The sequence below is a fragment of the Adiantum capillus-veneris genome, chromosome 15, assembly GCF_014529385.1.
Source record: "Adiantum capillus-veneris isolate H3 chromosome 15, ASM1452938v2, whole genome shotgun sequence".
Taxonomy (NCBI): domain Eukaryota; kingdom Viridiplantae; phylum Streptophyta; class Polypodiopsida; order Polypodiales; family Pteridaceae; genus Adiantum; species Adiantum capillus-veneris.
In genome coordinates this window covers 133757890-134046247 of record NC_140945.1, presented here as the reverse complement: position 1 = coordinate 134046247, position 288358 = coordinate 133757890, and the positions used below count along the sequence as shown (strand labels likewise).

Genomic DNA, 288358 nt, shown 5'->3' with positions numbered 1-288358 from the left:
AAGTTGAATCCCAAAGCAATCATTAATGAATTATGTGATTGTTGGCCAAAAGTGTGTAAATTAATGTGCATCAATGAGTCTGTAGCACATCATATATTTATAACGAAGATAGTTATGAGAGAATTCTCTGCCATTTTTCCCAATCATAGACAGAATCAAAAATCTTGGTATAGAAATAAAGATTTATTAGATGAAATTGCTTATCTTACTACTCATCTTTTCATTTGTGGATTAGATAAGTCAGTCCAAACACCCACTTTTATTTGTGAAAACCTCATTAGAAATGCTCCTAAATTAAGGATATCTTCTAATGAATTCGAATACTCCATGGTAGAGGAAAATACTATTGTTGAAGCAATTTGTAAATTCTCTCTGAATAATAATATTGATTCACCTTTGCATTATACATTTCCATACCTAATGGGAAAGTTTAAAATTCATAAAAATGACTTTTCTTGGATCACTAATGCACATGGATGCATGTTTTTTAATGTTACATCAATCATAACTAAGTTATTAAAGACAATAAATAATGGCCTTATAGAATACATTGAGTCTTTACACAACAAAATATATACATTCACATACATTCATAACAATGCTTATTGGATTATTCAAAATCAATATGACTGTCTAATTAATTTACCTAAAAATCGTTAGCATACATACTTTCAATATAGAATCATGTTATGAAGCTATTCCTCATTATGGTCCCAATAGATTGATTGAGTCTCTTAAAAACATATTGAAAGTAATAAATACCTTAGGTTATAAAGGGTTAAAGAAATCTAGAAGAACTTGTATTCTCACTAAGAAACAAAACAAGATATCTTTTTATTTTGATGATTTTATTAGCATCAATGCATTTGTCTTAGATTATTTTATTATGCATTTGTGTCCGCCGTCGCTACATATTCAAGCTCCTTCCCCCCCTCTCCACCTCCCACACCCTCACTCCCTCACTCCCACTCTCCCTAGTCCATCCCCCCCCCCCCCCCCCCCCCCCCCCCCCCCCCCCCCCCACACACACACACGTATGTTCGGGTAGAGGAGGAGCTTTGATTTCGTTTTGGTGACTTCATCGAAGGGGGTTTTCCGCGCTCATCTTTGGAAGCCTAACCTAACGGGCAACCGCGCTACAACCTAAGGTAATCACAAAATACCCTCTCCCCCCCCCATTGTATTATACTCCACAAACACATGCATATAAACACGCGCACAAATGCACACACATGCATAAATGGAAAAACAAAATGAAAAAGATAGAGATAGAGAGACATACCTCGTTCATTTGATATAGGTTGCGTTGTGACATAGACGATATCTCTTCGTGCATGGTAGATTTGTTAGATTTTTTTGCAAATGTTAGATTTGTTAGAATCTTTTTGTGTTAGATATGTTTGCAAATGAATGTGCAAAATGGATTTTTTAGGAAATGGATTATGAGAGAGAGAGAGAGAGAGAGAGAGAGAGAGAGAGAGAGGGAAAGAAATAGAGAAAGAGATAGAGAGCGGAAAGAGAGAGAGGGAGAGATAAAGAGATAGAGGGAGAGGGACAAATGTGTGTAGAAATGGCCTCCTTTTATAGGGTAAAAGGGCTTCCCTCTCTCATGAGAGGCAACCATGTGTAGCCACCCTTGTGTAGATAAGTCCAAATCCGACCCTCCAATCCGCCCATGTGTGGTTGTGCTTGAGAAGACAAGTCCGCTTTTGAATTCGGCCACCGGCCACCCACCATTGACTTCCGGCCAGGGCCACTGGCCATTGACTACCAGCCACCGGCCAACCGACCGGTCGTTTTTTGACCACTTTCCGATTGCTGTCCGGCCATAATATTCCGGTGAAAGGCTCGAGATTGGCCCCCGTGAAAATTTTGGTTTTCGACGAGTGATTTTAGTTTCCAGCAAGTTATTTTTCTTCACGCACGATGGCTTCTCCTTATAATGGGGGCCTTACAACTGTGCATTTTTATCATAGAAAATTACAAGGGGTAAATCAGGCTCCATACTTAACAATCTCCCACTTGGAGACTGATCTCCAAACTAAGCCTGTGACTGCTTTCCATCCTGGCTTCTTATCCTTGAATGCCGACTGAAGATGAGCAAAAGCTCAACTTCTCCTTGTTTACCACCTTTGTAGACATGTCTGCAGGATTTTCACTTGTATGCACCTTTCCTAGCTTTAGCTGTCCCTCTTCCAAAAGAGTGCGTATGAAGTGATATCTCACCTCAATGTGGTTTTTCCTTCAACGAAAGGCTGAGTTCTTTGCAAGATGGATAGCACATTGACTATCACTGTACAAGACACAATTGTCTTGTTTGAATCCAAGCTCTTCTTGGAAGCCACATAATTTCTTTGCTTGCCTCCGTCATTGCTACATACTCTGCTTCTGTGGTAGAAAGTGAGACCACTTTCTGTAGCTTTGAAGCCCAGCTTATTGCTATGCCTCCAACCGTGAAGACATAGCCCATAGTGCTCCTTCGAGTATCTTTGTCACCTGCCATATTTTCATCAGCATATCCTTGAAGAAAAATATCAGCTCCTCCAAAATACAAAGCATTTGTTGTTGTCCCTTTTAGATACCTAAGTATCCACCTCACAGCTTGCCAATGCTCTTTACCTTGGTTGTCTATGAACCTACTCACAACTCCCACTGCATGTGCAATGTCTGGCCTTGTCCAGACCATAGCATACATTAGAGAACCTACATCTGCAGCTTATGGAACTTTAGACATGTAGGCTATCTCCTCTTGTGTCTTTGGACACATATCCTTTGTTAATTTAAAGTGAACAGCCAAAGGTGTAGAAATTGGTTTTGCATTTTGCATTGCAAACCTTTCTAGTAACTTCTTGATGTAATCCTCTTGAGATAACTTTATTGTCTTCTTCGTCCTGTCCCTTGATATTTTCATACCAAGTGTCCTCTTTGCAGCACCTAAATCTTTCATTGAAAAAGATTTAGACAGCTCCTTTTTTAGGTCTTTGATGCCATGTATGTTAGCACTTGCAATCAACATGTCATCAACATACAACATTAGGATGATGAATTTCCCATCTCCAAAATTATATGTGTAGACGCAGTGATCCGAGTTGCATCATGTGAATCCATGATCCAACATCTATCAATCAAACTTCAAGTACCATTGTCTTGAGGCTTGCTTTAAACCATACAATCTCTTCTTTAATTTGCAAACCATTTTCTCCTTACCTTTTACTTCATACCCCTTTGGTTGAAGCATGTAGATTTCCTCCTCTAAGTCACCGTGAGGGAATGCCGTATTTACATCCATTTGCTCAAAATTTAAATCATGAGCAGCCACAAGGCTTAAGACAAGCCTAATTGAGTTCATTTTTACAACATGAAACAATATTTCATTGAAGTCAATACCTTTATTTTGAAAAAACCCTTTTATCACAAGCCTTGACTTGTACCTTTTCTTCCCACCTTCTTCTTCCTTCAACTTGTACACCCATTTTTTTTGAAGTGCCCGCTTACCTTTAGGCAACTCAACCACTCCCATGTTTGGTTGCGATGTAGTGAGTCCATCTCCACTTGCATGATCTTCGTCCATTCTTCTTTTGATTCATGTTGCATAGCTTCTTCGTATGATTCTCGCTCTCCTGAATCTGAGATCAAGAGATGGTTGAAGGAGGGAACAAACCTTTTTGGAGGTCTACTTGCTCTTGTAGATCTTCGGGGAATAGGTTGAAGCTCCTCATTTGGTTGAAGTTGTTGCACATTGTCACCATTTGCAGTCCTTGAGTCTTCACTGTCCTCAAGCTCCATGTACTTATCACCTGTTTCTTTTGTTTGTTTTCTTTCTAAGTAATCTTTGTACATATTTTGTTCGTTAAAAATTACATCCCTACTCCTCAAGATTTTACCATCTTCAGGATTCCATAGGCGATACCCAAAGTCACCTTCTCCATAGCCAATGAAGAAACACTTTTTGGACTTTGCATCTAGCTTTGAGTTTAGGCTTCTATCTATGTGCATGAAATCCTCACACCCAAACACTTTGAGAAATGCATAACTCACCAGTTTACCTCTCCATGCCTCTTCTGGAACTCCCCTATCCAATGCCGTTGAGGGTGACTGGTTGATTAAGTACACATGCATGCTTACTGCTTTCGCCCAAAGCTCAAGCAGTAGGCCTGCATGTAGCCGCATGCTTCGTGCTCGCTCCATGATTGTCCTTTCCATCCTTTTTAAAATCCCATTTTGTTGAGGTGTCCTTGGGGTTGTCCTTTGCCTCCAAATGCCATTGGTAGCACAAAAGCTTTCAAAAGCTTGGGTGCAATATTCGCCTCCATTGTCGGATCTGAGGCACTTAACCTTGGTTCTTACTTCATTCTCTACAAAGGCTTTCCACCTTTGAAATATGGAAAACACATCGGAATTATTCTTCATGACATAAACCCATGTTTTTCTAGTCGCATCGTCTATGAATGTTACATAGTACAATGATGGTGTACTTGCAAGACCCCAAACATCAGAATGAACCAACTCAAGTTCTTCTTTCATTTCCTGATTTTTGAAATCTTACGCTCTTTTGTTTACCATAAACACAATCTTCACAAAACTCTAAGTCCACTTCTTTCAAACCTGGTAGAAGCTTCTTTTTTTGAAGGATTTGCATTCCTCTGGCACTCATATGCCCAAGCCGATAGTGCCACACCACACTATCAACTTCTGTAGTTGCTGCACAAGCTGAAGGTTGCGTGCTAATAGTACACAAGTAAAGTGTACCAACCTTTTCTTCCTTGGCAACCAGGATCTTCCACTGTTTGTTTCCGAATGCAATGTTGTGACCTTCATCGTCCAACTGTCTTGTAGAGATCGAATGTTTTCAAAGAGAAGGAACATGCCGAACATCTTTAAGCTTCCATTTATTATCGTAGCAGTTTTGACAGAAACTGTACCTTTGCCAACAATCTCACAAGCTTCATCATCTCCCAAGTATACATACCCAAAATTACCTTTGGTGTAATCTTAAAAATGTTGCTTGTGTGGTTCGCATGGAATGAATCCCTAGAATCTACTATCCAAGAATTAGACACAATGTCTAATGAGAGAATTAGACTTTACCTGCCACATTGGCCTCTGATGTTGTCTTGTTGTCTTGACACAGTCTCCTTCTTCTTCTTGGACCAGCAATCCTTCTTGACGTGGCCCTTCTTTCCGCAGTTCCAACATTCAAGAATTGACTTTGTGCGTGACTTGCTCCGTCTTGAGCGATCATGATCCTTTTGGTTTTTGAACCTCTCGTTAGGCCTTCCTCTTGTTTCCACTAATAGTGCAGCACTTGATGATTCTTCTGTGCTTCTCCTTCATATTTCCTCTCTTAGGAGAACACCCACAACATCATCAAACTTAAGAGTATTTGTGCCAGAAATAGAATTACTTACAGCCATCACAAGGCTGTCCCATCTATCCGATAGAGATGATAGTATAAGGATAGCTCGCACTTTATCATCAAAATTGATTTTCACCGATCGAAGTTGACTTATGTTTGTGTTAAAGTCATTTAGGTGTTCTACAACTGAACAATTCTCTGCCATCTTTAGATTGAACAAGCACTTCATAAGAAATACCTTATTGGATGCCCATGATTTCTCATAGAAGTCATCAAGTGACTTCATCAAGTCCTCCATGGTCTTCATCTCCAAAACGTTGAAGGCCACCATTGATGCCAAGCTTAATCGTATTGTTCCCAGTGCCTTTCGATCAAGGACAAATCCATGCTTCATCTGCTATCGTTGCGGACTTCTTTGCAAGACCGCCTAGTGGCAAATAGAGATCCTTTTGGTAGAGATATTCTTCAATCTGCATCTTCCAATGTTGGTAGTTTTTGTCGTTAAACTTCTCAATCTTGAGCTTCCCTTCCTCCGTCTTAACTCCCACTCAATTCAAGGAATCCTTTCCTTGAGATAATTTAGCTACGAGCAACCCTTGCTCTGATACCAATTGCTAGGAAATAAGACGTAGCTAAATAGATATTTGAGTAGATTACTTAATGGAGAGAGATAGATTTCACACACAAGAGATTATAGAGTAGAGAGAGAGAGAGAGAGAGAGAGAGAGAGAGAGAGAGAGAGAGAGAGAGAGAGAGAGAGAGAGAGAGAGAGTACACACGATATACGTGGTTCACCCAATGTGGGCTACGTCCACAGGAAAGCAGCCACTCAATGGCTTTAGTACTTCAAAACAAGAAGTAGTTTACAAAGGGATATACCCTTAATAGAGCTCCTGCCTTGCTTCACTCTCACCACCTCAGACTCACCTTGTTGCATCCACTTCACATTATCAAATGTGTGTAGAAATGGCCTCCTTTTATAGGCTAAAAGGGCTGCCCTGTCTCATGAGAGGCAACCATGTAAAGCCACCCTTGTGTAGATAAGTCCAAATACGGGTCGCCCTTGAGAAGACAAGTCCGTTTTTGAATTCGGCCACCGACCACCACCGGCCATTGACTTCTGACCACTGGCCATCGACCATTGACTAACGGCCATCGACCAATCGTCCAACCGACGAAAAGGTATATTCCGATGAATCCAATCTCGAGCTTTGCTCCAGATTGGCCGTGAAAATTTTGGTTTCCAAGGAGTGATTTTATTTTCTGGCGAGTTATTTTTCTTTACGCACGATGGCTTCTCCTCGTAATGGGGGCCTTACAAATGTGCGTTTTTACCACAAAAAATTACAAGGGGTAAATCAGGCTCCATACTTAACATAGAGTGCTATGAAAAAGGACCTTCTTTACGTGAAGCCGATGGACCCTCAGAAATTACTTTCTACTCTCTTTTCCTTAGCTTCTCTATCTTTCTTTGTCTCTGTCTCTGTCTGTCTCTCTCTCTCTCTCTCTCTCTCTCTCTCTCTCTCTCTCTCTCTCTCTCTCTTCCTATCTCTTTCTCCCCACCGAATACGCATTAGGTTGGATAAATTTTAATGGTACCGTATCTCAGAATGGAGGTAGACATGCAATGTGCATAGTAATCCCTCGAACAAGGAGCTATTGTGAAGAGATGCTGCACAAGAAGAACAATAAATAATCTCTTCTTTATAGCACTCTACAGAAGCAAAAGCACTCTTGCACTGCGCACAACACAAAACGATGGTACATTTACAACCATAAGTATTTATCTATACTCAAAACGATAACTACATTAGGTAATTGTATATATATTTGTGTGTACATATATATTTGTTTATGCATGTATGTAGGCACTAAGTATGGAAGCATAGTGTTAGGAAATAGGGCGTAGCTAAGTAGATAATTGAGTAGTTTACTTACTGGAGAGAGGTAATTTTTCACACATGAGAGATTACAGAGAGAGAGAGAGAGAGAGAGAGAGAGAGAGAGAGAAAGAGAGAGAGAGAGAGAGAGAGAGAGAGAGAGTACACACTATATACGTGGTTCACCCAATGTGGGCTACGTCCCCATGGGAAAGTAGCAACTCAATGGCTTTAGTACTTCAAAAAAAGAAGTAGTAGATTATAAAGGGATTATGCCCTTTTGGAGCTCCCAGCTTGCTTCGCTCTTACCACCTCACATCAAGTTCACAATGCAGCACAATGCTTCACAATCCGGTTTTTTTTGTAGAAGAGGCCTCCTTTTACACGCCAAAAGGGCTGCCCTCTCTCATGAGAGGCAGCCATTGTGAGGAGTTTTTTTGAAAGAAGTGATTGCATATATGTACATACACATGCATGGTGCATCGAATAAAGAACTGCCCCATTGTCTAGAGCCAGGTGGTTATGTGGGGCCCACATATGTACAGGTAGGACAACATGTATATAGTACATCGATTTTCATCATCACCAGTATCAGTGTGTTTTTCTATAATAATGAGGAGTTGGTAGAGCATAAAACTTCTTGAGGAAGCTATCAATGGGCCCACGCCATGTGAGGTAAGCAGGTGCGTCAGATGTCATTGAGTGGCGTCAGGAGGTCGAATGGGATCAACACTGGCACGTGGATAAGTGAGGACACAACAGGAATGTTTTCCTGTGATGATTATGCAATAAGGTCATCATGAGAAATATATTTGGGGGCCACTTCACATGATTGCGGGATGCATTATGTATGTGCCCGGACCGCACATGGCTGCACATGACTACATTAATCACATTGGGAGTGTCCGGCATGTCATCATGTACATTCATGTGGGAATAAGCCCTTAGAAGGAGGGGATCGCAAGAGGCATAATCAGGAAGGGCTACGGGGATATAAAAGGGTGTTCATTATTTCTACATAAGGAAGGGTTTCCTTTGTATGCTGTATCGGACTTTTCTCATAATCAAAGGCTATGGCATCTGATGTATTCTTATTCCCTCTCTCTCTAATGATGTGCTGTGCTTCTCTCTCTTGCATTTCTGTGAGCACAGTCTCGTAATAGGCAGCCATGCCTATTACACTTTAGCGACCACGCAGTTGATCGAACCTCCACCCTTTGGTGATGATGGCCGTGCGAGAAGCAGAGTAAAAATCAGCAGCAGCGGCCGCAACGTATGCGCTGTGAGGATGGTTACTGGGATCAAGTCAGTGAAGTTTGTTGGCAGCTTCAGATTACATGAGCGGCAAAGTATACAGCACAATGCAGTGCTGCGCCTTGTGGAGACAAAATGCAAAGTCTGCTGGCGGTTGTTTGTGGCCGATGGTTGCTGTATGGCACTACGATCAAGTGAGCACAATAAGAATGCGCTGGCAGCCAATGGGCAAGCGGCATATACATACATTCAAGCCCCACAACAACAGGCTTGGATTACTGAAGAGGCTGGTGCAACTATTGTAATGGCCCTTGAACGTGTACCTGTGGACATTAGAAGCGGGTGCAGAGATGTTTGTCATGGCTTATGGGCGATCCTATGGTCTCCCCTTCATTACGACGAGGGGAAACGTGTATGGTCGTGGGTTACGGATGTTGTGGAGGTATTCCAGCTTGTTCTATGAGGATGTTGCGGAGGAATTCGAGCTTGTTCTGCACAAAGGTGATGAGGGTGGTGCAAGCGGACAATGTGGACGAAGGGACTGCGGAAGACAATGGATTGGTATATGAAGCACCCTAGATGGTGGGGGGATGTGTCAGGTGCTTTGCTTCCTCATCCTCGCATGCTGGAAAATACGCAACTGCAAGGCACCCTAGTTTGACAAGCCTCCGGGAAGAGTACACCAGCAACACCAGTTCCCTAGCTCCATATTGAAGACTGGTTTTCGGGCAATTGGGCTGCTGTGTTCCCATCAGGGTGCTGCGGTTTCTACGCCCGTGTGCGGTGATGCGGCTCTTACAGAATGTGGTGGCTGCCTTTCTAGATCATCTGAAAAAATAAAAGAAAATAAAAATCATCAAATAATCCATACTCACCTGTTCACATACTATCATTATTCGCAAATAAAATCCATCTCAGCATTTCGCCAATAAACAAGAATGCAATCGGTACAAACGCTAAATGATGCGGTACATTGTGGAGTGCAAGTTGCGGCATCCAAGTTGCGGGTCCGTGAAGGAAATTGGCTCCGAGTTCGGGTTGCGGCGTAGATGAAGATGGTTGGTCCAGTAGCAAAGAGCCAAAGAGCCAGGAAGCGGCCTCGACAATCATTCTTGCATCACACTTCTCGAATTAAAAAAAAAAAACCAATCAAGGGATGCACTTGAGGGTTCGCGCAATCCACCGTGCGTGCCAAGTGTATGTGCTTGGACCGCACATGGCTGCACATGACTACATTAATCACATTGGGAGTGTCCGGCATGTCGTCGTGTACCTTCATGTGGGAATAAGCCCTTAGAAGGAGGGGATCTCAAGAGGCATAATCAGGAAGGGCTACGGGGATATGAAAGGGTGTTCATTATTTCTACATAAGGAAGGGTTTCCTTTGTATGCTGTATCGGACTTTTCTCATAATCAAAGGCTATGGCATTGATGTATTCTTATTCCCTCTCTCTCTAATGATGTCCTGTGCTTCTCTCGATCTCTTGCATTTCTGTGAGCAGAGTCTTGTAATAGGCAGCCATGCCTATTACACATTATTGGAAAAAGTTGAGTGCCACGTGTGCGGATGGATGTAGAAGGGTAACAAAAACGCACTGCGTGGCCATTTTTTGGCCTGTTCGGGGTTAGTTTGAGGTCAATCAAAAGGCCAAAGGTTCCCAAGGAATAAAGTGAAGTGTGGATACTAAAGAACCTGAGAAAAAAAAAGAGAAAATATGGAGAGAAGAGGAGGAACAAACACAGCTCAGTTTTTATTGTTTTTGGAATCTGTTTTGGCCATAAACTACTCATTCTAGCTTGGATTTGAGCACTGTGATAGTGTAGTCTGGGGTTTTTGTCCGTTCCAAAAGCAATGGCACTGTTCATTTTGCCAAATTCCTCACCATTTTCTTGTTTTTTTGGCTATGTAAGTTTCTCCTATGAGGAGCGAAGCCTCTGCTCAAATTTGTGATTGTATCTGGCATATTTCATCCATATGGTGTGAGCTATTTGCCCCATTGGTATCGGCCCAAGATAAAATGTATCTAAGAATAAAAAATATTCCTCCTTTGAGCTAATTTTTGTATGTGTGTGTGTGTATGTGTTGAGTGGGAAAATAGAAAGTCTCTCTCCTCTCACTCCATCAGTGTGTTCCCTGTCTCAGTCAGGTGGGTTGTGTAAGATGAGTGGTGCCCCATAGTGTGTATGTGTATTATCTGAAGAGTGTGTGTCGGGCCATTAAAGAGGTGTTGTGTGTATTTCCATCTAATTGCTCACATTATTTTGGTGCCCCCACGGAGGATCTTCTTCGAGTACCTTCAGCTTTGGGATTATAGGTTGCAGATTACAGATTACAGGTTACAGGTTACAGGTTATATGTTACAAATTACAGGTAGAGGTAGAGGTGATACACACAGGTACATGTAGTTGAAGTAGAGAGATATACTCGCAAGTGGGAGTCACTTGCAATTGTCGTGGGTATGCATCATTTGGTGCCTGTTTGAGCGCATTGTCTTGTATTGTATGTTACTTGTGGATACTGCCATTGTACGCCTTTGTGGAGCCATACTTGGTTTTATTTGGCAGTCGTCCCAGCCATTTCTAAGACTTGGTCTGGAAGGTAGTCATTTTTGAGACTTAACTATACGATATTTGCATAAATCTTGATGAGAGGGTCGTGGTGAGGTTTTATTGAGCTGGGGGAGTCTCAAGTGTGAGATCCTTTCAGTGATACAGGTGGCTGGAGCACCCTTTTTGTGACCTTGTAATAGGCTATGTACTAGTGATTCCTACTTGATGCTTGGGTGCCATTGTTGGAAAGTTATGCATACATATAATAGTTTATATTTTGGGTGTAAACTGCTCTAATTCTGGGAAACTCTGCCAAAAAATTTCCAAGTTGTGCTGGCTGGTTTTTCGGTCTTTTCAGCCATTTTTATGCTGCTAAAATTTAAGAAAAATTAGCGGGGCGGGTAATTAGTCAAGTGTGCTTTCTTGGGAGCTACATGGTTGGCCTTTAATGGATAATCATGACGGACCTCATTTCACTACTTTTCATTTTGCACAAAGAATCCAAATAAATGTTCATGTGGACAGGAAGATTTTTTACCGACATAGTCTTTATGTTTGGGCCAAGAAGATTAAGAGAGATACTGGAATCTCCTTTGCGTGTTCTAATTCCGATGATTAACTATGGAAACTCATTTGATGTGATGTGTTCATCCTTTTCTAAAGCTTAAGCTCCATTGAATTTCTGGGGATTGAATCAATAAAAAGTTTTGGGTTCTTACACCTGTGTTAGAAGGGGTTCTCAAAGCATTGAAACTTGGGTAGCCATGGATTTCTCTTATTCGGATTTCATGGAAGAAGTGATGAAGATGTGGAAGAATTTTTGGAAAAGATGGAGGCTGCCTGCATTAGCAACCAGATTCACAATTTGGCACAGATGTTACGTATTCTCCAGATTTTTTTGAAGAGTGATGCACGAGTTTGGTCCAAAGCATTTGAAGAGGATGATCCAACTTTGAGAGTAAGTTGGGATAATCTAATGCATGGATTGGATGTGGAGTTTGTGAAGACAGAAGATCCTAAAAAAATTGTGGCAAGAAGTACAAGGTTTGGTGCAAAGGGAAGGTGAACCAGTAGATGAGTACATACATAAGTTTTCAATGGCATGGGAGAGGATGTGCAAGGCCTTAGCACCACAGGTACCCCCACTTGATATGATGAGAAGGACAGATTCTTGGCCGGTCTTTGTGAGAATATACGTTGGAGAGCAAAGCTAAAGAAGCCTTGGACATATGAAGATGCACTAGATGTAGCGAGGAACAAAGAGTGGAAGCTAAGAAGAATGAGTCAGCTAGGAGTAGAGTCTTTGCCCAGGAGGTTTGAGTTTCACCCTATGGATTCTTTGCAAGGTCACATGCTAGGGGTTCATCATGAACCAGTGGTTTCTGTTACTCCTCAGGTTATGCCAGCAATGGTTACTACAATAGTGCAAGATGATGGGCTAAGGCAAGACATGAGGCAAGTGGTAGATTTAATAGAGAATCTTAGCCTAAACATGCTAGTTAATGTGGGAAATAATTGAGGTTGGGTAAGGTTTGCAAATCAGCCAGGAGGTGAAGAAGAACCCAGGATTGGTGTTGGACAAAGCAATGATAGGGCTTGGAGGCAGACGCCCACGTGTTATAATTGCAGAGAGTTGGTCCACATCATCCCGCAATGTGATAAGCCACCAAGGATGGGGGAAGACATGTATCCATTGCCAAGATAGGTGCTGACTAGCTCCAATGATTATGGCATTGAAATTAAGGGAGAAGAAGGAATCGATGGATTAACCCAAGAGGAAAACGGAAAGGCAAAAGTGATAAGTGTGGTCACTTTGGACAAGGTAGCAAAGCTGGAGGATACATTAGTGATGCCTATTGAGAAGAGGACCACACAGGATAAGGAAGGAAGAAATGCCACAAGTCCTAGTAAGAAGAAGGAAAAGAGCCATGAAGACGAGGATGCCAAGGCCAAGAGGAAAAAAAGGGCTCGTCGCAAGTTTCATCTTTTAGATTTTTCACTAGGAGATGGACAATTAAGCTATGACTTGAAGGAGGATCTGACAAGCAAGAAAGCAGATGTTACTTTTGGGCAGCTTATAGAGATGGTGCTTAAGCTAAAGCGATAGTGGAAAAGGATGGTTAACCCAATGGAGAAAGAACTAGAGAGAGGTTCAGTGAAGGTGTTGGTGATGGATGAGCTACTAGACATTTTCCCAATAGTAGATGTGTGGCACATAAGGAAAAATCTAGGACAAGGTTATGTTGATGGTGGAGCCCAATTATGTGTCATAATACATGCATTGAGAAGATGGGTCTTACAGTTACTGGGGTGTCAGGCTTTTGGGTCAGATTGGCAAACCATCAGAAAGTAAAATGTTTGGCTGTTGTGAAGATCTTAGAAGTGGAGGTGTATGATGCAAAGGTGATGGTTGATTTTCATGTGATGCCAACGGGGTTGGGAGCATATCCTATTATATTGGGTAGACCATGGTTACGTGCAGTTGTAGCTGTTCAAGACTGGAGATGTGGTACGATTAGCCTCTATGGAAAGGCAAGTGCCAAGAAGCTATATAATATGGACACAAGGAAACTATTGGAGGAACTTTATGAAGATGAAGATGGGTCGAGTGATAAAGAATATCAGTGTTTGACAAGGACAATGATAGTACTACCAGCAGTGATGAGGATGTTAATGTTGCATTTCTTCTAATGGACAAAGAAATCCATGAGTCTGGTTTAATTGGATTTTCAATGAGATTGAAAATGAAAGTGAAGGGCCTTATGAAGTGATTGAAGGGTTGATGAAAACCAAGGTTGAATTGTCAAAGAAGCAGGAATTGATGAACAAATGATCAGTGGAGACCTCTCAGCTATGGAGAAGGAGATATATTTGCACATGCTCGCTAGTTTTCCTGATTTGTTCATTACTTCATATGAAGAGATTAAAGGGTGCAAAGGAGAAGAGATGCATATAGAGCTAAAGGAAGGTGCTAAGCCAGTGTGGCAAAGGCTAAGAAGGATGGGTCAAGAGAAAATGGAAGCCTTGCAGGAAGAGGTAGACAAAATATTGAAGGCAGGGTTCATAGTCCCAGTGGAGACCACATAATGGGTGATTCCAGTAGTGGTCAGTCCAAAGAAGGATAGAAAGTGGAGGATTTATGTAGATTTTAAACCCTTAAACACAACCACTAAGAAGAACCCATATCCTCTTCCATTCATCAATCAGATCTTGGATTTCGTGGTAGGATATGAGAGGTACAGTGTGTGTGATGGTTTTTTGAGGATATTTTTAATTGAAGATTGCTCTTTGAAGGTGCTGAGAAAAGTGTGTGCAAGTGCAAGTGTGAGAGCAGAGAGAGAGAGAGAGAGAGAGAGAGAGAGAGAGAGAGAGAGAGAGAGAGAGACCTGCTTTGGGTGGAGTGCACATCAATGTTATTCTGTTGCAGCTCCTTATTCTCTTTTGTATTAAAGAATAAGTGTGTATATGGTTAAGTTAGTAGATGGGTTAGTAGTAAGTGGGATGTCCGGCAAGTTGGCCTGAATCCCAACAATTTCCAACTTGAAGGCCAACGCAGCCCAAGTGACTTGATATGTACAACCATGAAGCAATCTAATCGCTTCAACCTATACACATCAACTCACTGCAATGTGTAAACCGCTCCAAAGCTAAGCCTTTTGTCAAAGCATCTAGTGGGTTGTCATCAGTGTGTACCTTGACCAAATCAATGAGACTTTTGGCCAAGAAATCTCTCACCAAATGATACCTAACTTCAACGTGTTTCGATTTGGAGTGAAACATGGGATTCCTTACCAATGCAAGAGCACTCTAACTATCACAATATATCACTAGAGTCTCATCAATGCCAAGATTTTTGACCAAGCGAGATAACCATACAGCCTGTTTACTTGCATCCGACAATGCAATGTACTCTGCTTCCGTAGTGGAAGACGACGTACAATCTTGAAGACATGACCTCCAAGATACTGCTGCTCTAGCAAATTTGAAGACATAGCTAGATGTCGATCTCATATTGTTGACACAACCCGCATAATCCGCATCCACATAATCCACGATGCATGCATCACTATGTCCGAAGCGCAAACACCTGCCGATCGTACCTTTGAGGTACCTAAGAATGTGCTTCACTGCTTCCCAATGCTTGCTACCAAGATTTGCCATATATCGGCTCACCACTCCCACTGCAAAAGCAATGTCTGGTCTTGTGGCCATCTATGGGACGGGTGTCTAACCTCACTCCTATCTTATTGTATATTTAGCGAGGACCATGATTACATTGTCAATACATGGGACGAAGCTGACTTGAATAGTGCATAGAGGCTACAAGAGGTTGTCAATCTCTCGGAAAACTACAAACAACTCGCATCTAACTCAAGCTACACTCAAGTGACTGAAATCACCAAAAGTCAATCGCAAACAAATCACATCAGTTGCAGCATCAAATGACATCCAAACATAATGAAACTTCTAGAACATGTTTATAAGACCTAAGAACACATGCTTATGGTCTTTAATTCCACTTTAGGTCAAGTGCAAAAATCACGATTATTAACAGTAGTGCATTTTTTACCTAGCCTTTTTCGACCCAGAATGCATCTTAATGCTTAGCAATGATGCCCCAATACCCCGCCTATGCTTAGTTATTTATTTTGAAGTGTAAATTCCTACTTATGATGAAATTAGGTTGCTGGTCGACGATGCCAAAAGCTACAAAATACAGTGAAGTGTTTACGTCAATGTGTAGAGCACTTACCTGTGTTGTAATGCAACAGACGCAACTGCAATGGGATAACCGAGGAGGGAGTAGGAAGCGCGAGAAGGAGAGAAGTGAGCGCCGTTAGCTCACGCTGTGTATTTCATAATCCAAAATTTTTTAAACTTACAAAAATTGGCTTTTATACCTTAGTCAAGGTTTTTGGTGGTCAAAACTAATAATCTGGGAGCTCTAACTAAAGATGGGTAATGACAGGTTGATACAATCTGGAAGCTTGTAGCCTTGGCTCATCAATTACAAGGTTTATCCAAAAAATAGGAGTTATAATATTTCTGATTTATCAAAATAATAAGTGTTTCTACAATGAGAGCTCCAAAAAAATGGTATCCAAGTTAGCTTGCTACTAACATTCCCCCCTCCTCGCCTGTGGCGTCCCTTGACATACCTTTATGGGCTGAAATAGTCTTCGGGTTGGCGGAGGGAGAGGCGGTCTTTAAGTGTATGTAGAGCTTTTTCGTATTTGATATTTCTCTCTTTATCTGGCACCTACAAAAACTACATAGTGACTTTGTTTTTAAGCTCAACTGCGGAGTAGCCTACAAATCTCAAAGTCAGGTTGCTGATCACTAGCCCAAAAATCTTTATTCGCGCCAAGTGAAGAACCCTGTGTAGAATGCTTCCTCAAACTCCAACATATTATAAGAATGCATCAGGCCTAGAAGCCAGAGAGGACTTCTTCGAAAGGTTGACCACTGAGATCATAGCATAAACCTTTAGTGTCCTCGAGGAAAGACATTCAAGGGTCTCCTGCTTGCTCTGGCTCATGAAATACTTCAATGCAGGTGAGCATCATTTCGGCAAATTATATAAAGCATCGCACATGATAGATCAAGAAGACTTTTGAAGGATACCATGGTGCCCGTTAGGGCTTTCACCAAGTATTCTTCTGTCGACGCTCCCTTGTCTGGAGCTAGAAATCTTGGGTAGTTTAGCCATGTTGGCCACTTCTTCGTTATTTCCTCATGTACTTGCAAGGTGCTTACTCTTGGTACATGACAAAAAGTGGGATCCTTTTGAAGTGCTGCAGGTGCTCTTGTGAACAGAATCAGGTATCTTGGATTCTTGTTCAACTAGCTTTTCCTCCACTTAGGGTGGTCTTCATTTGCACCTTCTACTTGCATGTCTTTATAAAGTCTTTCTTTGCCTAGAACAACTCCATCTTTATCAAAGGATATGGCAGGGATTGCTGATGCCATTGTGCATTGATTTGATTTGGAGTGAGTTGAGTAAGATTGACAGAGTGAAGAACTCTCAACTCCTTATCCATCGCTGCTTTCCACGACTCATCTGTCTCTTGTGTAATATTTTCTTTGAGTGCATCTTCCTCAGCTTTTGACAATTGGACCATTGGCACTTCATCTGCTTCAGTAATGGTACTCAAAAATCCTCTTTGCCACCTAGCCCTTCTGCTGGCTGTGTTTCCATCTCAGCGAAAGAGACTGAGGGGATATCTATATGTGGCTGTTCTGAAGTTCCTGCTTCTTCATGCATTTCTTGTCGTCCATCTTTCAGCAACTGGTTTACTCTTTTTAGCTCAGCTATTTCTTTGAGCAGCTCTTCTTCTCGTTGCACACGCATTAATGCCAGGTCTCTACATTGAGACCGTTCTAGATTTAGCTCTAGCTTGAGGTCTTTGTTCTTTTTCTCTAGTGCTTTGTATACTTCTTCTGTTCTTTTCTGTTCCTTTGATGATGGCTAATGCCTTTATGGTTATGGTTATGGTTATCGTTATGGCTTTGATCAATATGGTTATGGTTATGGTTTTGCACAAAGTTCGTTTCATTTCTTCCATCAAGTTGTGCCTTAAATCTCATGTGAGATCCTACATGGATATCATGTAGGAGGCGTACACATATGTTTTTTTTTTGAAAAGTTTATGTTAAAACGAAGGGAGATCTGTCGAAATTTCTGTGGGAGCATGGTTGATTTTGGTGCTGCTCGCTTTCTTGGGCAGAGGACAGGCAGTCTGGCTGTGACTGTGTCCATCTTTTCACTGGGCACAGGCTAGGCTGCCTTTCCTCTGCCCAATATTTTTTTTTTGATATGGTCGTCAAAATACGCGTCGATACAGGCATCAAAATACGCGTCAAAAACAGGTTCCTGACGTAGATATCGACCCGTATTTCGACTGTTTCATAGGGACGAGGATTTCAACGCAGTTTTCAATGGTTTGTGTCAAAATCTGCGTTGAAGGCACCTGTTTTTGTTGTAGTGGGTGGAGCGCTTGGCATGGGGTGATCATGCTGTTTTGTAAACGGTGAGGATGGTCTAGGGGACATCCCACCTTCTTTGTGTTAGGCTTCACCTTGGTGTGTTGCTTCTTTTGCTTGTTTTGCTGCTCCACCGCATCTCTAGCTTTCTTTTTGGCGTCTTGAGCCTCTTTTAGCCTCAATGCCTCTGCGTCCTGATATATTCATTCGAACAGGTCCTTCGGATCTTCTGCTTCTCTTCATGCAAGGTGATTTGTTCTTGGTCCTTTGACTTCTGTAGGTACCCACTTTGCAAGGTCCTTGCCTTGAGCTTGGCAGCTTTGTTCATAGGAGTGCTTTTCTCTCTCAAATCTTGCCTGATTTTGTCGTGGCTCCTCTTGATGTGCTTCCACTACCTTTCTTTTTATTTATTTGATGCGTACTCTCCTTTCCTCATTGTCGGATCTTTCACTACTATGCCATTCTGGAGAGCTCTTGGTAGATTCTTCATCAGATTTGTATGTTCTTTTGGTGGATCTTGTGGCTCGAGGGGATGGTTGTGCAGATACGATCCATATGTTCTGATCTGGGGCAGGTGGCAAGTTGTTTGCCATGCCGATAGCATGGTAGGCAATTCTTGTGAGAAGTTCAGGTGCTCCCAGATATGTTATCTTACCCTCTTTCTTTGTCCCCTTCAATGTGGACAACACTCACTGCACGTGGTCAATTGGTTACTTGGTTGTTGACTTTAGAACTTGTGTAAATGTGGTTGCAATCGCATGATTGGGTGTCGTGTACCTTGGCGGTCTCTTTGTGAGGAAGTGGAAATGTTGATGATATAATCTTGCAGGTTCTTCCACCTGTTTTTGGATGAGATCGACAAATGTGGCAACAACGGTTTCCTTGGTGAAAGTTCATGTTGTTTTTCTTTCTCTTGCCCTCATGGTTATTCCTTCTGTTGGCAATTTGAGAGATTCTGCCACTATCTCTTTTGTAATGACCACTTCTACCTTGTTCCCTTGCTGGTCAAAGATCTAGCCGGTTCCATCTTCCTTGATTGTGGACAAGCGCTCATAAGCTTTTGGAAATCCACTCCACATGGCTCTTGTTTGTAAAACTCTCTGAGGCCAAGCCTTCTGTTGGCTGCTTTTTTCTCACGCTTTGCTACGACATCACAGACCTCTCGTGGTAGAAGTTTTAGTTCTACCTGATGTCCTTCTTCGCTTTTGAATCTACTCTGAACACTTTGGTGTTGTTCTCCTCCAACTGTTCTTTTGACAGATAGGTCGCTTTGGTAATTTTGACTGAACTGGGATCTAGTTGGTATGGTGGTATCTCTTGCAACTTCTCCTTTTGCAAGAACCTCTTCTTGGCCTTCTCTGCAGCTTGCATGGCTCCTATTAGGTGAATAGAGTGCCAAAGTTAGCAAATTTGGCAGATTTTACTCTGAAATGTCCTTCAATTTGAATTGCTGACAAACTGAGTCCAATTTGCATTAAATTAATTTTTTGAACATGCATAGATGCATAAAAATATATCAAGATCAAAATTATGAAGTCCAAACAAAAAATTGCAACAAAGGTAAATAATCGCAATTATTTACAACTGAGTAATTTTTTCAACTTTTTGCAAATTTGACATTATAGGCTTGAAGCATACATCAATTAGATACTCTTAGTGAAATATGGGCTCATTTGGGTGCATAGGATGAAAATGGTGCCAGATTTAGGATTTAGGTCTTTAAAACAGTAGATGTAAAGGAATTTTGAGATTTTGAGCTCCAAATTTGTTCAAAATTGGCTAGTGGACCTAGTACATCATGGAGTTTGATCCTATGATAACAAAGTTGCAAATTTCTCCCATCTTGGCAAAAAAGTAAATAATCATGATTATTAACTTTTTCATCAAAATGAACATTTTTTGGTGCAACCTAGTTCTAGGCATGGTGTAGACCTTGTGTATGTGATATGAGGTGATTTGGATCAAAAAATGTGGCTCATAACTCAGAATTTGTCTTGCAAGGACTTCTTTGCGTTTTTTGGCAATTTTTCAAGTTATAATTGATCATTTTGGCTCAAACTTGAAATTTGGCATGTAATAGGTGTGTACAAGTGATAGGGGAGGTGATGATACCAATTTGAAGCCAAAATATTGCAAAAGTAATAATCGCGATTATGTACACCAGTCAACTTTTCCTTGCAAAACTTGAAAATTTTGACCTAAGCACATTCTATACACCTAAAACAAGTCCTAAATTAAAATTGGTAACCTTTGATCTTGCTGGCATCACTTCATGATTTGTCGACTCTGAAATCTTCGATTTTTGTGACTACATGGCCTGTAGAGTTGGTTAGTCACTTTTGAGGCTATGGACTTGTCCGCAACATAGTCGTGAAGCAACTCATCCAATTATGGCCCATTTGGAGTCAGTTTGACCTCGTATGTTGAATTTGATGCTTTGTAGCCTTGGAGCCATTTTTTGCTTTTCGAGGGCTTGGCTTGATTGATTTTATGAAACCAATCATATACATTGTATATAAACCTCGTAGGTAAGATATCTGTGGAGTCAAAATCCAATTCTGGCATCTAAAACCTAGCTTTTCTACTTGGGACCCCCTCAACCCTTGCCGAATGGTCAACTATTGATGTAGAAGTGTTATAGTATGTTGGGACATGCTACAGTTCAAATCTCATTCGATTTGGTTGAGCTGACATGCCGTTATGGTCAATTTTTGGTCGTAGGTCTTTGTGCACTGCTCGGATTCTAGGGTTTTTTTCTAGGGTTTTAGACTAGCTATCAGTCATACAAAATGGATCATTGATAAGTATAGAACTTACCTCTCATGTCTCGTGTGAGACGGCGCTGAAAACAAGCGACTGTGGACTCTAGAAGGTACACGCGAACAGGGTTGAAAAGCTCTCTCTCCAAAGGCAACAATGTGGAAATGAGGTGATTTTAGCTTACCTTGGGTATCTATACTCGGACTTCCCGAACCATTTTTCCTCAAATTCCCCCGTTAGTCCTACTAGGCTGTAAAACCTATGTTAGAGACAAAAATTTCCCCAATCAAATTCCTGTAGCTCATTCTATAAGAATTCTACAAAAGTAGGTATGGCCGCCTAATTTAGGCTTCTCGCTTCCTCTGCCAATTTGATTGAAATTTTTTGTGCTTGTTCACCTTGTCTTTCTGATCATCACCATGTCTTCAACTTTTCCATATGAGCTCCTTTGTTATTTATTATTAATTTTTAACCTAAAAATCCAATAATTAAGAAAATCCATTGAAAAACACAACTTTATTGTTTTTTGTTGGATTTCTCCGTTTTTAAGTCTCAATATCAAGAAAAATGATGAAAATAACAAAAAAGGACTATTTTTTTATAGTATATACACTATTTACACTCATCCCGAGATATCGTTAGTTAATTTTTCCCTGGTGATAAATTATAAGGGCATTAATAGGTAATTTGGCAAAAAATCACACGTTAACATCACACTTTTTCCTCTCTCTTCAAACATTGTCCTTAATTGCTTAGTGCCCTTCCACCCCTCCTAGATGGTGTACTCCGGGATGACTGTGTGCATGGGTTGAACAATCGTGTCTATGCATAGCTTTGGTTGGCTCTATCATGCTTTGAAGATCAATGTAGTTAAAACCATCATGTTGTGCAAGAGTTGGGTCTTCAATAATTAACTCAAGGGTTTCTGATGCTGTCTCCAAAGAGAAAATCTTGTAGCTTGTGTGCTCTTTGCTTGATTGTACCATCAGGATGCTTTAGCATGCTAATTTCTTGAGCTGTTGGTATCAATAATGACAATTGTTGAGCTTTTACCCGCCATTGATATCTTGGTTTGTCTTGGTCAGAATGGTGTGGTTGAGTTTTCTGAGACTTAAGTCTCCATTTCTTGATCGATTTTCCAGTTTGTGGAGAAGATAAGTGTTCTTTTTTCTTCCAAATTCATTTTGTGCTAGGTTCCTTGCTCGGAGATGCTCCTCTCTGTGTTTTGATCTTTGGAATCATCTTTGGTATTGTTGATGATGTTTTGGGCATCCAGATTTGAATTGGCTTGTCCTTAAGCTGTGATTTTGGTACCCAAATTTTCCTGACTCCTTGAATGCTACTTGTAGCATTTACTTGTCAATAGGATGGAGAAGATTGATTGCTTCGTGGTTTGCTTTGCTAGTAATTTCCTTTCCATTCCTCGTTGTTTGGTGCAATTGGAACAATGAGTTGTTCGCCTGTAGGGGATAGCTTGAGTTGATTGGTATCCCAATCTGGTACTGCCTTGTATGTTCGCATCCAGTAAATTTCAAGAATCATTGTCTCATTCATGGGTTCATCTGGTAAGCATACAAACTGATGAGTATATGAACATCCATGTACTATCACATTCAAGTTGACTACTCCCAATGTTGGTGTTGGGTTCTTGTTGCATCCTTTGATAGTCACTATTCTTGCTATCAAAGACTGACTTGTTGCTTTCTTGTACGTGAAATAACTATCTGCATTTACTCTAGCTTCTGTATCGACCAAAACATTTGTTCTATGATTTTTGAGTTGTACTTTGATACAAAGGTCCATTCCATTTAACCATTCATCATTCGTTGACATTACATCTTTTTGCAATTCCCATTGTCGGTCATCTATTTCCAGAGTGTTGATGGGAATAGGCATGTTTATTCTGGACAGCATCTTTCCTTTTGAGTACCCGCAGAGCCGAGATTCCTCCTAGGCTTCATCAATAACCTATTGTTTTATCTTTCTTTGCTTGGCTGAATGCATTCTTTCTAGCAATTCATTGGTTAGTGGAAAATTGTACTTCTTTAAACGACATCCACTAATCCAATTAGCCATTGGTTCACCATAGGGTGGACCATTATGGAAAATTTGAACTTACAAAGGTGCCTTATAAGGAGTTTGACTTCCTCTCTCATGTCCAAAATGGGCGTGCGGTAAAATTTTTGCAAATCAACTCAAAACTTGACGGAGATTTGACAATTAGAATCTACTCTTCAAGCTCTTTCTATTGATATATAGAACGCCATAAGATTCCTCATATTTTAAAAGATTCTATTGTAATGTGATAACTCCGTCTAAAATCTATAGAATAAAAAATAGAATCTTTTTAAATATGAGCAATCTCATGGCGTGCTATATATCAATAGAAAGAGCTTGAAGAGTAGATTCTAAATGTTGAATCTTTACAGAGTTTAGAGTTTGATTTGCAAAAAATTTATCGCACGCCCGTTTTGGACATGAGAGAGGAAGTCAAATTCCTTATAAGGCCCCTTTGTGAGTTGAGATTTTCCCTAATGAACTTAACTGCTCCACTTGGAGATACATCTTCAATGATAAATGGTCCATTTCTCTTTTTCTTAAACTTGGAAATGTGTTTCTTAAGGTAATAGACTAAAACTAAGTCCCCTTTTTCGAAGACTTTTGTAATTAGATGGGAATCAAAAACTATTTTTATTTCCGCTTTTTTGCATAGATGTGAGATACAACAGTTAGCCTTTGCTCATTTAGCTTCTCTAAATCTTCAAGTGTCTCTGACAATTCTTGTCCAGTCCACTCAATATCCTTAGCTACCCTTAGTGTTGGAATTCTATTGGCAATATGGCATCCAGACCATAAACAAGGTTAAAGGGTGTAGCATTTAAAGCTCTTTTGAATGAAAATCAAATAAGCCCATAGAGCAGCATGGAGATTCATTTCCTATTCTGTCTTTCTTGATCTAACCACTTTAATCAATACCGAGCTAAGATTTTTATTCGTATGCTCAGCTTGTCTGTTTGCTTGTGGGTGATAGGGGACTGATTTGTTATGGATGACCATAAATTCATCAAGAAGATACTCAATTACCTCATTGAGGAAATGAGTTCCCCTATCACTGACAATTTCTATTGGCAGTCCATATCTTGTGAATACATACTCATATAAGAATGCGGTAGTGATTCTAGCATCATTCTTTTGAGTTGCTTTAGCCTCGGCCAAGTTGGTCAAATAGTCCGTAGCTACAATGATATATTGATCTTAAGTTATATAAGCAGGTGGATGTATTGGCCCAACAAAGTCTATATCCCATTTCGCAAAATCTCTAGCTCCCATCATTGGTCTTAAGGGCATGCTATCTACTCGTGTTGGGATTTTTGCTTGTTGAAAAGCATCACATCTCCGAACATACTCTTTGGCATCTGCAAAACATGTTGGCCACCATATGCCTACCATTAAGATTTCTCTTGCAGTGGTCTCACTAGAAAAGTGACCTCTAGCTAATCCAACATGTGCTTGTTCTATAATTGGAATATATTCATCTTCATTTGCACAAAGATGCAAATGTTGATCCTTACCTCTCCGATACGATTGGCTTTCAATAAGAGCATATTCTCTTGCTTCAGTCTCAATTGCTCTTTGATGGCGTTTACTCATATCCTCAGGAAATGTTTGGCTCGATAAGTAACTAGATAGTTACTCCACTTAGGAATAGGCAACATTAAGAACAATGTTACATGAGGTATGGGTATTTGTTTTTTACATTGAGGACAATCCTTTACAAAAGAGCAAACATCACTCCTCATAGTTGGCCAAGATACTCCAAGTCTCAAGATCCTTTGCATAGTTTGATCTTCAGCAAAGTGAAGTCCTACTATGGTAGTATGTGCTTGAGTTAGGTATTGGGTTTTCTCTTTAGGATTAATTCATAAGGGAAATATTCCATCTTGATTTCTTTGTATAGACTACCAACTAGTATTTGATACATAGCCAATTGCTCAATTAATCCGATTGTAATAGGAAGTGGTATTTGCGAATCCACTTGAGCTATGGTCATCAATGATACCATATTTTCCAACTATCGAGGTATCATTTCCACAGAGATCAGATAGGCATTTGGTAGATCATCGTCTACTCCTTTAAGTGGTTCCTCTGAAACAATCCTAGACAAATGATTTTCCCTTTGATGAGTAGTGCCCTTTTTTACAACTACAGTGAAATCAAATTCTAGAGGAATGATGAACCATCTCACTATTCTTCCTATGCTGCATGGCTTGTTGACCAAGTACAAATAAATCTTGGTGGTCCACAAAGAACACAAATTTGTTTACTAATATGTAACATCTTTACTTTTTTACGGCATAGATCATTCCTAATCCTTACCTTTCTATAGTGGTATAATTCTTTTCCGCCATATGCAACTATCGACTAGCATAAGAAATAGGAAAATCAATTTTCCCGTTGATAGCCATTTCTTGGCTCTCCTTAATTGCCATAGTGAGCTACTGCACCCTACCAAAATCACCTAAACACTGTGGCTATCTTCACCTTTTTATTGTACATATGCATGTATGAGCTAGGAGACTTTTTTCATATCTCCTTAAAACCCTCAGCTAGCTAGTCATTGGGCTAGTTGAGCCAAGAAAATAAATAAAAAAATTAAAAATACATTATGGTACATTTGTGTGTAAATATTTCATTATATATAGGGCCTAGATATAATAAATTTTCATAATTATTTTGGTATATTTAAATATTTCTACTTAGGTATATGTTATTTTCCTAAGTATGTTATTGTACGTTTACTCACCATTATCATAGTCTTTCTTACCTATGTACTCTATAAAAAATCATTTCATGCAAGCTTCTCTTATTTTTGGTGTGAATCCACTCCAAGGAAAAAACTTAAAAATACCTTCCACCATCGTTCATCATTACCTTTCACTAAATTTCTATTTTCTACAGGTATTCCTTCTTACCTATTGTAATAAAGTATACTTCAATAAAAAAAATGAGGGGCCTCCTCATTTGATTTCCTATATTTTCATATATTTAATTTTTTATATATATAGCCCACACTATTCTAGATTCCATGGATTATTTATATATACTAGCCTGATTTTTTCATTATATCCATATATTATATTTATGCATAATCCACAACCATGCATATTTTCAAATCCCTAAGAGGATGAAAGAATGACTAGGTGGACACTAAAGCTGTGTCCGGGACATCACTATTTCACAAATTAATAGCTGTAATATGTTTGACAAAGATAGAAGAACCCAAGGCGTGTGATATATCATTGGATAGCTCCTTAAGAGGAGAATCTAAAAAGCTATTTGGCACCAAATTTAGAATTAATTTGCAAAAATTTTACTGCATGCCACAACTTATAGTGCAACTATTCAAAACTAGTAATCAACCCATAAAAGTGTACCACCCAATCATGCTTTCACCCAAGAATCAATTAGGTCATTCTCTAATGCAAGGAGGGGCTCACCTTTGGAGCCATATGCAAATTCAACAAAAGGGGGACCACTGAAGAATTTTTTGTGAAGAAGGATAGCCATTTTGGTGGGATTTTTTATATCCATCTCCACTCTGAATTTAAAGCGATGGTTAGAAGACAAAATGTGGACCAAGAGCCTGAGGCCACACCTACGGCTCAAAAACTACGGAGGCTAGGAGTCATCAAGGAGAAGGCTCTACTCCTGGAGGTAAGAAAGCTTCTAGCAATAGGTTTCATTTATCCAGTGGAGAATTCAAAGTGGGTCTCTCCCGTTGTTGTCACTCCCAAGAAAAATGGCAAGTGGAGGGTGTGTGTGGATTACCATTCAGCTGAATGAGGAAACAAAAGGAGATACTAAATGAGGTAGCTGGTCATGAGAAGTACACTATGTGTGATGGCTACTTGGGTTACTTTCAAATAGGTATCGTATTGGAGGATCAGTTGAAAACAACCTTCATCACTCCTTGGGGTTGTTATGCTTTCAGAGTCATGCCATTTGGCCTAAAAAATGCTCCTGCAACTTTCCAACGCTTCATGAACATGGTGTTTCAAGCATTCTTTGGAAAGTCCATTAAGGTTTTTATTGATTATTTTTGCATTTATAGCTCAAAATCATTACATCTCCAAAGGGTGAAAGAAGGGTTGAAGAAACTCTATGACATGGGGGTTCAACTCAACCCCGACAAATGCCACATAGGTGAGGATGAAGTGATCTTGCTTGGTCACAAGGTTTCCTACAAAGGCATTGAAGTGGATCCTTCAAAGGTAAAGGCTCATATTGAGCTACCATCACCCAAGAGTCTTAAGGGGGTCATCTCATTCATTCAAAAGGTGAAGTAAATGTCACGCTTCATTCACTTAGCCTCAGAGTTACTTCACCCCTTGCACAAATTGACACAACAAGTTGAGTTTTTTTGGTCTGATGAGCTTGAAGAATATTTTTGTGACATCAACATGATTCTATTAGAACTACCAGCACTTATGCCTCCTTGTTGAGACTATACATTCTTTGTTAGCTCTAGTGTTGGGAAAGAAACAACTGGTGCTATTTTGCTACAACAAGATCCTCACAGTACCAAGATGCGACCCATCTACTTTGCTAGTCGGGTCATGAATGCTTTGGAGAGAGGCTACACAAAAGAAAAACTCATGATGCTTTCTCTCATGTTTGCAGTGAGAAAGTTTAGATCCTACTTGCTACCAAAACCTTTTGTAATTCTCACTACAGGAAATTTATTCCCTTGGGTGTCACCTCAAATGAATCTTAGTACTAGGATCTTTGAGTGCATTATGGAGTTGCAAGAGTTCCAATACTCTTTCAAAGTAGAAGATAGTGTGCGTGCACAATTGGCAAGGATTCTTACTTATAGGGTACATGAGAAGGAGATAAGGTGCCTGAAATAAAAACCCTAACATTGCCACCACCTAAAAGTATTCATAATGATTTTACCTTATTCTTTGATGGAGATTTTCAACAAGCCACAGGAAAAGGAGGGGGAGGGCTAGTGTTTCTCAACCCAAGTGGAGTGGTGGTCATGAAAGAGAAGGTCAATCTACCAGGTTCAAATAGCAACAATGAAGCAAAATATGACACACTACTTCATGGTTTAAAGATGTGCATTGACCAAGGTATACAACGTCTCATGGTAAAGGGGATTGCACTTCTCATTGTGAAGCGGATTTTAGGCATTTGGGCATGCAAGAATGAAAGCTTAAGGACAAAAGTTCATGCATTCGTAGATTGTTTAATCAGTTTTAAGAAGTGCAACTATATCATATTCCTAGGAAACAAAATAAAGATGCCGATTTAATTGCACAACAAGCAGTTACATGTGTTGAGAAAGAAGTGGAGGTCATCATGGTGGCAGCAGCTGTCAAGCAACCCAGATACCAGGGATTGAAGTCATTGGCTAGGTTTTGGAAGGTGAGTTTCCACAAGACTTCACAAAATCTCAGAAGAGGAGACTCATGAAGAATGAAAGTTTCTATCTCTTCTTAGAAGGCTCCCTCTATCAAAGAGGGAAGGATCAAGAGTGCAGAAGAGTACCAACTATCGAGGAAATTCCAGTCATTCTAAAAGGTTTGCATGAAGAGGCATGTGGTGGTCATTTTGCCCAAGAATTAACCGTGAAGAAGATTTTTCTTGCGTGATATGTTTATCCAAGCTTGCATGTGGATGTCCAACATTGGTGTAAAAGCTGTCACAACTGTTGGTAAATGGATATAGAAGGCTGGTGCATGGTCCGAGGCAAATAGTGCTTGCAAATGGACCCTTTGAAAAGTGGGGCATTGATGCTATGGGTCCTCTGTTTAGAACAAATAATGTTAACCTCTACATTCTAGTGGTTGTAGACTACATGACTAGGTGGGTAGAGGCTCAAAGTGTGGCAAGGGTAAATGGAAAAACAGTGAGCAGGTTTGTCTACACATTATTTTTTGTAGATTTGGTACACCTCTAGAGATTGTTTCAAATAATGGTCCAGGGTTTAAGAAGGGTTTACTCACAGAAGTTTGTGAAGAGCTTCAAATTCTACATCGTCATAGCACACCCTACTATCCACAATCAAATGGTTTGGTGGAGAAGCTAATGGTGTCATTGCATTTATCATTAGGAAGATGGTGCAAAACAAGACAAAGTTATGGGATAACTTCTTGGCTGGTGCCTTGTGGACATATCGAACCACATATAGGGAGGCAACAGAGTTTACGCCATTTCACTTGGTGTATGGTCAAGAGGCTTTGTAGCCTATTGAGCTCAACATCCCAACAATACGACTTCATGATAGAGGTGCACAAGATGATCAAGAGGTATGGATGTATTGACTTCTTACACTAGTGGAGCTTGAGTGAAGAAGAGAAGCAGCTTACGAGTGCAACAAGAGGAAAGCTATACAAGCAAAGGAGAAGCTTGAGAAGAAACTCAAGGACAAAGGCATCAAGGAAGGAGATCTTGTGCTAAGCCGGTATGACAAGAGATTTGATAATCGTTTTGATGTCAAGTTTGAAACTAGATGGTAGGGGCTATACATAGTCAAGAAGTCTTTCAATTCAAGTTACTATCAGCTTATGGACTTGAATGGTAAACAACACTCCAGGAAGGTAAACGGGGTATCGCCTGAAGCCCTATTTGAGTCACCTTCTACCAAAGGATCTACCTGCAAAGAGCGGCTATCCCATATAAGTTTTGTTGCATGAAGCATGAGTGTGACAAGAAGCCACACAATGAAAATCCTGTCAAGGGACCAGATATCATAGAGGACTCAGAAGCACTCTCTTTGAAAAAGATGCTTTATGATGGTATATGAATATACCATCATTCTGGGAAAAGGCTAATGATAGCCATTTTTCGTCTCTCCTTAATTGCCACAGTGAGCTACCATACCCTACCAAAATCACCTAAAAATTGTGGCTATCTTCACCTTTTCATTGTACATAGGCGTGTTTTAGTTAGGAGACTATTTCCATATCTCCTTAAAACCCTCAGCTAGCTAGTCATTGGACTAGTTGAACCAATAATAATAATACTAATAATAATAAATATTATGGACCATTTGTGTGTAAATATTTCATTATATATAGAGCTTAAGTGAAAGAAATTTCTATAATTATTTTGATATATATTTAAATATTTCTACTTAGGTGTGCGTTATTTCCCTAAGTATGCTATGTACATTTACTCACCATTACCATAATCATTCTCACCTATGTATTCTATAAAAAATCATTTTATGCAAGATTCTCTTATTTTTGGTGTGAATCCACTTGAGCAAGGGATTGTGCATATGTATATACACATGCATGGTGTATAAATTAAAGGATTGCCCATTGTCCAGAGCAAGGTGGTTACGTGGGGCCCACATGTGTACAGGTAGGACAACATGTCCATAGTGCATCGATTTTCACTATCACCAGTACTAGTGTGTTATTTCTATAACAATGAGGAGTTGTTAGCACGTAAAAGTTCTCGAGGAAGCTATTGGCGGGTCGACGACATGAGGTAAACATGTGCGTCAGGTGGCATCCAGTGGCGTCAGGAGGTCGAATGGGGTCAATATTTGCACGTGGATAAGTACGGACACAACGTGGGTGTTTTCTTGTGATAATTATGCAAAAAGGTCATCATGAGGACCATATTTTGGGGACACTTCATGTGGATGTGGATGCATTATTGAAAAAAGGTGAATGCTAGGTGTGCAGATGGATACAGCAGGGTAACAACTATGCACTGCGAGGCCACTTTTTGGCCTGTTCAGGGTCCATTTGAAGTCAACTAAAAGGCCAAAGGTGCCCAAGTAATAAATCTAAGCGTGGGAATTGAAAAACCTGAGAGAAGACCAAAAAGAACATGGAGAGAAGAGGAAGAACAACCGCAAGTGAGTTTTTACTGTTTTTGGAGCCAGTTTTGGCCAGAAATTGCTCATCCGAGGTCAGATTCGACCACTTTGACATAGTAGACTTGGGTTTTGGGCCGTTCCGAAAGCGATGGTGCTGTCTATTTTGCCAAATTCCTCACTTTTTTTCTGTTATTTTGGATGTGTAAGTTTCTCCTATGAGCGAAGCCTTTGCTCCAATTTGTGATTGTATCTGGCATATTTTACCCATATTGTGTAAACTATTTGCCCCATTGGTGCTGGCCCAAGCTCAATTGTATCTAAAAATCATAAATTATTCTCTTTTGAGATGAGTTTTTTGGGTGTGTGTGTGTGTGTGTGTGTGTGTCTGTGTGGAGTGGGAAGATGGATAGTCTCTCTCCTCTCACTCGATGAGTGTGTTCCCTATCTTGGCCAGGTGGGTTGTGTAAGCCGAGTGGTGCCCCATAGTGTGTGTGTGTGTGTATCATCCTAAGAGTGTGTGTTGGGTGATTATAGAGGTGTTGTGTGTGTTTTTGTTTCGCTCACATTCTTTTGGTGCCCCCACGAAGGATCTTCTTCGAGTACGTTCAACTTCAGGATTATATGTTGCAAATTGTAGACTACAGGTTACAAGTTATAGGTTACAGGTACACGTACAAGTGATTCACATAGGTACAAGTAGCTATAGTTGAGTGATACATTGGCAAGTGGAAGTCACTTGCAGTTGCTGTGGGTATGCATCATTTGGAGCCTGTTTGAGTGCATTGTTTGCTGGTATTGTACGTTACTTGTGGAAACTACCATTGTACGCCTTTGTGGAGCCATACTTGGTTTTATTTGGAAGTCCCAGCCATTTCTGAGATCCTTTTGGTGATACAAGTGGCTAGAACACCCTCTTTGTGACCTCGCCATAGGCTATGTACTATTGATTCCTACTTGATGCTCGCGTTCTATTGTTGGCAGATTATGCATACATATGCAATCTATATTTTGGGTTCTTACTACTCTACTTCTCGGGAAAATCTACCAAAAGTTTTCCAAGTTGTGATGGTTGGTTTTTTGGTATTTTGAGCCATTTATGCTATTATACTGCTGAAATTCTGGCAATATCAGAGGATAAGGCAGGTGTGCCTTCTTGGGAGTTGCATGGTTGGCTTTAATGGATTATCAAAACGGACCTCAATTCACTCCTTTTCATTTAACACAAAGAGTCCATATAAATTTTCATGTATCCAGGAAGAATTTTTTCTAGCAGCACATAGTCTTTATGCTTGGGCCAAGAAGATTCATAGAGATACTATTATGCCCTTTGCCTGTTGTAATTCCGATGATTAACTATGAAAAATCATTTGATGTGCATATGTTTGTCCTTATCTAAAGACAAGCTCCATTGAACTTTCTAGGGATTGAGTCACTCAAAAGTTTTGGGTTCTTGCACATGTGTTCGAAGGGTTCTCAAAACATCGTAACTTGGGTAGCCATGGATTTCTCTTATCTGAAATTTTGATGCACGAGTTTGGTCCAAAGCATTTGAAGAGGAGTTGCGTGTCGCTCGTCCACCTGTAAGATCAAGTTAAGACAATCTAAGGCATAGATTGGAAGTGGAGTTTGTGAAGACAGAAGATCCTGACAAAGTGTGGCAAGAAGTACAAGGTTTGGTGCAAAAGGAAGGTGAGCCAGTAGATGCGTACATACGTAAGTTTTCATTGGCATGCGAGTGGATGTGCAAGGCCTTGTCACCACAAGTACCCCCACCTAACATGATGAAGATGGACAAATTCTTGGCTGGTCTTTGGGAGAATATACGTTGGAGAGTGGAGCTAAAGAAGCCTAGGACATATGAAGATGCCATTGGAGGTGGCAAGGAACAAAGAGTGGAAGCTGAGGAAAATGAGTCAACTAGGAGTAGAATCTTTGCCCATGAGGTCTGAATTTCAGCTTATGGACTCTTTACAAGGTTGCATGCCAGGTGCTTATCATGAATAAGTGGTTCCTCTTACTCCTTAGGTTATGCCAACAATGGTCAATACAACAGTGCAAGATGATGGGCAAAGGCAAGACATGAGACAAGTGGTAGATTTAATGAAGAATCTCAGCCTAAACATGCTAGGTCAAGTGGGAAGTAATCGAGGTTGAGGGAGGTTTGCAAATCAGCCAGGAGGTGAAGAAAGGCCCACGAATGGTGTTGGACAAAGCAATGGTAGGTTCTGGAGGTAGAAACCCACTTGTATAATTGTGGAGAGTTGGGACACATCAACCCACAATGTGATAAGCCACCAAGGATGGGGGATACATGTATCCATTTTAAAGACAGGTGCTAACTAGGCCAAATGATTAGTACGACATTGAAATTAAGGGAGAAGAAGGAACCAGTGGATTAACCCAAGAGGAAAAGGGAAAGACAAAAGTGATAAGTGTAGTCACCTTGGATAAGGCATCAAAGCTAGAGGATACATTAGTGATGCCTATTGGGAAGAGGACCACAGAGGACAAGGAAGGAAGAAGTTCCCCAGTTCCTAGTAAGAAGAATGGGAAGAGCTATAAAGGAGAGGATGCCAAGGCCAAGAGGAAAAGAAGGGCTCGTCGCAAGTTACATGTTTCAGATTTTCCACTAGGGGATGGGCAATTAACCTATGACTTGAAGGAGGATCTGACAAGCAGTAAAGCAAATGTTACTCTTGGGAAGCTTATAGAGATGGTGCCTAAGCTAAAGCGACAGTGGAAGAGGATGGTTAACCCAATGGAGAAAGAGCCAGAGAGAGGTTCAGTAAAGGTGTTGGCAATGGACGAGCTACCAGATATTTGCTCAATAGTAGATGTGTGGCACAAAAGAAAAAATATAGGACAAGGTTATGTGGATGGCGGAGTCCAAATATGTGTCATAACACACTCATGCGTTGAGAAGATGGGTCTTATAGTGACTGGGGTGTTAGGTTTCCGGACTAGATTGGAAAACCATCAAAAACTAAAATGTCTGGGTGTTGTAAAGAGCTTAGAAGTGGAGGCGTATGATGCAAAGGCAGTGGTTGATTTTCATGTGATGCCAACGGGGTTGGGAGCATATCTTATTATATTGGGCAGACCATGGTTACGTGTTATGGGAGCTGTTCAAGATTGGAGACGTGGTACAATTAGCCTCTATGGAAAGACAGGTGCCAAGAAGCTATCTAATATAGACACAAGGAAAGTATTGGAAGCTCATTCTGAAGGTGGAAATGAGTCTAGTGATGAAGACTATTCCACAGTGACTGATGAGGACAGTGATAGTACTACCAACAGTGATGAGGATATTGATGTTGCATTTCTTTTGATGGACAAAGAAATCGAGGACTCTGGTTTAGTTGCATTTGCAAATGATATTGAAGATGAAAGTGAAGGGCCTTATGAAGTGATTGAAGGGCTGATGCAAACCAAGGTTGAATTGTCAAAGAAGCAGGAACTGATGACACAAATGATCAGTGGAGACCTCTCAGCTATGGAGAAGGAGATATATTTGCAAATGCTGGCTAGTTTTCGTGATTTGTTCATTACTTCATTTGAAGAGATTAGAGGGTTCAAAGGAGAAGATATGCATATAGAGCTGAAAGAAGGTGCTAATCCTGTGCGACAGAGGCTAAGAAGGATGGTTCAAGATCAAACGAAAGCCTTGCAGGAAGAGGTGGACAAGTTATTGAAGGGCAGGGTTCATAGTCCCAGTGGAGACCACAAAATGGGTGAGTCCTGTAGTAGACAGTCCAAAGAAGGATGGAAAGTGGAGGATTTGTGTATATTTTAAACCCTTAAATGCATCCACTAAGAAGAACCGATATCCTCTTCCATTCATCGTTCAGATCTTGGATTCAATGGCAGGTTATGAGAGGTACAGTGTGTATGATGGTTTCCAGGATATTTTCAATTGAAGATTTCTCTTAACACTAGTTTGGTACCAAAAGGGACACTTTAGTGTCCTTTTTCCGTGAATTTAAATAAAATGGTACATGAAATCTAGAACACATCTCAAGAAACGCTTTTGCAAACTTATTTAATGTTATTCAAAGTACTCATAGAAGTTATAATCCCTCACTTTTGATCATAACCTCAATAATAACTACACTCATGAAAAGAATCTATGAAAAACAACATTCAAGGTTTCATTAAAACTTGTACTCTAGCTTAAGAAAAAAATGAGCAGTATACATGCAATAATCCCTAGTAACTGCTTATATATGTGTTTGATATTTTTGCAATTTTCATGTGAGAAAAAAATCCTTTGTGACTAGAATTAAATATAGAAAGTCCTGTCGGTCAAATATGCAACGTTTACAAATTCAATTAATGATCACAAAAAACATTTAGTTCATCTAAATTTACAATGTCTTATGATGCATATATATTAGATCTATCACTCCATTAGATAAGGTGATAATTTTTAATGGTTATGGAAGCCACATTTGGTGATTTATGGCATATCCAAAAAATTACGCATGTTGTAATTATGATTTTTTATTTATCAAAGATGAGTCTTAAAATAAAATCCACTTTTGGATCTTTTCGTTCTTCTCACTTATTTGTATATAAATACCTCATATGGACACAATTGGGAGATTTATATACACACTTTCATTAGTTTTTCATAACAATGTTTTTTTTGCAAGAAATTATGCCATTTTTAAAAATATGAGCTTAAATTACAAGATGCCTATAATTTTGAACCCTTGAAAAATGCTTAGTTGATGGGTATTGACCTATAGATACATTATACACCTTAGGTTTTGTCCCATAACCTCATCATGTTAATGAAAGAGGCCTTGAAAGACCAAAATTTTCCTCTTTGTTAACATTTTTCAGATTTTGGTCTTTTGGTTATAACAAAAATCTAATCCCATAACTAGGTTATGAAGCTCAATTTCTTGTTATAGTAAGTTTTGCCTTATCCATACACCTTGAAATCTATGCAAAATCTTATTTTGATGGTAAGTTTTTTAAAATTTGAAGATTTTGTTAAAATTGCACTAAATTTCTATGATTTTTCATCTTAAATATTATCATTATAATCTTAACTTGTTATTAATTTTGGAAAAAGTAAAATTTGGCTATGTTCTTCACGTCATAGTTGACCTAATATATGAACGTGACCTATGAATTTGTTTTCTAGATTCACCAAATAATTATGATAAGTTGCTAGAAAAACAAGACACTTTAGTGTCTCAGGAAATTTGAGTGTCCGATTACAGAATTAGTGTTAAAGACCGAACAAAGACAACTTTCATTACGCCATGGGGCTGCTATTGCTACACGGTATTGCCATTTGGGTTGTCAAATGGACCTTCCTTCTATCATGAGAGAGAAAATTGGGTATTGGCACCATTCATTGATAGTTGTGTTAAAGCTTTTATGGAGGACTTTTATGTCTACAACAATAGAGCTGAACAACATGAGAAGCTGTAGATGGTATTGGCTTGATATGATGAATGTGGAGGACAACTAAATCCAAAGAAATGTCATCTAGCATAGCCAAGGGTGAAGCTATTGGGCCATATGGTGTCAGAAAATGGCATTGAGGCTGATCCAGACAAGGTTAATTCTATTATGCTTCTTCCATCACCTACGAGTACAAAGCAATTGGCAACCTTTATACACAAAGTGAAGTACATGGTGCGGTTTATTCCATTTTCTTTACATCTCCTTTATCCATTACAACAAGTGGCAAAGCATGATCCATTGCAATGGGATGACAAGTGTGAAGAAGTGTTTCAAGAGCTGAAAGAGGTGTTAGGGGGCAGTTAGTCATGCAGGCGCGTGATTGGGAGCAAGCATTTTATGTGAATCCATCAGTAGGGGATGATGCCGTTGGAGCCATGCTATTGCAAAAGGGGAAGGACAGCCATTATATGAGTCCAGTGTATTGTGTAAGCCGAGTGAAGTTGGTAACAAAAAGAAACTTCGTGGAAGTAGAGCTAGTGATAGCCAGTTTAATATTTGCTTGTCGACGATTTTGTCATTACTTGCTACCACGACCTTTTGTTTTCTTGACGAGTTACGCCTTTTTGCCTCAACTAATTAATGGCACTAACATGTCAAATGTGGTCAAGAAATGGGTAATTGAGCTGCAAGAGTTTGAGCTCTCTTTTTTAGTGGAAGATAGTAGAAGAGCTACCCTAGTTGATTTGTTGACTTACAAGGAGAATCCCCTTCTTGCTAAGGAAGAGGTGGTGAAAAAAATAGTTGAAGAAGCGCCATAGATCATCAATGCACATGTGTTGTTCTTTGATGGTTCATACAAAAAGAGCCATGATGCAGCTTCAGGGGGTATAGCGCTTTATGATCCAGAGGGGAAGCTAGTATGCAAGAGAGGGTTCAAATTGGATGCTCATGGTAGCAATGAGGCTGAATATGCTACTTTGGAAGCTGGATTACAAATTTGTTTGAAGCATGGGATTAGAAGGTTGAGCATGAAAGGTGATGCCTTGTTAGTGGTGAAGCAAGTGGTGGGTGTGTGGAAGAGCAAGAACACCTCATTGAAGGAAATGTGTTTTAGAATTAAAGGCCTGTTAAAAAATTTTGAAGCATGGAGCATCAAACACATTGAACCTGCTCTGAATGGAGAGTCACATGAAGCAGCTCAAAGCATGATTGGGGAGCTATTTGTGTTGAGGACCCATTTACCTCTTTATCATGGCTGGGAAAGTTTGGCTCAAGAAGAGGAGTTTTTGCTAACATGAATCATTCCAAAGGACATTCAGAATTCTAAGAAGTATGGTTTTCTACGTAGAGAATACATGTACAAATTGATTAGTAATGTCCTATAAATGGAAGGGGCTGATCTCGTGTTGAGACGTGTACCTTGGCGGGAGGAGCTTTATAGAGTGTTGGAAGAGAATCATGAAGGCGCATGTGGCGCACGTTTTTCTCTAAAGATCACCTTGCATAAGATCTGGAAAGAGGGGTATGTATGGCCTAGTTTGCACAAGGATGTTCACCATTGGTGTAGGTCTTGCAATAGGTGTCAAGTATTTGGGAAGAGAGTGTTGAAGCCAGAGTTACGAAAAATCATTATGGCATTTCAAGTGTTTGAAAAGTGGGGTATTGATGCAATAGGCCCGTTACCTATCACAAGCAGGGGCAAAAGCTATATTTTGAGAGGAGTGAACTATCTCTGTAGATCGGCAGAGGCTATAGCAGTAAAACAGATCATTGCAAAGGATGTGGAAAAAATTGTGTACGATGAAATATGTTGCAAGTTTGGGTGCCACTGGAGCTACTTTCGGATAAGGGGCTAGGATTTAGAGATAAACTGCTAGACTTTTTATGTGAAAAGATGAAGACTAGGGACTAGCATACCACTCCTTATTACCCACAGTGTAATGGCTTAAATAAAAGATTCAATGGTGAGTTGGTACAAGTTCTTCTGAAAGTGACAGAGCACCAAGGAAAGAATTGGGATTTGGAATTGCCTAGTGAATTATGGGCTTACCGTACTTAGGTAAAGACAGGTACATGGTTTACTCCATTACATTTGGTATATGGAAAGGAAGCACTATTTCCTGTGGAAGTAGAGTTTCCTGTGGTCAAGATGCTAGAGAAGTTGCTTGGGCCGCCTTGTGATGCATTCAAAGAGAGGCTCTTACAATTACAAGAAGTTCAACTTGGAACATTACGGGCAGATGCAAGAGAAATCTTTAGAAAAGATAAATGAGAAGGTCAAAAGTAAGGGTATCAAGAAGCATGACTTGGTTTTGTGCTACAACAGTAAGTTGGAAAACACCTTCCAAAAGAAGTTTCAAACTAAATGGGAAGGCCCTTTCAAGGTAGTGGAGTGTTTCCCAAATGGTACATATCACCTGGCTAACCTGGATGGGATTCTACATAATTCAAGGGTATATGGATTGCATCTTAAATTATATCATGCTAGGTTAATGATGGTGGAGCAAGTAATGTTGGTGAGGGATGAGGAGACCTGTGACGCGACGAGTCTCATATCTCTTTTTGCTGCTACTGATCATGAATGATCTAGCAGGCTAGGCGAAGGGAAAACTATGTTAGGAGTTTTTTGGAGCAAGGGGTTGTGCATATGTATATACACATGCATGGTGCATAAATAAATGATTTCCCATTGTCCAGAGCAAGGTGGTTACGTGGGGCCCACATGTGTACAGGTAGGACAACATGTACATAGTGCATCGATTTTCAGTATCACCAGTACTAGTTTGTTTTTTCTATAATAATAAGGAGTTGGTAGCACATAAAACTTCTTGAGGAAGCTATCGGAAAGACGATGACATGAGGTAAGCAGGTGCATCGGATGGCATCCACTGGCATCAAGAGGTCGAATGGGGTCAATATTTGCACGTGGATAAGTACGGACACAACGTGGGTGTTTTCTTGTGATAATTATGCAAAAAGGTCATCATAAGGACCATATTTTGGGGCCACTTCATGTGGTTGTGGGATGCGTTATTGGAAAAAGTTGAATGCTAGGTGTGCGGATGGATGCACCAGAGTGACAACTATGCACTGTGAGGCCACTTTTTGGCTTGTTCAGGGTCCGTTTGAGGTCAACTAAAAGGCCAAATGTGTCCAAGTAATAAATCTAAGTGTGGGAACTAAAAACCTGAGAAAAGACCAGAAAAAACGTGAAGAGAAGAGGAAGAACAGCCCAAGTGAGTTTGTGCTATTTTTGGAGCCTGTTTTGGCTAGAAACTGCTCATCTGCGGTAGGATTTGAACACTTTGACATTGTAGACTGGGGTTTTGGGCCATTCCGAACGCGATGGCACTGTCCATTTTTCCAAATTCCTCACTATTTTTCTGTTTTTTTGGTTGTGTAAGTTTCTCCTATGAGCAAAGCCTCTGCTCCAATTTGTGATTGTATCTGGCATATTTTACCCATATTGTGTGAACTATTTGCCCGATTGGTGTTGGCCCAATCTCAATTGTATCTAAACATAAAAAATTCTCCTCTTTTGAGCTGAGTTTTTTGGGTGTCTCTCTCTCTCTCTCTCTCTCTCTCTCTCTCTCTCTCTCTCTCTCTCTCTCTCTCTCTCTCTCTCTGTGGAGTGGACAAATGGATAGTCTCTCTCCTCTCACTCCATCAGTGCGTTCCCTGTATCGGCCAGGTGGGTTGTGTAAGCCAAAGTGGTGCCCCATAGTGTGCATGTGTGTATCATCCCAAGAGTGTGTGTTGGGTGATTATAGAGGCTTTGTGTGTGTGTTTCCGTCCCGCTCACAACGCCACTGCAATGTGACAATCGGGGAGGGAGTAGGAAGCACGAGAAGGAAAGAAGTGAGCACCGTTAGCTCACGCTGTGTATTTTATTATCCAAAAGTTTTTAAAATAAATTACAAAAATTGGCTCTTTTACCTTACCCAAGGTTTTTGGTGGTCAAAACTAATAATCTTGGAGCTCTAACTAAAAATGGGTAATGACAGGTTGATACAATCTGGAAGCTTGTAGCCCCGTCTCATCAATTACAATATTTATCCAAAAAATAGGAGTTGTAATATTCCCAATTTATCAAAATAATAAAAGTTTTTACAATGAGAGCTCCAAAAAATTGTATCCAAGTTAGCTTGTTGCTAACACCACCATAGCATACATGAGACTGCCCACTGCCAAAGAATATGGTCCCTTAGCTTTTTCTACTCGCTCAGCATCGGATTTGGGTGCAACTTCCTTGCTGACTTTCAAGAATGCCTTCATTGGGGTACTCAATGCTTTCCCCCCTACGTATTGAAACGCTGCAAAACTTTCTCAATGTATGTTTCTTGAGATAACTCAAGAATACAACATTTGCGATCTCTTTTGATTTGCATGCCAAGAAAGTGTGTAGCATCCCACAAATCTTTCATTGCAGAATTGTTGCTAAGTGTTTTCTTCAAGTTGGCAATCTCCGCAATGGATTTCCCAGCTATATGCATGTCATCAGCATACAGAACCAGAATGATCATCGAGCCATCATCTAGCTTTCTCGTGTACAAGTAGTGATCCTCTTTGGTCCTTTTATACCCCTGAGACCTTATACATGCAACAAATTTATGATACCACTGCCTTGAACTCCGATTTAAGCCATAAAGTGCGTTTTTGAACTTACATACTAGCTCCTCACGAGATGCATTCTCCTGATGAACAAACCCTTCAGGCTGCTGCATGTAAAAATCCATATTGAGATCCTCGTGAAAAAATGTTGTCTTCACATACATTTGGACAAGTTACATGTCCTTCATCGCTACAAGACCAATTACAGTTCTAAGTGTTGTCATCTTGACCACACAGGCGAGAAGATTTTATCAAAATCGACTCCCTTTTGCTGTTTGAACCCTTTGGCTACAAGTCTAGCCTTGTACTTTGGATTTGGATCACCTGAGGTAAACTTCTTCTTGTAAACCCATTTGCAAGGTAAAGATTTCTCATCATTTGGCAGTTCTACCAAGTCTCAAGTGTCATTAGCGAGAATCGCGTTATACTCAGATTCCATAGCCTGCTCCCACTTCACCACATCATCTGTCATCATGGATTCTTGGTAGCAGCTTGGCTCACCACAATCAGCCACCAACATGATGTAATCAAGACCTGGCTCAAAACGTGCAGGTGGACGAGGGACTCTAGTAGACCGTCTCACTCCTTGACCATTGCTCTCCGCTCCCTCTGGAGCATTGCTAGTGGAAGGTACATCAGTAGCCTGCTGAGTTGATTTCACTGTCTCTGAGGCAACATCCTCAAAAGTGACTCTCCGAACCTCTATTTCCTTGATAGGTTGTTTATGCATCTTCAAGTCATTGAAGATCACATCTGAACTACTGATGACTCGACAAGATTCTGGGTGCCAAAGACGATATCCCATCTCTCCATCTGCCCCATATCCAATAAAAATACATTTGAGTGACTTTGGCTCTAACTGGTGTGGAAGTTGTTTAGGCATGTGAGCATAAGCTTCACAACTAAAAACACGTATATGGTCATAGTGGAGCTTACGTTTAGACCATAAATCTTCTAGAATCTCATAGTTCAATGGCGTACTAGGCGAACGATTTATAATGTGCACTACGGTCAAGACGGCTTCTGCCCAAAAGCCTTGTGTGAGATTTTCCATAGAAAGCATGGCTGTGACTCTTTCATGAATTGTACAATTCTTGTGCTCAACAACTCCATTCTGAGCTAGTGTGTATGGTGCAATAAAATGCCTTTTAATCCCCCTTTCAACACAAAAATTGTCAAACTCCTTGGAGACGTACTCTCCATCGTTGTTAGTTTGCAACCTTTTGAGTTTCTTGCCAGACTGATTCTCAATGAGTGCCAATAATTTTTGGAACACAGGAAGAAATTGATCCTTATGTTTCAAAGGATATGCCCGCAACTTTCGAGTAGAGTCATCTATGAATGTCACAAAATAGATGCCCCCCTAGAGATTTGGTTGACATAGGACCACAAACATCATTATGTACTAAATCTAGAGGTTCAGCTCGCTTTTGACCCAATGGTAAGTGGCCGGACCTAATCTGTTTGCCCAACAAGCAGGAAAGTCAACATAAGACAAGACAGGTAAGTAGCCAAAACGAGCCATAGTTCTCATCCCTTTTTGGCTAGTATGACCTTGCCGACAATGCCACAACTCAGTAGATGGCAGCTCACCTATACATATGTAATCATGACCAGCATCTGACACATGAATGGAATACTTGGTACCGTGCTTCTGACCTCTGAGTACAACAAGATTAACTTTGCGTCCTATCCACAAATCATTGCCAAATGTGGTGTTGTAGCCCAAATAATCAAGCTGACCAGCAAAAAACAAGCTTTTAGTCAACTTGGGCACATGTATGACATTACATAAAGTAAAGCGCGTGGCATTTCTTAGATGCAATTTGATGTTTCCAACACCCTCAACGTCTAGTTCATAAGCATCACCTAGTCTCACTTTGCCACAAGAGTGAGAATAAGTAGAGAACCACTCTCTATGTGGTGTCACATAGGAGCTCGTACCAGAATCAACTATCCAATTCTGTGCATACTGTGCATCTTCTATAACAAGAGCCTCGAAACGTAGATCTGCTGTGAAGACCAATAAATCAGAGGTAATTGGCATAACAACCGCTGGAAGAGTCTCTACAATAGGAGCATATGAAGACTCTATCACATTTATCTCCTCTAACTTTGATTTGAACTTGTTTGAATCATCATTCTTAGAAGTGTCACTGGATTGTTATCCTTCGTAAGTGGCATAACAACCGCTGGAAGAGTCTCTACAATGGGAGCATTTTAAGAAGGCTCTAGCACATTGATCTCCTCTAGCTTTGTTTTGCCCTTGTTTGAATCATCAGAATTAGAAGTGTCACTGGATTGTTTATCCTTCTATCTTTGCTGCATTTTGTGCAATCCTTCTTCACATGACCTTTTTTATGGCAGTGATAGCACTCGACATTATGCATAGAACCCCAAGACTTAGTGCGTGAGCCCCCACGTTCCTTGATTTTGGCACGACTTTGAGTGCGAACCCTCTGTCTATCACTAGCAACATACGTATCACCATTATTCTTGCCTTCAAGATATTTCTTGCGAATCTCCTTGGTAAACAAACTCCCAAGGATGTCATTGTAAACAAGACCCATACTAAGTGATGAGTTGCAAATCTTAGTATAGAACGTTGTCGGAAAGTGTGCGGTCTAGCTGGAAAGGTGCAAAACCTCTGGCTGTGAGAGTTCGTGATGAGATTCACAAACACTTTGTGAAAAAGTGTTTAATTAAGAGCGTTCTCGACAAAAATGTCACAAACCCTCTTTGCTATTATGCTTGGAACGTGCTTGTTTTGGTAGTCAAGTTTATGATGAAAAGACCATCAAATCACATCCAATTTTACTTTAAACGAGAAATTAGGAACACTAAATTTTCATCCATAAAATCTCAATGCTCATACAAGCACAATTCTCAATGAAAATCCAAACCTCTTTGGTGGTATCATGTAGCCTCGCCCCCAATTACACAGTCGTAGCATCAAACAGTTGAAACAAATACACAAGCTTCCACCTTCACGGCGACCATTTGCTGATCTTGCAGAGATTTAAGAGCTTCTATATTGAATCCAAAGACCATTTTGATAAGGGAAAACCCTAAATCACTCCCTCACAAGCTCAGACACAAGATTGCGAAGAGGCGGGACTAAAGCACACATAGATTGGGCAACCATGGAAGCTATTACCTAGTAGAGAAAACTTTCTGGTTATTTCTGTAAAAAGCCCCCTTCTCTCTCTTCACCATGGCATTTTCAGCTGATGTGTCAATTTTTGGGCCATTTTGCCACTTTGGACCAAAACTAGGTCATTTTCAGCTCATTTTTTACCCAAAAACTGCCATTTTTGATGCGAAAAATCCCAGACGGAGTCAAAAAAATCCCTAAATTTGTGGGATCACTTTCATAAGAATAAAAAGAATAGATAAGCATGATTTTTCATCCATATACCATTTTGAGTCACTTTCCATGCAATTCTGCAACGGCGCCTGTTAGCTGCTATTTTTGGCAGTTTTTGTCCGCATCAGTCTTTGTACGAAATGAGTTGCCACCATGGAACACTTGGACTATGTACATTTTCAAACCAAATTAAGAATATTATCAAGTGGAAAAGCATGAAAATGCGCCACATCTAGGGACACGACTCCCCGGATAGGTATGTACATGATAATGACCGGACTAGACACTTCAACATATATCACAATATGTACATGATTGCTTTTATTTGCATACATTGAGAATTGTCAAGAGTGAGGTGAATGTTTTATTTCACACTATGTACGTGCCACGGCATGACATCCACCCCCTCTGAACCTGCACATCCTTCGGTATGTGACACAACAACATTTGTAGAGCATTAAAACTCATGGTCAAACGCGATATTCTCACTTTCATCCACAGTTTGCATATAGTTGGCTTCATCATCCTCTTCACTTGTTTGTGCATCAAATGGATCAGAATCCCCTCTTCTTTTGAATAATTTAATTCTTTCTCTTGCAATGGGAATTCTTAGTTCTGTCCCATCCAGTTCACTCAAGGTGTAAGTTGCGTTTCCATGCACATGTTTGACAACATAAGGACCAAATCATCTCTTCGCAAGCTTCCTTATTGTAGAGTGTTGGTTTTCAAAGCTACTATCATACACAAATACCCAATCACCTTCTTCAATATCTTTCGGTGTGAGCCTATGCATCTTGTCAAATCTGTCTTTGTTTTTCAATCTTGAATTCTTTAGTTGAGCTTTTGCAAGCTCAATGTCTTCAGGCCTTCTTTCTAGTTGCCGTATGCACAATGCAAGAAGGTCTTCTCTACTCATTCCATCTTCCCATGGAAATACATTCCATGTAAGAACTACATCTTCAATTCGCATCACAGGTTTTTGACCATACATCAATTCAACAGGCATATAGCCAGTGACTGAACTATGTGTTGTACGGTCAGCCCACAATGAAAATGGCAGTAACCTTGGCCACTCTCCAAGCTTACCTTCACAAGCCTTAGCTAAAGCTTTGATTATTGGAGGATGTCCTCTTTCACTTTTTCCATTTCCCTCTGGGTTATAAGCACAAGATAAAGCTAGTTTGATGCCCATTCTAGAGAAGAATTCACTTGCTTCATCAGCATCCAGTTCTCCTCTATCTACAGTTATCTTTCCCACACACCCATAGCGACAGATCACATCTTCAAGAATAAATTTACATACAGCTTGTGTACTGTTTGTCCTCAATGCTTGCCCTTCAACTTGATTAGAAAAATCTTCTCTTGCAAGCACCAAATACCTCATTTGCCAAAGTCCCAAAGGCATTGTAACCAAATCCACAACCCATTTGTAATGCATGGCTAATGGATAAGTAGGATGTAGTCCATCACGATGCCGTACATTTGAATACATTTGGCATGTCACACAAGACTCCACAAACTCAGCCACATCCTTATACATCCCTTTCTACCAATACCTTTCTTTTACCTTTGCAAATGTTGCCCATACACCTCGATGTCCCAAAGTCCCAAAGGCATTGTAACCAAATCCACAACCCATTTGTAATGCATGGCTAATGGATAAGTAGGATGTAGTCCATCACGATGCCGTACATTTGAATACATTTGGCATGTCACACAAGAATCCACAAACTCAGCCACATCCTTATACATCCCTTTCCACCAATACCTTTCTTTTACCTTTGCAAATGTTGCCCATACACCTCGATGTCCCAAAGTCCCAAAGGCATTGTAACCAAATCCACAACCCATTTGTAATGCATGGCTAATGGATAAGTAGGATGTAGTCCATCACGATTCCGTACATTTGAATACATTTGGCATGTCACACAAGACTCCACAAACTCAGCCACATCCTTATACATCCCTTTCCACCAATACCTTTCTTTTACCTTGGCAAATGTTGCCCATACACCTCGATGTCCTGCCTATAAACTTTCATGGAACTCCTTGATGATTTGTTGCTGAGTGACCTTATCGCATACTACGCGCAATGGTGTTCCATCTCTTCATTTAGGATGCTTCCATAGGTAGCCATCCATCAAGAAGTGTCCATATGATTTTCTTCTTATCCTCTTAAATTCTTGCTCGGTCCAATCATCCTGCTTCTGCAGAGTACTTAAGTAGTGACCTATCAAGAGCCATTCATATAGTTCCTCTGAAAAGGACTCAAGTGAAGACAGAAAACATGCATGACTACTCTTTGCATGATCAATAGTGTAAAACTTTGTGCCAACATCATCTCCCTCAATAATCATGTCCTGTTCATCTTCATACCTTGCCCTAGATAGCATACCTGCCATTGGATTGTCTTTCCCTGCAATGTGCTTAAACTCAGGATTCAAGGACTTTATGTAGGCTATCCATTGTAGCATTGCAATATCAGGAGTCGAACAGTTTGTGATCATTCCAAGAAGAGGCGAAAAATCAGTTTCCACAACCACTGATGCCCCTATCAAGTACTCCTTGTCACACCTAAATGCTGTAACCACCCCCATAATTTCCTTTTAACTTTTGCATAATTGAGTTGGTGAGAAATCATAATCTTGGCTCCAAATCTGACCACATACCTTTTTCCTTCATTATCATCTTGCCCTACTGCCCATCCTATCCCTATAGGACTCGTGTCCACTGTCACAATGACAGGTCTCTCATATGCATTGTCTACTTTTCTCAAGGTTGGCGATGAAAGAAGTAGCTTCTTTAGCTTTCTCATGGCTTTTGTGTGCTCTTCATCCCATCGAAACTTCTAATTCTTTCTCAATAACTTATAAAGGGGATCTGCTACATGTGCATAATGTGGTATCCAAATAAGGTAGAAGACGCAAGCACCAAGAAATCTTCGAACTTCAGTTATAGTTGTACATGTTTCTTTCATGTTTTTGATTGCATCCATATTTTTTGGACAAGGCTTTCTACCATAAGGACCACACATATGCCCCACAATCAAAACTTCATTGACAGGGTAAGATTAACTTCTTCGAGCTTTGTCAAAATCTTCTCACAATCTTCGATATGGTCTGCAACAAACTTACGGCACCTCCTTGAATCCATAGCTTCATCTTTATCTTTGTCTTCACATCCTTTGATGGGCACATCATCAAGAAATGGCATTGTGATTTGAGGTATGAAGTCCCATAGAACCTTGTTCATCCCATTCATCATATGTGCAACTGAATTTGTTGCTCCTTGAGGTAAGGTACACATCCTTACCAGTCCGAAAGGTGTTTTCATAGTTGTCAGATCTCTACTCTCAACATCTAGTTGAAATTGATCGTACCCTGAATAGAGATCTCCCATTGAGTAAATTGACCGGAGGGTGAAAGCATGTTAACCTGTCGCGCTTTTTGTGCTAGTTAACAGTTTCAAGTTAGCACATCTTCGAAAAGTTGGGCGTCCGGTAAATTTTTTACAAATAATATCAAAATTTATCGGAGGTTGTACATTTGGATTCCTTGTTTCAAGTGCTTTCTATTGATATATCATCTGTCATAGATCTTGGAGACGTAGCTCAAGTTATTGTACTAGCTAGCATATGTCAAAATTATGCTAGTTAGCATTGTCCGGGACATGAAAAAGCATGACAGGTTAACACTAGAATGGTAACCTAACAGGACATCTCCTTTCAGGGTTTTGGGAAAAATTTCCAAAACCATAGTAGATCCACTCATTTTGAAAAATCCTTCTATGAGCTTATAGTTCAATAACTACTACATATGGAAAAAATGATAGACTTGTAATTTTTCTCATCCCTTGGTCACTACAAGCCTCCAAAGTTGATGGACCAGTGCATTTTGCCCAAAACATCAATTTCTTACGGTTGATTGCATATAAATAAGAGTGGAGATTTTTGTAGGACATGAGATAAAATGCCCCGTTAACTTCAATGGGTTGGTGACCAAAACATATGGTTTCTTTTACCTCACTAATTTTTTTCTAGGCAAACAAAATACGTACAAAAAAGTTGCATTTTTGCCATTCTGCGGACCTATCATCAAAGTTTCTATAGTCACGCTCAATACAGATACTATATACATGTTTAAGTTAGTTCCCTTTGGGCCTCTGGATTCAAAAGGAGCCATGGAGTATGTCAAAAGGATAATGGATCTCTTACAAATGAAACCTTGGGGGCAATGATAAAGTGCTAAATACAGCAAACGTGAAAAAACTGGGTTTAGCATTATGACCTCTAGAAACCCATAGAAACTACTCAATATCTAGCCAAGTTTGTAGTCTATGATTATAAATGGTCACTACCTACAAAATAAACACAATTGGCCTAAGAAACTAGCAATATTGAGAAAGTTATACTTGCTATTCTAAAATGTATCGTATTCTTCAACAATCAAAAAACTCAACCATCATCATATACTATGCTATATAGCATATTAGGTCCCCCAAAACTCAAGGTAAATTAGCTTTATGTTATACATTACACTTACACAATCAAAATTGAATTTGGACATCAAGAAAGCAACCAAAAAAATCATAAAAGTGGTAATTTTGGCCAAAAAACAGGATTATGCAATTCTTGTAAATTGGTCATAACTTTCAATTTTAACACTTAACTCTCCCTACAAGCATCAAAACATGTTGAGAACTATGAAGGCCTAACCTCTAGCCATCTAAACCTCACAAACATGACAAACAAAAATGTCACAAACCCTCTTTGCTATTGTGCTTGGAACGTGCTTGTTTTGGTAGTTGAGATTATGATGAAAGGACCATCAAATCACATCCAACTTTACTTTAAAAGAGAAATCAGGAACACTAAATGTTCATCCATAAAACCTCAATGCTCATACAAGCACAATTCTCAATCAAAACCAAAACCTCTTTGGTGGTATCATGTAGCCTCGCCCCCAATTACATAGTCGTAGCATCAAACAGTTGAAACGAATACATAAGCTTCCACCTTCACGGTGACCATTTTCTGATTTTTCAAAGATTTAAGAGCTTCTATATTGAATCCAAACACCATTTTGATAAGGGGAAACCCTAATTCACTCCCTCACAAGCTCAGATACAAGATTGCGAAGAGGCGGGACTACAACACACATAGATTGGGCAACCATGGAAGCTATTACCCAGTAGAGAAAAATTGATGGTTTTTTCTGTAAAAATCCCCCTTCTCTCTCTTCCCCATGGAATTTTCAGCTGCTGTGTCAATTTTTGGGCCATTTTGCCACTTTCGACCAAAACTAGGTCATTTCCAGCTCATTTTTTACCCAAAAAATGCCATTTTTGATGCGAGAAATCCCAAACGGAGTCAGAAAAATCGCTAAATTTGTGGGATCACTCGCATAAGCATAAAAAGCATAGATAAGCATGATTTTTCATCCATATACCATTTTGGGTCACTTTCCATGCAATTCTGCAACGACGCATGTTAGCGGCTATTTTTGGCAGTTTTTACCCGCATCAGTCTTTGTAGGCGAAATGAGTGTGCCACCATGAAACAATTGGACTATGTACATTTTCAAACCAAATTAAGAATATTATCAAGTGGAAAATCATGCAAATGCGCCACATCCAGGGCCACGACTCCCCGGATAGGTATGTACATGATAATGACCGCAGTAGACGTTCAACATATATCACAATATGTACATGATTTCTTTTATTTGCATACATCAAGAACTGTCAAGAGTGAGGTGAATGTTTTATTTCACACTATGTACGTGCCACGGCACGACAACATATCCCAAGAAGAGGGTGAAATACATAGCAAGAAGATGCATTTGATTTCCTCATCGAAGACCAAACCCTGAGTGGTCAACTAAGTGAAAATGATATTGAACTCATTAATGTGATTAGAAATTGTGCCCTCTTCCTTCATACGAAGGTCAAAAAGATTCTTCATCAAGAAAACCTTATTAGTGGTAGTGTTCTCATAACTGGAACACAATTTATCCCATACATCTCTAACAGTCCTTCATCAAGAAAACCTTATTAGTGGTAGTGTTCTCATAACTGGAACACAATTTATCCCATACATCTCTAACACAATTTATCCCATACATCTCTAACAGTCCTTTCTCCAACTATAGTAAAGTACAAATATTTTGAAAAAATGTAGACAGAGGGTAGATTTGGCCTTAGCATCAAGTCTCTCCCACTCAACATCTGTATACTTTCCCTCTTAACGCTCCATGATAGGATCCAATTGGCCTTTTTGTATGAGGACATCTTGAATCTGCTCTTTCCAGATAGCAAAATTCCAGATAGTGCTCTCTATACATGTCCTATGGCGAGGCCATGAAAAAGGGGTACTCCAGAAACCTGTATCACTGAAAGGATCTCAACATTCGAGAATCCCCCAGCTCAAGAAAACCTCACGCTATTAACCCTCACAAAAGGTTATGCAGACAAGAAACCAGCCCAGTCTCAAAAAGGGCCTCTGAACCGAGTCTCAAAAATGGTCGAGACTGCTAGAAACAAGCCAAATTGGCTCCATAAAAGGTACACATGGCAGTTTCTGTAACTCAGCGTACATTCATTGTCAACAAAATTGCAAGGTGCAATATACGTTCTCAAACAAGCGCCAAAAAAAATGTACAAGCAGTAAACAAATCCCTACGCGGAGTAAAACTGCTCTCAAAAGAGCTCAATGCATATGTGCATCAAGTACTCCCACTGAAATTTGTGCTGATGCAAAACATGCAACCTCTAAGAAACCTGGATGTCTTGTATGTATACAAGAACCTGTGAGGATATGGATGCCTGAAAAAAACCCGAGACAATATCGATGCCAAAAAATGCTCCTAATCAGCCCATAAAAACCGTCTCAATAGCACATAATAGCCATAAAACGGCTATATACAATCCCAAAATAGTCTCTGAACAACCTGCACCTATGTCTAGTACCTGTACCTGTAGCAAAAGTGGAGTTGAAAAATAAAACTCTTGAAACATAGCTCAGATGAAGCTTTCAACTGCATAAACAACTTTGAAAGGGGGTAAAACTGTAGGACACCTAGTAAAAACGCACTCAAAACACTGAATTTGTCGATGCCAAAATCATAAACCTGTTTGCACTTTGAAAGTGCACGCACGTGCGGATGCTAAACAGCAAGTGCAAACCTTGCTCTGATACCAGTTGAAGGTGCCGCGGGAAGCGTGTGCAAGTGCAAGTGCGAGAGCAAAGAGAGAGAGACCTGCTTTGGGTGGAGTGCACAACAATTTTATCTTGTTGCAGCTCCTTATTCTCTTTTGCAGTAAAGAATAAGTGTGTATATGGTTAAGTTAGTAGTAACTGGGATGTCCGACCTGTTGGCCTGAATCCCAACACTCTTAAAGACCAAACAAAGACAACTTTCATTACGCCATGGGGTTGTTATTGCTACATGGTATTGCCATTTGGGTTGTCAAATACTCCATCTTTCTATCAAGAGAGATAAAGTTTGGTATTGGCACCATTCATTGGTAGTTGTGTTAAAGATTTTATGTATGACTCTTGTGTCTACAGTAGTAGGGTTGAACACCATGAGAAGATAGAGATGGTATTGCCTTGATATGATGAATGTGGAGGACAACTAAATGCAAAGAAATGTCATCTAGCACACCCAAGGGTGAAGTTATTTAGCCACATGGTGTTAGAAAATGGCAATTGGCAACCTTTATACACAAAGTGAAGTACATGGCGCGATTTATTCCATTGTCTTCACAGGTCCTTTATCCATTACAACAAGTGGAAAATCATGATACATTGCAATGGGATGACAAGTGTGAAGAAGTGTTTCAAGAGCTGAAAGAGGTGCTAGGGGGGCAATTAGTCATGCAGGCTCCTGATTAGGAACAAGCATTTTATGTAAATCCATCAGTAGGGGATGATGCCATTGGAGCCATGCTATTGCAAAAGGGGAAGGGCAGCCATTATATGAGGCCAGTGTATTGTGCAATCCGAGTGAAGTGGGTAACAGAAAGAAACTTTGTGGAAGTAGAGCTAGTGATAGCCAGTGTAATATTTTCTTGTCGACGATTTTGTCATAACTTGCTACCACGACCTTTTTTTTTCTTAACAAGCTACACCTTTTTGCCACAGTTAATGAATGGCACTAGCATGTCAAATGTGGTCAAGAAATGGGTAATTGAGGTGCAAGAGTTTGAGTTCTCTTTTTAGTGGAAGACAGTACAAGTGCTACCCTAGCTAATTTGTTGACTTTCAAGGATAATCCCCTTCTTGTTAAGGAAGAGGTGGTGAAAAGGGTAGTTGAAGAAGTGCCACAAATCAGGAATGCACATGTGTTATTCTTTGATGGCTCTTACAGAAAGAGCCACGATGCGGCTTCAAGGAGTATATAACTTTATGATCCAGAGGGGAAGCTAGTATGCAAGAGAGGGTTCAACTGGACGCTCTACGCAGTAAACCATACACGTAGACTTTTGAATGTCCTTTGGAACGATTCTTGTTAGCAAAAACTCCTCTTCTTGAGCGAAAATTTCTCGGCCATGATAAAGAGGTAAATTTGTCCTCAACACAAATAGCTCCCTGATCATGCTTTGAGATGCTTCATGTGCCTCTCCATTTAGAGCACGTTCAATGTGTCTAATGCTACATGCTTTGAACTTTTTTAACAGGCATTTAGTTCTGGAACACATTTCCTTCAATGAGGTGTTCTTGCTCTTCCACACACCCAACACTTGCTTCACAAGAAACAAGGATTTTATGCTCAACCTTCTAATACCATGCTCTAAAAAATCGAACATCCAATTTGAACATCCAAATTGGACGCTCTATACGATGCGTCTTGAACATGAAAGGGGTTGATCTCATGTTGAGACATGTACCTTGGCGGGAGGAGCTTTATATAGAGTGTTGAAGAGAATCATGAAGGCGCATGTGGTGGACATTTTACTTTAAAGATCACCTTCCATAAGATCTTGCAAGAGGGGTATGTATGGCCTAGTTTTCACAAGGATGTTCACCATTGATGTAGGTCTTGCAATATATGTCAAGCATTTGGGAAGACAGTGTTGAAGCCAAAGCTACAAAAAACCATTATGGCGCTTGATGTGTTTGAAAAGTGGGGGATTGATGCAATAGGCCCGTTACCTATCACAAGCAGGGGTAGAAGCTATATTTTGACTGCAGTGGACTATCTCTCTAGATGGGCAGAGGCTACATTAGTAAAACAAATCACTACATAGGATGTGGAAAAATTTATGTACGATGAAATATGTTGCATGTTTGGGGTGCCATCGGAGCTACTTTCGGATAAGGAACCAGGATTTAGAGCTAAACTATTAGACTTTTCATGCGCAAAGATGAAAATTAGGCACCAACATACCACTCCTTATTACCCACAATGTAATGGCTTAAATGAAAGATTTGATGGTGAGCTTGTACAAATTCTATCAAAAGTGACAGAGCACCAAGAAAAGAATCGGGATTTGGAATTGCCTATTGCATTATGGACTTACCGTACTTCGGTGAAGATAGGTACAGGCTTTACTCCATTTCTTTTGGTATATGGAAAGAAAGCATTATTGCCTATGGGAGTAGAGTTGCCTGTAGTCAAGATGTTAGAAAATTTTCTCGGACAGTCCAGTGATTGTTGACCGCTGGGTCCACAACACAACATACCTCAAGTTTCGTACCAAAGTCTTATCTTTTGCGAGTTATGAAATGCTGCGGATTATGGCTATAAACGTCATTTGTAATGAGTAGTTATTCTAGTTTCAGAAGCCGGGGTGCAATGGCACTTCCAGATTGTAAATACAAAGCCATCTGACCCTTTCAACCCCATTTTTGGTTAAACCTAAGGTAGCCTTAGTATATAAGGTACCTAGATCATTTTGTAAAGAGGACTTTTATCATAATCAAAACTTTAGCGCTGCCGTCTACTGTGTGAGAGAGAGAAAGAGAGTGAGCGTGATCTTTATCCTCTTGCTACGCCCGGCTCGCTCAACACATTGGAGATCCGACTGCACCATTGCTATAGGCTCGAGGAGAGCTACGCGACAATGCCAAGGATTCCACGCGAGACGAAGCGCACATGCGGACGCATCTACGAGCTATTTGTGGCCGTAAGTGTATCAAAACGATGTCTGTTTTCTGCGTGCTAGTAGTCTATAGAATCGTGGAGACATAAGATACGCATATGCACTCATAAATTTCAGTTTCGGGCACTTTCAAAATTCTGCTCTATCATCCTACGCGTTTTCCACAGATGGGTTTAGAGTAAGGGTTTTGAGTGTAGAAGCTTAGGGACAGGTGTATCCTAGTGAGGGGATGGTGTTCCTTAAGTTTCGTATGAATCTGGCATGATTAGGTGAGTTACCTCCGCATGTGTTTATGTGGCTAGGTGGTGTAGTTGAGAGCAGTGAGGTTCTTGATTGTGGTTTAGTTGGCCTTCCAGAGTGTTGTATGTGTAGGATGGTCTCAGCCTAACAAGCTAAAGAGATTTCCTCCGTGTGCCTATCGTGTCATCTGTGTCCTCGATTGACATTATGTTGATCTAGGTAGTGTTTGCATGCACTTCATGGGTGTGTGAGTCTCTCCCCGTCCAACATTGGTGCCGCTGCCGGGGACACAAGGACCTATATAGGTTTCCTACTAACACTCATGTGATGGTTTCTTGATTTAGTTTTGGCTAAACAAAGTGTTTTTCTTAAGTGGACTCGGAAGAGGATATTCCGTGATCAAGTGGATAGCCAGGAAGCGTTGTCGTGCTGTGGCACGTATATAGTGGTAACGGGTATTAAATGATTTATCTTGTGACTTTTTGACGCATAAGTATACTTCATATAATACTCATATGCATAAATAAAATTTTTCTACCATACCTTAGTATTACCTTTTAAGTAATATAAATGTACATTACTATTAGAAAGTACTGCAAGAGAAGTATCAATGATTGTGCCTCTTTTTGTCTGGGTGAAAAGCATTTGTATATTTATTCTGATATCTTAGCTATACCCTACCATATATAAATTATTTTCTTCTTTTCACATTTATTTAATAATATAATCCTTCAATAATGCATACCTTCTTGGATACATACAAAAGGGAAGGGCCTACTAGAAGACTTTATGAAAAGGAAGATCCAAAGCTTCTTGGACCATCCCAATTTGAAAATCCTGAACTAAGGGCATGGAGAAAAGGCCAAAACCAAGTCAAGCTCTTTTAGTGGGCCAATTTTTCCTTTTGAAGCATGTCAATCCGAGTTACAGGTCAAAAGTTACAGGGAAACCAGTGAAAAATCCTCTCACAACTACACTGCAAGAAGAGATGGTAAACAGGTGAATCAAGTGAAAAGAGGTAATCTTGGTCTTTTTCCATAAAATAAGATATTTGGAGATAAAAGACACAAGCATGTGAATGTGACACCTCAAAGATGCCTTGAAGGACAAGACACACAAGTTGCGACCCCCTGTTGGAGCCACACAGAAGATGCCTAGGTGGGGCCCACATACATCATGCACCCACATAGAGCCTCAACGACCCAAAATGCTGAATTTCAAGATATTTTGAGTCCTAATATTTCCCATTTTAAAAACAATCCAAAGAACATTTGATTTGGGCTAACTCTTTAGCCTAATCAAGTGATTATGTAAAACATGGCTCCTCACCTATAAAAAGGGCAACCTTCTCTTCATTGGGGGCAAGTTATAAGTGAGTGAGAATAGCTCAATTCCATAGTGACACACTCATCTTAGTGCCACACTTTCTCTTGAAGAAAGGCTGAAGTCTTGCCTCATCTTCTCTCTCCATTAAGGTGGTGGTGATTGCTCTCATCAACCTTGTCAATGTAATGAGTACAACCTTCTTGCGGGAAACAATTATGAGCACAAGTGTAATCTATTAGGGTCAACATTTGGATGAGTCAAAAGATTCACTTCAGCAACGCATAGTGTTTCTATTTGGTCCTGAAAGGCTCAACGAAATACTTTTCTCACCAGATCCCATCATACTACCTATTATTGACTATGACTTCTCTTTTGATGTGAATGTGGTTATTTTATTATAAATCAAGAGGATTTGTACTCACAACTAATCCCAATCGCTAGACAAAACATATACATTATAGTAAGCACAAAGCTACAGTTCCAAAGAGCAATCCGCACCTTATTTGGACAACAAAGATTAAATATCATTAACTCATTCATTAACCCTTTTATCCTACCCATGATACGATATGATCGTAATCTCGATGTTTTCTTTTTTTTTTTGTTCTGACTATCTTTCATGAGTTCTCTCCATCACGTGTGTGTTTGTAAGGAAAAGTGAGCGGCTTCTTTGGCTAGATTTCTTCTTTAGCTCTAGAAGATATGTGATCTACATCTTAGCTCTTTCTCATAACGTTTGAGCTTCCTCACAAACTCTCATAGCAAGAGGCCCGGTGCCTTTGTGGCAAGACCGCCTACTTCTTGACATATTTTTGGTGAACCCGACGCAGAACTGCCAGGGTGACAGTTTGTGCGTAACCATGGGTGATCATGTTGAGCAATAGGGTATGCATTTTGAACGAGCAACAATGCAAATGTTTCAAGTATTTGCAATGTTCATGCAACAACAACATGCTTCTGAAAGAAGGGAGATTTCAGCAACGAAGGCCATACAAGCGGTCGTCAACAGAATGGATCAGTTCAATGGCAAAGATGTAACCAAGTAGTTACGCGAGTATGTGAAAGAGATGGAGCTGAATCGCGTGTCAGAAGGTGAGATGATTCAAAGCTTTGAGCTAGTTGTTGCTCCAGAAATGAGGGAGCATGTTAGGGCAATTAAAGATGGGCATGGGAGAAATTGGTAAGAGCTCAAAGTAGCTTGTAAGGAGGAATATTTCATGGAGGACTTGGAGAGAGTGACCAAAAGGACATTCTTAGAATGGGTAGTCAAGCCAAAGCAAGGACTATCAATAACACAACTACTTAGGGAATTTGAGCGGCGCTATGCACAACTCACCAGGACAGAAAGGGCCACACTAGATGCAGAGAAGACAAATCTTTTCTTACAAGCTGCAGGTAAAGAGTTTCAAGAAAATTTCCAGCTTCTGCTTGAAGATAAAGATGCTGAGCAAGGACTAAAGACCGACTGGAATGAAGTTGAAGGTGCTATCTCGTTGCTTGCAAAACGACAAAGAAGAAGGGACAAGATGGTAGTAAACACTACAAGTCCTTCAACCTCAACTTCTGCCAAAATGGTAAAGCCTACTTTTATCGCTCCTAAGCTTGATGAGTCCATGCTAGATGAGCTTGTGAAGGGAATGCGTGACTTGAAGGTGAAGCTTGCAAAGCTTGAAGAAAAATGCCAACCATCAGGGCCACTTCCTAGGCAAAGACAACAGCCCAAAGAAGGGTTTGTTAATAGATGTATTTGGTGTGATAGTACTGACCATGTAAGAAGGGATTGTGATGATTTTAGTGATGCTTTGTCAAAAGATGTTGTCTTTTTTAAGGATGGTAAAATCCACTTAAGAGAGACAGTTCTACCCTTGAGAACTAACTTTGGGAAGGGGGGAATGCAAACCTTAGTTGAAGATATGGCAACTAAGCATGCCACCTCTTCAGTTGAGGCAGCTACTTATGGAGTAAAAATTGAACATTTTTGTGATGAAGAGGTGAGTGACCATCATGGTCAAATTTGGCCAAATGTCATGCAATTAGCTAAAAAGGGAAAGCTTACAAAATAGACTCTACATGAAGCAGGTGATTGCATACGTCTAGAAACAGGATGGAATGATCTAGTGGACTCATTGTCAGTGCATGCCTACATTACAAAATGCCAACAAAATGAGGCGATTGTAGAAGAGAAGCGCAGGCGTGAGAATGCTGATGAAGGACCATCAAAAAGAGCTTCTAGAAGTGGGGGAAGAAGCGAATCAATGCCTTCTCAAACACCCTCAACACAAGGAACATCTCCACCTGAAGTACTCATGGAGGAGTCTACAAGAGGAAAGAAGAAAGATCCAGCAAAAGGTAAGACAAAAGGCCCAACTTATAAACTACAATCTGATATTGAGGTTGCTACAAATTTAAAGAAAGTCTTGGAGGAAAGGATCTTAAATAGCAAGATTGAGTTTACTCTAGGAGAAGTTCTTGGCATTGCAAAGCATGAATTCCATGAGGAGATCATTGACATCATCAAGAGGAAGAGGCAAACACTTGCTGAAGTTTCTCGTCCACAGGTTGAAGGGGAAACCTCAAAGACACAAGGGATACAGCTGCAAAATAAGGAGAAGGATGATGGAACTATGGTAGGATGCTACCAATCTAGTGGGAGAGTGAAGCAAGTGCATTTCGCAAATGATGATGAAATAATTTGAAGATATTCCTAGGAGCTACTATTCACGAAGTCACTGGGTAAGGGCTCCTACAGAAACTTTGGTCAAGGTAGGTGATCTTGAAGAGCCATTTTTTGCCTTGATTGACCATGGTTCAGAAATAAACATACTGTCAAAGAGTCTCTACAACAAGTGCAAATGGCCAATGGACAGAGATCATGGCTGGATGGTAAAAGTGGTAAAAATTCATCCAGTGAATTGTATGCAGCATGTCCAGGTGTGAAGGTGACAATAGGTGATGTAAAGATTGACCAAAACTTCTTTGTATAGGATACATCTTCATATCATCTCATCCTTGGACAGCCCTACATTGTGGGAGTTCAAATGGAAACAAAGGTAATAGACGATGGTTCAACATATGCTATGATACGTAGGAAAGATGGTAAACGTGTTGTCCAATTTCTCACAGTTTCTGTAAACCATGAAAGAAATCGTGACAACCTTAGAGAACATCCTCTACCAAAGGTAAGCAAAGAGTTTCATGATCATAGAGAAATGATGGGTTTTGGCCAAGTACCATTGTAAAGCGGGATTGCAGTGGTACAAAAAGAAAAAGGGTCTCACCTGATCCAAAAATAGGTGAAACTTTCTCAATGAGCTCCTTGGTAACAAGGAATGGATCAGTATGTTTTACAAAACTTGAAGATTTGAAGAGATGTGAGAGGCAATATGTGCATAATGTACAAATAGGCATGAAAAAGAGTGGGTTGCTAAAGCCTACTGAAAATGTTTTGGGTTTGTGTGAACAAGTTTCTTTTGTAGATACTATGGGTGAGCTTGATGCTATAATGAGGTCTAGTTTGCATCTTGAAAATGAAGTTGTGGAAGTTTTCTCTATGGAAATGTATCAAGTAATAGAAGCCTTTAAAGAAAGCCAAACAGTTGGCCCAGAAGTCCATGTTGAAACTAAATACAGGAGTGTAGCAAAGAAGGTAAAACCAGTAGCTTCACCCTTACCACCCAACAACAGGGAAAAGATTGAGTAGGCTTCTTTACAACCAAGTTTGAGGAATCCTAAAAAGATCGGGCATACCTTCACAAAGGAATCTTTTCAAGAGTTGCAGATTGGTTGCGAGGAGTTTCTAACACAGGAGGAGACAAAGTTCTTCAAAGAAATGCTTTCAAATCATGGTAAGGCTTTTGCATTTGAGCCACATGAGATAGGATGTATTGATCCTTCTATTGTAGCTCCTATGGTAATTTTTACAATACCTCATGTGCCTTGGAATCTGCGGCCTATTCCGGTTCCAAAGGCTCATTTGCCAAAGTTAGTAGAGCTACTGAATGAGAAAATCAAAATGGGAATCTTGGAGCCTTCTTGTGCTCCATACTCAAACAGGTGGTTCACAGTTCCAAGGAAGAATGGTTCTCTATGCTTCATCCAAGATATGCAACCAGTAAACAAGGTGACAATTAGAAATGTAGGTATAGGTCCAATTGTGGATGAGTTTGCAGAGGCGTTTGCAGGGAGGGAAATCTACTCAATGGGGGATATCTACTCAGGGTATGATCAAGTTCATCTTGCAATCAAAAGCAGAGACTTGACAACCATGAGGAAGTCAACCTTTGGGTTTGGTAAGGATGTGTACCTTGCCACAGGGAGCAACCAACTCGGCTGCACATATGATGAATGGGATGAATAAGGTCTTATGTGACTTTATTTCTCAAATCACAATGCCTTTCATTGATGATTTGACTATCAAAGGATGTGAAGAAAGTGACAAAGATGAAGCTTTGGATGTCAAGGGATGTCGCAGGTTTGTGGTAGATCACATAAATGATTGTGATAAAATTTTGTCTAGGTTGGAAGAAGTGAATCTTACATTGTCAGGGGGAAAATCTATGTTTGGTGTCAATGAAGTGCTCATTGTAGGGCACATGTGCGGGCCATATGGTAGGAAACCTTGTCCAACAAAGGTAGATGCCATCCTAAGAATGAAAGAAACGTGCACTAGCATCACTGAGGTTAGAAGGTTTCTGGGAGCATGTGTCTTCTATGTTATTTGGATTCCACATTATGCACATGTAGCTGATCCTCTTTATCAGCAGCTGCTTGGAAAGAATCAAAATTTTAAATGGACAGAAGCACATGTAAAATCCATGAAAAAGCTAAAGGAGTTGCTCCAATTAGCAAAAAATTTGAGAAAGGTAGACTACGAGTGTCAAAGGCCAGTAATTGTGACCATAGACACCAGTCCTACAGGGATTGGATGGGCAATAGGGCAAGATGACAAAGAAGGACACAGGTATGTTGTAAGATTTGGAGCAAAGGTACTAAGTACTCGCCAAAGAAACTATCCACAGATAAAGAGAGAGTTATGGGGTATGGTTACAACCTTGAAAAGTGGGAAAGAGTACCTAATTGGTGCATGTGTGGTTGTAGAAACAGATTGTCTACCATTTCTTGGGATGATTACAAGCTGCTCAACTCCAGACATTGCTATGTTGCGGTGGATTTCCTACATTAAGTCCTTAAATCCTGAGTTTAAGCACATTGCAGGTAAAGACAATACAGTGGCAGATATGCTATCAAGGGCAAGGTATGAAGATGAGTCACAAATGATTGACGAGGGAGATGATGTAGGCACAAAGTTCTATTCTATCTCTCATGTCAAAGGTAACAATGTCTGCATGACTAATCTACTTGAATCATTCTTGAAAGAGCTTTATGAAGGTGATTGGCTTCTTAATGGAAGCTACTTGAGTACTCTAACAAAACAGGATGATTGGTCTGAACAAGAATTCAAGAGGATACGCAAGAAAGCATATGGGTACTTTTTGAGGGATGGTTACTTGTGGAAGCATCCTAAACAAAAGGGTGCTACACCACAACGGGTTATATGCAAAAAAGAGACTCAGGTAAAGCTCATGCAAGAATTTCATGAGAGTCTATGGGCTGGACACAGGGGTGTGTGGGCAACCTTCTCCAAGTTGAAAGAAAAATATTGGTGGAAGGGTATGTATAAAGATGTATCTCAATTTGTAGAGTCATGTGTAACTTGTCAAATGTATTCAAATGTTTGACATCATGATGGATTGCACCCTACATATCCACTAGCCATGCACTATAAATGGGTTGTGGATCTAGTCACGATGCCTTTAGGACTCTGGCAGATGAGATACTTGGTTCTTTCACGAGAGGACCTAACTAACCAGGTTGAAGGAAGAGCATTAAGAGCTAAGACCACAGAAGCTGTGTGCAAATTCCTTCTTGATGAGGTGATTTTCCGTTATGGTTGTGTGGGAAAAATCACTGCAGATCGAGGTGAATTGGATGCCGAAGAAGCAAGGGAGTTCTTTTCTAGATTAGGGATCAAGCTTTCTCTTACTACAGCTTACAACCCTGAAGGCAATGGAAAGAGTGAAAGAGGGCATCCTCCTATCATCAAAGCTTTGGCCAAGGCTTGCGAAGGAAGAGTTGGTGAGTGGCCAAAATTGTTACCATATGCTTTATGGGCTGATCGTACAACACATAGCTCAGTAACTGGCTACATGCCTGCGGAGCTAATGTATGGTCAAAAGCCAGTGATGCCGATTGAGGATACAATTGCCACATGGAATGTACTACCTTGGCAAGAGGGGCTTAGTAGGGAAGATCTCCTTGCACTGCGTATAAGGCAGCTAGAGAGAAGACCTAGAGACATTGAAGCTGCAAAAGAACGACTCAAAAATGCAAGGTTGAAAAACAAGGACTATTTTGATAAGAGACATCGACTCAGGAGAAAAGCAATTGACAAAGGTGACTGGGTTTTAGTGTATGATAGTAGCCTTGATAACCAGCACACAGTCATGTGTAAGTTCTCAAAAAGATGGTTTGGACCGTATGTTGTAAACCATGTGCATGAAAATGCTACTTACAGTTTTTCTGAACTAGATGGTATAGAAAGAAAAAGGATCAAAATGTTTAAGAGAAGAGGAGACAATGATCTAGAAGATGTTGATGAGGAAGAAGAGCAAAACACAGGTGAAGATCAAAGTGATCATGAAGCTCTGGAATCATCCAGTGAAGAAGAAATCAACGAAGATGTACAAGAGGTCTGATCTTACAAAGAGACAATGTGGCAAATACCGGAGGATGTGCAGGTTTAGAGGGGGTGGATGTCGTGCTGTGGCACATATATAGTGGGAACGGGTATTAAACGATTTAACTTGTGACTTTTTGATGCATAAGTATACTTCATATAATACTCATATGCATAAATAAAAGTTTTCTACCATACCTTAGTATTACCTTTGAAGTAATATAAATGTACATTACTATTAGAAAGTACTGCAAGAGAAGTATCAATGATTGTGCCTCTTTTTGTCTGGGGGAAAAGCATTTGTATATTTATTCTAATATCTTAGCTATACCCTACCATATATAAATTATTTTCTTCTTTTCACATTTATTTAATAATATAATCCTTCAATAATGCATACCTTCTTGGATACATACAAGAGGGAAGGGCCTACTAGAAGACTTTATGAAAAGGAAGATCCAAAGCTTCTTGGACCATCCCAATTTGAAACTCCCAACCTAAGGGCATGGAGAAAAGGCCAAAACCAAGTCAAGATCTTTTAGTAGGACAATTTTTCCTTTTGAATCATGTCAATCCGAGTTACAGGTCAAAAGTTACAGGGAAACCAGTGAAAAATCCTCTCACAACTACACTGCAAGAAGAGATGGTAAACAGGTGAATCAAGTGAAAAGAGGTAATCTTGGTCTTTTTCCATAAAATAAGATATTTGGAGATAAAAGACACAAGCATGTGAATGTGACACCTCAAAGATGCCTTGAAGGACAAGACACACAAGTTGCGACCCCCTGTTGGAGCCACACAGAAGATGCCTAGGTGGGGCCCACATACATCATGCACCCACATAGAGCCTCAACGACCCAAAATGCTGAATTTCAAGATATTTTGAGTCCTAATATTTCCCATTTTAAAAACAATCCAAAGAACATTTGATTTGGGCTAACTCTTTAGCCTAATCAAGTGATTATGTAAAACATGGCTCCTCACCTATAAAAAGGGCAACCTTCTCTTCATTGGGGGCAAGTTATAAGTGAGTGAGAATAGCTCAATTCCATAGTGACACACTCATCTTAGTGCCACACTTTCTCTTGAAGAAAGGTTGAAGACTTGCCTCATCTTCTCTCTCCATTAAGGTGGTGGCGATTGCTCTCATCAACCTTGTCAATGTAATGAGTACAACATTCTTGCGCAAAACAATTATGAGCACAAGTGCAATGTATTAGGGTCAACATTTGGATTAGACGTTCGAAAGATTCACTTTCAACAACACAAAGTGTTTCTATTTGGTCCTGAAAGGCTCAACGAAATACTTCTCTCACTAGATCCCATCATACTACCTATTATTGACTATGACTTCTCTTTTGATGTGAATGTGGTTATTTTATTATGAATCAAGAGGATTTGTACTCACAACTAATCCCAATCGCTAGACAAAACATATACATTATAGTAAGCACAAAGCTACAGTTCCAAAGAGCAATCCGCAGCTTATTTGGACAACAAAGATTAAATATCATTAACTCATCCATTAACCCTTTTATCCTACCCATGATACGATATGATCGTAATCTCGATGTTTTCATTTTTGTTTTGTTCTGACTATCTTTCATGAGTTCTCTCCATCACGTGTGTGTTTGTAAGGAAAAGTGAGCGGCTTCTTTGGCTACATTTCTTCTTTAGCTCTAGACGCTATGTGATCTACATCTTAGCTCTTTCTCATAACCCTTGAGCTTCCTCACAAACTCTCACAGCAAGAGGCCCGGTGCCTTCCTGGCAAGACCGCCTACTTCTTGACAGCGTGTGTCTTGCTGAGGGTCTGCGACTAGATAGGTTTAGTTAGGATCTGTGGATTAGAGTAGTTGTTGGTGGTCGAGTGATTTGTGAGGTGATAAAAGCGTTTACTAGTCCGTGTGTGGCAGTGAAGCATTTTTCTACTCATAGATGCAAAACCCCATATGATTTGTAGGAGTAGCTTTTGGTAAGTGATCTGATTCTAATCTAGAGCTATTCAGCACTGAATTATTTGCAAACGTGCTTGATTGCATTTGAAATCACGGAAAAGTGTGCTTTTGACGGTAAAAATGCATTAAACAAGCTTTTGTGGATAATTTTGTATGACTGACTGATGTTGTGCATATAAAAGAGAATTTGCAAGGGTTCTGTGAAGAAAATCTGCAATTCTGTAAACATAGACATCCTACGCATAGGATGTCTTAAGGGGGTTCGGGAGACCAAATTTGAAAATTCTGACTGCACCAGTGTGTTCAGAAGGGGGGATTTACCCTAAGTTTACATTGACACTAGAGTTTTGACCAACTCTTGACACCCAAAAGACCAAAGACAGAGTGTGAAAAACGCGAAAACAAGAAACGTAAGATTCTGAGCACAATTTTGCATAAAAAACTGCTAGGAATGCATGAAAAGTAGTGCTCAAGACTTGGGGAGACCTGTGGATGAATTCTGCCAAAAATTTCATCAGTAGACATCCTACGCGTAGGATGTCTCCAGGGTACTTTTGGCAAGGAATTTGGGAAAACTGAGGTTACCAGCGGGTTCAGAGGATAGGTTTTACCCTAGTAACATATTGACTTGGGTGTTTTTCCCTTTTTTTGTTGACCAAAAGCCAAAAGGCGGAGTCAGAGAACGTAAAATTTCAGAAAAGGCTTAAATTGAGTGATTTTTGCATGTTTTTGCAATTGTGAAGCATACTTGCACTTGCTGAGAGCATAAGGAAGCATCACGGATACTTCAGTCTGAAAAATAAGCAGTAGACATCCTACGTGTAGGATGTCTACAGGGTGATCTGGGCTTTTGTTTCAAAATATGAGGTTACCAGTGTGTTTAGAAGGTAGGTTTTACCCTATTTTCACCTGGAAAGTGGAAATTTGACCAAATTTTGACAGATCAAAGCCAAAGGACGAGAATTGCCAGATATCCTACCCAAATTGTGCCCAAGGCATAATTTTTGAGAGCAAGCCATAGGGTGACTTCATGTGCATGTTATACATGATGTTTTGAGTGCATGTGAGAGTTTTCAGCTCATTTGGGTGAGAAAATTGGGTTTTAAGCAGACTTTAGCATTTTTGACTGAAAAAGGCTAGAACAGCTAAAATTTTGGGACTTTTGAAATCCAAACCAAAATCTAAGCATACCATTGGGTTGCTGACATCAAGGGAAAGCTGTGGCTTAAGTTTGGGGAAATTCTAAGCACTTAGACATCCTACACGTAGGATGTCTTCACCATGATTTAGCACTCCAAATCAACCTTTGAGCATACCACAGTGATCAGCACCTTAAGGAGAGTCTGTGATTCAAATTTGGGGCAATTCTGAGCAGCTAGACATCCTACGCGTAGGATGCACGTAGGATGTCTAAGGCATGATTTAGAGGCCAAATTCAAACTGTGGACATAGCAGGGTGTTGTATAGCCTTACGCAAGCCTCCTAGTCAATTTTGGTCCAATTTGGAGTTGATTTGACTTGGGAATTCATCAGAATAGACATCAGGATTTTGGAATAGTTTCTTGATCATTTGACCAACCTATAGGTGTCAAAATCAAAAAGTAAAAATAGTTGTGAGTTTAGCACATCAAGGGGAATCTACAATGCAAGTTTGAGCTGAAACAGAGCAAAAAGACATCCTACGCGTAGGATGTTTCCAGGGTCATAAAGTGGTCAAAATTCTACTTTGGCCATATAGGGAGGTACTAAGTGTCTCAAGGATTCCAAAACTTTTTTCAAAAGTGAATTTGGACCTTGTTTGGCCTATTTACCAAGCAAAGACAAGAATTGTCAGACATCCTACTCTTGGAGTGCACTAGAAACTCTTGCAGCCTAAATCTTGACCTATTGGCATCCAAATTCAATTTTAAGCATACCATTGTGTTGCTGAGTACTAGGAGAATCTTGGGATCAAGTTTGGACAAAATCTGAGCAGATAGACATCCTACATGTAGGATGTCTCCAGCTTGATTTAGGACTCCAAACCAACCTATGAGCACACCACTGTGATCAGCACATCAAGGAGAAGCTGGGGAGAAAATTTCAAGTCATTCTGAGCAAATAGACATCCCATGCGTAGGGTGTCTCAAGGTCATTTTTAGGTCCAACTGAAAATATGAGCATACCATTGTGTTGCCGGACTCAAGGGGAGTCTCTGGACCAAATTTTGTTAAATTCTGAGCATATAGACATCCTACGCGTAGGATGTCTCTAGGCCAGTTTTAGGATCCAACTTTAATTTTGACCATACATAAGTGTTCACACTGTCACAGAGATCCCAAATCTTCTTTTAAAATTGAATTTGGACTCATTTTGACCATTCTAAAGTGCATTTCACTGTTTTGGCCATAACTTTCACAAACGGTATCGGATCGGAAAAGTTTTTATATCGAAACGTAGCCTGAGAGCGGCTCTACAGATCTTCGAGAAAAACTTGAACTAAATGCATGACAATGACAACCATTTAGTTCAACTTTGAAAAAAACATCGTTTGAGGCCTCAAAATACATCTGCAAGTTAGGGGTGTCGGAAAGCGATAATTTTTGAGAATTGTGACGAAACGGTTGCGGTTTTGGACATAGCTTCGACTTTTATGTAACCAAAGCACTTGAACACAATGGACTAAGTCTACTTGAACCAAGCAAAAGCTCTTAAGCCCAGAAATCATGTCTACCCTAGATTCAAACGCAGCTTACACAAGCTTGGAGATCTCGACGATAGAGGAATATCCTCCCACAATGGATCTTCCAAACTTGCAATTGATAAAGATTCATCTTGTTGAGAGAGTTTGGATGATTGGTCATGAGAGTGAAGGACTATATAGATACATTGACGACAATGAGGTCAATCTTTATAGGTGCTCAGATCCATACCTAGAAGAGATAACGGATTACATGCTCTTATATGTCTACACATACGGAGTCGACTGTCAATGGAGATCTATAGTTGTCGACAAGTATGGACGAGAATACAGATTTGTAGAAAGCACAAATCCACAGATTGTACTAGAAAGAGGTGGATATTTGGTCAATGAAGGATTACAAATGCCTCCACCAAACACGAAAATTCCTATAGGAATTCCAAGAAGAGAGCCACCAGGATTCCCTTCAAGAGAGATAACGACAGAAGGATTGGGAGAGTCTCTGGTTAGACTTGTAGACAATCGACGAGTTAGACCATCCCAAGTCCAGAAATGGGTAAACAAAAAATACTCCGGAGATAAAGGTCCGAGAGATCACGTAACGGCTTTTAGAAGAGTGATTAGAGCAGAGGAAGTTTCAGATTTTGCGACACAGTTTGCAGGATTCGGATTGACTCTAGAAGATGATGCAGCTACATGGTTCGACTCAGTGGAAAAATGTGATTTTGAGACCCTAGATGAGGTATTTGAGGAGTTTATTGAAGAATTCTCGCCAAAAGGCATTGCTCACAACATGGTCTCGCAAATCCATAGATTCAAACAAAAAGAGGATGAATTAGTACGCAAAGCATCATTACGGCTCAAGAGATATGTTAAGCTCTGTTCGAGAGCGGAATTACCTACGCAAGCACGACTGATGCTGATCTTTATGCAGGGAATGAGACATGCGGGCCTTCAGAAGGATCTGCATATGATAAGGAGGATGACGCTAAATGAGTTGATCAAAGAAGCTCTTTATCTAGTGGATAACTGTGAGGCATACAAAGAAAAGGACTTAAAGAGTCAAGGAGATGACACATTCTCTCAGCACAGTGTTTCACAACAGATAAGTGAGTCCATTGCCAAGCCAACGACATCAATTGATCAAGAAAAGCTTATCGACGACTTGGTCGAGAGGTTGATTCCTCTTGTAAGGTTTGATTCGGGAGAGCCGAAGTGGTGTGAAATTGAGAGAAAATGGACGAACCATACGGATGAAGAGTGATATTATAGCATAGAAAATGCTAGGGAGAGGTATGTACAACCTGTTCCACAAGCACCTACTCCACCTAGATACATTACGGAGAATGCGCCAAGACCAGTAGGAGTTTTAAGGCCACAAATGGTTGTTGTCTTAGGACAACAACCTCCGCTGCCAGGTGCTAGAATGCAGGTAGACATGAGATACATGCCAATGATAGAAGCATCAAATAAACCAACGCCAGTACCAGCTACAATGTGGTATAGCAACCAAAGTGAGTACTACCCTTCGGAGCAACAAAATGTGAGAGAAACACATGGCGTGGTGAGGCCGGTACAACCTCCACCTCCTGGGTTTCAGTCGAAAGAAAGAAGGTATGAAATGGACAAAAGGACATTGCGATTCATTGCAAATAACGGCTTATCTAGGTCAAAACTTGCTTATAGCCAAGAGGAAATGCTAAAAGAATCTCCTCAACCAGAGACAGATTGTCACAAAAGTCGTGACAACCACTTGGTCAAACAATGTCCTCATACGGAGATCACTGAAATAAATGCCTATTGTCTTGAGTGTGGCATCACTCACTTGATCCCATTAGAAATTTTTGGAGGTCATTTGGAGGGCCTTGTAAGAAATTGTATTTCTCTCTCTAGAAACTTTTTTTAAAATGCACTTGCACCTTGTGAGTACGTCCAAAAGGACAACCGGACACTTTAAAAAGTAGATTCATATTCCCAATCGTCCTTGAAAACGGTCACTTTTTTATTTAATGTCAGCGTCTTTTTCACGAGGCAGGTGCGACGCATTCAAGGCAGCTTACGTTGTCATGAGTTTTTTGGAGCAAGGGATTGCGCATATGTACATATACATGCATGGTGCATCAAATAAAGGATTTCCCATTTTCCTTAGCCAGGTGGTTATGTGGGGCCCACATGTGTACAGGTAGGACAGTGTGTACATAGTGCATCGATTTTCACTATCACCAGTACCAATATGTTTTTTCTACAATAATGAGGAGTTTATAGCGCGTAAAACGTCTCGAGGAAGCTATCCGCGGGCCAACGATGTGAGGTCAGCAGGTGCGTCAGATGGCATCTAGTGGCGTCAGGAGGGCGAACGAGGTCAATATTTGCACGCAGATGAGGACGGACACAACGTGGGTGTTTTCTTGTGAGAGTTATGCAGAAAGGTCATCTTTAGGACCACTTTTTGGGGCCACTTCACGTGGTGGTGAGATGCATTATTGGAAAAAAGCTGAGTGCCAGGTGTGCGGATGATGCAAAAAGGTCACAACTATGCACTGCGAGGTCAGTTTTTGGCATGTTCGGGGTCCGTTTGAGGTCATCTAAAAGGCCAAGGGTGCCCAACTAATAAATCTAAGTGTGGGAACTGAAAAAACAGAGAGAAGATCAGAAAAAACGTGGAGAAGAGAGGAGGAACAGCCGCAGGTGTGTTTTTTTGGGTTTTTGGAGCCTGTTTTGGCCGTAAGCTGCTCATCCGAGGTCGGATTTGAGCACTTTGACATTGTAGACTGGGGTTTTGGGCCGTTCCGGACGCGATGGAGCTGTACATTTTACCAAATTCCTCACTCTTTTTTTGTTGTTTTTCTGTGTAAGTTTCTCCTATGAGCGAAGTTTCTGCTCCAGTTTGTGATTATATCTGGCTTATTTTACCCATACTGTGTGAGCTATTTGCCCCATTGGTGTTGGCCCAAGCTCATTTGTATCTAAACATCAGAAATTCTCCTCTTTTGAGCTGAGTTTTTTGGGTGTGTGTGTGTGTGTGTTTGTGTGGAGTGGGCAAGTGGATAGTCTCTCTCCTCTCACTCCAAAGGTGTGTTCCCTGTCTCGGCCAGGTGTGTTGTTTAAGCCGAGTGGTGCCCCATAGTGTGTGTATGTGTATCTTCCGAAGAGTGTGTGTCGGGTCGTTATAGAGGCTCTGTGTGTGTTTTCATCCCGCTCACATTCTTTTGGTGCCCCCACGGAGGATCTTCTTCGAGTACCTTCTGCTTCGAGCTTCGGGATTACAGGTTGCAGGTTGCAGATTACAGGTTACAGGTTACAGAGACAGTTACAGGTACAGGTGATTCACACAGGTACATGTAGCTGGAGTACAGTGATATACTAGCAGTGATGTCACTTGCAGTTGTTGTGGGAATGCATCACTTGGCGCCTATTTGAGCGCATTCTCTGCTGGATTGTACGTTACTTGTGGAAACTGCCATTGTACGCATTTGTGGAGCCATACTTGGTTGTATTTGGCAGTCCCAGCCATTTCTGAGACTTGGTCTGGAAGATAGTCATTTCTGAGACTTGACTATATGCGATTTGCATTAGCCTTCGTGTGAGGGTCGATAGCGTGAGGTTTTTATTGAGCTGGGGGATTCTCAAATGTGGATATACTTTCGGTGATACAGGTAGCTGGAGCACCCTTTTTGTGACCTCGCCATAGGCTATGTACTAATGAGTCCTACTTGATGCTCGGGTTCTATTGTTGATAGTTTATGCATACATAGACAGTCTATATTTTGGGTGCCTACTGCTCTACTTTTGGGGAAACTCTGTCGAAATTTTCCCAAGTTATGATGGCTGGTTTTTTGGTATTTTGAGCCATTTATGCTGTTATGCTGCTGAAATTTTGTTAAAATCAGAGGTTGAGTCAGGTGTGCCTTCTTGGGAGCTTCATGGTTGGCTTTAATGGATGATCAAAATGGCCCTTAGTTCACTCCTTTTCAGCTAACTCAAAGAATTCAGATTAATGTTCATGTGTCCAGGAAGATCTTTTTCCAGCAGCGCATAGTCTTTATGTTTGGTCCAAGAAGATTGAGAGAGATCCTGGAATGTCCTTTGCCTGTTGTAATTCCGATGATCAACTATGAAAACTCATTTGATGTGTATGTGTTTGTCCTTATCTAAATTTGAGCTCCATTGAAGTTTCTAGGGATTGGGTAGTGAAAAGTTTTGGGTTCTTGCACGTGTGTTCGAAGGGGTTCTCAAAGCATCATAATTTGGGTAGCCATGGCTTTCTCTTATCCGGAGTTTCATGGAATAAGTGATGAAGATGTGGAAGCATTTTTGGAAAAGATGGAGGTTGCCTGCATTAGCAACCAGATTCATGACCCTACACAAATGTTACGCCTTCTCCAAATTTGTTTGAAGAGTGATGCACGAGTTTGGTCTAAAGCATTTGAAGAGGAGTTGCGTGTGGCTGATCCACCTGTAAGGTTGAGTTGGGACAATCTACGACATGGGTTGGAAGTGGGGTTTGTGAAGATAGAAGATCCTGACAAGGTGTGGCCCGAAAAAACCAAACCAAATCAGGAAAATCACAACAAATGTATTAGGGATTGTTCAACTACCTAGTAGCTCAGAAAAGGAAAATGTCGTACTAGTTCAAGTGGTTACAAGAGCACAAGCTCAAAAGAAAGCTGATGAGAATCCAGAGACAAAGAACACGGAAAGTGACACGAGTGCAAAGACAGATGATGGACCAAAGAAAGACGCACCTAGTCAGAAAACCAAGAGCAAACGAAATAGTTGGAAAGCTAGAAAGACTAGGATAAAGCACGCAGGGAACGAGAGAAAAAATCCCTAGCTGAGAATCTTACCGAAGCTGAGGAGAAGATAAAACAACATGAGGAAAAGGAGGCATCTTCTCTTACACAGATGGTGAAACATCTAGAAGAACCATCCATGGATGAGAAACCGAGAAGTGCTAGTGCAGGAGGATCTGTGTTGGCAGAGACGGTTAATGAGACATTAGATGCCCTCTTGAAAGCCTATGATGTGACGCTCAAAAACAACCAAACCCAAGAACACAGGTGGATGACATATCCCTGTGCTGAACTAGAAAAGCAAAGGTTTGAAATGTGCCAAAAAATGATTCAAACAGCCCAAGCTTTACTAGAACCACCAGTTGCAAAACTTGAGGATGTGATCCGTTTCATGCCTACAAAAGTAATCCCACCAAACCAGGAACTAAAAGAGCCATATTCTAGTCATGAGCACAGACCAAACCTCAAAGACCCAGCATTAGAACCAAGGATAGTACTGAATACCACGGATAGTACTGAATACCACGGATAACTCTTCCGAGGGATTTCACCAAGCTATACCTCAGGATTGTAAAGAGATAGATGGTCTTGACGAATTGTGGAAACAAGTCAGAGAGGCCAATGAAGCCGATGACCTAAGAAGACGAGTAGACAAGACTGGAGATGAACGAGGAGTGTTTCTACCACCAATAGAGGAATTTGAGACTAGATCTCAAATGAATCTAGACGTGCAATCGTATTGGGGCGACAAAGGATCTGTACAATCTATAGATAGTCAACCCCATTCACTAAGAACACTACCATCCTACATGGGAGAGTATGAGACCAAGTCAGATGTGGTTGTAGTCCCATCACAGAGACTGTCTCCCAACAAGGCCATCGATTCAAAGGGGCTAGTAGATATTCTATCTATCCCAGTCACCTGTACGATAATGTTAGCCGAGTTGCTCAGAATAAGACCAAACATGTGGGCTAATGTGGGTAAATGTCTAGAGAAATTTGGTGTAAAAACCCCAATGACTTAAATCGAGGAAGGCATCAAAGAGCTTGAAATGCCTCAACTAAATACTAGGCCAGTGCCATTAAACAAGGTAGGCGAGTATTACGAGGGAGAATATGGAAACACCACCCTTCCTATGGAATTGAATGGTGTAAAAACCATGGCAATCCTTGACAATGGAGCTGCTGTGGCCATTGCAACCAAAGAGGTTTGGAAAAACTGGGAAAAACCTTCCTTGATATCCACACGAATGACCCTGTAGCTTGCAGACGGACACAAGGAAAAGCCCCTAGGACTGCTAGAAAAAGTACTTGTTACTTCTTGTGGCATTGAATATGAACACACTTTTCCTGTGGTTGACTTTGGCAAGAAGAACAACTATGACATCATTCTGGGAAGACCATTCATTCGAAAATTGAAAATGGTTCAAGATTGGGGTTATGACCATATATACCTGAGACATATGGAAACCATAACAAAGATAAACTTGAGGGACCATAGCTATAGGGATGTGATGAGAACATCGGTAGAGGAGTTTGATTCCGCCACAGTAGCAGGATCCGAACTTCCAGCTTGGTTAGGTAAGCCTAAAGAACTATGGATGTGTGGAGCTTCACAATGTGGTAGCTTGAAACGTGAGGAATGTATCCTAGAGCGAGTTATAGAGGATATGGACTATATCCCAGAACCATTTCCTGAAGAAGAGTTAGAGCCTTTTGGATGGGAACACATCTTGGCTTCTCTGGACGTGTGCGCTGTGGAGGATGCTCCCACAACAAAGTTTTGTGATGAAAATGGCTATGATGTCGTTCCTTATTTTGCAATGAGTATAATTCAGGAAAGCGAAGAGAACCAGACATCAACAAGCTCTCGAAATAAGGAGAAAACAAAGAAATGTGGAGAATCAAAAGATGAAGAAGACGACGAGTTCTATGACTCTGTAGAACACTTCGAGCTTCAAGAAGATCAACGACACGGGAATCAATGTCATCGCTACACGAATAAAGTGCATCAAAAGTGGATTCCAAAGTCCTCGGTGAAGACACAGCCACCACAAGCATCCTCATACATGGATCCTAATAAGGATGCAAAGACTCGTCTAGGAGGAATACACCCAGAGAAACGAGCTAACAATGCTCTAATCAATGGGCTAGAAAAGTCCTCCAAGAAACTACCACCCACGAGAAAACAAACAATAACTTTCCACTACCAGCCAAAAAATCAAGGGAAAGTACAAGAAGTCAACCTTGCTGAGGATAGTAGCAATAGTGATGAATCTTATGACATCCCCTATCATCAACTAGGGCCATCACTATCACCAACCCCTTCAGCAACAACCATGACAGGTCAAAAGAATAGGACAACAAGTCAAAGCCAAAAATCTTGACAAATCTGGATACCAAAAAGCCATATCGGCCAAAAACAGATATGGATCAAGAAGATAAAGACCTCTTATGACAAATCACAAGATCCAACACAAAAACAAAAACAAGGAAAGCGTGCACGAACGGGTAAGAATATCACAAAGTCGCAAGCTTTCACAACTCGGGTTTGGGCTCCAACGAAGTTGATTCAAGCACAAAAAAGTCAGGAATTCATTTGGATTCCAAAACAACCACAATATCAACTTTCAAAGCCTGAATCCCATCCCCAACCAAGCGTACAATGACTGAAGCAAAGACCACTGTTGACTCACACAACAAAAAGGTGGATCCCAAAGAAGTCTCTTCAAACACAAACGAAGCACGGGCAAGTATGGGTTCCCAAACAAACGTCAGCAACAAAAAAACCAATAATCGCAAAGAAATGGGTCCCAAATAAGAACTGAAGGAGTACGAGTGGAAGTCCGATGCAAGAGAGAGTGCGAGAAGAAGAGCACAACGATATCGTGAGCTCACTTTACTGTAATGTGTAGAGCATAGTGAGTTCTTATTAGGTTTTTACAAAAGAATATGTGTACATACCTAGCGGCCAACCCACTTACCTGGGCGACCACATTGGGCTTTATATCCCAACAACCTCCCACTTAAAGTCCAATGTGGTACTTTAAGTGTGAGAGAAGCTACTATACAAGCTAATATACAAGAGATGTAGAGAAGTGATGTACTACCCTACACCTAACTGCTTACGAAAATGCGCAAAGCTCTCTGAGGGAAGTCCTTTTGTAAGTAGATCAGCAGGATTTTCTGTGGTGTAAATTTTGACAAGCTGAAGTTGCTTATCCTCGAGCATTTCCCTGATGAAATGATACTTCACATCCACATGCTTTGTCTTTGAGTGATAAACTGGATTGCGAGCCAATTGTATAGCACTTTGACTATCACAATATAACACAGGCATCTCTTCTTTGATTCCCAAATCTGTTACTAGTCGATTACGCCAAATAGATTCTTTGAATGCCTCTGATGCTGCAACATATTCAGCCTCTGTAGTAGAGTGAGTAACACAATCTTGTAATCTAGAATGCCATGATATTGCTCCACCAACCAATGTAAAGACATACTCTGACGTAGACCTTTGGTTGTCTAAGTCACCTACATAATCTGAGTCTGTAAAACCTTTTACACTTAGCTCCTGACTCCCATAGCGTATACGCATACTCTTTGTAGCTTTCAGGTATGTCAATATTCCTTTCACTGCCTCCCAATGTTTCTTGCTTGGGTTTGACATGTATCGACTTACTACTCCCACTGCAAATGCAATGTTTGGGCGAGTAGCAATCATTGCATACATCAAACTACCCACTGCAGATGCATATGGAATCTTATCCATTTCAGCCTGTTCTTCCTCAGACACAGGACAATCTTGTTTGCTAAGTTTCACATATGGTGGCAATGGAACACTCAATGCCTTTCCCTTCTTCATATTGAAATGTTGCAAAACCTTGTCAATATACTCTGTTTGAGATAACCAAATCAACTTCTTTGATCTGTCTCTCTCGATGTGCATACCAAGTATATGACTTGCCTCACCCATGTCTTTCATGTCAAACGATTTTGCCATCTTTGACTTCAAAGCTGAAATTTCTTCCAAGTGCTTGCCAGCAATCAACATGTCATCCACATACAAAATAAGGATCAGCCAAGTGCCATCCTTAGCCTTCTTTGTATATAGACAGTGATCGAACTCACTACGTTTGTAGCCTTGAGAAATCATAAACTTGTGGAACTTATAGTACCATGCCCTCGGTGATTGTTTTAAGCCATAAAGACTCTTTAACAACTGGCATACCAAATGTTCCTTGCCTTTCTCAACAAACCCTTCTGGCTGCTGCATGTAAATTTCCACATCTAAATCACCATGCAAGAACGCTATCTTGACATCCATTTGGTGCAACACCAAATCTAATATGGAAACCAATGCAAGAAAGCATCTCAATGTAATCATCTTGACCACCAGAGAGAAGAATTCATCAAAGTCAATGCCTTGTTCTTGCTTAAAGCCCTTGGCAACAAGCCTTGCTTTGTACTTTGGCTGACTATCATGAGCGGTGATCTTATACCTGTAAACCCATTTACAAGGTAGAGCCTTTTTGCCCTGTGGTAATTTAACTAGATTCCATGTCTGGGTTTTATGCAGAGCTGTCATCTCTGACTGCATGGCCAATTGCCAATTCCCGGAGTCCTTCATTTGCACTGCTTCCTTGTAACATGAAGGCTCATTGCAATCAGTCAACATGACATAGTTCATAGATGGAACAAACCTATCAGGAGGTCGCGTGATACGTCCAGATCTACGCACAATAGGTGGCTCAGGCTCAGTCACAACCTGTGGTTCCACTCTATCCTATCCTTGCTCCTCTTGAGCCCTGACATTTTGTCTTTCACGTGCAGGTCCATCTTCTTGGAAGACAACTCTTCTAATCTCCTCAACACTCTCTGGTTTAGAATGATATTTGGCTTCATTAAAGTGAACATCATTGCTGTGGATAACCTTTCTGGATTCGGGATCCCAAAGTCTGTACCCCATCTCACCTGAATTACCATAGCCTAGAAAGATGCACTTTCTACTCTTTGGCTTAAGTTTGTTCCTAAATTCCTTTGGAACATGAGTATATGCCTCACAGCCAAAGACTCTAAAATGCTTGTATAAGGGCATTTTACCTGACCATACCATCTCTGCCACTGAATCCTTCTGCAAAACCTTGCTAGGAGATCTATTTATAAGATAAACAGCTGTTGATATAGCTTCAGTACAAAACCCATTTGGTAGTTGTGCATTAGACAACATACTCTGACCTTATCTTGTATGGTCCTATTCATCCTCTCAGCAACACCATTTTGAGGAGGATTGTAAGGAGCAGTAAGTTCACGTTTTATACCTTTTGACTCACAAAAGTCCTGAAAGGCCTTTGAAACATACTCTCCACCATTGTTTGTGCGTAAGCATTTAAGCTTCTTGCCACCCTGATTCTCCACAAGTGTCATAAACGTTTTGAAAACACTAAACGCTTCATCCTTGTGCTTGAGAAAGTAAACCCATACTTTTCTCGAGTAATCATCTATAAATGTCATAAAGTAAGAAGCTCCCCGTAGAGATAGGTTAGGCATAGGTCCACACAAATCACTATGAACAAGTGCCAACTGTGTATCTCTTCTACTGCTTCTATGCTTATGTGGCTGCTGTGTTTGCTTACCATACAGACAATGTTCACAGAATTAAAAATCATTAAATGACAAGCCAGACAATTAACCAGAACGAGTCAAGATTTCCATTCCCTTCTTGGACATATGTCCTAACCGGCTATGCCACAAAGAAACGTTCGGCTGCTCGGTTACATTGATTACATTTTTAGAGACATTTGATACATAAATCATGTACAGTCCTCCAGACTTTACTCCATGTGATACTGTCATCGAAGCCTTGGATCTCTTCCACATGTTCTGTCCAAAAGTGGTGACGATGCATACATATACATAATGAAGCATGCCATGGAAAACAATTTCAAGATCCACGCCCAAATGTGGAATGGGGTGGTCGGAGAATAAGGTGAGAGGAGTGGTGAATGAGGGAGAATGGGATTGCTACTCGTGCATGTTAGTAAGGAAGATAATGAGGTAGGGGAAACTTGCGAGTATGCTCACTTATCATACAAGAGGTGGCGAATCCGCACACCTCAAGATGGAAGTAGCAAGATGATAGGAATATGAAAGGAAGAGAGAGAGTGTGTGTGTGTATGGTGGCGAATCCGCACACCTTTACATAAGCAGAAAAAAAAAGGCAAGGAACAAGCATATACCATACTCACAATGAGATGTATCCAAAGCGACACAAAGTATGGCACCAAGATGGAGTGTGTTGATTGCTTGCAAAAGATGAATACAATAGGTAGCGTATGGCAGGAAAATGAGAAGGGGACAAGATCGTAGGAGGCATAGTGGCGAGATGGGAGTTGATGGCGAGGAATATCATGAGTGTGTCCACCCTTCTTCTTCTTGAAATTGTGTCTTCAACCCTTAATTACAAGTGGTGTGGAGGTGTGGTGCTCATCTTTTGTGCATGGTGATGGTGATGATGATGGTGTTGTGATTATGTGATTAGAGTTCATGCTACAAGCATGTAACACAAGAGTGTGTATGGATAGGTGTGTGTGTGTGTGTTTTAAGTGATCTCTCATGGCCTCCTTATATAAGGAAGGAGGGGAGGATTTAGCAATATTTCTATTTGAGGTGAGTGTCCCTCTTTGGTGACTAGGAAAATGGGGTGCATGTGACTATGGCTCCCATCTTGTCTCCTCATTATTTAAAATACCCGTGTCAATAGAGAGAGAAGAAGAGAGAATGTGGGTAGGATGTAGAGGATAGGAGATATTTACAATAGTCTAGCTTTGGCTAGACTTAAGCTTATTAGGGAGAGAAGAGAGAGGTAAGAAATTTACAAGAGAGATTGTCAAAGGTGGATAGTTGTTGATGAGGATGGATCCTCCAAAAATGGTGATAGAATCACTCTAGACTTGCCAAGACCTCATTAAAAGAGCCTTGTCTCTTGTAATCATGCTTGAAGACTTGTAGAACCATAGCCATTCTAGAGGGAAGAAAATTGGGGATGGCCTGTGTCACCATTACACGAGAAAATCATATCTCCGTGTTCATAACTCCAAAAATTCTGAAAAAAATTGAGCTGAAAGTTGAGATCACGAGCTACATCTTTCATGTTGAACGATCCTTCAGATTCGGGGTTCTTCTCTACTTAAAAAATTCAGCCAAATAATGTATTTTTTATGAATGCAAAGGTCTTTTGGTGGTCCCCTTTGAGTGGACTTCTCTCTTGCCTTCAAGTGTGAGCTCCTTCATGTGTATGAAAACATGACCTAGAGTTTTGAAAAGATTGGCAATCATTTAGATGGAGGTATTATTAAAATTTGAAAGTGGGGTTGAGGTTTGAAAATGAAAACTAGTTAATAAAATATTTGGTAGGGTGGATTAATATATATATATACATGAAAAATATATTAGATAATACTAAAATATATAATTTAATTTAGAATATATATATTTAATATTTAAGGTCAAAAGAGAGATATCAACAAAGAAAGCTTACTTATTTATGTTGCATCGTGATTGATTAGCATAAGTCTAAAACTTTTGTGAGAAAGGGAAGAAAAATCAAAAGTAACTTATATAATAAGAAATATTTTGGTAAAAGGGAAAAATTATATGGGGGGGTTCCCATGCATGGAAAACCTTGCCTCATTAGCCCTCTCCCTAAGGCTAGAGGTATTCATGCCTCTAGCTCGTATTTGAGCATGTTGAAATAGAGTAGGATTTCTCCTTGGTGGCTGGTAGATCCTTGTAGGGAATAATGGATCCCTTGGAAGTATGAGGCTCCCCAAATTTCTTTTCGGTGTCCACCTGGGTCCCACACTAAGCGTAAATCCATTGTATGCAATAATGCCCTCTTCAGAAGATCACACTTATAATGATTATTGAGTCCCCAAACTGCACAAGAATTAACTCTTGCATAAGTGATAGAAGGTATGAAAAGAACTTGATCAGTCCTTGAAAGTATTCCAAAGTGGGACCATGCATGGCTTCCTCGTCCAGACACATAGCCAAAAGGGAGTAAGAAACCATAATCCTCATATCTTGCTTGTCCTTCTTCATGCCAAATTGATAGAGACCTGTTGCCCACATGGATAGATTGCATGGTTGATGCCTATTGCACAAGAGAGCCCACCATGTACAAAAGATAAACTACAAACCACATTTTAAAAATGACTCCATGTTACCACTAGTATGCAAAGCCATTCTTCCTTGATTGGTGTGTCCTAGATTGATTCCACTGGTTGTTGATGTCAATCCTTCCACTCTTGTCGCAACCCAACTTAAAGAGCTTCCCAAATTAATGTTACACACAATGTTAACAATTAGAAAGGAAAACCTAAATTGCCAATAGACCTCAATTGCATTTCTCTGCATGAGTCTTTCTCTAGAAAGGACTTGCCAAGTGGTCGTCAATATAACTTTTGGTCATCTTCCACCAATCTCGTGCCATAGGGGTAGTTGAAGTGTCTTCATCACTTTCACCTGTGGTTGCAAATTTGAAGGGTCCACCTTGTTGTGGTTGAATGTGAGGCCCATTACCTCAATGGAGCTATCACTTCCTTCATTCCCTGTTGAATCCTCCTCTGAAGTGGTTGAAGAGTCACCACTAGAAAACTCATCCATAGAGGTTTCTAGATCCATGTCGCATTGCCGACCTGTCTTCATGTCGTAAAGTATTGGCCTCCCTTTTGTATCCTTCATCTAGATTATGCCGGTGTCTCAGTCCTACTTAGCTCTCATAGCCATAAACCAAGGCCTCCCTAGAATGATAGGATAGCCCTCCCCTTTGTGTGGCATGACAAAGATGTCCACATCTACCTCGGTGTTGAATGCCTTTATCCTAACTGCATTTATGACACCAACACATTGAAATTTTAATTATTTGCCATTTTGGCTCGGCATGGTGCCGGTCGACTCACCTGTAAACCCAAACGGTGCATCATTTGTTCACTCATGACGCATATTTGTGCGCCACCATCGATGTAGATATTGGAGATGTGTTGCCCTTTGATGTAAGCATCCATCACTGGTAGTATGTCATCTAGATTCCTCCCAGAGATAGCCCCAGCTATCTTTGGCTTTGGTCATCTACTGCTAACCATCTTTGTCCATTGTCTCCTCACCCTAGGTGCTAGGTGGAGTAACTGGGGCCAGGTGATTTTTGGGCCCTGCACAGAAACATCTTGAACCAAATCATATGGTTTAGAACATTCACCCAAAGAGAAATCTACAATGTCAAATTTACGTCGTGACTTGGACGGCTTTTTGCTAGATTCCCCTTTAGTCTTCATCTTTTCTTCCTTTTGGGAAGATTCACCTTGCCTAGCACATTTTACCCCTATGGCATCTACTCCTTTAAACTTGGTCTTACCTTTTGCTACTCCCTTGATATCCTCCTCCACTTTCTCCTTTCCTTTACCTTTAAGACTGATGACGCTTACTGTTTGATTGCCAACTAGTGGTGGGGATAAGGGTGGAATGAGAGGTTGTACGTGGTGGTGGTGGTGGTTGTGGTTGAATGGGTGGTTGTAGGATTTGCGTGGGTGGTGCTTCTTGTGGTGCCCTCGGTGGTGGTGGCTTGCTCTCGGTGGTGAAACTTGGTTTTGCCTGGCTCCTCTGTTGAAATTCTGCCTCCTTGGGTGTGGAGAGTAGTACATGCCATGACCATCCTCCCCACAATTGTAGTAGTGGTATTCTTGGTTTTGCCTTAGTTGTCCTGTTCCTTGCTCTTGGTTGCGATGGTGTGCATGCCCTTGTTGTATCAAATGGAATGAAAGATTCTCAAGTTGATTGGTGATTCGATTGAGCAGGTCTTGCTGATCTTCAATTGGTTCTTGTGGTTGAATCCTCTGGGCGGCTGTTGTAGGTGGTGCTAGAGGTGGTCGGGTCCTAACGGCTTCCTCTTCATCGATATTCCTGGCTTGTAGGCGCAACTTCTTGTCTTTAAGGCGGTCCACTTCAACTGCTAGCTCATACGTAGCAAGAAACCTTCCCTTCACCTTCTCTTTAAGAGTTGGCCATAACCCAACCACAAACCGATCCTTCTTTAAGAAATCAGGTGCCCCCTCATACTCTCTTAGCGATGCAACCCATCGCCCCCATAAATCTATAAACTTTGACTCATATGATGTGTATTCCAGCATACTGCCCTGCTTCAACTCTGTCAACAATTGCCATAGATTCTCTGATATTGTGCCCTCTCCAAAACGCTTGACAAAGGATGCTCTTAATAAGTCCCACCGTTCCTTGGTTGCTTGTGCCAAGGCATTGTACCATGATCTTGCCTCCACCTTCATTAGAAGTGGGAAGATGCGCAAGCGCGAAGCATCATCATCTCTCGTAGAGAGGACACATGCTATTTCCAAGTTGTCTAGAAAGTCTGCAGCATCCTCACCCACCTTACCAGTAAATGTTGGAAATGCTACACTTGCCATTGTGAGAGTGAGAAAATTAACTCGACTTAGAAATCTTTTAAAAAAATAGAGATTCAATATATGGGTGCTCGGTAGATGGAAAACATACTATACAAGGATGAAAATAACTACATCAAAAGACACTTCATGATTAATCATAGGGAGGATAAAGGATAGAGAAGAGGTGTTTATCTCTTGTAGTCGTTCTCTACCAAACATGGTTGTAATGATCAGCTAATAAAGCATCTTGCGGTCCAAGATTACTTTGATTGATTGAATTTGTTGTGGTGCATAAGTTTGGTTCCTTGCAAAAGGTTGATGTGCTGGGTCCATCACATGATAATTCGGAAAGGCTCTCTCCTTTGTGGTGGAAGGTTATAGTCGGAGGTGTAGAGCTCTTGGTAGTCGAGGTCAAATTTATAGTACCACAGGACAAGGTTGTCTTCGTCTTCTAGCTCTAGGACTGCCCCTCTAGCAAGCTCTTGGAAAAGCTTGAACTCTCTCTCTTTGAGCAACTTCACTTTCTTGCAAGATAGAGTGCCATCTAGTGTATACACAGGTGTGATGAGGTAGGTGGTGAGTCTTACCACTTGTATTAATCCAAGTTGGATGCATACATAGGAAGCTGTAAAGTTGTCATCATAGCCTTGATTCACAAGCAACACCCCTTGAAGGTGGAGGGTCTTGTCTTTCCGCCAATCAAAACCTGTGTCAAAGACCTTGTCGATGACAAGCTCCGCCACTTCACTCGGTAGACGACGCAGAATCCATGCTGCTGTTTCTAGTTCTTGGCTCATGAGATGAGAGTGAGGTATAGAAAGACTTTGGAGGATTTACCCTTTTGTTTTGGAGACGGGGTGATTGTCGGCGCTGGAAAACCCTTGAATCTTTTGGTGCAAGGGAGAGGGAGGGACCACGCGTTCGTAGTAGCTTCCTCAAGTTGTGAAGGCTTGTTGTGGATGTAGGTGGAATAGGTGGCAAAGATGGGGACGTAGATGTAGAGAAGCCTGGTGCTACTTGAAAGCCTACTGATGTGAGAACGTCTGTGCGGATGTCGAGGGAGAAAATGATGGCCTTTTCTTCACTTTGGGTTGCACTCATGTCGAAGGTGCGGTTTTTGGCTACAATGTGAGCATGATGCAGCTTGTGCCTTGCTTTTACGCTTGTGGGGATGATGAGAAATGTAAACAATCTGAGTAGGGAAAGAGGGTCTTACCACTTCTTCTATGCTAACAATACAACACCCTGGCAAGAGTGTCTTGATGGCTTCTATCAAACCTGCTTGAAGCTCCTCCTCTTCAGTGGTCCAATTAGAGAATTCAAGAAGCCACTCATCCATGAGGAGAAGTAAACATGTCAGTCTTGTAAACTGAAGGTCTTGAGTTCGATCCTCAGTGGGGGCACCAAATCAGAGGCGGAAGTGAAAAATAGACCCGGTGGCCTCTACACCAAGACTATGCACAACGGCCTCATCATGGGGGATACACAATAGGGGCACCACCTAGCAAGATATGCGGCTAGGACGCATACATATACACAATGAAGCATGCCATGGAAAACAATTTCAAGATCCACGCTCAAATGTGGAATGGGGTGGTCGGAGAATAAGGTGAGAGGAGTGGTGAATGAGTGAGAATGGGCTTGCTACTCGTGCATGTTAGTAAGGAAGATAATGAGGTAGGGGAAACTTGCGAGTATGCTCACTTATCATACAAGAGGTGGCGAATCCGCACACCTCAAGATGGAAGTAGCAAGATGATAGGAATATGAAAGGGAGAGAGAGAGTGTGTGTGTGTATGGTGGCGAATCCGCACAACTTTACATAAGCAGAAAAAAAAAGGCAAGGAACAAGCATATACCATACTCACAATGAGATGTATCCAAAGCGACACAAAGTATGGCACCAAGATGGAGTGTGTTGATTGCTTGCAAAAGATGAATACAATAGGTAGCGTATGGCAGGAAAATGAGAAGGGGACAAGATCGTAGGAGGCATAATGGAGACATGGGAGTTGATGGCGAGGAATATCATGAGTGTGTCCACCCTTCTTCTTCTTGAAATTGTGCCTTCAACCCTTAATTACAAGTGGTGTGGAGGTGTGGTGCTCATCTTTTGTGCATGGTGATGGTAATGATGATGGTGTTGTGATTATTTTATTAGGATTCATGCTACAAGCATGTAGCAGAAGAGTGTGTATGGATAGGTGTGTGTGTGTGTGTGTGTGTTTTTTTTTTTAAGTGAGCTGTCATGGCCTCCTTATATAAGGAAGGAGGGGAGGATTTAGCAATATTCCTATTTGAGGTGAGTGTCCCTCTTTGGTGACTAGGAAAATGGGGTGCATGTGACTATGGCTCCCATCTTGTCTCCTCATTATTTAAAATACCCGAGTCAATAGAGAGAGAAGAATAGATAATGTGGGTAGGATGTAGAGGATAGGAGATATTTACAATAGTCTAGCTTTGGCTAGACTTAAGCTTATTAGGGAGAGAAGAGAGAGGTAAGAAATTTACAAGAGAGATTGTCAAAGGTGGATAGTTGTTGATGAGGATGGATCCTCCAAAAATGGTGATAGAATCACTCTAGACTTGCCAAGACCTCATTAAAAGAGCTTTGTCTCTTGTAATCATGCTTGAAGACTTGTAGAACCATAGCCATTCTAGAGGGAAGAAAATTGGGGATGGCCTGTGTCACCATTACACGAGAAAACTGGGGTCGATTACAAAAATCATATCTCCGTGTTCATGACTCCAAAAATTATGAAAAAAATTGAGCTAAAAGTTGAGATCAGGAGCTACATATTTCATGTTGAACGTTCCTTCAGATTCGGGGTTCTTCTCTACTTAAAAAATTCAGCCAAATAATGTATTATTTGTGGCTACAAAGGTCTTTTGGTGGTCCCCTTTGAGTGGACTTCTCTCTTGCCTTCAAGTGTGAGCTCCTTCATGTGTATGAAAACATGACCTAGAGTTTTGAAAAGATTGGCAATCATTTAGATGGAGGTATTATTGAAATTTGAAAGTGGGGTTGAGGTTTGAAAATGAAAACTAGTGAATAAAATATTTGGTAGGGTGGATTAATATATATATATACATGAAAAATATATTAGAAAAGACTAAAATATATAATGTAATTTAGAATATATATATTTAATATTTAAGGTCAAAAGAGAGATATCAACAAAGAAAGCTTACTTATTTATGCTACATCGTGATTGATTAGCATAAGTTTTATTTATTTAATAAAGGCTAAAACTTTTGTGAGAAAGGGAAGAAAAATCAAAAGTAACTTATATAATAGGAAATATTTTGGTAAAAGGGCAAAGATATATGGGGGGGTTTCCCATGCATGGAAAAGCTTGCCTCACTAGAGACATAACTATGCCCCAACTCGTTCTGGTAGATTGTCTTCATCCATTGCATCTTCATCTACAAGTGTCATATCTACCTAATCTGCATCATCCCTCATATATCTATGAGCTTCCTTTGTCATACCTTCGTCCATCTCATCTAATGTCAGAGTAGTATCTGCGTCGTCTGACCAACTTTTCTGCAGGATCTCTTGCCGTTCAAATACTTGTTTTTTTCTTGGAGCAACCTGAACCACAAACCACCATTACTCTCTCGAGGGTCCGATACAAAGAACACTTGCTCACAGGCCAAGTTCTCCATGACGAGCTTCTAAAGCCAAATGGATTGACTCCATCCATTGCCATGCCCATGACTCTTAAAATGTGGCCAGGTATCTTCAATGTGCCTCCAAGGCTTTGAATCAGCGGGCGGGCACCCTAAATGTTGCGTCAGTGGATCTATTTGTAGAATGCCACCGCATCAACTTTGCAATGGAACCACAATAAAACATGCTTTTTATCCTCGGAATAATAGGGAAATGCTGCAATACTTTAGCTGGCACTGACTCGTCAACCGCATCTTGTTTGTAGCGCATTGCTCTGCACGTAGGACCCGACAAACAATCTGCAAATTTATTGCGAAAAAGAATGCAATCATTTGGACATGCATGAATCTTGTTGTAGTCCAAGCCAACTAAGGTCAATAGTTGCTTTGCGTCTGGCCTGGAGGGGGGCATTTCATTGCCAGCCTAGAGGAATTGCTCCGGCAACAACCTGTTTAAGCCACATTAAATTAAAATCTCCCCAAGCACGCCACCGGTGCAATCGGGAAATATCTTTTGTAAGTTACGTACCTAAACAAAGCAGTGACTCTTGCATCTGACGACCCCTACAGTCACTGCAGATTCAAAAACAACAGACAAGTACGAAGCACAGATATTTCGGCGCCTTCATAGATTGATTGACGTGCCAACTTTCTCAACATGTGTTCAGGAGATAGGCACACGTCTTCTGGTGCTGCTTCGTTAGCGTTCTCCTCGCTTGTCTGGAAGAAGCCAACATCTTCTCCATGTCATCGTCTTCTGTCTGTAAGCCCTCCTCTGCTTCCATCCTTGGCTCTAGATTGGTCGGACCTTCACGCATAATCCTTTTTCTCTCTCTCTCAGATGTAGGTGTTATGTTGCAAAAATCAATGCCCATTCCGTAGGAATCGTATCGTAGATTCTGTACAGTTTCTCTAGAAAACTCTCCGTACTTGTGCACATGCTCATTATATATCCTACGCTTGTGCAAGATTTGATAATTGTAGAGCGTGCACGAGCATTCAATCTTTTCCTCCATGTTAGTTGATGACATTTCCATCTACAATGATTATGAATGTTGTTTTAATATACATATATACTCCTCACAATGTAAACTACCTCGCATTCTCTAGCCTTGCCCGATCTCCGCACACCTTGGTCCAGAGGTGTACGGAGATCAGGACCACCGGGTCAAAATCTCGTCTTTATTGGTCAAATCCTATATGGGTAGACACATACGTGCTCTCCCAGGTGTACATGACAATGCATGTAGTTGGCAAAACCCCTTTGCCTCTTTTACTTCCATAGTTTCTTCTAGAGGGAGAGGGAGAGATAGAGAGAGTTTCTGTCCTTTTCACACAATTGGTCAGCCAAGCTAACTCTTTCACGCCGACTTTCTCTATCTACTACTCTCTCTCTCTCTCTCTATCCAGCTCCGTAGCTATCTCTAGTTAATTCTCTTTCTTTATCTACCTCTATCTCTGGCTCTCTCTCTCTCTCTCTGTTTTCTTATCTCTCTCTCTATATCACTCTCTCTCTCTCTCTCTCTATTTCTCTCTCTCTATGTACCCTATCTCTCTTTCTCTCTCTCGCTATCTCTCTTACTCTCTCTCTATTTTAATATCTCTCTCTCTCTCTCTCTCTCTCTCTCTATTTCCCTCTCTCTCTCTCTCTCTCTCTCTCTCTCTCTCTCTCTCTCTCTCTCTCTCTCTCTCTATTTCTCTCTATTTCTCTATTTCCCCCCCCTCTCTCTCTCTCTCTCTCTCTACTTCCCTATCTCTTTCTCTCTCTATATATATATCACTCTCTATTTCTTTCTCTCTCTCTCTCTCTCTCTCTCTCTCTCTCTATTTCCCTCGATCTCTCTCTTATTCTCTATTTCTCTCTCTCTCTCTCTCTCTCTCTCTCTTTTTAATTTCTTACACACACACATTTCTCTCTCTCTCTCTCTCTCTCTCTCTCTCTCTCTCTCTCTCTCTCTTTCCTACACACACAAACACACCCATGATGTAGCTTGAGAGAGAGAGGGGGGGTTGGGGGGGCGGGGGGGAGAGATCAATAATACCTGCGCTGCAGGTTTCCAAGGGCAGACCTGTATGCGCGCTCACAGGCGAAAATGACGGCCTACACACGGATTTGGTTTTTTCTCCCAAATTTTTTCCATCGATATACGCGTGGATACACGCGTGAGAATATGTGTGGAAATATAGGCATTGCCACATGTATTTCCACGTTTGTATCGACGCGTATATTGACGAGCAATATACCCGTCGAAAAGTGCGTGGAAAGGTACGGTGCATCAAAATATGGTGCGTCGAAAGCTGGGTATTATGTTGTAGTGTATTGTGGATACAAGGGGGATGACTTGCACCAAGGACAAGGTAGATTAAGAGTTGGCTGATGAGCCACCCAAGATGGATAAGAAAAATGCGGTGCTCAGATGCACCAATGAGACAGAGTGTCTTAATACCAAAAACATGTATGTTGGGCTATATAAGTTTGATAATGGAGAACAAAAACTCTATTACAGATGTGACAAACCCCGCCTCAAGAAATTGACTGACCATAAAAAACTATATGTTTTTACATACACGGAGGGGAGAAGTATTCAAGTGGTCATAATAGACAAGTAGGGTCAAAAGTACTCTGCTATGGATCGTAAGGAGTTAGAGAGTTATACATATTTTGGGGGACCACTCCACCAGTACTATGTACATCCGGAAGAGGTGAAAATCACGACTACTTACACGAGATCTGAGATTGTGCATGTGAGTCCAGCGAGAAATAGAGTGGAAGATTCTTTTGGACATGAATGAGTTCCAAACATAGGTCCTTTAAGATCAGCGAGGTCTAGGACTTCCATGAACACACATAGGGGCAGTACTGCTCTTGATGTGACTTACACCACTAGAATCTTTCCCACTATTACACGAGATCGCCTTGATGAATGTATAGCGAATAGGATACCACTTGTAGTGCCAAGGGGAGATTATGAACCTAGATAAACCACACCAAGAGGACCAGGGGTTGTAAGGATGGTTGCAAAGACCAAACATATGCGACCATCTCAAGTGGTACCCAAAAAGTATAGTGGACTAGGAGATGAGGTAGAAAAACCATTGGCTATACCATCGGAGGATCTGTCTTGGTGGACAAGGTTTTTGAATCCTTGGACGCAATTTTAAAATCCTATAATGCGAGGCTAAAGCCTAACCAAACCCAAGAGGATAGGTGGATTACATACCCTCATCCAAGCTATGAAAAAGAGAGGCCAAAGATGTGCAAGGAGCTCATCCAAGCCGCTCAAGCGCTCATGGAGACACCAGTTCCAACTTCTCCAAAAATGAAGGTATAATCAGTGAAAAAATTCAAGAGTTAAAGGAGCATGGAATGGAAAGAAAGACCAACGACATTCTGTAAATGAAACACCATTGGATACAAGGGTGGCAACCAATACGATAGATGGAATGTATTCGCAAGCACCTTTGTCAATTTTGGAAGTGAAAGAACAATGGCCTCAGAAGCTATGGGAGCAGATCAAGAATATAAAAAACATGGAAGTGCTACACTTCTGTCAGCCCCTATAACAAAGATCCACTTAGAGCATGAACACTACCCAAATGATATCCGATCATTGAATGGTGATGCAAGTACATTGATATCCAAGGATAGCAAACCACACTCATTGAAGACTTTACCTTCATTTATTGGTAACCATGAAACCTAATTGGAGGTGAAGAAAGTACCATCTCAATGGAAGGCCAATCCTAAGATGATGGATACAAAAAATCTTCATGAGCTGATGTCATCCCCTTTCCGTTGTACGCTAACTCTATCAGACTTACTGCAGATAATACCTCATCTCTTGGAGGAGGTCGGGAAAAATTTGAAAAAAATAGGGTTGGTAATTATACCACCCAATGATTCTCCAAAAACACTGAAGACCCAAACCTTGAAACAAGCTAAACATGAGCTAGTGCTAGTGAACAAGGTGGGAGATTATTATGAAGGTGAATAAGGAAATACTACCGTATGGGTGGAGTACAAAGAGGTTAAGTCGGTAGCAATATTGGATAGTGGGGCCGGAATAGCCATAGCCATCAAGGCAATGTGGACAAAATGGAGGAAACATGGTCCCTGAACGACTAGAATAAAACTTCAATTAGCAGATGGGTATCTGGAGAGACCAATTGGCATCCTAGAGAAGATTATATTGTAGTAACCTCTTGTGGAATTGCATATGAACACACATTCATGATTATGAATTTTGATGAGAGCAGAAATTTTGATATCATATTGGGCAGACCATTCATGGGTTAGCTCAAAATGATACAAGATTGGGGATACAACCATATCTATCTAAGGAACAAGGATGTCACTACGAAAAATTAGTGTCACAGATCATAGCTATAGAGATGTGGAACGAGCCCAAGGAGAAGAAATAATGTCCACAAATGACCAAGAGGGGGGAATACCGGCTTGGCTATAGAACAAAGCTCACCATTGGACAAGAGGATCTTCAGAGGGTGGTAGTTTAAAAAAGGAAGCATTCTTGATAGGTCAACACAAGACGTGGCATATGTACCAAAGCCTTTTTCAGAGGAGACGTTTGAACATTTTGGATGGAAACAGATACTGGCCACTCTTGATGTGTATGTAAACGAGGTGACCCTCACCAAATTTTGCGATGAGAAAGGACATGATAGCATTACATTCCAAATGTTGGGTGTCAATCTAGATCCAAAATTATAATTGGAAGTCCCTGACAAGGAAGGGGTTGCCGATTGTCGATGCATAGTGGATGAGATCTCAGTAAGAGACCTTCACCAAACAGACGAAGAAGCTTTCGAGTTCTCAACGCATAAGCTGTTAGAGGACAACACATACGACGAGCTTTCTAGTAGCTCAAGTCAAAACATCAAACGGAACAATTGACGTGTGATCCATTATTGATTTTTTGAACCAAAATCCTCAAAGACAATAATGTACATATGGGGATAAATGTATCAACAAACGAAACAAGAAAAAAGAAGACTCGGTACCTCTATTAACCAACAAAACGTAGTACTTAAGGTTAGTAGAAGCAACTGATTGCCTCAAAGATGGGATATCAAAGAGGTACATAAAACCTAACAACCAAAACAAAAATAAAAAATAAGAACACATGAAAACCACAAACGAAAATCATTTTCGAGAAAGCAACAAAGTTGTCCAAAATGGAGCACAAAAACAAATACAATGAACGGAAACAAGCTTTGAGGGAAGTTTGGACAACAAAAATGGAAACTGATGAGGAAACAAATGATGATAAATTCAATGCACCTCCAACTACAAGAAGGGCAGAGGTGAAGGCAACAAAGAAAAATGATGCACAAACTACAACTAAGTTCTATTTTGAACACTATCTTTACAAGATATGGTCTACTCATTGAAATAGTGAGTGATAGGGAAACACATTTTCTAAACAACTTCATTGAAAGTCTCCTTGACAAATTCATGGTGGCTCATCCTAAATCAGCACCCTATCACCCGCAAGCTAATAGGCAAGCAGAGAGCACCAACAAAATCTTATGCACGGTACTCACCAAAATAGTTAGTGACTCACAAAATGTTTGGGATCAAAAGCTACACACTGCACTATTTATGGACTTACGGAGTAGCTTTCAAAACTTCCATCAAGATGACTCCCTTTAATCTGGTGTTCCGGATTCATGCAATTCTGCCCATGGAATTCTTAATCAAAACCCTATGAGTTGCAACACAATTAGGGTGGATGGGCCACGAGCTATCAAAAAGACTAGACACCCTAGAGCAATTAGATGAAACTAGAATGAGAGCGATAGCTCGGATATATGCTCAGAACAAATGAAGGCTTTCCATGATCAACATGTGATTAAAAAGGAGTTCCAAAAAGGGGATTATGTTTTAATGTATACCCTCAAACAACACTCCAAAATCCTCAAAAAGCGAGGGATGGGTGCCTTTTGTAATACATGATATATCACAAAAAGCGACGCCATCAAGCTTGCAACATTAGCAAGTGAGGAGAGGCCTAATTGGACGAGTGGATATAGATTAAAGAAATATCTTCTTCCGCTGACACCAAAAGAACTCAAAACAATACATGCAGTAGATCAGCGCAAAAGTCAAGCACATGACATTTGGCAACAGGCATAGCAGGAAGCCAAAATCAGAATATTAAAGCGCAAGGAGCAAGCAAACTTTCAGAGAAATGCACAATAGAATGATTGTATTGATACAATATTGTCCATACAAACGGAGGCTATATGGTTAGGTGGCATAGATCTACGCATTAGGTTACAACTTACTGATGGTACCACCAAGCGAGCATTACTGGACACTAGGGCAAGAGCTAACGTTGTTGACTACTCCACTTTCAAAAAACTCACAAGGGAACCTCTAATTCCAAACCTGATGCGGTTCAAAGTGGCAAACAAAGGCACAATGGAAAGTCTAGGACACGTAAATTTACCAATCACTGTTGATGGTTTATCCTCATCAATTTCATGTGGTTGAGGACCAGAACATTTTTTATTCTAGGAGTGCCGTGGATGCACACTTATCAAGCCACGCCAAACTAACTGGACAATAACTTGCAGCTCAGACAAGAGGACCAATATTTTTCCACACCCTTTGTACAAACAGACCATGTATGGAAACCACTACAATCACCTCATGGTCCAATTCAGCGATATTCTCCATAGGTGGTCAGGAAAATTTGGGTTGTTTATACCAAAATGACAAAGCAATGCAAGCGAGTCTACATTGCATCAACAAAAATCCGACCTCGAGAAACCGCCCAAGGCTTTTATCAAGCAACCTAGGCCAATCCAACATCAACATCGATAACCAGAAGACGTCAAGTGGGTATGGAAACCAAAACAAACTCGCTCATGAGATGCCTCTTCAAGAGAATCCGCACCAAAGCAGTCTTAATGGTGACCAAAACAAAGCCCTCAATCCAAAAAACAAGCAAGATCACAACTTTTGCAGGTGACCATCAAACACAAAGCATGTCTTCTACAATTACTATTGTTCGGACCACGCAGCTTCAACATAACCTTGCCATCAGTAGCCCTGTTCAACATCCCTCTCTTGCACAACATTTTTTTCCCCAACTATATCCTCCATTTGCATCATAGAGCCACACCATACGGCTATGCATAGACACATACTTCGTTCCCATGCACTCTAACACATGTTTGTCTGGGATGACTCCTCTAGGAAGGGAGGAAAATGTAGCAAGATTATCATTTTGTATATATTATCATTACATAGTTTCTTTTCTTTTCCTTTCCTTTAAAATAAACTTTTCAGAGCCTTATAAACTCTTAGCAAGCATAATCATGAGCCATACCAACACCATCTAATACCGGGTTAAGAATATGTATATTTAAGAGATTATACTATTTTTTGATGATTTTTGGCCAACTAATAATAATTGTAAATAAATTTCTTCTACTAAAAAGCTAAAAACAAAAAATAATCAACAAAAATTGATAAGTTGACCCAGGAAAGTTGGAATTGACTTTTGAAAGCAAACACCAAAACTTCAAAGCAAGGGCTTCTAACATGTCAAATATGAAAAGACTCGACACACGATGGATTTTGAGCTAGCTTCTAAAGGATCAAAACTACAGATTGGACGTCATTTGTTGATCGAATATCAGAATGAATAACGGTTTGAACTGCAAGTGACATGAACAACAAGATATGATCAATGCAGGTAAGTATGAATGGGGCATTCCGGGTAGACTAGGAACATATAGTCAAATGGGACAACATCAGCTCATTTGTATTGAGAGAGAGAGAGAGAGAGAGAGAGAGAGAGAGAGAGAGAAGGCATCGTTAGAAAGATGGTGCAAAACAAAACAAAGTTATGGGATGACTTCTTGGATGGTGCGTTGTGGGCATATCAAACCACATATAAGGAGGCAACAAAGTTCACGCCATTTCACTTGGTGTATGGTCAAGAGACTTTGCACCCTATCAAGCTCAACATTTCCACAATGAGGCTTGTATGGTGCCTTGTGGGCATATCAAACCACATATAAGGAGGCAACAAAGTTCACGCCATTTCACTTGGTGTATGGTCAAGAAACTTTGCAGCCTATCAAGCTCAACATTTCCACAATGAGGCTTCATAGAAGAGGTGCACAAGATAACCAAGAAGCATGGATGGATCGACTTCTTTCCTTAGCTGATCTTGAGTGGAAAAGAGAAGCAGCTTGCGAGTGCTACCAAATAAAAGCTACACAAGAAAAGGAGAAGCTTGACAAGAAACTCAAGGACAAAGGCATCAAGGAGGAAGAGCTTGTGCTAAGGTATGACAATGAACGTCTTGACAATTTTTTTGATGTCAAGTTTGAAACTAGATGGCAAGGGCCATACATAGTCAAGAAGGCTTTCAATTCAAGGTACTATCATCTTATGGACTGGAATGGTAAAGAGCACTCTAGGAAGGGGAACGAGTATCGCCTGAAGCCCTATTTGAGTCACCTTCTACAAAGGATCTACCAAAGAACTGTCAAAGAGCGACTATCTCATGTAAGTTTTATTGCATGAAGCATGAGTGTGACAAGAAGCCACACAATAAAAATCCTATCAAGGGACCAGATCTCATAGAGGACTCAGAACCACTCTATTTGAAAAATATGCCTTTTGATGGTACATGAATGTACCAGCATCCTGGGAGGAGGGCTAATGATAGCCATTTTTTGGCTCTCCATAATTGCCATAGTCAGCTACCTCACCCTGCCAAAATCACCTTAACACTTTGGCTATTCTTACCTTTCATTGTACATAGCCGTGTGTGAGTTAGGGGACTTTTTCCATATCTTCTTAAAAACCTCACCTAATTAGTCACTAGGCTAGTTGAGCCAAAAAATGAATAAAAATAAAACCCAAAGTATATTATGCCCCATTGGTATGTAAATATTTCATTGTATATAGGGCCTAAAAATAGGGAATTTTCAGAATTATTTTTGTATTTATTTAAATATTTCTACCTAGGTTTGAGTTATTTTTCTAAGTATGCTATGTACATTTACTCACCATTACCATAGCAATTCTTACCTATGTATTCTATAAAATATCATTTCATGTAAGCTTCTCTTATTTTTGGTGTGAATCCACTCCAAGGAAAAACCTTAAAAAATACCTTCCACCATCAGTCATTACCTTTCACTAAATTTCTATTTCTTCTTACCTCTTGTAAATAAATATACATCAATAAAACAAATGAGGTCTCTCCGCATTTGATTCCCTATATTTTCACATATTTATTTTTTATATATAGCCCACACTATTTTAGATTCTATGAATTATTTATATATACTAGCCTGGTTTTTCCATCATATCCATATATTATATTTATGCATAATCCACAACCATGCATATTTCAAACTGTTAAGAATCAATTAATTAGGTCATGCTCTAATGCAAGGAGGGGCTCACCTTTGGAGCTATATGCAAATTCAACAAAAGGGGGGCCATTGAAGACTTTTTTGTGAAGAAAAATAGGCATTTTAATGGGATTTTTCATATCCATCTCCACTCCGAACTTAAAGCTCTAGTTACAAGACAAAATGTGGACCACAGGCTGAATAATCATCTAAAAAAGTTTCATAATGTTTGGAGCTACCACTGGTGAGGTATGATTTTTTTATTGGATCCCAGTCTTCCCACTTTTATCACAAGTAGCCCATACTCTTCTCTCACCTCTTTCCACACTTCTACATACACACACGCACTCCCTCCTCTCAATCCCTCACTCAAACCTGAACTTTCCATGGTTTCTCTCACCTTCTTCACCATTAACTTCCCCTGTTACTTCCATAGCTCTCATATGAGCTCTACATGTACATACACCATCTCGATGCCTTTCTTTATTACTTCCAAAGTACAATTCCATATTACCCATTTTCTATATACATAAAATTTAGCATGTAAACCATGCTTAACCTCTAAAAATTGAGGGATCTCATCAACAAAATTTCCATTTTTATCGTGATAATCAATCTTGGTGGCAGTGGCATAAAGAAGCGAAGAAGAAGAAGAAGAGGATTGATAGTCATTTTGAGAACCTACGCAAGTAAGTCCAAAAATTCTTCAAGCTTCACCATCACAAGGATTTATACACTTCATTTAACCATTTTACTTCAACCATCCACCTCATTCTAGCCATTGTAAATATATCATTAACTTTCTAGTGATTACTAACACTAGCCACTAACATATTAACACAAAATAGCCATTGAACTAACCATTAAAGACACCTCACCTCAAGACATGAACACAGTAACTCTCTCTCTCTCTCTCTCTCCTTTATTCAAACACTACTTTCACCTTATCTACTATCAATAATGCTCTCTTTTGAGCCCACATCCATGAATTAAGTAGACAAAGAAGGCCCCCAATGTTTTGATATTAAAACAAAATCATAATTCTGATTTGTAATAATCTTGATGAGGGTCTAGCTCCAACCTATAAATAGGACCCTCTCCTTCTTGTAAAACAACCCCCAATATCTCACATAGCACCCCAACACTCTATGCGCAAGGAGAGATTTAGGTGTAGCAACCACTTGTGAGCTTCATTTTTGGTGTGATAGAATCTTTCAAGATACACATTTCAAAATGACAGAGTGTGATTTCAAAAATCGCAAAACCACTATTGTATATGTTCCTTTATCATCAAAAATAAATTGAGGTTTGGTGCATCAAAGACATGATTCGACGTTCAAATCTTCGTCCTTCCACTTGTGCAATACGGTTTGGTGAATTCAAGGTGATTTGTGTATTTTGAGTTTCTATCATTTGATCTTGTTTTAGAAAGTGTTTAAGTGTGTTTTCATTGCCAATTTTGTGTCCATAGTAAGAGGGTATCGTGGTGAGAGGTCTCCCACACCCTAAGACTGTGTGTGTGTGTTGACAATGTTTAGCATTTACTAAGCATAATAGTTTTGTACAAGATCTATGATAGCATCATAACAAACCATCTGCATTTGTAAGTCACAAACAAGATATTACGCAAGTTCCATTCCTCTCTCTCTTCCCTTTGCTCTAGCTCTCTCTGCTCCATTCGGTGTGTGTCTTTGTGTGAGATTTCTTGTGTGTGTTTTGTGGCACATCTTCTTGGGTGTGACAAAATCTCTCTTGCGTCCTAGTTCACATACCATAACTAGGTGGTGCCCCTTCACTTGTTTGGCTGTGGGTTTCTTGTTGTTGTTTATTGCTTGTGGTTGCCCTGGCCCCAATTGAGCAGCATGGGCACCTTGAGGGGTGTTTAGAGGTCACCTCTCTTGTTGCCCACCCCGGACTACCTCAGTACAAAAAAGATATGCTACAGGCGTCTGTCGCGGTGACCCGCTAACACCGACAATTTCAAAATCTTCATCATCTCCCAAGTATACATATCCAAAATTACCTTTGGTGTGATCTTGGAAATGTTTCTTGAGTGGTGTCGCATGCAATGAAGCCCAAGAATCTACTATCCAAGAATTAGACACATTGTCTAATTAGGGAATTAGAGCATCTTGCTCTACTTTACTTGCCATATTGGCCTCCGATGTTGGCTTGTTGTCCTGAGACTCCGACTTTGTCTTCTTCTTTGCCCAACAATCCTTCTTGACGTGGCCCTTCTTGCCACAGTTCCAACATTCAAGAACTAACTTTCTGTGTGACTTGCTCTGCCTTGAGAGATCATGACCCTTTTGGTTTTTGAGCCTCTCCTTAGGCATTCCTCTTTTTTCCACTGATGCAACACTTGATGATTCTCCTGTGCCTCTCCTTCACATTTCCTTGCTTAGAAGAACACCAACAACACCATCAAACTTAAGATTATTTGTGACAAAGATATAGTTACTTACAGCCATCACAAGGCTGTCCCAACTATCTGGTAGAGATGATAGTATAAGGAGAGCTCGCACTTCATCCATCAAAATTGATTTTCATCGATCAAAGTTGACTTGTATTGGTGTTAAAGTCATTTAGGTGTTTTGCAACTGAACCATTCTCTGCTAGCTTTAGATTGAACAAGCACTTCATGAGAAATACCTTATTGGATGCCGATGGTTTCTCATAGAAGTCATCAAGTGACTTCATCAAATCCTCCGTGGTTCTCATCTCCAAAACATTGAAGGCCACAGTTGATGCCAATCTTAACCAAATTGTTCCTGGTGCCTTTTTGTCAACGCAAATCCATGCTTCATTTGCCATCATTGTGGGATTCTTTGCAAGACCTCCTAGTGTCAAATAGAGGTACTTCTCAGGGATTTAATACTTACATAATTACCAAAAATTTTGTGCGATCGAGAGGTCTTACTGACACATTTACATTATTACACTTAACATGATCACAAAGAAAACCCACTAAAATCCTGACGAGCTTTTTTAATTTCCCTGCGGGCCCGCCGGGAAGCTGGGTGTTATTCTTTGTTTCATCTTTTGAGAGAGAGAGAGAGAGAGAGAGAGAGAGAGAGAGAGAGAGAGAGAGAGAGAGAGAGAGAGAGTTCTTCGACCGCCTTTGAAGGTACGTTGAGAGGAGAGAGGAGAGAGGGAGAGAGGGGGTCGTGTGGGAGCACGATTTGGATTACAGTGAATGGCATACAATGGGAGTGTGTGCTATAGAATATCATTTGTTAGAAGCATCTGTTTTTGCATAAATGTCATGTTCAGGTCGTTAACCCGGCCGTACAAACGTCATATAAATTTTTAAGCATTAAGTATATGAAATACTTGGTCGGTAATGCGGCTATGAAGAGTATTTCATATACAAATGTTTGAATTGTTTGATTTTGTTGTTTTTAGGTGCCCATATGAAGTTTTATGCTAGCTAATCATATTCAAAAGAAAGATTTATTCATCAATCATCGCTATTTTAAATGCTACATTTACCTAAATTATATGCAAAAAAGTATTTGCACACAATTTGCATGTTAAATATTTTCTTTTATCTTTTTAAAGGACCTCAAGCATTATCGCTATTATTAATGCTTCATTTCTATAAATTCTTAGTAAAAAAGAATTTGCACACAATTTTCATGTTAAATATTGTTTTGTATCTTTTTGAAGAGCATCAATTATCATCGCTCTTTTGAATGCTACATTTACATAAATTTTATGTTAAAAAGTGTGTGAACACAATTTGCATGTTAAATATATATTTCTATCTTTTTAAAGAGCAAGACATTCTTTGCAATTTTCTCGACCGATTGTATACTTCCAATGTTTTAAATGTTTTTGAAGTATTTAACTCGGTGTGTGCTTCTTTTTAATTAGTGCATCCGCATGGAGAAAAATATAAGTTAAAAAATCAATATATGTTGAAATGTGCCAGATTGTTAACATGTATTGTTTGATCTGGATTATGTTCTTATAAACCACTTGTTTGATCTGTATTTTACACGTGTAATAGATTGAAATTTTAAGTGAAGATTGTTTTCAATTTTTATCAATATTTCCTTGCACATTTCTAAAAGTCTTCAAGTCATGGTTAAGGGTTTGCCTAAAATAGCGTGAGAGTGTTAGTGCCATTCGCAACAATGAATTTGTATTTGATATGCTAGTTTTTATTTTCAAGTGAAAATAGGACACCAGATCAAAAGAAAAGTATTATGCGTGCCATTTGTAAAGAATGTATTTTGGAAATCTCATCATGTGCAGATGCTTGCATATAGCAGATTAGTGAAAGCAATGTCTTCATCAAAGACCTCACTAGTGCTATATGGGAGACAGAGGGCGTACGTTGCGAGATGAAGGCCAATACAAATTGTTGATTCCAGCAGGGATTCAAGAATTTGACCTTCACCACAAGGTTAGGACAATCTTTGGCAATATGAAAGTATGTTGTAGAGACTTAAAGGAAGATATTCCTCCTGCCTGTGACATGTCAAAATTAGAGCGCTAGGATAAATTATGGAAGGAACAGAAGGTAAAGATGAATCATGTGAAAGCACAGGACCAAGCAGCCTTACCCAAGAGATTGAAGATGGGCCAAGATGTGCAAGAAGCTTTGGAAAGTTGATCCGATGCCAACGGCATTGGCACAATTATGCGCACGGCTTTGAATGCCAAGTGCACTCATCTTGTCGGCATCCCTCATGAAGCCTTGGTAGAAGGTATGAGGGTTGGAGCAAGATCCTTTTGTGTGTGCACATTGTACACCATCAAAGGCATCTCTTTCTTTCTAGACCACATTACATATGTGGAAAAATGCTACAAGGGAGGGAGTGAGGCAAAATTTGACAACTTACCACCAAAGCTCCTTGGATCACAATATTCCCATACTACAATGGGGGTACCATGGGAAATATGATGTGCCGCTTACCATTCGCTCACAGATTATTTAGATGACACATGCACAGGCTACAACACGATTGGAGGTCATTGCGTGCAACAAATCTTTTTGTATAAGAGATAGACACGGCACAGATCAAAGCAGTTATCGAGAAATTGCCAGACATTTGTCATGTCTTAATCGATGGCGTTGCGGCTGCCCACTCGATCGGGATAGTGCACATGACTTGCACCCGTTCAACATAATGTTGGAATTTACTATCGCAAATAAACCCCGTGTTAGCATCATTGATTGGGGGATGATTCTCAGAACGCCAGCTAAGAGTGCAACAAATAATTATCTACATCCAAGTGCATAGTCGGAGTCTACAGTTTTGGAGGCACAGAGAAAAGGATATGCAGAGATGGCTAAGCGACCGTGGATTGCTCCATAACTATACGATCCATGGTGCATAGATGTATACAGAAAAGCGAGCAGCATTTATACATTGGGCTATCTATTCGACTTGGTGATAGATTTTTGGAGTGTAGCTAGAAAAGCTTATTTTCTGAAATAAGTTTTTCACCATCCGGAAGAAGATGTTATGAGGGCTTTTCGGATTAAAGTAGATTGTTGGATGAAGTTAAAAGAGTAGTAAAAAAGAAAAAATGTATCTAACATGATGAAATTTTTTCAAAGAATATTTAAACAAACCCTAAACTTGCCCCTTGTTGAACTTGCACCATCATTTTATCTGATCTAAACATTTTTATGATATACATCTGTCTTGTCTAGCGTATTCTATTTTTTTATTGAAGTGTATTATCTGGTTTGCAGTGGTTCACCTCCTTGAATCAATTATCTTTAGTCATTTCAAATTTGTCGCGTTGAGTGTCGGTATTTCAAATGGTTCAATTACATCCAACAATTGTGATTTTGTTTAGTCGCATTAGTCATGGTTTGATTTAGTGGATTATGATGTCTTATGTACTGGACAAGAAGTTGCTATCTTGTGCATCTGTGAGATTGTTGAATCGTGAGAATATATATTTTTCAATGATATTCAATATTTGTCTATCTATTAATTTCAGCTCCAAGAGAAAATGGCCAATGAAGAACAAGATATTGGTTACCAATCAGTGCCTGATGATCAATAACATCAAGCCGCTGTTAATGCATTTCATTGCATGAATTCTCTAGCACACGGTATGTCGGTACAACAAGCAACGCGCACTCCTCGTTGACTCTCAAAATGGAAAAATCCAAACCACATGCAATGGAAAGATATCAATAAAGAAGTGACAAAGGACATGGTCAAAACAATATGGCCATGTGAGGACGCAGAGATCAAGAAAGGAAGGTGGAAGGTTTCGAAGTGCAACTATGATGCAATCAAAGAAAACGATGAGAGAATCTACTTAGACGTTTATGGCCATCCCATGCACAATGCAGATTGTGCGTTATATTTTGCAAAAATGTTATATGTTCACTTTGTGCAATGAAGACCAGTTCTTCAAAGGAGACAACTGTTGCTACTCATGATATCAATAAGAGTTGTGTCACTTTCACCCGAGATGAGCTAGCATTGATAGTGGAAGGCGCCGACCTATAGTTAAAGAAAGAGAAGGATATTTACACGACACATGTGGAAGAGAAAGATGCAAAAATAACATGGATTTCTATAGCCACCCAAACACCCCAACCTTCACAGTCCGGATGGAGAAAGCCATTCACCGCTTAATCCAGGATGTTCAAAATCTGACACAGCGAGTGAATCCAACACCTGTATAAAGTATTTTACAAGAATTTTGATGGATGGAGTGGATATTATACATTGACATGTGGTCATTATTATCACTTTGTCTATCTTATTTGTTTAATGCAAAATAGTAAACGATGTGCAATCTATTCAAAAGATATTTCACAAGGAATATATATTATGTTTGGCATGGTAAGTGAGTATAAATTCAAGCAAGCCCAACAAGATACCCCTAGCACAATTAGAAATCTATTTGGTAAACAAGATGCAGCTTCAAAGCAACACAATTGAGATCGACAAAGTATGTATAATTGTGAATATGAAGCATTGTATATAATCAAAACACATTTAAATACAAGGTCTTTAATAATGGTTTTTAACACAATCTTCATCCTACTCTCAAGCTATATTGAATCTGTGAAATTGTTATCCGGTTCTAAGTTGGAGTGTCGTGGTTCTCCTTGTAATTCAACATACACATTGCAATCATACACATTGCAATAAGGTCTATGCACAACATAATAACAACAACATTGCTATGAAATTTTCAATGCAATTATTATTATAATGATTATTTATATGTCCATGCTGATTTGCAAACAATAAGACACATCTAATTTCAAATGCTACAAATAATAATCAACTTCTACTTAGAACGATGTCAGTTGTTTGCAAGAAAAAAACAAAAGCAGTAAAATATATGATTGGTCATTTCATGCACTAATAATCTATCATAATACAAAATGCACTCTCTGTATAAACCAATGCATGAACTAACGCAAATAAGTCTTCAATATACTCACTCAATAAAGGACTACTTGTACTTGGTGAAGGATTGTAGCCCCCCATGCAACCAACTCAATATATAAAAGCTATTTTAATCTAATTAAAGATTATAGCTCTTATATTGTGGAGTGATAGTGTGAATCAACTCAAATCTATGATGGTGAAAAATGCAAGACTTCAAGGATCTTTATATGCCCAATACACTAGTACAAAACATCCGACCCTTGCCTATCGACTCGTCATTTACATATGCTCATATTCTAAAACCAATTACAGCCCTCATTTGGAACAATGGCTTCTTCACAATGACATGACTTTCCAAGTTTTCAATTGTTTTGGTTTTGTACCTCTATGTCAGTAAAAGAATAATTTTTTTTAGAAGCGTTTACCGAATTCAAAATCACGTTCGGTCCAAAAAAAGGACATATGACTCTGTAACGTTAGGTCAATTCACAAGGAGATGACTATACCCAGCACACCGCTTACTACATCGGGATTTTTCATTTTCTCCACGGGCCCATTGGCTAGATACATAAACCCGAAGGGCCCGCTGGGAAAATGAAAAAGCCCAATGGGCCCCGCAGGGAAAAATGAAAAGCCCGGAGGGCTAACCAGCTCTATGGGTTTTGGTAGGTCATAATCAAAGTCACATTAACAATTAACGTGATCTTGTGATTTTCTTGTGTAAATACTAGAGTTATTAACGTGATCACACGATGGTGATTATGTTAATGAAATCCCTGGGACTCCTTCTTGTAGAGATAGTCTTCAATCTGCATCTTCTAATGTTCGCAGTTTTTTCCATTGAACTTCTTGATCTTGAGCTTCCCTTCCTCCACCCTTACTCCCACTCAATTCAAGGAATCCTTTCCTTGAGATACTTTAGCTACGAGCAAGCCTTGCTCTGATACCGGTTGTTAGGAAATAGGGCTAGCTAAGTAGATAATTGAGTAGTTTACTTAATGGAGAGAGATAATTTTCACACGTGAGAGATTATAGAGTAGAGAGAGAGAGTACACAGGATATACCTGGTTCACCCAATGTGAGTTACATCCATGAGAAAGCAGCCACTCAATGGCTTTAGTACTTCAAAACAAGAAGTAGATTACAAAGGGAGTATACCCTTTTGGAGCTCCCACCTTGCTTCACTCTCACCACCTCACATCAACTTCACAATGCAGCACAATGCTTCACAATCCGTTTTTGTGTGTAGAAGAGGCCTCCTTTTATAGGCCAAAAGGGCTGCCCTCTCTCGTGAGAGGCAGCCGTATGTAGCCTCCCTTGTGTAGACAAGTCCAAATTGGACCCTCGAATCCACCCATGTGTGGCCGTCCTTGAGAAGACAAGTCCGTCTTTGAAACCGACCATTGACTATCGGGCCACCGGCCAATCGGCCAAACGTTCGGCCAAACGACTAGAAGTTTTTTGACCACTTTCTTATCGTCGTCCGGCCATAATATTGTAGCAAAGTTAGTCTCGAGACTGGCCGTGAAAATTTTGGTTTTCAACGAGTGATTTTTCTTCACGCACGATGGCTTCTCCTCATAACAAGGGCCTTACAAATGTGTAGTTTTAATACAAAAAATTACAAGTGGTAAATCCGTCTCCATACTTAACACATAACACCCGAAGGTAAGATGCTTCCTCTTGGGTATAGTCCTAATTTATCATGGCGTTGCGGTCATTGATCCATTGATGCATGTATTACTGCAACATACCGTTGGTTTTACCACGGTTGAGACTGTGATGATATTTAAAGAGTCACCACTTGAATAACCTCTACTTAGGTCTACTAGTATATATATGTATCTACGTGCTTGTGTGCTAATATACTTGTACGTATTTATAGATGAGTGAGTAGGGGGAAAGCTAAATCTCATATTGCTCTTTGTAATGTAGATGCCAGACGAGAGACCACTTGGTGGGGAGCAACCATATGGATCTTCTTTTGGCTCGTTGACGTCCCAAGTGGGCTCTCACCCGGGGTGGACATCGCCTCTATTGGACCCGAGTTTTGAGGTGGTGAGAACAGCAAAGAAATAAATATTATTTATGGCTAGTTAACCCTAGACCATGAGGGTCATAGGTTTATTTTTTCTATTTGCAGGCATGGCCATCCTACACCTACTCTACTCAGGTTCCTCCATCGGTCATAGATCCAGACCTACAACGGGCTCTCTCTTTACGAGACGAGTACCTCTGTTCGAAGGAGGGATTGTTTGGCCACTATACTACGTAACAGCTTGCGACCTACGGTATTTCTTTGTAGTCCACACTACAACACGACATGCAAAAATCGGTGAAAATAAGAATGAAATAAAGTTACTTTTAAAACTAAAAAGCACTGAAATAGGCCTTGGAATGTACGCCGGTATTGTAACGTCGGTATAAGGACCGATATTATAAGCGTTGAAATAAACCATGAAATGAGCATAATAAGCAATGAAATAACTGTCGATAATTCTATTGCATCTTCTGACACATCTATCGAGGTCTATATCGACGTTTATATCGTACTCTGTATCGACGACGAAACCTGCAAGTTTTTTTGGGTAGAGAGAGCTGGGAACTGATGCTGCATGTATTGTAGCAAAAGAAAACAGCCCTCCCTGCCCAAAGGAAGAGTGCACAAAGAACCGCACTCCACCTACAAGTTGACGCTAAAGAGCAAGTGTATGGCAATTAGCAAAATTGTAAGAAAAACATAACCACAAAATCGAAAGCTTGATCATGGCATAATGGAATAAAGATTTTATAACCATACTTAAATATGAGTCGGAAACTGCAAAACCATAAACATAACCTGTTTGCCATACCATAACCATTACCATAACTTTCTTGTCATACCATAACCATAACAAACATACCATCATTGCACAACCATAACCATAACCATAACCATAACCATAACCATAACCACAACCACAACCATAATTATAACTGTCACCATCACATGATTGCCATACCATCATAGCAAAACCATAACCTTAACTTGAACCATAACATCTGTGCCATACCATAAACATAACCATAAACCATAAATATAAGCACTACAAAACCATAAACCTTAACTTGAACCATAACATCTGTGCCATACCATAAACATAACCATAAACCATAAATATAAGCACTACAAAACTGTGCATATGCAAACAATCACTGCGTGAGAAGACCCTCATGGTAATGCCTCCCAGTCAACGTCCTCTTCCTCCTCCTCTAGTTGGGTCAAAAGGGCCACAAGTCCATGCTTATACCCATATTTCTCTTTTTGGCGGGTCGCAAGACGCTTCACGGTAACTTTCTGCAAAATTATAGTTTAATCATTAGATATATCTTCAAATAACATATATATTTTCCATAATTTAAAGCCTGCATATAATACTTACAAATTCATGTTGAATCCTATCATAGCCTCCACTCCCAAGATGTGACGCTCCAGCAGACTCCAAACATGCTCTGGCTGCATCTCTCTACTGCTGAAATATCTGAGGATTGTCTTGTGTCTCTTGTGCAATCCCCGCCCACTTCTCTGCATCCAATCATGCCTTTTTTACCCCAAACCGTCATTGTACCTGTCTCTCACCTCTGACCGATGGTGTGACATTGTGGACTTCTCACTCGCAAAATCTAGGGGTTCGAGACTCGATTGTACCCCTCTGCAGGCCTGTACTCTCTGTGAATAGCCTCGAGGATGTAATTATTTCTTTCAAAATCGAGGTTATTCTAGACCTCCATCACAGAGTGACCAAACTAAATCGTAAAGAGCTGTTGAATCCTCTGTCGCATGGTCTTTTTGACCCTATCCGCCACAATAGCCCCATCCCTACTCTTGTACAACTTGCTAGGATCATGGTCGTGTGATCCTCAAGGTCTTTGTGATTTGCCAATTGGTGAACTATCTACGGTAAACTATCTATTGAAGAGAGTGGTGGACGCTCTCTTGGTGGTGTGGACGCATCGGTAGAATCGCTACCATAACAACCACCACCTCCAAAACGATGCCTACCTCATCTCAAGGATGAACCACTCATCGGTGTAGGGGGCACACAAGTCCTAGGAATAAGGGGCACACTAGATTGAGGTGTGGGGCCGCTCTATGTAGGGACCACACTAGTCCCGGGCGTAGGGTCGATCGTAGTAGCTCTAGAAGGACTTGATGCCCAAAGGTGCTGTGCCATCGCGATCTGATTTGGTGTAAACGGAGACAAAAACAAGACCATCTGCTCGAATGACATGTAGACCAAAGTTATAGGGAAACTAAAACTAGGAGAGTATGGATCATAATCATCGACCATGGCTAATCATACACAAACAACACCCACGAAATACAATAGTTTACAGAAGAAATGCTTAATCAATACAAATAACAAATCAATGAAGCTGCTACAGAAATGAATGAATCGAAAGTGTATTGTAGACTAATCAAAAGAGTTTTACAAAAGAGGACCACATTTTAGACATGCATGATTGCCCGAGAAACTCAAGCCTAAAATATCACAAAATTAAAAAATAAAAGCATTGGCATAGCTAGGAATCACATGTCTGTGAGGGTTTTAAAGACTTACCTGAGCACTCACCGAAGCCTGGCCAATCATGCATGGTCCACATGAGAATGCCTTGCACATGTACATTCCGTCGTCCGATTGGTTGGGACATATCAACCACATCGATTCATGTCAACAAGATTTGGAGCTCTTCTATAAGTGGTTCCAGATAGATGTCCATGTTCTTTGCTTTGTATTTTCTGGGACGATCAATCACAAAAACAGATGGCCCTTCTTGATAGCAAGCCATGGTGGAAGATTATAACTAACCAGACATATAGTCCACATGATCCACGACGAACTCCGTAATCTGAATGGGTTTACTCCGTCCATTGCCAGACCAAAGTGGATACACCAACGCTCGTTCTTAAATGTAGGCCAACTTTCCTCTATGTGCCATGCATGAGTGTCAGCAGGTTCCTGCATCACATCATCTGTTGATCTAGTATTTGAGTGCCATGTCACCAAAGCGGCTATGGACTTGCACCCGAACATGCTCTTTATTCTTGAAATGATAGGAAAGTGTCGAAGGACCTTTGCAGGGATACATTTTCCTTGTGTGTCCTCCCTGTATCTGTTTGATCCACAATTGGGACACTGTTCCAAGATTGCATACTCATTGCAAAAAAGTATACAATCATTAGGACATGCATGTATTTTGTGATAATCCAAGCCCAAATTAGTAAGAAGCTTTTTAGCGGTTGGACGGGTAGGGGGCATGTGATTCCCTTCTGGCAGGATTTGCTCACTGAGCAACCTATCATTACATGAACAAGTCAGCCCTTTGATCACTTTATAGGAGCTGTAATTTGCACTTTATCATGCTTAGGATACAATGTATTTACCTGAAAAGCTCTGTGACTAAGGCATCAGACCAACCGTAGATAGACTGCAAATTAAGCATTGCGAACACAATTTTTGCACCAGTGTAGAGCGGAATGCGTGCAAGTCTTTTCATCATCTCACTCTCTTTATCATTTCTATCATGCCATCGATATAAACGGGATGGCTGAGGTTGGTCCACAGTACCACGTTCAATGTTGTCACCTTCTACATTGGAATCCATGTCAAAGAATGCGTCCAACATCTGCTCCATCCCTACTTCTTGAAATGCCGCATCAGTATTAGTTGGGAGGACTCAGTCGATGGATGCTTGTTTGAAAATCATCTTCTCTCGGATGAAGTTTGAGCAATATTTACTTGTGGAGTTTGACCCTTAATCTCTAGACCATGAGATCAATAACGCAAGTCTTGTAGTTGCTCAATTGGAAAGAGACCGTGATTGCGTATATGTTGGTCACAAATTTTTTTTTTTGCAAGATCTGATACTTGCAATGCGCACAAGGACACGCCATGCTATCGTCCATACTTTATCTATCAATGATGCAAAAAATAACTAAAACATTCTAGTTGTTATAACTACACACTGCTAAGTACATGAAAATACATGACAACCTCACATTCTTTAGTCAGGCCCGATCCCTGTACACCTCGGTCTAGAGGCGCATGGAGATAAGGATCACAGGATAATAATCTCTTCTTTATTGATCAATGACTATATATTAAGGTTCTTGAAATTTGTGTGTACTTTTGAAGTCCGATTGCATTTTTTATACTATTTGTTGCTAGCTTTAACAACCTCACATTCTCTAGCCAGGCCCAATCCCCGAACACTTCGGTCTAGAGGTGCATGGAGATTAGGATCACAGGGTAATAATCTCGTCTTTATTGGTCAATGACTATATATTAAGTTTCTTGAAGTTTGTGTGCACTTTTGAAGTCGGATTGTGTTTTTTCTACTATTAATTTGTCGCTAGCTCTAACCTAACCTATAACCTAGCCTAACCTATAATCTAAACCTAGCCTAACTTAATGTAGCCTAGCCTAACCAAAGTCCATTTGCGTTTTTAGAAGTACACGAGTCATCTTCGAAGTACGTTTGTGTTTTTTCTACTATTAATTTGTCGCTCTAATCTAACATATAATCTCACCTAACCTATAACCTAAACCTAACCTAGCCTAACCTAACATAAAAACAACACAATGGTGAGGTGTTTGGAAAATGGAAAGCCATACAACTTGCCCGCAATACATACGCAATGTCGGCATGCTCTATGGCTTGCCAATTTGACAAACGGCTCACCATTGTGTTGTTCTTAGGGTTGCGAAGCAATTTTAGGGCCTGAAAATCGCTCGTAGATATATAGACAACACAAGGGCAAGCTGTTGGCAAAATGGAAAGCCATAGAGCTTGTCCACAATGCATATGCCTTGTGGACAAGCTTTATGGCTTGCCGTATTGCCAAACAGGTTACCATTCTGTTGTTTTCAGGGACACGAGGCAATTTTAGCGCTTGAAAATTTCTCGCAAACATATAGACAACACAATGGCCAGCCGTTGGCAATACGGCAAGCTATAGAGTTTTCCCACAATGCATATGCATTGTGGGCAAGCTCTATGGCTTTCTGTTTTTGCAAACGGATCTCCATTGTGTTGTTTTTAGGACCGCGAGGCAATTTTAAAGCTTGAAAATTTCTCGCGGACATATAGACAACACAATGGCTAGCCTTTTGGCAAAAAGGCTAGCCATAGAGATTGCACACAATGCATATTCATTGTGGGAAAACTCTATGGCTTATCGTATTGCTAAACAACTTGCCATTTTGTTGTTTTTAGGACTGCTTAGTTATTTTAGGGCTTGAAAACCGCTTGCGTACGTAAAAACAACAGAATGGCAAGTTGTTGCCAATACGGCAAGCCATAGATCTTTCCCTCAATGCATATGCATTACGGGGAAGCGTTGTGGCTTGCCGTATTGCCAAAGAGATCGTCATTGTGTTGTTTTTAGGGATATGAGACAATTTTAGTGCTTGAAAATTGCTCGCAAACATATAGACAACACAATGGAGAGTCGTTTGGCAATACGGCCTAAAGCTTGCCCATAATTCATATGCATTGTAAGAAAGATCTATGGCTTTACATATTGCCAAAAGACTTGCCATTGTGTTGTTTTTAGGGCCATTTAGATATTTCAGGATTTGAAAAGCGTTTATAGACATATAGAAAATACAATGGCGAGCCGTTTGGCAATATGTCAAGCCATAGAGCTTGACCACAATGCATATGCATTGTAGGCAAGGTCTATGGATTGTTGTATTACCAAACAACTTTCCATTGTGATATTTTCAGGGCCGTTCAGCTATTTTAGAACTTGAAACCTGCTCGTGGACATATAAACAACACAATGGCGAGCCATTGGCAATACAAAAATCCATAGATCTTGCCCACAATGCATATGCGTTGTGGGTAAGCTTTATGGCTTGCCATATTGACGAACGATTGCCATTGTGTTTGTTTTAATATGCGTTGTGGGTAAGCTCTATGGCTTGCCGTATTATCGAACGTAGCTTAAACTAGCCTAACCTAACGTAGCTTAACCTAACCTAACCTAACCTAGCCTAACGTAGCTTAACCTAACATAGCTTAACTTAACCTAACCTAACGTAGCTTAATCTAACCTAACCTAACGTAGCTTAACATAACGTAACCTAACATATAAGATAACCTAGCCTAACATAGCTTTAACTTAACCTAACCAACATATAAGATAAACTAACCTAACCTAACCTAAACTAAACCTAAAATATAAACGAAATTTCTTCAAAACAAGATGTTTTCATAAACCAAAACAAAATTTTTTCATAATTCAAAATGAAATTTCACATCACAAACCATAATTTCTTTTAAATCATTGAAAGTTTAAAGCATAAAAATTTCTTTTATTAATATATAAATTAATTCAAATCTATTATGCAGTTAGAGATTCTAGCACTCACATTCGTCCTATTTGAGGAATAAAAGAAGTAAATGTCCTGGAACTTGCAAAAATGCACACACAAGCACAAAGTTAAATCTAAACACTAAATCTACAAGTAAATATAAAAACAATATCACCTTAGTGCTATGGGCTAACCCACAAGCAAGATTAGCACTTCCGATAGCTTGTTTTGCACCAGATCTGTTAGAGGTGAGGAAGGAGAGAGCTTGAGAAAAGGTTCAAGAAGAAGAGAAATCAACAGAGAAAGCCCGCGGTTTTGTTTCTTGCAGGTACCATTGGTATAGAAACGATATAAGCGTCAAAAAATGCGTTGGAGTGAGCTTCGAAAAGTGCATGCACTTGACGTCGGAATAGGCGTCAGTACATGCGTCAGAAAATTGAAAATCAATTTTAAAAAAAGTTTAGCTCCCTCCATACATACCTACACATATAGTGACGCCCTCCAGTGATGCCGGTAATGTGGCACCGGAATTTAAGTGACCTCTTGTAGTGCCACACCATGGGGGAGTCAAGGAGGAACTCCTTACATGCAGAGCCTTGCACTGACGACACCTTAGTCTACGGCCCCTTCTTATCGTCCTACTCCCATTACATCGCAAGGTCACACTCCCATGGCATCACAGGGTCCTACGCCACTTCATTCCACTCCTGCTTTGCCAAAACACTGTTGACGAACTTCCTCTAGCGGTGCACGTTGACAATCTTCTCAAGGCAGCAAACACCTGGAGAGATGAAGCGATGGCAGATCTTGTGGTTTTTCTTATTTTCATTAGGAAGTGAATGGGGTATAGGAGGACCTCTTTATTTGGTGGTTTAAGGGAATGCTTTAATCTTAAGCCAAATTTGACTAAGCCTAAAAGAAAGGGCAAAAAGGCCTATGCTAAGATTTTTTTAAAAAGCCATTTGCATATTTTGAATTTGAAAATAGTTTATTTAGTAACCCAAGAGAGAGGAGGGTAAATGAATTTTCAAATGTCCTTTTCCCACCCCTCTTCAGTCTCTAACATATAAAAAACTCTCTCTCACTTAGAACTCATTAAAGGAGGCACCTTTTATAGTACCATGATGTTGTTTCGTTGATACCATGGCTATTCTCGGTGATACCATGATGTTGTTTTGTTGATACCATGGTTATTTTCGGTGATGCCATGATGTTGTTTCGTTGATACAATGATTATTCTCGGTGATATCATGATGCTTTTCGTTGATACCCTGATGATTTATTCATTTTTATTGATACAATGATGATGTTTTGTTAATACTTTGATGGTATTCATTGATCACTACGTTGATAAATGTTGTTTTATGTAGTATATACACATATCATTTGCATCACGTAATCACACATCTTGTACTTTTACGTTCATACTTTATGTACCATATGTTGTCATGCGTATAAATGTCGTCAAAAGAGTGGCTTCGCGAACCATCTCTTATGGCATTGTGAACGTAATTATTTCACTAACGATGCGAATAATTTTCATGACTATGTTTTTTTTGAGTCTATGATCTATGTAAGATTGATCAAAGAATTGATTTTATGAAGACAAACTTGGTGACAATAAAAGATTAATGAAGTTTTCCATGTCTTTGGGGCTTCATTGTTGCCACAAAGGCTATCCCACCATTGATGAGCAGATTTCTGAAAGTGCATAGCTACATGGAATAGCTTGGAGGACTCCAGGAAGCCCTTGTCTCTAAAGGCCACATCAAATTGTTGGATAAAGGCCAATACTTTGTCGGTAGCACCAAAGGTGCCGTCATAGGTGAGAAAAGAGATACTCTTTCCTCCCTCTTTGAGCTTCTTGAGATTTTCAAAGGAAAAAAAAGGAGAGGAGGGAGAATCCCATAAGACAAGAAGTTGTTGGTGGGTAACTTTGGCTTGGAAAGCAGGGTTGCCATAGCTTGCTGCAACCTAGTAACAAGATAATTGACAAACATGGGGGCATTATCATTAGCACCTTCATGTGAAAAATCAAAGTTATCAATGCTCATTCTACTCTCTTGGTTATTTTCATCCATTATTAAGATTATAGTTCTGAATGGTGTATCTTGAGCTAAGTCCTTCTCAATCAACATAATAGATCCCTATCCCAATTATCCTATTGCAATAAACAGACCCAAACTTTCATGGACAACTTAAGAACCTCTCTTCTTAAGCAAGAAAAGAGAAACCAATAGCTCTAATACCAATTTAGTGGAAATGGTCTATAAACATTGAGAATAGCCGAATTAAGAGCATTAGAGTGAGTATTTTTGTGAGACTACTTCGAAAACATAGAGGGTGAACTTAATTAGCAGTAGCAACATAACCATAGTACTTAGTCTTGGTATGAACAATACTTTTGCAAGAGAGAGGGTTTAGAGAACATGAAACCAGTTGAGGATCATATTTATGTGGAGCTTGTCCCCCCTCCAAAAGGCTTTTGTATTATAGATTCTCCATTAAAATACACTTGGTACAATACAATATTTGTGCTCCTTGTGACCTAGGTGATGCAATGAAGATGGAAAGCTTCATGCAACAAAAGCATAACATAGACTTTGTAGAAAGCATTAACCATCCCCGGCCTCAGTCCCAAGGACTCAAACCCCTTTGAAGGTGGAGAGAGCTAGCGGGGAATGAGGGTAGGGAAGAGGAAGAAGAAGTAACATACAAGAAAGAGTTAATTCCTCACTTATCATCACTATCCTTTCTTAGCATACATAAGAGAATATTAATGAAGATGGAGAAGATGACAAGCTTAAGCATTGGATCATGGCTCTTGGCTGGATTTGCATTCCATAGTGAAGAGTGTTGGTATAGGCTCTCCACTTCTCTACAAGCTTGGAGAAGGAGATAGAGCTCTTTCACTTTGTACCTTACACAATGTGTGTGTGTGTGTGTAGTTGTTTTTATTTTAATAAATACACACCAAGGAAAAAGACATTCAAAAGACGATTGGCAAAAGATGTCTAGGAAAATATTAGTATAGAAACAACTCAGTCGTTGATTCATAACTGTACAACATAATAAGAATGAAGTATCATTTCAAATGAGTTTATACAAAGGTATCAGAACCATTCCAATTGAATCATCAAGTGTTTACAAATTCGAACTGCAACAAGCTAAACCTTTTTAAGCCAAGATAGAATTATCACCTGCATCCATGTAGTCAAGACAACAGATATGTTAGACTTGGCTACGTATGGCAGGCTTTAAAGAACCTATTAGTTGCTATCCATGTCAAACCTTAAAATTATTAGACTAGTTACTGTCCTATACAAAATAGTCCTACCAGAATTTCCTTATATGTTATAAAAGTTCTTCTTTATAATAACCATTTACTATGAGAGGAAGTCAACTACTCTATATCATACTATGTAATTATTTGGTTTAAACATTGTATGAAAAGCCAGTTTGAGGTCAGCCAGCAAGGAACTGGGTTAAATGGGTAATCTTTCAATTTTGCGGTAGGCTTGCTCACCTATCCGCACCCATTCAAGTACCATAAAGAGATTTTGGTATCAAAATAGAAGCTGGATTAATCTGCCCAGGAAATATTAGCCAGAGCAAAAAAAAAATGAAGCTCATTTCCAATGGTGAGAAATACTTTCAAGTCATCTTTTAATCACTGCCACAATGGTCCATCCATAAGGTATAACAAAAAAAGTTTTTAGATAGATTTTTACTCAAGCTTTAGTGAGCAGGCGCGAAGTATCATTATCCAGATTTAAGCCATAGTTGGCAAGAAAAATTTCAACCAGATGTAGTGAAAAAAGGGACCAAATTTAAGCCAACAATCTAAGTACCTAGCTGAAGGTACAAAATCTGGCTATAACTAGTTATACTCAAACCAGACCAGATTAGTATTCACCAGATCACTAACAAGGCTAGATCACAATTTAAGCCAATTCTCTTTAAAGAATAAAAGCCGGATAATATATAGAGCCCAACCAGAAAAAAGCCAAACCATACTCCTAGTAAATAGTAGCAAATTTCATGTTAGATTTTTTGCATGTCAAGGTCAGCATGACAAGTTACAGCAAGGCAGCAAAAAGATCTTGCTAAAAAACAGCCCACAGTGGTATAAGCCAGAGCCAAGGATGTACTAATCAAAACTAGATCAAGATCCAGCTAGCTCCAACCATACCCAAATATATCTAGTTCATGAGAGTAAGATCTAACATAGAGACTAGGTCATAATTTTGGTAGTTGTAGTAGAAGAAAGATCATAACTATGCCAGAAATCCAAGACCCAAAAAGCCAGCTAGTAGGTAGTGTTGAGCTTATATGTGAAGCTACTCAATATATGGCACCCAGATCCCCTCTATATATACATCATCTCATGTGTGTATTCTACACACTTTGGGATTCTACTTCTGTGTTCTCTCCTTCTCTCTCAACATGGTATCAAAGCAGTACGTTTTTGTTTTCGATTTTATATTCAATGATTTTTATAATATAACGGTGGGTGTATATAGAGCTGTGGGTTTTTCCCTTGATCCCCCAAGGGTTTTTTCATCCACAGTTAGGGACCCTTATTTGAGCGGGGGTGTTGAGCTTATATGTGAAGCTACTCAATATATGGCTTCTCTATATATAGCACCCAGGTCCCCTCTATATATACATCATCTCATGTGCGTATTCTACACACTTTGGGGTTCTACTTCTGTGTTCTCTCCTTCTCTCTCAACATGGTATCAGAGCAGTACGTTTTTGTTTTCAATTTTTCTCCTGATCAAAATCGATTTTGCAGAAACTACCATAGTGAGGGATCGGAATCGATGTGGTCTACAACTTTGCAGAAGGAAGTTTCTTCAAATTCTGCACCGATTTTGAGTTATCGTTCACGGATTGCGTACATACCTGAAAAACAGCTTCCGCGTTTTGTTTTTTAATTTTTCTGCTAATTGGAAACAATTTTGCAGAAACTGCCCTGAAGAGAGAGACCGGAATCAATGTGGTCTACAACTTTGCAGAAGAAAGTTTTTTCAAATTGTGCACCGATTTTGAGTTATCGTTCACGGACTGCGTACATACCTGAAAAGCAATTTTCGCGTTTTGTTTTTGATTTTTCTGCTAATTGGAAACGATTTTGCAGAAACTACATAGAAGAGAGACCGGAATCGATGTGGTCTACAACTCTGCAGAAGGAAGTTTTTTCAAATTCTGCACCGATTTTGAGTTATCGTACGCGGACTGCATACATACCTGAAAAGCAACTTCCGCTTTTTGTTTTTGATTTTTCTGCTAAATAGAAATGATTTTGCTGAAACTACCCGCTAAAGAGACCGGAATCGATATGGTCTACAACTTTGCAGAAGAAAGTGTTTTCAAATTCTGCACTGATTTTGAGTTATCGTTCGCGGACTGCGTACATACCTGAAAAGCAACTTCAGCTTTTTGTTTTTGATTTTTCTTCTAATTGAAAATGATTTTGCAGAAACTACCCCTTGATGAGACCGGAATCGATGTGGTCTACAACTTTGCAGAAAGAAGTGTTTTCAAATTCTGCACCGATTTTGAGTTATCGTTCGCGGACTGCGTACATACCTGAAAAGCAATTTTGGCTTTTTGTTTTTGATTTTTGTGCTTATTGAAAACGATTTTGCAGAAACTACTCGCGAAAAAGACCGGAATCGATGTGGTCTACAACTTTGCAGAAGAAAGTGTTTTCAAATTATGCACCGATTTTTAGTTATCGTTCGCGGACTGCGTACATACCTAAAAAGCAATTTCCGTTTTTTGTTTTTTATTTTTCTGCTTATTGAAAACGATTTGCAGAAACTACCCGCATGAGAGACCGGAATCGATGTGTTCTAAAACTTTGCAGAAGAAACTACCCGCGATGGGGATTGGAATCGATGTGGTCTATAACTTTGCAGAAGAAAGTTTCTCTAAATTCTGCACCAATTTTGGGTTATCGTCTCGGACTGCGAATATGTTTGAAAATCAAAATTTTACTTTTTTCTTTTGATTTTTCTCATAATTGAAAACTTCTCAATTATATTTTTCTTCATCAATCATATATTTGTTACTGACGTAACTTTGCTGCAGAAGCCAGTTACACATTGTTCCGATTCAGTCGAGCCGTTGATGATCGTCCAAATTCTATCGAGCTACTGTTGGTACATGATCTTTTGTTATATGATATACACGTTCATTGATTCTCGTATAATTATTCTTTTAGAGATATAGTTTACGTCGTTTTATTGATAATTTCTCATTGATACCATAGTGATTTTGATGGTACCATGATGATGTTTTGTTAATACTTTGGTCATGGTGACTTTCGTTGATACCATGATGATATGTCATTGATACCATGGTTATTCTCGGTGGTGCCATGATGATATTTCGTTGAGACCATGGTTATTCTCGGTGATTCCATGATGATATTTTGTTGATTCCATGGTGATTTTTATTGATACAATGATGATGTTTTGTTGATACCATGGTTATTCTCGGTGATACCATGATGTTGTTTCGTTGATACCATGGTTATTCTCGGTGATGCCATGATGATATTTCGTTGATACCATGGTTATTCTCGGTGATGCCATGATGTTGTTTCGTTGATACAATGATTATTCTCGGTGATATCATGATGCTTTTCGTTGATACCATGATCATTTATTCATTTTTATTGACATAATGATGATATTTTCTTTATTCTTTGATGGTATTCATTGATCACTACATTGATAAATGTTGTTTTATGTAGTATATACACATATCATTTGTATCACGTAATCACACATTTTGTACTTTTACGTTTATACTTTATGTACCATATGTTGTCGTGCGTATATATGTCGTCAAAAGAGTGGCGTCGCGAACCATCTCTTATGGCATTGTGAACGTAATTATTTCATTAATGATGCTAATAATTTTCATGACATGTTTTTTTTTGGAGTCTATGATCTATGTAGGATTGATCAAAGAATTGATTTTATGAAGACAAGCTTGGTGACAATAAAAGATTTATGAAGATATGTTTGGTGATGCCATATTGATGACAACATGAAGACATGTTTGGTGATGCGATATTGATGACAAGCTACACAGTAGATTCACGGAGACACTTTTGATTACAAGCTAATCGATAGCTTTTACACCTCTTTATTGAACCTTTGTATTCATTATTGTATTTGATAGGAGTAATGTAACTCCTCATAAAACATTCATTGTAAAAGGAGTGATGTAGCTCCTCGTAAACATTTGTATATTCAATGATTTTTATAATATAACGGTGGGTGTATATAGAGCTGTGGGTTTTTCCCTTGATCCCCCAATGGTTTTTTCATCCACAGTTAGGGACCCTTATTTGAGCGGGGGTGTTGAGCTTATATGTGAAGCTACTCAATATATGGCTTCTCTATATATGGCACCCAGGTCCCCTCTATATATACATCATCTCATGTGTGTATTCTACACACTTTGGGGTTCTACTTCTGTGTTCTCTCCTTCTCTCTCAACAGGTAGTAAGTAGGTGTAGGTTTATAAGAACAGTATTTGACTAATTTGAAGAGATTAAACCTGTATAGATTCAAAGTAATATGCCATGGAAACCTCATGAGATACATCACATCATCTTTTATATAGTCAAAGTTATCATCAAGTATTAGATTCATTTTTTTCAAGCTAGGTTTTTTGCAAACAAACAACCAGATAACCAGATAAACGAACAGATATTTCAAACTTAAATTTTAACTACATAGTCAGCAATGCCACCGCGCTTTCAACACCATACTCATCATAAATATCAAGTTAATGCAAAAAAGGACCCATTTTTTCATAAGTTTCCATGATAAGCCACTATTTCAGAGATTTCATAGAGTAATTTCTAAAGTAAAGTGAGCAAGACAGAAGCCCTCATAAAAAACTAGTTAATTTTCAAGTCAAGAAGACCAGCAACACTTCAAAAAAGCTTCATGTATTATGTCCAAGCCAAAACTAAAATATCATCCTCAAGTAGCATCCCTAGTCCAAAAGTTCAAGACAAGAATGTTATCTAAACTATTTTGTTCAGTCAAGCCCAGTAAAATGGGAAGGAAGAATTCATTTCTGCCTAGGTCAGTAGTCCACAAACAAGAACATTATTTATCCAATTAAAAAAATTCAACCAAAAACCACCTTTATGAAGCATTTGAGGTAAAAAATATAAATAACCTGTGAGAAGACGTAATCCCAAGGTTTTCTCCAAGCTGCCAGGGGAGACCAAGTCTATGTGAAGGCAAGAACCCCTCACCTTATATAGTGGAAGAGGTCATAGATCCTGCAATTATGGAAGTGCCACAGATGCTTAGCATAGAAGGGTAGGACGCCTTTTGACTCATACCAAGCAGTTGATGGCTCAAAGTCGTGTCAAGCCACCCATCCTTTGATCAAGATGTATCGTGATGCTATATGAGTGGAAGGGGAAGATACTTGCCTTGACAGAGTAAATAACCCCAATAATGCAGAGCGTAACCGAGAGGGGACCCTAGCACTTATAGGTTTAGAGACTTTTATAGGGAATTGTCCCACAAGGCCCATGTTCCAAAAAACTAGTTCATACTAACCCAAGCAAACCAAGTAAGGTTAAACCCACAAGGGGTCGCACCCACCAAGGTAGGTTTCTTTTTGGTATTCATTCAGCCATGCTAATCAAGAGAGCATAGTAGGCTAGCAATAGTGAAATCAAGTATCATTTCCGAGTTCTCCTACCCAAGGTGGAAATCTTTATGCTATGAGAAGGATGCTTGTAGTCGAGCAACAGAGGCTTAGTCTAATTTCTAGAAGTGTGTTGGGTATAGTGTTTACCTAGGGTAGTAAAACCAATAGGTAGAGTTAGTGTTACCAAAACTAGCTATCTTGGTTAGTTGTAGTGACCAAGTGCGTGTGTGTGTTTGTTCACCGTAGAAAAACATAGTAGTTAATTATTATGTAGAGCATAAGGTAAAACCCACATAAGGAAACAACCCAAATCAAGTTTGAGTGTAACTGGTTGGATGCAAGATTTTGTAGCTATATATAGTGATTTAGAACACAATCAAAGCCCCCATATGCTATCAAGGTCACATGTTGAGATGCTGTGACCAAGTTTGTGTGTGTGTGTGTGTGTATACCTGCCCTAACCCAGGCGCCATACACAATGAGTTTAGGAAGTAGGCCCATTGTGTATGGGCCTACTACCTTATCATAAAAATGAGTTAAGCAAAAGTCTTTAGCATGGAAGTTCCATGTTGGAGTGTCCCTGAAAAGGGTAGAATTGTTTGTACTAATACAATATCTGATAACGTCTTCAAAGAAGACATTACTACTGTAGGGGTTTTAAGGCTTTCTCAGCCAGTTTGAAAAAGTATGGTTGTCATTGAGTAGTCTTTAGACGATATCTGCTATTCTTGTCCTCATGATCCCAAAAAACCTTCATATTTGTAATAGGTAGCATGTTCCTGTAATCATCAAAATTCAATTTACTTAAGCATGGGTGAGTAGAGCTGGATTAACCTGCTGCTTAAAATTGACAGAGCCAAAAGACTACAATAGTTGTGTGAGTAGGAATCTAGTCTATGGAGAGACCACCTATAGATAGTGGGTCACTCAAAGCCTAAAGACAAGGAATATCCAAAGATAGCGTCCCTGTCCACCTAGTTTACTAGGAGGGCCTAGTGTTTAGGTTTTTGTGTGTGTGTGGCTATTTTAATTTTAATAAATACACACGAAGGAACAAGACGTTCAAAAGACGACTGGCTAAAGATGTCTAGGCAAAGATTAGTATAGAAACAACTCAGTCTCTGATTCATAATTTTATAGCATAATAAGAATGAAGTATCATTCCAAATGAGTTTATACAAAGGTATTAGAACCATCCCAGTTGAATCATCAAGTGTTTTCAAAATCGTATTGGAACAAGCTAAACCTTTTTAAGCCAAGATAGAATTCTCACTTGCATCCAGACTTGGCTACATATGATAGGCTTCAAAGAACCTATCAGCTGTTATCCATGTCAAACTTAAAAATTATTAGACTAGTTACTATCCTATACAAAGTTATCCTACCAGAATTGCTTCATATGTTATTAAAAGTTCTTCTCCATAATAACCATGTACTATGAGAGGAAGTCAACCACTCTATATCATCCTATGTCATTCTTTAGTTTAAACATTGTATGAAAACCCAGGTTTAGGTTAGTCAGCAAGAAGTTGAGTAGAACCGGTAATCTTTTAATTTTGCAGTAGGCGTGCTCACCTATCACCACCCATTCAAGTACCATAAAGAGATTTTGGTATCAAAATAGCAGTTGGATTAATCTATCTAGGAAGTGTCAGCCAGAGCAACAAAAGATAGAGCTCATTTACAATGGTGAAAAATACTTTCAAGTCATCCCTTAACACTAGAATGGTAACAGGACACTTTTATGTCCTTGGACACTTTTGTGTCCTGTTAAGTGACCATTTTGCTTGAATTATTTGAAGAGTATGAAAATGAATTTCTATGTTCTATATATCCACAAAGTTGCCTTATGAGCTGAAAAAAACTTAGCATTTTTTTTTGAGTATCGATCTCACCATTAACCTTACTCTTGCACAACATTTTTGAACCTAAACTGTGTGAAAAAACTGGTCTTGTTTTTGGCCTTTTTTCAATTTTTGGCAACTATACCACTCTAAATTTCATGTTGGTGAGGTTAGGCCTTCATAGTTCTCAACATGTTTTGATGCTTGTAGGGAGAGCTAAGTGTTAAAATTGAAAGTTATGACCAATTTATAAGAATTGCATAATCCTGTTTTTTGGCCAAAATTAGCACTTTTATGATTTTTCTGGTGGCTTTCTTGATATCCAAATTCAATTTTGATTCTGTAAGTGTAATGTATAACATAAAGCTAATCTTCCTTGAGTTTTGGGGGACCTAATATGCTATATAGCACAGTATATGATAATGGTTGTGTTTTTTGATTTGCTGAAGAATACGATACATTTTAGAGTAGCAAGTATAGCTTTCTCAATATTGCTAGTTTCTTAGGCCAATTGTGTGTATTTTGTAGGTAGTAACCATATCTAATCATAGACTACAAACTTGGCTAGATATTGAGTAGTTTTTATGGGTTTCTAGAGGTCATAATGCTAAACCCAATTTTTTCATGTTTGCTGTATTTAGCACTTTATCATTGCCCCCAAGGTTCCAATTGTAAGAGATCCATTATCCTTTTGACATGCTCCATGGCTCCTTTTGAATCCAAAGGCCCAAAGGAAACTAACAAAACATGTATATAGTATTTTTATTGAGCGTGACTATAGAAACTTTGATGATAGGTCCGCAGAATGGCAAAAATGCAACCATATGTTTTGGCCACCAACCCATTGAAGTTAACGGGGCATTTTATCTCATGTCCTACAAAAATCCCTAGTCTTATTTATATGCAATCAACCGTAAGAAATTGCTGTTTTGAGAAAAATGCACTGGTCCATCAACTTTGGAGGCTTGTAGTGACCAAGGGATGAGAAAAATTACAAGTTTCTCATTTTTTCCATATGTAGTAGTTATTGAAATATAAGCTCACGAAAGGATTTTTCGAAATGAGTGGATCTACTATGGTTTTGGAATTTTTTTCCAAAACCCTGAAATGACACTTTTATGTCCTGTTAGGTTACCATTCTAGTGTTAATCATTGCCACAACGGTCCATTCATAAGTTATAACAATAAAAGTTTTTAGGTAGATTTTTATTCAAGCTTTAGTGAGCAGGCTTGAAGTATCATTATCCAGATTTAAGCCATAGTTGGCCAGAAAAATTTCAACCAGATGTAGTGAAAAAAGGGACCAAATTTAAGCCAACAATCTAAGTACCTAGCTGAAGGTACAAAATCTGGCTATAACCAGCTACACTCAAACCAGACTAGATAAGTATTCACCAGATCACTAACAAGGCTAGATCACAATTTAAGCCAATTCTCTTTAAAGAATAAAAACCAGATTATGTATAGAGCCCAACCACAAAAAAGCCAAACCATACTCCTAGTAAATAGTAGCAAGCTGCATGTGAGATTTTTTGCATATCAAGGCCAGCATGACGAATTACAACAAGGAAGCAAAAAGATCTTGCTAAAAAACAGCCCAGAGCGGTATAAGACAGAGCCAAGGATGTACTAATCAGAACTAGATCCAGATCCAGCTAGCTCCAACCATACCCAAATATAGCTAGTTCATGAGAGTAAGATCTAACACAGAGACTAGGTCATAATTTTGGTAGTTGTAGTAGAAGAAAGATTAGGACTATGCCAGAAATCCAAGACCCAAAAAGCCAGCTAGTAATCAGTAAGCAGGCTATAGGTTTATAAGACCAGTATTTGGCTAATTTGAAGAGATTAAACCTGTATAGAGTCAAAGGAATATGCCATGGAAACCTCATGAGATACATCACATCATCCTTTATATTGTCAAAGTTATCTTAGAAGTATCATCAAGTATTAGATCCATTTTTTTCAAGCCACATTTTTTGCAAACATTATGTATCATAACCATAAAAATGTCAGAAATCTTCCAAACGTAGATTTTGGCAGCATAACTAGCAATGCCACCAGGCTTTCAACACCATACTCACCATAAGTATCAAGTAATTAATGCAAAAAGGAGCCATTTTTTTGTAAGTTTCCATGATAAGCCACTATTTTAGGGATTGCATAGAGTAATTACTAAAGTAAAGTGAGCAGGACAGAAGCCCTCACAAAATACTAGTTAGTTTTCAAGTCAAAAACACCAGCAGCATTTCAAAAAAGCTTCCTCTATTGTGTCCAAGCCAAAACTGAAATATCATCCTCGAGTAACATCCCTGGTCCAACAATGTACAACAAAAATGTTATCTAAACTATTTTGTTCGGTCAAGCCCAATAAAATGGGAAGGAAAAAGACAACTATGCCTAGGTCAGTAATTGAGAGAGAAGAACATTATTTATCCAATTTAAAAGATTGCAACCAAAAACCATATTTATGAAGCATTTGAGATTAAAAATATAAATAACATGTGAGCAGACATAATCCCAAGGGTTTCTCCAAAGTGCTAGGGGAGACCAAGTCTATGTGAAGGGAAACACCCCTCACCTTATACAGTGTAAGAGGCTGCAGACACCATAGTTATGGAGGTGCGCAAATGCTTAGCATAGGAGGGTAGGATACCTTTTTTGAATCATACCAAGCAGTTGATGGCTCAAAGTCGTGTCAAACCACCCATCCTTCGATCGAGATGTATCATGACGCTATATAAGTGGAAGGGGAAGAGACTTTCCTCAAGAGAGTAAACAACCCCAGTAATGCAGAGTGTAACTGAGAGGAGATCCTAGCACTTATAGGTTTATATAAATTTTTAGAGAATGTTACCATCGAGCCCATGTTCCAAAAAACAGGTTCATACTAACCCTAGAAAACCAAGTAAGGTTAAATCCACAAGGGGTTGCACCCACCGAGTTAGGTTTCTTTGTGGTATTCATTCAGCCATGCTAATAAAGATAGCTTAGTAGGACAACAACAATGAAATCAAGTATCATTTCCGAGTTCTCCTACCCAAGGTGGAAATATTTATGATATCATTAGGAAGAGGATGGGGTGTAGAAGGGCCTCTTTATTTGCCATGAGCTTATGGATTTGATTAACATTTTGACAAATATGTATACACCATGTGTGCAAGAATGGTGGGTGTGTAAGAGATGTGTAGGAATGGTCAAAGGATCCACTTTTCTCCCCAAAAAGGAGGTGTATATGATTTTCGGCCTTCCATATCTCCCACATATGATCTCCGTTCAAAGATCCTCAATCTCCACATCGCGCTCTTTCCATACATATGTTACATGATATGGGTAGATTTTTTATTCCATTTTGGGGGAAACTTTGGATTCAAATAAACTAGCGGTTTTGCATGTTTGAATTCAAAAGCTGTCCTTTGATTACTTTCTTAATACAAAAGGTTTGATTTCCTTAAACCACCAAATAAATAGGTCCTCCTTGACCCGTTCTCTTCCTAATGTGAGTAGGCTGCTTGTACTCGAGCAATGGAGGCTTAGTCTAACTGCAAGAAGTGTGTTGGATAGAGTTTTTACCTAGGATAGTAAAACCAATAGGTCCAGTTAGTGTTATTAGAACTAGCTACCCTGGTTAGTTTTAGTGACCAAGTGTGTGTGTGTGTGTGTGTGTGTTCGCCATAGAAAAAGATAGCACTTAATTACTATGTTAAGCATAAGGTAAAACCCACATAAGGCAGGCACTCAAATCAAGTTTGAGTGTAACTGGTTGGATGCCATATTTTGTAGCCAGATATAGTGATTCAGGATACAATCAGAGCCCCCTAGATGCTATCAAGGTTAGTTTTTGAGATGTTGTGACCAAGTGTGTGTGCATGTCAATGTGTGTGTGTGTGCACGCGTGTGGGAGAGTATACCCCCAAGATAGTGCCCTCCTTGCCTTGGTTGACCCCCTCTTCTAGCACTAGCTTTCATTTGATTGGACCTCCTCAAGCTTGGACAATCACATAATTAGTGCCTATCAGGCAACAAGGGTAGCCTTGGGACATGTTCCCCTCTTTCCGCTTTGAGAGAGAGGACTTGATAAATGCAAAAACAGTTAATTAAATTAACTAAACTATCGTTGGACCCTTTGGAAGGCCAACCAATAGGGTTTAGGCGCACCACGAGGGTAGCATGAAGAGGAGCTTGACAGGTGTCCTATTTTCTTTCTTTGTACCAAATCTTGCCTTGTATGAGGGTATGTGTGTTCTCTCTCTAGCTCCTACAAAGATGGATCACCCCCTCATAAGTAGGGATATGCTTTGACTTTCTGAACAACTTAACCCCTCAAGAACCTTATTCATGAAGCACTTTAGCACCTTAGTCACATTAAGCACCTTAAGAACCTTAATTACCTTACTTAGCATGCATTGTACGCACCTCAAGCACCTTAGTCAGCAAGCACAACAAGCACGTCAAGAGCCTTTGCCAACAAGCACGACAAGCATCTCAAGAATGATTTTGGTCTCCACCACAAGCACATCCCTAGCTTGCCTAAGGTTAAAGGACTTTTAGCACTAACTATTGGAGCTAAACCTAAGGTCTTTAAGTGTTTTGAGCACGTATAGAGCTAGAAGAGAGCAAGAGGAGGTGCTCACAATGTACAAGAACTTGGACTTGATGATAAGCTTAATATTGATTATAAGACTTAATACTTTATTAAGAGAGTTAGATACAAGACTTGGTTTACATGAATTGAGTACAAGACAAGTCTTGATTGCAAGGACAAGACTTGAACATAAGAACTAGAAGAGGGATTTCCTCATAGGAGCCTCACAACTGGTGTTGGCAAGACTGAGGGTCTTATTTCCCAAGACCCCTATTTATACTAGTGCTTGAGGAGGTTAGGACTTTCTAGGTTCTTCTTGAGGAGGTTAGAATCTTCTAGAACCTTCTTGATCCTTCTAGTTCGTCTAGAACCTTTTAGATTCTTTGTCAACTTTCTAGAGCTTTCGAGAAACTTCTAGGTTCTTTCGAAATCTTCTCGAAGCTTCTAGAAACTTCTTGATCCTTCTAGTTCTTCTAGAACCTTCTAGATCCTTCTTCAACTTTCTAGAGCTTTCCAAAAACTTCTAGATTCTTCCGGAATCTTCTCCATGATTCGAGAAACTTCTAAAATCTCCTTGATACTTTTAGAACTTCTAGAATCTTCTAGATCCTTCTAGATTCTTCTAGAACCTTCTAGAGATGATGTAAGCAATGACATAGGCGATGATGCAGGCATCCATGACATTACCCCCTCCTCCAGCGACCATGACATTACCCCCTCCTCTAGCGACGAGTTCCACGAGGAGCAGTGGTGTTCCTTGAGTTGGGCTTCCATGGATGTAATCCAGGTACTCCCGAAAGATATCATTCATTAAATGTTGAAAAAGTGATGGGGCATTTGTGAGACTAAAGGGCATGACGGTATACTCAAAGTGTCCATACCTTGTCCGAAAGGCTGTCCTCCATTCATCACCTTCTTTGATTCTGACTAGGTTGTAAGCACCACAAAGATCTATTTTTTTAAATATTATTGCCTTGCCACGCGCTCGAGAAGCTCTCGGATCAAGGGAAGGGGATAGCGATTCTTGACGATGATCTTGTTTAGGCCCCTATAATCCATGCACATCCGAAGAGTTCCGTCCTTATTTTTTACAAAGAGTATTGGAGCTCCTGTTGGGGACTTTCAATTCTGTATGAACCCCTTAGCAAGATTCTCATCAATATTTTTCCGTAATTCTACCAATTCATCTTGAGACAGCTTGTATATTGGGCCAAAAGGGGGTTGGGTTCCCTCTTGAAGCTCTATAGCACAATCATAGGGTTGATTAAAAAACATCATTGTAATCTTGATATTGATGTGGCAATGCCTCCATGATTTATGTTATCGACGTGTCGGTTGGTGTTGCAAATATTAGGAAAGTTGGATACTTTTTGGCTGCACGCATGAATACCTTGGCTCCAAGATATAAAGACCTATTATGCCTTCCCTTCTTCCTTTGGAGTTTTGTGGTTCAATTATCCGACCCCTCCAATCGATGTCAGGATTATGTAATTCAAGCCACGGTAGCCCAATAACAATTGGACTGCTTGGGCTTTGTATAATATTGAACGTTATTCTTGAAACATGCTCCTGCAATGTTACTTCTATGGGGAGAGATTCATACCTGACATCCCCTCAAGCGAGGGGATGACCATCAATGACTTCTACAGTTGCTGGATTAGAATTCTCCACAAGTGGTATGCCTTGTTCTTTTGCAAATTCTTTTTCCATGAAGCACACCGTTGCACCTAAATCTAGTAATGCTTCACAATCCATGTGCCTACCCGGCATATGGATCTTGACTGGTAGCATAAAACTTGAAGTGGAATCAGCGCGAAGAAAGAGACCTTTTTTTGCTTGTCTTTTGTCCAACCGATCGGTCTCTATTGGGGTTGGACGTCCATGTTTTTTGAACATGTTGAGGCCATCGCACCATGAATCTTCATCCTTCTCTTCCTTGGACACTGTTGAACTATGTGCCCCTGCTCTCCACAATACATACATAAGCCCTTAATGCGTCGCCTTTGCTTCTCCTAGGCTAAGAGAGGTTGAAACCGTGCTGAATCAATTTGCATGGGCTCAATGCTTGACTCATAGCCCTGTTGAGGTGTGTAGCCTTTATCTGTCACCTCTGTTTGGGGTCGCAATTGGTGCCCCAAGACGCCTCTCTTGTCTCCTCTCAAATAGTCAATTATCACATTCTATTGCTTCAGATATGAGCTTGCTTAGTGTGTGAACCTTTGGCATAGTCAATAAAAGATCTTTTACGTCATCCTTTAATCTCCACCGAAATTGGCTAATGAAATATTCATCATGCCAAGTCAAATCACAAGTGAGATGTTGAAATTCGAATGCATAGACTGGGTGCAGGTCTTGATCATTGGCGGATATTTCTAAGTTTGGTTTCAGCAACCCTTGCTCTATCAGTATCCCCAAAGGTTGCAGAGAACTCCCGCACAAAAGCTTCAAAGTCATAAAGAAGAGGAGATTCTTTTTCAAGTAAGAGAGCAAACCAAGAGAGATCCATACTTGAGAGGAGGGTCCCAATAAGGCCTACTTGAGCGGCATCATCTGGATAACGCTCTCGCTGCATTTGAATGAGGAGACTCACTTGTTGGAGAAAACCTCTAAACTTTGATCTAGTCCCATCAAATTTTTCAGGCATGCTGACCTTCGGCTCCTTCTAATGTTGTTGAGAATAGCTAGATCTTGCAGCTTGTGCTTGATGTGTGCTTGTCTCTTGAAGCTCTTGAATTTGACGTTGAAGATTTGGGAACGCCGGTCCCAAGATTAGGGGTTTTCCCTGCTTGAAGTTGAGCGTTACTCTCGCAAAGTTCTTGTAGCTGATCTTGGATGCTTTGCAATGCGTTGATGACACCTTCCATCGTCGGCTCCATGATGGCTTGAGAAGATTAAGAGATGGTAGTCTTGCAAAACTGTTATGAGAACGTATAGAGCTAGAGGAGAGCAAGAGGAGGCGCTCACAATGTATAAGAACTTTGACTTTATGATAAGCTTAATATTGATTATAAGACCTCTTAATACTTTATTAAGAGAGTTAGATAAAAGACTTGGATTACATGAGTACAAGACAAGGCTTCATTGCAAGGACAAGACTTGAACATGAGAAGTAGAAGAGGGATTTCCTCATAGGAGCCTCACAACTGGTGTTGGCAAGACTGAGGGGCTTGTGGCCCAAGACCCCTATTTATACTAGTGCTTGAGGAGGTTACTTGAGGAGGTTAGGAATTTCAATGTTCTTCTTGAGGAGGTTAGAATCTTCTTGATCCTTCTAGTCCTTCTAGAACCTTCTAGATCCTTCTTCAACTTTCTAGAGATTTTCAGAAACTTCTAGATTCTTCCGGAATCTTCTCCAAGATTCTAGAAACTTCTTAATCCTTCTAGTTCTTCTAGAACCTTCTAGATCCTTCTTCAACTTTCTAGAGATTTCTAGAAACTTCTAGATTCTTTCAGAATCTTCTCCATGCTTCTAGAAACTTCTAGAATCTCCTTGATACTTTTAGAACTTCTAGAATCTTCTAGATCCTTCTAGCGATGATGTAAGCAATGACAAAGGCGATGATGTAGGCAGACGATTGACTCTCAAGCATCAATGACATTAAGCTACATTAGCTAGCCTTGCTCTTTGATAGATCATCTCTTATTTGGACCCCTTTAACCTTGGCCCCTTGTTGAGATAGATCCATAAGCACATGTCTATATTCTAAACCCTATTCACGCTTATTCTCCCATATTAGATGATCTGTTTAATATGAGAAAATCATTTGGGTTTGTTAGATATTATAGTTTATGACATGTACATATTATTGGTAGGTAGTGAGACAAACAAGGTCACCATGCCCTTTCTAGAACCCATGAGCTGTTGGATCATGCTTGTGAATGTGAAATTGCTCTTTTATAGTTTTATTAGATGCCTTCGATCTCTAAAATGGAAAATCCCTATATAACATGTGTCGTCATGCTCTTGGATGTGCATAATGTGAAAATAAAAATATCTACCTCACTCTTAATTTTTTTTCTATGTGTGGGACCAAATGCTGCAATGTACATAGTGTGATATATGTGAAAACGGATGCCATGGTTACAGGCGTGTACATACCTTGTCGGGCACGCAAGGCCGAGGACGTGGAACCCGTGCATGTTTTACCACATATAATTATGCCTAATTTGCTTTAGGAATGAACAAATGTCAAGTGTTTCGAAGTGGCATTCTCGTTTTGCCTAGAAAGTTCAATGTGGGAGATGTTGGTAAAAAATAACAGGTTTCGTGTGCGGTTTGAAAAGACATGTCCAAAGTGGACACCAAGTGTAAAAATGAGGTTCATCATGAAATTTTAGCCCAATGGGATTTTTCCCAAGTCGTTTAGGCATGTTTACAAACAAAAATGGATATTTTTGGGCTAAAAATGGCCATAAAATGGTCAAGAACAGTCGAAAAATAGCAAAAAAAGGCTCAAAATGCCACATCAATGATGGTTTTGTTGTTTCTCAAGAGGAGAAGTTTTAGAGCCAAGAATGAGCATATAAGCAAGGTGATATATCCATTCCATGAGACTGAGAGAAGGAGAGAGAAGAGATACGACACCCGAGAGGTTGTAAAACCCTCCTCCGAAGGTCCCACTCTCATCGGCGAGAGTGGTCTACTTTATGTTTCGTTTTCTTCTATAATTGAAAAAATCAACCATCGTTGTCTACTATGAAAGTTAGGGTATTAGGTGCCCCAAAACTCAAGGAATATTAGCTTTATGTTACAATATGCGACATAGAAAATCAAAACTGCATTTGGATATCATGAAAGCCACCAAAAAAATCATAGAAGAGCTAAAATTGGCTAAAAAACAGGATTTGACAATTTTTGTAATTTGGTCATAACTTACAACTTTAACATTTATTTCTCCCTAGAAGCATCAGGACATGTTGAGGACTACTAAAGATAGTTCTCTAGCATTATAGACCTCACAAACATGAATTCTAGAGTAGTATAGTTGCAAAAAGTTGAAAAAAGCCAAAAACAGGACCCGTTTTTTCACACAGTTTAGGTTGTGAAATGTTGTGCAAGGACAAGGTTAAAGATGGAATTGATATTCCAAAAAAATGTCAAGTTTTTTTCAGCTCATGAGACAACTTTCTAGACAGATAGATCCATTTTGAAACTCTTCACATAATTCAAGGAAAATGGTCACTTAACAAGACATAAAAGTGTCCCAGGACATAAAATTGTCCCATTACCAACCTAGTGTTAAGTATGTCCACAATCAGATTTTGAGTTCAATATCATGTCTTAGACATACTACGTGTAGCATGTCTTACTGCTAAAAATTGCTCCAAATTCAAGCCACAGACTCCTCTTAAGGTGCTGATCACTCTGGTATGCTCATAGTTGGATTTGGAGTGCTAAATCATTGTGAACACATCCTACGCGTAGGATGTCTAAGTGCTCTGTTTGACTCCAGATTTGAGCCACAGCTTCCCCTTGATGTCAGCAACCCAATGCTATGCTTAGATCTTAGTTTGGATTTCAAAAGACCCCAAATTTATCTATTCTAGCCTTTTTCAGTCAAAAATGCTAAAGTCTGCTTAAAACCCAATTTTCTCACCCAGCTGAGATGAAACCTTTCTCATGCACTCAATAAATCACGTAGATGGTGCTCATGAACACATCTTATGGTTTTGGTCTCAAAAATTATGCCTTGGGCCCAATTTGGGTAAGATGTCTGGCAATTTCTGTCTTTTGGCCGTATCCTGTCAAGGTATGGTCAAGTTCCCCCTTCCAGATGAATATAGGGTAATTGCTACCTTCTAAACACACTGGTCAACTCAGATTTTCAAAATTCTCACCAGAACACCCTGTAGACATCCTACACGTAGGATGTCTATTGCTCCTTTTCTTAGACTAATGTGCTACTTTGCCTTCCCTATACTCTTAGCAAGTGCCAATATGCCTTACAAGTGTAAAAATTCTCACCAGAACACCCTGTAGACATCCTACACGTAGGATGTCTGTTGCTACTTTGCCTTCCCTATGATCTCAGCAAGTGCCAATATGCCTTACATCCTCATTCATTTCAGCAGGTGCAATTTTTACAACAGGAACACTCTCTTTTATCTTTCTCCTAGTGCTAACTGCCTTCGTTAAATCCCTCCTAACTTGTGGGCATAATGCAAGAAACTGAGGCCATGAGATATAAGGACCCTTACCTCTCATGTCTTCCAATAGGTTGTATGGAGCCATACCATGTCCAAGAGGGAAGTCTTGGAGATTGATACGACGTGGAGTCCTCTTAGCTTCCTTGGTCTCCTTTCCCTTCTTGCCTCGTCCATGGTCACTCTGTTATGTGACACCTTCTTTCTCTTTACCTTTTCCTCGGCCACGCTTAATGCCATTTGCTTCCATGTCAACCTCATTTGAGTTTTTCACCTCTACCACATGCGTATTTGGATCTAGCAAAGGTGGAACTCCTTCTACCCCTTGTGGAGGTGGTCTTGGTCCATTTGGTCTTTGTAGAAGCCTTGGTTGTTGACTAGTTCCTTCACCTGCATTCATCACTGGGTAATTCAAGTTAGGTCTCCTTGGCTCCCCACGGGGCCAAGGACAATTATACATCCCATGTCCAGACTCTCCGCAATTCGAACATTGCAAGACTCTCCTAGGTCGTGGATCTCGCTCTTCAGACTTCTTTGCTTGTCCCTTTGGACCTACAGCTTGTGCAAGGTGAATTGACAAGCTGCTTAAAAATTCATTTAACTTCTCAATCACTTCCGCCAACTACCCATCAAGCGTTCTCGAAACGCTACAGAACTTGAGGTAAATCCTATTAACACCAATAGGTCGCTCTCCCTAAGGTTCGTGACCCAAAACACCAACCCTAAACACCCGGTGCAGATTCGCGTAGGATGTCTGGTCAAAATTTACAGGTCGACGTTTTCTTAAACTAACATCCCTAATGCATAGCTCTACTCATTGTGAATGCATGGATATGCTAAAATGTGAAAGTGTACAACGTATGCTCACCGAATCACCAGATATAGCTCATGGGTCCATCTCGCAAATCCGGGCTATACACGCGCGATGTAGGTGTTGACGCGTAGCTCTCTCCGGGGGCAACACTCTGCACTTCTCCGCACTCAATTCTGACCATCAGTGTACGCGTCGCGTCAAGATAAACTCTCACTCTCTCTTGTACACAGACTACGCTCAACTCACACAGAAAAACTTATAAAAATGAAAAAAGGTTTTTTGCATTAAGGTCAAAAGTGGTATAAAAACCTTACAATCTCAAACCCTAATGTTCCAATTTAACCATTTACTAAGTCTAAATGTCAAAAATGGGATACAATTTGGAAGCTTCTGCAAGCCCCACTATTTACAAAGATGAAATGACGGTTTCTTTTCAATTAAGAAATGATTACAAAGGAAATTAGTATCCCGCCGGGCAATCATCCTCCGTTGAGTGTGTCCAGCCGCTAACAATCATTAACTGGAGCACTTGAGTCTCGCGGGGTTCACTAAACATGTTATCCATACTTGAATGCTTTGAAGATACGACAGATGTGCTTTAGAGATTTTTGATGGGCAGCTACCTAATGATTAAGCTAGACAATTGATGTTAGGGTATAAGAATTCTTTCATTTTTTTTCATATGTTTACCGGTTACGTGAGTCTGATGATGGCAAAGAGCTTAAGGTACCTGTAGCAGATGCAGATTGAAGTGTTGTTGGCACAGACCGGAGGTTGTGCAGGTTCAGAGGGGGTGGATGTCATGTAGCTCCGCTGCCATGAAGAGAAAAAGATCAGATAAATTCAAGCTAAGCTTCTTTGAAGCCTACACATTTAATGGTCAGTGATCAGGGCTTGTTAACAGGCCGTTTAATGATTAATGTATACCATGTTAAGTATGGAGCCTGATTTACCCTTGTAATTTTCTGTGGTAAAAGCGCACATTTGTAAGGCCCCCATTATGAGGAGAAGCCATCGTGCGTGAAGGAAAATCACTCATCGGAAACCAAAATTTTCACGGACAAGAATCAGGGGCAACTTTAAAGGCCTCGGGGGCGGAGGCCCCCGAGACTTTTTTTTTCGCCAGAATATTATGGCCGGACGGCGTCCAGAAAGTGGTCGGAAAAAAACCGGTCGGTTGGCCGGTGGCCGGTAGTCAATAGCCGATGGCCGGTGGTTGGAAGTCAATGGCCGGTGGCCGGTGGCCGAATTCAAAAGCGGACTTGTCTTCTCAAGGGCAGCCACACACGAGCGGATTGGAGGGTCCGATTTGGACTTATTTGCACAAGAGCGGCTACACATGGCTGTCTCTCATAAGAGAGGGCAGCCCTTTTGGCCTATAAAAGGAGGCCATTTCTACACACATTTCATAGTGTGAAGTTGATGCAACAAGGTGAGTGTGAGGTGGTGAGAGTGAAGCAAGGCGGGAGCTCACGTAAGGGTATAATCCCTTTGTAAACTACTTCTTGTTTTGAAGTACTAAAGCCATTGAGTGGCTGCTTTCCCGTGGACGTAGCCCACATTGGGTGAACCACGTATATCATGTGTACTCTCTCTCTCTCTCTCTCTACTCTATAATCTCGTGTATATAAATCTGTCTCTCTCCATTAAGTAATCTACTCAATTATCTATTTAGCTACGTATTATTTCCTAACATACCAGATGCGACTTAAAAGGGTCAACAGATACCTTAATGATGCCAAGAACGAGTATGCTTGAAGTGAGCACATATGGAATAATATGATCTAGAACTACAATGCTTGAATTGCACTACCCGCTTGTCTTTACGGCTCGTCGATTGGAGCTACGGTGAAGAAGTTATGGCACTTTTTAGTTTGAGTTAATGCAGATCCGTACAAGATTGGGCAACTGCAGCAGCTGAGGGGACATAAATGAAATAAATGCATGGTCCTAAAGTGCTCGCTTTGTGGAGAGCATCGCGATCAATCTTTTCAGATTGGTGATCGGATTTATGGTTGCCAAGTTATTGGCTGTTAAAGATTTACCGGGGGCCGGTCCTGTATAGTCCAGTCCGCTCGACCGGAGTGCCATCTGGGAGTTTTTGGCTCTCGACTGGGTTTTGGAATGCAATGATTGCGGGGAAATGCGAACATGGTTGCAGCTTCCTAGAGAAAAATGAGCTCCTAGGTAGTGCTTGGCCGATGTGTATACTAAATGCGGTGCCCTTATGAAAGCACGAAAGGTTCCTGATGAGCTCTTTGTCCGAATGTCATCACCTAGAGCGTGTTGATTGCGGGATTTGTTCAAGTACTGCTGAGAATATCTTGTGCTTGGAACTTCTTTGCCGACATGCATACCAAGTGTGGCCACCCAAGGGCTAAGGCCGCCCAAAGGCAACCAGATTAGGGGAGGCCTCCGGCCGCCCAACCTTCACCCTAAAGGATGGCTTCCCCATAAAATTAAACCATTTAATGGCCACCCTAAGTAAAAGAGGGTGTGAACAAAAGAAAATAGGAAGGCATGGCGAGCAGATGACAGGCAGGGGCGCAGCCTAAGAGGGCGAAACTCGCGCCAGGCTATAGAGCGGTTGGATCAGAGCGTTCCTATAAGTAAAAATGTTATGCATGCCATGGCGATCACATTTGGTGCCACCCACGGCAGAAACCATCTCGCCCAAGTCCTGAGTGACTGCCATGTCAACATGACAGGTCCTGTGCCACATTAGTCACGGCGTCGTGACTCATGGGCAGATGCAAAAAAATAGCATAAAATTTTGGAGGAAGGGACAGACAGGGAATCAACGAGTGCTTGAGAGGAAAAAAGGGGGTTGCAAATTCAAGGGCAAGAGGTGAGGAGGTCGAAGCAATCTCTCTCTCTTGATCTCCAACCGACGCAAGGAGAGCAAGGAACAAAGCTCTCCTATCTTTCGCTCTTGAGCAAGCAAAGCTCTCTCTTTCTCTCTCGTGTTGAAGAAAAGCAAGCAAGCTTCCTCTCTCTCTCTCTCTCTCTCTCTCTCTCTCTCTCTCTCTCTCTCTCTGCCCTTGAAAAGCTTGAGGGATATGAAGCAAAAGGAGATTTTAGAAGGGAATCAAGGCGTGAATAAGGAGAACATAAGCGGGAGAGAACGTAAGGGAAGCTTGGAAGGGAGGATCAAAGGAAAACTCTCTCGACCTCGGAAAGCAAGAAGCACTAAATGGCAATTAACGAAGAATTAAACGAGGATAATAGGGTAATGATAGCAAAGACAAGGAAGTGGAACAAAGGATGCTCAAAAAGAGGTAATAAAAGGTATACAGAGATGACTGTAGAAGGGGGAGAAAGAGAGAGGTGGCGGTTAGCGGTTAGAGCACGAGCATGAGAGAGAGATGACGTGAGAGAGAGAGAGAGCCTAACTTTTCCATTCATTCACATGAGCTTGATTCCTTGATTAGAACATAAGGATTCTCTTTTATAAAGTTCCCATGCCCCTTGGCACTTCCCTCAAGGTGCCTCTTTATTCCTCCCATAGACCTTAGTCTAAAGCTTAGGGAGTGGTGCACTTTATGGTTCAACACCTGGCACAGTCCGGTGGTAAAATTTTTTTTTCAAAGACAAAAACTTTTGACTCGAATCCCACAAATCCCTTGTTCCAAAATCTCAGTGCTCATAGAATACCATGATGCAAAGTGCAGTGCCTGGAGTCTACTCCAAGGTACACATATACACCACAATAAACCATGAAACACCGTCCTTTTTCCCCCCAAGCATTTAGAAAATATAAAGCACAGTGCCTGGAACTTAATCCAAGATGCACAAATACACTTTCTAAAGCTATATATTGCATTACAATCACCAAACCGGAAATAGTTTGTCTTCTCACCATAAATGTGAATACAAGTGCACCATTTATTGGCAACATGGCAGGGCTGGGAACCCATCAAGTAAATCAACATCCATGAGAGCTCATACAAAACAAACTTGTAGAACCATAAACTAATGAGAAAATCTCCACTCCATTGAGTAGATTCCTCCTTTGAGCCAATCACTTCAAAATAAGCTTCATTGCAAGGATCAAAATTCTTCAACAAAAATCCTTTGCTTTGACAAACACTTCTTCAAAAAGATTGTGAGATTTGGCCTCAATTTGTAAATCTATGCTTTCAACAAGCACATTGAAATCCAAAAACATTAGCTCCATGTTATTTGTGCAAAGAGAAACTCCATTCCTTGATGAAATTTGGACTTCAAGACACCAAACATGATCTCCTTCTAGGCTTACAATGAGAAAAAGCCATAAGATCTTTGCATCATCATGCACAAAAATAAGCATTACTTTTCTTAAAATCACATCATCAGCACATTTCCTAGCATGGATAAGCATACATGCGCCATCATGCTTTATATAGGCACTAATTGTGTGGATAAATACACATATCCCATCACACAACATTGCCTCAAGCAAACAATCATGTAGCATACCAATAGGTTGCTTCACACACACCAAACTTTGTTCTTCATGTTTGAAAATTTCATCAACAAAAACATGATTTTGGTTAGTCACCATTTTAGCATCATGTAAGTCACCAAATCTTCTTCCAATGTGAGAGAATTCATAAAAGCATAGATGACATCATTTTCGTCATCAACAAGAAATGAGAGATCATTTTCATCTTGATTTTTCTTCAGTGTTTCTTCACAAATTTCAACAAAGCATTCATTTTTAGAGTTGCAATCATTAATTTCTTGAATCATCTCATGATGTTCAACAAACAAATCTATGTCTTCATCATCATCTTTTAAGACTTCAAAATTATGCAATTCACCATAAAAAACCGATGGAATTTGACCCACAATGCTTTGGTTGATGGTGCAAGATGTGAGTATAGAGCTACTCGGGGACTCTCCTTGGCTCTCTTGGCTCATAGGGTCCTCTCTCTTCACTCCAATATACATCATTTTCCCACCAATCCCATGTTCATCATGGTCATCATCATCATCAAATTTTTTAAGAAACCTTTGTTGATGAAGCAACTCATGCAAATTTTGAGTATTCTGGTGCAACTCTTTAATGAGATTCAAGTGTAGATACACATTGTGTTTTTTCCCTCCATGCTTGTGAAACCATATATATGCTTTCTCTATTGCACCAACAAAATCGGTCACCCATGCCTTGGGTTTATGCAAACAATTTTGTGCAATATCATGCTCAAGAATGTAATATTGCTCCAATAATGTTAATGAACAATGCCGGGCTTTGTGATCATCATGCCCGCATTGTGACGATGGTTTATTGCCACATTTTTCCCATTTATGGCTATTTTCCCCCCAAAAAATACAAAGCTGCTTACACTTTTTTCCCATGCCTTCATTTTGCGTCAATGTTGGTCTTCAAAATATGGCACATGCACTTACAAGTTTCTTGCCATCATGTCGATGACGAGCTTTGCAACGGAAAGATTTCCAGGCGTGTTCGAGTGACCACTTACATACACACACAGCTCATCCCTTTGTCATTATGAGCTTCATGTTAGAGGCATGGGAAATGCCGCTAACAGTAATTAATATTTGAGTTATGATTATGTGGGTTTTTTTATTAAAAAAAATAATGGTTCATGGAAAACCTGTACAGATGCATTGCCATCACTGTCGTTCTGTGATCGCCACCACTATCGAGAAGCTTGTACAATCTGATTCGATTTAGAATTCTCTACTGCCGAGCCATACTACGACAGCCCGTGTACGATGATGGTGATGCGTCATGAATAGCATAGCTTTGCCTTGCGCTGATCTGTACCAGCTTTGTTGCTCTGCTACCCTCAATGGTTGCCCGCACCACTTGCTTCGAATGCAAAGTTTACGGCCGCCTTATGGTTGCGTCACTCAGTAGTTTGCATCTCGTCACCTGATAGCCCACAAGGAGGCAGTACTTTTTTGGCCTTCACAAAAGTTTGAAGCAGCGGCAGGGCTCTCAAGCATTTATTGTAACCACCTCCCATCCCTAGCATGGCAACACGGGGCCGAGAGAAGCGCAAAACTCTTCTCGCAGACTTGGTGGTTACGCTCCTTGGTGGCTTGGCCATTGTGCTGGCTCAGTCCTTGCTTATGGAAAAGCTTTTTGGCTTGCAAAAACAGCATCACAGAAATTAAAGGCGCTGCCTGCTCCGAGATGACATTACGCGCCCCATCTCATCAAATCTCCCACAGTGCTTCTAGGTCCGCTCCCATCCGAGATACTAAGACCGAACCAGGATCGCCATGTGTAGAAGGGGGAGAAAGAGAGAGGTGGCGTTAGCGGTTAGAGCACGAGCATGAGAGAGAGATGACGTGAGAGAGAGAGAGAGACGTAACTTTTCCATTCATTCACATGAGCTTGATTCCTTGATTACAACATAAGGAGTCTCTTTTATAAAGTTCCCATGCCCCTTGGCACTTCCCTCAAGGTGCCTCTTTATTCCTCCCATAGACCTTAGTCTAAAGCTTAGGGAGTGGTGCACTTTATGGTTCAACAATGACGGAAATCAAAGTAAGTTGATTAGAGGAGACGGAAAAATTTGTGAGCGGCAATTAAGCCAGTGCAAAGCATAAGGAGCAAGAAGATGCAAAATAATTGATAATAAATGAAGGTTGATGATTGAGGCAGTGAGTAGATTGAAGCTTGCAGGATCCACGGAGCAATTGAAGCAATTAAAGTGGCATAAGAGAACTTTTATCACCGTCATCAGCTAATGTTTGATTAATCATTTTGTTAATCCCGATTTCGTTAACAGCCTGGTTAATTCTATAAAGCGGGAGCTTAAACTCCTAGTTAGCAGATGATCCAAGTGACAACACTGTTAACAGCCCACCTTGGCAAAGAATAAGTTGTATGCAAAGTATTAATCAATTAATTGACGGGTACGATGATTGCCAGTGTCAATTGCATCTGGTGTTCTTGTTCTCTCTCTTTCACACCTCTCACAGGCAGAGGCCCGGTGCCTACCTAGCTCACGTAGTGAACACATATCCCTCGATAGCAATCCATATTCCTGTGACAGAAATTTACATTAAACTAGTACCATAGCTAGAGAGTGTCACAGAGAGTCTAGTGGTCCTTCCAGAGTTGAAATTGGGTGCAAGAAACCCTTCCAACAGCTCAGTACTGACAGAAGCTCAAGAAAAGTGGCAAAATCATTTTAGCTTCCAATCCAAAGATTCATTTCTTAAAATTTGATACCATAACATCCCTTAATCATGCTGGAGTTGATGGTATCAACAAAAGTTCAAATGGCTTTCCAACATGGATCGCGATCCATGTTCCTCTGAGCCAGAATAGAGACAGAAACTTACCACACAAGGAGCTAGGCCATAGCAACTAGGTGCTTCTTTCAAAATTGAAATTGGATCAAAATTATCTAGGCTGTGTAGGGAATTGTGTGCCAAGTTTTGTCAAACAAAAGCAAGAACTAACAAGAACAGCTGTAAGCTTATAGCTATCAAGCACATTCTTGACAAATTACAGGTACTAGAAGATACTTTCCAGCCAGCAAGAACAAACAAGAGATTCAAAATATTTAATGAGGTAATTCGGTTTGGATTTTTCTTGTTATTAACAATTATTCATGAATCTGCGATTAGAAAGATTATACCAGAATAGGAAGCACAACATCTTTGATCAAGGGAGAATCACTCCACAGAAGAAAGTGTGAATCAAAGACCACTACCACCTTTGGAACCCATTTTAGAGGAAAGTTTCTCGGACACTTCGTCTGAGAGATCATACGGCCTCATGACTGAAGATTCTAACAAGTTAACCCATAAGGGAACAGATTTGATGGGTGGAGGTCCTTCACAGGCCACATCTGATGTGAAGTTGTTGTATCTGAAGTTTCAATTTGAAAATGTGCTTAAAGACAAAATCTATAAGGATGGAATGGACCGCTACTGTATTAAGTTGGAAAATAGGCCGAGCAAGTTCAGAGACCTTGTAGATGTTGATTATGACAGTGATAGGTATTTCGATCGAGAGAGAATGATGTGCTTAGTGGTTCATAACCCATATATTGTGGATAAATTGGGAATGACCGGCCCCAAGGACAAAGTAGATAATGAATTGGCCGATGCACCACCCAAAATGGAGAAACACAGACGCACCAATGAGACTGAGTGCCTTAACACAGACACCACATATGTGGGGCTTTATAGGTTTAATAATTGAGAAAAAACACTCTATTATAGATGTGACAAGCCCCGCATCAAAGAATTAACCGACCAAAAAAACTTGTATGTTTACACTTACACGGAGGGTAGAAGTATTCAGGTGGTCGTAATGGACAAGTATTCCCAAAAATACTCCCCAGTGGACCAGAAGGAGTTAGAGCGATATACATATTTTGGAGGACCACTCCACCAATACTATGTAAATCCAGAAGCTGAAAAAACCACGACTACTCACATGAGACCTGAGACTGTACTTGAGAGTCCCTTGAGAACAAGAGTGGAGGATTCTTATGGACATGAATGAATTTCGAGAACAGAACCCTTAGGGTCAACAACGACTAGGGCTTCCATGAACACACATAGGGGCAGCTCTATTCCTCAATTCACTTACATCACTGGAATCCCTCCGACTATCACAAGAGATTGAATTGATGAACGTAGGGCGGATAGGATACCACTATTAGTACCAAGAGGAGATTACGAACCAAGAGAAGCCATCCCAGGGGGACCAGGAGTTGTTAGAATGGTTGCAGAGTCCAGGCGTATGCGACCATCCAAAGTGTCAAAATGCTTACCCAAAAAGTATAATGGATATGGCAATCCGTATGCCCATGTTTCAACCTTCAAACAAGTATTGAGAGCTAAACAGGTGACTGATTTCCACACTCACTATGAAGGATTTGGGTTGACATTGGAAGGTAATGCCCTGACTTGGTTTCAATTATTAAACAACTTGGAATTCCCAAGTATTGAGCAACTTCTCCAAGAATTCGCTGAGAAATTCTCAAAAAAAGGGATCAAGCATAACATTGTCTCCCAGATCTTGGGGGGTTCACTGTGTGTAAAACTACCATATCACGTGCGTTCAAGACATGTTTGTAAAACCCCTTATCTGTGAATTTTGTTAAGAATATAATGTACCCTTTTCTTTTAAAATTTGTAAGTTTTTTTCAAATTTGAAAAAATAATGCCCTTATGTATATATATTTTCGTAAGTTTCAAGAACTTTAAATACCCTTCTGTTGAACTCACGTGATAAGTTACATGTTTATTAGGTGACCTCCCCGGGTCCCAGATGTATGCATATAGGCAAAAGAAATAGGAAAAAGTCAAAGAAGCATCGCTTCGTTTCAGGCAGTACATAGAAAGATGCCCTAGTCGAGAACTACCTCAGGATGAACTACCTCAGGATGAAAGACTATCAAGCTAGAGGAAATCCACATGGAGCATGAGCTCTACCCAAATAACATCCAATCGTTGTATGGAGATGCAGGCACATCGATATCGGAAGACAGTAAACCACAGTCGTTGAAGACTTTACCTTCATTTATTGGTAACCATGAAACTCGATCAGAGGTAAGGAAAGTTACATCTCAATGGAAATCCAATCCTAAGATGATGATGTCATCACCTATCCGTTGTACACTGACTTTGTCAGAGTTGCTGAACATTAGACCACATCTTTGGGACGAGGTCACCAAAAAAATGGAAAAAATAGGGCTTGTAATTCCTTCAATAGAGGTTTCTCGAAACACGTTAAAAACACAACCCTTGAAGTAAACTAAACATGAGCCAGTGCCTGTAAACAAGGTAGGGGACTAGTGTGAAGGTGAAGGAGGAAATACTACCCTACCGGTAGAGTACAAGGATGTAAAATCGATAGCGATATTGGACAGTGGAGCCGGAATTGCTATAGCCACCAAAGTAATGTGGAAAAAATGGGGAAAACCTGCTCTAAGAAAAAGGAGAATGAAACTTCAACTAGTGGATGGGTACCTGGAGAGACCTATTGGCATCTTGGAGCAGATTGTAGTAACCTCTTGTGGAATTGCATATGAACACATGCACCTTTGCTATTATGAATTTTGATGAGAGCAGCAATTTTGACATCATTCTGGGCAGACCATTCATGCGTCAGCTCAGAATGGTCCAAGATTGGGGCTACGACTATATCTATCTTAGGAACAAGGATGTCACTACAAAAATTAGTGTTACAGATCATAGCTATAAAGACGTAGACATAGACCCAGGAGAAGACCTACATTCCACAATTGACTAGGAAGGAGGAGTACGGGCTTGGCTCCAGAACAAAGCTTAGCAATGGACAGGAGAAGCTTCGGATTTGGGAAGTCTAAAAAAGGAAGACTGCATTCTTGATAGGACTGCACAAGATGAAGCATACATACCAGAGCCTTTTCCAGAGGAGACAGCCAAACCATTTGGATGGCAACAAATACTAGCTACTCTTGATGTTTGTGTCAATGAAGTGACCCTCACCAAATTTTGTGACGAGGAAGGGTACAATATCATTACATTCCAAACTATGAATGTTCGCCTAGCTCCAAAGAGTGAGGAAGACGTACCTGACAAGGAAGGGCTGGCCGAGTGCCGACGCATAGTGGACAAAATCTTTGTAAGGGAACTTGTCCAAATGAATGACGAAGAAGAGTTTCAAGATTCGACTGATAATACGCTAGAGGATAACATAGACAATGAGTCTTCCAGAATATCAAACGAAAGGATCGCCGAGTGATCTACTATGATTTCCCAAACCAAAACCCTCGAAGACAATGCAGATATCGAGATAAATGCAGAAACAACCACAACAAGCACCACGAGGACTCAGTACCTCTTTTAACTCACAAAACATAATACTTGAGGTTAGTCGAAGCGACTGACTGCCTCAAGGACAGGATATCAAAGCGATGTATGAAACATGACTCAACCAAAACAACATCAAAACATAAACCAAAAAAAGAGAAAAATACCGAAAAATCGTCTAAGTTGTCCAAAATAGAACGCAAAGTCAAATACAATGATTTAAAATGGGCATTGAAAGAAACTTGGACAACCAAAATGGAAACTGACGAGGAATCAAATGATGATAAATTCGATGCACCATCCCACTATAAGAAGTATACCATTCAGGATAGGAAGATAGTGGTGCAAAAACCCAATCGAGATCCCAAAGAACCAGGAACTTCATATGATGGGCCTAAAACACAAAAAGCATTAACTTAGCAGAACCCAGAGAGGAGCCTCAACCAGCCTATATTGCCACGGACCTTACTAAAGAGGAAGAGCAACTTCTAGTCGATACGCTCAGGCAATATAAAGATGTCTTCGCATGGTCTTACAAAGATTTTAAGGGGATAGATCCGGAGATATGTCAACACACGATTCCCCTTAAGAGTGAGGCCATACCACGCAGACAACGTCCTTACACGTGCAATGAAACTTTTGCACAGAAAATCAAGGGGGAAATAGAAAAATTAAAGGACGCCGAGTTTATCTACGAGATTGAGCACACAGAGTGGGTGTCCCCGATTGTGGTGGTACCCAAAAAGAATTGCAAACTGTGAGTTTGTGTAAATCTCAAGCAAGTAAATGCAGCCACCATTAGGGATAACTATTTACTGCCAATAACTGATCATGTTATTGAGAGGGTAGCAGGGAAAGAAGCCTATAATTTCTTGGATGGGTTCTCAGGCTATGATTAAGGCGGAAGATCGACATAAGACAGCTTTTACGATAGAGTGGGGTATATTTGCATATAGGTTAATGCCTTTTGGCTTGACCAATGCCCCAGCCACATTTCAAAGACTAATGACCCACGCATTGAAATAATATCTCAGACAATTTATGGAGATCTACATGGATCATCTTTGTGTTCATTCCCATCGACGAAGTGACCACATCACTCATCTGAGTAAAGTCTTTGAAAAGTGCAGAACGTATCGTATTTTCTTAAACCCGGAAAAATGTGCCTTCATGGTGAGACAGGGAAGAATTCTAGGCCACATAGTGTCAAAAAACAGCATTTCAACTGATTAAGAAAAGGTGCAGACAGTTGCAGGACTACCGAGACCAACGAAGATAAAAGAAGTGCAAGCATTTATGGGGCATTGCCAATACTACCGGGGGTTTCATATATATGTATGTTGTAATAGCTAAGCCATTGTACGCCCTCATAACTAAGTTTGAATGGACGGAGGAATGTGAGCAGTCTTTCCAAAAATTGAAGCAACATTTGATTTCAGCTCCAATTTTGTAATCCCTTGACTGGAGAAAAATCTTCCATGTCCATGTGGATTCGTCAGTCTATGCCATTGGGTGCATATTACCCCAGCTAAGAGAGAAGAAAATGGATTTTCCCATTTTCTACTCCAGTCGACAACTAAACAACACAAAGTAAAATTATACCACACGGAAAGAGAGGGCCTGGGAATGATCTATGCTATCAAGAAATTTAGACACTACCTTCTAGCAAACAAGTTTGTCTTCTTTGTGGATCATCAAGCGCTGTTATATCTAATAAACAGACCTTGTAATACTGGAAGAATTGTTCTTTGGTTTATACTGTTGCTTGAGTTTGAATTCATGGTGGTTGTAAAAAAGGGGCCACACACCAGAGAGTAGATCATCTTTCACGACTATTTCATGGGGAAGCACCTACGGGTGTCCATGATGAACTTTCTGATTCATAGAAATGGTGCCGCGATGGAGCAAAGAAATCATGCCACTACTCACAATCGGCTCTTTGCAGATAGAAAGACAACCATCAATGATCCAACAAACACAAAATCTCATCCTTTTATCAGGACGGCTGTACAAACACGGTAAGGATTGGATACTGAGACTATGTGTACAGCTTGAAGATACCACCTACCACCTCAAACAAGCTCATACAAAATACGAGATTTCACACTGGTGAAATACTGACAAGCCAACGGTTACAAAGACTGGGCATCTACTGGCCAAACATGGAATACAGTGTCCATAATGTAAAATCCTACGAGATAATTGTATAATACAGCCCCTAGTGGAACACGCCACAATGTTTCGGGTAGTACAAGCACCTAAATGGAGTGCTCACATCATGGAGTACTTAAAAAACAAAACCTTTCTAGAAAAATGGAACAAATCAAAAAGGAAAAATGTCGAGGAAGAGGCCAAACACTATTTGCTCATTCCAACCAATTGTATAGGCGGGGAAAAGACAAACAATTACGGCTGTGTGCCACAAAAACTGAATATTATGCCATCCTAGATCAAGCACACGTGGGACAACCTGGAGGACACTTATCCACCGATAAAACGGCAAAGCTAGTGCTAAACTTAGGTATATGTTGGACGATCCTATTCATGGATGCAACCACATACCTCAAACGATGTGACGAATGTCAACGCACGAAGCCACCCCTATGGAGAGATGACATGCCACTGAGGTCGATGATGGGAGTTCCCGCTTTTGCCAAATAGGGCATTGACTTCATTGGTCCCATTAACCCTCTAGGATACAGGACACACCCACAATACATTATTGTAGCAATGGATTACATGATGAAGTGGGCGGAAGCCAAAGCAGCCCAAAAAATGATGCAAGGACTACCTCTCAATTCCTGTTCGAAAATGTCTTTACGCGGTATGGACTACCAATCGAAATAGTAAGCGACAGAGGAACACACTTTGTGAACGACGTCATTGAGACTCTCCTTGACGAATTCATGGTGGTCAATTACATCATCCGCAAGACAACGGACTGGCAGAGAGCACCAATAAAATCCTATGCACCGTGCTCACCAAAATAGTCAGTGACTCAAGAAATGATTGGGATCATAAATTACACACCGCTTTGTGGGCTTACCGTGTAGCTTTTAAAACTTCCATTGGTACGACTCCCTTTAACCTGGTCTTTGGAATGAATGTGATACTACCATTGGAATTCCTAGTCAAATCCCTCAGAGTGGCAACACAATTAGGATGGATGGGCCATGAGCTGTCAGAGAGACTAGACACCCTAGAACAGCTAGAAACTAGACTCAAAGCGATAGCTAGCATATATGCTCAAAAAAAGCAAATGAAAAGCTTTTTATGATCAACATGTGATTGGTAAGGAGTTCCACAGAGGGAATTACGTTCTCATGTATACCCTGAAACAACACTCCAAAAAACTCAAAAAGCGAGGAATGGGGTCTTTTGTGATCCATGATATATCGAAAGTGGCGCCGTTAAACTTGCAACATTGACAGGAGAGGAGATGCCTGATTGGACGAGTGGTTTTTGCAGGTTAAAGAAATATCTTCTTCCCTTGATACCAGACGAACTCGCAACACTACATGCAGCAGCTCAACATAGATGTCAAGCACAGGACATTTGGGAACAAGCACATCAGGAGGCCAAACTCACAATATTGAAACGCAGGGAACAATCAAACGTCCAGAGGAAAGAACAACGGGCAGTGGCTAATCAGCATGCTCTGATAGCATCCATACAAAACGGGACTGCATGGTTAGGAGGAATGGATCTACGTATTCAGTTACAACTTGCCGCCAACGGCGCCACCAAAAGAGCATTATTGGATACAGGGGCTAGAGCTAATGTGGTTAACTACTCCACTTTCAAAAAAATCACAGAGAAACCTCTAATGCCAAACACTATTGGGGTTCAAGGTCGCCAATAGAGGTACTATGGACAGTCTAGGTCACATAAATTTTCCAATCAACATTGATGGAACAATTTATCCACATCAATTTCATGTGGTCGAAGATCATCAACTGAACGAAGTAGTTATTCTGGGAGTTCCGTGGATACACACTTATCACGCAACACCAAACTGGCAGGACAACACTTTACGCATCGAACATGATGGCCAATCTTTAGCCACGCCATTCGTACAAACGGACTATGAATGGGAACCTCTACCTTTGCCACAGGCGACAGCTCAACAATCATCCACCCCCATGGTTACAAAAATATGGGTTAAGAAATCAATCATGCAAACCAAGCCCAGGCAATTGTGGATACCTAAATTCCAAATCAATACACGTAAACCTACATTGCCTACCAAAAAATTAAACCATCACGAATTGCCCACCGCTGTTGTCAAACGGCCTAAACCGATGGACCACTCTCTTCGACATCCAACCACACTCAAATGGGTATGGAAACCAAAACAACATCGCCTTCACGAAGCCTCTTCTAGTGGCTCCACCCCTAGGGAACTTTGATGGAAACCCAAAAAATTCCAACAATCGACACCATCGGCAACATCAAAACTTTTGCAATTCATAGTCAAATTCACAGTCAAACACAGAGCACGCCTTCTACAATTACTATTGTTCGGGCCACGCAGCTTCCAAGGAACCTCGCCACCAGCAGCCACTGAACCTATTGTTTAGCACCTATCTCTTGCACAGACATTTTTTTTTCCCATGCATATCCTCCATGAGCATGATAGAGCCACACTATACGGCTATGCATATACACGTGATTTATTCCCATGCACTCTGACACATGCTCATCGCGGAAAACTTACTTTAGGAAGAGGGGAACAAAGGTTGGAGTACCACTTGTATATACCATTATTATCATCCTATTTCCTTTATTTTCTTTTTGTTTCCTTTCTTTCCCGTTTCCTAAAAAAACACGTTTTTCGGAGCCTGACAAACTCTTGGTGAGCATAATCATTAGCCATACCATCACGATCTAATACCAGAATAAGAGTATGTATATAAGGGAGGTGACACTAATTTTGGCTAACTTTTGGCCGACTAATAATCATTGTAAATAATTTTCTTTTACAAACACGCAAAAAATAACAGGTAATCAACAAAAATTGATAAGTCAAGCCAAGAAAGTCAGAATTGACTTTTGAAAGAAAATGCCAAAACTTCAAAGCAAGGACTACAAACATGGCAAATATGGAAAAATTCAACCCAAAATGAATTTTGGACCAACTTCTGAAGGATCAAACCGGCAGATCGGATGCCATTTATAGACCGAGTGTCAGAATGAAGAACGGTTCGAACCACAGGTGATGTGCCCAACAAGATATGAGCAATGAAGGTAAGTATAAATGGGGCATTCTGGGTAGCCTGGGATCATATAGTCAAAAAAGTGCAACAAAACCTCACTTGCATTCAGAGAGAGAGAGAGAGAGCCACAGAAGCATAGGGTTTTTGGATTTGCTTCTGCCTACTGCGACCACCTCGGTGGATCTCACTACACGAGATTTGACAGGTATGATCATAAACCTTGCAAGAGCATGTGTATGTGACCCATACTGCATCAACAGTACCAAAACAACAAATCGAAGCAGTACAAGGTTACAAAATCAACAAACTCACAGGGCCAATGTGGGAGTCCAAAACCCATCGGAAACAAGAAAAATTTCATGAGTAGACCCCAACTACCTGGTAGAATCAGCCAAGCTAAGAACAGTGGGAAAAGGTGTTGGAACATGAATCACGCGATCCATGTTTCCAAAACCCTAAAATCAAGGAAACTTCTACATGAGCAACTATATAGGCCCAGGAACAAAACCCCATTACTATTTTTGCAAAATGCTTCCCAACACGGATCGCGATCCATGTACCTTTCTGCTAAGATCAGGATCAAAGAGGTTCATTAGTTGGACAATGTACCAATAGTATTGGGGTTGCAAAATGATCACAAAAAAATGCTCCAAGATCATCAGATCCACCGGAATTTCTACAGTCAGTTTGTAAATGGTCTTTTGGTCAAAAGTACTGCTAAAGTAATTTGAGAAACTTAAAACTTTTCTTGAAGTCTGTCAACAAGCAATTGTAACCTAAGAATAGTGATGGGATCAAAACCGAGAAAAAGTATACTTGCAAAATGGTGAAACTTTCAAGATTCAGTTTGCCTTCCCAAAAGAATTCAAAGTCTGGGGAAACTTGCCAGGGAACCAAGCAAAGCTATGAACTACAGACCTCAACCATCAGAGATCAATGCAAGGAGAGATTTCAGGAAAAACATGACTCCAAAAGTGGTGACCAGAAACAGATTTGGTCAAAACGAAAAACATATGGCCATAAACTAAGAAATGGGACAAACTATGGAAAAACATGTCCAAAATTGAAAAAATTTCACAGTGTACTAGGAAAACCTATAGGAACCAATGTACACAAGAACTCTATCCAAATGCTTCCCAACATGGATCGCTATCCATGTTGGCCAAAATAAGTAAAACCCATGCCATTCGATTCAGTATGATCAAGAAATCCAAGCCATGAAGTTTCAAGCCATTTGAATCCCAAAAATCCACTTCCAAAAGCCAAAATCTCTGAATCTATACATGATTTCCAAAATTTAGCCCAAGTATCAAACCATTGATCCAAATCTTAAACTTTTTAGACCAAGTCATAATCAAGATGAACCCTACCAGATGGTATCAGTAGCTTTCCAAAATATTTCCCAACATGGATCGTGATCCATGTACCTTTAGCTCTAAATCAAGAGAAAATTGCTCAGTAGCATCCCCTAATGCCCAGGGACAACTTCCCAAAGTTAGAATTTTAAAATGCTTTCCAACATGGATCGCGATCCATGTTCCTTGTTGCCAAAATCTATCTGTTTCATTACAGATTTGTGCCTATAGTAATCCTAGGTGCACTGGTGAAATTTGGTCAAATTTGGTGTAGTTTTGACAGAGTTAAGCTCTTTTTTTAATTTTATGGTCAAGTTTACACTTTCCGACAATTTTGACCAATGGCTAAAACCTAATTTCATTTGCAAACTAGCAAAAACAAGATGCATCGAAGGAAAGCACAGAGGGAGTGGCATGTGGCACCCTATGAGATAACCGATATCTCATCAAATGAGAAAGCTCACCTCACCGAACAAGTATTTGAAGCAATTTTGGAAAACATTTTCATTGGAAGGTTCCAAGCCGCAAATGGAGAGATTGTAAAGACCACCATCTTTCCCGAGGAAATGTGGACTTTGCACCGAAAACCAGAAGTGCAAGGAGGGGTCACGTATTTGTTGGGGTATAAAGCCCAATGTGGTCGCCCAGGTAAGTGGGCGGGCAGCCAGGTATGTACACATATTCTTTTGTAAAAACCTAATAAGAACTCACTATGCTCTACACATTACAGTAGAGCGAGTTCACCATATCCTCGTGCTCTTCTTCTCGCACTCTCTCTCGCGTCTCACTTCCACTCGTACTCCTTCAACTGGTATCAGATCTTAGATCGAGGCTCGGGGAAGAACTGCAGGAGGCTAGAGTCACCAGCTCAGATTGGAGTGAAATTCGACAGGCGAAGACACAGCCCCAAATCTCGTGGGATAGGCCGATGGGCTCGGTGTGCTGAGAATTTCATTCTGAGGTCATCTCGATCACTGTTCGGCTTCGACAAAGGTCTGCGCAGACCATTTTCGACTACGTGGTCTCGGCGAGTGCAGATCCGACTCTGCAAATTTGGGGTTTTCGGCCTACCACTGTAGGTGGTGAGGATATCGACACTCCCAGAGTGTTGATTTGTGGTTGTCTACACATCGAAGGACAGCTCACAGTTCTTGGAGGCGTGTCACATACGACACGGGCGCATCTACACACAGACTGTAGGCAACATCCACTAGTTCATCAGGTAGCTTGTGTTTGCTGCTTGATATTCCAGATTTCATCCTGACATTGCAGGTACTTCCACATGGGATGTATTGTCAGAGATGATGTATGTATGTTGAGGGTTTGCTGGCTGTGAGTCACGCAGCAAACAACCGCCGCAGCGGTTACAGCATACAGTGGGAAATTTGTGGATGTATGACTTTGTGGGAAGTCTATGTACTGTCAGATTTACTGCAGCCTTTGTTGAGGGTCGAGTGAGGTTTTATTGAGCTGTGGGATTCTCGAATGTTGAGATCCTTTAGGTGATATAGGTCTTGGAGTGATCCCTCGAGCACCCTTAGATAGGCAGCTAGGATGTATTGACTGTGAGTTAGACAGTTGGGATTGCATCTTTGCTTTACTGCCGTTGAGGCATTGTCACAGTCTATGCTTACAGGACAGTGATAGGACAGTCAGAGACAGTACAGGTGCAGGACAGGTTTACCCACAGCTTACAGTGTTAGAGAGACAGTGTTTTTTGAGCTGTTTTTGGTCTGTTTTTGAGTACACCAGAGCCATTTTACAAAGGAGACTCTGCCGAAATTTATGCAAAATCTGAAGCTTTCTTGGTTCATTTGACAGGTTGATATTGGTTCAAAGGTCAGTTTACAGGGGAAACTCTGCCGAATTTTTCCCAGGAAAGTAAACTACTGTGAAGCGTAGCTATGGCTGGATCACAGGACACTGCTCTTTACAATACCAAGAAGCTGGATGGAACCAATTTCCCATTGTGGAAGAAGTAGATTTGCCACGTGTTGGTACAAAAGAAGCAGATAAAACCTATAAAGCTCAAGGGGATAAAACCAGAAGATATGGACGAAGATGAATGGAGCGAAATGGATGAATTGGCACTTTCTACCATTATGCTGACTTTGGCAGAAAGCGTTTACTTCAATGTAGTAGACGAGATGTCGGCTTATCAAGCATGGTTAAAGCTGAGTGATCTTTATGAGAAGCAGAGTGCAACTTCACAGGTATACTGGCTTAAGAAGCTTGTTGACTTGAAGATGAAAGAAGGGACACCTATGCCCAATCATCTGAATGAATTCAACACAATCTACAGTCAGTTGTCAACTCAAGGTGTCAAGTTTGATGAACCTGTTAGAGCTATGTTCCTCTTGATCACATTGCCGGAAAGTTGGGACATTTTTTGCACAGCTTTGAGTAATTCTGCACCTCCAGATGGTTTGAACATAGCAGGTGTAGAAGGAAGTCTGCTTACTGAAGAAACCAATAGAAAGACAATGGACAAAGGCAAAGGAACAGCCTTAGTTGTCAGGGGAAGGACCAAAGAAAATTACAAATGTGGAAAGAGGAATCAGTCTCGTAGCAAGTCCCGCAGTGCTAAAGGCAAGAGTGACATAGAATGCTACCATTGTGGCAAGAAGGGTCACATGAAAAGAGACTGCAGAGAATGGAAAGCAGAAAAGGGCAAAGAGAAAGCTGAAGACCATGGTGAGAAGAACAAGTCCTCAGTGAAGATTCAAGAAATAAATGTGACAAACACTATTGCAGAGGATGACAGTCTAGTGTCAGGAGACATCTACTTCTTGAAGAATACAATGGACTCAGCTCTTCTTACAGCATCTGATGGAAATGCACTGAGTGACTAGATTATAGACTCAGGGGCATCACTTCATGTGTCTCCAAACAAGGAGTGGTTTACCTCTTATGTGACCACTAAAGATCATGTTCGGCTAGGCAATGGGCAGACATGTGAGATCTTAGGTGTTGGAGATGTTCAATTGAAGTTTCAGAATGGCTCTTCTTTCATGCTGAAGAATGTGAGACATGTTCCCGCAATTACAAAGAGCTTGATCAACACAGGTTTACTTGATGATGCTGGCTACGTCACCACTTTTGGATAGAACATGTGGAAGATATCCAAGGGTTCTATGACAGTAGCACATGGAGTAACGTCTGGAGGACTTTACATGATTTATGTATCAAATGTCTCTAAAAATGTAATCAATGTAACCAAGCAGCCGAACGTTTCTTTGTGGCATAGCCGGTTAGGACATATGTCCAAGAAGGGAATGGAAATCTTGTCTCGTTTTGGTTATTTTCCTGGATTTTCATTTAATGATTTTGAACTCTGTGAACATTGTCTGTATGGTAAGCAAACATAGCAGCCACATAAGCATAGAAGCAGTAGAAGAGATACATAGTTGGCACTTGTTCATAGTGATTTGTGTGGACCTATGCCTAACCTATCTCTAGGGGGAGCTTCTTACTTTATGACATTTATAGATGATTACTCGAGGAAAGTATGGGTTTACTTTCTCAAGCACAAGGATGAAGCGTTTAGTGTTTTCAAAACGTTTGTGACACTTGTGGAGAATCAGAGTGGCAAGAAGCTTAAATGCTTACGCACTGACAATGGTGGAGAGTATGTTTCAAAGGCCTTTCAGGACTTTTGTGAGTCAAAAGGTATAAAACGTGAACTTACTGCTCCTTACAATCCTCCTCAAAATGGTGTTGTTGAGAGGATGAATAGGACCATACAAGAGAAGGTCAGACGTATGTTGTCTAATGCACAACTGCCAAATGGGTTTTGGGCTGAAGTTGTATCAACAGCTGTTCATCTTGTAAATAGATCTCCTAGCAAGGTTTTGCAGAAGGATTCAGTGCCAGAGATGGTATGGTCAGGCAAAATGCCCTCATACAAGCATCTCAGAGTCTTTGGCTGTGAGGCATATACTCACGTTCCAAAGGAATTCAGGAACAAACTTGAGCCAAAGAGTAGAAAGTGCATCTTTCTAGGCTATGGTAATTCTGGTGAGATGGGGTACAGACTTTGGGATCCCGAATCCAGAAAGGTTGTCCGCAGCAATGATGTTCGCTTTAATGAATCCAAATATCATTCTAAACCAGAGAGGGTTGAGGAGATTAGAAGAGTTGTCTTCCAAGAAGATGGACCTGCACGTGCAAGACAAAATGTCAGGGCACAAGAGGAGCAAGGACAGGATAGATTGGAACCAGAGGTTGTGGCTGAGCCTGAGCCACCTATTGTGCGTAGATCTGGACGTGTCACGCGACCTCCTGGTAGGTTTGTTCCATCTATGAACTATGTCATGTTGACTGATTGCAATGAGCCTTTATGTTACAAGGAAGTAGTGCAAATGAAGGACTCCAGGAATTGGCAATTGGCCATGCAGTCAGAGATGACAGCTCTGCATAAAAACAAGACATGGAAGCTAGTTAAATTACCACAAGGCAAAAAGGCTCTACCTTGTAAATGGGTTTACAGGTATAAGATCACCGCTCATGATAGTCAGCCAAAGTACAAAGCAAGGCTTGTTGCCAAGGGCTTTAAGAAAGAACAAGGCATTGAATTTGATGAAGTCTTCTCTCTGGTGGTCAAGATGACTACATTGAGATTCTTTCTTGCATTGGTTGCCATATTAGATTTGGTGTTGCACCAAATGGATGTCAAGACAGCGTTCTTGCATGGTGATTTAGATGTGGAAATTTACATGCAATAGCCATAAGGGTTTGTTGAGAAAGGCAAGGAAGATTGGGTATGCTAGTTGTTAAAGAGTCTTTATGGCTTAAAACAATCACCGAGGGCATGGTACCATAAATTCCACAAGTTTATGCTTTCTCAAGGCTACAAACGTAGTGAGTTCGATCACTGTCTATATACAAAGAAGGCTAAGGATGGCAGTTGGTTGATCCTTATTTTGTATGTGGATGACATGTTGATTGCTGGCAAGCACTTGGAAGAAATTTCAGCTTTGAAGTCAAAGATGGCAAAATTGTTTGACATGAAAGACATGGGTGAGGCAAGTCATATACTTGGTATGCGCATTGAGAGAGACAGATCAAGGAAGTTGATTTGGTTATCTCAAACAGAGTATATTGACAAGGTTTTGCAACGTTTGAATATGGAGAAGGGAAAGGCATTGAGTGTTCCATTGCCACCATATGTGAAACTTAGCAAACAAGATTATCCTTTGTCTGAGGAAGAACAGGCTGAAATGGATAAGATTCCATATGCGTCTGCAGTGGGTAGTTTGATGTATGCAATGATTGCTACTCGCCCAAACATTGCATTTGCAGTGGGAGTAGTAAGTCGATACATGTCAAACCCAGGCAAGAAACATTGGGAGGCAGTGAAAGGAATATTGAGATACCTGAAAGCTACAAAGAGTATGCGTATATGCTATGGGAGTCAGGACCTAAGTGTAAAGGGTTTTACAAACTCAGATTATGTAGGTGACTTAGACAACCGAAGGTCTACGTCAGGGTATGTCTTTACATTGGATGGTGGAGCAGTATCATGGCGTTCTAGATTACAAGATTGTGTTACTCAGTCTACTACAGAGGCTGAATATGTTGCAGCATTAGAGGCATGCAAAGAATCAATTTGGATTAATCGACTAGTAACAGATTTGGGAATCAAAGAAGAGATGCCTGTGTTATATTGTGATAGTCAAAGTGCTATACAATTGGCTCGCAATCCAGTTTATCACTCAAAGACAAAGCATGTGGATGTGAAGTATCATTTCATTAGGGAAATGCTCGAGGATAAGCAACTTCAGCTTGTCAAAGTTCACACCACAGAAAATCCTACTGATCTACTTACAAAAGGACTTCCCTCAGATAGCTTTGTGCATTTTCGCAAGCAGTTAGGTGTAGGGTAGTACATCACTTCTCTACATCTCTTGTATATTAGCTTGTATAGTAGCTTCTCTCACACTTAAAGTACCACATTGGACTTTAAGTGGGAGGTTGTTGGGGTATAAAGCCCAATGTGGTCGCCCAGGTAAGTGGGTGGGCCGCCAGGTATGTACACATATTCTTTTGTAAAAACCCAATAAGAACTCACTATGCTCTACACATTACAGTAGAGCGAGTTCACCATATCCTCGTGCTCTTCTTCTCGCACTCTCTCTCGCGTCTCACTTCCGCTCGTACTCCTTCAGTATTTACAGCTTGACAATTTCTTAAGACTGCCTCCTTGGGGAATAGATTTCAAACGAGCTCACGAGCTCATAAGCACAATTCAGTACAATGGGGAAGCAACTTTGACATACAAGGACAAGGCATTCATTAAGGTAAAAATTACAGCTAAAATCATCAATGAATCCCTCCATTTGTCACAAGGGACGCACAACCTCTTGCAAAAAACGAAGGCAATCGACAATGATAAGGCCTTTTTGAAGCAACGTGGTCACAAGCTGACATATCAGGACCTGATTTACTCAGAAATGGAAGTGCCATTGAATCTTATATCACAACATTTTAAAGTGCAGAAGCCACCCATATATACTAAACCCTTGTTGCATATGGCAGTGGTGATGGCGATGGGTTTGGCTGAAGGCAGGGTGGTCAGTTGTGACTTTGGCAACTACCTTCTTGACACAATTGTGGAAGCAAACCTAAAGGGTGGCCAAAGAAGTAAAGCTTACATGAACGGAGGACCCATGCTCACATGAATAGCCTATCATTGGGCATGATTGATGATCTACCACCTTCCCAAGCACAGAGCTAATCCACAAGTCCAAAAGAGCTGTGAGACCAGTGGCCGGACCTTCTACAAGACTGAATCCTAGAGTCAAACAAACTAGGCAATGTGCACCTCTAAGGGATTTGGAGAGTGAGAAAACAGAGTCGGATGCTCGGAGCAGTCAGGAGGAGGGATCCAACCCACGAGATACTCCTTCTGAGTATAGTCTTCGGAGGAAGAGAAGGATACCCCCTACACCTTGGGATATACTCGATTAAAGAAAAAGGCTACACATTTGGCAGAACCTATCCCAATCACTCATGCTAGGAGGACAATGGAAGAGTCTCAGGCATTGAGGGAAAAGCTCCTCCAACAAAATAAAGATCACTAGCAAACCCAAGACACAGAAGTAGACGATGAGAAAGAAGGAAGCTAAAGAGAAACGGGAAATTGCCAGTTCCATGCGGCAAAGAATTCACAATGAGCTCAAGCGAAAGATGGAGCAGAGGCAGCAAGAAGAATCAAAGAATCAACGTGCTGATGATTTAGAATCATCTAGCGAATCTGAAAACAGTAAGAAGGAGAAAAGTCTCTCGCAAGGAGAGGGACAACACAAGACACAAGAAAGACAAGACCAAGACCTTAGTTTGCACAATGATGCTGAGACAGTTTCAGAGAGGTCAGAACAAGAGAAAGGGTAAAGTGTAGGACAATCGGAGCAAAGACTCGACGAAAAGCAGACGGAATAGCGGATGGATCAACAAACGGAATCACAAACAAAGCTTTCCACTATCCCTGATCCAATAGAGGGTTTGAAACAGAAGAAAAAGCAAGAAAATGTGGTTAAGAAATCAGATCATTATGGGCCAAGAACACAACGCACACAAGTGGCCATAAAAGAAGGAGCGGAGATGGTTAACTCCTTTGATATTGACAGTCACCTAGAGCATATCAAACTGCAATTCCAAAGTCAAAGAGCTCTTTATAACCTCAAGGAGTTGGAAGTAGAAGATAACAAAAAGGAGGTATCGAGAGCAGTAGCAAAATCCGAGCAATTGAAGCAACAAATAGAGGCAGTGAAGAACGCACAAGTCCAGGCGCAATCGGAGTTGTAAAGAGAACAAAAGAATGCAACCTACTATTATAAAGAAGTGCAACAATTCAATGAGGAAAACTCACCTTTACATATCGAACAGCAACGACTCGAGGAGGAGCTAACCAAAGAAAAGGAACAAAATGAGAAGCTACAAGGCTCATATGTCATGGTTAGCAGGTCTCTCACTCAGCTCCTAGCAATATAGGAGACACCCTCATCTTTGACTATGACTCCAGGCTCTACTTCCTTGAGCCAGGAAATCAAAGAGTTAAAGGAAGCCCTAAAACAAGAAAAATATGATAGACAGATCATGACAACATGTCATAGGGCCCTACAACAGGCAAAGGATGAGGAAATTGAAGACTTGAAAAAGAAGCTGGCTGAGGCAAGAAAGGAAGTAGAGGCTCTGAAAGAAAATCAAACAAAGGATTAGCAGGACACAGGAGAATTTGAGCAGGGGGAAAGATTCGATCACTCAGAGTTTGAAACTGAACAAACAGAGATGGAAACTACAAGTATTGGAAACGGCACGCAAGAGTCTACAGATCCAGTCACGACATCGACATCGGAGTCGGCAAAAGATGAAATTCAGCGTTGGATCTCAGAAGGCAAAGACAGGTCACACAAGGCATATATGCAATATGAATTAAAAGTGCTGGAATCAGCAACCCTCCTCATGATCACTCCAAATGAGGTTGCAAAAAATTTTGGACACGAGATGATTGATCTACCATTGATGTGGCAAGAAGTTCAATTATGGCCGCAAAAAATGCTCCCAAAAATTGAACCAAACAGCAGAGGGGACTATATAGAGGTTACAATTACATCTCTTCAAATTGAAACCATCATTGGCAATCAACCACTCTGGAGAAAGAAATGATTCGATCAACGACCAATTGAAAAAACATATTACAGGAACGCACCCCAACATCTCAAGATCGACCCCACTTACTCTCCCATCAATAGGCGGCGATCCTGGGACATTTTTTACAGTTGGGAAAGCAAACGACTAGTAGTGCTGAACTACCCTGTAATAACCAAGCCGGTCAATAACAACGCCCCATCAGAGCATTACATGGTGCAAACTCTGAAAGGAGTCATTAATATGATGAAGGAGATTCCAGATCTTTCTTGCCAAATGCTGGTAAAGATTTCCAAAATGTTCGTCACATGCATTACAACCTTCAGAGACATTGAAGCGGTAGAGCATCCATGGCAGGTGTTTGTCGAGGACACACGGGGTATCTGCTAGAATATGGAGACTGAAATCCCCAACAAAAATATTATCATGGGATTATATGCCAGAGTTATGTTTCTGCCATCTCAATACATGCAGACCTTTGAAGAAGCTTTCACGACAGGTTTCTTCGAAGTGGACTCTTCCATATTCAATCCAATGACAAAAGAGTTGCCAGCCCGTCACATCGCCTATCAGAGTACCATCACCAATAATCCCTTTAGAGAACTTGCGACCAAAGTCAAGATCGAAGCCAGAGCGTAGAAGTTTAGAAACCTCACTGCAACACTCAAAGAAAGGCACTAAAGTGACCTTCCTCAGATGCAGCTTGCACGAGGGCGTGCAATGAATACAAAGGGGGGAATGTTTGGTGGATACGAGCGAACAGGCATATGCACACAAAACCCGGTGGATACTCTATTTTTTCAGAAAAAACCCTATAATTCAGCCTAGAATGAGTTGTAATCATAATGAGGTTAGACCATACTCTTTTTTATTTTCTCTGAGTCTACCCCTTGTAAGATGTCGGATGGCCATGGGAAAGCCCCCTAACTTTTATAGTCAAAACCCTTAGTTTTGAAAGGAGGATTAGCATTAGCGGGGAGAAGAAAACGTGCACTGAAAAAGCTTCTTGTGACTACAATTTGTAATCATCATTACTCCTGAATGGGTAATTAGAATTCTATTCCGAATAGTACATTGTGTTCCTTGTCTCTTGCACTTCAATCTAAGTGTAATCATTTCCAATTTTGTTGTGGTTTGCGAGGAGTCGTTTGTGAGCTAAATGCATTGATTTGGGAGTTAAAATGGTTGTTTTTTGATGTTTTGACCTTGGATAAGTGTTTCTATGCTTAAGGTGGATCTTTCCATGTAATTCTGTTTCAGTTTTTTGGACATTTTTTGTGATGGATCGTGATTTATGTACCTTCCCAGATGGTGACAAAACTTGGTAGGATTAAGCCCATAAGTTTTGTGATACCTCTCCTTAAGTTTTGTGACATTTCAGATTCGTTTGGATACCGAAACGGTGTGATTATGTTGAGTGTTGAGAATGGACGCATATTGATTGTCTGACTAGGAAGTGGTTGATTTGCTTTTTTTGTAAGAACGAGTAGTCCTCGAGTTCACTTTGGTAAGATTGACACTCTCATTAAGTTTCCGTGCCCCACCCCGAGTCGCTTCCTTGCATATTGACATTATGTTAGTACAAAAGAGCTATGCTGCAGACGTCCGTTGCGGCGACCCGCTAACACAGTCCCGTGCTGCTTCCACTACATGGTTGAGGTTGTGAGGCCTCCAATTAGGGCTTTCCCTCCTCAAATAACTACTTGGTCTTCTTCAATGAGATTCTTAAGATTCTATGAAATGGTCTTGATGAAGAATCAAAGCGTCAATTTAGGGTTTTTAACAGGTCAAATGAGCACTGCATCCGTGCAATTGGGAGTGAGGCTACAACTAGTCTTCACACACACAAGAGTTTTGAGTTAGTATTGATTCTTTTTCAATTTTTAGGTTTCATGTGTGGAGTTTTGTTCTATTTGAGTGTGTTTTTGGCTTCAAATCATCTACGTCTTGCTTGATTTTGGTACGAATCCTCATAGTCAGAGGCGGGGTGCTTTCCTAGTCTCAATGCGCACTTCTTTACACATTTTTTGTGAACCCGACGTAGCATTTAATGGCCTAAAAACTTGTGTGTAGCGGAAATTAGCATGAACATAGTGGGCATTTCATTAGAATAGATTCCTAATGAGAATTACAAGAGTGCTTGGGTGGAGAGAGCAACAAAAAGCATAACACCTAGTTAGATAGCATGAACAATACTTTCAAAAGAGAGAGAAATTAAGCGATTGACAACAGTTGAGGACCGGATTTTCATGGAGCCGGTCCCCCCTCCAAAAGGCTTTGTATTATGGTTTCTCCCATCAAGAGAGACATTGTACAATACAATTCTCTGTGTTCCTTCAAGACTAGCTAGTGCAATGAAGATGAAAGCTTCATGCACTAAGAAAAACACTTCGCAAACACAACATCAATTATCCCCGGTCTCATACCGAAGACCTCACACACCTTCGAAGATGGTGAGAGCTAGCAAGGTATGAGAGTAGATTGAGAGGAAGAAGGAGTATCTTACGAGAAAGATGTACATCTCCTCACATAATCACTCATATTAGCATAGCTTAGCTTAGTAATTAGCATGGTAGAGGAGATGAGCATGCATTGAAGCTTGGCTCTTCGTTGGATTTGGATCCACATGCCAAGAGTGTGTCGATGTAGGCTTATATCTCACAATCTTGGAGTAGGTGATGAGCTCTCCATTAAAGCTTGGGAAGAGATAGTCTTCTTTACTTCTCACATAGACTGTGTGAGAGTGTGTGTGTGTGATAATGCCTTGAAAAAATCAGCCCCCTCTCTCTCTTGGGCGAGCCCTCTTGCTATTTTCTCTTGCTCTACCCTCATTGGACCTCCTCAGGCCTAGCCAATGGTAATTAAGCATAGCTTAGCTTAGTAATTAGCATGGTAGAGGAGATGAGCATGCATTGAAGCTTGGCTCTTTGTTGGATTTGCATCCACATGCCAAGAGTGTGTCGATGTAGGCTTATATCTCACAATCTTGGAGTAGGTGATGAGTAGGTGATGAGCTCTCCATTAAAGCTTGGGAAGAGATAGTTTTCTTTACTTCTCACATAGATTGTGTGAGAGTGTGTGTGTGTGATAATGCCTTGAAAAAATCAGCCCCCTCTCTCTCTTGGGCGAGCCCTCTTGCTATTTGCTCTTGCTCTACCTTCATTGGACCTCCTCAGGCCTAGCCAATGGTAATTAAGAAGTATAAGTGATAGCCTTCTGACATGTGTCCCCCTTTCCCCTTTTGTGAGAGCTTTAGGTAATTTAATAATTCAAATAAAATCTCATTGGACCCCTTTGCCTCCTGGCTAATAGGAATCAGGCAAGCCATTGGGCTACTGAATGCTCATTGGACCCCTTCTGATTGAGCATCTTCTATGATCTCCTCCATTGATGGCGCTGTGATTGGTACATGGTAGCCCTCATACATCCGTGCACTAGGAGGGGCTACCTCTATGACGTACCACTAGTTTGATGCAGAATTTGTAGGATGAAATATCACCTGCCAGAGCCACATAACTTACATGAGAGCTTACAAGCACATAACTTCTAAAATTGGATGTTAAATATTTACAGACTTACTTGTTCACAATGCTCGGGTATGAAAGTGTCTCTTAGTCCATTTTTTAGTTGGATCCACCTCAAGAAAACCAGACTCTCCTCTGCGTACAGTAGCGTTGCAACCCTCTATGTTTATCTTGAACCATTTCACGTCAAACAAGTCCACAAAAAATCCTCTATAATTGATCCTCAAAATCTCTTGAAGCGTGCCAAAGTAAGTGAGTTCGGCCACCACAGGATCTGCATCAGAGGACCGTCGTCCAGACTGTTCAAATTTTGCCATGATTCCACAATCTTGTGTAAAACGCTTTTCGCCGATCCGTTCCACCCTAAAATGTCGACCTTTACACCATGCTATTGTGTATGACTTATACTAAAACCAACAAAGATTCTGAGTGGTCGTTCAAACATCTAGAAAGTCACAAGTTGTACATTGAAAACTTTCCTTGGTTGCACAACCTCGAGAGTACTCCCACTGCTCCTCATCCACTTCTTCACCTCAATGTTGTGTGCTTTTCAATTGGTTGTGCATCCATCTTAAGCTCATGAATGTTGGTAGGCTCTCTAGACCCTCCGGATAATGCATCCGCTGTCGTCTTCCCCGTCTAACCTCTGACCAAATGGATTTACGCCATCCATAGCCACACCTATGTGCAAATTCCGAGCTTCCCTGGCAAAATTTGGCCATGTATCGTCTATATGTTTCCATGCCGTGCAATTTGCAAAAATCCATAGCAGGACCATCCGAAAATATATTCTCCTTGTGTCATGATGCTAGGGCGGCCATGGACTTACATTCAAAGAAATTCTTGATGCGAGGAAGCAGAGCAAAATGTCGCAAAACCTTTTGTGGAATTTTTTGTCCGTGGAGATCTACTCGATATCTCTCGGAATCACATTTCGGACACTTCTCCATATCTATGTATTCCCCTTTAAAAAGAATACAGTCATTAGGACAAGCGTAAATCAAACTGTAATCCATCCCTAAGTTTTGCAAGATCTTTCTTGCTTCCTCTTTGGAAATTAACATCACATTATCAGCTAGCAATATGTGCTCTTTGAGCAATTTACACAGCAAAAAAAATGCGGTATACTTGTGTAAGTAATCTATCAGATCATTATACATCTAGAGTTTTTTACTGAAGTGAACATAGTGTAATAGATCACCTGAAAAGCGTTGTGAGGCTAGTCTCACTCCATCCAAACTTTGCATGCATGTTGAGAAGAACCAAGAGCACCTTCAATTTAGACACACCTGCTCCATCATACAATGGCGTATTGGCTTCACTTTTCATATCATCAAGATAAGCATTTCTGAATCCATGCTCATCTCGATCATTTCATTGATCTCGGGCTCAAACATAGCCTCGTTGGGATTGTGGTATGCATGATCATTCTATAATCTGTCAGAGGCTACATCTTGTGGCCTCATGTATGTTGCTTGACCAAAGTGCCTTCAAGCACGTCTATTGGGTTGCAAGATTGCTGCCTATTGGCCAGCGTTAGAGTCCAACAAGTAGTAATTGGCAGCAACTCAATCTATAATAGATGGATCAAACTCGCCAAATTCCCAAACGTGTTGCAAAGAAACACGTCTTGTCCATCGCACAGCATGTTTGCATTGATTTACAAGGATATAAGATCCTTCTCGAGAGATAGGTGTTTTGATTGAACGGCCCCACATCGTCGTCACTACTCATAATGAATGTAAAAACCTGATAACTTGGACATAAATTTAATCTTCTATCGGCATCCTCCCTCTTCTCTCTCTCTCTCTCTCTCTCTCTCTCTCTCTCTCTCTCTCTCATTCACATTGTAGACTACCTCACATTCTCTAGTCATGTCCGATCCCTGCACACCTCGGTCTAGAGGTGCATGAAAATCAGAACCACCGGGTTATAATCTCGTCTTTATTGGTCAATGCCTATATTTGTGGTTACAATAATCTACACACCCACGTCTACATAACAGTGCATGTAGTGGACAAAACCCCTTTCCCTCTTCTCTAGCTGTAGCATTCATAGAATCTTGACATCTCTTCACAACAGATCCTTGTTTGAGGTATTACTTAGCACATTACAAGTTGGCCTCCAATCTGAGTATCCTGCCTTTGAAAGCTTTCGAACTTAAGGTTGCATCCGTAGAGAGGAAGAGGGGGGTCACCGTTTGCCTAACTCTAATTTTTTTTGTAATCCTGAGGGTAGGCTTTAATATAAAAACTAAATCCAAAATCTAATCTTAAATCGAACCTAATTGGACATATGCTGATTCTGAGCTAATTGAACATGGTTAGTGGGTGAGTTAATAGGTGTCAGATTTTGATGGGAATATACATATTGTTGTGTACCTAGTGTTTGCTCTTTGGGCAAAGCTTTGAGCTTAACTAGAACTCCCCCTTCATTGGCATGCCCTAGAATATAATCTAAATCTAAATCTAATCTAATCTTAAATCTAACCTAGCTAATCTTAAATCTAGCATACATCTAAATCTAATCTAATCTTAAACTCAACATAAACCTAAATCTAATCAAACCTTAAATCTAACCTAAATCTAATCAAACCTTAAATCTAACCTAAATCTAAATGTAATGCAGTTTGCTACTTGCGTTTCATGTAGCTCTAACTTGCAACAAAGGTGAGTTATGCTACTGCAGTCGTACTGAGAGAGAGAGAGAGAGAGGGAGAGAGAGAGAGAGAGAGAGAGAGAGAGAGAGAGAGAGAGAGAGAGAGAGGTGCCTTTGTTTCGAAGTAGTGCTAACATGATTGAGTTGAAAATTCACACTGCGATTGGGAAGGTGGCAACTTCAGCCGGCCGTGTAAGAACGCAAGGTTGTCTTTGGGCGAGGAGTGGTTGAGGGCCAATTGCGGAAACACGAATGGGGTAATGCAATAGAGTACCATCTACCTCAATGACAAGGTGTTCAACAACGGAGGCTAGCTTGTCTGCCGCAACTGCAAGGGCGGGCCCTTTAATGCGCTCATGAAACGTTCCGAGTCTCTCACTCCTACTCTAGCATCAGGCTACAGGACGGCCCCATCCTCTCTGCCTCATGCACAGCCCCCAAATCACCGTCTCGCGTCTCAACCTCCCTGGACCTTAACCGCTGCATCACCAACAAACATGGCGCCTATGAATATCTCTATTGGGTTGCAAGATTGCTGCCTGTCGGCAGCCAGAGTCAAAGTCAGACGAGTTATAATTGGTAACTAGTCAAGTTATAATCTAATCTAATCTGAAACTCAACATAAACCTAAATCTAATCTAATCTTACATCTAACCTAAGCCTAATGTAGTCTTACTTAAATGTAATCTAACATAAGCTTAAGTCTAACCTAATTTAAATCTTAACCTAATCTTAAGGCTAACCTAATTTTAAATCTATCATAAATTTTAAATATAAATTGAATGTAATCTAACCTAATCTTAAATGTAATCTTAAATATCACTTAATCCTAAATCTTAATATAACATTCATTAATTCATATTTTCTCTACTTGTTTTACCCATGAGTGGATGTGTGATATGTTCAACCTTGCACTTCAACATGGTATGCCTTATGATTGGAGTACTAATTGGGTTAAGCCTTTGCATAAAGGAGGGGATGTAAAGAATGTAAGCAACTACCGGACTATAATGATTGGGTCTCTTATGGAAAAGTTGTTTGGGTGCATAATGGAGATGAAATTGAGTGATTGGGCTGAAGAGAATGACAAGCGTGCAAAGGGACAAGCGGGTTTTCGTCGATGCCATAGCACCATGGATCATCTTGTCACTCTGCGTGTTCTCATGGAGGAAAGTCGGTTGAAAGGCAAGCGATTGTATTGTTGTTTTGTGGACTTTAAGAAAGCCTTTGATATGATTCCACGTAACAATTTGTGGAGAAGGATGGAAGAACTCCAAGTGCCAAGTGAGTTTATGCTTGCGGTTTCTCGAATCTATGAGAAGGTGATTTGTCAATTGCGCATGGGAAGAGAAATTTCAGAAATTTTTGTAAGCACTATTGGGGTTAAACAAGGATGTCCATTGTCACCAACTCTCTTTGGTCTATGCATCGATCAATTGGAACAAATGGTACTTGACTTTATACAAGAAGAAGGCATTGAAGAGGTCACTATTTGCAATGCGGTAATCATGCTTTTGTTGTATGCGGATGATGTAGTGCTTCTAGCACACACTTTAGAAGATGCACAAAAGCTTATGGTTGTCCTTGAGAACTTTTGTTTGCATAGTGGGTTGATTGTAAATGAATCCAAAACAAAGGTTATGCTTGTGAATACCAACCATAAGGAGAAGCCATGCATTGTGTATAACAACGAGACACTTGAAGTTGTTGAGAGCTTTAAGTACCTTGGCCTTGAGGTTCCATCCAATCACAAGTGGCATGAATGTGCTATGCATCGTTTGGAAGCGGGAAAGAGAGCATATTATGCATTTGAGAACATGTGTAATGCGGGAAACATCAAGTGTTGGGTTCTCAAGAAGTATCTTTTTGATGCAGTGGTGACACCGGTTCTTCTTTATGGAGTTGAAGTGTGGGGCGGGAGCATCTCAAAGTCTACTTGGAAAGAGTTTGAGAATGTCCAAAAGCGTTTTCTTAAAAACTTTCTCCAAGTTAAGACACAAACACCATATATGCTCCTACTTCTTGAGTCGGGATCTCTTCCAATTGAGGTTATGGGCATGGAAAGGGTTGTGGAGTACATGATAAAGATGCATCAAAACCCCTCACATCGACTTCCTACAATTGCATGGGAAGCAAGCAAAAAAGTTCAAAAGACGCATAAAAGCAAGATCTTGAGCACGGGATGGATGCAAGACATAAAGAAGTGGTTTGGGTGATGGGATGCATTACACTTGCTACATGATGCTTCAATTGACTCTCAAGTGAATGAAGCTTTTCTACAACGCCAATGTATTACGGCTTGGGAGAAATCCGGTGGGTCACGCTTCATACATTACACCACCTATATTGCCTCCAACTACAAAATCATGTTCTTCGCTGAGAGAGAAAAACGTACTCACACTTACATGCTTGAGGCTATTCCCTTGTCCGCGATACGCACTATCGCAGCAATTCGGCTTAGCTCCCATTTCCTTCGATGCGAGATAGGGCATTGGGGCAATGGAGAAGAGTCAAATCGATTGTGCACATTATGCTCACTGCAAGTTTGAGAGTCTGAGTACCACACACTACTAGAGTGCTCAGCTTTTGATCACATCCGAACTTGCTTCTCTCACATTTTCAGCCATAACTTAGACCTACACACTTTCCTCCCCCAGCCAAAGTGTGGGCTCTCCATTGCGACTCTCATCACTACAATTTTGGAGCATCGAGAGTCACTCATCAGCCATACACATACTAGATCACATGTAACTTTGGTCCCATAGGTCATATTTGACCTCCGAGGACGATAATAAAATCTATCTCTCTCTCTCTCTCTCTCTCTCTATATATATATATATATATATATATATTTATTTATTTATTTAAATTTTTTCTTCTCTCAAGATGTGTGTATGTGTTCTTTGTTTATGCATTTGTGTGTATTTTTTTGTACATCCAATGTGTGTGTATGTGTTTTTTTAATGCATGTGTGTACATTCTCTATCTCTCTCTCTCTCTCTCTCTCTCTCTCTCTCTCTCTCTCTCTCTCTCTCTCTCTCTCTCAAAGACACAATGTGTGTGCGTGTGTGTGTGTAAGATTGAGAGGGAGAGAGAGAAAGAGTCGAAGGGAACATGAGAGGGAGGAGAGGGAATGAGCATACCTGGCTCTCCTTCTTCTCCTCGTGTGTGTGTGTGTGTGTGTGTGGGGGGGGGGGGGGGGGGGGGGGGGGGGAAAGAGAGAGAGAGAGGGATAGGCACGGGTTTACCTGTTTTTCTAGAGCATCGAAACTCGGATATGAGATTTGAGTTTTTGGCGCTATCGGTTTATTTTTTATTCCTGTGGGCGTCACTATGAAGGTCGCTAATATAGGTGTTGCTAGGCAACAAAGAAAATAGCGACGCTCATAGAGATGCCATTGATTTTAACTTTTGTGCGTCACACTACGAGCGTCGCTAACTTGAAGTACCTCTTGTAGTGAAAGCATTTGAGGCCTTTGATAACAAGTGGTCTCGTAAAGTATATAATGCATGACAAAAAGTATAAGGTTTTGCAGCGGGATCTTGTTGACCGTTTTATTACAAAGAGTGTAGTGCCTTCAAGTGAAATACAGGGCACACTTGACTCCTTGGTGTGAGTAAGAGAGGGTACTCAGCTATTCAATAGTCTATCTTCTCCAATTTTGTGAAGAATGGAATAAAGTCTAAACTTCTACCAACAGCAGCAAGTGTTTGGAAAGAAAGACTTCAACTCAACCATGCACAGATAGATTTCATTGGATATCCATTTCATATTGATGGTATTTATAGATCTCAAAGAACACCTGTAACCTACAATGAGTACAACAATGTCTTCATGGATCTCACTTTGTTGCAAACTAGAATGGTTGAGTTCTACAATGTCGCATTTGAAGAGACGGGTGGCGTTCTGCATTTTGTTTTGAAGTTAGATGAGTGTGAGATCCTCAAAGAGAAGAAACTAGAACGAGTCACAATAACTTTTGATGAATAGGGCTCTTTCAAAATGACCCATTGATGATCCTTCATACTTCAGTGTTCAATCACAAACAAACATATGGTGGCTTGGTGCTTTTCAGGTATTGCATTTCCACCTTCTCTTCATCTTTGGTGAGCCCTCTTGAGATTAAATTTAGATTTAATTTAATGTCTCATGCGGATTTAATATTGAAGGTAAAGAAAGAAGACCACGACATTTTACATTACGTGTTCCATCAAACCCCTATCCCTGACATCATTGTTGACAAACAAATGAATCAAGGAAAGGTACTGGTTGTCAATGGGAGGGGATCTTAAAACACTGAAGTGTATGTATAATTGTGGAATGGGTGCTATGGTAAAGGCTCCATGCTTGCACTGTATCCAATTATAAATATTCCACTTGTCAATGTCCACATTTGTACAATGCATGCTCTTTGCAGAATTGTTGAGAAGTTGGTGTATATGTACATTGGTTTGCTTGTAAAATAAAGAACTCAAAAGAAGAGAAGGTTGCGGTAGCGGCGCTTGAACTAGTTTTGTTAGAGATGGGTCTCCCTGGGGGCAATGTGAAAATCCAACAAAACAAGAAAAGGTCAACCAAGGATATAGATTTACCTTGCAAACCATCTATGAAAAGATGTACCCATTTCCCCTTTGAGAGAGAGGATTTGATAAATGCAAAAACAATGGGAGACCAAGCAATTGGATCTAGGCACACCATGAGGGTAACATGAAGAGGATCTTGACAAGTGTCCTATTTGCTTTCTTTGTACCAATCTTGCCTTGTGTGAGGGTGTGTGTGTTCTATCTCTAGCTCTTACAAAGAGGGCTTACCCCCTCATAAGTAGGGATATGCTTTGACACCTTAACCCCTCAAGAACCTTAGTCATGGAGCACCTTAGCACCTTAGTCACAAAGCACCTCAAGAACCTTAAGTGCCTTAGTCAGCAGGAACCTTAAGCCCCTTAGTCAGCAAGCACAACAATCACCTCAAGAACCTTAGTCAGCAAGCACCCCAAGCATGGTTTTGGTTCCCACCTTAAGCACAACCCTAGCTTGCCTAAGGTCAAAGGACTTTTAACACTAACTATTGGAGGTCTTTAATGAAGCTAACCCTAAGGTCTTTAAGCTCCATTAGCTAACCTTGGTCTTTGACTGATCATCTCTCATTTAGATCCCTTTAATCTTGCCCCCGTGCTGAGATAGATCCATAAGCACATGTCTATATTCTAACCCATGTTCCCGTTTATTCTCCCACATTAAATGATCAGTTTAATATGAGAAAATCATTTGGGCTGGCTAGATATTATATTTTATGAGAGGTACCTATTATTGGTAGGTAGTGAGACAAAGAAGGTCACCATGCCCTTTCTAGAACCCATGAGTTGTTGGATCATGCTTGTGAATGTGAAATTGCTCTTTTTTAGTTTTAGTAGATGCCTTCCATCTCTATAATGGAAACTCCCTATATAGCATGTGTTGTCATGCCGTGGCATGTGCATAATGTGAAAATAAAAATATATATCTCACTCTTAATGTTTTTGATGTGTGGGACCAAATGCTACAATGTATGTAGTGTGATATATGTGAAAACGGATGCCATGGTTGCAGGCATGTACATACCTTGTCGGGCACGCAAGACCAAGGACATGGCACCCGTGAATGTTTCACCACATTAAATTATGCCTAATTTTATTTAAGAATATACAAATGTCAAGTGTTTCGAAGTGGCATGCTCATTTTTCCTCGAAAGTTCAATGCGGGCAATATTGGCCAAAATTGCAGGTTTCGTACACAGGCATAAAAGACGTGTCCAAAGTGCTTACCAAGTGGAAATGAGTTTCATCATGAAAATTTGAGCCCAGTGGTATTTTTCCAAAAATTTAGAGATTTTTCCCAACTCTCTTGGGCACTTTACGTACAAAAAGGGGCATTTTTGGGCAAAAATGGTCATAAAATGGTCAAAAATAGCCCAAAAAAGCAAAAAATGGCTCAAAATGGCACATCAACGATGGCTCTGTCATTTTTCAAGAGTAAGGGAAAGTTTTAGAGCCAGGAATGAGCTCATTTGGGCATATAACCAAGGAGATACATCCATTCCAATATAGGGTGTTTGTGCAGTCCCATGTTGCTTCCACTACATGGTTGTGGCTGTGAGGCCTCCAATTAGGTTTTCCTTTCTCAAAAAAATACTTGGGCTTCTATGAAATGGTCACAACAAATAATCGAAGTGTCAATTTAGGGTTTTTAACAAGTCGAATGAGCACTACATCTGTGCAATTGGGAGCGAGGCTACAACTAATCTTCCCACACACAAGATTTTTGAGTTAGTATTGGCTCTTTTTCAAACTAAAATTTCATGGCTGGATTTTTTTTCTATTCAAGTCTGTTTTTGGCTTCAAATCATTTACGTCTTGCTTGAGTTTGCTACGAATCCTCATAGTCAAAGGCTCGGTGCTTTCCTAGTCGCACTGTGCACTTCTTCACACATTTTTTGTGAATCCGATGTGAAATAGGCTAGGATGAGGGTTCAAAAGCTTCATTGAAGGTTTCAAATTAAATATTTAAAGCTATGGATGAACAAGAGCAACAGGGGGTTCGATTTGGTCCAGTCACACAATGCAAATGTTTCAAGCTTTTGCAGTGTTTATGCAGCAGCAACAAGCTACGGAAAGGAGGGAGCTTTCATCAACCAAAGTGCTTCACTCTGTGGTGAATAAAATGGACCAATTAAAGGTAGATATGTAACAAAGTATCTTTGTGGATATGTAAAAGAGATGGAGCTTCATCGAGTGCCCGAAGCAAAGATGGTACAAAGTTTTGAGCTAGTCGTGGTTCCTGAGATCAGAGAGCATGTAAGGGGAATTACAAATGAGCATGGGGCAACATGGGAGGTATTCAAGTTAGCCTTAATTTCATGAAGGAATCTGAAAGGGTAACAAAGAGGACTTTTTAGAGTGGGTAGTTCGTCCAAAAGGAGGGAATTTGAACGCCGCTATGATCAACATTGAACGACTAAGAAGACTACCCTAAACTCAAAGAAGACATATCTATTTTTGCAAGAAGTAGGTAAAGAGATTCGAGAGAAGTTAGAGTTACTACTTGAGAATAAGGATGCAGAACAAGGCTTTAAAACTAATTGGATTGAGGTTGAAGATGCAATGTCACTTCTAGCCAAGCGACAACGACGGAGAGACAAGATGATACTTTACCCTACTCAATCACCAAGCATTCCTGAGAGTCCCAAAAAGCCTTTTATTCTCGTTCCAAAGAGTGACAAGTCCATTCTAGATGATATTGTCAAGGAAATACAAGAGCTCAAGTTAAAGCTTACAAGGCTAGAAGAAAAGGGGCAACCATCGGGTCAATCTACAGGGCAACGACCTCAAACTAGAGAAGGCTTTGCCAATAGATGCATATGGTGTCATAGTACTGACCATGCAAGGAGGGATTGTGAAAGTTTTAAAGATTCTTTGACAAAGAATCTTTTTTTCTTTAAAGATGGAAAAATCCACTTAAGTGAAATAGGTAAGCTCTTGGGGACGAACTTTGGCAAAGGTGGAATGAAGAAGCTAGTTGAGGACATGGCTACTAGCCATGCCATCTCAATGGTTGAGGCAACCGCCTATGGCTTGAAGGTGGAGCCTATAAAGCAAAAAGGAGTTAAGGTTGAATAAGAATCATCTAATTGGATTGGAGAACTGTTGCCATGGGCAATATAGTCTGTTGTGAAGAGTAAAATGACTAAAGAGGTCTTGCATGAAGCTCGAGATTACATTCGACTAGAGACGGGTTGGAATGACCCTTTGTAGACTCATTTTCAGTGCATGCTTACATTGAGAAATGTCAAGCCAATGAGGCCATTATTGAAGAGAAACGTAGGTGTGAGAATGGGGACGAAGGGCCTTCAAAGAGGTCCACAAGGAGTGGAGGCAAAAATGACACATTGCCTCCTAATTCATCTTCCCTACAACAGATGCATGTCCCTGAATTGCAGAAGCCTCTAAAGAAAAGAACAAGGAAGCAACAAAATTTGAAGCAAAGGGTGCTGCCTACAAACTCCAATCTGATATAGAGGTAGCAATTGGTCTTGAAAAGGTTTTGGAAGAGAGGATTTTTAGCAATAAGGTGGAATTTACCTTGGGTGAGGTCCTTGGAATAGCGAAGAGAGAGTTCCATGAAGAAATAATTGATATCATCAAGAGGAAGCGGCAAACACTTACTGAATCTATCCATGTACAAGGTGAAGGAGAGACTTTAAATGCACAAGGATTACACATCTATGGTGAACAAGGTGATGAAACTATTGTTGGATGCTACAAGTCTAAGAGGGGAGTAAAACATGTTCGCTTCTTAGATGATGAAGATGAAGTCAAAACCACTCACAAGAGTTACTACTTGAAGAGTCACTAAGCAAGAGCAACTAATGGGACCTTGGTACAAGTGGGAGACTTTAAAGGTCCATATAATGCGTCGATAGATCATGGGCTAGAGATTAACCTTATATCAAATAATTTTTATTAACAAGAAAAATGGCCAATTGGTATAAATCATGGATGGATGATTCATGTAGCAAACAACTCGTCAGGGAAGCTGTACAAAGCTTGTCCAAATATAAAGGTGACTATAGGGGATGTGAAAGATGACCAGAATTTCTTTGTACAAGACATGTCTACATACCCTCTTATCCTTGGGCAACCATACATCACTGGTACTTGCATGGAAACCAAGGTGATGGACGATGGGTCGGCTTATGCTAGGATAAGGAGCAGGGATGGAAAGCCTGCAGTACAGTTCCTTACTATTTGTGTGTATCATGGTAGGAATCGTAAAATCCTTAGAGAGAAACCCTTGCCAAAGGAAAATAAAGAATTCAAGGACTATAGGGATATGAGAGGTTTTGGCCATGTACCATTGTAGAGAGGGATTGCAGTGGTACAAGAAGAGAAAAGTTCTCACATGATGTATATCCAAAGGAAAAATTTTATATAGGTTTTGTAGGATTAACAGACTATGGATCTATTGATTTTACAAAATGTGAGGACTTAAAGCGGGTTGAACGACAATATGTAAATAGTGTACAAAGATCTTTAAAGATGAATGGTTTGCTAGAATATGGTGAATGCATTGCAAGTGTGTTTGATGAGTGTTCGTTTGTGGATACTATGCAAGACTTAGAGTCTTTATAGTGGATTGCAATTTTCATATAGGAAGTGAGGTCGTGAAAGTATGCTCAATAGAAATGTACAAAGTCATTGAGGATTTCAAAAATACTCAAGGTGTTGATGTACAAGTGGAGACCAAGTACAAGTCTATGGAAAAGAAAGTGAAACCAGTGGCATTACCTCTACCAAAAGACTGTAGGATAAGATGGATCAAGTTTCTTTGCACCCTAGTCTTTGTGAGCTGAGCAAGATTGGACATAAGTTTACACATGATACTTTGAAGGAGTACTTAAAGATTCGTTGCAGGGATAGTTTGACAGATGTTGAAAGAGTATGCTTTGAATAAATTCTTGCCAAACATGGAAAGGCTTTTGCACTCAAGCCGCATGAGATAGGGTGTGTTGATCCATCCATTGTTTCACCTATGGTGATATTCACTATCCCTCATGTACCTTGGAACTTGAGCCCTATTCCGGTTCCAAAGGCGCATTTGCCAAAACTCATTGAGTTGTTTAATGAAAAGATCAAGATGGGTATTTTGGAGCCTTCTTGTGCTCCATATTCAAATAGGTGGTTCAAAGCTCCAAAGAACAATGGTTCTTTACACTTTATACAGGATATGCAACTTGTCAACAAGGTTACAATTAGAAATGTGGGTACATGACCAATTGTAGATGAATTTGCAGAGGCATTTGCAGGAAGGGCAATATATTCTATGGGAGATGTGTACTCAGGGTATGATCAGTTCAAACTAGCCATGGAAAGCAGGGACCTGACTACCATGAGAACACCCTTGGGTTTGGTAAGAATGTGCACCTTACCACAGGGAGCAAATAATTCAGTTACAAATATGATGAATGGTATGAACAAAGTCCTATGTGACTTCATGCCTCAACCTACAATGCCTTTCCTTGATGATGTGCCAATCAAAGGATGTGATGTCATCAATATAGATGTGGCTCTAGCCTCGAGGGGGTGTCAGAAGTATGTGTCAAATCATATCAATGATTGTGATGAGATCTTGTCAAGGTTGGAAGAAGTGAACCTTACCTTGTCTGGCCAAAAAATCAATGTTTGTTGTGAATGAAGTTCTTATTGTTGGACATTTGTGTGGGCCATATGGTAGAAGGCCTCATGTGTGTTCTATGTTATCTGGATTTCACATTATGCGCATGTGGTAGAACCTTTGTATCAACTTTTGACAAAGAACCAAAAGTTTCAATGGGAAGAAATGCATACCCATGCCATGAAAAAGTTAAAGAAGTTTTTGCTTATATATATATGTCTCCAACTTTGAGGAAAGTAAACTATGAATGTGGCAGATATGTAATTGTGACAGTGGATACTAGACCCACAGAAATTGGATGGGCGATTTGGCAAGATGATGATAATTGAAAGTTATATGTGGTGAGATTTGGAGCAAAAGTCCTAAGTGCTCGTCAAGGAAATTATCCAGACGTAAAAAGAGAGTTATGGGGAGTAGTCACATCATTGAAATGTGACAAAGACTATTCGATAGGAGCAAATGTAATTGTGGAGATTGATTGTCTACCCCTTCTTGGAATGATCACAAGCTTCTCAACTCTCGTCATTGCTATGTTGAGATGGATTGCCTACATAAAGTCCTTGAATCCATAATTTAAGCATCTTGTAGGGGATGATAATCTAGTTGCAGATATGGTTTCAAGAGCAAGGTATGAAAAAGAAGAAGACATGGTTGTCGAGGGCAATGATGTAGGCACACAATTCTATAGTATCTCTCATGCCAAGGGTGATATTGGTTGCATGTCAAATGCACTTGAGTCATTTGTAGAGGACCTATATCAAGGTGGCTGGTTGCTCATCAGACGCTATCTTAGCACTTTCCCAAGGCAAGAAGGGTGGACTAACCAAGAGTGCAAAAGAATTTGGAGAAAGGCCTATGGATACTTTTTGAAAGATGGGTACTTATGAAAGCGTCCAAAACAAAGAAATGTTATGCCGTTGAGAGTCGTGAATGATAAGGACGCTCAAAATGAGCTTATGAAAAAGTTTCATGAGAGTCTTTATGTTGGACATAGAGGAGTATGGGCCATCTGTACTAAATGAAAGGGAGATATTGGTGGAAATGTATGTATAAAGATATATCTCGCTTTGTGGAGTCTTGTGAAACCTGTCAAATGTATTCAAATGTATGTCATTGTGATGGATTGCACCCTACTTAACCATTGGCCATGCATTATAAGTGGGTAGTAGGTCTGGTTACAATGCCATTGGGCTTATGGAAAATGAGATGCATAGTTTTTGTACGAGAAGACTTAACCAACCAAGTTGAAGGTCCTGCTCTAAGAACAAAAATCACAAAAGGGGTATGTAAGCTCCTCTTGGATGATATAATTAGCCATTATGGTTGTGCTGAGAAAATAACAGCAAACAGGGGTGAGTTGGATGTTGACAAAGCAAGGGATTTTTTATCTAGGTTGTGCATTAAACTTGCTCTCACTATTGCATATAATCCTGAGGGAAATGGTAAATCAAAACGTGGGCATCCTCCTATCATTAAAGCTTTGGCTAATGCCAGCAAAGGTAAAATGGGAGAGTGGCCTAGGGTATTGCCTTATGCTTTATGGGCTGATCATACAACTCATAGCTCAGTTAATGGTTATATGCCTTTTGAGTTGATGTATGGTCAGAAACCTATAATGCCAATTGAGGATGTAATTCCCACATGGAATGTATTGCCTTGGGAAGATGGAATGAGTAGGGAAAACCTTTTTGCTTTGCACATACAACAGTTAGAAAGAAGGCCTCAAGATATTGAGATTGCAATAGCAAGATTGAAAGATGCAAGGTTAAAGAATAAGGACATATTTTATAAGAGGTATATGCTTACACCTAAAGCTATTGTGGAAGGTGATTGGGTGTTGGTGTATGATAGTAGTCTTGACTACCAGCATTCAACAGTAAGAAAGCTTTCAAAGAGATGTTTGTTCCTTATGTGGTTCAACATGTACATGGAAATGAAGCTTATACCTTGCATGAGTTGGACACGACAGAAATGACGATTCCCATCGTAGGGAAAAGAATCAAAGAATCAAGTTATTCAAAAGAAGAGGTGATACAGATCCCTTTGATTAAGAGGAAAGTCATATTGAAGGCTCTGATAAAAATGTTATGGATATGGATGAAGAACAAGGGGTTGATGTGCTAGATTTTGTTGCAAGTGATGATGAAATCGGCATGTATATGGACTTAAATGAAGAGTGAAGCTATTGCAAAAGATATGTGTGGCACATGTCGGAGGATGTATAGGTTTAGAGGGGGTGGATGTCGTGTCATTCCATGTGCATAATGTGAAAATAAAATTTCTACCTCACTCTTAATATTTTTTGATGTGTGGGACCAAATGTTGCAGTGTACATAGTGTGATATATGTGAATACGGATGCCATGGTTGCAGGTGTTGAGCTTATATGTGAAGCTACTCAATATATGGCACCCAGGTCCCCTCTATATATACATCATCTCATGTGTGTATTCTACACACTTTGGGGTTCTATTTCTGTGCTCTCTCTTTCTCTCTCAACATGGTATTAGAGCAGGACGTTTTTGTTTTTGATTTTTCTCCTGATTAAAAACAATTTTGCAGAAACTACCGACTGGAGGCACCAAAATCGATGTGGTCTACAACTTTGCAGAAGAAAGTTTTTCAAATTCTGCACCAATTTTGAGTTATCGTTCGCGGGCTACGTACATGCCTGAAAAGAAACTTTGCTTTTTGTTTTTTATATTTCTCCTGATTGAAAACGATTTTGCAAAAACTACCCTCCAGAGGCATCGGAATCGATGTGATCTACAACTTTGCAGAAGAAAGTTTTTTCAAATTCTGCACCGATTTTGAATTATCATTCACGGACTGCGTACATGCTTGAAAAGCAACTTTTCTTGTTGTTTTTTATTTTTCTCATGATTGAAAACGATTTTGCAGAAACTACCCGTGGTAGGCTCTGGAATCGATGTGGTCTACAACTTTGCAAGACAAATTTTTTTCAAAATCTACATCGATTTTGAGTTATCGTTCGCGGCCTTCGTACATGCCTGAAAAGCAACTTCACTTTTTGTTTTTTATTTTTCTCCTGAGAAAACGATTTTGTAGAAACTATCCATTTAAAGCACCGGAATCAATGTGGTTTAAAACTTTGCAGAATAACTTTTTTCCAAATTCTGCACCGATTTTGAGTTATCATTGGCGGACTGCGTACATGTCTGAAAAGCAACTTTCATTTTTTGTTTTCAATTTTTCTCCTAATTGAGAACAATTTTGCAAAAACAGCAAGCGGAGGCACTGAAATTGATGTTGTCTATAACTTTGCAGAAGAAAGTTTTTCCAATTTCTTCACTGATTTTGAGTTATCATTTGCGGGCTGCGTACATGCCTGAAAAGAAACTTTTTTTTTTGTTTTTTGATTTTTATGCCAATTGAAAATGATTTTGCAGAAATTATTCGCTTGAGCCATTTGAATCGATGTGGTGTACAACTTTGCAGAAGAAACTTTCTCTAAATTCTGCACCGATTTTGGGTTATCATTCTCGTACTGCGAATATGTTTGAAAAGAAAATTTTACTTTTTGCTTTTGATTTTCCTCATAATTGAAAACTTCTCAATTACATTTTCTCTTCATCACTCATATATTTTTTACTGACGTAACTTTGCTGCAGAAGCCAGTTACATATCATTCCAATTCAGTCGAGCGTTGATGATCGTCCAAATTCTATTGAGCTATTGTTGGTACATGATCTTTTGTTATATGATATACTCGTTCATTGATTCTCATATAATTATTCTTCTAGAGATATAGTTTATATCATTTTATTGATAATCTCTCGCTGATACCATAGTGATTTTGATGGTACCATGATGATGTTTTGTTAGTACTTTGGTCATGGTGATTTTCGTTGATACCGTGATGATATTTCGTTGATACCATGGTTATTCTTGGTGATGCCATGATGATATTTCGTTGATTCCATGGTTATTCTCGGTGATACCATGATGTTGTTTCATTGATACCAAGGTTATTCTCGGTGATACCATGATGTTGTTTCATTGATACCATGGTTATTCTCGGTGATACCATGATGTTGTTTCGTTGATACAATGATTATTCTCGATGATATCATGATGTTGTTTCGTTGATACCATGGTTATTCTTGATGATACCATGATGGTGTTTCATTGATACGATGGTTATTCTCGGTGATACCATGATGTTATTTCGTTGGTACATGATTATTCTCAATGATATCATGATGTTGTTTCGTTGATACCATGGTTATTCTCGGTGATACCATGACGTTATTTCGTTGATACAATGATTATTCTATGATACTTTTCGTTGATACCATGATGATTTATTCATTTTTAATGATACAATGATGATATTTTGTTAATACTTTGATGATACTCATTGATATCACTACGTTGATAAATATTGTTTCATGTAGTATATACACATGTCATTTGCATCACGTAATCACGCATCTTGTACTTTTACGTTGTTAGCGTGCAAACGACAAGGAAAACAAGTGCCTCTATAGCTCTGCATGAGTCACACCATTGGAAAGAAACCCTCTGTGACGGTAAAAAACACCAAAGTTGAACACCTGTGAAGATGGTCGAGAAACAGCTCTAACTCAAACCATGGCTAAAATTTTAGAAAACCAAGACCATGAACTCAAAGCTTGTGTCATGAGGATCTCCGTAGAGCATCCATATGCTTGATTCTAATAACCGACGAAAAAGTTACAAGCTTTTGAAGATGGAAAGTCTCTCAAAAGCTCCAAAAAACAAGTCTCTGTTAGCAAAAAAGGATGTGCAGGAAAATACATCTATTAAAGGGGGATTTTTTTGGTTCTTATCGCAAGGGATTTTCTCTCTCTTCTTAGCCGACTTCATTTCCCTCTTCAGGGTTTAGAGGTGAAATGTTCGATTTCTTATGCAAGAAGCTTTGTATAGAGCATAAATACAGCATACATGCTCTATTTATTCTGATAGAGGGGTGTTGTATTTATATCAGAATAAATAGAGCATCAATAGAGCACCCCTCGATGCTATTGGGCCATTACCCACTTCAAGTAAGAGGAATGTGTAGATTTTGACAGCGGTGGATTATTTATCACGTCGGGCAGAGGCCAAGGTTGTCAAATAAATTACCAGCAATGGAAATGGGAAAATTTGTGTTTGAGCACATATGCTGCAAGTTCGGGGTGCCATTGGAGTTACTTTCTGACAGAGGGCCAATAAAAGCTTCACTGCTACATTTTGATGGCTCTTCTCATAAAAGCATACTTTTTAGATGAAGGAAAATCTTCAGGCAAGTGACTGGTCAATAAGAAATCCACCTCTTTTGACAACACCTCTCTTCCATGATACAAAGGGGCATCTGCTTTCAACATAAACACACAAGTAATCATTGCTTGCACGGCCTCATGTGCTTCTTCATTTTGAGTCCTTTTGACATGCTGCAAGCTCCATGCCTCAAACTTTTTGAGTAGCGATTTCACTTTGAATCATAGATTCTTCAGTCTAGGATTGTTATTCTTCCATACTCCCAACACCTGCTTTACCACTAATAATGCATCACCTTTGATTTGCAAACGTTTGATTCCCAATTGTAGACAAATGTGTAACCCGCCTTCAAGAGCCATATACTCCGCTTCATTATTACTCTTTGCATTGAGTTTTAACCCTTGCTTCCTTACAAGATTTCCCTACGCATCATAAATAACAACCCCACCAGAAGCAGCATCATGACTTCTTCGATAAGAGCCATCAAAATGTAGAAGTGAAGCATTTGATATAGCAGGGGTTTCTACTTTTTTCCTTTGGACCACCTCCTCTTTAACCAAAACAGGAGTCTCTTTATAAGTGAGTAAGTCTGCCAAAGTAGCCCGAGTACTCTCTTCCACTAGGAAAGTGAATTGAAACTCTTGAAGCTCAATAACCCACTTCATCACTGCCTTTGATATATTTGAGTTATTGAACAATTGAGGAAGCAATGAAAAACTGGTAAGAAAGTTGAACGGTTTCTGCAACAAATAATATCTAAACCGTCTACACGCATAGACCATCCTAATCATCACCAATTCAACCTCTGAGTACTCTCTTTCATGAGGAGTTTTCACCTTGCTAGCATAATAAACAGGCTTTGTGTACTAAGACTCTTTCCCTCTTTGCAACAACATAGCCCCAATAGAATCTTCTTCAACTAATGGGTTAACATAAAACTCTTTCTCCCAATCAAGGGCCTGCATAACAGGTAAGGTGCTCAACACTTCTTTAACTTTGTCAAAAACATCCTCACAGTCACGTGTCCACTCCAAAGGATCATTTTTTACCGCTTGCTACAAAGGATACAACAAATGTGATGCCAAAGGTATGAAACGAGATAGATATTTGACCTTCAGAATGAAAGTAGCCAATTGTCTTGTATCCTTTGGGGATGATAGCAATAGCAAAGCTTCTACTTTCCCTGGATCTGCTTCAATTCCATTTTCAGAGATCATATGCCCAAGAAGCTTCACCCTTGGCTGTGCCAAATGACATTTTTTAGGGTTTAACTGACCCCCGCATTCATCATACCTTGAAAAAGTCATCCCAAGCTTTTGAACATGCTCCTTGCATGAGCTCTACACACAAAAATCATCTATGAACCCTTTGACAAACTTCCCAAGGAATGGGGTAAGAACCCAATCTACCTTTCTCTCAAAAGCCCCAAGCCCATTTGTCAACCCAAAGGGAAGGCAAAGAAAGTAAAAACAACCCCATGGAGTGATAAAAGTAGTCTTCTTTTGATCTTCAAGAGCAAGGATAAGCTGAAAGTATCCTGAATAACCATCACAGACGCTATACCTTTCAAAACCAGCCACTCTATCTGCAAGAGTTGATCAATGTAAGGATACTTTTTGGTCACTGCATTTAACAGATACTTTTTGGTCACTGCATTTAACGGCTTATAATCAACGCAAACTCTCCAACGCCCATCCTTCTTGGGAGTGACCACTACAAGGCTGACCCACTCAACATTATCTACTGGAACAATAGACCCTGCATTCAAAATCTTATCCACTTCTTCTTTTAAAGCATTCATTGGCTCCTTACCCATTCTCCTTAGTTTCTATCTCATTGGCTCTGCTCCTTCTATCAACTCAATCTTCACTGGGTCCCCAACAAACCCCTTATTTCTTGATATGATGTAATGAAAAGATTTGGAAACTTGTCCAGCATCTTCAGGTATTCTACCCTTTCTTTTTGTGACAAATCTGTACTTAGCATATTTTGAACAAGTCCTTTCTTCACTGATAGCTCTTGCTTGGGTTGCATTAACTCTTCAAGCTGCTCCAATCGACTTGACGCATTTATATCCTCTGAAATGTGCAGCACTTCACCATCTTCTTTCTCCTCTTCATTTAGTAACAAAAAGGACACTTCACCCTCGTCACTAGAACTCAAAGTAGCACTATTATCTGAATCCTCTAAACTTCCCTCACTCGTGATTTCAGATTCATCATCTTCAGACACCTATTCTAATGCTAGAGGCTGTTTGGTAATCATATCAAACATCCTCTTCTCTCCCTTTTTGCTATACACAGCGATTGTGCCCTTGCCCCAATCTTGTACAACACCAACATCTCTTAACCAAGGTCGTCCCAATATGAGAGGAAAAGCTCTTAAACCTGCTGGCATAACGTGAAAGTTCAACATGACTTTCACATTAAAAACCTCAATCTCCAAAACTTTGACTAGTCCCAAACACTTAACTTTGGCATGATTTGCTAGTCGAATCCTGAACCCAGAGCTTCCAGACATGATCAAGCCAAGTCTCTCAACACCTGACTGTGTGATCACACAAACTTGCGCACCTCTATCAATGTAGGCCTCTCCCATGCCCACACCTTTGTGCCAAGTGTTCACCACAGCACAGATGTCGGGTAACTCCTCCAGAGACAACACTCTGACATGACCACGCTTCGGCTCTTTTTGAATAGGATTCACTAACGACTTCCTCTGCCTCTTAAATTTGGGTACCATGTTCATCAACTTTCCAAAAGTAAAATTTACTTTCCTCCCAATCAGATCCTCCTTGAGACTATAAGCTGTCTAACCTTCTCCCAATGGCAAATCCGCTACTTCAAACTTCCTGCGAGGTCTCCTTTTCTTCTTGGTCTTTGCATCTTCACCCTCTTTCTCCTTCCCTTTCTTCTTGCTAGGGCCAGCACCATTTGGTGCCCTTTCCCGCTTCCCCAATGACATCATATCTGCCTCTTTATTCTCAACTTACACAATACCCACGTAACCACTTGATGTTGAAGCTTGATTCTCTTGTTCAGCACCACGATCCTCTCGTATATCCAAGGCATAATCATTAGACCTGTCACAAACCTGCTGGGGAAGTGGGTACATATCACCTCCCATCCTCTTTGGCTTTGTACAATGAGTGTTGATATGTCCTAGTTCACCACAATTATAACAAGTAGGGATAAACCTTCTTGCTGGCTGAGGAGCACCTTGTCCACGACCCGTATTGGCATTAGGTTGAGCTTCATATGGCTGGGTCACCCCTCTACCACCGCCACGACCATGACCACCACCAAGGACATTGAGACGTAACTCCTGCATCATGGTCATCATGTCCTGCATATTACGCTGCAATTGCTCAGTGTCTACAGCCCTTCGCATAGGTTGAACTCCAGCCTCTGCTTGGCTCTCGTCATTTTGGACACCATTAACCTGTCCATGGACCACTCTCCCATACTCGTTAAGTCTTTGAGCTTTCCATTCTTTCCCCCTGGCAATTACAATTGCTTCTTCAAAAGTGCTAGGCCGCTTCAACTCAACTTTAAACTTCAAACTCTCCTTCAAGGTTTCCACAAAACGGTTCTTTTTTAACATGGTGGGAGGGGTTTCATTTCCCAATGCTCGGGCCCATTTATCCCAAAGGCGGGTAAAATGCATGACAAAATCATCCACACTTTGATTAGCCCTCTGAGTGTAGCCCAAAATCTCATGCCAAACTTCATCAGGTGCTTGGACATTCCTGTATTGTGCCAAAAATGCCAGCTTCACATGATTATAGTTCAACACAATCCCTGGAGTTTGTGCATGTGCCGCCTCTCCATAATTTTGTAGCCAAGCTTTTGCTTCATCCTGTAAACTGTATTGCAACAGCCGTAACAGTATAGCCGGATCCTGTATGCCCCGAAGCAAGCAAGTAACTTCCAATTTCTCAATAAAAGAGTGAGCATTTTCACTAGGCAATCCATGAAACTTAGGAAACTCGTCTGCCATGTTGGATTGCCACACAAACACTTACATGTGATGTCGAAACTGCAAGGGATGTCGATGGATCGCTCCAGTACCTAATCCACCTCACACTGGGTAACCCGGCCCCCAGTGCTCGGCTTCACAAAACCTCACGACCCTCACAAAGTCTGCAATCCAAATTAAACGACCGCCTCACTTGATGTCCACAAATAGCACATACATAGGCGGTTGTCCATAAGGACCCACATCCCATTTACATTTTTTGTCTGCATGGTATACGAATTTCGTAAAAATTAGAGCACACAAGGATTTCTCCTCCGTGGAGGCACCAAAATGATGTTATCATGCAAACAACAAGGGAAACAAGTGCCTCTATAGCTCTGCACGAGTCACACCGTTGGAAAGAAACCCTGTATGACGGTAGAAAACACCAAAGTAGAACACCTGTAAAGATGGGTGAGAAACAGCTCTAACTCAAACCATGGGTAGAATTTTAGAAAGCCAAGACCATGAACAAAAATCTTGTGTTGTGAGGATCTCCGTAGAGCATCCATATGCCTGATTATGATAACCGACGAGAAAGTTACAAGCTTTTGAAGATGGAAGGTCTCTCAAAAGCTCCAAAAAACAAGTCTCTGTTAGCAAAAAAGGATGTGCATGAAAATACAGCTATTAAAGGGGTATTTTTTTTGGTTCTTATCCCAAGGGATTTTCTCTCTCTTCTTAGCCGACTTCATTTCCCTCTTCAGGCACCTTTTTATTGGTCCATTTTTTGCCTTTTTTGGGTCAAAAATGAGCTGTCGGCCACTTTTTGACCAAGGCAAGTGGGGAAAGGGGATGTTTAGTGGACCAAAAAAGTGGCCAGGCGCCTGGGTAGCTTGTGTGGACTGAAAATGGCGCCCCCTCTCTCCCCCAAAGTCCACGAGCCCTCACAAGCAAGGCCAAGAAGCTCCATTAGCTCCTTTGATACACCATTAGGGGTACCCACGCCCCCCCTTATACCCTCCAATTTCCACTTTCGCCCCCCCATGTGGAATTACTCCATTGCCACTTGGCACCATCCTCCCACCTCCCCAACTTCTCAAAAATTTCCAGCTTCTCCCAAAGCATGAGGGGACTTCTCGAACAATTTTCCCCGAGGCATATCTTGCAGCTCCGGTTACCGAATGACGCACCGTAACACACGGCTCGAAGCCCATCACCTCGGCTATCTCCAAAAATATAAAACTTCAACATTTCCAAACTTAGAACCCCAAGTTGGCCTAGTTTCCCTTCTCGCATGCACCCGCAATCACCTTCTAAGTTGAGACTGCCCGCTTCGGATGCTCATAATTCATGACGTACAAGTCCGATTCACAAGCTGTTAAGCACGGCTGAAAACCCTTATTAAAAATCATATTTTGGATTCTCGAACAACCCAAAACATCATCCAATATCTTGACCAAAACCAAGCCTTTGTACAGGGTTTTTTACACGGACACTTTCAAAGTTGGAAGCACTATGTACATATATATACATGGGGGTGGTCACCAAGTTTTTTTGGCATCATTTATGGCTTTTTTACTCATCCAAAAAATGCCTGACAACGTTCATACTTATATGTTGTCGTGCGTATATATGTCATCAAAAGAGTGGCGTCGCGAACCATCTCTTATGGCATTGTGAATGTAATTATTTCACTAACGATGCTAATATATAATTTTCATGACTATGTTTTTTGAGTCTATGATCTATGTAGGATTGATCAAAGAATTGATTTCATGAAGACAAACTTGGTGACATTAAAAGATTTATGAAGACATGTTTGGTGATTCCATATTGATGACAAGCTACACAACAGATTCACGGAGACACTTATGATTACGAGCTAATCGATATCCTTTACACCTCTTTATTGAACCTTTGTATTCATTATTGTATTTGATAGGATAGGAGTAATGTAACTCCTCATAAAACATTCATTGTAAAAGGAGTGATGTAGCTGCTCATAAAATACTCATTGTAAAATGAGTGATGTAGCTCCTCATGAACATTTGTACATTCAATGATTTTTATATAACAGTGGGTGTATATAGAGCTGTGGGTTTTTCCCTTGATCCCCCAAGGGTTTTTTCATCCACAGTTAGGGACCCTAATTTGAGCGGGGGTGTTGAGCTTATATGTGAATCTACTCAATACATGGCTTCTCTATATATGGCACCAAGGTCCCCTCTATATATACATCATCTCATGTGTGTATTATACACACTTTGGGGTTCTATTTCTGTGCTCTCTCTTTCTCTCTCAACAGCAAGCAAGTACATACCTTGCAGAGCACGCAAGGCCAAGGACGTGGCACCCGTGCATGTTTTACCACATTAAAGTATGTGTAATTTTCTTTAGTAATGTAAAAATATCAAGTGTTTCGAAGTGGCATGTTCGTTTTGCCTAGAAAGTTCAATGCGAGCGATGTTGGCCAAAAATAGCAAGTTTGGTGCATGGGCGTAAAAGACGTGACCAAACTGCTCCCAAGTGGAAAAATCAAGTTCAACATGAAATCTGAGCCCAATGAGATTTTTCCACAAATTTAGGGATTTTTCCCAACTTAGTTGGGCATTTTACGTACAAAAAGGGGTATTTTTGGGCAAAAATGGCTAAAAATGACCATAAATGGTTAAAAACAACCCAAAAAAAGCACAAAACGTCTCCAAATGGCACATCAATGATGGTTTTGGCCTTTGTCAAGAGTAGGGGGGAGTTTTAGAGCCAAGAGTGAGCTGATTTGGGCATATAAACAGGAGATACAACCATTCCAATACAGGGTGTTAAAGCAGTCCCGTGGTGCTTCCACTACATGGTTGAGGTTGTGAGGCCTTCAATTAGGGTTTCCCCTCCTCAAATAACTACTTGGGCTTCTCCAATGAGGTTCTAAAGCTTCTATGAATTGGTCACAACAAAGAATTGAAGCGTCAATTTAGGGTTTCTAACAAGTCGAATGAAAGCTTCTAATTTAGGGTTTCTAACAGGTCGAATGAGCACTGCATCTGTGCAAGTGGGAGCGAGGCTACAACTAATCTTCCCACACACAAGCGTTTTGAGTTAGTATTGATTCTTTTTCAAGCTGGAGCTTTCATGGCTGAAAGTATTTTCTATTCGAGTGTGTTTTTGGCTTCAAATCATCTATGCCTTGCTTGATTTTGCTATGAATCCTCACAATCGGAGACTCGATGCTTTCTTAGTTGCACTGCACACTTCTTGACAGTGTTCATGTATATTTAAAAAATCCTTTTTGTGGAATGTGGAAATTACGTAAATAATAGGAGTTTATTTGTCAAAATGGAATATGAAAGCCCACCAAGCCGGTTCTTAGTATCTTTGTAGGGATCCTTGCTCCTTAGTGCAGATTGATGTATTGAAGTGCATCTTATAGTATTGTTATATTAAACATAGTTAAAACAAAATTAACCCCGAAGATTGTCAACCTTGTTGAGTATGATGTTGAGGCAGTCCGGGGTGGGCAACAAGAAGAGTGGCCTCTAGACACCCTTCAAGGCTCCCGTGCTGCTCAATGGGGCTGGGGCACAACACAACACAAACCAAAACAACAAACCCACCACCAAATCCCAACTACACAAGGGGCACCACCTAGTTTAAGAGCGAACTAGGACGCAAAAGAGGAGAATCGTTAGAGCAACCCACAAACAAGCAAGGAATTACACTAACCCTAACACCAATGGAATACTCTCACACACTAAAACACGAGAGAGAGAGAGAGAGAGAGAGAGAGAGAGAGAGAGAGATAGTGCTCGGGCTGCTTTGAAACGTATCGGCGATGATCAAGCAAACACAACTATATATTTAAGAAAGAGAGAGAAAGGGGGAGGGGGTTCTTGTTGCATTAATACCTTCTTACAAATCTGTCATGACAAATCAAAGTGAGATTAGTACTTGTTCAACATAGCTTGCGTAAATTTCACCACAACACATCACAAGAAAATCCACCCCAATCACTGTCTTAAGGCCAGGGGAGTCCTCTCCACCCTGTTGCCCTCTTACAGTATGTGGGATTTATGGCTAGATTGATGACAACACCAGAGACAAGCTATCAAGAACTTTAAAAAAAACACCAAGACACTTACGCATCATTGTTGTCCATTACTTCACGTTGGAAGGGAGACAAAATATCCAAGATTAGTCCAAATCCACCCTCCTTGATTCAGCGAATGTTGGGCTTACACTAGTAGGAGAAATGATAGATTTCCTACTCTCAATTGAATGATCACTCTCTCTCTTACAATGGCATAGATTTCCCTTGCTAATCCCTTATTACAACACATGCACATGCATAAGACAATGATCTTCCACTCAAGAGCTCCTTCTAGAGAGGTTGAGCTTGGCTTCTCAAGCTATAGCATAGTGCTCTTGCTTATGGCTCCCCCCCTTTTATGCTAGCTACACCCTCCTTTTATAGCAATTTTGAAGGCTAGGGTTACTCCTCTAACCATGGTTGGGTTAGATTTTCAGCAATTTATCTAATTTGTTTTTGCTTGGAATTATCAAGAAGTTGGTGGGGAAAGAGAGAGGAGAGAAATGGAGGTGATAGGACTTTTCATAGTGGGTTAGTGTTAGTAGAGTTAGTATTAATTTACAAATGGAATTGGATATTTACAATGGGAGTATCCATGTAGGATACAAATAAGGAAGAAAAACTCTTAAGAGGTAAGAAAAGGTGGATTTCTTACAAGGTTGATGCTCCAAGTGTCTTGAGTAGGGCCAATTTTGACGCTTGTTGACGGTCCACTAGCTTTGACGGTACATTTTTTCTCCACTCTTGACCTTCCTTGAGAGACAAGGTAATTGAAGCTGAGTAATCAACCACCATGATGCTGTCTTTTAAGAGAAGAGGCTGAATTTTGTGGTTTTTTGATAGATATGGGTAATTTGGAGGAGGAAAAATGAGACTAGGTGGTCAATTTTGAAATGGAATTGTGTGTGGGAGGTATGAGTTCACCATGGTTTCTCTTATTCTTCAAGGTTGAGGAGAAGGTGAGTAGTGTGCAGAGAGGAGTGGTGAGAGAGATGGGGATGATGAGTGGAGAAGTGTGTGTGAAAGAGGAAAATGATAAAGTGGAAGAGAGAGTGTGGCTGCATAGCATGGGAAAATTGGGGTCCACTAAAAAAATCATAGCTCACAGCTGGTAGCTCCAAAAATCATGAAACAGTTTGGGGTGATTATTCAGGGCGTGGGCTACATTTTCTCTTTTGACCACCGCTCCAAATTCAGAGTGGAGATAGGTGCCAAAATTCTCACCAAAAAGCCTGTTTTTTATGCCTGCAAAAGTCTTTTAGTGGCCCCCTCCTTTGTTGAATTTGTACAATGCATCCAAGAGTGAGCCCCTCCTTTGTCATATTATAATACAAAGCATTCAAGTTGCCCTTGACCCATGCATGGAGGAGGATTATTGGTGAAATAAGAAATATATACATGGTGGGACTAGTGTATGGACTATTCATGGACTTTAGCTCAATGAGCACATGGTGTTAGAATAATGAGTAAAAATAATAATAAAAATATGGAGGAGTTATGGATATGGAAAGATATTGGAATCATATGATATGGTCCCTCCTTGAATTATTTTGGGTGAAAGAGGAAAAGGTATGCAAGTAAATAATATAATAAAAGTAACCAATGAGTAGAAATCAATTTTTTGTTTTCACGAGGGTGAAGGTGAAAATGTGGGAGTGATTTGTATAAAGGAGAAATATGAGGTTAGAGTATGTACATATTGGCAAAAAAATATAATTATGGTGTAAGAGGATGAAAGAAGGTGTACATAGGTTTAATAAACACACACCTAAGTAGAAATATTTAAATAAAATACCAAAATAATTATAAAAAATCCCTATATTTAGGCCATATATACAATGAAATATTTACACACAAAGAGGACATAATATACTTTTTTTTTTTTTTTTTTTTGGCTCACCTAGCCCAGTGACTAGCTAGCTGAGGGTTTTTAAGAAGATATGGGAAAAGTCCCGTGACTCACGCACGCCTATGTACAGTGAAATGGTAGGGATAGCCACAGTGTTTGGGTGATTTTGGTAGGGTGAGGTAACTCACTGTGGCAATTACAAAGAGCCGAAAAAACGGCTATCATTAGCCCTCCCCCTGGATGATGGTATATTCATGTACCATCATGGAGCATCTTTTCCAAAGAGAGTGCTTCAGAGTCCTTGACGAGATCTTCATTGTTTGGCCCCTCAGAATTTTGGCTGGAGTTATACTCATGCTTCATGTAACAATACTTACATAAGACAGTGGCCTTTGGACAGATCTTTGGTAGATCCTTTGGTAGAAGGCGACTCAAATAGGGCTTCAAGCGATACCCGTTTACTTTCCTGGAGTGCTCTTTACCATTCAAGTCCATAAGCTGATAGTAACTTGAATTGAAAGCCTTCTTGACTATGTATGGCCCTTGCCATCTTGTTTCAAACTTGGCATCAAAACGATTGTCAAGTCGATTGTCATACCTTAGCACAAGCTCTCCTTCCTTGATGCCTTTGTCCTTCAGTTTCTTGTCGTGCGTTTCTTTCGCTTGTGTGGCTTTCCTCTTGTAGCACTCATATGCTGCTTCTCTTTTCCACTCAAGCTCCACTAACGTAAGAAGTCGATCAATCCATACCTCTTGATCATCTTGTGCTCCTTTGCCATGAAGTCGCATTGTTGGAATGTTGAGCTCGATAGGCTGCAAAGCCTCTTGACCATAGACCAAGTGAAATGGTGTGAACTCCGTGGCTTCCCTATATGTGGTTCGATATGCCCACAAGGCACCATCCAAGAAGTCATCCCATAATTTTGTCTTGTTTTGCACCATCTTTCTAATGATTCCTGCAATGACACCATTAGCCTTCTCCACCAAACCATTTGACTGTGGGTAGTATGGTGTGCTATGACGATGTAGAATGTGAAGCTCTTCACAAACTTCTGTGAGCAATCCTTTTCTAAACCCTTGACCATTATCAGAAACAATCTCCAAAGGTGTGCCAAATCTACAACAAATGTGAGTGTAGACGAATTTGCTCACTGTCTTCTCATTTATCTTTGCCACACTTTGTGCTTCCACCCACCTAGTCATATAGTCTACAGCCACTAGAATGTAGAGTTTACCATTTTTTGTCCTAGGCAGAGGACCCATAGCATCAATGCCCCACTTTTCAAAGGGTCCATTTGCAAGCACTATTTGCCTCGGGCCATGCACCAACCTTCTATTTCCATTTATCTGACAAGTGTGACAGCTTTTACACCAATGTTGAACATCCACATGCAAACTTGACCAAACATACCCCGAAAGCAAAATCTTCTTCACAGTTAATTCTTGGGCAAAATGACCACCACATGCCTCTTCATGCAAACCTTTTAAAATGGCTGGAATTTCCTTGATAATTGGTACTCGTCTGCACACTTGATCCTTCCCTCTTTGATAGAGGGAGCCTTCTAGGAAGAGATATACGCTTGCCTTCTTCATGAGTCTCCTCTTCTGAGCTTTTGTGAAGTCTGGTGGAAACTCACCCTCCAAAATGTAGCCAATGATGGGAGCCAATGACTCCAATCCCTAGTACCTCGGTTGCTTCACAGCAGCCGCCACCATGATGACCTGCACTTCTTTCTTTATACATGCAACGGCTTGTTGTGCAAGTAAATCAGCATCTTCATTCTGTTTCCTAGGAATATGATATAGTTGCACTTCTTCAAATTGATTAAACAATCTAAGAATGGCATGAACTTTTGTCCGTAAGCTCTCATTCTTGCATGCCCAAATGCCTAAAATCTGTTTAACAATGAGAAGTGCATCTCCCTTTACCATGAGGCGTTGTATCCCTTGGCCAATGCACATCTTCAAACCATGAAGTAGAGTGTCATATTCTGCTTCATTGTTGCTAGCTGAACTTGGTAGATTGAACTTCTCTTTCATGACCACCTCTCCACTTGGGTTGAGCAACACTAGCCCTCCCCCTGCTTTTCCTGTGGCTCGACGAAAAGCTCCATCAAAGAACAAAGTAAAAGCATTAGGAATACCTTTTGGTGGTGGCAATGGTAGGGTCTTTACTTCAGGCACCTTAATCTCCTTTTCGTGCACCCTATAAGTGAGAATCCCTGCCAATTGTGCACGCACACTATCTTCTACCTTGAAAGAGTATTGAAACTCTTGCAACTCCATAATCCACTTTGAGATCCTAGTACTAAGATTCATTTGAGATGACACCCAAGGGAACAAATTTTCTGCAGTGAGAATTACAAAAGGTTTTGGTAGCAGGTAGGATGTAAAATTTCTCACCGCAAACATGAGAGAAAGAATCATGAGTTCTGCTTCTGTGTAGTCTCTCTCCAAAGCATTCATGACCCTACTAGCAAAGTAGATGGGTCGCATCCTTGTACTGTGGGGATCTTGTTGTAGCAACACAGCACCAATTGTTTCTTTCCCAGCACTAGAGCTAACAAAGAATGTGTACTCCCAACAAGGAGGCATGAGTGTTGGTAGCTCTGACAAAATGACTTTAATGTTACAAAAGTACTCTTCAAGCTCATCAGACCATGCAAATTCTACTTGTTGTGTCAACTTTTGCAAAGGGTGAAGTAACTCCGAGGCTAAGTGAATGAAGCGTGACATATACTTCACCTTTTGAATGAATGAGATGACCTCCTTAAGACTCTTGGGTGATGGTAGCTCAATAAGAGCCTTTGCCTTCGAAGGATCCACTTCAATGCCTTTGTAAGAAACTTTATGACCAAGCAAGATTACTTCATCCTCACCTATATGGCACTTGTCGGGGTTGAGTTGACCTCCCATGTCGTAGAGCTTCTTTAAACCTTCTTCTACCCTTTGTAGATGCAATGATTTTGAGTGATAAAGGTTGTTTTCAATTGATCCTCCAGTGCAATCCCTATTTGAAAGTAACCTGAGTAACCATCGCACACAGTGTACTTCTCATGACCATCTACCTCATTTAGTATCTCATCCTGGAATGGGAGGGGAAAGTGATCTCTCTTTGTTGCCTCATTGAGGGGACGGTAATCCACACACACCCTCCACTTGCCGTTCTTCTTAGGAGTGACAACAACAGGAGAGACCCACTCTGAATTCTCCACTGGATAAATGAACCCTGCTGCTAGAAGCTTTCTTACCTCCTTGAGTAAAGCCTGCTCCTTGATGACTCTTAGCCTTCGTAGCTTCTGAGCCTTAGGTGTGGCCTCTGGCTTCAACTCAATTTTGTGTTGAACAGCATCTACTCCACGCACATCGGTGTAGTCTTTAGCAAAAAGCCTAGGAAACTTCCTTAGCATACATTTGAACTCCTCTCTTTCATCCTTTGTAAGTGTTGTTGATAGCATACCTTCGAGCATCCCTTCATCTTGATCACCTTCGTTCTCTTGAGGACCTACCTCCTCCAAGCCTTGACAAGAGGTCTCTTGGTTTCTTGGCTTAAACCTTACCCCCATGACTTCGATGGAAGACTCCTCTTCAGTAATGCTGCCGCTACTTTCTTCTTCTGAAGTGCTATCGGTCCAACCTTCTTCCGTCTCACTTTGAGATGATTCTTCATGGAGCTCCTCTTGGCGTTGCTCCTTCATGTCAAAGACAACCTTCTTGTGATTGTCATTCCTGCAAATTAGCTTTCCACTCTCCCAATCCTGCAAAGCTCGCATTTTCATTAGCCATGGTCTTCCTAGGATAAATGGGTAACCATTTCCCTTGGTAGACATGACATAGAAATCCACTGCCTTCTTAATGCCAAAGGCCTCCACAAAAACATTTTTACAAATGCCTACGCACCTAGCCTTGCTATTGTTTGCCATCTTGACCCTAATTTCAGGTGTCTCATGGATGTGCATGCCTAGTTTTTGCATGAGTCCCTCTGTCATGATGCAAATTTGTGCACCCCCATCCACTAGACCTTTCCTAACCAATCTCCCTTTGATGTAACAGTCTAGCACCGGTGTAATGTCCTCATTCATTTCAGCTTGTGCAATTTTTACAATAGGCACACTCTCTTTTACCTTTCTCCTAGTGCTAACTGCCCTTGTTAAATCCCTCCTAACTTGTGGACATAATGCAAGAAATTGAGGCCATGAAATATCAGGACCCTTACCTCTCATGTCTTCCAACAAGTTGTACGGAGCCATACCATGTCCAAGAGGGAAGTCTTGGAGGTTGATACGACGTCGAGTCCTCTTGGTTTCCTTGGTTTCCTTTGCCTTCTTGCCTTGTCCATGGTCACTCTGTGATGTGACTCCTTCTTTCTCTTTACCTTTTCCTCCGCCACGCTTAATTCCATTGGCTTCCATGTCAACCTCATTTGAATTTGTCACCTCTACCACATGCACATTTGGATCTGGCAAAGGTGGAACTCCTTCTACCCCTTGTGGAGGTGGTCTTGGTCCATTTGGCCTTTGTAGAAGCCTTGGTTGTTGACTAGTTCCTTCACCTGCATTCATCACTGGGTAATTCAAGTTAGGCCTCCCTGGCTCCCCACGGGGCCAAGGACAATTATACATCCCATGTCCAGACTCTCCGCAATTCCAACATTGCAAGACTCTCCTAGGTCGTTGATCTCGCTCTTTAGACTTCTTTGCTTGTCCCTTTGGACCTACAGCTTGTGCAAGGTGAATTGACAGGCTGCTTAAAGATTCGTTTAACTTCTCAATTACTTCCGCCGTTACCTCAGGAAGCTCCCTCGATGTTGATGCTTGTGACTTACCTTTGGGTCTAAGACCTTCTATTGGAACCTCTCCCCTTAAGCACTTGAGTTTCCTATACTTCTCAGCAGCCCTAGTTTCCGCTGCATCAAAAGTAGCAGGTGCACCCGCCTCAACTTTTACCTTAAGGTCAGGAAAGAGTCCGGCTATGAACCTCTCCTTCTTTAAAAATTCTGCACCATCACCAAGGTTAGCAACATTTCGTATCCATAGAGCCCAAAGACGTAGAAACTCTTGCTTGTACAAGTAGTAGTCATCTAAGTATTTTTGCTTATGAGAAACAATGTCTTGCCATAGTTTTTGAGTGTTTTGGGGATCAAAGAAGTATCTCTTAAAACGATTCAAAACTTCTGTGTAATTCCCCTTAACTTCCTCAGGCAAAGAGTCAAACCAAGTACTAGCATCTTTCCTAAGGACCACCTCAAACATTTCTACACGTTCTTGATCGGTTACTATCCTCTTGATACGGCAAGACATCTTGAAATTTGCTAAAAATAATTCTGCATCCTCTCCAGGCTCTCCAAAGAAAAGAGGATATCCAGACATTTGGCGTTGGCTCTCCATTATTATGAAAGATTACAACACGAGTTACAATAAGGGATACAATAGAGATCTAGAACCACTCGCCTGCAAATAAATAAGTGAGAAAATACCACTCTAGGTTTTCTTCTTCAGCTATCCAAGCTTCAATAAGGTCTCGATTTGTTTGATCAAAACAAAAGGGTAGACTATTGATGAGCTCTAAGAAGGGTTGAAATTCTTCAAAGTTAAGGCGATAAACAGAAATCTCTAGAACTTCATTTTCTGGATCCAAAAGAGCAACCACGTCCCAAGTGATAAATTGCACTTGCTCTACAATTCCCAATGCACAAGCGGTTTGTATAAAAACTAGATCTTCATGCTCGTCGAAGGCCGTGAGAAAGTAGCAATTGACTAGGAGCTCCTTTCCTTCGAGTTCCACACAGTCGGAGTGAGGCAACCTTCTCACAATTTCATAAAGAACATCCTCATCAAGTCCAATCAAGTTTGCAAGATTTAAAGACTCCACTTGTGCTACAAAATTCCTGGACAAAAACTCCTTAGGATTATGGTTAAATCATTCAAAAGCATAAAGAGATTTACAATGTCTCTATGAACAAAGTGTCATAGAAAGTAGAGAAGGCTGAGAATTTATACAAATTTGCAATCTTCTCTATGCTCTCTTTATTAAGACAAGCTCTGAATAGCTCCCTATCTCCTTTGTTGAAAGCGAAAGGAAGACTATTAATAAGACGCAAATGAGGGAAAAATTCACCAAATGTGAGTCTATGAAGCATGAACTCTGGCCGCAAGTTTCCTGAAGAGTCTTCCTCAATGGTGAAATGCACTCGCCAAACGCCAAATTTCACTCTATTTACCAATCTTAGGGCACACACTAGTTGGATGAATGCGCGGTCTTCCTTAGTGCCCAACAACAAGAGGAAAATGGAATCCATGCGTAGGACCTTCCGTCTTAACTTCACCACCCTCTTGTTATGAGGGAGACGCCTTACTACTTGCTCCTGCAACTCAATTGGTAATAGAGCTAGATCTCTAAGGATTGAACTTTCACTGCACACACATTCCCAGTTAGAACAAATGATCATTTTTTTGTTTCTTGTAACAACTTGGACAAAGAAAATTCAAACATACACACTACTTTGCCGGGCTGCACTTCATTTTAAAATAAAATGAACACATGTACATCAAAAGAAGTGTGGTAGTTGATGAGAGGTAGAATGACAGGGTTTGGTGATGCAAGAATTTCTCCTGCTCTTTGGGCACCAAACATGAACACCATTCGTTGTTGAAAATGGATCTTTCTACTAATTGCAACGTTTATTCTAATGTGTGGAGTAAAATGAAAGGGAAAAACCTCTATTCCTGGACCATTATCCATGTCCTATGCATGTCCTAATGCTTAAAACAAAACAAAAATATAGACGTCCAAACTAAGGTCGTACCTAATGAGAGGCAAAATAAAAGGATTTATTGAAGCGTTTATCTCGACCAACCTAAGAGGACCTAAAATTCTACGAATGACACGTTGAAATTGCAACTTAGTACTAACAACTATGTGTACCTTTTGCCTTGCAATGGGAATGAAGGGATCATACAAATCTTCGTGATTCATGCAAACTACTTGACTATGCTAAAGGTTGATTCTACACAAAAATACACAAGCCGTCCTCAGTGGGGGCACCAATTTGAGGCGGTCCGGGGCGGGCAACAAGAAGAGTGGCCTCTAGACACCCTTCAAGGCTCCCGTGCTGCTCAATGGGGCTGGGGCACAACACAACACAAACCAAAACAACAAACCCACCGCCAAATCCCAACTACACAAGGGGCACCACCTAGTTTAAGAGCGAACTAGGACGCAAAAGAGGAGAATCGTTAGAGCAACCCACAAACAAGCAAGGAATTACACTAACCCTAACACCAATGGAATACTCTCACACACTAAAACACGAGAGAGAGAGAGATAGATAGAGAGAGAGATAGTGCTCGGGCTGCTTTGAAACGTATCGGCGATGATCAAGCAAACACAACTATATATTTAAGAAAGAGAGAGAAAGGGGGAGGGGGTGCTTGCTGCATTAATACCTTCTTACAAATCTGTCATGACAAATCAAAGTGAGATTAGTACTTGTTCAACATAGCTTGCGTGAATTTCACCACAACACATCACAAGAAAAGCCACCCCAATCACTGTCTTAAGGCCAGGGGAGTCCTCTCCACCCTGTCGCCCTCTTACAGTATGTGGGATTTATGGCTAGATTGATGACAACACCAGAGACAAGATATCAAGAACATTAAAAAAAACACCAAGACACTTACGCATCATTGTTGTCCATTACTTCACGTTGGAAGGGAGACAAAATATCCAAGATTAGTCCAAATCCACCCTCCTTGATTCAGCGAATGTTGGGCTTACACTAGTAGGAGAAATGATAGATTTCCTACTCTCAATTAAATGATCACTCTCTCTCTTACAATGGCATAGATTTCCCTTGCTAATCCCTTATTACAACACATGCAGATGCATAAGACAATGAGCTTCCACTCAAGAGCTCCTTCTAGAGAGGTTGAGCTTGGCTTCTCAAGCTATAGCATAGTGCTCTTGCTTATGGCTCCCCCCCTTTTATGCTAGCTACACCCTCCTTTTATAGAAATTTTGAAGGCTAGGGTTACTCCTCTTACCATGGTTGGGTTAGATTTTCAGCAATTTATCTAATTTCTTTTGCTTGGAATTATCAAGAAGTTGGTGGGGAAAGAGAGAGGAGAGAAATGGAGGTGATAGGACTTTTCATAGTGGGTTAGTGTTAGTAGAGTTAGTATTAATTTACAAATGGAATTGGATATTTACAATGGGAGTATCCATGTAGGATACAAATAAGGAAGAAAAACTCTTAAGAGGTAAGAAAAGGTGGATTTCTTACAAGGTTGATGCTCCAAGTGTCTTGAGTAGGGCCAATTTTGACGCTTGTTGACGGTCCACTAGCTTTGACGGTACATTTTTTCTCCACTCTTGACCTTCCTTGAGAGACAAGGTAATTGAAGCTGAGTAATCAACCACCATGATGTTGTCTTTTAAGAGAAGAGGCTGAATTTTGTGGTTTTTTGATAGATATGGGTAATTTGGAGGAGGAAAAATGAGACTAGGTGGTCAATTTTGGAATGGAATTGTGTGTGGGAGGTATGAGTTCACCATGGTTTCTCTTATTCTTCAAGGTTGAGGAGAAGGTGAGTAGTGTGCAGAGAGGAGTGGTGAGAGAGATGGGGATGATGAGTGGAGAAGTGTGTGTGAAAGAGGAAAATGATAAAGTGGAAGAGAGAGTGTGGCTGCATAGCATGGGAAAATTGGGGTCCACTAAAAAAATCATAGCTCACAGCTGGTAGCTCCAAAAATCATGAAACAGTTTGGGGTGATTATTCAGGGCGTGGGCTACATTTTCTCTTTTGACCACCGCTCCAAATTCAGAGTGGAGATAGGTGCCAAAATTCTCACCAAAAAGCCTGTTTTTTATGCCTGCAAAAGTCTTTTAGTGGCCCCCTCCTTTGTTGAATTTGTACAATGCATCCAAGAGTGAGCCCCTCCTTTGTCATATTATAATACAAAGCATTCAAGTTGCCCTTGACCCATGCATGGAGGAGGATTATTGGTGAAATAAGAAATATATACATGGTGGGACTAGTGTATGGACTATTCATGGACTTTAGCTCAATGAGCACATGGTGTTAGAATAATGAGTAAAAATAATAATAAAAATATGGAGGAGTTATGGATATGGAAAGATATTGGAATCATATGATATGGTCCCTCCTTGAATTATTTTGGGTGAAAGAGGAAAAGGTATGCAAGTAAATAATATAATAAAAGTAACCAATGAGTAGAAATCAATTTTTTGTTTTCACGAGGGTGAGGGTGAAAATGTGGGAGTGATTTGTATAAAAGGAAAAATATGAGGTTAGAGTATGTACATATTGGCAAAAAAATATAATTATGGTGTAAGAGGATGAAAGAAGGTGTACATAGGTTTAATAAACACACACCTAAGTAGAAATATTTAAATAAAATACCAAAATAATTATAAAAAATCCCTATATTTAGGCCATATATACAATGAAATATTTACACACAAAGAGGCCATAATATACTTTTATTTTTTATTATTATTATTATTTTTTTTGGATCACCTAGCCCAGTGACTAGCTAGCTGAGGGTTTTTAAGAAGATATGGGAAAAGTCCCGTGACTCACGCACGCCTATGTACAGTGAAATGGTAGGGATAGCCACAGTGTTTGGGTGATTTTGGTAGGGTGAGGTAACTCACTGTGGCAATTACAAAGAGCCGAAAAAACGGCTATCAATGTCAAAATGGAAGCATTAAAATATTGAAATAATTGCATAAACAAAGCGTATTCATCCAATACTACTTGCATGCATCGATTACTAAGTATCTTTGAAAATTCTATTCGATTACACTTGTCGAGAATGGGTTGATGATGACCGTTGTTGACGTCATGGAGTTCAGATAGATTGCCTAGGAGCCATGCCCTAGCAATCCCAAAACTCCAAACTAGAGGAAAAAATTCATGTCAGCTTCTTTAATAACTCGTCGGCCTTGCCAAATATCTTGACCCTACAAGGCACAGGCCTTGCCTATACGTGCCAATTGTTCATGAAAATTCTTGACAGCTTTGGAGCAAGATTTATTGCTTGAACTTTTGAAATCTTCTACGAGACATCCTTCCATATGAAAATTACATAAAGCTAGAAAACTCGTAAAGAACGTGAATCTCAAACCTTAAGATTTGGTGTGATTGATTATGTTACGAGCGCGTATAGAGCTAGAAGAGAGCGAGAGGAGGCGCTCAGAATGTACAAGAAGTTGGACTTGACGATAATCTTAATATTGATTACAAGACTTAATACTTTTTTAAGAGAGCTAGATACAAAACTTGGATTACATGACTTGAGTACAAGACAAGGCTTGATTGCAAGGACAAGACCTGAACGTAAGAACTAGAACACAGATTTTCTCATAGGAGCCTCACAATTGGTGTTGGCAAGACTGAGGGGCTTGTGGCCCAAGACCCCTATTTATACTAGTGCTTGAGAAGGTTACTTGAGGAGGTTAGAACATTCTAGGTTCTTCTTGAGGAGGTTAGAATTTTCTAGAACCTTCTTGATCCTTCTGATTCTTATAGAATCTTCTAGATCCTTCTTCAACTTTCGAAAGCTTTCCAAAAACTTCTAGATTCTTCCGAAATCTTCTCCAAGCTCTATAAGCAACACCGATCGACACGTCAACAACAAAAATCATGGAGAAGATTTTGGAAGAATCTCCTTGATACTTATAGAACCTTCTAGGATCTCCTTTATACTTATAGAACCTTCTAGAATCTCCTTGATACTTATAGAACCTTCTAGAATCTTCTAGATTCTTGTAGAATCTTCTAGATCCTTCTAGAATCTTCTAGATCCTTTTAGATTCTTCTAGAGCCTTGTAGGCAATGACACAGGTGATGATGTAGGCACGACTGACTCTCATTCATCCATGACATTACCCCCTCCTCTAGCAGCGAGTTCCACGAGGAGTGGTGGTGTTCCTTGACTGGGGCTTCCATGGAGGCTATTGATGGAACTCTTAGACTTTGAGAGATGCATGCTAAAAGATTGTGTGTTGGGTCCCAGGTTTGTTCACTGACATAATAGCCTTTCCAATGCACCAAGTACTCTAACTTTCCACATGAAACTTGTGAATCTAGAACTTTCTCGACCTCATATTCGTCTTGTCCTTGAATCTCAACTAGAGGAGGTGGTTGTAGGGATCTTCCTCGGATTTGAGATGTGTGACAAGTTTCTAGGACTGAGACATGAAAGACCGGATATAAAACTTGATTTACTTGCTCTGTTTGTCCATCACTTTGTGGGTGATTGGCTGAGGAGAGGTTGATTTGTACTTTGAGTAGCTTGAATAAGCTTCCAAAAGCTCTGGATGAATTGCGAGCCTCGATCAAAAACTATGTCATCAGGTAATCCGTGATAATGATAGATATGTTGTAGAAAGAGTTTGACCTTACCTTCATCGGTGATGGTTTTAGTGGTTGGAATGAAGTGTGCCATTTTTTTGTAAATCGATCCACGACTACTAAAATGGAGTCAAATCCTTGTGACAAGGGTAGCTCTACAATGATATCCATGGAGATGGATGACCATGGCTTGCTTGGAATGGTTACTTGGAATGGGCAAGGGATGGAATAGCCCATGAGGATGATGATGAGGAGCCTTTGACCTATTGCAAGTGTCACAAGTGCCTACATAATCCTTGACAAGCTTCCACATTTGAGGCCACCAAAAGTCACGGGAGAGAAGCTCAATTGTCTTATTAACCCCAAAATGCCTTGCTGATGGAAGATCATGCCATTGCTGAAGTACCTCCAAGCGTGTTGGTCCAGGTGGCATATAGACAAGACCCTTATAGTAAATTAGTCCATCAATCTCTTGAAAGTCTTCATTAATCCTTTGTCCTTGTAGTTGTTGTCTAGTATTCTGAGCAAGTGGGTCCTTGAAAATTTGCATCTTCACGTACGTTAGAAAGAAAACTAGAATCTTCAGGAGCTTGGCTTATGGTGGCGTTTATCTTAAGCTGCTCAGGTTTCAAAATCACTGACTCTTGTTGATCAATTAATGATGCGTCCCCTTCTCTAGGTGCAAGGTAGGATCTTCTTGATAAGGCATCTGGCGTACCTTGTGACGGCCAGGCCTATAAGAGATAAGAAAATCAAACCTTGATAGGATACCACTCCAACTGGCTTGGCTACGATTCAAAATGTGGGATGCCATAAGTATTCCAAATTCTTGTAATCTGTATAGACCATGATCTTATGAGGAGCTCCTTCAAGTAGGTGACGCCAAGTGTCAAAGGAGTCGATGATTGTTAAGAGCTCTTTGTCATTGATCTCATAATTGATTTTTGCAACTGAGAACTTGTGGGAATGAAAAGCCACTGGATGTACTCGACCATCCTCACCTACTTGGTATAGAGTAGCGCCAAGGGAAAAATATAAAGCGTTTGTTTCTAGGATGAAAGGCTTTGTAGGATCTGCGTGAATTAGAATGGGTGCGGTCGTGAAAGCTTGCTTGAGAGTCTGAAAAGCTTTTGCGGCCTCTAAGTCCCAAACAAACTTATTATGGCCTGTCAACCTTGTGAGTTCTGTAACCCCCTTGGAGTATCCCTGGATAAAGATACGATAGAAATTTGCAAATCCAAGGAAACATTGAACATCTCTTACGAAGGTGGGTGTCTCCCAATCAAGGATGATTCCAAACTTCTTTGGATCCATGGAGATTTCCTTTTCAGAGATAATATAACCAATAAATTCCACCTTAGATGGATGAAAAGAGCACTTCTCCAACTTTGCATATAATTCTGATGCACGAAGTTTTTCAAGCACTAATCCTACATGGTGCTCTTGCTCTTCTTGATCCTTGGAAAATATCAAGATATCATCCAAGTATATCACCAAAAAATAATCCAAATACTCCCGAAAGATGTCCTTCATTAAATGTTGAAAAATTGATGGGGCATTTGTGAGACCAAATGGCATGACGGTACATTCAAAGTGGTCATACCTTGTAAAAGGTTGTCTTCCATTCATCACCTTCTTTGATTTTGACTAGGTTGTAACCACCACAAAGGTCTAGTTTTGTAAATATTCTTGCCTTGCCAAGGCACTCAAGAAGCTCTGGAATCAAGGGAAGGGGATAGCGATTCTCGACGGTGATCTTGTTCAGGCACCTATAATCCATGCACATCCAGAGAGTTCCATCCTTCTTTTATACAAAGAGTATTGGATCTCTTGCTAGGGACTTTGAATGTCGTATGAACCCCTTAGCAAGATTCTCGTCAATATTTTTTTGTAATTCCACCAATTCATCTTGAGACAGCTTGTATATTGGGCCAAAAGGGGGTTGGGTTCCCTCCTGAAGCTCTACAACACAATGATAGGGTCGATGCTCTGGTAAGAGGTCTGCATTCTTCTTCTCAAAAACATCATTGTAATCTTGATATTGACATGGCAATGCCTCCATGATTTTTGTTGTTGATGTGTTGGTCAATGTTGCAAATATGATGAAAGTTGGATATTTTTTGGCTACACGCTGTCGTGCTGTGACACGTACATAGTGGGAACGCATGCTACAAGATCTATCTTGTATTTTTTTAGATACATAATTATATTTCCTATAGTGTACATATGCATATTTAAGTATAATAATAAGCCTTCTATCTCATCCTATTATTTTTCTCAAGGGTAACATATCCTTACTTTACCATCAGAAAATACTATGGGAAAAGCATCAATAGCTCCGCCTCTTTAACTTGGGGGAAAAAGCATTGATTTTTTATTTCTACTATTTCATTATCATCTCACACCCTAGCTAGATCCTATATCTAGGGTAAACTCCAATATATATATATTCTATGTATTTTTTATACTTTTCTTATATTTCTTTTTAAATAGCTACTATGAGAGAATCAAATCCTAGTGGGACACTAGGTGGCATGATTTCAAAGATACACTTATTTTAATGCATTATTGCAAGCATGAGTACAAAAATTTGTCAAGGAGCAATGTCATGCTTTCATATGGCATGAGGTGTCCTTTGGAATTAAATGAAAGTCTAGGCTAAGGAGACCACATGAAGACTTTTGCTGCCATAAATGGACCCTATTTTGATGAATTTTTTACACAAGGTTACAATTTGAATTGGAAAACGATTTTAAAATGAAAATCGTAGCTAATGAGCTGAAGTTTTTGCCCATATTTCTACTTTTTTATTTGGAGCCACCGTTGAGAAGATATGATCAAAATACTGGACCCTAGTCTGCCCACATCATGCAGGGGCAGCTCATTTCCAACTTTTCCAATTCCTGTTCACACTGGCTCCTCTCTTCTTGTGTAAACCCTTGGGGGTTCCCTTCACATATAAAAGGGGACCTCTTCTTCCTTGGAAGGAACTCAATCATTCAAGCCATTGATGAGAGGAATTCTTGAGGGAGTGAGTAGTAATGCCTAATTATACTTAGCCACTAACATAAGCCCAAGCCTACACTTTCTCCTAGAGGGAGACTAGCCATTATTGCAACAAGCTAACCTTGGAAGATCAACTCTAATCAAAGAAGGTCTTGCACTTGGTGTATCAATCAAAGTGGAATTATCCACTCTTCTTCTCTCTCCCATCAATAATGGTGCCGAAGGGTTTCAAGTAAGATGTGTTCTACATTGATGTTTTCTTGATTTCTTGTTGTTTTCATTTTCATCTCTAATCCAACATATATATATGTATCTAATCTCATCTCCTTAACCAAACCTATCTCTCTCATTCTTAGTAATTCATCCTCTCTACAAATTTTAGGTTCTCTTTGCTACAGGTACATCTCTCCCCGCAGTATCCTTATTGTCTACGGGCAAGAATAGGGCATGGGAGGGAAAATTCTCATCTCTTCACTTCTTTTATATCTACATTTCTCACATACTATCCTAGATGAATAACCCACATGATGATCATTTCTATTGCTTTCACTCTGTACAATCTATTAGAATTAACGTATGGATTAGCCGTAAAATACACTTTCAACAACGTATAGTGTTTCTCTTCGGCCCTGAAAGGCTCAATGAAATACTTCTATCACCGGATCCCATCATACTACCTCTCATAGACTATAATTTTTCTTTTGATTTAAGCGTAGTTATCTTGCTATGAACGAAGAGGATTTGTACACACAATTAATCCCAATCACTAGACAAAATATATATATATTATGGTAGGCACAAAACTACAATTCCAAAGAACAATTCGTAGCCTATTTGGTCAACCAAGATTGAATGCCATTAACTCATCCATTAACCCTTTCATATTACCCATGATACGATATGACCATAGCCTTGATGTTTTCATCTTCGTATTGTTTTGACATTCTCTTTTGCGTTCTTTCTTTGTGTGTGTGAGTGCAAGAGAGAAAGAGTGAGTCTTCTTTGATTGCACTTATTTCCAAACCCTATTCTTCATGGCATCTATGGTTTAACTCCTTCATATATTTTTTGTTGAGTTCTCTCAAAAACTCTCACAGCCATAAGCCCGGTGCTTTCCTGGCAAGACCGCAAATTTCTCGACATATTTTTGGTTAACCCGACGCGAATCTGCTAGGGTGAGAGTTTGTGGGTAACCATGGGTGATCATGTTGAGCAATAGGGAATGCATTTTGACCCAGCAACAATGCAAATGTTTCAAGCATTTGCAATGTTCATGCAACAACAACATGCTACTGAAAGAAGGGAGATTTTAGCAACGAAGGCCATACAAGCGGTCGTCAACAGAATGGATCAGTTCAATGGCAAAGATGTAACCAAGTACTTACACGAGTATGTGAAGGAGATGGAGCTACATCGCGTGTCCCAAGGTGAGATGATTCAAAGCTTTGAGGTAGTTGTTGCTCCAGAAATTAGGGAGCATGTTAGGGCAATTAAAGATGGGCATGGGAGAAATTGGGAAGAACTCAAAGTAGCTTTAAAGGAGGAATATTTCATGGAGGACTCGGAGAGAGTGACCAAAAGGACATTCTTAGAATGGGTAGTCAAGCCAAAGCAAGGACTATCAATAACAGAGCTACTTAGGGAATTTGAGCGGCGCTATGCACAACTCACTGGGACAGAATGGGCCACACTAGATGCAGAGAAGACAGATCTTTTCTTACAAGCTGCAGGTAAAGAGTTTCAAGAAAATTTGGAGGTTCTTCTTGAAGATAAAGATGCTGAGTAAGGACTAAAGACCGACTGGAATGAGGTTGAAGGTGCTGTCTCACTGCTTGCCAAACGACAAAGAAGAAGGGACAAGATGGTAGTAAACACTACAAGTCCTTCCACCTCAACTTCTGACAAAATGGTAAAGCCTACTTTTATCGCTCCTAAGTTTGATGAGTCCATGCTAGATGAGCTTGTGAAGGGAATGCGTGACTTGAAGGTGAAGTTTGCAAAGCTTGAAGAAAAAGGCCAACCATCAGGGCCACTTCCTAGGCAAAGACAACAGCCCAAAGAAGGGTTTGTTAATAGATGTATTTGGTGTGATAGTACAGACCATGTAAGAAGGGATTGTGATTATTTTAGTGATGCTTTGTCAAAAGATGTTGTCTTTTTTAAGGATGGTAAGATCCACTTAAGAGAGACAGGTCTACCCTTGAGAACTAACTTTGGGAAGGGGGGAATGCAAACCTTAGTTGAAGATATGGCAACCAAGCATGCCACCTCTTCAGTTGAGGCAGCTACTTATGGAGTAAAAATTGAACATTTTTGTGATGAAGAGGTGAGTGACCATCATGGTCAAATTTGGCCAAATGTCATGCAATTAGCTAAAAATGGAAAGCTTACAAAAGAGATTCTACATGAAGCAGATGATTGCATACGTCTAGAAACAGGATGGAATGATCCAGTGGACTCATTGTCAGTGCATGCCTACATTACAAAATGCCAACAAAATGAGGCAATTGTAGAAGAGAAGCGCAGACGTGAGAATGCTGATGAAGGACCATCAAAAAGAGCTTCTAGAAGTGGGGGAAGAAGGGACTCAATGCCTTCTCAAGCACCCTCAACACAAGGAGCATCTCCACTTGAAGTACTCATGGAGGAGTCTACAACAGGAAAGAAGAAAGAGCCAATGAAAGATAAGACAAAAGGCCCAACTTATAAACTATAATCTAATATTGAGGTTGCTATAGATTTAAAGAAAGTCTTGGAGGAAAGGATCTTGAATAGCAAGATTGAGTTTACTATGGGAGAAGTTCTTGGCATTGCAAAGCGTGAATTCCATGAGGAGATCATTGACATCATCAAGAGAAAGAGGCAAACCCTTGCTGAAGTTTCTCGTCCACAGGTTGAAGGGGAAACCTCAAAGACACAAGGGATGCAACTGCAAAATAAGGAGAATGATGGAGCTATGGTAGGATGCTACCAATCTAGTGGGAGAGTGAAGCAAGTGTATTTCTCAAATGATGATAAAGAAGTTGAAGATATTCCTAGGAGTTACTATTCATGAATTCATTGGGCAAGGGCTACTACAGAAACTTTGGTCAAGGTAGGTGATCTTGAAGAGCCATTTGTTGCCTTGATTGACCATGGTTCAGAAATAAACATAATGTCAAAGAGTCTTTACAACAAGTGCAAATGGCCAATGGACACAGATCATGGTTGGATGGTAAAAGTGGCAAATAATTCATCCGGTGAATTGTATGCAGCATGTCCAGGTGTGAAGGTAACAATAGGTGATGTAAAGATTGACCAAAACTTCTTTGTTCAGGATACATCTTCATATCATCTCATCCTTGGACAACCCTACATTGTGGGAGTTCGAATGGAAACAAAGGTAATGGACGATGGTTCAGCATATGCTAGAATACGTAGCAAAGATGGTAAACAAGCTGTCCAATTTCTCACAGTCTGTATAAACCATGAAAGAAATCGTGACAACCTCAGAGAACATCCTCTACCAAAGGTAAGCAAAGAGTTTCATGATCATAGAGAAATGATGGGTTTTTGCCAAGTACCATTGTAAAGCGGGATTGCAGTGGTACAGAAAGAAAAAGGGTCTCGCCTGATCCAAAAATAGGTGAAACTTTCTCAATGAGCTCCTTGGTAACAAGGAATGGATCAGTATGTTTTACAAAACTTGAAGATTTGAAGAGATATGAGAGGCAATATGTGCATAATGTACAAATAGGCATGAAAAAGAGTGGGTTGCTAAAGCCTACTGAAAATGTTTTGGGTTTGTGTGAACAAGTTTCTTTTGTAGATACTATGGGTGAGCTTGATGCTATAATGAGGTCTAGTTTGCATCTTGAAAATGAAGTTGTGGAAGTTTGCTCTATGGAAATGTATCAAGTAATAGAAGCCTTTAAAGAAAGCCAAATAGTTGGCCCAGAAGTCCATGTTGAAACTAAATACAAGAGTGTAGCAAAGAAGGTGAAACCAGTAGCTTCACCCTTACAACTCAACAACAGGGAAAAGATTGAACATGCTTCTTTACAACCAAGTTTGCGGAATCCTAAAAAGATCGGGCATACCTTCACAAAGGAGTCTTTTCAAGAGTTGCAGATTGGTTGCGAGGAGTTTCTAACACAAGAGGAGACAAAGTGCTTCAAAGAAACGCTTTCAAAGCATGGTAAGGCTTTTGCATTTGAGCCACATGAGATAGGATGGTTGATCCTTATATTGTAGCTCCTATGGTAATTTTCACAATACCTCATGTGCCTTGGAATCTGCGGCCTATTCCGGTTCCAAAGGCTCATTTGCCAAAGTTAGTAGAGCTACTGAATGAGAAAATCAAAATAGGAATCTTGGAGCCTTCTTGTGCTCCATACTCAAACAGGTGGTTCACAGTTCCAAAGAAGAATGGTTCTCTACGCTTCATCCAAGATATGCAACCAGTGAACAAGGTGACAATTAGAAATGTAGGTACAGGTCCAATTGTGGATGAATTTGCAGAGGCGTTTGCAGGGAGGGCAATCTACTCAATGGGGGATCTCTACTCAGGGTATGATCAATTTCAGCTTGCAATCGAAAGCAGAGACTTGACAACCATGAGGACACCTTTGGGTTTGGTAAGATGTGTACCTTGCCACAGGGAGCAACCAACTCGGTTGCACATATGATGAATGGGATGAATAAGGTCTTACGTGACTTTATTCCTCAAATCACAATGCCTTTCATTGATGATTTGCCTATCAAAGGATGTGAAGAAAGTGACAAAGATGAAGCTTTGGATCTCAAGGGATGTCGCAGGTTTGTGGTAAATCACATAAATGCTTGTGATAAAATTTTGTCTAGGTTGGAAGAAGTGAATCTTACATTGTCAGGGAGAAAGTCTATGTTTGGTGTCAATGAAGTGCTTATTGTGGGGCACATGTGCGGGCCATATGGTAGGAAACCTTGTCCATCAAAGGTAGATGCCATCCAAAGAATGAAAGAAACATGCACTAGCATCACTGAGGTTAGAAGGTTTCTGGGAGCATGTGTCTTCTATGTTATTTGGATTCCACATTATGCACATGTAGCTGATCCTCTTTATCAGCTGCTTAGAAAGAATCAAAAGTTTAAATGGACAGAAGCACATGTAAAATCCATGAAAAAGCTTCAGGAGTTACTCCAGTCAGCAACGACTTTGAGAAAGGTAGACTATGAGTGTCAAAGGCCAGTGATTGTGACAGTAGATACCAGTCCTACAGGGATTGGATGGGCAATAGGGCAAGATGACAAAGAAGGACACAGGTATGTGGTAAGATTTGGAGCAAAGGTACTAAGTGCTCGCCAAAGAAACTATCCACAGATAAAGAGAGAGTTATGGGGTATGGTTAGAGCCTTGAAAAGTGGGAAAGAGTACCTAATTGGTGCATGTGTGGTTGTAGAAACAGATTGTCTACCACTTCTTGGGATGATTACAAGCTGCTCAACACCAGACATTGCTATGTCCCAAAGGCCACGTACCATATCGGCGGTAATACACCATACTATGGTGGCCTCTCGAATCAATTTCCAAACGGGGGGTAAAAGAAATAATAAGCCCTCGGAAAACAAGGGTTCCAATGAGCCTAAGGGGAAGGACAATGTCCAAAAGTCTCCTAAGGGAAATTCCAACAAAGCTAAAGAGAAGGGAGTTTACAAAGGAAAGAATAAACTCTCTCCTGAAGAGCTTGAGCGTTATCGTAAGGATAACCGGTGTTTCAAGTGCGACGAACAAGGGCATGCGTACCGCACTTGTCCCCAAAAGAACAACCGCCAAGATCCTCCTAGAGCTTCTTTGGTTGAAATCCAAGAGGAGGAGATTCACCAAACTCACCACAAAGGATCTCCTCTATGCCATGCTTGGGGAAAGGTAAGAGAACATGATGCTTTTATTCTCTTTGACCCTGGTTCTACTCACAATTTCATATCTATGGAGTTAGCCACCAAGCTAGGCATACAATCCTACGAGATAAGAGATATCCTACCCGTAGACAGTGCCTTCAAGGGGCAAGAAGCTTCAGTCACTCCCTTAATCGGGAAATTGAGGCTTCATGTCCAAGGCTATGTGGACAAAGAGGACTTCTTTATCTCTCCTCTCAAGCATGAGGATGTAATCCTAGGGGCACCATGGTTTGACCGCCTGGCTGCCGATGTTAAATTTCCTGAAAGGAGAATCTCCTTTAAGTTCAGGGAAAAAGACATGTATATAGATGCTAAGGAGATGGGTAATACCATCCCCATTGTACATACACCAGCTTTCAACAAGTCAATAAAGAGCTCTATTTCCGTGTACATGATTTTTGTTAAAGATTCTCAAAATGAATCTAATGCTTTAGCAAAATAAAATAAAAGCAACCAGAAGGAATTAGAGTTATCCAATTTTCTCAAGGGGTTTCAAGATGTTTTTATTGACGACATCCCTTGTGAGCTACATCCTAAACGAGGTAATGATGACCATGCAATTGAACTTCTTCCAGGAAGTTCACCACCTAACAAACCTCCTTATAGAGTTTCTCAAGCTCAACAAGAGGAGATTATGCGGCAAGTGCATGAGTTTTAGGTGAGCAAAATGGAGGCATATACGAAAAAGAACTCCTTGCAGTTCTACATGCCTTAGACTCATGGAAGCACTATTTATTGGGGACTCCTTTCATTCTGCGAACGGATCACCAAAGTCTTAAGTACTTCATGACGCAGACCAAGCTCTCCGACAAACAAATGAGGTGGGAAAATTTCCTTTCGCAATTTCATTTTCATATTGCTCACATTGTTGGCAAGCATAATCAAGTAGCCGATGCACTCTCAAGACGACCGAGAGTGAATGCGGTTTCCATAGCAACTCACAATGATCTATCTTCAATGATAGATGAGTATCCTATTGATCCCGATTTTAGAGATGTGATTTCAACCCTTGCATTAGGGAAGAAAGAAGAACCATTTACTTTACAAGATGGTTATCTTCTCTATGGAAATAGACTATGCGTTACTAACTCACTACGTGAAAAAGTAATGTATGAATCTCATGCTCCCCCATATGCGGGGCATAGAGGGATTCAGTCTACCTTAAAGGGAATTGAAACATATTTCTATTGGCCTACCTTGAAAGTGAACATACAAGAGTATGTTTCCAAATGTGTGGTATGTCAAAAGACAAAATTTGATAGAGGGAAGCAAACTGGATTGCTTCAACCCTTGCCAATCCCTAATTCACCTTGGGAGAGCATATCCATGGATTTTATCTTTGGATTGCCTAAGTCTATCCATGGGAATACGGGAATATGGACGATAGTAGACAGGTTCAGTAAACAAGCTCATTTTATACCTATCAAAAAGACTATCAAAGCCCATCAAATGGCAACCCTCTTCATTTCACAAATTTTCAAGTACCATGGCTTGCCAATGTCCATAGTGTCGGATAGAGATCCTAGAATGACCAGTAATTTCTGGAAGGGTCTCTTTGAGAATCTAGGAACAAGGCTAAAATTCTCTTCGGCCTATCATCCACAAACTGATGGCCAAAGTGAAATAGCTAACCTAACCATTCTCGATCTACTAAAAGCCTATGTAACGGAAGTAGATCAAAGATCCCAATGGGAGAAGTACTTACCCTTAGTAGAGTATGCTTACAATAACACTGTACATACTTCCACAGGAAAAGCACCTTTCGAGGTAATTGAGGGAAGATCAAAAAGTCCCTTGCTACTTAAGGTACATGGGAAGATCTTCGCTGCAGATGAGTATAGCCGAGACCTACAAGAATCTTTCCAAAAGATTAAGGATGCTATCTCTATCTCACAGCAAAGGCAAAAGGCTGCTGCTGACAAGCACAGAAGAGCCCAAGCCTTTAAAGAAAACGATTGGGTCTTGTTAAAGTTTCCCAAGGCTCGATTAAGGCACACGACGGGCAAGAATCCTACGGGCCACCAAAAGTACTATGCTAAACTAGCAAAAAGGTACTATGGTCCCTTCCAAATTCTTAGGCCAATCAATGAGATGGCCTATCAACTTAAGTTTCCCAATCATTGGCTCATACACAATGCTTTTCATGTGAGCCTATTAAAGCCTTACAAAGGAGAGCCACCTCAAGAACCAACTATTGAAGACCCACCGGAGATCGAGGACCAAGAGGGGGTGTTGCAGCCCGAGTTCATTCTCCGACATGAAGACAAGGTATTAAGAGGCGGTAAGACTATCCGACGATATCTTATTAAGTTTAAGAATTATCCTTTCGAAGATGCTAGATGGATGCAAGGCATACAATTAAAGGATAACCTAAACCTTGTCAATGCTTACAATGCTTCCCAAGAGTAAGCAAATGTACAAAATGTTAAAAATGAACAAAATTTTTGTCTTATAAGACTCTCTTTTTGCACAAAAATGAAGTAGTATGCATGCTTAGATCAAGTTTGTGGAGACGACGTCTCCCAAACACCAAGTAGAGCTTGTCACTCTACTATGGAAGACTGATAGGACTAATGTGCAGACATGCTTGTGGCAACCTCAGGCTCTCAAGCGCCAAATGGACTAGTCATCCATTATGGAATGATGTCGTAGGGTAGCATAGGGATCCTCTACCCGCTAAGAAAAGGACTCATGAATATGCTTTATCTTCTCTACACCATAGTCGAGGACGACTATGATTTCAAGAGAGAGGTAATGTCATAATAATCAATATCTAATTCTCCTAAATGATTTTCTCACATTAAACTGATCATTTAATGTGGGGAAGTGCCAAGGGAGAAAAAGCTAGAATATTGGTTAAGCTAGCAAACCGGCCACAGTAGGGATCCAAAGGAGGGAAAATAGGGATCCAAAGGGGGGGCCATCTGCAAAATATCCATGTGCAACAATGGGCTAAAAAGACCCTAAGGTTCAACCCATTAAGACTTCCAAAATGCTAAGGTTCCAAAATTCAAAGGTTGTGTCCAAAGGTCAACCCTAGGGAAAATTGGATGCTTTGTGTGTGCCCTAAAAGTCTTTGCACATCCCTACATAGGAGAGGGCGATCCCCAAAGGTAGGGGATGAGAGAGAAAGCCACACACACACACAGAGGATCCCTTTACACAAAGGGAATGAGGGACACATGTCAGCTCCCTAGGCCAGATGCCTACAAGGTGTGCCCAATTCCCATTGGAAGACCCTTGAAGTGGACCAATGAGAATTAAGCTAGAGTAAATTTAGTTTAATTAATTTAAAAACATTTAATAAAAGAAACCAATGAGAATTAAGTCTCCTAGAAGACTATTGGGCAGTCTCCCAAAGGGTCCAATGAGCATTCAGAAGCCCCATGGCTTGCCTGATTTCTATTGGCCAGGAGACAAAGGGGTCCAATGAGAGTTTAGTTTAATTATTTAATTACCTAAAGCTCTCACAAAAGGGGAAAGGGGGACACATGTCAGAAGGCTATCACTTATGCTGCTTAATATCTATTGACTTGACTTGGGGAGGTCCAATGAGGCAAAAGCCAGACCAAATTAGCAGCTAGGGCTCGCCCAAGAGAGAGAGGGGGCTGATTTTTGCTTGGCATTGACACACACACACTCACACTGGACCATGTGTGAAGGAAGAATACTCTATCTCCTCCCAAGCTTTAATGGAGAGCTCATCACCTACTCCAAGCTTGTGATATAGAAGCCTACATCAACACTCTCTTGGCATGTGGATGCAAATCCAACCAAGAGCCAAGCTTCAATGCATGCTCATCTCCTCTACCAAGCTAATTACTAAGCTGATCTATGCTAATATGAGTGATTATGTGAGGAGATGTACATCTTTCTCGTAAGATACTCCTTCTTCCTCTCAATCTACTCTCATACCCTGCTAGCTCTCACCATCTTCGAAGGTGTGTGAGGTCTTGGGTCTGAGAACGGGGATAATTCAAGTTGTGTTTGATTAAGTGTTTTGCTTGGTGTATGAAGCTTCCATCTTCATTGCACTAGCTAGTCTTGAAGGAACACAAAGAATTGTATTGTACAATGTCTCTCTTGATGGGAGAAACCATAATACAAAGCCTTTTGGAGGGGGGACCGGCTCCATGCAAATCCGGTCCTCAACTGTTGTCAATAGCTTAATTTCTCTCTCTTTTGAAAGTATTGTCGATTCTATCTAACTAGGTGTTATGCTTTTTGTTGCTCTCTCCACCCAAGCACTCTTGTAATTCTCATTAGGAATCTATTCTAATGAAATGCCCACTACGTTCATGCTAATTTCCGCTACACATAAGTTATTAGGCCATTAAATGTTACAGAAGATCTCCTTGCACTGCGTATAAGGCAGCTAGAGAGAAGACCTAGAGACATTGAAGCTTCAAAAGAACGACTCAAAAATGCAAGGTTGAAAAACAAGGACTATTTTGATAAGCGACATTGACTCAGGAGCAAAGCAATTGACAAAGGTGACTGGGTTTTAGTGTATGATAGTAGCCTTGATAACGAGCACACAGTCATGCGTAAGTTCTCAAAAAGATGGTTTGGACCATATGTTGTAAAGCATGTGCATGAAAATGCTACTTACAGCTTGTCTGAACTAGATGGTACAGAAGTAAAGATTCCCATTGCAGGAAAAAGGATTAAAATGTTTAAGAGAAGAGGAGACAATGATCTAGAAGATATGGATGAGGAAGAACAGAAAAACACAGGTGAAGATCAAAGTGAACATGAAGCTCTGGAATCATCCCGTGAAGAAGAAGACAAGGAAGATGTACAAGAGGTCTAATCTTACAAAGAGACAATGTGCCACATACCGGAGGATATGCAGGTTTAGAGGGGGTGGATGTCGTGCTGTGACACGTACATAGTGGGAACGCATGCTACAAGATCTATCTTGTATTTTTTTAGATACATAATTATATTTCCTATAGTGTACATATGCATATTTAAGTATAATAATAAGCCTTCTATCTCATCCTATTATTTTTCTCAAGGGTAACATATCCTTACTTTACCATCAGAAAATACTATGGGAAAAGCATCAATAGCTCCGCCTCTTTAACTTGGGGAAAAAAGCATTGATTATTTATTTCTACTATTTCATTATCATCTCACACCCTAGCTAGATCCTATATCTAGGGTAAACTCCAATATATATATATTCTATGTATTTTTTATACTTTTCTTATATTTCTTTTTAAATAGCTACTAGGAGAGTATCAAATCCTAGTGGGACACTAGGTGGCATGATTTCAAAGATACACTTATTTTAATGCATTATTGCAAGCATGAGTACAAAAATTTGTCAAGGAGCAATGTCATGCTTTCATATCGCATGAGGTGTCCTTTGGAATTAAATGAAAGTCTAAGCTAAGGAGACCACATGAAGACTTTTGCTGCCATAAATGGACCCTATTGTGATGAATTTTTTACACAAGGTTCCAATCCGAATTGGAAAACGATTTTAAAATGAAAATCGTAGCTAATGAGCTGAAGTTTTTGCCCATATTTTTGCTTTTTTATTTGGAGCCACGGTTGAGGAGATATGATCAAAATACTGGACCCCAGTCTGCCCACATCATGCAGGGGCAACTCATTTTCAACTTTTCCAATTCCTATTCACACTGGCTTCTCTCTTCTTGTGTAAACCCTTGGGGGTTCCCTTCACCTATAAAAGGGGACCTCTTCTTCCTTGGAAGGAACTCAAGCATTCAAGCCATTGAAGAGAGGAAATCTTGAGGGAGTGAGTAGTAATGCCTAATTGTACTTAGCCACTAACATAAGCCCAAGCCTACACTTTCTCCTAGAGGGAGACTAGCCATTCTTGCAACAAGCTAACCTTGGAAGATCAACTCTAATCAAAGAAGGTCTTGCACTTGGTGTATCAATCAAAGTGGAATTATCCACTCTTCTTCTCTCTCCCATCAATAATGGTGCCGAAGGGTTTCAAGTAAGATGTGTTCTACATTGATGTTTTCTTGATTTCTTGTTGTTTTCATTTTCATCTCTAATCCAACATATATATATGTATCTAATCTCATCTCATTAACCAAACCTATATCTCTCATTCTTAGTAATTCATCCTCTCTACAAATTTTAGGTTCTCTTTGCTACAGGTACATCTCTCCCCGCAGTATCCTTATTGTCTACGGGCAAGAATAGGGCTTGGGAGGGAAAATTCTCATCTCTTCACTTCTCTCATATCTACATTTCTCACATACTATCATAGATGAATAACCCACATGATGATCATTTCTATCTCTTTCACTCTGTACGATCTATTAGAATTAACGTATGGATTAGCCGTAAAATACACTTTCAACAACGTATAGTGTTTCTCTTCGGCCCTGAAAGGCTCAATGAAATACTTCTATCACCGGATCCCATCATACTACCTCTCATAGACTATAATTTTTCTTTTGATGTAAGCGTAGTTATCTTGCTATGAACCAAGAGGATTTGTACACACAATTAATCCCAATCACTAGACAATATATATATATTATGGTAAGCACAAAACTACAATTCCAAAGAACAATTCGTAGCCTATTTGGTCATCCAAGATTGAATGCCATTAACTCATCCATTAACCCTTTCATATTACCCATGATACGATATGACCATAGCCTTGATGTTTTCATCTTCGTATTGTTTTGACATTCTCTTTTGCGTTCTTTCTTTGTGTGTGTGAGTGCAAGAGAGAAAGAGTGAGTCTTCTTTGATTGCACTTCTTTCCAGACCCTATTCTTCATGGCATCTATGGTTTAACTCCTTCATATATTTTTTGTTGAGTTCTCTCACAAACTCTCACAACCATAAGCCCGGTGCTTTCCTGGCAAGACCGCAAATTTCTCGACAACGCATGAAGACCTTGGCTCCAAGATATATAGCCCTATAATGCCTTCACTTATTCTTTTGCACTTTTTGTGGTTCAATTCTCCAATTAGCCCTCCAATTGATGTTAGGATTATGTAATTCAAGCCATGATAGCTTAATAAAAATTGGACTACTTGGGCTTTGTATGATATTGAACGCTATTCTTGAAACAATCTCCTTCAATGTTACTTCTATGGGGCGAGTCTCATACCTGACATCCCCTGAAGCGAGGGAACAACCATCAATGACTTCTACAGCTGTTGGATTAGACTTCTCCATGAGTGGTATGCCTTGTTCTTTTGCAAATTCTTTGTCCATGAAGCACACCGTTGCGCCTAAATCTAGTAATTCTTCACAATCCATGTGCCTACCCGGAATATGGATCTTGACTAGTAACATAAAACTTAAAGTGGAATCAGCGGGAAGAAAGAGACCTTCTTTTGCTTGTCCTTTGTCCAATCGATCGGTCTCTATCGAGGTTGGACATCCATGTTTTCCGAACATGTTGAGGCCATTGCACCATGAACCTTCATCCTTATCTTTCTTGGACATTGTTGAACAATGTACCCCTGGTCTCCACGATACATACATAAGCCATTCATGAATTGCCTTTGCTTCTCCTAGGCTGAGAGCGGTTGAAACTGTGCTGAATCAATTTGCATGGGCTCAATGCTTGATTCATGGCACTGTTGAGTTGTGTATCCATCATGTGTCACTTCTATTTGGGATCGTCAATGGTGTCCCAAGACGCCTCTCTTATTGTGACTCAAATAGTTTATCACATTCTATTGCTTGAGAGATGAACTTGCTTAGTGTGTGAACCTTTGGCATAGTCAATAAAAGATCTGTTACGTCATCCTTTAATCCCCATCGAAATTGGCTAATGCAATATTCCTCATGTCAAGTTAAATCACAAGTGAGCTATTGAAATTTGGATGCATAGATGGATGCAGGTCTTGATCCTTGGCAAAGATTTCTAAGTTTGGTTTCAGCAACCCTTGCTCTATCAATATCGCCAAAGGTTGCAGAGAACTCCCACACGAAAGCTTCAAAGTCATGAAGAAGAGGAGATTCTTTTTCAAGTAAAGGAGCAAACCAAGAGAGAGCCGTACCCGAAAGGAGGGTCCCAATAAGGCCTACTTGAGAGGCATCATCTGGATAATGCTCTTGCTGCATTCGAATGAAGAGATGCACTGGTTGGAGAAAACCTCTAAATTTTGATCTAGTCCCATCAAATTTTTCAAGCATGATGACCTTCGGCTCCTTCTTATGTTGCTGAGAATAGCTGGATCTTGCAGCTTGTGCTTGATGTGTGCTTGTCTCTTGAAGCTCTTGAATTTGAAATTCAAGATCTTATAGCACCGGTCCCAAGATTAGGGGTTGCCCTGGTTGAAGTTGAGAGTTACTCTCACGAGGCTCTTGTAACTGAGCTTGTCTTGAGAAGATTAAGAGATGGTAGTCTTGCCAAACTATTATGAGCACGTATAGAGCTAGAAGAGAGCAATAGGAGATGCTCACAATGTCCAAGAACTTGGACTTGATGATAATCTTAATATTGATTAGAAAACTTAATACTTTATTAAGAGATCTAGATATAAGACTTGGATTACATGACTTGAGTACAAGACAAGGCTTGATTGAAAGGACAAGACTTGAACATAAGAACTATAGCAGGGATTTCCTCATAGGAGCCTCACAACTAGTTTTAGCAAGACTGAGGGGCTTGTGGCCCAAGACCCCTATTTATACTAGTGCTTGAGGAGGTTACTTGAGGAGGCTAGAACTTTCTAGGTTCTTCTTGAGGAGGTTAGAATCTTCTAGAACATTCTTGATCCTTCTAGTTCTTCTAGAACCTTCTAGATCCTTCTTCAACTTTCTAGAGCTCTCCAAAAACTTCTAGATTCTTATGGAATCATCTCCAAGCTTCTAGAAACTTCTAGAATCTCCTTGATACTTATAGAACCTTCTAGAATCTCCGAGATCCTTCTAGATTCTTCTAGAGCCTTGTAGGCAATTACACAAGTGATGATGCAAGTAGCAACTGACTCTCGAGCATATATTATAGATTCTCTCTGTCTGATGCCATGTGTATGAGAAGCCGTGCTCCTTGTGTAAGGAAATTCAAGAAAGTTATTTTTAGAGATCGTGTCCTTGTCGAGATTCGTTATTGTGATGGAATTTGTTTTTCCTTTGCATGCCAAATCCACTCAATTGTGTGAAAATCAATGTTGTCAAGATTTTCTTTGGCCATCACACGGCCCACCTTAAAAACAGTTTCACTGCCATACTCATTGGTGCTTGCTACAGGTTATGAAAATGATGTACATAAGTTTCACCTTCCTTGATATGCAAACATATTCTTAACATGCCTTGCCTTGCCAGTAGAGTGAATAACTTAATGTGGGTTATTTCCATGGTTCTCGATTCATAGATGATTCCTAAGAGAGAGGTCCATGAGCGAGTATTCCAGTAAATCACAAGGGGTTTGATGTGAAGGTCTATAGCCTGCAAAAGTTTTAATTTCGAAAATTGAGATGCTAGAAAATAATTGTGTATGTCAAAGCTTTGAGAGCTTCTCTTTGATTGAATTTCCAAGGGACCATTAGGGAATTCTTTTTGCTCATTTTTGGGCCTTATAAGAAAATGTTGATGTGGCACAACTTTCAAAAATTGGGGACCAGTAAAATTTTTTCAAATAAGATCCAAATTTGTCAAAGGTTGGATATTTAGAATCTACTATTCAAATGCTATCTATTGATATATAGCATGCATGTATCAGACGTTGCCTTCATATAAATTTAGAAAGGTGATTTCAAATTTCCATAACGGTAAGTATGTATTAAAGATATGAATATATAAAAGATTTCTAGATCCATATAAAGAGCCACACCCCAAGGGGGTGGTTCATTACCAAAAAGGCCTAGAATGCACAATAGTCCCACAAGAATAGATGAAAATGTGCCTACAATAGCACAAGTTCCTAGTTTCTATGTGTACTTGAAAGCTCCAACCTTGAGAAATGTCTAGAATGACAAGGGTGAATAGATACTTGAAAAAAAACAAGAAAAAGAATAAATCAAAAGTGATTCCTCCTACACAAAGAAATTCCTAATTCAATGGTTGATGCCTAGAGCCAAAGTCTTACAAGGATCAAGCTCCTTCATCCTCTTACAAGCAAGGAATAATATGTCAAAGATGATCCCACATCATCTAATATGTGTTAAGGCTTTTCATCTAGCCTACTCAATAAGTCCAAAACCTTACCCATGTCAATAAGACTAAATAATAAAAGTACCATTGAAGTCTCTCTTTTATACCACCATAGTCTTCCTTTATAGTGGTACCCCGATAAAATCCTATGCAAACCTGTGTTTTTAAAACTCCTTGTGTATCATTGGTAATGTGTTATTACGTAATTTGTCTTTGTTTCTTGCATGGTCAAAACATACATTTAAAAATTGGATAGTTGTTTTACCATCTCAGTTGTGAATCCTGGTCTAGGCGGAGTCATTATCTAGCATCTATGTTTACATACTTACAGCCATAATGTAGGCCCATCTAAAAATAAGTGGATAGGAGGAATGCTCCAAGTTTTTCTCATCACAAAGATCTCCTATAGTTACCTCAATATTTTCACATGCACCATAAAGATTGCTCGAAAGCATGTTGTGAGCTTGTATCCACCAACCGTGGTCCACATCAATAGGCCGCTTACCCTTCTAGTGCAAGATCTTTTCAATCACATTAATTTCCATACCATGGTCTACAAGTGCTAAGACCGGTCTCTTCAATGTCGCGAACCTTCACAACGGTTTCAGTTGGGGCTCTTGCCCAATGAGCACTTGAACGATGAATCCTAGGTATAGTTTCATTGTCTCCATTATCATTCAAATGAACATTTATTACCTCGGGTACAATAGGGTTTGAGACCACCAAGTTCTTCAAGTTCTTTATCATAATCATATGGAATTGCTTCTCAATGTGACAAATCATTTGGCTCTTAACTAATCCAGGCTCCTACTTACTTGGAACCTGTTTTTTCTTTTTATAATATCGATTTTCTCCTAATGGAACTCATGCTTGGCAATTCCCATTATAAGTAAAAGAATCAATACCTCTTTCATGTTTGGTGTAGATGCTTCTTGTTCTTGCTTGGTTAACCTCACTTTTCTTAATTGATTGTTTTATATAAGTGTGTGATTATTTTGTAGATACTTTCTTGTTTGTTTGGTGTGTAATTACGGAGAGAGAAAAAAGAGAGAGGACAAGAGGAGAAAGAGAGATTAGTGTAGATTTAATGGTTAATGTTAAAGTAGAGACTAGTGTAGATTTCATGATTAATGAGAAATGCATGTTTAAATAGAGAGGAAAAGTCAAATTAAACATCACGCCTACGCATTAAACTTCTTGTATGTTTAATGCTAAATTAGTGTGAACTTAGAGTAAATTGATGTGTGAAAGATATGTATGTAAAGTTAGAGAAAGAAAAATAGAGAGACAAAAAGAGAAAAAGATTAAAACATTAGGTATTAAACATTGGAAGAAGAAAAATAGAAAAAGAGATAGAGTATGATTAATTGTACCTTAAAAAAAAGGTTTAGAGAGATTAGAGAGAGGAAGATTCAATTTAGTGTATGTGAAATTAGAGAGTGGAAGAGAGGAAAAGAGAGAGATAAGGGGAAAAAAGAAGTGGGAGAAGAGATATTAGAGGGAGGAGAAATGTTAATCAATATTATACTTGTAATGAGCTACAAAACTTTCCTAAGCCATAAAAAATGGCTCATATCAAAATTCTAATAAATGAAACTTAACTTTTGTATATGACATCAAAACTTCTTAGATATGGGTTTGAGATATGAATTAAGTTTTCAAATAAAAAATTCACATGAAAATATCAAACATTAAAAAAATTTATTTACTAAAATTAGCAAAATATATGCAACATTGCTTTTCACTAAACTTGGAGGAGTAAACAATGTTGAGAGTCTTTGAATAGAGGTCCAAAGAGCTAGGTACATCCATCACATACCTTTTGAGGGTTTTTCAAAGATGTTTGGGTGTGCTAAAAAATAATGCAATTTACTTTCAAAAGAAAATGACGAAATATTTTTCGTCTCCTTCATAAACTACTTGTTCAAGATGGCCATGGAAAGACATGGGCCAAAGCATGTATTGGTGGTTTTCAAAAAGGGGTGTCTTGGTCCTTTGGTAGCAGTTTACAATCCCCATCTTCATGTGTTATATATAAAATATACTAGCATGTTATATATCAATGGATATATTTTTTCCATGTGAAATCTAAAACTATGAAGTCCGACAAGTTTTGAAAAAATGTTCCAAAAATTCACGGATCCCCACATTTTTTAAAGGGTGCCACCAAAAAGTGCAAAAAGTGGTACTAGATACCTTACATAGTCTTGGATAATGTCTTTAAAAGTCTTTGAAAGCCACAAAAGTTGCTACTATTTTATTGGAGTAGTGTTAACAGATGGAGAAATATAGTAAAGTCACTATCTCACAGTACTACCTGACGGCAACAATGTCGCTTGGTAGTGATCTACATAATGAAGAAGAAGAAAACTCCCTAAAAAGAAGAAGCTACCTTCCTTTCACAGCAATATTCTATCAATTTAGTAATGTTCTTCTTTATTTCTTGATTTATGTCATGTATTGTTATGTAGCATTTTTCATCATTGGACATGTGGTTTTATCTCTCTCTTCCATATGGTCCTTCAAAAGACCTCTTATTGTATGCTCGTGGAGTCCATTAGAGCCTTGGAATGGCTTTTGTTTTGGGCTACATAATTGTATTAGAAAAGTTGATAGATATATGGCTCAAAAGAATTGATAGCACACAAAAATATTTCTTTTTGTTTTTTAAACACTGGCCACAATCGCTCGATGTAGGGATTTTTTTGAGAATGAGATGCAACAATGGACTCATGTAAGGATTATTTAATTCATCAAGTCAAGAAGGCTTCACACCACTGCAAATAAGTGCATTGGCTAACTGTAAACGACCACTGTCAAAACATACAAAGAATCCATTATGTTAGAATTTCAAATCCCATAAACCCTAAACTATCAAACATAGATGCGAAAACACTTACAAAATCGGCCTCAAATGATACCCACCCGCCGCTCCCCAAGTGGTGCGAGCTCCCTGCCTCTACTCGCGCTCTGGCTGCCTCCTTTTGTTGCTTCCACTTGTCGGGATTATCGCGCGTTTCTTTCTTCGCATGCTTCCAATCTTCTTTGGCCAGCCAATCTGGTCTGCTCCACCCATGCTTGATTGCTTTTTGCACTTCGGAACGCTTATGCTTGCAGTATTCGCTCATTCGAACCTTTATCACATCTTCATTGAAGCGGTCATCCCGTGTTGGAATAGGAAACTCGTCATGAAGCATGTTGATGACTCTGTCTTTTAATTCATTCGGTACTTCACTCCAGGTGTTTAGTATGTAGTGTCTAAACACATGAGAGCAAAGACCACGCATGCACGAAATCACCTTCTTGCCTTCATCATCCAAGATGATGCCGCCGCTGAAGTTGACAGAGTAAGACAAGTCCTCTCGCCGCTGACGCGTGAACCTGGGTGTCTCGGTAGGGGTCTCTAGCGGCGTGTCAACGGGGGTATGGACGCCAGGTGTCTCCACTGGAGTCTGAGCCCTGAAGCGCGGAGTGTCCACTGGAGTGAGTCCTGGAGGAGTAGCTAGTGGTGTGTAGCTGCGGGGAACGGCAGTCAGTCGTACAAAACCTGGTGTCGATGGAGATGTCGTGGCTGGTGTCGGGATGGGCAAAGAAGGGGAGGGTAAAGAGCCTCATCGAACACAAGGCGGTGTCGAAGCATCGGTGGCGGCACCCCCACAACAACCACCACCGCCACCACTAGAGCGCCGGCGCCTAGATGAGTGTGAAGATCGTCTCGTCGACACCGAAGCTTCGGAGCGCGTTGAGGACTCCGAAACAGAGGGAGATGCGGATGGAGTAGGAATGCATGATGGTGCGCCAGAGCGATGACGCTCCACGTACCACTGTCTCTCTGCTGGGGTGACAAAGAAGAAAAAATCTCATCATCATCCATACCTGCATTAAACACACAAACATTTAAACTCAATTAATATTGAATGAATGGAGTAGAAAACATGGACAAGTAGATAGAGCGAGAGAGAGAGGAGGAGGTGCTCGTCGTCTCTGCTTATGAGAACATACCTAGAGCATACGTACCTAGAGTGGATGCAAAGACCATTAAATACAATGACGCAAGTACTTAGAGAGCCAGATTTTTTACAAAATGGAGCAAAATTGTTCAAAATGGAGAATCGTACAAGAACTTGAAGCTTTGGAATGTTCAAAGGCTAGCCGCAACAAAAAGCTTTCTTCTTCTATTCAACTTGAGTAATGGAAGAGGCAAGTGCATAACTCTGAATTTACAAAATGGAGCAAAATTGTTCAAATACAATATTTATGGCTTTAAGAGATCTCTCTCTCATCCTCGCATAGCTCAGCATAACTTTCTATATCTATATAGAGCTCTTCGTTTAAACAGATGTCCTCAGTTTCATTTTGTAGATCCTCTGCATGCACCCCATAGAAATTAGCAGCTTGATGTTCGTCTGGCACCACCTCCACAGCTTCTGACTGAGCATCTTCTCTGATCTCCTCCATTGATGCCGCTGTATTTGGCACATGGTAGCCTTCATACGTCCGTGCACTACGAGGGGCTACCTCTATGATGTACCACTAGTTTGATACAGACTTTGTAGGATGAAACATCACCTCCCAGAGCCACATAACTTACATGAGAGCTTCCAAGCACATAAATTCTAAAATGGGATGTTAACTATTTACATACTTACTTGTTCACAATGCTCGGGTAGTACGAAAGTGTCTCTTAGGTCAGTCCATTTCTTAGTTGAATCCACCTCAAGAAAACCAGACTCTCCTCTACGCACAGTAGCGTTGCGACCCTCCATGATTATCTTGAACCATTGCACGTCAAACAAGTCGACAAAAAATCCTTTATAATCGATCCTCAAAATCTCTTGTAGCGTGCCGAAGTAAGTGAGTTCCGCCACCACAGGATCTGCATCAGAGGACCTTCGTCGACTAGACTATTCAAATTTTGCCATGATTCCACAATGTTGAGGAAAATGCTTTTTGTTGATCCGTTCCACCCTAAAATGTCGACCTTTACACCATGCTGCTATGTATGACTTATACTACAACCAACAAAGATTATGAGTGGCCGTTCAAACATCTAAAAAGTTACTAGTCGTACATTGCAAACTTACCTTGGTCGCGCAACCTCAAGAGTACTCCCACTCTTCCTCAGTCACTTCTTCACCGCACTGTTGAGCGCTTTTCAATTGGTTGTGCAACCATCTTAAGCTCATGAATATTGGTAGGCTCTCCAGACCCATCGAATAGTGCATCGATGGTCGTCTTCCCCGTCTCCACTCGATTCGTGTCCTTTGTTGCTCTTGCTTTGCATCCTCATATTGTGAAATCCACTTTTGCATGACTGGATTGTAAAGCATGCAAAATTGGTTGATTTTAGCCTCTAGATCTTCTGTCATCTTCTTCTCAACACCGAGATTGCACATGAAAATTCCAGATATGCGCTCATCATCTATGGTTTGCCATATCGTGTCCCGGGCTTTATCAAATCCGTCTAGCCACTCTCCAATGTACACTAGGGACTTTGATACCAGCCAACCTTCTGAAGCACATATCCCTTGAGCATTTTCATGAAACTCTCTAAAAGAACATCCATCTCGAATGTACTGTGCCAGCTATTTCCACCTCATCAACTATGTGAACAGGAAGATGCGCCTGAATGGTTAGCATGGTAGTAGGAAAATGTTTCTCAAACATGCACACAACCTCCGCAGCGTTTAGTTTGGCAAATGGTATGGAGTCTACGTTGATCTCGTTTTGTGAGATCCATTGCACCAACTTCGCAAGTTTGTAGATTGTGTTACAGACATCAAGAGACAAACATCCCTCAATGGAAACCGGTAAAACAAACTGCAAAACACGTGCAAGAATGATATTGAATTCCACACACGAATTTGTTACACAATTCACACTATGATATACTCCACTATGAACATACCTGACACATTTTATGCCAGTCGTGTGACTTCAAACCGATAATCTTTCCTTGTTTAGTAAAACACATTCAGAGCGAGTGCATTACACCAGTGGGGGTCCACAAAGATCGAATGGTCTCTTTTACTTTGCGTTCTTGGGCTCCAGTGAAAATCAATGGTGCTTTAGGGAGTTTTATCGATCCATCGGACGCTGTTTGCGGCCAATATTGCTCCATACGATCCACATTTCTAAGGTCAACTCTGGCTCCCAAAGTATCTTTCTTGCCGGTCAAATGGTCCCATAGTAGATTACCCACATTCTTGAATATGTGCATTGGATCGAGCAAGTGATTGATCATGAGTCGGGGCAAGTATGGTAACTCGTACCATAGAGATAGTCTCTTCATCCCTGGGGGCAATCCGTCATCACATATCTCCTTCTGCTCTAACCATGCTTGTGCAGACATCCTCGGTGGCCCTCTTCCCAAAAAGCCGTCGCGTAACACATGATTCTCTGGAAGATACGCTTGATGACCTTCATAGATTTTCTTCTTCAATGAGGGTGCCCTACGTGCATTCAGTCTAGGTCCACATGTGACAAATGCTCTGTATCCGCTTGTTTGAAGCCCTGCATGTATACACATGATAATAAATCAGCTTGAGAAAAACCAAGATTTACAGTGTCTGAGTGAGGAGTGTAAATAGATCACCTGAGAATTCTGTTAGTTGGGGATAGTCATTCATGGTCCACATTAGAATGCCTTTGATCAAAGCATTCCTTCGACCTGTGTGTCCGCTCATATCCACCACTTCTATGCCAATCCACAATTGTTGTAGCTCTTCCAATAGTGGCTGAAGATACACATCCATATTCTTCACTTTATATCACCCCGGCACAATCAAGCTTAGCCATAGGTGCCTCTTCTTCGTAGTCAACCATGGGGGAATGTTGTAGTTGACGATGACAATGGGCCATACACTGTAAGATGTTGATCTTTGACCAAATGGATTTACGCCATCCATAGCCAGGCCTAAGTGAAAATTTTGAGCTTCCCTGGCAAAATCGGACCATGTTCAATCTATATGTTTCCAGGCTGCACAATCTGCAGGAATCCGTAGCACACCATCCGAAGATTTATTCTCCTCATGCCATGATGCTAAGGCGGCCATGGACTTACATTCGAAGAAATGCTTGATGCAACGAAGCAAAGGAAAATGTCGTAAAACCTTTTGCGCAATTTTTGTTCCGTGGAGATCTACTCGATATCTTTCGGAATCACATTTCGGACACTTCTCCATGTCTATGTATTCCGCTCTGAAAAGAACGTAGTCATTAGGACAAGCGTGGATCGAATTGTAATCCATCCCCAAGTTTCGCAAAATCTTTCTTGCTTCCTCTTGGGAATATGGCCTCACATTATCAGCTGGTAGTATGTGCTCTTTGAGCAATCTACACAACATAAAAATACGGTACAATTGTGTAAAAATCTATCAGATCATTATACATTTAGAGTTTTATTAAAGTAAACTAATTGTAATAGATCACCTGAAAAGTGCTATGATGCTAGTGTCACTCCATCCAAACATTGTCTGCATGTTGAGAAGAACCAGGAGCGCTTTCAATCTAGACACACATGCTCCATTATACAATGGCCTATCGGCTTCACTTTTCATATCATCATAGACAAGCCTTTCTGAATCCATGATCATCTCGATCATTTCATCAATCTCGGGCTCAAACATTGCTTCGTTGGGAATGTGGTCTGCATGATCATCTCCCGAGCTGTCAAAGGCTACATCTTGTGGTCTCACATATGTTGCTTGACCAAAGCGCCTGCGAACACGTCTATTGGATTGCAAGATTGTTGCCTATTGGCCAGTGTCAGAGTCCGACGAGTTATAATTGGCAACAACTCGATCTATAATAGATGGATCGAACTCGCCAAATTCGCAAACGTGCTGCAAAGAAACGAGTCTTGTCCATCGCACAGCATGCTTGCAATGATTACAAGGACATAAGATCCTGGTTGAGAGATAGGTGTTTCGGTTGAATGGCCCCACATCCTCGTCACTACTCATAATGAGGGTAAAAATCTTATAACCCGGAAAACAAATTTAATCTTCTATTGGAATTCTTCGTCTTTTATCTCTCTCTCTCTCTCTCTAGATCTCTCTCTCTCTCTCTCTCTCTCTCTCTCTCTATCTATCTCTCTCTCTTTGTTCACACTATAAACTACCTCACATTCTCTGGTCATGTCCAATCCCCACACACCTCGGTCTAGAGGTGCACGGGATCTGAACCACCGGGTTATAATCTCGTCTTTACTAGTCAATGCCTATATTTGTGGGTACAAGAAATCTACACACCCACGTCTACATGATATTCCATGTAGTGGACAAAACCCCTTTGCCTCTTCTCTAGCTGTAGCATTTCACAGCATCTTAACATCTTTTCTCAGTAGATCTTTGTTTGTAGCATGCAGGTACACCATTCTTGCAATGTAGCTAATGTCTGCTCAAGGCACTTAATTCTTACTCTAGATTTGACGAGATCTGGTGTGTGTGTGTGTGTGTGTGTGTGTGTGTGTGTGTGTGACCCTTGGAATCGCCATCTTGCATCACTAATTTCTGTGTAGGCTCAATTTGCTCTTCCATTAGCTGAACATGACGGCTTATTGTATGGTAGCAGCAGTCAAACATGCAGGTGGAATTGCTGGTTCGCATGGACTGTCGAGGCTGTGAGCGCAGGAAATTTTCTCGCCATTTCTTCCAAGATTCGGCGGCTCTTTGAGTTGCGCCTACACGAAAATTTAAATCTAACCTTATCTTAAACGATAAAAAGAAGAAAATGGTATAACCTTTCTATCACCCGAGTGTGGTAGATTGGTTATGCCTATTCCCTCTTCAATAACAGGTAAATAATGTAAATAAACCTAAATCTAATCTAATATAATGTAAATCTAAATCTAACGTAAATAAACCTAAATCTAATCAAACGTAAATCTAACTAAAAACACTACAGCATAACCCAAAGTTATCGACGCCTTATATATCGATGCCCGTGCCTTTCCACGCCCATATCGACGTTCTTACGATTCGTCGATATCTGCGTCGATATGCCTGTGGATATAAGCGTAGAAAGGTAAAGTTTTCCATGCGTATATCGACGCAAAGAATTTCGGGGGGAAAAAAGCCGAACCTGCACGAAGGGGCCATTTTCGCCCTCAACGCGGCCGTTCTCAGATCTTGGCTGAAACCTGCACAGCAGGTATTATGCCACTCTTCCCCATCCCCCCCCCCCCCCCCCCCCCCCAACCCCCCTCTCTCTCTCTCTCTCTCTCTCTCTCTCTCCACATCGTGTGTGTGTGTGTGTGTGTGTAGGAAAGAGAGAGAGAGAGAGAGAGAGAGAGAGAGAGAAAAGTGTGTATGTGTGTGTAGGAAAGAGATTAAATCATTTCCTGAATCACTTAAAGATTTGACTTAGCATACATCCTACTCGTTTATATTTTCTATATGTCTTACTAGTTTAAATTTGCTAGGTCACTAACTAGTTTAGATTTACTAGGTGACATTAGTTTGGATTTGCTAGATGGTTAACTAGTTTGACACGCTAAGGTCAAACTAGCAAGTGTGAAGAGTTTCTAGTTAGATCTAGCAACTTAGTTACTATATGGTAGTTTGCGTAAAAAATTAAAATTAAAGAAAGAAATGAAATGAAATGTTATATTAACTCTTCAAAAGGCCAAAGTGACCTATGAGACCAAAAAGTTACAATGTGGTAGACTGATACAAAGTCACAATAACAAAATGACAAAATGACAAAATAAAATATTATGGAATCCTAAACTGCTGGGTGTGGAGTAAGCATCTAAAACAGCTAGCTAGGATAGGTAGATCATAGGAGATCCAGCATCCGTCTCGCTGGCGGACCTCATCAATCTCCTCCATGGTCAGTAGCCTGACCGGGCATTGTGCATGTCAAGCCAAAGTGACCTGGATCATCTGATGCAGCCTATGACTTCATTTGGCCAGCTCAAAATACATTCGAAGCTCAACTCTCACCTTTACACATGAAAGTCCTCTAGGGAGCAACAACAGCGCCGTCGTTGCTCTTAGAGACAAGCTTCCTCCTCAAAAAAGGTTGGGTGGGGGCATATAACAAGCCGTAGATCAAACGGATAGAAGAAACACCCAAAATACAAGCCGTTTTTGAAGTCTGGTTGGGTTTTTCTACGAAAAAATGCAAACGGACTTCATAAACGGCTTCTACATTGTAGGTCAAATCCGGTTGCGTTTTTCTATGGAAAAATGCAAACAGACTTTGAAAATGGCTTCTATGCCTACCGAAACCATCCGTAGTCCATTAAGTAGTCTTAAGGCAATGTCAAGAGCGTGTATGGCAAGCCGTAGGTCAAACGGATAGAAGAAACGTGTAATACACAAGCCGTAGGTCAAATCCGGTTGCGTTTTTCTACGGAAAAACGCAGACGGTCTTCGGAAACTGATTCTATGCCTACCGAAACCATCCATAGTCCATTAGGTAGTCTTTAGGCAATGTCAAGAGCGCGTATGGCAAGCCGTAGGTCAAACGGATAGAAGAAACGCCAAATACACAAGCCGTAGGTCAAATCCAATTGCGTTTTTCTACAGAAAAACATAGACGGACTTCGGAAACTTATTCTACGCCTACCGAAACCATCCGTAGTCCATTAAGTAGTCTTAAGGCAATGTCAAGACCGTGGTATGGCAAGCCGTAGGTACGGACAGAAAAAACGTCAAATACACAAGCCGTAGGTCAAATCCGGTTGCGTTTTTCTACGAAAAAACGCAAACGGACTTCGAAAATGGCTTCTATGCCCACTGAAACCATCTGTAGACGATTAGGTAGTCTTTAGGCAATGTCAAGAGCGCGTATGGCAAGCCTTAGGTCAAACGGATAGAAGAAACGCCTAATACACAAGCCGTAGGTCAAATCCGGTTGCGTTTTTCTACGAAAAAACGCAAACAGACTTCGAAAATGGCTTCTATGCCTACCGAAAACATCCGTAGTTCATTAAGTAGTCTTAAAGCAATGTCAAGAGCGTGTATGGCAAGCCGTAGGTCAATAGGTTTGAAGTAACACCAAATACACAAGCCGTAGGTCAAATCCGGTTGCGTTTTTCTACAGAAAAACGCAAATGGATTTCGAAAATGACTTCTATGCCTACTGAAACCATTCGTAGTTCATTAGGTAGTTTTAAAGCAATGTAAAGAGCGTGTATGGAAAGCCATAGGTCAAATGAATAGAAGAAACGCCAAATACACAAGCCGTAGGTCAAATAGGGTAATAGAAAGAGAGAGAGATAGAGAAGTGGAGAGCGAGACAGAGAGAGAGATAGGGAAATAGGAAAATAGAGAGAGAAAGAGAGATAGCGAGAACGAGATTGAGAGAGAGAGAGAAAGGGAGATAGCCGTTGGATGTTGAAGAAACTATGGAACTAAAAGAGGCAAAGGGGTTTTGCCCGCTACATGCATTGCCATGTACACCTGGGAGTGCACGTATGTGTCTACCCATATAGGATTTGACCAATAAAGACGAGATTTTGACCCGGTGGTCCTGATCTCCGTACACCTCTGGACCGAGGTGTACGGAGATTGGGCAAGACTAGAGACCAAGGTAGTTTACATTGTGAGGAGTATATATATTAAAACAACATTCATAATCATTGTAGATGGCAACGTCATCAACTAACACGGAGGAAAAGATTGCATGCTCGTGCACGCTCTGCAAGTATCAAATCTTGCGCAAGCGTAGGATATGTAATGAGCATGTGCACAAGTACGGAGAGTTTGCTAAAGAAACCGTACAGAATCTATGATACGACTCCTACGGAACGGCCATTGATTTTTGCAACATAGCACCTACATCTGAGAGAGAGAGAGAGAGAAAGGATTATGCGTGAAGGTCCGACCAATATAGAGCCAAGGATGGAAGCAGAAAAGGACTTACAGCCAGAAGACTACGGCATGGAGGAGATATTGGATGCCTTCTTCCAGACAAGCGAGGAGAATGCTAACGAAGCAGCACCAAAAGTCGTGCGCCTATCTCCTGAAGACATGTTGAGGAAGTTGGCACGTCAACCAATTTATGAAGGCGCCAAAATATCAACGCTTCGTACAAATAAAATATTGATGCGGTGGCATTCTACGAATAGATCCACTGACGCAACATTTAGGGTGTCTGCTGATTCAAAGGCCTGGAGGCACATTGAAGATACCTGGCCACATTTTAAGAGTGAACCACGCAATTTGCGTTTGGGCATGGCAATGGATGGAGTCAATCCATTTGGCTTGAGAAGCTCGTCATGGAGCACTTGGCCTGTTGAGGGCGAGCTTTTGAAATGGGGCCTCTAAACCCAAACCAATGGGCCTACCCTCACAAAATGTTCGTAAAGAGGTACACACACTACTTGGGGCACCACCTTCTTTAGGGAGTGGAGAAGGAAACCAATCAAAATAACACTTGCACTCACCCACTCAAGCAACACACTTTGAGAACCTTTACTCTATGTACACTTTGGACACTTGACACCATCAACGATTATGCAACCCAATGCCGTGCGTCAAATGTAAATATGCAATTTCCGGAATAGCATTCACCTTCTCCCCATAAGAATACCCATGATACGTCCAAACTCCTCTCTCTCAAGCACTCATCAAAAAATCATGCGCACAAGACCTGCCTCTCAAACACACAAGAGAATCACCTACATCGAACTAACACACTTTGCATAGAGAGCTCATCTCCATCTATGCAATGCCGTGACAAATAAAATCACCATGAGAGGTAGCCACATGCATATGTAATGAAGCAAAAGAGAGTTGGAGTGAGAATTTTCTTTAGACTAATTGAATAAGTGTGGAGAAACAAACCCATGGTAAATTGAGAGTAGAACACTTACTTGATTTCTCGCACACCTTTTAAGGGGTAGACAGACGTTGGCTAACCATCACGAATTGCGACACTTGATTGTTTGAAGATGATTTAATGATCATTAACATAACCATGAGAGAGATCATGATGTATTTACAAGCTATTGAGGTGTTACAATGATTTATTGGGTTGATGGAGTAAGAGATTGTAGAATAGAAAGAGTGGAGGATAGAGTTGCACTTCCTCCAAAGAGGAGAGTTAGGAGGGAGGATGTGAAAGAGGGAGAGTTGGGGGTTTCTCTACTATTGATCAAGAACAACATGAAGTTGAAAATATAGGTGTGTGTCTTTGAGTCTCTCCAAGGGTGGCTATTTATAGTTGTGTAGGAGTGGGATTATGCTATACTTAATTAGGGTGAGTGATTAACCCTAATTAAGTGTCCTGTGACCACTAATTGAATATTGGACATAAAAGGGACTATTTATTCACCAAAAATATCATTTTAGACCGTGAAGGCTCCATAGGGGTGCATAATGTAGGTGGGCCCCACCATGAGGCCCTACTGGTGGCTCTTGCGGGGTATCTCAACTTGTCTGTCTTGGCATTTAGAAAGCATCTTTAGGTTGGTCCCATCACATGCAAGTGACCTTGAACACTCATTGCTCTTCTAGAAGATGAGTAGGGGAAAAATAAGATCTCACTCTCTTGATTTACTTGATTTACAGTTCCCTTTTGCTGCGAATCTGACAGATTTACACTATTTTGACCATAACGTTTTACCTGTAGCTCGGAATGGCATGCTTCAAAAGGCAAATTTGACCTTCTCAACATGTTTGATATGAATTTGGACTATTATTCACTCCCATGCACCAAGAAATTCAGCTTGGAAGGTCCACACTAGGTTAGGGAACCTTTTGCTTCCAAGTCTTCTTGTATGGGCCCTTTGCTTGTATGCATCCAAGGGGAATCATGCTTTTTCAAAAGGGTATGATGCTTAAACAAATAGAGGAGGGCCCAATATTATTTGCTTGTCAAAATAATATACAATTTGAGTCTTTTTGAAAGGAGAAAAACTATATGTATATTCTTAAGAGATATTGGGCCACCTATGTAGGGGGCATAGAAGACTTGTAGAGATGGACCATAATCTTTGGTAAAGACAAGTGGAGAGTTGATTTTCCATGGTAATTTATCTATATGGAATGGAAGATGGATATTTTATTTTTCCACTACTAATTCACAAGAGGTAAGAAAGTTTGGAGGTAGATAGTTGGTTATTGTATGCTTAATTTTATTTACAAAGCAAACAAGAAAAGGGTGGTAATATAAATTTATGACTAAGGTGACATTTTTGGGAAGAGTACAATGTATGTGTCGCCACAAAGGTTAAACAAAGAGGGGGAATTTACTCTAGATAACTTAATAGTGTAGAAAAATATATACACATATGAGGAAGAGGACGTTGAGTAGGCTGAAAAATGTTGCAAAAAGATGGTTACCATTTTATGCCATTCATATTAGCCCTCCCCCAAGCCTAGAGATATTCATATCTTTAGGAGGACGGTGTTGTTTCTTTCTCTCTCTTTTTTTTTCTCTTTTTTTTCTTTTCCTTTTTTTTTTTTTAATAGGAGGAGCGACATGCACTCTTTTATTCCATTAGATCTACTTTTCATTACCTCAATCCCATAAATCGGAGATGGGAGGGTTGCCTTGGGTATGTTCAGATTCCAAGGATGGTTCTTCTTTGCACATCAAAGCTTTAAAAATAGGTGGAGCATTTGCCAAGCGGAAGGGATCCATGCCAATTTGGAGCTTAGACGATGTAGGTAGATGACTTCCTATCATCGGATTGATACGTTGAAAGTAGGGCTTTAATCTCCATCCAATTACTCTGGTCTTGTGGAGTTTTCCTGATAAATCTGCTAATCTATAACTGCCATTCCCAAACTTTGTTTTTATCATGAAAGGTCCCTCCCATCTTTGCAAAAAAAAATTACCAAGTTGAGTATCAAGTCGGTTATCATAGCGAAGAACCAACATACCTTCCTTCAATCCTTTCCCCTTGAGCTTCTTGTTGATTTTGTCCCTTTGGCTTGTCGCTTTAGTGATGTAGTGATCAATGGACTCTTCTCTATCTAGCTCAAGTCGTTGGAGATCTAAGATCCTTTCATGTAGAACCTCTTTTGGTTTTTTTGCCACTCTTGCAAGAACGTGCAAGCTTGAGATCTCTACCTCAATGGGGAGAAGTGCCTCCTGTCCATAAACTAGATGAAAAGGGGTGAATTGGGTAGATACCTTGAAAGATGTCCTATATGCCCAAAGAGCAGTTGTCAAATGGCGATCCCAATCATTAGGCCGGTCTACAACCTGTTTAGAAATGATATTACATATCATTCCATTCACTTTTTCCACCAATCCATTGCATTGAGGATAGTAGGGTGTGGAATGCAGGTGTTTCACTTTTAACCTCCTCAAGAGATCATTCAGAAGGTCAGCCCTAAAACCCGGGCCTCGATCTAATAAGATTTCTAGGGGTGTTCCAAACCTACTACAAATATGATCAAAAATAAACTTTGACACCTCTTCAGCTGTGATTCGAGTTGTGCTTGTTGCTTCCGCCCATCGTGTCATGTAGTCAACACCCATGATGATGAAAACCTTCCCTATAGAAGTACGAGGTAGGGGACCTATTGCATCCACACCCCACTTTTCAAAAGGGCCATAAGATATTATTGAGACTTGAGGCTCATATGTTAGTCGTCTATCCCCAGCAATTTGGCATTGCTTACATGCCTTACACCAATGTTGGACATCACGATGTAAGCTCGTCCAAATAAACCCTGCTTGTAAAATCTTCCTACTTGTAATATCTTGAGAAAAGTGACCACCACAGGCATCATCATGACATGAAAGAAGAATTTTCTCTATCTCTTGCACACCTGGTACTCTCCTCAAGACCAAATCTTTCGCTTTGTGAAGAAATCTGCCAGAACGAGTTGGGGTAGAGTTATGTTTGCAATTAGAGATAGACGATGAAACGGTGCAAGATCTTATCGATGATGCCTCACTCGTCGAGGCCTAGGCCTGTAAGTGTTTGTGTGAAGACGTTGATTTAAAATTAAGCTTAAAGTTAATTTAAACAACTGTGTTGTGACGCTTTATTTTGCTTTCTTTGTGTTGGACTTTAGTATGGCAGACCAGTTTCCAGATCCCGCTTCTATGAGTGCATATGCATTCATGGGCTTCGTTACACGGATAACGCCTGCTCAGATGGCAGAGGATTCTCAGTACTGGATAGCCAGATGCACGGGTACTATGCCTCCGGGCTTCACACCCGAGGGTCCGATGCCTAGGGGGGGACACCTATGGGGGGGGGGGGGGGGGGGGGGGGGGGGGGGATGCCTATGGGTATGATGCTTGCTTCTCCCATCACGACCGCTTCGACACCTAGGGGTGGGGCAGAGGCGGGTACGTCCTCATCTCCGCAACACACGCGCACTCTTCGATCTCGGCGATCGTCAGGTGGAGGTGGTGGTTGTTGTAGAGGAGGGTCCACAGATGCTTCGACCCCTCCTCGCTCACAACCCCTGTCCTACCCAGGCACACCTCGGACACCTTGGGGGGCACACGATCCTAGTGCCTCCAAGCTCTATACTGTACGGCCAGATGGTTCTGTTGACATGGATAGAGCCGAGAATGAGATGAGACAGCGGATTCGCCAGCTCGCGGAGCTACAGTTTTTGACCAGCATTCTGACGTCTTGGGATCAGCAGGAAAAGGACAAAGTCAGTTACATAGTGAGGGTGCGCAGATACAACAGATGACCAGGGGGACATCTCATCTTGGTAGGGGAAGCTTCGACACCTTTCGCTATGAGTTTGTGAGTTTCTAATCCAATCTTAACTACGGCATTTTTTAAAACGTGATGAATCATGTATTCTTATTACTCTGATTTTTTGTATAAACGCAGAATCTTGCGATGCATCAAGCCCCGACACGTCAGGAGGAGTCAGATGGATATCGCAGAGGTATCTATGAAGTATTGAATGATCTTGATGCTTCAGGAGAGCTTGTAGACTGGGCGGCCTTACAGTCTCGCTGATCGCTTGAGGTGAGACGTTAATATGTGTGAGTTGATTTAATTAAGTATATGTGAAGTAATATCAATACTAATTTTGTGAGTTGTCCTATGTGCAGGTTGTGACGCCTAGTCATCAGTGGACCGGATTTCATATATATGCTTTGTGAGACACAGACACGCTTCTGTGTCTCCTTTTGTATAGACATATATATATGGTTATGATTATTGTTCAGACAGTTATTGTTTTCCTTATGGTTATGGTTATTGTCATTGTCATTGTATAGACATGGTTATTTCTCCTATTCTTGTATAGACATAGTTATGGTTCACGTTTTGTTTATGGTTATGTTTAACTTTCTGGTTATGCTTATGGTTATTGTTAATTTTGTTTCTGGTTATGATCAAAGTGGTTATATTGGTCGATTATGGTTTTAAGTTATGGTTATGCTTTTAAGTTATGGTTATGGTTCGTTATGGTTATGGTTTGTTATGGTTATGGTTTGTTATGGTTATGCTTTTAAGTTATGGTTATGGTTTGTTATGGTCATTGGCCTTAAATCTCATGTGAGATCCTACATGGATAGCATGTAGGAGGCGTATACATGATATATATTTTTTGAAAAGTTTATGTTTAAATGAAGGGAACTCCATCGAAATTTTTGCGGAAGCACGGTTGATTTTGGTGCTGCTCGCTTTCTTGGGCAGAGGGAAGGAAGTCTGGCTGTGGTGGCTGTGTCCATCTTTTCACCGGGCACAGGCCAGGCTACCTGCACTCTGCCCAAGAAAAAAAAATTCTGTTATGGTCGTCGATATCCGCGTCGCTATCTGCGTCTATATAAGCGTCTATATACGCATCGCTATCTACGTCGCCAGTAAACCCTTTCCACGCGTATATCGACGCTCTTTGCAACAGTTTCACTGGGACGCATATAGCGACGTTAAGCGTCGCTATATACGTCGATAACACCTTTTTTTGTTGTAGTGAAATAAACCTAAATCTAATTTAACGTAAGTCTACATCTAATCTAATCTTTAACGTCTTTTGGGATAGTTTCTTACATCGTTAAAACTCTCTTCTTCTTGTGTGTGTGTGTGTGTGGGTGTGTGTGTGTCAATAAAAAGAGAAAAATGGTATAACCTTTCTATCACCCAAGTTTGGTAGATTGGTTATACCATTTTCCTCTTGAATAACAGGTCTTGAGTTCAACTCCTCGTCGGCTAGATCTTTAGGTCTCTTTAATTAGTTTCCTACGATGTTAAAATAAACTCTCTTCTTCTCGGGTGTGTGTGCACGCCAATAAAAAAAGGAGAAAAATGGTATAACTTTTCTATCACCGAAGTGTGATAGATTGGTTATGCCATTTCCCTCATGAATAACAGGTCTTGAGTTCAACTCCTGTTGACTAGATCTTTAAGGTCTCTTGGGATAGTTTCCTACGATGTTAAGACTCTCTTCTTCTTCTTCTTCTCTCTCTCTCTCTCTCTCTCTCTCTCTCTCTCTCTCTCTCTCTCTCTCTCTCTCAATGTGTGTGTGGATTCTTTGTTTATGCATGTGTGTGTGCGTTTTTGGTTTATGCATGATCTCTCTCTCTTTTCCTCTCTCAATGTGTGTGTGCATTCTTTGTTTATGCATGTGTGTGTGCGTTTTTGTTTATGCATGCTCTCTCTCTCTTTTCCTCTCTCAATGTGTGTGTGCATTCTTTGTTTATGCATGTGTGTGCGCGTTTTTTGTTTATGCTTGTGCTCTCTCTCTCTCTCTCTCTCTCTCTCTCTCTCTCTCTCTCTCTCTCTCTCTCTCTCTCTCCAAAACACAATGTGTGTGTGTGTGTGTGAGAGAGAGGGAGAGAGAAAGAGGGGAAGGGAACATGAGAGTGAGGAGAGGGAAGGAGCATACCTGACTCTCCTTCCTCTCCTCGTGTGTGTGTGTGTGTGTGTGTGTGTGGAGAAGAAAGAGAGAGAGAGAGAGGGAGAGTGTTACCTTGCTTGCTTGAGCGTGCACCGAAAACTCTGATCTGAGATCTGAGTTTTCGGACATTCTCGGTTATGACTTTTAGTCCTGGCAGTGTCTCTATAGGCGTCGCTATGAGCATCGCTATGTTACTTGTAACATAGCGACGCCTATAGCGACGCCGTGGTTTTTCATGTTTGAGCATCGCACTATGAGCGTCGCTACTGTTAAGTACCTCTTGTAGTGTTGAAATTCAAGGAGAGAACACAGGTAGAAGAGAACAGAGAGTGACGATACCATCATATGAAAACCCCAAAGTGTGTGGAGAGCACGTCACACTGAGTACACACATATATTGGGAACTACGAGTGTCGCTATTGTTAAGTACCTCTTGTAGTGTTGAAATTCAAGGAGAGAACACAGGTAGAAGAGAACAGAGAGTGACGATACCATCATATGAAAACCCCAAAGTGTGTGGAGAGCACGTCACACTGAGTACACACATATATTGGGGACTACTAGCTATATATTATAGGGGTTTGTATATATAGCTCCAACACCCCCACTCAAATAGGAGTCCCTAGTTGTGCATGAAAAACCCCTTGGGGGTACAAGGGAAAAATCCACAGCACCATATACATGCACTGTTATATTAACAATCTCATAGATGATTCCTAAGAGAGAGGTCCACGAGCGGGTATTCCAATAAATCGGAAGGGGTTTGACGTAAAGGTCTATAGCCTGCAAAATTTTTGTTTTTGGATACTCAGATGCTATAAATAATTGTGTATGTCAAAGCTTTAAAAGCTTCTCTCTAATTGAATTGCCAATTTGTCAAGAGTGCCAAGATCTGGATACTTGTTGTGGGCTATGGACATTAACTGGAGACGGTACCCAAAATAGACACCCCTCTTTGTGGCTTTAAAAAAACAACAAATGATGCTCTCACTTCTACAACAATGTCTATTGTTGCTACTCACTCGCCCTGCTCACCAACGATGGTCCTGCAGGGCTTCCATGCAATGACAAAAAAATCTCACCCTCCGTAGCACAAGTTTACTGAGCCAAATCATGCTCGATTTGGTGTTGCATCATCTGGTTGAGCTTTTCCCGCAAGGAGTGCTTCTGGCATAGCAAGGGCAAGCTTCAAAATCTTGTAGGCACGCGTCCCATGCCCCTTAGGAATTTCCTTGCCATGGCCTCCATGGAGAGAGAGAGAGAGAGAGAGAGAGAGAGAGAGGGAGAGAGAGAGACACACACACACACACACACACACACAGATACCACCGAGAGAGGAAGGAATACAACCAAGAGAGGCTTCATGAAGAAATCTTTAATACCATCTATCGGGGTAGCTTCATGAGAGAGAGAGAGAGAGATACCACCGAGAGAGGAAGGAATACAACCAAGAGAGGCTTCATGACGAAAGCTTTAATACCATCCATCGGGTAGCTTCATGAGATAGAGATAGAGAGAGAGAGAGCATGCATCGCATGCCAAGGTGGTGCACACCCATCCTTATCCCTTCCTCCATGGCTACCTTGCTCCCTGAGCTCTAACACAATCTAAGACTAAAGGGGACTAGACCATGCAACTCTCCACCCAACCTCAACGCATATAGACTCATAGCCTACTAAAATATAGCACTTCTTGATCGCATGCCCGTCTTGGTCCTTGGCATGCCCAGTGTCGAGGGATATGGGGTTCAAAAGGCGAGCCGACATACTGTCAAGCTGCTAGCTGTGGGAGAAGAGAGAAGGGGAAAATGCACAACACTGCACAGTAGAGTAATAACCACTTTGAAATGGATAGGAAGGACAAAAACAATTGAAATTGATAGCATGGACCATTAGAAAAAAAAAACTCATTTTTGGGCCTTATAAGAAAATGCTGATGTGGCACAGCTTTCAAAAAGTGCGGACCATCAAAACTTTTGCAAATAAGATCGAAATTTGTTGGAGGGTGGATATTTAGAATCTACTCTTCAAATGCTATCTATTGATATAGAGCCTTCATATATATTAAAGAAAGGTGATTTCAGATTTCCATAATGGTAAGTATTGATCAAAGATTTGAATATATAAAAGGTTTCTAGCTCAATATAAAGAGCCAAATCCCAAGGGGACAATACTTCCACCAACGATAGATGAAAATGTGCCTACAATAGTCCAAGGTCCTAATTTCCATGTGTACTAGAAAGCTCCAACCTCAAGAAATGCTTGGAATGATAAGGGTGAACACATACTTTAACCAAAAAAAAAAATCAAAAGTGATTCCTCCTACACAAAGAAATGCCCAATTCAATGGTTGATGCCAAGAGCCAAAGTCTTACAAGGTGCAAGCTCCTTCATCCTAGTCTTACAAGCAAGGAATACTATGTCAAAGATGATCTCACACCATCTTATATGTGTTAAGGCTATCATTTGTATAGAAGGGATATTCTCTTACTGCCAACACTAAAGACAACTCCTTTATAACCAAACTTTGAGAAGAGCATAAAGCATGCACCTCTGTGCGCTCCTTGCCGCACTGTCGAAGCAAGGGACTTGCCAATACACCGTATGCGAGCCACAAACGGCTCCAAGCACACAACAAGCCTAAACTAGCAAGCTCAAGAAAACAAAGGGTGTGTCACTCACCGCTCTACGCTCGCCTTCGTGGTGGATTCCTCGCCGCGATGAAGAAGAAGCTGCAGTCGTGCCGCGCTCAACCGCTTCGCCGCCGTCGTGCCTTCGTAATGCTCGATCGCACACACACTCTCCCTCTCTCTCTCTCTCTCTCACACACACACACAAGGAGGTGAAGAAGAAGAAGAAGATGGAGATGGAGCAAGAGCACTCTTCAATTGCACAAATGAGAGAATGAGTAAAAATTAGGTTTAGTTGGCTTTTATAGGAGCTCACCCCATTCACACTTGGGCGCCCATGCTTAACCAACTAATCCCTTGAATGTCCAAGTTAAAGTGCGCCTCTCATCGGCGATCACTCTACCTTTCCCTATTGGTCCGACAAGCCCGGTACCTGACTCTACCAAATACATAATACGCGTCCATCGTAGGTGATGGGTGTCCGTGTGCCGTGAGGGTTAACATGCCCCCCTTCCTGATGTAGATTCCGTCCTCGGAAGCTATTGAGTTGAAGCTGGGTCGTCGAGGTGGAAGAGCATTTGAGATGAATGTCCTTAGCCTTCTTCAGTCACTGCAAAATCAAACAACATTGGCACAGTAATTGCATTCTCTTAAAAAGCATGTGCAGTTTGAGGTAGAAAAATTGATTGGTCAAAGAATTTCAAACAATTTGTTAGCAATGAACATTAAATTGCAATGTAATCAAATGCATAAACAGATGTAAAGGTAGAAAATTAAACAAGTCTGGGGTCACTAATTTGACGGTCGAAAAGCACTAGAGATCGAATATTAATACCATGGGTAAGCTTCTTAACTTTCTGTGGTCAATTAAGTTGTTTAATCGCGAGAGCCAAGTATTCATGTTCGAGGGCTGACTAGAGGCTATATCTAGAAAACCTTGTAGTTAAGCTACCATAAAAGGAATTTCTCATGAAATCATCGCCTGACTGATTACTTTTTCTTTGACCCCCCAAAGTCTTTTCACATTGATTCAATTTTGATGTGTGTGCTTATTTTGTATGCCTTGGGTTTTTTGCTTTTCAAGGAAAAGCGCCCACACTGGGAACCTCTAGGGCTCTAGTACCATAGGCGATACATGTGAGTGAAGTACCAAATCAAGCCGAGATTTCTTTTCCAGCTTAAAATTTTACATTGTGGCACTTTGATTTTTTGTTTGTTCATTTTCATCATTTTAATTTTGTAACTTTGGGGGGTCATATAACACTGTTACCCTCCCCAGGCTCATCACATTAGTAAACTCCCTTTATAATACTTAAGCTAAAGGTCAATAGGGTTAAGCCCACTAGAAAGCCCTAGTACATTTCACACAATGCTGCCTAAATCGGATTAAGAACCTAAGTAACCATTGCTTATTAGGAAGGCATTCCCCATGGTATTAAGAGAAGATTTCTAATACCTAGCTTGGTCAAACTAGCTTAGTCGGACTGCTTGATTTTTACACCTAAACAAGTGATTATGACAAAACATTACATTGAATTAAATGTTTGATACTAAGCCAATGCGCTAAATATTATGCTACCAATCACAATCAAAGCAGACAAACATAGATACAAAAAGATAAAGGCAATGCTAATGGACAAGAAACACCTGTTTGTGTTGATGGTCGCGCTTGATTTGAAGATTCCATGAAGGTCCAAATCCTATCAATAGCAACACGCTCCTGTACACACTAGGAAACAAAAGGAATACCTCCAGGAGGCACATCAGTGGGAAAAATTAAAACTCCTAAAAAACAAACTCAAAACACAATCTAGACCCCTAACCTACCTATCTGTCACCCCTTTTAGAATCAAGGAAAGAGGATATTATATAAACCGGGTGGCCACCCTAAGGCTAGGCCTCTATCCTCATCATCTAGATAAATAAAATCGTTGTCCGTGAGGCCATAGTCTTCCTCGGTCTCTATTAGTTCCTCTTCATCATCCTCTTGTGCAAGCATGCTAATCAAGAACCTCGTGATGCGTGGATACTCATCTTGTGCAAAAGAATAAGCATGTGCCATTGGAGACACATTCGCTACTGGGTAGGGATCACTAGTTAGCCATAGACGTATCAGCCATTCTAACTCCTCAAAATTTCTCTCACATGCAAGGCTCTCTATCAAATCCCATTCGCAAGAAAGTATAGGGTAGCATACGTAGAACACTTGTTGAAAAGACAAGGGGTACCTTTCATCAAAAATAGAAGTGCATGCCTCTGGTGAAGTAGCCATTTCTGACAAGACAGATAGATTTGGTTAGGCCTTTAAAACATAAGAGTTGTTTTTGTGTGTTGCTTGAATTGACACGGTGAATTTGGACTTATATGTAAGATCTGATAGGGTGCTCTCTCATTGCTAGGCGCTCTTGCTCTTTACTATTTTTGTTTTTTAGTGAGTATAAGGCTATATATATACATTCCCTAAGATTGGAATTGAGAGGTCAGGGAAAAAGGTTGAGAGGGAAACAAATGAATGATGACTGTCAGCAAACACTCCCCCCTTCCTTGGGTAGATCATACCGTTTGAAATGAGCTTGTCACTCTTTGAAACCAATTGTTCCAGTTGGTAATAGGTGAGGATTTTTGCCAGTAGTTTTCTATTACCCTAGGTGCCTTGTCAAGCTGCAAGGGTGGTAAGGTACTCTCCTAGGATCGAACTTGAAGTGGTTCATTAGGTGATTCTTGAACACTGGGAGGTGTGGATTCTTTGGTAGCTTCATGGAGGTCCACTACTATAGATGGAGGCTGTGTAGAAGCTTTTACCTCTATGGATGTATTACATGAGGAGCTAGAATCTTCATGGGACTCCCCCCTTCCTGAGCTAGGTGGAACAAATCGTTCTTTCTTTGGTACCCAAACTAGCTCGGGAGCAGGTGTGTAGCATTCTGTGATTTTTTTCTTTCCACGATCATTGATTCGTTTTGGAGCTACGGCATTGGGTTTACATGGGTCAGGTGATAGGTAAGAGCACAATCTACGTTTTGGCACCCAGATTTGATCATTTCCTTGATAGTAGCCTTGGGCTTCCAATAGTCGTTTAGGGATCCATCTCAACATTTTCTTACTTTTCTTGGAGCGAGTGGTACGTTTCTTACAAGGCTTCTGTTTTTTAGCACTAGATATGGTCACTAAAGAAGCTTTAGGGACCCACTTGTATGTTTTCTTCGTTACATTAGGATGAGTCTTGTTGGAAGCGATATGCATTGCTTGTAGCATATTTAAGGGTATAGGCATTTCATCCCCCTCAGGTGTTACCCAGGTCGTCCCCCTATTTCCCCAAGTGTCTATGGTTGATGCTAGGTGGACCCAATCCACATTGTCCGACTCAGTCATACCCGGTAACACATCCATGTAAGGAGAATCTTGGCCAATGTCTGTATCCTTCTTACAAGTGTAACAATATTGTAGTGGGGTCGAGTGAACTGTGGTGTCAGAGCGATGATCAATAATGGTTTTACTCCCTAAGGGGTGTACCTTACCAGTCACCAAATCCACTCTAAGGACAGAGTCTTGGAATTGCAAATAGACATGATTTTTAGACCAATCGTGAACCATTTGTGCTTCCCTCATGAATGGTCGTCCTAAAATCATTTCATATGACATAAGGTGTTTAGAGAAATCCATTACAATGAACGTATGTCGTACCTTGTGTCCTAGAACTTTGATCTTAAGATCCTTGAGCATCCCCATAGGTTTGGCTATGGTACCATTTGCCATCTTTACCACAATGTTAGTAACACTGAGGCAGGGTTTTCCCATGGATTCCCAACAATCTTTTGTAACGATGCTAACTCCCGCACCACCATCAAGAATTCCCTTTATAGTTAATCCCTTGGTAGTGATGGGTAGGGTCGCATTAGACTCGTCGCCTTCAAAATACTGCCCTAATTCGTTAATGGGTACCTCGATCACAGACTCGTGTCCATCTAAGTCAAGTGATTGCACATGATTTTCCTCATCAATCATAATCGAGTCAGGCCTATTTGGTTGCGCAAACTGCGGTAATCCCGTCGTAGCTCTCCGTTAAGGAATGCTCGAAGTGCAAGGAATAACTCAGGATCTCCATACAGCTTTGCTATGATCGTGGTTCGGACCTCAGAAGACATGAAGTCCACTAGTTTGGCAACATTCATTGGCGTTTTGCAGGGTGTAGGTCCTTGACTAGGAACTGGTGAGGATGGAATCTCATATTCCTCAATGGGATCAGGTATTCCTTCGTTAAACATCCTTTCCAACAAGAAGGGTGTATGCTCACTTTCTGATGTCCTGTCCTCACTCCCTTCTTGGATGATACTAGATATGGCTAACGGTCTATGGTTCATTTGGGATGGATGAACTTGCGTGGGAAACACTGTGTCATGAATTTTTACATGCATGGGTTCTGGTTCTAGTTTCCTTTGAGTCTCCTCCACTAAACCTCTTAGATGTTTCCCCTGCTTAATCTCGTCTACAGGGTTTGGGTACGTCCCAATCTTCTTTTTACGATTCTTCCCTTTTTGCCCCTGCGGTTTTTCTTGGGGGTCTTGGATTGGATTTGGAAACACTTGTGGTGTTTTCAGAGGCTCTTTATGATTTTCTCTCATTCGGTTTTCATTTGGTTCCATGTTACGGTTTTCTTTGTCGGTCTTTCCCTTTGTGGTATTGGTTCTAGTCTCCATTGTGTCGACTGAATCTGAATCATCCTCGAGGTCATTCATATACACGGGGTCATCTCCTGTTCCTATGTTTGTTTTGGAACTTGGCTTTGAATTTTCCGTATTCTGCGACTTCTTCCTTCGTGTCTTCTTTTTCTTTGCTTGGATAACTGACGCGGTATCTCTCTCTTCGAGGATATGTCTTGGCCCTTGAAGCATGGACCGTGTAATCGCATAAGCGGGTGCGACGGGTGGCATTGGCGATGTCACACTAGCAATTTCGACCAAATTCAGGGGTGTGATTTTAGGTGCATTTGGGTTATAGGGGCATTGGGCAATCAAGTGATCTATGCCACAACGATTACATGTGAGTATTGGCATTGCAGACGTGCTCCCTTGATTCACTTGCATCTGTGCAGCATTCTTTTGCAGCCTAATAGGGCACTCCGCTACTCGATGTGGTCCACCACACTCGTAGCATTGAAGAGGTGGCCTCCTAGCCTGGGTGTTGATATTTTGACCTCTGGATGCGAGAGCAGCAGCTTGATAAACCGGCTTGACTTGTCCCCAACAATCTTCCATGTAGTATATAGGACACTCTTCCAATGTATCAAGTCCGTAGGCAATACTAGTGTCTATTTCCTCCTCACAACCATCTGCATAAGCATTTGATGGCTCGCAACCCACTTGGTTCATAGGGGCGACTCTTGGATGCGGGGGCTGCGGTCCTAGCACAGGAGGTGGTAACGGTGTAGCTTGTACAACATTTTGAGATCTAGGGACCATGTGTTGCGGTAGTTGCTCAACAGGTGGAGTAGGCATCAATACAGGAGCTCGAGGCGCATCCGTCCAGGCTACAGGTGGTCTATTTGCCATCATACGTTTGATCATTAAACAATCCTTAGCTTGGTGACCATACCTACCACATGCGTTGCAAGTTCCATTAAATTTTACTCTAAACGTAGGGCACTCACTAGTGCTATGTGGACCTAAGCAAATGGAACACCATTGTTGCTCCCTTCTTGGATACATGTGACTATTTTGAGGGGGTCGATTATCCTTAAGAGACTCTTGGATTGCCTTGGTGAGGTCTGTCAAGAATGTCTCAAATACCTTTGGCTCATTGGCAATGGGCTTTGCAGTCATGGGTTCATACTCAATGGCTTGTGAGCTAGTGGATCTCGTGTCAGTAGACACCCTCATGCCTGCTATCATCAAGTTGTCCTCTAATTGGATTGCATTGGCAGTGACATCTTCCCAGGTTGTGATACCTCTAATCACTAGTCCATTATAGATTCCTTCATTCCTCAACCCTCGAATGAATCGATCAAGCAGTTGGTTATTGTTGAAGCGCTCATTTACAGGGCAACGAGAGTTTAAGTGCTTTAGACGACTAATGAAGTCCCTTACTGACTCTCCTTCCTTACGTTCGGCCTTCTGTAGCTGAGATGCTACACCCCAAAGCACACCTTCTCGTATGTACTCCTTTAGAAACAACCTTCGAAGGGAAGGGTAGATTGTTTTCTCGTCCACCCTTAGGGTCCTATACCAATCTCCAGCCTTCCCACTTAATGTCAAGCTTAAGGCATTGCACTTATGTAGTTCGTTGCGTTCCCCTAAGGAATCACATACTTGTTCAAACACTTCAATGTGTTTCCTAGCATCTTCGTCCCCATTGAATTTTTGCGTGAGTTTGGCAATTTGTACTGCCTTACTTCTAGGCTCTCTATCAGATGCATGACGCATATTTTCCGCGATAGATCGACCTATGGTTTGAGCAAACGCTGCCAAGTCACCTATGTGAGGAGGTAGGGCCGGTGGAGGTACTCTTGGAATCATATGTGGGAGAGGGACGGGTACCGGTCTTGGCATATGTGTGGATGATGCAGGATATGGAACATAACCGGGCATAGGTCCACTCGGATAAGAGCTAGGGAGCGGCACTCGAGGAGCATAAGGAAGTGGTACAATTGGAGGTGTGGGGGCCATGTGTGCATAAGGGGCTAAAGGCACATATGGTCGAGGCCCCATATTAGGTACTACAACACTAGGTAGTGGCACTGCGCTAACCGTAGATGTCATCGGTACATTCTCTGTTAGGCTTATCCCTGGAGTGAGCACTGTGTTTTCCTTGATAGAGGGTTGAGCCAAGTTAGGGAAGCTAAAGTTGTCGCTCGGAGGCTCAGATTGCATAGAGACCCCAGGTGAAACGACGTAAGATGGGTCCATGGGGCTCATTAGAGGAGTCTCCATTTGTGATAGAGTAGGCTGTTGAGCCTTGCTCGTATCCAGAAATCTCATGGGGCCAGTTGAGAGTATATTTACCCCTCGGTTTTGCCTTTCTGATTGAATAATGCCATGGATAACATTACAGATCATTTTCTGTTGATCTTCGATGCTCGTGGCAGTAGAGGTGGATTGTACAATCTCTATCCATCCTACATGGTAGGCATGGCCAGAGTGTAGATCCGTCAACACCTCAGTGTGGAGGTCGTATGTCCAATGATCATTAATGAACAATCCTTCTAGAGTCGACGTGTTAACGGTTTCTTGTGAGGTAGAAGCAATGTTTCTCCCCGTGGTTTTACTTGCCACCAACGGTACTCTAGAGGGAACTTCTGAAGGAGGCAGCTCAACAGGGCCTTCTTGGTAAGAAGTTGGTAGGATATCCACATGGACACTCTTTGGGGGTGTGGGGTCCACGTGCGATGTGAAAGGAGATTCCACTTCCCCACCCCCTTCGCGTGCTTCATCTGCATCAGGTTCCGAGCGAGTAGCTCTACCTAATGTTTCCATGAAACGGCTAAACATACTAGTACTAGGCTGTGGAGCTTCGGGAGGTGCATGGCCTTCTCTCTCAGTGTTTTGGGTAGGGAATGCTTCCATGATTTCTGAGTCGGAGGAGGAATCACTAGCGGCTATTTTAGGGTCTTGGGTGGTGCTACCTTGTGTCCCCGCTGAGGGTCTAGAGCTTATCGTGGATGGGTAATGGGTGTCCGTATGAACAGAGGCACCCTCAATATGCTCGTGTTCTAGCACCCGCCCAGAGCGTAAGTGCATGTGCTTTTGATACCCTTAGGTGTCAAAAAGCTGCTCTAGGAGGCCTTGTGACTAGTTTTTAGCGTGTTTTTTGTTTGTTTTTTTGCTAGATTTTTTAGAGCGTGTCGTGGAATGGGCCGTGTGATAGCTCAAAACGAGCGTATCGGTCAGAGGGTCGTGCCGTGCTTTACAGCCCTCCGTTTGGTCACTCTATGCCCTCGAAATCCCTAAAACTGTCAATTTCCAGTAGGGAACTAGGCCTAAACTAGAAAGTCTAAGGGTGCAAGTGGGAAGAGAAAGGAGGAGAGTGGAGGACTTGTCCCACATGCTCTCATTCTCTCTTGAGGGAGTAGGGTATATATATAAGAGTGAGTCTAGTATATATCATAAGACTGAGGACTGAGGCCTGGGCCTGGGCCTGGGCCTGGGCAAATGATCCCGATCTATCTTTTATACAAACCAACCCGTCCGTTTTAAGAGTCACGTTTTTTATTTTCGAAAAAATTTCGCCGCCCGCTCACTCGCATTTTTTATTTCCGAATTTTTCCGAATTTTTTAATGCAGAAAATACAGAAATTGAAAAAATGCAGGAAAACGCAGAAATTGCAGAAAATGCAGCAAAAACGCAGAAATTGCAGAAATTGAAAACGCCGAACTTGAAAATGCAAAAATTACAGAAATTGAAAAAACGCAGACAATAGCAGAAATTGAAACTTGACAGCAATTGCAGAAAACGCAAAAAACAGAAACCTTCCACACACTCCTTCCCTGCCTTTCCTATGATAGAGATTGCACCACAAGGAAGCGTAAAGTGCTAACCGAGCTTAGTGTAGGGCATATCCCCGGCAGCGGCGCCAAAAATGTGCGCTCCTTGCCGCACTGTCGAAGCAAGGGACTTGCCAATACACCGTATGCGAGCCACAAACGGCTCCAAGCACACAACAAGCCTAAACTAGCAAGCTCAAGAAAACAAAGGGTGTGTCACTCACCGCTCTACGCTCGCCTTCGTGGTGGATTCCTCGCCGCGATGAAGAAGAAGCTGCAGTCGTGCCGCGCTCAACCGCTTCGCCGCCGTCGTGCCTTCGTAATGCTCGATCGCACACACACTCTCCCTCTCTCTCTCTCTCTCTCTCTCACACACACACACAAGGAGGTGAAGAAGAAGAAGAAGATGGAGATGGAGCAAGAGCACTCTTCAATTGCACAAATGAGAGAATGAGTAAAAATTAAGTTTAGTTGGCTTTTATAGGAGCTCACCCCATTCACACTTGGGCACCCATGCTTAACCAACTAATCCCTTGAATGTCCAAGTTAAAGTGCGCCTCTCATCGGCGATCACTCTACCTTTCCCTATTGGTCCGACAAGCCCGGTACCTGACTCTACCAAATACATAATACGCGTCCATCGTAGGTGATGGGTGTCCGTGTGCCGTGAGGGTTAACAACCTCCAATAGCTCACGTCACCTATGTGAAAGTTGCAACCAAGACAACCTTGGATGTCAAGGAGGAATTCAAAACAAAGGCAAGGCTCAAGTAATTGCCAACTTGAAATATATCTCCCTTAGCGAGGTCAAAAATGAAGATGGAGCTTAGTGCTAGCTAACCTTCCTTTCCCACCTGTAGTGATAGTGTCAAATTAATTTTATCTTTGTTACATCGTAAGAGCTCTCTCAAAGAAAATTTTGTTGACGATGTGATAGAAAAACCATAAGAATAGAATTCTAATGTGGCAAGCATCTAAGCTACAAAATGAGCAACGTTATTGTCCCAAATCTTCAAGTCATAGTAAACTTTGCGTTAAGGGTTGAAGATACTAGGCATGTGCTCAAGCTAAATGATTGAGCTAATCAGATGTATGAATCATGATGGAATATGTGAGCATAAGAATTGAGTTCTATAATTCTATAAATCAATTTAGTGGTATAGAGCCTGGCACCCATGCATATGTTCTCTACGAATTGAGTGAAGAAAGCTCCATATGAAAAACCCTTTAGAAGTCCTAGTAGTTTGTGAAGCTACAATTTTATGTTTCCATTGTATACTAAGTCCTAAAAATCCATTTGCTTGATCTTCTTGCACCAACTTTATGGTTCATGATTCATTTGCATGCATATATGATGTTCATATGTTTGACACATGGTAGTTGCCCAAACTATCATCATCCCGCTTCAACAATAGTTCATCATTATGGTATGTGTACTCTTCTCACATCTCCTCCTATGAGCCAATACATATGAATATGCCAAAGGCATTTTTTCCCCTTTGTTCATCTAGGTACTAAGACCCTAACTTAAGTTTGTCATCTAGCCTACTCAATAAGTCCAAACCTCACCTAGAGTACATAATAAAAGTACCATTGAAGTCTCACTTATAGCATTGAGCTTTAATAACAAGCACCAACAAGCTTGTTACCATCTCAATGGTGTCCAAATTTGTTGTGGTGTGTACTTGACACTAATATCTTTGTACATTGATCACCTTGTTGTGAGTACAATATAGTCTCCCCTCGTAAAAAATCGAATACCACACAATTTATTATCTCATTGATAGTAGTTTGTTTGATGTATATCTATGTCATGGACGTGTTCCTTTACCAACACAAGATTTCCATCGAGGTAGCAGGTGCATATCTGATCTAATCATGATGGAAAGGCAGTGGCCTATAGCTGCATCCAATGAAAGACCCACAATCATGTTGACGAGACTCTCATAAGTTTACCACAATGCCAAGAGTCATGCAGAGTAAGGGATGGGTTGATCAGGCGAGTAAGAGGTGACATGGACAATAGAAGGAGCCTATGACTTTGATTGTCGAAGTTGGTGAAAGGGAAGTAATTTGAAGGGACCTCAAAAAAAGGAAAAATGGCAAGAATCTGAGGGCGCGAGGCCTACTAAATCTGAAGGCGCGAGGCAATGTTAGGGAAATATGTGTCTCAGCTCAATGTCGTGCCGTTTTCAATTTTAAAAAATGCTAGTTGAGGGCAAGGGGAAAAGGAGAAATTTGGCCCCAAAATAGAGAAAAATAGTGCAAAAACCTAAAAAGGTAACCTAATTTTCTAAATTTCCTCTTGACAAAATCAAGTTTGGAGAAATGATTTTGTATGTTTGGACCTCAAAAAAAGGCAAAATGGAAAAAATCTGAGGGCGCGAGGCCCTCATTCGGAGGCATCGCAATCATGAAGTGGGTACATCTGTTTTCTCAAAATGGGGGACAAGCTCTCTACTCTCAGCTATATAAAGGCCCCCCACCTACGCCATCATGGCTCATGCATACAAAGAAAGACCTCTCTGTTCTGTTCTCCTCAACTTCACAGCAGGGCTCGGGAAACATTTATTGTGGACCCGGCTCTAGAACCTTTTCACACGCATATGAGCAGGCTTACTCTAAATTTGAGAGAGATAATCACACTAGAACTTTCATATTATCACTAAAAATTTCATAATGAACTGGCTTCGAAACCAGCTTCTTGCCCAAATTTGAGCCGGCCATTTTTTATTTTGAACAGGCTTTGGATAAAGCGAACCTATCTTTTCCCGAGCCGTGCTTCACAGCCTGCAGGTGAAGACGACAACCCGCTTTAATATTTTCGTTGCTCGACAGCAGCTCCTTAACGTAGTCTGCCTCATTCTGGCGCAGGTACTCTTGTTGGGCGGCCGCTCCATTCCTGGCATTTCTGGCAGTTTCAGCTACCCGAAGGTAATTATACCTTCATGCATTGCCTAATTATACCTTGATGCAGGTGTTCATCTCTCTAATTCATCCGTGCCTGTAGTTAAGGCTCTCATCTTATTCAAAAGTAGACTGCAAGACCCGCGGGGCGACTGGGTGATCCCACCGACATCAACACCTGCGCGTGAGCGTCTTCTGCAATGCTGACAACAGAGTGAGTTTCATGTACGTATACATGTTCTGTCACCTGTGTACCTTTCTCTCTCATCTCGAATGTCGTCCCCGCTACACGACGTTCTCCTTGTCTCTCCGGAACCATCTCCTCGTGCTTGGTTGAGCTCCATTCCTTGGAAGAGCTGTAAGTAATTGGATCTTTCTTTAGGGTTCATTTCTTGGAGAGGGAAAGAGAGAGACCCTGACTCGCAGTGCTCAAAAAAAACCTAGGTTTAGTGTAGTCCCACCTACAAATTTTAAAATTTACCTCTAAATTTTATATTTGAAGGTGAGAAAACCTACAAAATTTTGGAAAAATTATGTAATTTGGTGTTAAAACCTTCAAATTTTGTCAATTTACCTCTGTTGTTCACATATGTAGGTTTTCCAAGGGAGAGAGCTGATATTGTTGTTTGTTTGTCACTATATTGCGGCACCTTTCCAACAACTTTCTCACGGGTCCAATCCCCCCTGAACTCACCCTTCTTTCCAACCTCAACATGCTGTGAGTATTCAAAACTACCTTTGTTGGCAACACCCATCATGTCGCTTAACATCTAGCCTCCTTGGTAATAATTAAAGGGCCTCCTTAAGCTAACCTGACGGGATCAACTTTCCTCCCATAGCTACATTCGAAAGTCAAGGTTGCAGTGCTTGAGTCAATCATCACACACACTCTCCTATCAAGTTGACATGTCGTTTGATGCAATGGTATTTCAACAACTTTCCAGGGCCTATTCCTAATAGGTATCACCTCTCTCTCTCTCTCTCTCTCTCTCTCTCTCTCTCTCTCTCTCTCTCTCTCTCTCTCTCTCTCTCTCTCTCTCTCTCTCTCTCTCTCTCTCTCTCTCTCTCTTCCCATTGAGGAAACAAGATCTGTGTGCTTATCGATGTTTTTATGTTCCCATTAACAGTTATCTTCCTGGGAATGCACAATTGTGTAGACCTGTCATCAACCAACCATGCTAGACTAAAGCAGCCCCTCCTGGTCACATGATCTTTTTGGAGCATCATGCTCTCTGTCTTTTGGAAGCTACCTTTTTCCCATGTAGATCCATAACATGTATCTTCCACAATGGAGAGGTCCAATATATTTTGCCCATTTGCTTTTTAACACGTGCATATAGGTCCATCCATATTTCTCAACACATGCAATGCCAGTAGATCCTATTTGTGAATGTGACATTATTCAAACTACTTGCTTTGCTCGGCTTCCACTCATAACCTTGAAATGTTTTCAACGTCAAAAATTACCTCTGCTATGTGGTTGTGCTATTAAGGTATGACAAATATGCGATGAGTTTTACATGACTTCCATAGCAAAGATCGTGTGAGCAAGAGAACGTGTAATTTCACAAGGATGTGATTATTAGAATTCATAAATAGTTGCATCCAACCTGACAAGGATCTTTGATTTTAGCCATTTCAAAATCAAAACAAAATTTGCACACAAACTTGGATGAACCATTTATCATAGTGATGTCTTCATGGTCAGAAATCGATTGACTATGTAGTAGTAGATTAGCTTCAATGTTGGTTCTAGCATATTGATGGTGGCTATCCTAGTTGCTATCAAGAATGCAATCACAATCCATTTACTTTAAGGTTAGATCTCCTTCAAATTAATACTAATCATAGGCCCGTGTCATTGATTTCTCACTAGATTCAAAAGATTAAAGAGGTTGCAATATATCTTATTTTATAATAGGATAAAAGATAACATTCAAGAGTTCGAGTTGACTTTGCTCTTCTCCCTCTCTAGTCTAGTGCCAATGAGGCCTTGCTAGTTCTACCACACAAAAGAGAAGAATTATCTAATTTCCTTTACATCAAAAAATTTCACTTAAGAACTTACACAAGAAATCTTTTGTTGGGTCTTTTGTAATTGTGGATGGCTCATTTCATAAAATAATTTTGGATCTCCTTCTCTAACCACTTCATCACACAAATCAAACATCTTTGAACATGTATATGAGTCCACCCATACTCCTTCGCACATACAGTTGTGCCATTATATCCTATTCATCAGTGGGAATATTATTCAAACAACTTGAGCACTTTCCTCCACTCCCACTCATAACCTTAAAATGTCTTCAACGTGAAAAGCCACCTTTGTTATGTGGTCGTGCTATGAAAGCCTTACAAAATAGGTGGTGAGTTTTATAACAGGACATGGCAAGAGAACGTGTACAAACACCGGCCATTCTTCAAATAAATATCTTCGAATATTTATTTCACAAGAATGGTTATATTGAAATATATCTTGATGAAATAGTAATCTGGACTTGCCATAACAAGTGTTTCCATGTAAACAACACCACCATAATATAAAAACAATAGCATTGATAAGGCGCATTCATATACATATGCTTAGTAATAATGTTTCTCAATTGTGTTCTTGACAAAAATATTTCTAATCAATTCACTCATCCATTTTTATCCATTGACAAGATGAAGTATGCAAACTTGAATTTTCTTTGGAATGTGTTCATACTGAAAAGATAGCACCAACAAAATAAAACTCCTCGAGTAGCATTCCAAACATATTCATTCCTGTTCTTTTGATTTTGAAATCAATACAAAATTTTCACACAGACTTGAATGAACCATTTCTCATAGTGATGTCTTCATGATCATTTTATATTTGTTTATAGAAAATAGCATGCTGATAATAAAAGAGAATGACTAAGCACCAATAGATTAGCTTCAATGTTGGCTCTAGTATATTCTTGGTGGCTATCCTAGTTTCTAGCAAATGTGCAATCACAACCCATTTACTTCAAGGTTAGATCTCTTTCAAATTCACACTATTCATGGGCCCATCTCGATGATTTGTGCCTAGATTTGAAAGATTGCAGAGAGGATTGGAAAATATCTTATTTTTAACGACATAAAAGATAACATTCAAGAGTGTTGGGTGCCTCTGCTCCCTTGTTAGTCGATACTCAATGTGTCCTTGCTAGTTCTACCACACAAAAGTGGAGCATTATTTCATTCCTTTCACATCATCATTAATTTCAATCTTAGAGCTTACAGAAGAAATCGTTTGTTGGATCTTTCCTAATTGTGGAACCTTTGCTTTTTCTTTATTAAAATAATTTTTCTAACGAGCTTATGATCACACAAATCAAACATCTTTTAGCTTGTCGAGATATTTTGGGAATTGTAGATGGTTTAGAACAAGGTGAGCATGTGATAATTAGAATTCATAAATAGTGCACCCAACTTGACAAGGTTCTTTGGACCTATTAAGATATTCTTGATCCTATCTCGGTATGCCTAGTCATAATGTTTTTAATTGTATGATTGCCAAAAACATTTCTGAACACTTCACTCACCCATTTTTATCCATTTTACAAGATGAAGTATGTGAACTTGTTTTTTTCTTCAAAATGTAAATATTTGAAAGATAGCCCCATATACAAAAACTTAATCGAGTAGCATTCTGATTCTTTCGATTTCAAAATCAAAACAAAATTTGCACACAAACTTGAATGAACCATTTCTCATAGTGATGTCTTCATGATCTAGAATGCTACTCGATTCTTTTGATTTCAAAATCAAAACAAAATTTGCACACAAACTTGAATGAACCAGATGTCTTTATGATCTAGAAATTGATTAGAAACTCAGTATATAATTATCTATAGGAAATCAAATGCTTTGGAAAGAAAGAGATTACATATGTATCAAAATATTAGTTTTGATGCTGAGTAACAAATTGTTGGCAATTATCCTAGTTGCTGTCAAACATGCAATCACAACCCATTTACTTCAAACAGACTCATTTTGTTTATTTGTGCCTAAATGCCAAAGATTAAAGAGGTTACAAAAAATCTAATTTTTGTAATGGGACAAAAGACAACATTCAAATTATGGGTATCTTTGCTTCCTTGCTAGTCTATTCCCAATTCATGCTTGCTGGTTCTACCACACAAAAGAGATGCATTATTTCATTCCCTTTACATCATAGTTTTTTACCTTAAAACTTACAAAATAAATCTTTTGTTGGGTCTTTTCTAATTGTGGCTTGCGTTTTCCTTAAAATAATCTCAGATCTTCTCTAACCACTTCATCACACAAATCAAACATCCTTGAGCTTGTTGAGACATTTGGGGAATTAAAGGTGAGTTAGACCAAGATGAGCATGTGATTATTAGAATTCACAAGCAGTTGCATCAATCCTACCAAGGTTCATTGATTTTAACCATTTTTATCAAGTGCATTGCATCTCTCGAGGGGATGGGGGTCCTTAGTATGGGAAGCATATTCAACCTTGGTAGGTATTGTAATGGGAATGGCCTATAAACTTCAAGAATAGCGGAATTAAGAGAAGTAGAGTGAGCATTTTTGTGAGACTTGTTTGAGAACATAGATGGTGAAACTAATTAGTGGTAGCAACATAACCATATTACTTAATTAAATTGCATGAACAATACTTTTGCAAGAGAGAGGTTTAGAGAACATGACAACAGTTTAGAGCCGGATTTATGTGGAGATGGTCCCCCCCTCCAATACAATTTTGTATTGTAGATTCTCCCATCAGAGAGACTTGTTACAATACAATCTCTGTGTTCCTTTTGACCTAGGTGATGCAATGAAGATGGAAAGATTCATGCATCACAAGCATAACATAGACCTTGTAGAAAGCATTAACCGTCCCCGGCCTCAGTCCCAATGCCTCAAACACCTTCAAAGATGGAGAGAGCTAGCGGGGAATGAGGGTAGGGAAGAGGAAGAAGAAGTAACATACGAGAAAGACTTAATTCCTCACTTATCATCACTCTCCTTTCTTAGCATACATAATAGCATAGTAATGATGATGGCAGCTTAAGCATTGGAGTGTGGCTCTTGGTTGGATTTGCATTCCATAGCCAAGAGTGTTGGTGTAGGTTCTCCACTTCTCTACAAGCTTGGAGAAGGAGATGGAGCTCTTGCACTTTGCACCTCACACAATGAGAGAGAGAGAGAGAGAGAGAGAGAGAGAGAGAGAGAGAGAGAGAGAGTGTGTGTGTGTGTGTGTGTGGGGGGGGGGGGGGGGGGGGGGACAGTACCTTGGTCGACCCCCTCTTCTAGAACTAGCTTGTAGTTGATTGGACCTCCTCAAGCTTGGCCAATCACATGCTTAGTGCATATCAACCAACAAGGGTAGCCTTGGGACAACTGTCCCCCTTTCCCCTTTGAGATAAAGGACTTGATAAATGCAAAAACAATAAATTAAATTAACTAAATTAGCATTGCACTCTTTGGGAGGCCAACCAATAGGCTTTAGGCACACCATGAGGGTAACATGAAGAGGAGCTTGACTGGTGTCCTATTTGATTTCTTTGTACCAAGCTTTCCTTGTGTGAGGGTGTGTGTGTTCTCTCTCTACCTCCTACAAAGACGGCTCGCCCCCTCGTGAGTAGGGATATGCTTTGACTTCTTGAACACCTTAACCCCTCAAGAACCTTAGTCATGGAGCACCTTAGCACCTTATTCATTAAGCACCTCAAGCACCTTAAGCACCTTAGTCAACAAGCATGACAATTATGTTAAGCACCTTAGTCAGGAACCACGACAAGCACCTTAATAACCTTAGGCAGAAAGCACGAGAAGCACCTCAAGCTTGGGCCGTGCTCCCACCTCAAGCATAGCCGTAGCTTGCCTAAGGTCAAAGAACTTTCAACAATAACTATTGGAGGTAATTAATGGAGCTAAACCTATGGTATTTAAGCTCCATTACCAATTCTTTCTCTTTGACAGATCATCTCTCATTTGGGCCCCTTTAACCTTGGCCTTGCATTGAGATAGATCCATAAGAACATGTCTATATTCTAACCCTTGTTCTTGTTTATTCTCCCACATTAAATGATCAATATAATATGAGAAAATCATTTGAGGGTTGGTTAGATATTAGATTTTATGTCATTACCTCTCTCTTGAAATCATAGTCGTCCTCGACGAGGTAGAAGAGATAAAGCCTTAGTCATTAGTCAATGTTTCTTAGCAGGTAAAGGATCCTTTTTTACCCTAGGGTGAAAGCATGTTTAGGCGTTACCACTTTTTGCACCTTTTGGTGGTACCAACAATAGCACCTAGGTGGAGGGAAATTCAACGTTTTTCAAATTTGGGAAAAGAGGGAGAGGGAAATTCTAAATTTGCATGCAACATAATTTATGTTCCTAAAATCTAGATGCATGCGCGCCATTATGGAGTGGATTGGGTCCTCTTTCTTCGAACTTACTTTCATCATTGCCTAGACACTCCTTGTCCTTTTTCTCCTTTCCTCTCACGCAACTAGCTTGTCACTCAGATGCACGCCACTACGAAAATCTCTAGTTGTTTACCGCGGTCTTTTACCGTGTTTTATAGAGAGAAAGTCCAAACTCAGCTGGAGAGTAAAGAGAGAGGAGGGCAAGGGGGATTTTTTTTGTAATTAAATTATTATCGTGACTATTTTTGCTATTATTACCACGTTTATTACCTCATTTATTACCACTAATATAACCATGCTTATTTTTATGGGAAATGTAGCGCCTAAACTTTCAAATTGTGGCTTAAACATCCCCTCCCCCCCCCCCCCAAAAGAAAAGAAAAAAACTTTGTGTTTCCCTTTTCTCAAAAGAAATTAAAGAATATTGTATGAAATTTTCAAATTTAAAAAAGAAAAGAGAAAGAAAGAGAGAGAGAGAGAGAGAGAGAGAGAGAGAGAGAGAGAGAGGCGGGGGCTAATAAGATTACACTTGGTTACAACTAGAATAATCACTATCACTTGATTAACATAATTGAGGATGTTCACAAAATTAGAGAGAGGAAGAGGGGGAGAGAGAGAGAGATGAATGGATTACACGGCCAAAAATCTGCATAACTTAAAGTATGCAAAATGTTTATGAATCATCTTCCAAAAGATTCCTACATGAAGCATCATCCAAATTTAAGCAAATTGCTCCTAAATCAGTAAATTTAGAAACAGAATTATCGTTTGTGGATGTGTTGGCTTCATCATCTTCGAATTCGTCATCCTCCATCTCATCATCTTCATCATCATGATAATTATCCTCGCTAAGACTTGCCACTGCTGGACTTCATTCATCGACTACCCTCTCCTTTGTTTCCACCTCATCCAAAGTCGGAGGTGGAAGAGGGTGGAAGATGGTCTTCACTTCATTAGTGGAAAAAATGATTCTCCCCCAAGGTGTTACGGGAATTACGTACCAAAGTTTTGGTTGGTGGATTGTTGGGATATAGATGACCTATGAAAGAGAAGCTCATAGTGAGTAACATTGGTATAATTAATGCTACAAGTAAATAAGAATAAAAAAGGTAGTTGTAACTCACTTGCTCACAATTGCACGTTAAAACTAAATTGTCATACCTCCCTGTGTGATGCACACTAGAGTCCACCATGTAGAGGCCATTCTCATGTCCTCTAGACACATTTGCAAACCACTTGCACTCAAAGATGAAGGTATGAAAGGTTCTAAAATTAACCTTAAGTATCCTTTTAGTAATTCCACAGTACCTGGCTTCATCACCGTCTGTGTCAAAGTTGCCCATGATGGCACAATCCATGGTGGTTCTACGTTCTTCAATGTGGCGCGTACAAAAGTGATGACCCTTTGATCAGTGCATAGAGTTAAAGGAAAGGGACTACAAGATAGGAAAATATCTTTTATCAAATACAAAGATAAAATCAAGAAAAAAAAATACAATATGGTTTAGGTAAATGAGTACTCTACCTTTGGTACGCAGCCTCGTGCATACTCTCATTCTTTAACACTAATACATAATCATGACTATGTGTTATGCATTGTTTATCTCCTGCTAGTCAATGCTAGTTGATATTCATAACTCACCACTCATTGTTGCTGATATGGATGTCTAGCTTGATGGAATTGAGTTGATGAGACTAGCTTGGTTGTTGTACTATTTAGGTTGTTGCTATTGTATGCTGGAATTGAAGTGCATGACTACCTCTGTGCATGGATGATGGTGATCTTTTTGCCTTGTCTGACCTTAATGGTATTTGAGTGCCTTTTGATCTGGTTTTCACTATTGGCAGCAACAAGCACACTCACATCTATGTAATCTACACTGTTTATATGCCTCTGCATAATGTGACTCTGCATGTACATTATTTTGACATGAAGCATACTTCTACCTCCTCTGTTTTTTCACCTGACTTACTGTGAAAAGCATTGGCACTAAGAATGGTTCTCCTAGGTGGGGAGGGAGGGGTACTGTGCTATTGATGCGGTGGACGAATAATGTCTATGAATGAACTTCTCGGTTTACTAATCACCAATTGGTGATAGCCTAGTGGGGAGGGCCCACACAACTAAATCACACAGGCCGTGCGCGAAGCCCTTTCATGGGATCCGTGAGTATGGACACACTCACACAGATCTCGAGGGAGCACTACGATGAAGGAGGGAGGGGCAGCCATCAAGGTGGTGTACCTTGAAGCCGACTTCGAGTGCTTATGCCCTAGTGAAGGTGATGACTTGAACGCATCCCCCACCATTGATCCCATGAGTGGGCATTAATGAGGAGAAAGTATTGGTTCCCTTCTATCGGAAACACATTTGGGCGAGGAAGTGAAAAGGCATTGGCTAATTAGGGTCAGGGGCGTAGAAATTAGAACTAGAAAACCTAACCCTAGAGAGAGCCTAAGCTGTGTTAGCGATGGCTCAACCCTAGACTAGACTAAGCAAGTCGCGTCAGGGGCATAACCCTCGAGGTTACGCCCACTACGTTAGTCCCCTCATGTCTTCTCCACACGAGGCTGCATGCAACTTCACTTCTTCGTCCCCGAATGCGTGGCACCCTACCAACCCCCTTCCCCATTGCAGCCTGGTGCTCGACAACTCCCCGCAGGATAATGTACTACTGAAGACAGCCCTGTTTCACGAAGTACTGACAGCGCTTCCGCATGGCCTCGGGCAGAAGCTCAAAGCGTCATTCGCAGCAGGCGACAATGGGCTCCCCTCCTCGTCACACCATCCCCAAAGAACTGCAGAAGGAGGTGAAGAGGCTTATCAATCAGACCCCTATCACCAAGAAGACAAGCTTCTAGAGGAGCTTTTCGGCAGAGAAGGCGAAGGAGTTGTTGGAGGTTGCTCTCAACGAGGTCTCGGAGGTAAGCCCTTAGTCACTCTGCCTACTTCTCAGATAAGAAAGAAAAAAAAAAGATCTTGAAGAAAGGGCTCTAATAGGTCTCCTAGCCGGACCCCGTCCCCTGTAGAGTCCCTTAGAAACTGGATTAGAAACCAATGGGGGCCCTTAGAGGCAGAAGTGGAAACGATCCAGGCGTTACCAAAAGGTCACTATCTGTTCGTCTTCAAAACTGTAGCCATGGCGTTTTCTATGCTAAGCCATGGGCAGTGGGTCATTAGGTCTTCACCTCTGAGTCTGTTTCGCTGGCACAAAGAATTTAACCCAGAACATTCGGATCTAGTCAATTACCCTGTCTGGGTCGAATTCCCAAACCTACCGATACATTACCATGCACACCTTGCTGAGATTGGGGCCCCCTTAGGTAAGGTCCTAGGGGGTAGACAGAAGACTAACTATGTCCCCTCATGGCACCCCCAAGTGCTAATTGAAATGGACATCTCAAGGGATCTCCCCACTACCATTGATATCTTTATAGACGATGGAGAACTGTTCGATCAAGAAATAGCTTATAAATACTTGCCTAATGCGTGTTTTCACTGCGGGGACAAAGCCCACTATGTCAAAAACTGTCCGATTAAATTCCCCCCAGCTCCTTCTTCTGAACCACTAGAAAGCAAGGAACAAGGCCCTCAAGAAGGGACTGGCAAGTTCACCACGGTCACTCACGGGAGAGGAAAACATTCTCCTCAGAAGTAGAATAAAGAAAAACCTAGGCCCAAAACTTGGCAGCCTAACAGATTTTTGGTACTCGCTCCACTCAATGGGTTCGATGAAAAAGAATTGCTTGAATCATAGGTCTCCGAATCCGATGCTGAGGATCTCTCCCAGCGGAATTAGAATCCCAGGTGAATAGAATGGACGATATTCCCTTATCGATCTTAATCTAGCCGCCCCCCAACCTGCAGCAGCGAATAAGGAAAACATTCCCGTCTCTCCAGCCCCGGCACCTATGGAGATTCAGAAAGACAACAAGAGGACTCACGATCCTGTCGGTCAGAAGAATGTAAAATCCCCGGCCAACAAAGACTAAAAAGACAAACGGGTGCATAGATGAGATCCGTTAATTGGAATGTCAAGGGGCTAACTGACCCCACTAAATCCAAGAGAATAAAAGCCTGGGTTACTGACAATCCTGTGGACATTATATCTCTTTAAGAGATCAAGGTCACGGGTGAGGACTTGACCAGAAGACTCAACGAAATATCGCAATCTTTACAGTAGTTCTCTTCATCGCATCAAAGGGGATCTGGAGGCACCTCGATAGGGGTTCCTCAGTCCTTTCTCCCTCAGGTGCCCATTGTCCTAGGAGGGGAGCACTGGGTGGCTGTGAGTATCGTGGTGCCTGTTAAATGCATCTTGGTCTCGGTATATGCTGCAGGATCTACTGCCCAAAGAAGCAAGTTATGGGAGGAGTTGTCTCAGGTCAAAGGGGACATCCTCATGATGGGCGAATTCAACATGGTTGAATCATCTCTAGACAAGTTCCTTGGCAAAGGCACGGTCATCAATGGTAGCGAGAAGGCTGCATGGGACAGATTAAAAGACAGTCTTGAGTTGTGGGACATGGGAGAAGAGGGATGCTTCTCCAGGAAGAATTACTCGAGAGAGGAGAATGCTAGGAAAGCCCGTCTCGACCGTAGCTACATTTCTCTTCCCCTAGCTAACTCGTTCACTAAGGTCAAAAGCAAAGTCAAGTACAACTCCTGCATCTCTGATCATTATCCAGTGGTGTCCGTAATCGACCAGAAAGTTGGAAAGATTTGTAACCAATGGTTTCATAGCAACCCTGCCCTTTTCAAGCTCCCGATGGTTCAAGAGGCCATATGCAAGGTTTGGCAGTCCAAATTTTCTTTAGCTAACAGCCCGACTGCAGCCTAGTCAGAAGCAGTCAGAGAAACACAAAAACTGCTCTCCAAATTCATGAAGGAGGTCACTTCGATCAGGAGGAAGAGAAGGGACCAGCTTTACAGCTCCCTAAACGAGCTTGAATCAGGGCCTCAGAATGAAAACATTCAGAACTCAATTTCCGAATTAAGGGCCAAACTTAAGCAGGAAGAGGATCTTGCCCTTAAACATGCCTCATGTTTTTTTCAGGGAGTGGTGGGCTAGAAAGGTAGACCGTCCAACCAAAGAAATGGTCAAAATGATGAGGAAAAAACATGTTAGAGAGGCCACCCCTCTTTTCACTGACTCAGATAGTACAATTCAGACAGAAGAAGAAAACATCAGTTATACGAGAGGCCACTTTGAGCAGCTCTTCATCCCCAAGGAGATGCTCTCTAAACCAGTCAACCGAGCAAGGGAAATGGTCTGGAAACATAGGTGTAGAGTTATCCCTGAGACTACCAAACTAACTGACTCGCCCTTTTCTATCACAGAAATCCAGAATGCGATAGACGCCCTAGCCCCTCATAAATCTCCGGGGATTGATGGGCTCCCAACAGAGTTTTCTCAGATGTTCAAAGAAATTCTTTCCCCGTTTCTTCTTTAGGTCTGGGAGGAGGCAGTCAAATTCAAAGCACTACCCTACTCCATCAACACGGGGATCATTAAACTTCTGCACAAAAAAGGTGCCAGGGAAAACCTTACCAATTGGAGACCTCTTCCTATGCTTAATACTTGCTACAAAATATTTGCTAAAGTAGTGGCAATACGGATCACACGTGCCCTGATGAAGTGGATATGCTCGGAACAAAAAGGGTTTATCAAAGGGAGAAGGATCATTGAGGCGGCCATATCCCTCTGGGAGGGCATTGAACATGCTGAGAATATGGGAATCAACTATGTATTTGTCAAGATTGACTTTGACAAAGCCTATGACCGCCTTGAATGGTCCTTTATCATGAAAAGTCTGGATAAAATGGGATTTGGGCCTAGTCTGATCCGGTTTGTTGCTACCCTATTTGGTCATGCAAGAGCAAGAGTTTCCCTCAATGGGGTCTAATCAGAAGTATTTGAACTGAATAGGTCTATTAGGCAAGGTTGCCCCCTGGCCCCTCTTTAGTTTGCAATAAGTGCTAATGGTCTTAACTGCTTAATCAAAGGCAACATTTCAGAAGGCAATATAAAGGGCGTCCCTCTTCCTAACAGTGAAAAACAACAATGCCTCTCACAATTTGCTGATGACACGAATGCAGTGCTGTGCAGTGATGAAAGAACTCTGCTGAATTTCTGGCAGCCTATGGAGACATTTTGTCTTTCATCAGGGTCTAAAGCCAACCACAACAAGACAACCATTAGAGCTTCTCTATCTCCCCTTCCGGACTGGCTTACCAGCCAGGGATGCAAAATCATTCAGGATGGGGAAGTGTTTAGGTTGCTAGGTATTCTGTTTGGTTTTAAGGCCAGTCTCAAACAGAGATGGGAATGGGTCATGGATAGGTTTAGATCCAAACTCGAAAGGTGGAAAGGATTTCAGTCTTCAATTGCAGGCCGAGTATTGGTGATCAATCACTTTCTTGCATCCTATATTCTATTCTTTCTCAGTTGCTGGAGACCTCATGAGGGACACCTAGAACAGGTAATCAAATATTGCAGGAATTTTCTTCGGGTGGGCAATCCCTTCAAAAAGGGTGTTGCCAAGGTCTGATGGGAGGTATGCTGCTTACCAGTAGAGAAAGGAGGGCTGGGGGTCAAAAACTTGACCAATTGGGCAGACAAAATAGCGGTTAAGGTGATTGTCCGAGCATTGGAAGACCGGCAGTAGGAATGTGCCAGCCTCCTGTTCAAGAAACTCCACCTTTTCTCACTGGTTAAATGTAAAAACTGGACAAATTTGAGTTGGGTCACTATCTTCTTCGGGCCACAAATGATTAAACCTAGGGGCTCCGACCTGTTGATCTCACTATGAGGTGCATGGAACCACTCTAGAATCAATTTGAAGGTAGATGGCAACTCCAACAACTCCCTTGCGGTCTGGAGACTGGACTCAGTATGGTGGCCCCTTGCCCCCCTAGTTGCCATCAATGAAAGAAAACAAAAAACTGCCCTTCGTTGTCACAGAAAAGGAATCTCTTCCTGGGGAGATCTATGGAACTCTAACCTTCAGAAATGGAAAACAAGAGAAGAACTACTTGTCCTCTTCCATCTCCAACCCTGGGAACTCAACCTTATCATTATTAGAATTGCTCTGTTTCTGGTTGAAAACTGCTGGAAAGTGGCACTCAAAGACTCAGTCCATCTAAATGCATTTAGTTGGAAAGGGGGCTTCAAGCTCCAACATCCCAAGATAGCTGGGAAAGACATTAACCCACCTTTACACATCACCCTCAACAGATGATGGAATGTAAGCCTGGACCGCAGACAATGGGGGTTCAAGTTCAAAAAACTTTGGGACAAGAACATACAACCAAAAAAGTCAGTACTGATGTGGCTCATTCTACACAAAGCAATTTGGACAGGGGAGAAAATGCAGAAAGCAGGCATCTCGACGGGGATTTGCTCAAGATGTAAAAGAAGTGTGGAGTCGGTGGTCCATCTATTTATGACCCGTCCCCAATCAACCACGATTCTAGTACCTCTTAACTCTGTTTTGACCAATCAAGTCTCTTGGAAATAGCTATTGCTAGGTGACTCCATAGGCATATTAACCACCTACTGGAATAGGACTAGGGCTGAATTTCTTTGGATCATCTGGAAACTGAGAAACTGCTTTGTGTTTGAAGAGGCTTACAAGGCTCCAAGCCTAAGAGTACTTTTTATGGATTTTAATTTGCAGGTCTACAAGCTGAAAATTACCCTGTCCAACACCTACTGCATTCGGAATAGGATCAATGAAGTTGCAGCAAAGACCCTGTTGAGATTATCGAATGATGAGCAAGATCTGCGGCTGACTGATTGGAAGAGAAAAGAAATTCAAAACATGACGGCGTTTAACATGCAAGCTATTGCAGAAACCTATGAAGCAATCTCTAAAGCCAAAGACTTCATGGAAAAGTTATCTAATCGATCAGATTGATTCACTTCGGGCATATGGGGTGGCATAGGAGAATTTTTGATGTACTTATGTCAAGAACGCTTATGGATCTCGTAGGATGGTATGTAATATGGTATGTAATGTGGGAGAGTCTCCCGTCTCAGTCACCGTACTGAGTTCTGGGTCAATTGTAACTTTTGCTCATCTTCTCTGCTTTGTTGGAAAAATAATAATAATTAGGGTTTGCGTTTCTATTAGGGCGTTTCATTTAGGGCTTAAGGGCGCGCTCTCTCTCAATGACGAGCAGAAGCAGAAGAAGCAGAAACAAGGGCAAAGGGAGCACTACGATGAAGCGGGGAGGGACAGCCATCAAGGTGGTGTACCTTGAAGCCGACTTCGAGTACTTATGCTGTAGTGTTGGTGTATCTCACCGCCTCACACCCACCGTGTTGCATCAACTTCACACTGTGAAATGTGTGTAGCAATAACCTCCTTTTATAGGCCAAAAGAAATGCCCTCTCTCATGAGAGGCAGCCACGTGTAGCCACCTCACACCCACTGTGTTGCATCAACTTCACACTGTGAAATGTGTGTAGCAATAACCTCCTTTTACAGGCCAAAAGAAATGCCCTCTATCATGAGAGACAGCCATGTGTAGCCGTCCTTGTGTAGATAAGTCCAAATTGGACCCTCCAATCTGCCCATGTGTGGCCGCCCTTGAGAAGAAAAATCCACTTTTGAATTCCGTCATCGGCCATTGAATTCGGCCATCGGCCAACCGGCCACCAACCGGTCATTTTTTGACCACTTTTTGGTCGTCCACTGGCCATAATATTCCGGTGGAAAGAAATATTCCAGTGAAGCCTTGCGCTTGAGAGTGGCCATGGAAATTTTGGTTTTCAGCAAGAGATTTTTCTTCAAGCACGATGGATTCTCCTCACAATGGGGACATTACAAATGTGGGTTTTTACCACAAAATCCTACAATGGTTAAATCAGGCTCCATATTTTACACAGTACCTCCGTTTGACGGAGGGATTGTCTAGCCGCTACACTCCACAACACCTTGTGTCCTATGGTCTTTGTTCGGAGTTCACACCATGGGGGAGTCAGGGAGGGACTCCTTACCTCCATAGTGTTGAGAGAGAGAGAGAGAGAGGGAGAGAGGGAGCACAGGAATAGAGCCCCAAAGTGTGTAGAATACACACATGAGATGATGTATATATAGAGGGGACTTGGGTGCCATATATTGAGTAGCTTCACATATAAGCTCAACACCCCCGCTCAAATAAGGGTCCCTAACTGTGGATGAAAAAACCCTTGGGGGATCAAGGGAAAAACCCACAGCTCTATATACACCCACCGTTATATTATTAAAATCATTGATTATACAAATGTTCATGAGGCGCTACATCACTCCTTTTACAATGAATATTTTATGAGGAGCTACATCACTCGTTTTACAATGAATGTTTTATGAGGAGTTACATTACTCCTATCCTATCAAATACAATAATGAATACAAAGGTTCAATGAAGAGGTGTAAAGGCTATCGATTAGCTCGTAATCAGAAGTGTCTCCAAGAATCTGCTGTGTAGCTTGTCATCACTATCGCATCACCAAACATATCTTCATGTTGTCATCAATATGGCATCACCAAACATGTCTTCATAAATCTTTTATTGTCACCAAGTTTTTCTTCATGAAATCAATTCTTTGATCAATCCTACATAGATCATAGACTCAAAAAAAAAACATAGTCATAAAAATTATTAGCATCGTTAGTGAAATAATTATGTTCACAATGTCATAAGAGATGGTTCGCGACGCCACTCTTTTGACGACATATATACGCACGACAGCATATGGTACATAAAGTATGAACGTAAAAGTACAAGATGCGTGATTACGTGATGCAAATGATATGTGTATATACTACATAAAACAACATTTATCAACGTAGTGATCAATGAATATCATCAAAGTATTAAGAAAACATCATCATTGTATCAATAAAAATGAATAAATCATCATGGTATGAGCAAAAAGCATCATGATATCACGGAGAATAATCATTGTATCAACGAGACAACATCATGGCATCACCGAGAATAACCATGGTATCAACGAAACAACATTATGGTATCATCGAGAATAACCATGGTATCAACAAAACAACATCATGGTATCACCAAGAATAACCATGGTATCAACGAAACATCATCATGGTATCAACAAAAATCACCATGGAATTAACAAAATATCATCATGGAATCACCGAGAATAACCATGGTATCAACGAAACATCATCATGACATCACCGAGAATAACCATGGTATCAATGAAATATCATCATGGTATCAACGAAAATCACCATGACCAAAGTACTAACAAAACATCATCATGGTACCATCAAAATCACTATGGTATTCACAAGAAATTATCAATAAAACGACGTAAACTATATCTCTAAAAGATTAATTATACGAGAATCAATGAACGAGTATATCATATAACAAAAGATCTATACCAAGAGTAGCTCGATAGAATTTGGACGATCATCAACGGCTCGACTGAATCAGAATGATATGTAACTCGCTTCTGCAGCAAAGTCACGTCAGTAACAAATATATGATTGATGAAGAAAAAATATAATTGAGAAGTTTTCAATTATGAGAAAAATCAAAAGCAAAAAGTAAAATTTTGCTTCTCAAACATATTCGCAGTCCAAGACGATAACCCAAAATCGGTGCAGAATTTAGAGAAACTTTCTTCTGCAAAGTTATAGACCACATCGATTACGATGGCTTAAGCAAATAGTTTCTCATCGATTCCGATGCCTGCAGCGTGTTGAGAGAGAAAGAGAAAGCATAGAAAAAGAACCCCAAAGTGTATAGAATACACACATAAGATGATGTATATATAGAGGGGACCTGGGTGCCATATATAGAGAAGCCATATATTGAGTAGCTTCACATATAAGCTCAACACCCCCGCTCAAATAAGGGTCCCTAACTGTGGATGAAAAAACCCTTGGGGGATCAAGGGAAAAACCCACAGCTCTATATACACCCACTCTTATATTATAAAAATCATTGAATATACAAATGTTCATGATGAGCTACATCACTCATTTTACAATGAATGTTTTACGGGGAGCTACATCACTCCTTTTACAATGAATGTTTTATGAGGAATTACATTACTCCTATCCTATCAAATACAATAATGAATACAAAGGTTCAATAAAGAGGTGTAAAGGCTATCGATTAGCTCGTAATCAGAAGTGTCTCCATGAATCTGCTATGTAGCTTGTCATCACTATCGTATCACCAAACATATATTCATGTTGTCATCAATATGACATCACCAAACATATCTTCATAAATCTTTTATTGTCACCAAGTTTGTCTTTATAAAATCAATTCTTTGATGAATCCTACATAGATCATAGACTCAAAAAAACATAGTCATAAAAATTATTAGCATCGTTAGTGAAATAATTTGCGTTCACAATGCCATAAGAGATGGTTCGCGACGCCACTCTTTTGACGACATATATACGCATGAAAACATATGATACATAGAGTATGAACGTAAAAGTACAAGATGCGTGATTACGTGATGCAAATGATATGTGTATATACTACATAAAACAACATTTATCAACATAGTGATCAATGAATATCATCAAAGTATTAACAAAACATCATCATTGTATCAATAAAAATGAATAAATCATCATGGTATCAACGAAAAGCATCATGATATCACCAAAAATAATCATTGTATCAACAACACAACATCATGGAATCACTAAGAATAACCATGGTATCAACGAAACAACATCATGGTATCACCAAGAATAACCATGGTATCAACGAAACAACATCATGGTATCACCGAGAATAACCACGGTATCAACGAAACAACATCATGGTATCAACAAAAATCACCATGGAATTAACGAAATATCATCATGGAATCACTGAGAATAACCATGGTATCAACGAAACATCATCATGGCATCACCGAGAATAACCATGGTATCAATGAAATATCATCATGGTATCAACAAAAATCACCATGACCAAAGAACTAACAAAACATCATTATGGTACCGTCAAAATCACTATGGTATAAACGAGAAATTATCAACAAAACGACAAAACTATATTTCTAAAAGAATAATTATACGAGAATGAATGAACGAGTATATCATATAACAAAAGATCATGTACCAACAGTAGCTCGATAGAATTTGGACGATCATGAACTGCTCGACTGAATCGGAACGATATGTAACTGGCTTCTGCAGCAAAGTTATGTCAGTAACAAATATATGATTGATGAAGAAAAAATATAATTGAGAAGTTTTCAATTATCAGAAAGATTCAAAGCAAAAAGTAAAATTTTGCTTTTCAAATATATTCGTTGTCCAAGAAGATAACCCAAAATCGGTACAGAATTTAGAGAAACTTTCTTCTGCAAAGTTATAGATCACATCGATTACGATGGCTGAAGCAAATAGTTTTTCATCGATTCCGATGCCTGCAGCAGCTAGTTCCTTCTCCAAAGTTGTAGACCACATCGATTACGGTCCCTTGCACGGGTAGTTTCTGCAAAATCGTTTTCAATTATAGCAGAAAAATCAAAAACATAAAACGAAACTTGCTTTTCGGACATGTACACAGTCCGCGAACAATAACTCAAAATCGGTGCAGAATTTGAAAAAACTTCCTCCTGCAAAGTTGTAGACCACATTGATTTAGGTCCCTTTAGCGGGTAGTTTTTGCAAAATCATTTTCAATCAGGAGAAAACTCAAAAACAAAAAGCAGAAGTTGCTTTTCGAGTATGTACGCAGTTCGCGAACGATAACTCAAAATCGGTGCAGAATTTGAAAAAACTTTCTTCTACAAAGTTGTAGATCACATCGATTCCAGTCTCTTTTGTGGGTAGTTTCTACAAAATTATTTTCAATTAGCAGATAAATCAGAAACAAAAAGCGAAAGTTGCTTTTTAGGTATGTACGCAGTCCGCGAACGATAACTCAAAATTGGTGCAGAATTTGAAAAAACTTTCTTCTACAAAGTTGTAGACCACATCGATTCCAATCTCTCATGCAGGTAGTTTCTGTAAAATCGTTTTCAATTAGCAAAAAAATCAAAAACAAAAAGCGGAAGTTGCTTTTCAGGCATGTACGCAGTCCGCGAAAGATAACTTAAAATCGGTGAAGAATTTGAAAAACAATTCTTCTGCAAAGTTGTAGACTACATTGATTTCGTATATATAGAGAAGCCATATATTGAGTAGCTTCACATATAAGCTCAACAGAGCGGCTAGCTTCTGCAAAATCGTTTTCAATCAGGAGAAAAATAAAAAACAAAAAGCGAACTTGCTTTTAAGGCATGTACGCAGTCTGCGAACGATAACTCAAAATCGGTGAAGAATTTGAAAAAAAATTCTTCTGCAAAGTTGTAGACCACATCGATTCCAGTCTCTTGCTACAGAAGTTTCTGCAAAATTGTTTTCAATTAGTAGAAAAATAAAAAACATAAAACGAAACATGCTTTTTGGACATGTACGCAGTCCGCGAACAATAACTCAAAATCGGTGCAGAATTTGAAAAAACTTCCTTCTGCCAAGTTGTAGACCACATGGATTCCGGTTTTTCCAACGGGTAGTTTCTGCAAAATCGTTTTCAATTAGCAGATAAATCAAAAAGAAAAAGTGAAAGTTGCTTTTCGGGAATGTACGCAGTCCGCAACCGATAACTCAAAATCGGTGCAGAATTTGAAAACAAATTCTTCTGCAAAGTTGTAGACCACATTGATTCCGGTACTTTTCGCAAGTAGTTTCTGCAAAATCATTTTCAATTAGGAGAGAAATCAAAAACAAAAAGCAAAAGTTGCTTTTCAGGTATGTGCGCAGTCCATAGCCACTTTATAAAGCGGGGCACACGCCTCCCTCGACAAAACCGAAACCCATCGGCACACGCCTCAACGGGGAAATTCACCACCCGCTTCGCATCGACAAAATCTTCTCTTCTTGGCAGCCCTCGCTGGCCCCTTCTCTTGCAAATCCTTCGCACTTTCAAACCGCCTCACAGACCATGTGTGTGGGCTTCGACTCCTCGAGCGCACAAAGCCTGTTTTTTTTCTTCATTCCTCAATTCTCCTTTCTCACCCCCAAGCCCTCACGCTTTCGGGCCCCTTCCACGACAAACCATGTGCCGGCCTCGACCATTGAGCGCACGAAGCTTCTCCTCCTTCCCAAGCCTAAGGAGCCCAAGAGCAAAACCCTCCTCCTGGCCTCCTAAAAAATGTCGCCCTCTCTTTTCTTCAGTCTCCCCTTTTTTTTTTCCTCAATGCAAAGTAACTCTTTTTTAGCAAGGGAGCCGGGCGCCACTGCCTCTTTGAGGGCCTTTTCCAACTAAGCCTTGAACTTTTTTTTTCTTCAAACTCACTTGAGTCCAGCCGCCCTTTTCTTTTTAACCTTTACAAAACAAAAAAACCTCAACCATGTGATTCACGTGCCGTCGGTGCTATGCGTGCTCGGGCTCGCCCATCAGCTCTTCGACCATGTCACATGGGAGATCCACTTGTCGGCGCCGAATCATGACGCGTCCACAGCCTCAAACAGCGTGTCCCAAACATCGGGAAAAGCATCCGATCATCCACGTTCCCTACGAACTGCCAACCTCGGCCAAGAATATCTCCATGCTCCGAACTCCAATTCAGGTGCTGTCGACTTCGACTAGCATCATATGCTGCATGCTACCCACCTGACACTTGGTGAGCTCAAGAAAACACCAAATAGTGCGTTTCCCAATGCGGCCCAACCGCCTCGAAACTGGCCTCTGTCAAAACTCGATAGTCCTTAACTTTCCATCCAGAAGCTCGATTCTCAATCCGAAAAGACCGACGTGCTCCACAACTCGAGCACTTCCCGTGTATCATTTCAGACCCGCCTTGACCAACCACCTGTGCCCGCCCAATCCGGCGAGGATCTGCAAACGCATCCCACTTCAACTTGCCATATCGTGCACATCCGGGCTCCGTTTGACGAGCTGTCTGGACGAGCTTCTAGAGCATCTCAAATACTACATTTTAGAACATTAACTCAGAATTCCGGGCACCTTCACCTCCTTTTTCACCTGGACCATTCTGGAGCCATTTTTGGCCTAAAAAACCGCGTTAGACATACACCTCTGCCACGACATGCTCTCCCAAGGCCTTCATTCCTGCTTTAGCCCTTTGCCATGTGCCTACTAGCACCCTTTGCACTGCATAGCACACTTTATAGCACGGACCAACTTTGGCTGCACCATCATTGCCCACCCCCTTGTTGAACATTCATTTTCTACCACAAACAGGCTTATTGCACTAAAAAACTGCCACACCAAAACAAACTCTCTGCACACCACAAAACCACCTAGCATATGTACAAAACCTGACATCTGCTACCCGCTGCCTTTGTTCATGCGGGTTGCCCAACCCCCTACTTTACCTGTTATCAACCGCCAAGGTCAAACACCATGTACAGGTCTCTTCCGTCCAACTATAACACACTTGCACAGTGCCTCATCCCAGCGCATAGCCAATCATCCACATAATTTTCCCTCCACATGCTTCCAATGCTCCCATCATTCATAAGCATATTGTCCACTTCTAAAAAAGCACCACCAAAGCACCAATACCACTCTCCAAGTGCACATCATCATTCACATTGAACATAGCATGCCCTCCCTCCCAACCATATAAAGTGAGATCCTCCTCAAGAAAATCTTGCACCTTCTCGACAGCCCAATGCACAACTGCGTTTATCAACATCCCCTTCAACCACCATATGCAAACTTCCTTTGATAGCTTGAACAAGTCCACACCCTTGGAATTTCCTTCACGTTCAAGAGGACCACTCCGCTTAGCAAGAAACTCTTTCAACATAGACACCCCGGCCACCATCACTTCCATACTCACCTCCATACCTGCCTCTATCGGCACCACCATAGCAACAGACTTTTGCTCTCCGAAAGGAATAGTCAACTGTAGACGGACAGACCCTCGTATCACCTGCATTCTGGTCAAAGCTTTCTCAGCAAGCACCTGTGTCTCTTCATCCATCTGACCCACTGGGTCATCAAACCCCCAATCAACCTCATCTTCAATGCATTATTGGCCAAAAGATCCTGTATCCAAGGCATCTCTCATGCAATCCATGGCCAGCTGGAGCTGCTCTTCTTCTTTATGAGCATCCAATATATCTTGCATGCCATCTTCTTCAACCTGTTCTTCTTCCTTAGCCACAACAACACTCTCGTTCTTGGGAAACTTTTGTATCTGCTATACAATCAAATCACCTTCCATCGCTACCTTGATGAGCATCGTCATTAGCATGGTGCCGCATAGCACCCTCACCTGCATGTCTCTATTCCCAAGCTCTGATGTTATCACCGGCTCATCCTTTATAGTGGCAACCACCACATTCTTATGTGCACAATAGGGTAACTTCACTTTTACCAACATAGACCGTTCGGATTCTGTCTCCCAGCTCGTATCTCTATCCTCCTCGCTCGTTTCCCAAAAACTCGAGCTTGTAGCCTCATCATCTTTACCATAGGCTAATTTGGCACCTGCATCATCATCCTCGAGCTGCTCCACAAAAGTTGGACCATCATCATGCCCACTTTCGTCATCCAATCCCAAGCTCTGGGCACCAACCATTTGGCCACGATCTGTTACCCTTTCATACAAGCACTCCACGAGAACAGGCTCCACCTCTTCAAGTTGCACTGGACACTTGGCATCTTCTAACTCCTCTACACACAGGCTCTCTTTAACAAAAGGCTCATCTTCGCTAACAAGCTCCTCCACAATCGGCATAGACACCTCACAAGCAGGAAATTCCCAAGGAACAAAATCGATCATAGGCCTTACCCTAGCAGGCTCCACACTTCGCATCACTGGCACCATCCTCGACGGGCCCATAAAACAAACTGCTGCTTCAACATGCACACAATCTGCAGGCTTTAACAAGCCTAACTCCAGCTTTCTTTTCATTTTTCTGCTCTTCACCCTGGCAACTCTAATTGCCTCGGCATAAGTCTTTGGCTCTTCATTATCCACCTTATTTCGAACTTGAGGACACAGGCAAGCTAGGAATTTCTCTAGCTTGAAACCATCCGCATTGACCACTTGGGTGGTAGCAACGAGATCACTCCAACAAGCTTCGAACTTATCAACAAAAGCATCAAAATTTCCACTTACATCTTGTCGTAGCCCTTTAATCTTTGCATCCGCTTCAGCAGCCGACACCACCTTGTGAAACCTGCAAAGAAACTGCTCTCGGAAACCAACCCAATCCTGCTTATTTGTAGCTTCTAGACCATCGAACCAGGCCTTCGCTTTACCTCGCAACACCAATGGCACTCTCTCCAGCTTTTCTTCATCACTCCACATTTGCAATGAGAGCATAAATAACTCAAAATCTTCCAGCCACTCATCTACATCTTCATCACCATTGAAAATCGGACCAACACTCTGCCACATCTTTACTTATAGACACGTCACCAAGGAGCAATCACTGTGCTCCTCCGTGGGGGCACCGGAATATGGAGAGGGGGAATGGGGAGCACGCCCAGCGCGCCAACACGGAATACCTCCTATAGCCCACGGCACACACTGCACCCCAATCCACTTTGCAAGCACCTTCGACTCGCTCTTTTCACCAGACCACGCACGTACACGCGCTCACATAGACGCACACGAACTCACACAACCCGCACACCTCAGTGCACCAGCTTTGCGATCTCCCACACGCTCAAAACACACCACTCTCTCTCTCTCTCTCTCTCTCTCTCTCTCTACAATATTCCGTCGGGGCGGCACACACCTGCCGACATGCACGCACGCACACACACGTTACACAATCCTCAGACATCTACCACACCAATTTTGCCCGCTTCCTGCACTTCCACATCTCAACACCTCTCTCTCTTTCTCTCTCACATATACAGGGGGCCCGGGGGGACGCACACGCTCACACACAACGGCACCACACACTTGGGAGACGAGCAAACAAGAAAAGGGGGGAAGGGGGGGAGACTACGCCAAAATCGACAGTGACAACTTCTCCTTCAAACAAGAAACTATGTACAAAGCCCATGAACCGTGCTCCAAGCTACACCATGGCCATCGCCACTTTATACAGAGGGGCACACACCTCCCTCGACAAAACCGAAACCCGTCGGCACACGCCTCAACGGGGAAATTCACCACCCGCTTCGCATCGACAAAATCTTCTCTTCTTGGCAGCCCTTGCTGGCCCCTTCTCTTGCAAATCCTTCGCTCTTTCGAGCCGCCTCACAGACCATGTGTGTGGGCTTCGACTCCTCGAGCGCACAAAGCCTGTTTTTTCTTCTTCCTTCCTCAATTCTCCTTTCTCGCCCCCAAGCCCTCAGGCTTCCGGGCCGCTTCCACGACAAACCATGTGCCAGCCTCGACCATCGAGCGCACGAAGCTTCTCCTCCTTCCCAAGCCTAAGGAGCCCAAGAGCAAAACCCTCCTCCTGGCCTCCTAAAAAATGTCGCCCTCTCTTTTCTTCGGTCTCCCCTTTTTTTGTTTTTCCTCAATGCAAAGTAACTCTTTTTTAGCAATGCCGCCGGGCGCCACTGCCTCTTTGAGTGCCTTTTCCAACTAAGCCTTGAACTTTTTTTTTCTTCAAACTCACTTGAGTCCAGCCACCCTTTTCTTTTTAACCTTTACAAAACCAAAAAACCTCAACCATGTGATTCACGTGCCGTCGGTGCTATGCATGCTCGGGCTCGCCCATCAGCTCTTCGACCATGTCACATGGGAGATCCACTTGTCGGCTCCGCATCATGACGCCTCGACAGCCTCAAACGGCGTGTCCCAAACATCGGGAAAAGCATCCGATCATCCACGTTCCCTACGAACTGCCAACCTCGGCCAAGCATATCTCCATGCTTCGGACTCCGATTCAGGTGCCGTCGACTTCGACTAGCATCATATGCTACATGCTACCCACCAGACACCTGGCGAGCTCAAGAAAACACCAAATAGTGCGTTTCCCAATGCGGCCCAACCGCCTCGAAACTGGCCCCTGTCAAAACTCGACTGTCCATAACTTTCCATCCAGAAGCCCGATTCTCAATCCGAAAAGACCGGCGTGCTCCACAACTCGAGCACTTCCCGTGTATCATTTCAGACCCGCCATGACCAACCACCTGTGCCCGCCCAATCCGGCGAGGATCTGCAAACGCATCCCACTTCAACTTGCCATATCTTGCACATCCGGGCTCTGTTTGACGAGCTATCTGGATGAGCTTCTAAAGCATCTCAAATACTACATTCTAGAACACTAACTTAGCATTCTGGTCACATTCACCTCCTTCTTCACCTGGACTATTCTACAGCCATTTTTGGCCTAAAAAACCGCGTTAGACATACACCTCTGCCACGACATGCTCTCCGAAGGCCTTCATTCCTGATTTAGCCCTTTGGTATGTGCCTACTAGCACCCTTTGCACTCCATAGCACACTTTATAGCGCGGATCAACTTTGGCTGCACCAACGTGCATGTAGTTCTAGGTTAGAGGAATCCAACAAGCCATTCCTCGCATCGATTGGTCTCTAGGGTGTGTAGATGCACAACAGTTTCACCTGAACTTACACCCTGTCATAAAATCTAATATCTAACCAACCCAAATGATTTTCTCATATTAAATTGATCACTTAATGTGGGAGAATAAACGTGAACAAGTGTTAAGATATAGATATGTGCTTATAGATATATCTCAACACGGGGCCAATAGTAAAGGGGCCCAAATGGGAGATGGTCTATCAAGAGCAAGGCTAACCAATGGAGCATAATACCTTAGGGTTAGCTTCATTGAAAACCTCCAATAATGTGTGAAAAAGTCCTTTGACCTTAGGTAAGCTAGGGCTGAGCTTAAGGTGGGAACCTGGCCCAAGCTCGAGGTGCTTGACCTGCTTGAGGTGCTTGTCATGCTTGAGGTGTTTGTCCTGCTTGAGGTGCTTGATTAAGGTGCTTGAGATGCTTGAATTACTCCATGCTTGAGGTGCTTGACTTGCCGCTTGATTAAGATGCTTGAGGTGCCTTGACATGCTTGCCTGAGATGCTAGTGGGAATACCCCCTAGTCCAAGTGCTTTGTCATGCTTGATGACTAAGGTGCTTGAGCTCCTAAAGTCAAAAATATCCCTACAAGGAGGGGGGCGAGCCCACAAGGGGGGGGGGATGAGAGAGACACACACACACACACACACACACAAGGGAAGCCCAGCTTGAAGTTCCTCCTCATGTTGCCCTCATGGTGTGCCTGAAGCCTATTGGTTGGCCACCCAAGGGGGAATGATAATTTAGGATATTTAATTAATTGATTTTGCATTTATCAAGTCCTCTCTCTCAAAGGGGAAAGGGGGACACTTGTCCCAAGGCTACCCCTGTTGCTTGTAATGGCTCCTGCTTGTGATTGGCTAGGCCTGGAGGGGTCCAATGAGCTTCAAGCATGAGCTACAAGGGGGGGTTGACCCAAGAAAGCTAGGGGGGTGCTGAGGGGGTATACTCACCCACACACACTCACAAACACTCTCATTGTGTACTATGCAAAGTGCAAGAGCTCCCTCTCCAAGAAAGTAGAGGTTGAGAGCCTACACCAACACTCTTGGCTATGGAGTGCAAATCCAACCAAGAGCCATGCTTCAATGCTTGAGCTTGTCATCTCCTTCTTCTTCATTACTATGCTATTATGTATGCTAGCTCAAGAGTTATGATAAGTGAGGAACTAGCTCTTTCTCGTATGAAATGTTTCTTCTTCCTCTTCCCTACCCTCATTCCCTGCTAGCTCTCTCCACCTTCGAAGGTGTTTGAGGTCTTGGGACTGAGGCTTGGTATAGTTAAAGCTTTCTTCAAGTTTAAGTTATGCTATGATGGTGATGCATGAAGCTTTCCATCTTCATTGCTTCACCTAGGTCACCAGGAACACAAAGAATGTATTGTAACAAGTCTCTCTTTATGGGAGAAATCATAATACAAATGCCTATTGGAGGGGGGACCGGCTCCACATAAATCTGGTCCTCAACTGTTGTCATGTTCTCTAAATTCTCTCTCTTGCAAAAGTATTGTCTATGCCAAGTTAAATAATTGCTATGATTATGTTGCTATCTTCAATTATTTCTACCCGCTATAGTCACAAAATCATTTCTTGAAAGTATTCTCATTAAATTCCGCTACTCTCAAATTGAATAGGCAAATTCCATTGCATTGGTATCAGAGCATTTGGTTTCTCTTTTCTTGCTTAAGAAGAGAGGTCCTTAAGTAGCCTATAAATGGTTGATGTTGTTAATTATAATAGAGTAAGTGGAACTGAGATCCAATATGGTTTTGTTAAGCCCACTATGTGGGGGATGGTGCACACCTCGGGAGCTTTGGACTTAATAATGGAGTCATTCTAGACTTGCCTACGGCTTTACCATTATTGAGCCATAAGAAGTCCGAAAGGAGCTAGCCCTTGGCAACTCTGCTATGTTAGACCTACTCCTCTACTCTCTATAATTAACCACTTTGAGCCGTGGGTGTAGATACTTAAGAGCCGATTTTCAAAGGCTAAGAGGAGTGGCAACTAAGGTTTTGTATTGCCAAAGCATAGACTAAGTATAAACATAAATTTTGTTAACATGGCTGACAATAATCAAGAGAGTAGAATGAACACTGATAGCTTTGATTTTGCAGATGAAGGTGCTAATAATGATGCTACCATGTTTGTGAATTATCTCATCACTAGGTTGCAACAAGCTATGGGCAACCCTGCTTTGCAAGCCGAAGTTACTCAACAACTTCGTGCTTATGGAATTTCCCTTCCTCTCCCAGAGGAGAGAGAGCTTAAGAGGCCTCTTGAAGAGACCCCCAAAAGAAGACTCTCTCCCATTCGAGAGGAGGAATCCAAAGAGAAATAAAGCAATGACAGTCTAAGTTCTTCTGAAGATGTGGCTCCACAAAGACGGCGGTCTAGACGATCGTCTACTCCTCCCAAGAGGAAAAGAGAAACCTATAGTCCTTCTCCTCATCACTCTGAAAGGCAAGAGAGGAAAAAAAGGAAGAAAAGGGCTAGGAATAGGTCACCCTCTTCTCCTTCTTCTTCACCTTCCTCCTCTTCCGATGAAAGTTATGGCTATTCTCCTAGAGAATACAAGAGGGGAGGACATCGCAAATCATTTCCTGCATGGCGAAGGTCACAAAAGCTAAAGAAGTTCAAGGAGGGAGGAAAGAGTATCTCTTTTCTCACCTACGATGGCACCTTTGGTGCTACCGACAAAGTGTTGGCCTTCATCCAGCAATTTGATGCGGCCTTTGGGGACGAGGGGTTCACAGAGTCCTCCAAGCTACGCCATGTAGCTATGCACTTCCAAAAATCAGCTCGTCAATGGTGGGCTAGCCTTCGTGGCAATGGAGAAGCCCCAAAGTCATGGAAAACTCTACAAGTTTCCATCATGAAGCAATTTCTTCCAAGTGATGCTAAAGATAAAGTTCTTACCGAATGGCGCGGCTTGAAGCTTATCTCTCATGAGTCTATCAACAAGTATGTAGACAAGTTTTGGGTTTTACATCTCAAAGCTACTGTCTTTCAAAAGATAGACTTTGCGGAACAAAGACAAAAATTCTGTGCGGGATTACCTGAAGAGATGGCCGAATACATCAACTCTCAACGGCCCGGTACTATTACCGAAGTAATCCACCACACCATGGTTGCTTCACGCATCAATTTCCATCAAGGGGCTAGACGTAATGTCAAGCCCATGGAAAACAAAGATAAAAATGATGCAAAGGGGAAATCCAATGCTCAAAATAATTCCCAAGGCACTTCCAACAACAACAACAATCGGTCCAAGGAGAAGGGAGTTTACAAAGGTAAAAACAAACTCTCTCCTGAAGAGCTTGAAGCTTTTCGCAAGGACCATAAGTGTTTCAAGTGTGGAGAGCAAGGACATGGCTATCGTTCTTGCCCCAAGAAGAATACTCGCAATGAGACTCCTAGGGCTTCCACCATCGAAGCTCCAAAAGAGGATGGTCATTGCAAAGGATCATCACTTTCCTATGCGTGGGGAAAGGTAAGAGAGCATGATGCCTTCATCTTGTTTGACCCAGGCTCTACTCTCAACTTCATATCAATAGAGTTGGCCACCAAGTTGGGCATTCAAGTTTTTCAGATGGGAGATATAGTAACAGCCGATGCAGCTTTCAAGGGACAACAAGCCTCTGTTACTCCCTTGATTGGGAATTTGAGGCTTCATGTCCAAAGCTATGTCGACAAAGAAGACTTCTTCATCTCTCCTCTCCAACATCAGGATGTTATCCTAGGGGCACCATGGTTTGATCGCATGGCTGCCAACATGAAGTTCCTGAAAGGAGAATTTACTTCACCTACATGGGAAAGAACATGTATATAGATGCTAGTGAGCGTGGTCGCACTATTCCACTTGTAAATCCTCTTTCTTTTGATAAATCAATGAAGAGCTCAGTTTCTGCGTACATGATTTATGTCAAAGAGTCTCTAAAAGCTAATAATGTTTCATCAAATGAAAATGATAGGAATCAAGAAGAGTTAGACTTGTCTACTTTTCTAAAAGGATTCCAAGATGTGTTCATCAATGATATCCCTATGGACCTACCTCCAAAACGAGGGGATGATGACCATCGTATTGAGCTCCTTCCAGGAAGCTCACCGCCTAACAAACCTCCTTATCGAGTCTCACAAGCTCAACAAGAGGAGATTATGAGGCAAGTACAGGAATTGGTAGACAAAGGGATGGTGAGCCCTAGTTCCTCTCCCTTTTGTTCTCCAGTCCTTTTAGTGCAAAAGAAAGATGGTACATACCGTATGTGTGTGGACTATCGAGCACTAAACCATATCACTATCAAAAACAGACTTCCCATGCCTCGGGTAGAAGATCTGTTTGATAAGCTACAAGGCTCTACCTACTTCAGTAGGATTGACCTTAAGAGTGGCTATCATCAAATAAGGATAGTGGATGAAGATATCCTAAAGACCGCGTTTCGCACAACATTTGGTCTTTATGAATATCTAGTCATGCCTTTTGGCTTGACTAATGCACCAGCTACTTTCAATCGTCTCATGGAGAAAATTTTTAGACCACATCGTAAATTCACTGGAGTGTTCTTTGATGATATCATCATCTACTCCAAGTCTTTGGAGGAACATAAGCAACATCTCCAAGTGATTTCTCAAGCCTTGAGGGAGAACAAACTTTTTCTCAACCAAAAGAAAAGTGAATTCTTCCTTCAAGAGATTCAATATCTAGGTCATATTATCTCTCACGATGGTATTCGTATGGATCCATCAAAGTTAGAGGTAATAAAATCATGGCCTAAACCAAGGAATCTACACGTGCTAAGAAGCTTTATTGGTATGTGTGCATACTATAGACGCTTCATAGCAAAATTATCTCAAGTAGCAGGACCACTACACGACTTAACAAAGAAGAACGTTAAGTTTGTATGGAATGCTAAGGAGAAAAATGCTTTTGAAAAACTCAAAGAGAAGGTTACTTCCCAACCAGTCCTCATGCTTCCGGATCTCTCAAAGCCATTTGAGGTCCAATGTGATGCTTGTGGTGATTGCCTTGGAGCGGTTTTGCTTCAAGAAGGGCATGCCATAGCATATGAGAGCTGAAGGCTCAATAGTGATGAACGAGTCTTGGGCATTTATGAGAAAGAGCTTTTAGCTGTTCTACATGCCCTAGACACATGGAAGCACTACCTATTGGGGACTCCATTTATCCTACGAACCGACCACCAAAGTCTAAAGTATTTCATGACGCAAACCAAGCTTTCCGACAAACAAATGAGGTGGGAAAATACTCTTTCGCAATTTAATTTCCATATTGCTCACATAGCTGGTAAGCACAATCAAGTTGCCGATGCACTTTCACGACGACCAAAAGTTAATGCGGTGTCTATAGCTACTCACAATGATCTATCCTCTATGATAGATGAGTATGCTACTGACCCTGACTTTAGAGACATAATGTCAGCCCTTGCTTTGGGGAAGAAAGAGGAACCATTCACCTTGCAGGATGGTTATCTTCTCCACGGCAATAGGCTATGCGTTACCCATTCCCTTCGTGAGAAAATTATGTATGAATCCCATGCTCCTCAATATGCAGGGCATAGAGGTATTCAACCTACTCTCCGAGGAGTAGAGACGTATTTCTATTGGCCTACCATGAAAGTGGACATACAAGAGTATGTTTCAAAATGTGTAGTATGCCAAAAGACCAAGTATGATAGAGGGAAGCAACCTGGATTACTCCAGCCATTGCCTATTCCAAATTCACCATGGGAGAGTATATCCATGGATTTCATCTTTGGATTGCCCAAGTCTATCCATGGGAATACAGGAATATGGACAATAGTCGACAGGTTTAGCAAGCAAGCACATTTTATTCCTGTCAAAAAGACTATTAAGGCACATCAAATGGAAACTCTCTTCATATCTTAGATTTTCAAGCACCATGGATTACCCACATCCATCGTGTCAGATAGAGGTCCTAGAATGACCAGTAATTTCTGGAAAGGTCTCTTTGAAAATCTAGGAACAAGATTGAATTTCTCTTCGGCCTATCACCCACAAACGGATGTCCAAAGTGAGATAGCCAATCTTACGATACTTGATCTACTCAAGACTTATGTTACCGAAGTAGATCAACGCTCACAATGGGAAAAGTATTTACCTCTAGTAGAGTATGCCTACAATAATACTGTCCATACTTCTACGGGGAAAGCACCTTTCGAGATCATAGAGGGAAGACCTAAAAGTCCCTTGCTACTCAAAGTACATGGGAAGATCTTCGCCGCCGATGAGTATAGCCGTGACCTACAAGAATCTTTTCAAAAGATTAGGGAGGCTATAGCCATCTCTAAACAAAGGCAAAAAGCTGCTGCTGATAAGCACAGAAGGGACTTAATGTTCAAAGAAAATGATTGGGTCTTACTCAAGTTTCCTAAGGCTCGATTAAGGCAAACGACGGGCAAAAATCCTACGGGCCATCAAAAGTATTATGCTAAACTAGCAAAAAGATACTATGGTCCTTTCCAAATCTTGAAGCCCATCAATGAGACGGCTTATCAACTCAAGTTGCCCAACCATTGGCTTATACACAATGCCTTTCATGTAAGCGTACTTAAGCCCTACAAAGGAGATCCACCAACTGAACCAATTATTGAAGACCCTCCCAAAGTTGAAGACCAAGAAGAGGTGCTACAACCCGAAGCTGTCCTTCGGCATGAAGACAAGGTACTACGACATGGTAAGATAATCCGACGGTATCTTATTAAGTTCAAAAATTATCCTTTTGAAGATGCTAAATGTATGCAAGGAGTACAACTTAAGGATAGTATGAACCTTGTCAATGCTTACAATGCTACATTAGAGTAAGCAAATGTACAAATTTCTTTTAAATGACTCATGTTTTTGTCTTATATGACTAGTGCTCTTTTTAATTGTGCACAAATTTAACTAGTATGCATGCTTAGAATCATGTTTGTGATGACGACGTCTCTCAAACACCAAGTAGAATTTGTCACTCTACTTTGGGAGAATGAAATGGACTAAAGAGCAGACATGCTTGCGGCAGCTATGTCTCCCAAGCACCAAATGGATTAGTCATCCATCTTGGAAAGATGTCGTAGGGTAAAAAAGGGCTCCTCTACCCGCTAAGTACGATTGACTAATGACTAAGCCTTTATCTCTTCTACCTCATAGTCGAGGACGACTATGATTTCAAGAGAGAGGTAATGTCATAAAATCTAATATCTAACCAACCCAAATGATTTTCTCATATTAAATTGATCACTTAATGTGGGAGAATAAACGGGAACAAGTGTTAAGATATAGATATGTGCTTATAGATCTATCTCAACACGGGGCCAATAGTAAAGGGGCCCAAATGGGAGATGGTCTATCAAGAGCAAGGCTAACCAATGGAGCATAAGACCTTAGGGTTAGCTTCATTGAAGACCTCCAATAATGTGTGAAAAAGTCCTTTGACCTTAGGTAAGCTAGGGCTGAGCTTAAGGTGGGAACCCGGCCCAAGATCGAGGTGCTTGACCTGCATGAGGTGCTTGTCGTGCTTGAGGTGTTTGTCATGCTTGAGGTGCTTGATTAAGGTGCTTGAGATGCTTGACTTACTCCATGCTTGAGGTGCTTGATTAAGGTGCTTGAGGTGCCTTGACATGCTTGCCTGAGATGCTTGTGGGAAGACCCCCTAGTCCAAGTGCTTTGTCATGCTTGATGACTAAGGTGCTTGAGCTCCTAAATTCAAAAAGATCCCTACAAGGAGGGGGGCGAGCCTACAAGGAGGGGGGATGAGAGAGAACACACACACACACACACACAAGGGAAGCCCAGCTTAAAGAGGCAGCAAGGACACTTGTCAAGTTCCTCCTCATGTTGCCCTCATGGTGTGCCTGAAGCCTATTGGTTGGCCACCCAAGGGGTCCAATGATAATTTAGGATATTTAATTAATTGATTTTGCATTTATCAAGTCCTCTCTCTCAAAGGGGAAAGGGGGACACTCGTCGCAAAGCTACCCCTGTTGCTTGTAATGGCTCCTGCTTGTGATTGGCTAGGCCTGGAGGGGTCCAATGAGCTTCAAGCATGAGCTACGAGGGGGGGTCGACCCAAGAAATCTAGGGGGGTGCTGAGGGGGTATACTCACCCGCACACACTCACAAACACTCTCATTGTGTACTATGCAAAGTGCAAGAGCTCCCTCTCCAAGAAAGTAGAGGTTGAGAGCCTACACCAACACTCTTGGCTATGGAGTGCAGATCCAACCAAGAGCCATGATTCAATGCTTGAGCTTGTCATCTCCTTCTTCTTCATTAATATGCTATTATGTATGCTAGCTCAAGAGTTATGATAAGTGAGGAACTAGCTCTTTCTCGTATGAAATGTTTCTTCTTCCTCTTCCCTACCCTCATTCCCTGCTAGCTCTCTCCACCTTCGAAGGTGTTTGAGGTCTTGGGACTGAGGCTTGG

The 288358-nt window shown here is 40.8% G+C and overlaps 1 pseudogene; it reads left to right on the top strand.

Annotated features, from left to right (window-relative positions):
- The first annotated feature begins 263099 nt into the window (after positions 1–263099).
- On the top strand, positions 263100–268301 carry LOC147441520 (uncharacterized; annotated as a pseudogene).
- The last annotated feature ends 20057 nt before the right edge of the window (positions 268302–288358 follow it).